We start from the raw sequence: 288,358 nt of genomic DNA on the forward strand, positions 1-288,358 counted from the left end.
TGAGGAGGTTCACGGGGTACAGGAGGAAAGGGGGTTCATGGTGGGGTATCACACTAGAAGGGGTGTCATGGAGGCACAAAAGAAAAGGAGGGAGGGGGAGACACAAAGAGGGATGTAATGGGAGGGGGCTTGTGAGGAGGGGAGGGTGAAGAACGTAAGAACGGCCATACTGGGTCAGACCAATGAGTCGTCTAGCCCAGCATCCTAGTGGGGTGGTGCCAGATGCTTCGGAGGGAAGGATCTAAATCGGCTGCTTCTGGCCGTTGGAGGCTTAGGACATGCAGAGTATGGGTTCACGGACAGGAGTCTGCGAGGGCGGAAGCAGACGAAGAGGGGCAGCACTGGAGTCTCGGGGGAAGCCTGTGCAGGGACAGGCTAGGGTCACGAGAACGGGGTAGTCTGAGGGGGTTTTCACCTCCCGCCCGGCGTGCGCCCAACGGTCAAAGAGGAAAACCCGCCTTCTTGACAGTCGCTGATTGGCTAAAAGGCGGAGTAGCCGTACACCGGAGGACAGGGAGCGGCGCGATCACGCAAACACAGCGCTCAGGAGGTGATTGGCTGCCGAGACGCAGCGCTGCGCTCGTGGGCGGCGATTGGCTAAGAGCCCGTCCCCTTATTACGTGAAGGTGATTGGCTGAGAGGTCTGGCGCCCTTTTTGCTCTGGTGGCGGCGGGGTGTGTGAGTCCGTAAGAGGACAAGTAGAGTGCTGCGTTCACCGTCCGTCCCTTCAGGGCCTCCCCGACGCTGGGGACTGGCCAGGTGACCGGGGAGGGGCAGATTTTCGGTCACTATGGTGGGCGTATGGAGGAAAGGTCGCTTAAGGAGTTGTCCATGGGGCTAGGGATCAGATTTCTCACCTCAGTGAATGGGGTGGGGGGCAAAGTCCCGCTCCTGGCTAACTAGGTCTGGAGGTGGTTCTAGGGAACATACGTAGCCCCTCAATGACTAGAGGCAGGAGGGCCTTTCAGTAGCTAGGTATGGGGAGGGGATGATGGCTTTTAGAGTCTACAGGCCTCAGCAGGCATCAAATATGTGTCATGAATCCATGAGGGCTTGAACTCTTCCACCCCTTTTCTAGCATATGTGGATCCTCAGGCTCACCACTGAGGTAACAAAGAAGGTGGTTCCTATGCAAAATAAATTTGCTGTGGCCCTCCAGTTGCCACCATTTTTGACAATCTCAGCAGGGAGCTGAAGGATTGAATGAGCAGGATCATTTCAATGCAATGGTGTGCCATTGCTTCAAAACTGTACAGCAATGGTTGCAGAACCCATCTCCTGCAGGAGGCGTTTGACACCTCGGAGAGGGCATGTTTGAGGCATATTAGCAGGGCAGTACACGGAAGATTGTGTTCGTGCTGTCTGCTGTTCCGGTGGGAAAAAAAGAGAGGAAGGGCTTAAATTGCCAAAATATTCCTTGGAGCCTAGCACATTGTTGTGGAGTTCTCTGCTTGGTGTCTCCTCTGAATCACTTGTTTTGATCCTCTCACCTACAAATCTGCCCCTGGTTTTTTTTTTTAATGTTTTGTCTCCTCATATCTGTTGATATCTGGCTACTCACCCCTCTGCCACCTAAGGGGGGGGGGGCGTGGATCTTTTGTTTTTTTGCTGGGCTTTACTGATCCATACCAGCTGTCAAATACATTGGCTCTTTTTCACAAGCACAGAATTATCAGATGCTAATAAAGACCTCTTATTGAGTGTAAGGTTTCTAAAACTAAAATGGAACAGTTGAAACTAGTTGAAAATTCATTAAGATAAAGCAAAGAATTGCTTGAATGCTAAAAATAATCTAGGCTTTAGGTGAAGTCTTAGGGCTTGATCTTATGCCCATTGACATCAAAAGGAGTTTTTTCCATTGACTTAATTGGGTGCATGGTTGGTCTCTTTGAACAAAACATAATACTTCTTGTAGGGCCCCACTCAAATTTTTAGAAATTCTAATGTACTTTCTTACATTTCTTTGACTAAAAATTAAACCATGCTTGTCAAATCAATTGTAAACTGTACTGGAAAACCCATTTTAGTCATCTGTATTTTTTTCTGATATTTTGCTCCTTTGTTGTACAGCTGATTATGTGAAGTTGCCAAAATGCCAGCTAGACGTGAGGTGCAGGTATGTATTTGTAAGGTAGGAAAACGGTGTTTACTGTGTATTGGTTAGTTGTTGGTTTAAATTAATTAATTTACTACCTTTTCTAGTCCTTAGTTATAAGTAAAGATTTAAGTATTTAACTCTCATTAACTCCCAAATTCTACAGATTTTTAAAAAATATTTTGCTATAGGTTTATTATTTAACATTTGAGCAGAATTGTGTGCTTATTGATGTAGAAAAATATAGGAATACTAGGTCAAGAATTCTAGTTCCTTTCCCCAAGGATTTTACAATGTGACAAATTAGACAGTTTGGAAAATTGAAGAATGTAAGAAAATCAGGTATTCATTGACATCTGAGATGTTGAAGTAAGCTTGTATCACTATATATTGTTCTTGTTCATTTTCAAATGATAGCCTTTCGTCACAATAATAAAAAAGCTATGAAATGCTGGACAGACTACACAATCTCTGAGTGATCCTAGGAACGGGACAAAGCATACCAACCTGTATTATTAATAGAGCCCTGCATGGATAGAAAATTTGTATGCGCATCGGGTCCATGAAATATGATCCATGAATATAAAGCAGATATCTGCAGATTTGCAGGGCTTTAGATATAAAATTTGGATCCGCATCCATCCACGATCTGCAAAAATAGTCCACGGATTTGGATATCTGTGGCTGTAAAGCAGATATCCAGCAATTTGCAGGGCTCTAATTATTAGGTAAACTAGAAAATTAAGAAAATACCACAGAAATAAGATATATTTCTTCCAAACCTTTTTATTTTAAAGGACAGGTATACACTTTGAAATGAATAAGGTGCTGTAATGTTACTGTTTAAAAAAAAGAGATGAGGTGGGTGAGAGACAAGGTTTCCTGAGGAAGAGCTCTGTGTAGCTCAAAAGCACCCACCTTGTTTCTCTCACTAATAGAAGTTGGTCCAATAAAATATTACCTCACTCTCCTTGTCTCTCTAATATTCTAGGACCAACACAGTTACAATAACATTGTATACGATGTTTTAAAAAGTTGTATTAATTTTGCAAACTTTTTGGGAATTTTATTTTCAGCTTGAAACAATTTTTTGTGAAATCACTATTTTAAATTCAGAACCATCATGTGTTTTGGCGTGTCATATATAATTGTACAGTAGACAGAATTTTGATGGTACTAAGTAAGTAACTAATATTAAAGATAGAATGTCGTATTTATGCAGTCCAATGATTCTATAGGCCTGATCCTGCAGTAAGTACATGAGTAACTTTAGTCATGTGAGTAGTGAAGTGAATTCTACGTAGTTTTGGAATACTTGGAAAAATGCATTTTTCTTTACATGTTCAGCTTTCCTTTTAAACAATGGTATGGTAGAACTCAATGAGATTACTCACAAGTGTAAAATTGCTCATGTGTTCTGGTGTTAGCAGGATTGGGCCCTGTATTTGATATTAAAGATACTGCATAATTAGTTCTATGGCATAACACTGAGAGGTAGCTTTTTAGCACTGTCCAAGTAGTTGAAGTGCTAACATTGTACTATATGAATGTTACTAACAGTTAAGGCTAACTGTGTTTAACACTTATAATTTTAGATTATATTTTCAAAGAATAACTGTAAGGAAGGTGGACAGTGTGAGTCCCGGTCTTGCTGCAATTGAAATCAGTGGAAGTTTGCTATTGACTTCAGTTGGACAAGGAGCAGGCTGTTGCTTATTTAAAAAATAATAATAATATTTTTTGTTTGATTTTAGTTGATGCCAGGCTAATAAGAAGTGACAATAACCAGTGTCTATCAACTGCTGTCTTTTTCTCTTCACTTAGACATCTGATCTTGCAAAGTGTCAGTGTTCTATAATGCACTTTTCCACATACTTTCAATATTGTCATATTTATATGGAAAGGCACCACATTGTTAGCTAAGGATCCTGAAGAGGAGTGTGTTGAATTTTTTTTGTATCAAACCTTGTTAAAGTAATATAAAATCTCAACATATAGTAATGTAGTTATTTTTTTGTTTTCTTTGGCAGTTGGAAAAATGCATAGATGATGCCACAAGAAAAAATAACTTCCAGTTATTAGAACAATTTCTGCAAACAGAAGACTGTGACATTATCTCTCATAAGTGCAGCAAACAGTTTTTCAACAAATTTGACAAACTTATATGTCGGGTAATTCGCTTTTTGTTTCAAAAAGTTCCAGGCTATTATTGCTTGTGGAATATTGCAAAAAACATTATGTGGGATGGTCTGGATTACATCAGCAATTCACTGGAGAGCTGAAAAATAATAGAGACATCAAAACTCAGGGTTTGATAGGGTTCTTAAATTAGTATTTCTTTCAGAGAATGAAATATTCGTTACTAAATATCTACTATTATCTACTGCTCAAATTTCTGTTATTTCAATACACTGACCTTCGGTGCTTTGTCATTTTTCACATTTGGCTGGTAAAGTATCACTTTTCTATCTGTACTAATTTTCTTAATACTCTTCCACCATCTCAATTTATCTAAGGGCACCTTCCTGTGCTCCTTGCCCACCCCAAGTTCCCACAGAGATCATTCTGGTCCCTTTTCACTTCCTTTCAACAAAGAACCATGGGTTAGATTTTCAAAAGTCCTCTGCCTTCATAGGTAGGACCATCTTCCAAAAGAGCTCAGCACCCAGAAGCTCTCACCGAGAATATACTTATTCATCTTATTCAATGGGAACTGCTTGGTGCAAAGTATTTTTGAATAATCTGCCCAATTATTTAGGTGCCTAAACGGGAGCTGTTGTTTGGTGCGTTCTTTTAAACATTTGGCCCCTTAGACTCATGTGATCTCTGCCCACTTAAGGCTCAGTCATGCATTTCTTTTGCATCAAAAACTCAGTGTGTATGTGCAAAGAGAGGTTGTTGAGAGCTTCTCCTCCATCATAATCCCTATGCAGAGGCCAGCCACAATGAAAGTTCTTGCACTCTTACTGGGCTAGTGCTTCTGTTTGCTCCTGCCTCTAGTCTACAGAGATATCTGAGAGGAATTTGGGGCAGAGTGTGGTGCACAAAGGAACACTTGGTTCACCTTTAAGGATGATGCAGTGTCTGCCCTCCTCTGAGCGCCAGGAGATACTGCATTTCCCTGACCTCCCTCAAGGGCAGTAGATTCCACATTGTTCCCAACACTTGACTGCCTTAATGCCACAATTTAACTCTGATTAATTACAACACTAGAAGTCTGCTGGTTCTAAGGCTACTAATTAATCTTTCAGGTAATTTATACAAAAGTTTTATGTTTGTCTGAGCCATTGAGAAGAAATTTCACAATTATATTGTCTGTACGATCTGTATTGCTACAAGCATATAGAAGAGTTTTTAGCTGCAATGCTATGCTTGTATATAGCCAGCAACCTAGCAAAAAAAGTCTTGTTCATGCCACTAGCGTTTTTTCTTCAAAAAGATCTTCCTTTATGATCACAGTATACTTTGGGATATTTGAATCAATCACACTACATTATATTACTTTTCCTCTGTAATGGTGACCTACTTCTTACTTGACCATTCTAAAGCACCAAATAAATTCCATAGCAGTCATATCTTTTAGTGTTACATTCAGAGGAGTTTACAATGGCATTACAGTGCTTTCTTGTATGTATCACTTTAATATCAATACTCCACATGTACAGTTATTCAGTAGTCCTGTGTTAGAAACACTAATTTAGAAAAAACACATTTCATTTTAATATACGTTAATTATACAAATTTAAACATAATTAAATGTGATTTAAACTTCTAATTGAGTTACAGGGTATTTAGAAGAATGTCAGGAATCTATCTAACTAATTACAGAAAAGACAATTTTTTTAAGTGTCTTGAGGTGTTTTAACAATTATTGTGACAGGTTTTTTTTCTATTTTAAACAAATGCATTTTTATTTTTGAAAGTTTTACTTGTTTACTTGTTCATCCTGAGATTATTCGTTTGTTCCTGAGGTAAGGTGATTCTCTCCCCAGGCAGAAAAACATTTTCATGTATACATAAATTAAGATTAGTTACCTCTAATTTTTCAAGAATAAACCTCAACATACTGCTTGAAAATATGCAATTTTGAATGAAAGCTTTAGATTTTATTTGGTTTTACTTTCTTTGACACTAAAATTAGATATATCTAGTGACCTCCAGTGGTAAAGAGTTGTAATGAAAGCGTATAGATTACAACTGAATCATTGAGGCACCGCTCCAACATTTAACAGCAATTCTCTCTCTCTCTCTCTCTCTCTCCAACTGCTTGAAAGAGAAATATTATCCAAGCATATGTAATAATTTATGAGAACAAAAAAACATTTATTTTGCTAAATGAAGTACAGATTGCTTTATATTGTACACTGAAGCTTCTATTGGTATTTCAATTTTAGGAACTTGACAAACAAGAAGTCAAGAATGTTTCAACGTTGCTAAATTCTCTTCAGAAATATGGTAAAAATATCATCATACCAGGTGGAGACGGTTTTCCAGCAATGATAAAATATGGTCTTGTTGAAAAGATAAGTATAACAAAAATCATACGTATTGCACTATAAAGCATATATAATGCTATGGGTAGTTTAATAAGCAAACATTTTTTTTCAAGATTGTCAGAAATTTTGTTAATTCAGAAATAATTGAAGACCAGAATAACTGATTAATCAGTTCTAAATATTATACAACAAATTATATCTTGTAAAGAGATGCTGATACAGCACAGTGAAGTCTTCATAAATAATGTAAGGTGTAAAGAATTAAGATATTCTAGTAATTATTGTAATAACAATGATGGTAGATATTTCATATGAGCTTTGTTCCTGGCTAAATTAGGAACCTTTTGTATTTTTGAAAAAGAGAGAGAAGAGAAAGAAGTTCTGTTTTAGGTTTTCATAAAATACTGCATTAGTGCCAAAAGCTGGAATTTCCTGGTGCAATGTGTTAATAAATTTTGCATTAGAGCTAGCAATAGGCGCCTCAGATCTAGCACCTTCAAGGGGTTAACATACAATTTCAGTTAATTACTACCAAATCAACCTTTACAATATGTGCACCAATCCATGACTCAAACCTGTATATTCATACTGATACTATATAGACCACTTCCAGCTTACATTCAGTATCTGTTTCGCTGAATAGAATTAACAGTGGTAGCCTTAGAAAAATGTTTGCCGCTGGCTTGTTTCTCAGTTGCTTTCAGAAAAAATAGAAAAATGACAAGATGGGTGATAATTGCATGACTCTATTCACATCTATAGACAAATTTTCAGCCAGCCTTGTACCCTCTCCCACTTTTTTGTGCAAACAATAGCAGTCACAAAACTGGGCACATAGTTATTGTGAGTACAAATCATGCAGTAGGGTATGTAGTTACAGAAGTGATCACTTTGATGGGTAGAAATCAGCTGTATTTTCTTAAGTATATATGCAAAATTGGAGGCTGCGGTTGTAATCTACTCAAAGAAATCTGGACACTTTTAAAAATAGAATAATCTGGAAATGTATACTACAAAATATTGCTAGTTTGCTTCATGTTTAATAATAAAAGTAATGTTTTTCCATTTACATGGTTAGTTGGTTTGAAAAGGCAAAAGAAATTCTGATATTTAGAGGAAATGAAAAAAATGAAGCACTTACAAGTCTAATTGAAGATTTCTTCGATGTTTTGATGGTAAAATATTTCATAAACCATTTTATAAAATATTAAGCATGTATTTATAAAAACAGTGATTTAACAGCAAAAGACATTTTCAAACATTCTTTTCCTACTTAATTTTCTTTTTCACCTAATGTTGCACTGATGCAGTTTTTTACAAAAATAGATTAGAAGCTTATTTTGTTAAAAAATACTATACTTGCATTCAGACTTAATTATTCCATATGTACAGGAAATACTGCCTACTAATAAAAGACCTGACCATGCAGGTGCTTAGTGCACAAAATTTCCTACCTTATCCTATTAGTTTATCCAAAAAGTAGTAGCAGTGCATGTCTATTAAGTCTTCGAGGCCCTGATCATGCAACCAGTTTACATACGTGCCTAAATTTATGAAGAGAGACGAGGTAGGTGAGGTAATATCTTTATTGGACCAACCTCTGTTGGTGAGCGAGACAAGCTATCAAGCTATCCAGAGCTCTTCCTCTGGTCAGGGAAAGGTACTTGGAATGTCATAGCTAAATACAAGATCAAACAGATCGTTTAGCATAAGTAATTAGCGCACATTCAAGCTGTGACACTGAGTGCCTTTTCCCAGACCTAAAGAAAAGCTCTTTGTAGCTCAAAAGCTTGTATCTCACCAACAGAAGTTGGTTCAATAAAAGATATTACCTTATGCATCTTGTCTCTAATTTCATAGGACTGACACAGCTACAACATCACTCCATATAACTTTATGCAGTCATTGGCACTACTCATGTTCATAAAATTAAGTGTGTGCATAAATGTTTGCACCATTAAGGATTTAATTATTGACATGTATATTCTATATTGGAATTGGCAAAGGTTCAGAAATCATGCAGTAGGGTACGCAGTTACAGAAGTCATCACTTTGATGGGTAGACATCAGCAGTAGGATAAGTTCAGAAAAGGGCAACAAAAATGATTAGGGGTATGGGACAGCTTCCATATGAGGAGACATTAATAAGACTGGGATGTTTCAGCTTGGAAAAGAGACAACTGGGGGATACGATAGAGGTCTGTAAAATCATGACTGGTGTGGAGAAAATAAATAAGGAAAAGTTATTTACTCCTCATAGTACAGGAACTAGGGGTCACCAAATGAAATTAATAGGCAGCAGATATAAAATAAACAAAAGAAAGTATTTCTTCACACAATGCACAGTCAACCTGTGGAACTCTGCCAGAGGATGTTGTGAAGGCCAAGAGTATAACAGGGTTCAAAAAAGAACTAGATAAATTTGTGGAGGATAGGTCCACCTATGGCTGTTAGCCAGGATGGACAGGGATGGTGTACCTAGCCTCTGTGTGCCAGAAGCTGGGAATGGGTGACAGGGGATGGATCACTTGATGATTACGTGTTCTGTTCATTCCCTATGAAGCACCTGGCATTGGCCGCTGTCGGAAGACAGGATACCGGCTAGATGGACCTTTGGTCTGACCCAGTATGGTCGTTCTTATGACAGATATATTAAAATAATATACATGTTTTAGTTGTGGGAGAGAAATGTAAAATCTGAACATTGACCAAATATTTTTAGGTATATGGACACAAAGTAAATTATTCTGCATCTTAATATGTAAAGTGTTTAAAATGTATTCATATTCTCATTTTATTATAGCTTGTACATGATACCAACAGTGAAGGTATGTACAAAAATCAGTATTTAAGTTACTATTAGTTTGCTAATCCTATCCACTTTTTGATTGATCACTAATGAAATAGCTTCTTTATATTACTGGCAAAGGATCTGATCTAGTCAAAATCAATGACCTTTGGTACCATGTGTATTCTGGAAAGTCTTGGATATTTGATCTACTATGGAAATCCCCAAACAAACAAGCATTTGTGGAGCTACCTAGAAACATAAGAGCTCAAACAAATAAGCTTTTAAGTCCTTGAGAAATTAAAGCTCCTCACTTGCAGATGCTAGTGTGAAGCTAGCAGAAAGTGTTCCCACAGTATGTTGAAGCACTTCTCCTATGTGGTCATGACTGAACTATGTGCATACAGAATTGTGTTTTGCCAAAGAAGTGTGACATTTGTTAAATTGCTGTAGCAACTAATAAGCACTTTCTTTTTCAAGTATGTGTCCATGAGGATCTCACACTATATGGGCGAAGTCATAATCTTTCAAATCAGTGTCCATTGGGCCACACAGGTCCTCGTGCCCCCCACCCAAGATCATGGCAGAGTGGCTGCAACTGTTTTTGTTTCCTCTTACTGCCCATGGCAGTGAAAGGGAACTAGTGGTGTGTGCCTGCTACCCTTTAGAAGATTTCTCTTCTACCAGTAGTTATCCACTTACAGTTAAGTTTCCCTAAATACTTCTCCTTTATTGTTTTGTTTAACTGATTCAGATGAAAAAAACAAAACAACCCCAATCCTCCACCCCCAGATTTCCTAAATTTTTCCTGTCTGATCAAAGGCACATCCCATCAGGAGCGTTGCTGCAGATCCCATGCTGCAGCCTTGAACTATGTCCATCAGTCATTCACTCAGCTGGGCCTCATAGCTAACTATAAAAAATCATCTCTCATTCCCTCACAGACAATAGAATTCATGGGAGCTGAATGCAACTCCTAACTGGCAAAGTCATATGTTTCTGATTTATCTCTTCAGTTGATAATCACCAGTATCAAATTGAATCCAGCAACTATAGTACGGAACTATCTCAGACTTTAGGTCACCAGTCAGCATGTACTTGATGTTGCTTGCCAGGCTTTACCATCATCTATTACAAGCTTAGCTAAGATTGGGGTATTGCCCTATGAGACATCAAATGTGTATGCAGATTGTTGTTTCATCACACAGTCTGTGATCTCTGAACTGAACACCTCTCTCTGACCTCCAGACATTTCAGAGAGAGGTCTTTCTCCTACAAAGACACTGATCATGGATGCATTGGGGACAGGTTGGGACATGCATCTTGCCACTTCTAAATACCAGGAACCTGTTCTCAAAAGGATATGACTCTTCACATACATGTTCTGAAGTTAAGAGTAATCAGAGTAGCTTGCATGGCATTCTATCCTGTCCTGTGGAATTCCACAATGCAGATTCTCACGGACAACACATCTGCAGAGTACTCTGTAAGCAAGCAAGGAGGTGCTGCTCATCACCTCTGTGTCAGCAGGTTATCAGATTATGGATATGATGTCAACAACATGGGATAACCTCAAGAACTCTTCATCTCCCAGGAGTCAACAACAATCTAGGAGACTTTCTTAATAGACAATCCATGACCAACTGCAAAGGATATCTGAAGAGCTCCATCATCAAGCCAATATTTCACCAGTGAGGCCATTCAATAATAGTCCGGTTTGGTAGCAGTGACAATGTAGAATGTCCAGCCTTTCGTTCTAGGGCAAGCATGAGCCCTTGAACAAAAGAACCTTCCTCATACCATGAGATCAAGGTCTCATGTATACCTTTCCAATCCCCTTGATTCCCAGAGTGGTGTACAAGATCAGGCAGGATGTAATTATACTAATCCTGATGTCTCCATGTTGTCTGAAACCATGCTAGTTATTTTCTCCACATGTCTATTCAGCCTCCTATACCACTTCCAGTACAAAAGATCCTACTGCAAAGTAGGACGCTTTCCACAAGGAAAACTTATTCCTGTAAATGGAAAAGATATTTAATCTGGACAGCTCAATACAATCTTGACATGGTGAAGGCCCTTACTTCAAAGACCCTGGACTCTATTCTGCATTTAAAATGTTCTGGGTTATGGTAACTCTGCCATTTATGCCCACGGGTCAAGGTAATGCATAGTGCAGGCCTGACCCACTACTATTTAAAAGGTTCTGAGCTCATGTTTGTGGGGCACGTGCATATCTAGAGTTGAATCCACACAGATGACATCTCAAAGAACCTCATCTATAAGGTAAGCAGCCGCTCTTTGTGCATTTTAACTGCAATATATGGAATTTAGGATGTCGGTACACTAAATATCAGCGGTCTTGTGTGACTTTGGAAAGGAATGATTAATATGGATAGTTTCATTTGTAAATAAAAACATTTTTATTGGATATATAATAATGCTAGACTTGTGAATATTGTTGAAAAACTAATGTGTGCAAAACCTCTCAGTTCATGGATAAACTGCTTTTTAACTTTTTTTTCTTAATTGATTAGGTAAAATACAAACATTAGAAAGCTTTGTACTGAGAATATGTACCCTTGTTGCTGATGTAAGAATCAATATTTATATTCAGCAAGAGGTAAAAAAAAAATTTAACCAACATTTTTATTAGTAGGCATTTAACAGAAGGTTGTGAATTTCCTTAGTAATTTAGCTACACATATACTGTGAAAAGGGGAAGAACAAAATATTTGTAGAAACATTTAATGATCCTGCCATCTCTCTAAGAATGTACGAAAGTTTACTTGCCTAGACTAAAATTTCCATTTTAGGCAATAAAGTACAAAGCATATGCTATTTGTTATACAAATACTATAGTGATAAGCATATACAAGCATATAAAATAATATGCTATATTGAAATTGCCAGAAGTATCTTTCTTCAAAGTCTGTTAATGAAAAACAGTTAATAAATTGTGTCTGTAGTATACAGTATTATACTTAGTATGCGTTCATGTCCATAAAATATCTTGGGTGAAATCGTGCCCCTATTGAAATCAATGGGAGTTTTCCCATTGAATTTAATAGGGCCAGGATTTCATTCCTTGGGTATGAAACTATTATAAAATCATTACCTTTTATAGAAAGACACACTTCATTAAGGACTAAATTTTCAAAAGTCCAGCCTTTTTTATGGATTCATATTGCCCACATTTGTTGCATCCATAAAAATTGCAGGTAATTTTTGCTCCCGCAATGAATTGTAGGCACCCTGATTTACATCAACAGGTCAGGATGTTGGCCTTTTAAGTACTTACATTAGTGTCCGTGTTAATGTAATTAATTGAAGTCCGATTGTGTTGCTTTGAATTTACACTAGTGTAACTAAGATCAGCACCTGTCACTCTTTTATTTTGCATTGTGTCAAAACTTTAGTTATTTAAACATGTTCTTTTCTACTTCATATGTTATAAACCTACATCACTGTAAGCCCACAATGTAAAGAGAGAATAATTAAAAAACCTATTAAAAAAGTTTAATAGTGTGTTTCTTTGTAAACATATTCTTTTTTCCCCTATCTTTAGGCTGTAAGAAAACTTAATTCAATGCTTGATACCATGCCTCGAGAAGCCAGAAAAAAAATTATTTCCACGAAGGAAATGTTGCTTGTCATGTAATTAATTAATCTTTAATATACTTTTTGACATGAATATATTGTTTACGTAGTTGTGAAGAAAACTTTTTACACCTGACTATTTTATTGGAGCCATTTATAACTGTACAAATATAGGCTCTATTCAATCCATGATTGCCTTTATCACTACGTAGCAGATGGAGATTGCACTTTAGTCTAGGCAGGTAATCCTTCCTTGGATGCTCAAATCTGCCCTTCTCTCAGTCATAGTTAGGGTCCACCTCACCTGATTGTCCTAAAATAATTGGTTCTTGGGAATCACTTAGGAGTCTTTATGAATGCACTGATTGGAGGGTAGATTGTTCATCCAGGGAAATGTCTTGAAAGGTCTGCATAGCCAAAAGAGAAATCTCCAGGCTGACAGGTCAGAAACAGAAGTGGAACTGTCATCCTTGAAGAAAGATGCATGGAGTTGGTGGAAAAAATATTGTGATTTCAGAGGGGTGGAATGAGGAAGAGAGAAGGAAGCTACTAGCACCTTTTTCATATGAGAAGACCCTCTCCATGGGGAGGGATGGTACTGCTATATTGGGTCACCTCCACCCCCCCACTTTCCCCAAGTGGATTTGAAATGAGTTGCCTTTCATTTCTTCCCTCAACTACAGGTTTTCTTCTTGTTTCTGTTTTTAAAAAAATCTCCAGCATGTGGGACTTCTCCCAGTTTCCTCTGGTGGACATGGGGTTGGAAATTTACAGTGGCTCTAAAGTTTTTTTTGCAGAGCCCCAGCAGCATGGCAGAGGAAGAGGTTTGGATTGAAAATCTAAATCTTCTGCACAATCCAGGTTCTCAAACAGAACAGGGAGTAACACCATGTGTGGAGTGGGAAGGGGGAGGCATGGAGAGTTCTACAGTTCTTCTCCACCACCACCATCCCCAGAGACTTAGAACAAAACAGGTGCATCTACAGGTCTTTCACACACAGTTAAGGATGCTCACTACACATTTGGCCAGTAAATTCCTATATTTTAAAATTACTAATTTATCCTGAGCCAAAACCACTGCTGTTTCATAGAATATATGTTGGCCCCATTGAAGTCAATAGCAAAACTACCAATAAGTTCAGTGGGACCAGGATTTCACTCCATATTTTGAAAGTTAAACTCTCTGATGCCAATATAAGCTTTTCTTATGTACTTTTACATTGCCATTTTATTTGGGTCAAACTGAATCTTCTACATTGTTTATTTCACAGGAATGATATGGGAAAGAGAATTTTAGATGCTGGAGGTAAGCACAGAACCTCACTTAAAAGGTTCATTATTAAACTGTAATTATTTTGATGTTATATACCCATTAAAAAGCCTGGCAATAAAAAAAGACAAGACTAGCAGTATTCAGTCATCTGAAAAATGTATTTTTCAGAATGGCAGTTTAAAATGGCACATATGCAATATTAATATACATTTAGAAATTTTAAAGCATTTGGAGTATTTTAGGAATATATGTAATGCTCCATCAGTCCCTCCTGGCCGTCTCCACCATAGAAGTTCCAAAATGAATTGATATAGTGTGGACCTTTGAGGACCATTATCTGCCAGCACAGGTTAGAGCAGCCTTGAGAGTTAGTTTGTCTCCCAACAACTTCTGGTGGACAGTAAGCTGGTATATAGCCACCTATGACGCTCTCACCTTCCATGTGTGAGTGCTGTTCTGGTGCACCTGGGGATCTAGCCTGTAATACTTATTTTTGAATCGTAGTTTCTTTAACAGCTTTATAGCCATTTTTTGTAGGACATCACTGCATTATATGGTGGCATTTTATTTAATATCAATGTAAGAACATCTAAAGTGTACTTTAGTTTCTTTTTAAGTTGCAATAGCTTTGATTTTTTTATATAAGACCTTATGTTCAACAATATTAGTATCTGTTTCCTACATATAAACTTTTAAGCTTGGCATTCTGTTTAATAGTGCTGTTCCTGTAAAATGTATTATAGACTATGACTTGCAAGTAGCCATTACTGAAGCTTTATGCAGAATGACATCAGAAAAACAAAGAGGAGAACTGGCATGCCAGTGGTTTTCTATGGAGTTTGTGACCAATGCATTTAAAGGAATTAAGGACTCTGAGTTTGAAACAGTAAGTCAAAAAAAAGCACTAATTATTTTCAGAGAGAGAAAATGTTGCATTACTTAAAGGTGCTCTGCTTCTTAATAGGACTGCAGAAAATTTCTTAACCAGGTGAACGGAATGCTTGGAGACAAAAGAAGGTAAATGAGTATTGCTAAAGGAAAGAAGTTTTCTGTTTGGAATCGAATGACTATTCAGAAACAAAAAGTCTGAAACCTCCCCCCTTTTTTAATGAATTCTGAGCTATAATAATATTAGCAGAAGAACAGGATGCTGCTCTGTTGCAAAAACAGCAAAAGTGCCATGCACAACTATAACATTTTAGAGTCAATAAATAGCAAATATAATGAGAAATGCTGAGGGGTTTGGCATATGTTCTTTTATATATCTGTTATCTTTTATAACTAGATGCTGGGTTTATAAAATTCCCACGTGTGTGTTTAAAAAAAGATAACTTAAAGTTAGGATTGTTACGGAATAACTATTACAAGAAATACATACAAAGAGTATTACAGTTTTTAAAAATAACTAAGAAATAAGAAACAGAAGTGTTCAGTTCTCTCTCTTTGGCGCAAGATGAATGGAAACAAGGTCATACATGCATTGTCTGCAATCACATTCTTTATGTCTCCATTGCAAGATCCTTAGACTTTGTAGTCCTGGAAGAAGGTGGATCTCAAGTACTGTGGGTCAGATTATCATTGATTCCAATAGACTTACACCAATTTACATCAGCTGAGAATATGGCTATGGCTATATATCACTTATCCCATGATTCCTTTTATGTAGGCTATCTTTAGACTGAGATAATGCACTAGTCCAGGATGATACCTGTTGGAGAGGTCGGACCTAGCAGAGGTGAAGAAATATATATATGTTGAGGGTACTCCACATGTCACTTTAGTCTTATGAGTTGGCAGGATAGTTCAGTGATTATGTGATATGCACTCACATCAAGGGTCTATTCAGTTCTTATTTTAAAATTATTGCAGCCCAATTCTGTTTTTGCTTAAATTGTGAGGGTGCATTGTGGAAAACTGGAAAGTAGTTATATTTTTATAACTATCATATGCCCTTCAGTGTATCTGTGTCATAGTATCCTGCCTGAATGCATAGTTAGATGAAAGGAGTTGTTAAGGAAACCAGGCAGGAAAGATAAAACAATGGCTTCAGTGAGGAGCTGCTTCTCAAATGCAATAGCCAGATTTATAGCCATGAAGAGGGACTCTTCAGATCCGACTCTGGCAACTGGGCTGTTTGCCAAGGCAAAGACCCTGGAAGATCAAAAGACCTGACCACTTGAAAAGGTTCCACTGCAAGGGTTGAGGGAGTGGTCAGCATGCCATGAAGTTGACACAGAGTTTGTTCTGCAGACTGGCAGAGACCGATTGCGAGCCAGGGTCATAGAACCTTAAAAATGTAGGGCTGGAAGGGACCTCAAGAGGTCATCTAGTCCACCTCCCTCCTTCCCCAAACAGAAAGCAGGCTACAATCTGATCTCCAAGAGAATGGGAGACACCAAAGCTAAGTCATGTCTACCTAGGGGCTCAAGGGGAATGGCAAGCATGGATAAGTCAATGTATATAGGTCTTTTTGTTCATAGAATCATAGAATATCAGGGTTGGAAGGGACCTCAGGAGGTCATCTAGTCCAACCCCCTGCTCAAAGCAGGGCCGTTTGTTACTTTAGTCCTCTTCTCTAAGCATTGTGTACCTATTGGCAAAATAAATCATACTTTGTTTTGGAGAAGCTGCTTCTGTGTCACTACATAGTGTTGTTATCCAGAGGCTGCCAGAGGAAAACCCTTCCAGATGCCAAGCCCACTGGGCCAGCTAAGTAATATGGTTAGCAACCAGCGGCAGGATGTAACCCAAAGACAATGTCAGAGAGTGGTTGGGCCATGGGACCCCATCTCAAAGAGAAGTGGAGGCACTAGAGATGCACTTGGGGGAGAGGGAAAGAAAGGATCTCCGCAACAGCAGCCAACCCAGTGACTGTGACATGCATACATGTAATTTTTTTACTTTTTAGATGGCAACTTTTGGATAGTCCACCTTCCTTGACTGTCGCACTGATTGCTTTCAACTCTTTTTCTCTGAAGTAGAATTTTTTGGCAGCGGGGAGGGGAACTAACCCATTATTTTTATGTTGTTTTAATCTAGGCATAAAGTAATGTACATAATTTTGCAAAAAGATTTACTAAGTATTTTTCTTATAGGGTTTTTACATATCCTTGTTTGTCAGCAATCCTTGATAAACATGAGGTAAATTACAACTTTATTGTGAATTGTATAGATTTTCCCTTAATACAACTAATGTATAGTTCTGTCTGTAAGTAGAGAACAATTGGAATACACAGAGAGTAAAACAAAGATTATTTTAAAGTGCTGTACAGACATCTTGTATGTATTTAAGGTTTGTTTAAATTACCTACTTTTGTGTTATAATACATTATTTTGGGAACCTCCTGTTCCTTCTAAGTTAATTTTTTATATATTTTAGCTACAGATACCTTTGGATGAAAATCTTGAAGAATTTTGGATTGATTTTAATGTTGGTAGCCGAAGTATATCCTTCTATGTTGCAGCAGATGATGAAGTAAGCTCACTTTCCCTGATCATATGGAAAAAAAATTTTCTTTTCAAAGAAAACAATTAGCCTGGAAAGGGACATTCTCAGCACTACTGTGAAATTGGAGAGTGTATTGCAAACCAGTACAGTTCATTTTAAAATAAGTGCTAAGTGGAAATACATAGATGGTATCTCGCTTATTCTTAAAACATAAATATTAAGAGCAAATGGATGGCAAGTACCAATTTACAGCATTATTCCATGAGGTTTTTACATACTTGGAAATTGTGTCCCACATTTTGTAATATGTTTATACACACAATTTCCTGTGTAGTTCTATGCCTAAGTTGTTTGACAATCTGTTTTATGTGTCCTCCTTCAGATAGGCAGTGGCATTACTGATCGATCAGCCATAACACATCAGTTCAACTTCAGTTGGGATTCTTTCATTTGCTAAATCCCTTACATGTTTTTTCACATCAGATGTGTACAACTTCAACATAGTAAAAATTACAGGCTGTTAAAACTAAGAATTTCCCTTCTGAATCTAATTTGCAGCTGTTCATTGCTGAGTGGGTCTGCATCAAATGTTCTAATTTCATCTTTGGAAATGTCACTCACACCAAAGGAGTCAGAGTGGGCACTTCTGCTCTTCAAGTGCTGATCCACAGGGTTCCTAACATTCAAATGAAAGTCGGCATATCCTGGAGATAATAAATTAGCAACCATATTCTTTCATTGATAGCTTTAATCCTCTCACCTATTGCTTTAGGTATACAAGAAGCCCTTTATATGATGGAAAACTCAAATTGCTGCTTTAGTTAGTGTTTTCATCAGAAGTCATTTTTTATATTATGGGGCTTCTGAATTTAGGAAGTTCAAGATTTTCTCTAGGTGAATAGGCATATGACCAGTACACTCAGTTATTCTTTTTTCCTTGAAAAAAGGTGAATGACAATCTAACTTTATTTCAAAAGAAAGAAAATGTGGATAAATCTACTGATAGTAGGAGTTGAATTTATCTTTGATTTACTCCTATTTCAAAATAGCAATTTATTTTTTATCCACCTTCCTTCTAAACTGTATAACTGCCCAAAAGCACCATAATGGTCTGACCCTAAAGTTGACCCAGTAATTGCAACTTCTTCCCACGAACCAAGTCATCTCTGCCTTTGATATGGCAATATGGTTAGCACCTCTTGATGGAAGTATGATAGGACTTTCAACATAGATTTTAATTTCTCTGTTTAAGCTGCCAGTTTTTATTTTTCTGAACTGAGGTGGTCCTGATCAAATCTCACATGGTATGTCTACGATGCAATTAGGCAGCTGTGGCTGGCCAATGCCAGCTGACTCGGGCTTGCAGGGCTCTGGCTGCAAGGCTGTTTCATTGCAGCATAAACTTCTGGGCTTAGTCTGGAGCCTGGGCTCTAGGACCCTGTGTGGTGGGAGGGTACCAGATCCCGGGCCTGGGCTGGCACCCAAGTTCTGGGAACCTCACACCTCACAAGGTGCTGGAGCCTCTGCTCTTGCCTGAGCCTGGAAGTCTATACTGCCGAAGTCCCGGGAGCCTGAGTCAGCTGTCATAGGCCAGCTGCAGGTTTTTCATTGCAGTGTAAACATACCCACTGTCTTTGCAACATGCCTCTTTTTTCTGACAATTCCACATAGGGTTCATGCAGTTTGTCATATGATGGTGAATGTGTCCAGAAAAGTGTTTTGTTCAGACCTTCCTTGAAATACTAGTTTTATTTATTTGCCTATTTAAAGTGATCATCTGTCTGGGAAAGATACAGCTGAAGTATTAAGGTATATGTCATTGGACAAGCGATCTGTTCTTCATTTGCAAGATAAAGATGTTCCTCATAGGATTGCCCCTAATTTCCAGAGTAATAGGATTGCGCTCAAATCTTTAGTTTCCATGCGCTTCACGAATTTTGTCATTCACTTCTTCTGCACATCTGCAGTACTCCAAGTAGGACCCCGGGGGTGGGCACTTTAGCTTTATTGATGAGGCATAGGCTGAGATTAATATTGACAGATGAGTGATCTTTAAGGAATACTGCATGCATTTTGATTCACTTAGCATACTTCTTCTTTGCTCTTATGCACAGATGGAGGAGAGTGCTTTCTACACTGTATGGCATTCTTTTCATATTAGACAGATGTTTCCATTTTATTGCAAGAGTTTGTAAAATGTTGGCAGGTCACATATATTTGTATAGAATTTTTGGAAAATGTGGGAATCCTTCATTGCTACGAGGACTGAGTATTGTATTTCAGAGGCATACCATGCTGAAGAGATAAGCTATTTTCCACAAGTAGGGCTATGATTGCTTCCTGGACAGAAAAGGGAGAGCCCATCCTAAGAGTACTTTTTAGAATTCCGTTTGTTCATTTATTCTCTGTGAGAGGTTAGCTATTCTGTTTCAGCAGCCACTAGATGTGTTACTGTTGAGACTTTGAACTCTCTTGAACTTATTCTTTTATTGTCCTTTGCCCCATACTATCTCACACTGTTGCCAGATATCATAAGTTTTTGTACTGGTGAGTCTGAGAGTTCAGATGTGAGAAATACCTTTCCTTTTATAGAATTTTAGTTTCTGCATTTCAGCTCCTTCATTCAGAATACATTCTTTACATCCATTCCAGTTTGTTCTGAATTGATGGATTTGAAATATCTATAAAAAATTTTGTGTCACAAATGTCTTGATGGTTCAGGATATTATTGTTAAAGAATAATTGTAATAATGCATATTTACATTTAATTGATTTATCATTTAATGAGTTTTTATTTTCAAAACATCTTGTTTTTTGTTTGAGGATCAACAATGGGAAACAGTCAGCATACCTGAAGAAGAGGTAGAAATGTACAGTCTTGAAGGTACTGACACACATGAATGTATTCTTTTACTCCTAAATTATTCTGTCTACCTAACTATAAATTAATTTGATATTCTGAGTTACTTTGGATGAAATCCTAAAGTCCTTACTCAGTTCTTAAATGAGCAGAATTCTCATTGCTTTCAAGAACTTCAAACCTATGGATTTGTTGTTAGTTGCGCAGTTGCTCTGCAAAATGCATGCTTAATTTCCTTGTGCAGTTACCACAGCTGCATACATATTTTGGGTGACTGTTCACAAGTGGCTAATTATGATTTCTTTGCATCTACCTGATTTGCATAATTAATTATATTTGGACATGCACATTAAATATACAGTTTTGATTTATTTTAAAATGTTATAAAATTATTTATAAACATATATTAAGGAAAAGCCCACAGCATGAAAGAATGATGCATTATAAATTATAAAACTCTTCGAATCCTGATTTATGAAATTATTGCAAAATTTTGGAAAATATAATGGTATTGCAAGAATTTTATTGGGAGAATAAAATTAACTTGTTCTGCTATTATAATTGTTGTGACAGGGAATATAAATATTATTGGGCTTGATTTCTTCAGTGCCTTGTAGTCACTTAAACCTTTACAAAACGGGTGCAAAACGCTATCAGATTGGAAATCTGTACTCATGTACAACACTGTCAGTATTTTACACCCACTTGTCATTTTACCCAGGTGTTACCAACTACACAAACTGCAAGGCAGTGAAGAATCTGGCCCGTTTTCCAGAAAATTATAAAAAATGTAAAGAATTAAGCCATACATTCTACAGTACTTATTTATTAGCCTGAAAACACAGTAAATATCTTTTAAAGTACTTTATTTTTTAGAAAAATAATTATTTTTCCATACAGTTGAACTTTGAATTGTTTCATTTAAATATAATCCAATTTAGTTTTGATTAGAGAGCAGCAGGTAGGCAAATTGATAACTCTAGAATTCAACTGAGTTTCATGTTCTTTCAAGTGCTAAACAAGAAGTGTTTGAAGACTAATGAATGCTTCATCTTTGTGCAGAAAAAGAGTCAAAGAAGTTACTAACAATAATTCTAAAAAATCCAGTAACTGTGGGTAATCAAGAAGGGGAGCAAATGTTCCTATATTTTGATCCTGTCTTGAAAATCATGGAAGTGGTCCGAAAAGTTTATGGTGCAAATAAATGTAAGGTAAGACTTAAATTTTCTTCCTTTTTCAGCATTTTCTGTCCAACTGAAAAAAAAAAAAAAAGATTTCACTGTGGATCTGTTATTTTAAGATGGTTTCTTTATTGATATTGTTATGTATTGAGATGCTTACTAACGTTTTCACAATAGATGCTCCAGCATTTCTATTATAAGCTTTTCTGTTAAGGGTTAACAGCTTTTAAAATATACTGCAATTGAGTTTAGTGGGCTATTTATAATTGGTGTTTAATTGGACATGATAGAGGTTGAGACGAAGATTTATAGTATTGTGTGTCTGAAAAAATGTATGTGCAATTATTGGATGCATGTAAAGGCAGCGAATGCATGCACATGGACATTTAACTGTGTATTTGCCATGCATTTACCACTGTTATGAGCACAACCCCAGTAATTGTGCATGCAAACTAGCAACTCGGTAAATAAATGTGTGTGGTTTTTGAACAGGGAGGGACCTTTTTCCATTCTATTAATCTGGGCATGAATTAATGTTAAACCAAAGAATTAGTTTAAATCAGTATGTAACAGGGCCGCCTCCTGTCTAACTTGCCTAATCGGCTTCATAGACTGTACAGACTAATTAAATACAAACAAGAATTTGGAATTCCTGTGGTGAAAATTTTTTGTCCATTTTTATTTTATTCTTTCTTAGATAAGAAAAGGCCTTTCTAAAGATTCCAGAGATTCCTTCTGAATTTCATTCTCATTCTTTTCATTGTCATGTATTTCAGTGTACCACATTTCTTACAAGTGAATGTAGACCAACAACCTTGCCATACAAATCATGGACCATATTGTCCCATCCTTCTCTGCAGATGGAGGGAAAGAAAGCAGTCAAATCCTGGTGGGGGGAGCCTCGGTAGGAAACACTGCTGCTTTGGTGGCTCCCTCTCAACCTTGCAAAAGTCTCTCTGTAGGATTTGGGTTCCTTGAGTTGGGAAAGAGAAAGAATGGTACCACAGATGTTGCCTACATCACCTCTCCCATAAAGTAGCGGGCTTTCTGGGAACATAATAGTGCATTCTTTTTTAGGACATTAATAAACCTCACCCACCTCCATGATGTGGAACATCCCATAAGGGGAATTCTAGTACCAGTGGCTTCCAGAGGAATCACTGACTGCACTACAGCAGGAGAATTTGCTCCCAGGAAGCCAGAAGTTTCTGTGACCCAGAGCCATTGTGGGACTCCACATAGATGACCATGTGCCTCTGGATATCCTAAGATTTGCTGGTTTGAAGAACTTAACTCCCTGTTACTTGTGTGGATTAGCAAACTGCTCTTCCCTAACCTCCATCTTATGGAAGAATTCATAATAAACTCATCTGGTGCAAAGTTGAAATATTTTCCCCTATGTGGGAGTAACCTGAGTTGAGGACTATATAACCCTATGAACTTAATGTTTTATTTGTGATTCATATAGAAAAAGACAAGAAAGATTAGAAGATAGAACAAATGTATATTTTACATTAATTATTTGTGTTTTGTAGGGATTTACCAAGAAGCAAGCCACATCAGTTGCCAAAACATCAGTTCATATAATTTTTGATGAAAGTGGATCACAGGTACGTTACATAGTTCTGATTGGAAAATTATTTTAATCATGGGGATTTTCAGCCCCAAATCATGTGTCTTTTCAGGGGCCTTACACAGTTGAGAGAGGAGACAGGCTGTCATAAATGATGCATTTTGTTAGATGGATTTCTCTATTGGTTGTAGTCATCATGATCAAACCTAAAGACATTTAACATGGTATTTCTCTTATGTTGATGTTCTCCAATAGCCAGCAATTCTCTTGCTTATGAGCCAGTTTGGTTGTTACAAATCATGATAAGAACAGATGGGCTTTTAAGGCAGATAGTAAATGGTTGGAAGATAGATAAATAACTAACATAACCAACTTTTTTTATTTTGTTTTCTTAAATAGAAATCTTGTATTTATTTTTTCAAAAAGCTCCAGCAACATACAAATCATAAAGCTATTTAGACAAAATCTATGCAAAGAAAACTCACTGAGTAGCTATGATAACAATTAATATGATTCAGGAAACTTTATACATAACCATATTCAGGATAGCACTTAGACGTTTTCCTGAATAAGAATGCACTTAAGCACATGTTTAAGTGTTTTCCAGAATTGGAGCCACTAGTCTTCCACACTCCTTAAATTTCCCTCCAGTGGCAGCAATGATGGGAGTTATGCTATAGACGGGGCTCCAAGAAGCAGCTGGCATTTTAACAACTAGGTTGTCTAACACTTTTATAGCAGGTCTATTCAAATATGGTGGTACCACTCGCAGATCCCAGTGCATTATTTGTAGTAGCTGCTGCTACTATGAGTGGACCTACGTCACTGGGAAATTTTAGGAGGAACATTTAGAATAGACAAGGCCAAAATACACAGATGTAGTGAATCTGTGTGTGTGGGGGGGGGGGGGGGCGGGGAGCTACAGAGGAAATCATTAAAACATTCTAAGTCAGGAACTTTGAAAGCAAACCAATCTGAGTAGAGTTTTTAGTGCCCCATTTCCTTCCTACAATTCATTCTGTATTTTTCCCCTCACCTTTTCGTGCCATGTTCCACATAAACCCCTACTCACCTTGCAAGCAGGAAGACAGTCATGAGAGAAGCTGCAGTGGTGGACCAGAGTTACGTACAAAAGATTGTAAGCAGTGATGAACCCAGCAGTATAATTTAGGGCCTGTTCTTGCAAACTCTCCCACTTGTCTAGTCATACTGCATGTGAAAAGTTTAACAGACGTTAACAGGGCTACTATTTAAGTAAGGTTTTGTGGAATTGTGCGCTTTTTATTTATTTTAAAATAATATATTAAAATGACATGTGATGTCATTTTTCCCAAAATACTGAGTAGGTTCTTGTACCGGAAAGTCAATTGTCACCTTGCTTGAAAGAAAAATCAGGAATGGAAGGGAAATCCAATAAGTCTGTAAAACAAAAACTTCCTGTACAACAAAGGAATCGGAATAAAAAAACTAACCAAGAGAACTGCAAAAATATTCAATCTAAGGTAAGTATGTTTATCAAAACAGAAATAGCATAAATAAAAATTAAATTAAATTCTCGGTTATAGAGTCATGATTAATATATTGTAGTTACACTGCAGTTCATAGACTTCAAGGTTAGACAAAACAGTCATGATCATCTAGTCTGACCTCCTGCACTTTGCAGGTCATAGAACCTCACCCACCCACTCCTGTAATAGACTCATAACCTCTGGGTGAGTTACTGAAAACCTCAAATCATGATTTAAAGGATTCAACTTAAAGAGAATCCACCATTTACTCAACTTTAAACCAGCAAGTGACCCATGCTGTAGAGGAAAGCAAAAAAACCCAAACCCCACAGTCTCTGTCAATCTGACCTGGGGGGAAATTCCTTCCCAACCGTAAATAAGACAGTCAGTTAGACCCTGAGCATGTTGGCAAGACCACCAGCTGGACACCTGGGAAGGAATTCACTGTAGTAACTCAGAACCCTCCCCATCTAGTGTCCAATCTCCAGGTGTTGGGGATATTTGCTACTAGCAGTTGCAAAATGGCCATGTGACTTAAAAACTTATCAATCTAAGTTTCGAAACCACTTAGGTTTTTTGCCCTCACAGCCTTTGAAGGCTGTTCCACAACTTCACTCCTCTGACAGTTAGAAACCTTCATCTAATTTCAAGCCTAAACTTGTTGATGCCAGTTTATATTCATTTGTTCTCATGCCAACATGGGCACTTAACTTAATACTAATTATCACTAGGCTATATAACTGAAGGTTAACTATCTTTCTGAATTTTTAGCTTTTTGGTTTAAAAATTAATAAAATATAAAATGTTATTTTTAAATAGGCCCCCTGCAACTCTGAGAAGGATCTTTAGAATGCTTTCTTAATTTTTTTTGTATATTTGGGTCTCCCGTGGTAGATGGAGGTCTAAGTATATTTTAACCCCTTGCTGGTCTGTTAAAAACCCTCAGTATTAACATTTCTCACTAGAGTCAGGTCTCTCTCTCTCACACACATACACTTGTGCACGCATACACCCACACACAGAATGCAGCTCTAGGTGAGGATGTGAGAAGTCTGTAAAGAGGCTCTGCATCCCTTGTGTACTCAGAGCACAACTCTGTGTGTATCTTCCTGTGCATAGGGGAAACTGTAAGCTAGGCCATGGGAGGAACAGAATCAGTGAATTTGTGAGTACATGGGTTCACTAGTCATTATTCCACACAGTGGTTCTGCAGCCTTAAAGTTACAAATATAGCAACTGAGTGGCTCTACTGCTGCATCACAGCCTACTTGATGGATTCTGACACCAGTGGAACTCCTTGTAGTCATCCAGTTACTTGTGGATGTGCTTGTGTTATGTATTGAGAAGAGGATTTGGCCCTTGCTGAATTACTTCAGAAAATCCCAACTGCTGTTCTCAGTTACAAATTACATGCTAATTAAAACTCATTATTTTATGTCACATTCTCTTAATATTTGAGAAGTAAAACTTTACACATTGCCATCAGCACAGGGTGCAAAAATTGAGTCACTGATAGTTAAAATATTGACTGACTTCAGAAATATAAAAAAAAACCCATGATGTCCTAAGCTGTGGTATTAAAATGTATTGTTTGCCTTTTTTTATGTATTTCAAGTTTACTACACCGATTAAAAGGAAAGTGTCTGAAGCATCAGTGATTGTCCCAGGTACCGGTGGATTGCCTCTGAGGAGTCCATTGGTATTTGTCAATACGTGTAAGTTGATATTTATGTTTAATGTTAAAAATAAGTTTAAAATAGTTTTTGTACTTTACTTGTAATTTAAACTAATTTCTTTACCTGAGGCATTATGTACTGGTATTTAACACTTCCTATAGAAAAACTTGCATTATGTTACCACAATCAGGCATGAACTATGATATGTTTGTGGAGATGGAAACAAGGCTAAAATGTTATTCATGGGATCTCCCCAGCAAATGCATAGTCCTTAAATTTCTATGCCATACTACTCAAAGCCCTGAAGAGATTCTGAAGTGAAAATTGTAAGGAACTCTTCCACCTTCATTGGCATATTAAGTATCATTTTCAGGAAACTCAAATATAAATAAGTGGCATTTCATAAATAATATTGGGCAGCATTCTCAGGAATCACAGTGTTTACAATATCTACAGCAATCACAGTGAAACTTCTGTTCTTCCCCATTTGTACACCAATCAACCAAACTTTACTCTTGTCTTCTTGACAAGGCACATGACCAGCTTTGTGAGAGTCATTCAGTAGCACCTTTTCCCTCGCACTTTTTGTTTGTCTCTTCAAGAACAATCTGACTATCTTGCTGACTGAGGAGGTGCGGGAGAACTGCAGGTCTGGGCAGAGGAAACCAGGTCTAGAACTGCTTACATTCTCTTCAGAAGAGAATCTCTGATAGAGGAGGAAGTGCAGGAGAACCTTTCCCCAGTCACTCCTGGCTCACCACCATCATCTTCTCACTGGCAAACCCACTTTAGCAGGCTCCCATCACTTGCTCCTTTCCCTTTACACAGAAGCTGCTTAGGAGAAAGGCCAGTAAGAGCTCAAATGTGACAGGAGAGGGTGACAGGAGAAATGAGAGGAGAGGGTGATTGAGGAACATTCATTGATGTAGCTTTCTCACAAAATCCCCTCAAATGCACAGTATCCTCATACTATGTATAACATACAAAGCTAAGTTAAAAGCATAATAAAGTTGCAAAGCCAAGCATTCTAAAGTTAGCAAATGCCAGAATTAAGGTTGCCTATGCTACCTTTAGTTGACTTCTCTGTGCATATGCATTATGATAAAGACTTTAATTTCATGATCACATACTCTTTTTCACAGGACTCATGCCTCTTTCAGTACACAGAATCCCTATCTTCTTATCCAGTAGTGTAGCTTCTGTAATTTCACTGGCATAATTTTTGATTTTCACTTGTGTGATATCAGAATAGGTTAAAATTGTTTAAAACTTTATTAAATGAATGTAGTGATGAAAAACAGCCTTTAAATGTTGTGATGCCATTGGGAAAAAGTAAAGTTAAAAAGTCTTTGGTTTGTTTTCAGCAACTCCCCGCAAGGCCCGCTTTAAACTGCCTTTGCAAATGATGAGCTCTTCTGAAAAAAATAACATTAACAGAATAACTGAGAGTGGAACAAAGAATTTAGATCTAGAGCATACTGGACCACATATATCTTCTATAGCTGACTCTCTTAAAAGGCGTAATGTTGCTGCAGAAAAAGTAATTAACATATTTATACTATCTGTTCTTCCTAATTCATACTTTAGCAAGCTTGTGTTTGTGATCTCATTGTGTTTGTAATCAATACTTCACTTTTTAGAAAAGAATAATCCATTTTCATCTTTTATTTTCTTCATAATACTTACTGATCTCATCAGGTTTTGTGCTGATACAAAAGTGGTCTTACAGATCTCTATTTTTTTCCCCTCTAAATCCTTTTTTTCCCTAAATCCTGCCTTATTTCAGATTCAAGCTTTCAGCTGGATAAAACTGAACAGGACTCCTACTGGCAAACAAGGATACCTATAAAATTATATTTGCAATTATATCTGTATTGGTCCCTGGATATTAGAGAGACAAGATGCCTCACCCACTTTCCATCTGTAAAATTATTCTAAGATCTGCATTTTATCCCTCAAGGCTGACCATACCTACTCTCACCCTCTGGCAAACTTGCTTATTCCTTTCCCATCCTCATACACAATCTGTCAATTTTTTATCCATTGGAATCTCCAGTTCACTCAGCATAATAGTCCCTATATGCTATAGTGTTCAAGGGTTAATGAGCTTTTTTTGACTAATAGGATAGTTCTACGTTACTGACATTTAATACAGAAAACATTTACATGCATTAATTTTTAAATTGCAAAACAGACTTTTTTTGAAGTGATCACATTTTTACTGCAAAGTTTCAAGGACAATGCGAATCTAAAGAAATGGAGAAGATAAAGGTGTGGCCTATTTATAACCAGCCTCTACCTCTCCAGTGCTATCAAAACACAACAACCAAAGATTTTTAGTGCCAAATTTTTAGACAGTTTAATTGTCCGATTGTGTTTCTACTTTGTGAACACAATTACTACAGATGTTTGGGGAAATCAGATAGTTGCATGATCAAATGGATTAGGCTTGTTTCTATACACAATCCCTGAGTTTGAATGAGCATATTTTGTGCATGTAATTTAATTGTGCACCTAATTCTCTGGAAAACCATCTCTTGAACTGCTCAAATTTATTAAAATTCTATTGTCATTATGAAATATGTTAAGGAACAAACAATACCATCATCTACATCTGTGAAATGCCATTGTGTCCAAATTATGGTATTACTGACATTTCTGCAAACTGATGGCCTGACCCAAAGCCCGTTGAAGTCAATGGAAGTACTCCTGTTTACTTCATTGTGCTTCAGATCAGACCCTCAGACTAAAGGTTAATGGGGTTGCGCAGATGTCACTTGAGTATTTAACCTGAAGACACTGGTTTTGCACTGGTGTAGCTGAGGAAGAATCTCTCTTACTGGTGTGAGATGAAAAGATCTCAGTTTGACTGTCAGAACCATGTTGAGTTTGTAGGGTTTGGAGGTGGAAAAACATCTTTTTACTTCAATTTGAACAAATGTCATTAGAAATTACTGAGACACAATGAATATGTAAAAATGATATTTTGGGATTCCAAAACAATTTTTCAGGGTAGAACCACACTGTCTGAAAAACATTTTGTAAGAATCACAAAAATCGTTTTCCAAAATTTATTCTTTAATAGTAAAATTACTTCCTTACTTAACATTACTGACTTTTGCTTTTTAGGGTAGAGATGGCTCTCTACTGGACAATGTATTTTGCGAGACTCAGCAGAATACCAGCAAAACAAGAATCAGAAATGAGGCAAAACTATCTGAAAAGGTTTTGGGAGCCATTATTTTCTAACATTAAAAAAACCTTCTATTCTAAATGTATTTTTGTATGTAACAATGTATATCTCCACTCCAATATATTTTTTGTAACTTTTCAGCAGCATATGTCAGCTGAAAAAGTTTTGGAAATGATACAAAATGAGGCAGACAGTGAGACCAGCCAAAAAGAAACACTACGTGAGCACTTTTGCAAATTTTGACAATACTCTTTTAAAATCATTCTGTTTTCATATTTTTACAAAAGAAACTGAGAAAATTTAATGTTTAATATCAAATTTAATATGTTTCATTTAGATGAACTATTAGATATTGTTCCTGATTCTCAGCCAGTAGGCAGAAATGACAAACCTTTGTAAGTATTAGAAAACCACCCTAAATAACTGTTTGTTTTATCTTAAAAAAAAAAACCTTTTGAAAGCTATATGTGCAAGTATTGCCAAAGACAGTGCTTCTGAGATTTTGATAATGATCTCCAGAAATCTTTCAGCCCTGCATTTCCATGATATTAATTTTAATTAACCAGCAGTGTTTTTATTTGTAAACCTGTTACATTTAGCAATAATGACCAAATTTCTGCAATTTAGTGTAAATAAAATAGGATTATTTTTGTAGATTGCCTGGTCTTTTGGAAAGTTCTGCTGATAAAAATAAAATCTGGAAAAAACAGGCATGCTCTGTACCTGAGAAGCTTATAACGAAGTGTGACAAGCAGAAGAGAAGTACATCATCAGGACATACATTCCAAAAAGGTTAAGTTTATGCCCTGTTACTAATAAGTATTTGTGAATGGCAAATTATATGTTTTATGTTCAAACTTTTTAATAAATTTTTATCTTAAAAAGATTTTATTTTCTTGTTTGCATTAGTTCCTGTTCTCAGTGAAAGAGCTGCCAAACAAAAAGCTTTCTATTCAATATTTGAAAGTACTTCTCCAAAACAACAAGCTCAGAGTAGAAAAATATCAAAGAAGCAACAAAAGGAAACCAAAAAACCAGAAGAAAACTGTGTAAGACACAGAGGACAAACGCTAAACAGTTCTAAGCATTTAGAACAGAAAATACTAAGTACAGAGGCAAAAGAAGTTCCCAGCACACCTGAAACATCTTTTAAATCAGTTTATCCAAGTAAAATGACTGAGAAATCTCTGGGATCTTCAACAAAATTAGTGTTGACCAGAAATTCTATGGAGGAAGTTGATGTTTCTTTTAGAAAAGGGACTACAAATCATAAAAAATCTGAGAAGGTGATAGATTTCCATCTTGGTTTCTCTGACTTAGCAATAAAGGGAATGGTGTAGTTTCAGTGTTCTTTCCACCATATTTTCAATATTTCAATATAGCCTCAATAGCATATTTTTAATTCTGCTTATTTCTAAATTTGTTCATCATTTAGTTTACACTAATGCAGAAGAATAAGGGGTCCACCATATTTTCAAATGTAACTCATTTTTATATATGTTTTTGTGCTGAAAATTTAAAATATTTATCTATTTTAATTTCAGGGGGTTCCTTTTGTTTAAAAATATGAACCAGTCCTTTGTTCTGGTGGCACTTGTGACTGTTACAATTTAAATCAAGATCCCTGATTAAATATCCCAATGCAAGCCCAACCGTATTTAAATATTGGGTCAGAGACAGGATTTTAAACTGTCCATTAAATGGAGCTGGTTTACTGATAAAAATGTCCAGATTGTTGCCACTTGCATCGAAAGCTGTGGTAATTTTGTGGGGAAATTTCTGTGAAGGCTTCCTTATGTTGTTCAAGTAGAGGGGTGTGATTTTCTTCCTGTGGAAAAGCTGCCCTCAAGCCTGGTGATCCTGAGGGATCCATGGGTGTCGAGTGCCAACTACATGGAGTCTTTGTACCCAAACTGCCGCTCTACCCTTTTATTGTACAAAGTTTACTGTCAGAGTTAACAGGTTATTTACAAAGTCTGTTGTTACAGAAAGCAAAATCTAAAGAAATGGCTGAAACAATAGAATCAATAATAAGTAAAATCAGTGACAGATATAAACAAAAGGATGATATCGAACATACAAGAAAAGCAGGAGAATTTTTAGCTAATAACAGGTATGGTATAAATTGTTTTCTTATAATAGTTTGAACAGCTTGATTGTGACTTACTTCCTTGTGCACTTGCAAAGAAGAAAGAGCACATAAAGCCCCTATGCAGCCTAGTTTGGTTTATCCAGATCATAAATCTGTGTGAGAAGGTGGAGGACAAGCTCAGCTAAGCCCAGTTTGTGAGTAAGGATTTTGAAGCAAGCCTCCCAGCCCAGGCTGATAGACTTGGGCTCGCTGTAGGGCTCTAAAAATAGCTGTATAGACAGAGCACGAGCTACAACTTTAAAGTGCTGCCTGTACTGCTATTTTTAGAGCACTAGCAGAGGAACTGTGATGCTCAAAGTTCCTTTAAAGGCTACAATAATTTGGTTGTATGTAAACTTAATCACATAATAAAGGTGTGATCTTTAGTGATGCTTAACACCTGCGTCTTTGATTGATTAGTGGGAGCAGTTGTTTCTCAGCACCTTTGAGAATCAGGTCATCAATCACAATTTAAATAATTTTTATATTTATCTAATTGTGAACAAATGCATCAATATATGTTGTAAAATTGGTTATGAAAATTATTTTGAAAAACGAAAACAGTAACACAAAATAACTTGAGTTTATGTTTGCAGCGTAACTCGTGATATTTGGCAGTTACGGGTTTGTAACTTAGTTCACTCTAACTACTATTTGTTTGCAGGCAGTTCCTGCCCAGCTCTCCCTGGAATTGGTTCTCTTCTGTTATGCAGAAATGGAGAATGCTAGGAGCTCCAACAATAGTGGAAGGAGTTTTGGGGGTTGGGATGTATAGTTATTGGTTCTGTGACGACACAGATTTTCAGTACTACCTATCCCACTATGTTAGGGGTGCAGATGTTGCTGCCTGGGGATGAAGGATTCTGAGACAGTTTTTTTGCCAGTTTAAATGGATGTAGCTCCCTGCTACTGTATCAGCTTACACTGGCAGAGAATTGGGCCCTTTGTTTCTAGTGCAGCAAACCTACACAAAGAACAGCGACTTAGGGTAAAAATTTTAAAAGAACCTAACACACTGAAATCAATGGGAGTCTGGCACCTAGCTGTGTCTGAAAATCCCTCTAGGCCCCTATGTATATCTAGGCACTTAAATACCTTTAAAAATCTGACACTTAAGCACCATGGAAATTTTACTTTTAGGCTCCTAAATCACTTAGTTTAAAAATTTTTTCCAAAGTATTGAGAGTCAATGGGACTATGACCCTTATGGTCTAATTCACTTTTGAAAATGAGACTGAGGCTTAAGTCGCTTAGGCTCTTTTTATAATTTTACCTTTTGAGCTTTGTGCAGTAATGAGAATTTGGGCCTATTGGGAAAAAAAATGAAGTTGTCTGGATTTGGCTTATAATTGTGCAGTTTTTTTGTAGACTAAGTTCTAAGTTACTAGAATTTTAAGACCTATTTTTACTATATAAAGTCATATGTTATCTTAGAATCTGTTATTGAAGAACTCTGTGATACATTATACAAGCAAATATTTTCTTATCTTGTTAAGGTTTTCATTTATATTAGTAATATATTGAACACATTTTTGGTATGCATTTGATGGTGTTTGATAAAAAATTTTTAGGTCACGTTTAAATAAGTCTGGTTTCAAAGTCAATAAGGTACGTTTACTGTTTTTTGGTTTTTTTAACATAGAAAATTGATATGATCAAATTACTGGTTGTAATTTTTTCCTTAGTGTGCTTTGATCTACCTTGTTTTGAAAAGGGGGTGATCAAAGCTCACTAAGGAATGATTAGTGTGACTAGTAGGGTCTTCATGGACAGTTAGTATGCAGCAGGCTTGTGCGGGGTAGATTCATACCCTTCTCGACATGAACTAAATGTTCATGTAGACAAGCCCTTACCATATAGCATATAACGGGATCATTTAATTTATGAGTGAAGTTCATTGTTCCATGATATGCATAGCAACATTATATAGCAGTTTAAAAGATACAGTTAAGAATACTTCATCCAGATCTAAATATATGAGAATAGGTAGGAACACACATTGCTCAAATGGAATTTGAGCATGGTACAGAAACCAACACTGTTATTTTTGGAATAAGTACCATGAGATTTTTAAGGGCCACAGATGATGAGGACTTGTATTTTACATCTCAAAATATTTCTCTTCCAGCAGCCCCTGACCCCTAATACCATATTTGAATATTGTAAGTTAAGTGAGGTTTAGATTCAAAAGCAACTAATTTATCACCCATGCTTCTGTTAAAGAACTTGCTGATGTATTGATGACTATAGATGACCATGTTTTGAATATTAGACCTGTGTAACTCTTCTTGTGAATATGTAGGGAAAAGTTCAGAATAGAAGCTGTAGAAACGTAAAAACTACAGCTGTGCTTAATATGACTACAGGACATATTGTGTAAGTATCTAGTAATTTTGTTTTAAAATGTTTTAATTATCCAATTATGTTAAGAATATTCCTTGATTCAAGAACTAAAACTTTATTTGTATCTGTTTTGACAGGGATGATGTCTACAATTTTAACTTAAGTGGATTTGATGAACCTACGATAAAGCTTGGAGTAAGATTCCAGTAGTCTACATTAATGTAAACTGGGAACCTTTTAGTTCGTGCCCACAGCATCCACATACAGGAGTTACGCATAGCACAGTGGTGTGCACTGCTGTTCACATCCTTGAAGTCCGAATTGTAGGGCAATATAGACAAGTCCTGAGAAAGACTCAACCCAAAATACCTAACAGCACAGTGGTTAGGGCACTCACATAGAAGGTGGAAGATATGGGTTCACGCCTTTGCTGCACATTAGGCAAATGTAGGAAATTGAATCTAGGTCTTCCACATCCCGGGTGAATGCTTTTTAAACAATGGGCTGAAAGTTATAAGGGGGAGCACCACCTCCTCCTCTCTATATATTTTATGGGTTTAGACATGCTCTAAGCCTTTTGAAAGGGAGAAGAGTGGAAATTCATGGAAACTAGTTCTCAGTTCCATGAAATCTGGCAGATCCATCCTCTAGCTTTTCCACTCTGCTACCAGCTCTGTCTTTAGCATAAACTATGATGTAGTAGCATACAAGCCACACATCTGAAACTTTTCTAAGTACAAATTGGAGAATATGGGCCAATTTATAACTCTTAAGAAAAAGCTTAAAATATGCATCTAAAAAGAGTAACATTATTTATGTGAAATCTGGGAAGTTTGTACTAAAATATTCAAAGAGAAGATGTGAAATATTCTCTAATGTGTAAAGTGATCATTGTAAATTATTGCAAACAAGAAATTTTGGCGTAAAAAAGGCTTAGTGTTACTCTTTGCATGAATAACTAATATATTTTATATATATCATGAAGATACATTTGCAATTATTTTTAATTTATTTGTACTTACATTTTAGGTCCAAGAATTACATGTTACCAACCTGAAAGCTACTACAAATCTCACAGAAAAAATGTAAGAATGTTACATTGTATTATACTAATGTAAAAAAAAACATTTTTTTCTTAAGGATGGTAATAATGAATAGTTTTGTTTGCATTCTCCAACATCCCCCTATGCCAATCAAGATAGCAGGTGCAAGTCCTTCTAAAGATATAAACAGGAAGAAAACACTCTTGTTGTCTCACTTTCCCTGTAAAGTGGGCTGGCGTAACTTCATCATTTATTTTCCTTTCTTCAGCAGGTAAAGGCAGCTCCAATGGCTTCCTCAGCTGCATTTCGTTGTTGTTTTTTGTTTTGTTTTACTGTTTTCCTTTTGGCAAATTTCTTCCTAATCCTTTCATTTTCATCAGATTACTAGTTTAGTGTTTGAAAGTGAACTGTGGTTTCCAAACTTGCCAAAAAGAGATCAAGTGCATGTGCCTCATAATTCCCCTCCCACACACTCACATACATACCAATAGCCGAAAGATGACAATAACCCCAGCAGATGTCTTCCGCTTTGGATGTATTTATTAATGTAAATATCTCTTTGTTTAAGGAATCCTGATGAAAGCAAAAGTATCCTCCAGAAAAAAGTAGATAATAAAGTAAGTTTCTTAAATTCAGGGAAACTGATATGAAAAAGACCAAAATTTCAATATGGAAAATAACCATTTTTTCCCCTTAAAATGATACAAAGAATTATAAAAAACTCTAAGCCATCTTTCCACTCACATGGTCCTTTATTTGAATGGAGGTGGAACTGCCCCTTGACGTAACTTAAAGCAGCCTGAAGTTACTGAATTTAATACTGTGAAAACTTTTGTAAGGATAGGCCTTTAGACTTGGGTTTTGTAGCTCAAATGCTTCTTATCTCTAGAAATCCCACATACTTTCAGGTAAAAACTGTATTATAAATCGAAACAAAAATAAATGACCTGTAAGCATTTTTGTTTGTTTGTTTTGTAGAATAAAACTAATAAAAACATGAAGCATCTCTTTAGTGACACTGACACAGAATGCAGAGGTGATGACAGCAAGACAGATATCAGTTGGCTACGAGAGTCTAACAGAAAACCTAAACCCCAACTAGTAGACTACAGCAGAACTAAAAATCTGAAGAAATCTAAAAGTATAGAAGCAAGTAAGAAACTAATTGTTGGACATTTAGGGACTGTGTTTCACTTGCCTGTAAATAGTTTTTAAATTATTTAATTATATTTGCCATGCATAACGTATGTTGTGTGCAGTGTGTCACAGTTAATGGTAACTGTCCCTTGAGGGCAACCACTCTAGGCTCCCAGCTCCTCAGCCGCCGCCTCTCCTCGGCAGAGACCAACAGTTTCTCCTTCCTGACCAAGGAATCTTTAAAGACTGCACATTCCCTGCCTTCGCTATGATATTACCAGCAGTCCAGACTGCCTAAAAGACCACCGTCTGCACTATGCTTTCTCTTCACAGTCTCTGCCCAGTGTATTGCCCATAGTTATAAGTTACCACACAGCTCTTTATAAGCAAGCACATTCGTTCATCAGGTGAAAGCATTACAGAAAAAACATACTAAAAACAATAAAAGAAATATACACATGCTCAAAAGTTTACTAGAGGTTACCCAACTCCAACATGGGGTTCTGGTAGGTGCCAGTCCTTAAAATCCACAACTGGGTTTTCCTGAGGTTACAAATACATAATTTGTCTCAGATTCAGAACCAGAACAATCATGAATAGTTCAGTCATTCCTTTGTACAGCTTGGGCTTTTGATGTTGGCCTTATGTAAAGGGATCAGCAGACAATGGCTCTCTCCTCAGGGTGTAGCTTCTAAAGGCTGTGTTTTTGCATAACTGGAAGTGGATAATTTGCATTCACCTCCCCTTAGATATCCTCCAAGAAAACCACTTAATATTTTTTGTTCAAGAAGTCCATTCTTGTAGGGTACCTTGTTTCAAATAATCCTTTGAACCCACAGGTCTCACATAGAATAGAATCATAGAATATCAGGGTTGGAAGGGACCTCAGGAGGTCATCTAGTCCAACCCCCTGCTCAAAGCAGGACCAACCCCCAACTAAATTATCCCAGCCAGGGCTTTGTCAAGCCTGACCTTAAAAACTTCTAAGGAAGGAGATTCCACCACCTCCCTAGGTAACCCATTCCAGTGTTTCACCACCCTCCTACTGAAAAAGTTTTTCCTAATATCCAACCTAAACCTCCCCCACTGCAACTTGAGACCATTACTCCTTGTTCTGTCATCCGCTACCACTGAGAACAGTCTAGATCCATCCTCTTTGGAACCCCCTTTCAGGCAGTTGAAAGCAGCTATCAAATCCCCCCTCATTCTTCTCTTCCGCAGACTAAACAATCCCAGTTCCCTCAGCCTTTCCTCATAAGTCATGTGTTCCAGTCCCCTAATCATTTTTGTTGCCCTCTGCTGGACGTTTTCCAATTTTTCCACATCCTTCTTGTAGTGTGGGGCCCAAAACTGGACACAGTACTCCAGATGAGGCCTCACTAATGTTGAATAGAGGGGATCGATCACGTCCCTCCATCTGCTGGCAATGCCCCTACTTATACATCCCAAAATGCTATTGGCCTTCTTGGCAACAAGGGCACAATGTTGACTCATATCCAGCTTCTCATCCACTATAACCCCTAGGTCCTTTTCTGCAGAACTGCTGCCTAGCCTTTCAGTCCCTAGTCTGTAGCGGTGCATGGGATTCTTCCATCCTAAATGCAGGACTCTGCACTTGTCCTTGTTGAACCTCATCCGATTTCTTTTGCCCAATCCTCTAATTTGTCTAGGGCCCTCTGTATCCTATCCCTACCCTCCAGCGTATCTACCTCTCCTCCCAGTTTAGTGTCATCTGCAAACTTGCTGAGGGTGCAATCCACACCATCCTCCAGATCATTAATGAAGATATTGAACAAAACCGGCCCGAGGACCGACCCTTGGGGCACTCCAATTGATACCAGCTGCCAACTAGACATGGAGCCATTGATCATTACCCGTTGAGCCTGACAATCTAGCCAGCTTTCTATCCATCTTGTCCATTCATCCAGCCCATACTTCTTTAACTTGCTGGCAAGAATACTGTGGGAGACCGTGTCAAAAGCTTTGCTAAAGTCCAGGAACAACATGTCCACTACTTTCCCCTCATCCACAGAGCTAGTTATCTTGTCATACAAGGCAATTAGATTAGTCAGGCATGACTTGCCCTTGATGAATCCATGCTACCTGTTCTTGATCACTTTCCTCTCCTCTAAGTGCTTCAGAATTGATTCCTTGAGGACCTGCTCCATGATTTTTCCAGGGACTGAGGTGAGGCTGACTGGCCTGTAGTTCCCAGGATCCTCCTCCTTTCTTTTTTTAAAGATGGGCACTACATTAGCCTTTTTCCAGTCGTCCGGGACCTCCCCCGATCGCCATGAGTTTTCAAAGATAATGGCCCATGGCTCTGCAATCACATCTGCCAACTCCTTTAGCACTCTCGGATGCAGCGCATCCGGCCCCATGGACTTGTACTCGTCCAGCTTTTCTAAATAGTCCCAAACCACTTCTTTCTTCAGAGAGGGCTAGTCACCTCCTCCGCATACTGTGCAGCCCAGTGCAGCAGTCTGAGAGCTGACCTTGTTCGTGAAGACAGATGTAAAAAAAGCATTGAGTACATTAGCTTTTTCCACATCCTCTGTCACTAGGTTGCCTCCCTCGTTCAGTAATGGGCCCACACTTCCCTTGACTTTCTTCTTGTTGCTAATATACCTGAAGAAACCCTTCTTGTTACTCTTAACATCTCTTGCTAGCTGCACCTCCAGGTGTGATTTGGCCTTCCTGATTTCACTTCTGCATGCCTGAGCAATATTTTTATATTCTTCCCTGGTCCAATCTTTCACTTCTTGTAAGCTTCTTTTTTGTGTTTAAGATCAGCAAGGATTTCACTGTTAAGCCAAGCTGGTCACCTGCCATATTTACTATTCTTTCTAGACGTCAGGATGGTTTGTCCCTGTAACCTCATCAGGGATTCTTTAAAATACAGCCAGCTCTCCTGGACTCCTTTCCCCCTCATGTTATTCTCCCTGCCCATCAGTTCCCTGAGGTTGTCAAAGTCTGCTTTTCTGAAGTCCAGGGTCCGTATTCTGCTGCTCTCCTTTCTTCCCTGTGTCAGGATCCTGAACTCGACCATCTCATGGTCACTGCCTCCCAGGTTCCCATCCACTTTTGCTTCCCCTACTAATTCTTCCTGGTTTGTGAGCAGCAGGTCAAGAAGAGCTCTGCCCCTAATTGGTTCCTCCAGCACTTGCACCAGGAAATTGTCCCCTACATTTTCCAAAAACTTCCTGGATTATCTGTGCACCGCTGTATTGCTCTCCCGGCAGATATCAGAGTGATTGAAGTCTCCCATGAGAACCAGGGCCTGCGATCTAGTAACTTCCGTTAGTTGCCGGAATAAAGCCTCGTCCACCTCATCCCCCTGATCTGGTGGTCTATAGCAGACTCCCACCATGACATCACCCTTGTTGCTCACACTTCTAAACTTAATCCAGAGACACTCAGGTTTTTCTGCAGTTTCATACCGGAGCTCTGAGCAGTCATACCGCTCTCTTACAGACAATGCAACTCCCCCACCTTTTCTGCCCTGCCTGTCCTTCCTGAACAGTTTATATACATCCATGACGGTACTCCAGTCATGTGAGTTATCCCACCAAATCTCTGTTATTCCAATCACATCATAATTCCTTGACTGTGCCAGGACTTCCAGTTCTCCCTGCTTGTTTCCCAGGCTTTTTGCATTTGTGTATAGATACTTGAGATAACTCGCTGTTTGTCCTGCTTTCTTAGTATGAGGCAGGAGCCCTCCCCTTTTGCGTTCTCCTGCTCGTGCTTCCTCCCAGTATCCCACGTCCCCACTTACATCAGGGCTTTGGTCTCCTTCCCCTGATAAACCTAGTTTAAAGCCCTCCTCACTAGGTTAGCCAGCCTACTTCCGAAGATGCTCTTCCCTCTCTTCATTAGGTGGAGCCCGTCTCTGCCTAGCATTCCTCCTTCTTGGAACACCATCCCATGATTAAAGAATCCAAAGCCTTCTCTCCAACACCACCTGCGTAGCCATTCGTTGACTTCCACGATTCGACAGTCTCTACCCAGGCCTTTTCCTTCTACGGGGAGGATGGACGAAAACACCACTTGCGCCTCAAACTCCTTTATCCTTTTTTCCCAGAGCCACGTAGTCCGCAGTGATCCACTCAGGGTCATTTTTGGCAGTATCATTGGTGCGCACGTGGAGAAGCAGGAAGGGGTAGCAATCCGAGGGCTTGATGAGTCTTGGCAGTCTCTCCGTCTCATCATGAATCCTAGCTCCTGGCAAGCAGCAGACTTCTCGGTTTTCCCGGTCAGGGCGGCAGATAGATGACTCAGTCCCCCTGAGGAAAGAGTCCCCGACCACCACCACCTGCTGCCTCCTCTTTGGAGCGGTGGTCATGGAACCCCCATCCCTATGACAGTGCATCTCATGCCTTCCAATCAGCAGAGTCTCCTTCTGTTCCCTTCCCTCAGATGTATCATCTAGTCCACTCTCCACATTAGTACCTGTGGAGAGAACATGAAAATGATTGCTTACCTGTATCTGCGCTGCTGGTACATGGACTCTCCCCTTTCTTCTTCTGGAGGTCACATGCTGCCAAATTTCTTCACCGTCCTCCTGTCCCCACTGCGCGGCCTGCTCTTAATCTTCAGAACATTGTGCCCGTAGAAGCATATCCTGACATCTGTCCAGGAAATCTTCACATCTGTCCTCTCTCCCCACTTGAGAGGTTACATATAGTCCTAGCCCACAATTATACATGAAATACAATAGACTTCAAAGGTATTTAAATTTAATTAAATACGATCTCCTGAAGATATGGCAGGAAATTACCATATCTGTCACACAATGTACAGTATGTTTTTGTTCTGCTACCTTCCATAACCTATGGACTTTGAAATGTGCTTATCCTCAGTATTTGTGAAGGTGAATTTTGTAAAAAAGTGTTTATTTAGGACAAAAAGAATTCTTTTTAACAAAACTACTACTGTCCAAATAGTAATCTGAAGGCAGTTTAATGCATTGATAAAGATCTGGAAAAGCTGAAGTCCAGGAACAACAAGTCCACTGCTTTCCCCTCCATTGCTTTTCCCACAGAGCTAGTTATCTTGTCATACCTTGTACTGACAATTAAAATTGTAGATGGTCAACGTTTTTTGGATATTAAGCTAGTTTTCTAAATGTTATTGATTTTAACAGCAGATACTTTCCCTGACCCTGCATGTCTGATGGATATATCTGAAGGGAAAAAAACAAAAAATAAAAAGGTAAAGTAAAATTGCAACTTAATTTTAATCGCCATTTTTAATCTATTTTAACTGACCATAGGATTTTTTTAAAATATTTGTATTAATGCACTGTTAACTTTCAACAGAATCCTTTCAAATTCACAGCCACTAAAAATGATTCTGACTGCTCTAATAATACAGCAGAGCCAGTTACAATTCCTATTCCCTAATAATACTAGCTGAGAGTTGGAATGATTATGGCATTTTGATGTTTGCGTTTTGTTTTCTAAGAAGATGTATAATTTTTTTCGCAATAACTAGTTACTGGTTAATGGCAAGACAAACCATTGTATTCAAATTATTCACTTTTTCAGTGATTGGTTTAGTTAAGATAGCTTTTTGCCTCTGAATTATTTACTGCATTATTTATAATACCTCTGAATTGTTTGTAAGATTATTTAGAAAAATGATAAACCTAACTAAGTATAAAAGCTATAAACTGGAAAAGTCACACTTGAAGTTACATTTATAAAGAGTTTATAATCATTAATAAATTATTACAAGATGTTATAAATATGTTAGACATGAGTATAGATGGTTATAACCATATTAGTGGACAACATATAGATGTTTATAAGCCATGGTTCAAAGCAATCTATTGACCTGCTAGACTTTATAACAATTGATTAAACTGGTTATTAAAACCTCTATTAATTATTAAGCCTTCATAAACTATTTATAAGCATACACTGAATATAAAGTGTGACAAATAAAAATAATGTGATAGCTCTGTGTGTGCATTTAATAATACAAAATTAAATGGAGGGTTTGTATTTTTATGGCTATTTTATGTCAGTCATAAGCTTCAGTCCTTTTGATATAGATCAGGACAGGAGTATCAGGCCTATAGAAACTATATCCCATATCATAACTAAGGAGGAGGATGGAGGAAACATTCACTCTACCCCCATCCTGTAGTCTTCTCTTGCTTTTCTAGGCTCTTCTTTTTACTCATGACACCTAGCAGAAGATCATTAACCTTCAGTTATCACAACTTACATTTTCCTCTGTTCCATTTACAAGTCCATGGAACTTCTAGGTTGTCCAGTTCAATAAGTATATTTTGATCCTTTTCTACCCCGGAGAATGGGGAAGAGGAAACCTTTTCAATGAGTAATTATCCTTTAGCTTGTCAACCTTTCAGGTTTTGTCTTGGCCAGTGCTAAACTACCATTAAAGATTACTTGCTAAATTCATCTCTAATATGAGTCTACTGAAGTCATTGGAGCTACATCAGCAGTATTATTGGCTCTATGTTCTATAGAATAAACATGTAAAATTCTAAGGCTAATATGTGCTTCCTTTTTCCAAAGTACTGTAGCTAGTTCCTGGTACATACACCATGGTGCAGTGCAATTTGTTCTTTTACATAGTTCTTGTCATTAGAATCTTCAACTTACATCAACATTATTTCTTCCAAAGCTACCTGTTAGTAAAAAACAAAATGCAAAGGCTGATGAAAGAATAAAACAGACAACCAGACCAAAATGGCCTCGAAGAGCAGCATTAGCAAAAAAAAGTTATAAGGATTACTCAAATTCAGAGTCCGAGAGTGAACAGGAATCGTCACAGTGCTTATGTAAGAAAGAAAAATTAAGAGTACAGGTAAACTGTATTATTGATCTTCTGCAGCATCTTTATGAAACTAGGGCCCTAATTTTCAAAAGTGGCCACTGATTTTAGGTGCCTCAAATTTTGATTGCCCAAGTTGGAGAACCTGGGCGGCGGGTGTAATAGGCACTTCTGCCGACCCGCTGCCGGACACCTGGGCCATGGTGAACCTGGCCCTTCCATGAGACCTCCAACTGCCTCCTCCACTCCACCCACTTCCCAGGTCCTCACTGCTTGCCGCATTCCTCCTCCTCTGGAGAAGGGAGGGAGGAGGGATGTGGAGAGCCGGCAGACTAAAGAGGCTGGGACTGGCAGCGTGGCAGGGGGTGGGGCCTTCAGGGGCCCAAGGAGCTGGCACTAGGGTGATGGCAGTTTGGCCTGGCCCGACTCTGGTGGGGAGGACGGCGGCCCGGCAGGCACTTGGAGGCCAGGGAGACGGCGACTCGACCTGGTGCTCTGGGAGGCCAGTGGGTCTACCTAGTGCTGGGGGAAGCCGGCTGCTCAGCCCAGTGTTGGGGCCAGCCTGACTCTGGCGGGTGGGGAGGTGTCAGCAGCTGGGGGGAGGGGCAGCGGCTCAACGTGGCACTTGGGCGGGGTAGGGGGGCCATGGCTGCAGCTCAGCCCGAGGTGGGTGGGCCAGGGTTCCCCCAGTCGCAGAGGTTCCTCAGAGTCAGAGCTTCTCCTTTTATGGGGTGGGAGGGGGGTTTCAGGGCTCTGGCATGCAGGGAGCGGGGCCTTGGGTACAAGGGGTGAGGCCAGCGAGCTAGCTTCCCGAAAGCAGGGGTTCACCCGCCGCCCATGCTTGAGCTTGATTTTCTGAAGCACCTGTACTTTCCATTGACTTCAACTGGAATTGTGTGTGCTCAGACCCTCTGGAAATTATTCCCTATTTCTTTTTTTCCTACTCTAAAGTAGTACATAGATTTATATAAAGAGAACCTTCTATACTCCAAAAACATGTTTTAGTGTTTTTTTTCTTTTAAAAGCACCTAAGCTTTAAAAGCACCTAAGTCCCTGAGTAGGCTCTTTTAAATGACTTAGACACTTTTGAAATTTTAACATTAGTCTCTTTAAAACAGAAAATATGTTGACCTCATAAAAGAGGTAGGGCTGTCGATTAATCACAGTTAACTCATGCGATTAACTTAAAAAAAAATTCACGATTAATCGCAGTTTTAATTGCCCTGTTAAACAATAGAATACCAAATGAAACTTATTAAATATTTTGGGTGTTTTTCTACATTTTCATATATATTGTATTCTGTGTTGTAATTTAAATCAAAGTGTATATTATTTTTATTATAAATATTTACTCTATAAATATGATAAAAGAAATTGTATTTTTCAGTTCGCCTCATACAAGTACTGTAGTGCAGTCTCTTTGACTGAAAGTGCAATTTACAAATGTAGATTTTTTTTGTTACATAATTGCACTCAAAAACAAAACAATGTAAAACTTCAGAGCCTATAAGTCCTTCCACTTAGCCCTACTTCTTGTTCAGCCAATTACTGAGATAAATAAGTTTGTTTACATTTACAGGAGATAATGCTGCCCTCTTCTATTTACAATGTCACCAGAAAGTAGGGTGACCAGATGTCCCGTTTTTATTGGGACAGTCCCATTTTTTGGGACGTTTTCTTATATAGGCGCCTATTACCCCACACCCCCTCTCCCATTTTTTCAGTTGCTATCTGGTCACCCTACCAAAAAGTGAGAACAGGCATTTGCATGGCACTTTTGTAGCCATCATTGCAAGGTATTTACGTGCCAGATATGCTAAACATTGCTATGCTCCTTCATGCTTCAGCCACCATTCCAGAGGACATTCTTCCATGCTTATGACACTTGTTAAAAAAATAATGCATTAATTAAATTTGTCACTGAACCCCTTGAGGGAGAATTGTATGTCCTCTGCTCTGTTTTACCAGCATTCTGCCATATATTTCATGTTATAGCAGTCTTGGATGGTGACCCAGAACATGTTCTTCATTTTAAGACCACTTTCACTGCAGATTTGACAAAACGCAAAGAAGGTACTAATATGAGATTTCTAAAGATAGCTACAGCACTTGACCCAAGGTTTAAGAGTGCCTTCCAAAATCTGACATGGACGAGGTGTGGAACATGCTTTCAGAAGTCTTAAAAGAGCAACATTCCGATGCAGAAACTACAGAACCCGAACCACCAAAAAAGAAAATCAATCTTCTGCTGTTGGCATCTGCTGCTTTGGATTGTTATCGAGCAGAACCTGTCATCAGCATCGACGCATGGCCTCTGGAATGGTGGTTGATGCATGAAGGGACATATGAATCTTTAGCGCATCTGGCACATAAATATCTTGCAACACCGGCTACAACCGTGCCATGTGAACACCTGTTCTCACTTTCAGGTGACATTGTAAACAAGAAGTGGGCAGCATTATCTCCTGCAAATGTAAACAAGCTTGTTTGTCTGAGCGACTGGCTGAACACACAGGACTGTGTGGACTTGCAGGCTCTAAAATTCTACATTGTTTTATTTTAGAATGCAGGGGTTTTGTACATAATTCTACATTTGTAAGTTCAGCTTTCATGATAAAGGGATTGCACTACAGTACTTGTATTAGGTGAATTGAAAAATGCTATTTCTTTTGTATTTTTACAGTGCAAATACTTGTAATCAAAAATAAATATAAAGTAAGCACTGTACATTTTGTATTCTGTGTTGTAATTGAAATCAATATTTGAAAATGTAGAAAACATCCATAAATATTCAAATAAATGGTATTCTATTATTGTTTAACAGTGCGATTAATCACGGTTAATTTTTGTAATCGCTTGACAGCCCTAAAAAGAAGCATATATTAATATATTTGTTGAATGCCTAAACCAGTTCAGGATCAATTAAGCAATGGTATGTTTTAATAAAGTACTGACAAACTGAAAGAGATTTCATTTTTTTTAATAATTTTAATATTACCTCAAGTAAAATTTATATACTGGAATAAACAATTTGTGCAATGTGACAAATACACTCAAATCCCAGTGAAGTCCATGGGAGTTGAAGACACCTAGGTGTGTTTGAAAATCCCATTAGGTGCCTATCTGGATCTTTAGGCACCTAAATACCTTTATAAATCTGGTCCTTAGGACTAAAGGAGAAACTTTAGATATATTGTACTGTATACTTATCTATATATACACGTGTGTAATATCTAGTGTGTTTAAATGTAATGCTTATGTAGATTTGTGTACCTCTAGCAAGAACACAAAAATGGCCAAAACAAAGCTGTGAATCAACACAGGGAACTACAGAACAATATTTCTACAGAGCCAAAAAAGGGAATATCAAGAAATCAACAGAAAATGTTTACTAAATCAAAAGATCCTATGAAACAGAGAAAATTAGAAATGTCACCAGTAGCCTCACCTGAAAGCCCAGCATCTGTTGAGACGATGAGATGTGTGTATTATTTTGTATTTTCATTTTTAAAGTTGTCAGCTCCAGTTTTGGATATGAATTAATTAATGTCTCTCTCTAATATCAATTCATTCCAAATAATTGCTTTAAAATATATATACTATATCTTCTTTACATCCATTTAATGTACAATGTTATATGTTAAAATGCAGAAAATACATAGGTGTGCTGTCATCATTGTTATAGATATTTTTTTTTATTATTTTTTTCGTTATTTTTGCTGATACAGACTAACGCAGCTACCACTCTGAAACCTGATAGATATTATGGTTGATATTTCATACCAGAGTGTAATAGAAATACAATATATCAGTGAAAAGAACAGTTGGTAATTTACTTGCTATTAAAATATACTACAATGATGAGCAATGCTAAGTAAAAGCAATTTATTTCTTGTTGTGTAGACTTTAAGGACAAAGCACTTGCATGAGAGTAACTCAGTTGTGATATGAAAATATATTTCTAAATATCCAGCTGTTCCATATGAAAGGTATAGCATTTTATTACAAAACCCAAATATTTTATGGTCATGGGCAAATACATGTTTTTTCTTTATATGGTCAACAAAGAAGTTCCAGTATGTGTTTTACTTGACTGCTTATTCAGTTTCAAAGGCAGTTTTTAATATGAAGTATGTCTTATTAAAGGATCGGATTTTCATGGTGATATCCCAGTCCATTCAGTTTGCCATTTTTTTTTCCTAACACTATGGATTGTATTTTCTAAATAGTATTATAGTTCTTAGGTCAAATCTGGACCATTGAGCACCCACAACTCCTGTTCAAGGTAACTGGAATTGCAGATGCTCAAAGACATGCAAGACAACCCCTTGAAAGCCCGCAGCATGACTTTGTGTCCATCCTTCCATGGAACTCACAATGACATCAGTAGGAATTCTGTACACAGAGAAGACTTGTGATATGAGGTATAAAAGAAAAAGAAGGTGTTATGGCCTAATATCCTCAATTAAGTGTTCATACTTACTAGGTGCTGAAAAAGTACCAGAGGAAGCATTTACCCAGGAACAGGTTTCCTTGAAAAGATCAACATCATCCTATCTTCAGGACTCAACACCAGAAAAGAGGGAATCCTTAAGCATTCTGAAAGGAATTTCAGCTAACAAGCTTTATACAACAAAAAAGAATAATCAAAGTATACATCCAAAGCAATCCTCTGAAAAGGTCAGAAAGTTGGTATTTGGAAATGAAAGTTTATCACCAGTTTTAAGTCCACTTTCTTTGGTAAGAATTTAAAGTTACTCTTTACAATTCTATCAATGTCTGCATTATCTTAAGTAAAGTATACAGTATTCATTAATTAATTGGAACAGCTTCTTCATTTGGGTGTTTTCAGGGGAACTGATGTCTATTTATAGTAAATGAGAATTAATTCTGTTTAATAGGAATAGAACTAGTAGACCATTCTAACAAAAAATCAGGCCTGTAGAAGGTGTTTAAATTGTATTCAACCAGGTGCTTTTGTAAGTGCAAAATTCCATGCTCTTTTTCAAAACAGAACTATCCAAAAAGAGGTTTAAAAGATGGAACATTAAAGCACAGATATGATAAATATAATTTATATTTTTTTTATATTTATGCAGTTCAAGTATTTAACTTGAAGATTTGTTGTATTGTCTCTTTTTTACTTGGTGTCATGATTAGGACAGATGCATAATCAAGAAAACCAGGTAGTGAAATAGGCTGTTGTAATCAGAAATACTAGTGTAATAATCATGGGAGGCATTAACTACAGTATATATCAAAATTTATAACAATGCAAAAAGTAATATTGCTAAGAGGTCCCAACCAAGATTGGGGCCAGCCCCCTTCTTTTAACTGCTTTATGTATACATAGTAAGAAATAGCCCCAACTTCAAAGAATTTGCCTTCTAAATAGACAAGACAAAGGATGGGAGAAAAGAAATATTATTCCCATTTTACAGATGAGGAACTGAGGCAGCGAGAAATTAAGTGAGTTGCTCAAGGTCACCCAAGAAGTCTGTGGCAGAGTTGGGACCTGCACTCAGAACTCCTGAGACTCTGGCCAGTGCCTTACCCACGAGACCATCCTTTCTTCTCCCTCACATCTCTGTTTATTCATTGGTCAGAAGAAACAAACACTGATTTCCCCAAGAGAAATAAAACTGAATATCTTCTAGCACAATGTATTTATATATTTGTATTAATCAGAGTTATCATTCAGTTGCACATGTCCATTTCAACAGAGAGGTGCCAATGAAAATATCCTCCTGTATGTATACTTTTCTGTATCTCCAGCTGGGGACATGAATTTGAGGTTTTCCCTAATTCACAAACACATTCCAAATTGCTCAGTCTAGATTCTCATAAGTATGTATTATACTCATGTGGGAGCATGACAACTCTACATTTTCACTCATGCAGCTTTTGGAAGTCCTGTTTACTTGACAGTAGGTTGAGCCCACATAACCCATGAAGCCATTAAATTCCATGTAGATGTTAGATCAGTGGAGGCCAGGACTATCTTAAAGTGCCTTCAAACTGCCTCCCACTTCTTGGCTGTCCTCTCATCCTCTTGGCAGCAAAGCTCAGAGTTCCATGTTTCCAGGGGTACCCCACACTAGCCACTTTCTCCAAGTCCTGCTTTAGAGATTTCAGATCATGAAAGGGAACACATTTAAATTAATAGACTATAGGTGGAATTTTCAAAAATGCTGACTTAGAAACACGAATCCCAATGACTTTCAATGACACCTGTGTTTCTAAATCACTTATGGTGGGATTTTCAAAAGAGCTTAGGTCAGCATTAACTCAGTCAGAGGATTCCTGCATGGTTGAAGAGGTGAACTCTGTGGAAAGTGTTCCCTTGTCATAGATTTCAGTCCCTGGAGTACACTCTCTGAGAGGGGTGTTGAGGTGGGGAGATGGGAATATCACAGAGTATACACTTTCTTCTTCTATGTCCCCACCTCAAGTCTGAGTCTCTGACTTCTTGGATCTCTGTCCTCTTCATTTGTAGACACTTAGGTTATGATCTGTCCCTTAATTATTAGAAAAGTAGAGACAACTAGTTCATCTTTATCTTACACTTTCATAGGATTATGAACATGTTTACAGTCACTTTTATTTTAATTATGCATCCTGCTATGTGCTGAGATTTTTTTTAAACTTCTGTTTAGATTTTCTATAAACTGATAAAATCTTCTTCTTATGATATGACTGATGTAAATGTAGAGCAACAATTATAATTTTACGTTTAGATGGTTAAGCCAGATAATTGCATCTGGAGTAGCATAGTGTATTGCTGTGATGCCTCCTTTGTATCTGTGAACCGGGCATTGAGTTGTTCCACGATCTGTTCTGGGTGACCAGTCACACACTGGAGAGTCTTTAATTTTCCATTTGTACAACAAGTATCCGCATCTGCCATGGTTTGTGTGGATACAGTTTAGGGTTGTCCATGAGCTTCGTGGGAGATAGAAGCCAGGGATCTTCTGCATCGGGTCTTTCATGAGGTGTTTGTGACTTCTTGTGAACTCCGTTCAGCTTTCCATGCTTCATCAGGGTTGAAGTTGCATTGTTGAAGGTTAAATGCGTGGGTCCAAAAGGGCTTACACTACTTCACACAGTGGTGAGGGATGTTGTTAAGGTCCTGGTGTAGGGAAGATGTTCATTTTCCATGATCCGCTGGAATTCCCAAAGGGTTGTGGCATCACAGCAAACGTACGGGGGAGCAATGTGCAACAGCACTGGCAGCCAAGGTGTTGGGGTCAATGTGAGGGTTCCAGTGAGGCACCACATTGCAGTGTTTAGTTGGACATCAACAAGTCAAGTATGGCTACTTCTGGTCCATACCAATGCACAGTATTCAGCTACAGAGTACACAAGGGCTATAAAATTAGTACATTTGAATATCCATTTTTAACAATAGTTTTATTATTTTCTTTTGTGTAGCCTAGTCTGACTCCAGTAACTATGGACAAAGCTGTCATGAGTGGAAAAGACATAGAGGTTACTGAACCTGAGGTGGAAATATGTGATATTAGTGAGGCAGTGAATGTTACAAATTACCTTTCAGACAAACTCTCCACTGACACAGAACTGAAAGATCTCACTAAAAATATGAAAAACAGAGGAGAGGTATGATATAGATCATCTATCCCATTTGAAAAGCTGCAGCGTTTTATGTTTGTTTATTTTACAGTTGGTGGCATTAGGGGAAAATGTATGTTTATTGCTTTACATTTTTAACTTTGTTTTCAAACGTTTTCTTGTAATATTGCCTGCATATTTCAGTTTAGTATAAAAACAGTGTTGTCTTGGATGTCATTGTTAGAAACTATCTTAATTCAGACTTTGCCTGTGTTATGACTCTAAGGAAATAATCTCTCATCCCAGCAATAGCGCTGATGATTTGTATTTTAACAAAGAACACAAAACATATCTTTTGCTTTTGCCTTGAATTTTTTTAAAATGGAAAAAAATTTCAAGAAGAAAATGACTTGTCACTTCTGCATACAAAAACTTATAAAATAAAATTAGGTAGTTTCTTCTACTTTTAGCCTTAGGCTATTAATAGAAGTCCTGAAGAATTAATAATTATTAAAAATTTTGCCACCGAACCAAAATACTTTGACAAAACTAGTATGTGCAGACTGATTTGTTTGCTGTGACTGTACCTTAGTATTTTGATATTTATATTTCTAGTTTTTAAATAAACATGTAAATGTTCATTTATGATGAAGACTATCTAAATTGGTTCACTGTTCTGGAGGTTAATATATAATTTTTTATATATATATATTTTTTTTTAGGAATCTGTACCTCCATCTCAATTGTGCACTTCTAGTGGAAGCAGAGAACAGTCATGGTGTGAAGATCCCTGTGGCATTATACATGAATCTGGTATGTAAGTGTCTCTTATGAAAAAGCACTTTCTTTGAATATCTATAAATAGTTAATGAAAAGCATGTCTAAGATACAAAAATATGGCCTGATTCTTCAAGCCCTACACATGGAAATGGAACTCCTATAAACTTTATTTAGTATTTTTTACCAGTATATTTGTCTTTTCATATATACTCAGTTTATTCTGTTCCTAAAGATAGTGTTAATCTTTGTTGTTATTGATAGGAAGCTACTGTTAGATGTGAATATTTTTCACTTAAGCTTAGAAGCATCAATTGGGAGTCTGTTTAGGCACCCCTGCCTATATAAACTGAGAATTTAACTCGAAAAAGCCTCTAGAGGTCTGCCTTCATGAAAATAATGGTAAGTGGAACTTTTTAGCACTCCTAGGATTGCTAGACTGGGTATGTGAGGGGACAAATTTACAGGTAAGATGCTAAATTGGCCTGTTTGGAGAATGTGGTTCGATAGAGATGCGTGGTTATAGCTATGGATCCACAATTCTGCGAGGGCCATGGAGGCTATTACATCCCTTGGAGCCCCATTGCCACACTTAATTTAGGAGCCAAATTAAGTGCTTTTTGAAAGAATAGTCCCTTCATCTTGATTTAATTAAGTACCCAACTTTTCTCCAGAGGGTTTTTCTGCCCATGAGTCTTTCAGGAGTAAGGGATCTGCAGAAGCAAATCCCAGTGAAAAAAGGAAGCATATTTATTTTAACAGATGTTCTGTAAGTATATTATGTCAGCAGACCCACACTATTCGTATCATCCATCCTTTTCTGCTTCATTGGAGTCCTTGCATGGTATATGGCCTAAGGACACTGAAGGTGATTGGGGCAGCAGCCCCTTATATTGACATGCACCAAACAGTCAGGGCTGTGCACAAGTCCTCTTGCAAATGCAACATTCATTGATTTCTCTATAGCTCTGAAATTAAATATGTTTGTCATACTTTAAAGGGCCTACAGTACAAGTGAATCTCAAACGAATGTACCACAATGATGCAGAAAGTGATTCTGATGAAGTAGAAACGAGGGAGGAAGAAGAAGAGAGAAAAACAAAGCTGCTCCCTAGAAAATTATTTAAAGCAGATGATGATACTGTGTATAAAGGTTAGCTGGAGCTATAGTCATACAATAAATGTAAACCAGAAAACTGTTTGAAGTATTAACTATGAACAGTAATATTGGAATTCTAATTAAAACCCTTAGGATAGGGTGACCAGATGTTCCGATTTTATATGAACAGTCCTAATATTTGGAGCTTTTTCTTAAATAGGCGCCTGCTACCCACCACCCCTTGTCCTGATTTTTCATACTTGCTATCTGGTCACCCTACTTTAGGACCTCTTAATAAGCTCCATTTTTATTGCAGACATTTAAGAAAAGAGAATTACCTGCTCTTCTCTAAGACATTGATACAGAATGTTGTGGAAAATTTTCTTTCCTTAACTAATAACATAAATGTTCAAGAAACACAGCAGTCGACTTCTTATCATTCAGATGAATAAACAAACAGAAGTTTGATCACTTATGGTCAGTAAAGACTAATTGCATGTTTCACATGAGATGCATCCCAGTATTCTCTCCAAATTGGAATCTGAATATTTATATTTTGCCTACCTAAATTTGCAGTAGTTTACCAGTTGGATAAGGTGTTGTCTGAGATCACTTCTTTCTCTTACTGAAACAGGAATACATTCTCCATAGACTGTTATGTCTCTATCTATTAGGAAGTAAGGAGGCAAATAATTCGGAGTCACTGCAGGTATATCAGATAAACGAGTGCCCCCTACTCTGATATATACTTCCCTCAACCGGTTCCTTGGCATGAGACTCGCTGGGGATAGGGAGAGGAGCACTGACTAGAAGGAGAAACATGTAGTAGAAGATAAAAGGCCGCATCATGCTCAGCAGTACAACAGTGAAACTGGTGGCCTGGGACAGCAGGGCTGATCATGAGCTTCACCTAGGGCTCCTAGAAGAAGAGGAGTTAACTTTGAGAATACTTAGGGGTCAAGCCCATGGACATAAGATACTCTGGTAGAAGACCTCATTCCTAATAGGTCTCACTCCCACCCCAAAGTGCTGTAGAGAGACACAACTGAAAGTCCTGAATTCTGGGAACTAGAGCTGGATGACACTCTAGCTCCTCTGTCCTTTTTTTCTGCTTGTTCTCCTTTCTTGCTTTTTCTTGTCTTTTCTTCTTTCCTCCTCCTTACCATCTTTCATCAGACCTGAAGAAGAAGACGCGAAATTAGGGGAGTTAGCTGAAGCGTGGATTCAATGCTTGCAATAAGAGTTGAGGCAAAGAAGTCTTAGACTTGGGGAGGGCACTTTTAAACCTCGGCTGGCTCATAGAATTTGTTGTGCCCTTGCTTCCTGCTAGGGAAATCCATAACGCAGTGTGCAAGAACTCATTCATTTTCCAGAAAAGGGAAGAAGTGGGCTGCAACAAACGAAATAACTGGTAAGAAATCATCTATCATCACTTTCTTTACTAAATTGCTATATGTTAAATTGTTGTGTGCGGTATAATAGTAGCTAAATTTCATTCAAGAAGTCGTTGCAATCTCTTTGGTGGAAATAACAATGTCTGTTTTATCTTTGTATTGGTATATGTTTAAATTTTTTAAGCATTTTGAAATCCTTTAGTAGTAAAGATGGTATGCAAATTCAAGGTATGGTTGGGTCATAGCCTGCGTAAGGACTTCAGGATATCTCCTTTAGACATAACATTTTACCTTCTGAGAGATCTACCCATTTGAGTCCTAATTTTCAAACATTAAGTATGCAATGCCAAATCTGCCCCAAAACATGCCAAATTTGTGTGTGCAATGTTTTGGGGCAGATTTTCAAAAGGTCTAATATTGGCCTGCTTTTTTCATGCTCAACTTTTTAAAGTTCTGATATAATGTCATTTATGTATTTAGAGTGGTGTTGCCCCTGTAAACTGAAGAGATAAGGGAGAGAGAGTATGTGTGTAATACATGTGTACTTGATAAATCTCTGGAGATGTTTTAGTGACTGGGTGGATAATAGGCTTTTTACCGAATTTCTAAATAGTATACTATATTTAACAATTATAGATTTCAAATCCCTGATAAATAATGTCTCATGCAAAACATTTGACATATTTAAAAAAAATTAGAAAGAAACAAATCAACCATATACAAATGAAATCTGTTAAAGCCGGAAAGGGGTTAGTATACATATTACATTACACTAACCCAATAAGGATTACATTACGCTTTCCTCAACGGACTTACCCTGTTTTTATACCAAAATTATATGTAAGGGGTCAGATTGTATGACTCTTACTCAGCCTGCGGAGCACTTACTTAGGGGGAATAGTCCCACTAAGTCACTGAAACTACTCCCCTGAGTAAGTCCCCACTAACTTGAGTCAGGGTGGCACAGTCAGCCCCATATTGTTCCCGTTCAGCCTATTCAGTCTATATTGCTGGGAAATCTCTGCACATTTGAAAATCAATGTATAGTAATAGTATAAGAATAGTATAGAAGAAGGTGAAAAGTTTAATTTCTGAAATTAAACTGGATGCAATTGAAGTTGACATGAGCCCTAGTCTTGGGATTTATAAACCCAGGCCTCAGAACTGAAATAACTTATACTGTACAGAAGATACATTAGTATGTTCCTAATTCTCTAATGTTACATATGATCTTTTACAAATTTCCAGTGTCCGAGAGCATATCTACTGTGTCTGTAAATGAGTTGTCTGTTTTGGATGGAGAGGTCTGGGACCCTGGTTGTTCAAGTGTAGGGATAGGTCAGAAGCTCCATAAGGAATTTACTAGGAAAATTCAGGTAAGCTATATATGTGTGTGTAGAAAAAATACTGCGTTTCTTTCATTCATTCTCATATAAGGTTGCCATGTCAAAGACTGAGAAGTTAGTAACTAATTCCAGAATAAAGGTTGTCTGCGCAACCTTTATATGGTACCCTTTTTGCATATGCATTATGATGCATTCTTTTAATTACATGATCATACCTCAGGACCTCTGCCTCATTCAGTGCACAGGTCGGACTCTGCTCAAGGATTGAGGCAATTCTTCAGTATTTCTTCTTATCCTTCAGTGGTGGCCCCATGTTACATTTACTACATACCAGTCAAACCCTGCCCAGTATACAGAATTATTAATTTCCTCAGGATCTGTTTTTTTCTTCTTCTTTTTTTTTGGGGGGGGGCACTTATCACTGTTGCATCTGAGTGCCTCAGAAACATTTATGCATTTATCTTCACAACACACCTGGCTAAGGTAATGTTATTATCCCCAATATGCTGAAGGGAGATTGATGGATAGTTGTCCATATAGACAACAACCTTGTTTCACTGCCTGAGTTCTGTTCATCCTGTGCATTGAATGAAGCATGGGTCCTGTGGAAAAAATTGTATGTGATCATGTAATAAAGACTATAATCATAATATATACGCATAGGAGAGATAAATTAGGGTTGGTCAGGAAATCTCAATTCTGGCATGACTTGACTTCAATAAAACGATTTTCAAGTTACATAGTGATTTTTTTCGATATAATTTGCTAGTTTTTCAAAAACACAAAATGATAAAACAAATTCCATTATGCAGAACTGTGTTTACCCTACATATGGGTCCGTCAACAGATTTGGAACCATTAAATCCACAGCAAAGACCTCTGTGAGTTATGGAGTAGTTGGTAGTTACTTGAGGGAAATGAGAGACACTTTGCCAGTGAGTTTCACAGTGTTTGCTGACAACAGAGGAATGTTAAGACTGAATCCTGATTTCCATTCTGGGTTCTAGAGGGGGTATGTTCCAGTGGTTAGACCCTTTTGTCCCTGTGTCCCCTAGTATGTCTTCCTACAGCTTGTGTCCCATGTGTCTGTCCCTCTCTGCTCTTGTCCCTTCCCAGCCTCTCTTTCTTCCTCCTCCAATTCCAACCTTCTCCTGTCCTGTAGTGCCTTCTCTGCATTCAAGTTCTGCTACTTCCTTGTTTTTCACTCACTTGAGCACTGCAGGGAACTCTGAGAGCACAGGAGAGGTAGTCTTCCTGCTCTCAAGTCTGGTATGCAGCAGCCCCTGACATGAACAAACAGAAAAAAAGACCTGTTCAGTCTAGGCTACAGCATGCTCAGTGAGCTCTCTGGAGGTGGAGCATGCTCAGTGAAGACAGGACGCTTGTAGAATTTTGTTATCTATCTCTAACTAACTTCTAGTAAGTATATGCAAACAGTGATTTTTCAGAGACTTATAATTCAACTACATTTTGGTGGATTTTCAAGGGAAAGCAAAAGGAATGTCCCTGATCTGAGGGTTAATGTTGACTTTTGTCCACTGTAACCTGTGATCTTTTATAAGTAACTTCTGTGGTTATGTTTTATAATACAGTATTTTATCATTCTTTTCTCAGTCAATTAAACAATTATCTTTCTAGAGCCGCTCAAGAAGAATGGACCACTTTACCAAGCAATCCTTGAAAACAGCTCAGCAGCATTTGACAACAATGAATTGTCAGTTGCATGAATGCAGGTCTGTAGCAGAATACTTATTCAAAAACTTAATTTGAATGACATAAATGCTTTTTTATTTTTAGTTTATTTCTGTTTTGGTAGGATAAAGCAACTGGACAAATTTCATTTCACCATCGTAGAGGAGCTTGAGAGTTTTGAAAAAGATTCCCAATCTTTGAAAAATATGGAGAAAGAATTATTGGTTTGTATTTAAATTATTTAATGGAAAAAATCTGTTTTCTAAAAATATTGGATTTTTCTCTTTTTTTAGTATGGCATTTATCTGTGGACCATTACTACTGGCTCTGAGAAGATGTGTTTTGTAACTTGCTATAAAAAAGAGCTACACATTTTGCATAAAGTCAAAAATGTACCATCTTCCTGGCATTTGGCTTTATTTTTATTTTCAGAGAAACTACTAAGTGGTTAGGATGTTTCAGGCAAACAAATCCAGCCTTTGAAATTGATTTATTGTGTATTCTAAATAAGACTCTTGGCCTCCATAGGCCTTAGTTAACTCAGAGGTAAACTTCTTATTTAGTATCCAAATGGCTCACCTTGGACTGCTGGCTTTAATGTAAAATTAACAATAAGAATATTAATATAAAGGTGAAGACAGTGGATTAGTACACTAGGTTTTTACTCTGGAAAGAGCTTAAAATAAAACGTAAATCACGCATTGGAACAAATTTAGTCTAATTTTAACCACATTGAACTCTGTTTGGATTGTCTGATCAAAGTGTCTTGGGCTTTCTGTTTGCCAGTAGGGGAAACAGCCATTCACGATAGATTTTGGGAAATATGGGCTGAAATTGCTGGTTGAGTTAAAGATGAGTGCTTTACAGTTTGATCCTGCCCCACTGAGCCTTTAATTTTTTAAAACACCTGAGGATATGATGGGCTCTTGTAGAATGCCTAATCATTCTGTTCTTAGTCTGTCATTATAGGTTATTTGGGAACAGGAGAAACCTATCTTTTAAAAAAAAAAAAATGGAGTACTTGTGGCCCCTTAGAGACTAACAAATTTATTTGAGCGTAAGCTTTCGTGAGCTACAGCCCATTTCATCGGATAAATTTGTTAGCCTCTAAGGGGCCGCAAGTGCTCCTTTTCTTTTTGCAGATACAGACTAACATGGCTGCTACTCTGAAACCTATTTTTTTAAAAAAGTCCTACATTCCGTGGATTAACTTCTTACTGGTTCAGTTAATTATTTTATTTCTTTTTAGAACTTTTGGAAAAAACATGCACTTACGTTTAGTGCATGCAAGAAAAATGAACAGCGGAGGTTAGTGGGGTTTGTTAATGTTGTTATGAGACCTGGATTCCATTCATGACTCTGCAGTTGACTCAATATATGACTTTGAGCCAAGTAACTTAATGCTCTACACCTTCGTTTCATCATCTGTATGTAAAACATATTGAAATCTATGGATGAAAAGCACTGTATATGAAAACATTAATAAATAATGTTGTTATCCACATAAATTTCTGCCAGAGTCTAGTGGAATATTACATTAATACGGATAATAATGGTCATCAATGTTTTTCAATAGTATGTTAGACTAAAAATTGAATTGCCCTATTCGAGATCTTTGTTGTATTTTCATATATGGCAAAGATCATTAATTTGCATTTTTGTTGTTAGGATTCAGATTCTTAAAACTTCATTTGAAAAGCACATCTCCCACAGTGTTAACTATGAGGAAAATATTTTTACTTCTGAGGTATGACATTTGTTCTCTTTAGTTTTGTTTTTATTTCTTACATTATGTCACCTGATTACTTCTTTATAGGCCAAGTCTTTACCGCCAGCATTATACTAATATCCTCTAGATACTTTTTAATAACGTTTTTCCTTAATTTGACCATAACTTGTGCAACGTTAAGGACTTAATATTACCTTTTTAGAAGAGATGAACACCTAATTTGATAATCATGGCAGAAATTTCATGGCCATGCAGCATAGTTTATATTATATTCTGCAGCTTTATTCACCAGTGTTTCAGTTATGCAGGAAAGAGCCAATTAGAAACAAGCAGTATGGCAACTGTCCTCTCAATTTTTCTCTCTTCCTCAAGTTTTTTCCTGCCTCGCAATTAAGAAAACATCAAGCACCTCTAGCTTAAGTGCTACCTTTCAGGCACCCAAACTTGTAGTTCTTTGGGGAATATTATTAATATCTTGAATTTCACCAGGGAGTGAGTGAGCAGGAAATAGTTGCAGTCTTTGGAGTACTGGTGTAATATGTTCCTTGTAACCAGCACTGCTCAGTGAACAGAACACTGCATTGTGCACTAGGTGTATCTCCTGAGTGGGGCTAATCTTGAAGTCTGTATAGAGACCATTACAATAATCTAATATGAAAATCATAAATGACAATGTCCATATCGGAGAGAAATGGGTACTCACAAACAGATGAAAAAATGTCACTTGTGGCTACAAAGGTCACACAAGGTCTCCGAAATAATGAAAGATCCAGAGTTACCTTTAAGTTGTTAACTCCTTTGACAAAGGGCCGCTATGCTTCCTCAATCAAGAAGGATCTCTAGATGTTTCCCTTTATCCAACATCTTTGCTATATGTAGATTGAGTCTCAACCAATTCTGTCATATCTAGGGCCCTGATCTTGAAAACACTTAAGCATGTGCTTATCTTTACTCATGTATGTAATCCCATTGAAGTAAGTGGAACTACTTACGTATTTAAAATTAAGTAGTTGCTTAAGTACTTTGTTGCATAAACGCCTGCTCCTTGCAGGATCAATTCCTAAACCCCTGTCTCAGCCAATCTGAGGGGAAAAATTGTCTGAGTGCAGTAGAGAACAGATGTAAAATTTCATGTTGTTTGCATACTTGTGGCACCCAAGCTGACGCTAATGTCAGAATTTGGAGTAGATGCCATAGTACTTAGTTGGTTCTGCCCTAAAAAGATTAATATTTCCCACCAGTTTCCTGGACAGCCTTATTTTGAACTATGGGAAGACTGAGCATTAGTATAATCTGATTTTACATTTAATTTGAGGACATAATTGTCTTCATTAAAATGTATTGTCAATTGTGAAAAGAAAACGTATGTATATGACCTATGTTGTCAATTTTTATAGATGCATCTAATGAAAGAAGACATGAAAGGGCTTCAAGAGAAGCTTCTTAAAGAAATGGTAAATAAAGTTATTTTGTCTCAATTTGTTTTTGTATGTTTTCCTAAAAGAACATAATTATCTGCACATTCACTTTTTAAAAAGTTCCTTTCAAGATGCAATTTCTAGTATACTGTCATTTGAAGCAAAAAGGAAATTATAATAAATAATATCATTAAAACAATACTTAATTTTTAATACATAAAAAGTGATATATATGTATATATTCTTTTAGTTTTATGCTTATGTAGTGCCTCATTTGTGTTTTAATAGAGTTAATATTAGCACGAGAAGGAAAAAGACCATTCTAATGTTGCAATATCTGCCTGAATTCTGTGATAGTTTTAAAAAGTTTGTTTTAAAGTGTATAATAAATGTGATACTGTTCTACCATAGCATGAAGAGGAGCTGTTTAATGTTCGCAGAGGATTGCAGACACTCTTTCTGTCAGAAGGGAGAAAATTCTAATATTGTAAATTCATATATTTTGAAAACTTTTGTTTATATTTAGATTACTTTTCACTAATGGGAAGTTTTGACAATTGCATATTTACTGACAGCTTTTTAAAGAAGTGCTATTTTAAAAGGATTTTCACATAATAAATTAGGAATATTTATTAACAAGGGGTTATTTTAAAAGGTTTATTTAATTGACATAGAAAAAAAGGAGTAATTTTCAATTAAAACTGAAGTAAGCGTCATGTTTTGGATTTGTATGTGTACATAGGACTTCTATTGCAATTAATAGGAGCTGTGTTGTACACAACCAGACACAGAATTTGACCATACATTCTTTAGCACATGAAAAGGAGATCAAATGGCATTTTTGAAAGTTGTATCCTATTTACTTATGGTATTAGCTTTCAGTTGGAATTAGTCATTGACTAAAAATGTTTTGTAAAAATATATATATGTTTTAACCATATTGAAAATGTGTATTAAACATTTCAGAAAAAATATACTTTGAGTCTTTTTTCATATTTACAAATTTGCGGCATTATCACAAGGCCTAAGCAAACTGGTGCATATTTTAGGCCATTTTGAACTCGGAGTCTTTGTAAATCTATGGTTGGTAAAGCTCTCTAAAACAGATCATCCAGGATGGCCTGCCCTTTATATAGAAATACATCCTGTAATAGTTATGCATGTCCATAACCAAAATGAGATTTCTATGTATCATGATGGATTATAATTGACTTTTCCCCCATGCTGCTATTCAGTGTCTACAATATTCTCCCTGAATTTATATGCCATGCAACCTCTCTTCTCCTTCAGATGCTCATAGCCACCCTGTCTTTTTTCCACAATCTTTCAACCAATGCTTTCCTTTTAAATTTAACAAAAAACAGTAACTAACAGGCATATTACTTAAGTAAACCTATAACATTTATAGGGCTCTTTGAGTTCCTTCTACCAACATCCTTGCCTCTGTGATCGCTCCCAGGATTTTCTCTTGTCATACTCAGTTTAGATTGTAAACTTTTTGAGAATAATGGATTTGTAACTATAGTATTTCCCATTTCGTCAGTAGCTCTTGAAGGAAACTGAAGTTAAGCATATCACCAGGTTGCCAAAAAGAAGTGGATATGGAAAATAATTCATAAATTCTACATACCTTAGAGGGCCCAAACCTCTCTCTGAAGATTGTTAATATGTTGTCCAACTTAGAGCTAACTTTCCCTTTCACCATTTTAGTTATTCTGTAAATCTGGTATTTTCCAAACTATTTTCATCATATTCTGTCTCAAAATTAACACACTGATCTCCATTTGCTGTCTGCAGCATCACACATTCTCTTCACTGTCACTTATTTCATTATCCTGTCAGCCTCTGATTTTTTTTTTCTGTTGCCCTCAGATACCTCTCTTCCTCCCTAGATTTGTTCCCTGGTGACACCATGACCTTTACTTTCAGCTCCACTTGTCTCTTACATTTGCTTCTCATACCACTTTTTCCAATCTTTTAACCACAACATTTCCTTTCCCTCATTTCCAATGCCCCCATTCCTGCCCCATACTATTGTGTTATGCTGCTATTATTATTATAATTTATTTTTATTAAGGAGCATTATTGGTGAAAGTCTGAATACATTGATTTCCTCATTTTTAGGAGTTGTCTTGGTTTTGCTTTGCATTGATAGGATTCTTACACATCCAAACCCTGCGGACTCTTCTGCACAGGACGTTGTCATTTTTTTTCAAAACCAATTTTGCCACTTAACAATAGATGTTCCCTGCTGAATCTCACCATCCTCTGTGTCTTCCTTAATGTTTATCAAATTCCATTTTCTCTTCTTTGACATAACTCTCCAGGGTCTCCAACCCCCCACCATTACTCATGACAACAAGCATGGAATCTCATGATGCTATTTTATAGTCTCTCTTTCCAAAGTAAAACTGCTCTCTAAGACAAGGCTTACAATATGGAAAACTTCCTGCAATTTTAAGGCTTAACATCCTTGATAGAGTTCCTTGAAGTAGAGGGAAACTTCTACTACCTTTCTAGAAAGTACTGTTATTGTATCTTTCTGGTTTGAGATACATTAAATAACAATTACTAAAGGAGAAATGTGCCTTTAAATTAAGGGAATGGAAAAATCTGTAATCCAGCGTTCACCCTGACCACACCACACGATCCATCGTCTACAGCCAAGCTCTGTGATACAACCGCATTTGCTCCAACCCCTCAGACAGAGACAAACACCTACAAGATCTCTATCAAGCATTCTTACAACTACAGTACCCACCTGCAGAAGTGAAGAAACAGATTGATAGAGCCAGAAGAGTTCCCAGAAGTCACCTACTACAGGACAGGCCTAACAAAGAAAATAACAGAACGCCATTAGCTGTCACCTTCAGCCCCCAACTAAAACCCCTCCAACGCATTATTAAGGATCTACAACCTATCCAGAAGGATGACCCAACACTCTCTCAAATCTTGGGAGACAGGCCAGTCCTTGCCTACAGACAGCCCCCCAACCTGAAGCAAATACTTACCAGCAACCACATACCACACAACAGAACCACTAACCCAGGAACCTATCCTTGCAACAAAGCCCGTTGCCAACTGTGTCCACATATCTATTCAGGGGACACCATCATGGGGCCTAATCACATCAGACACACTATCAGAGGCTCGTTCACCTGCACATCTACCAATGTGATATGTGCCAGCATGCCCCTCTGCCATGTACATTGGTCAAACTGGACAGTCTCTATGTAAAAGAATAAATGGACACAAATCAGATGTCAAGAATTATAACATTCATAAAGCAGTCGGAGAACACTTCAATCTCTCTGGTCACGCGATTACAGACATGAAAGTTGCTATATTACAACAAAAAAACGTCAAATCCAGACTCCAGCAAGAAACTGTTGAATTGGAATTCATTTGCAAATTGGATACAATTAACTTAGGCTTGAATAGAGACTGGGAATGGCTACGTCATTATGCAAGGTAACCTATTTCCCCTTGTTTTTTCCTACCCCCCTCCCCTCATACGTTCTTGTTAAACCCTGGATTTGTGCTGGAAATGGCCCACCTTGATTATCATACACATTGTAAGGAGAGTGGTCACTTTAGATAAGTTACTACCAGCAGGAGAGTGGGTTTGGGGGGGGCGTGAAAACCTGGATTTGTGCTGGAAATGGCCCAACTTGATTATCATACACATTGTAAGGAGAGTGATCACTTTAGATAAGCTATTACCAGCAGGAGAGTGGGGTGGGAGGAGGTATTTTTTCATGCTTTGTGTGTATATAAAAAGATCTTCTACACTTTCCACAGTATGCATCCGATGAAGTGAGCTGTAGCTCACGAAAGCTTATGCTCAAATAAATTGGATAGTCTGTAAGGTGCCACAAGTACTCCTTTTCTTTTTGCGAATACAGACTAACACGGCTGTTACTCTGAAACCTGTCATATGAAGAAGAGCACACTGCATGATGCTTTGTCTCAAAATCCCATTTCCAGAAAGGAGCCTCTTACATTCAGAAACTGAGGTCATATGGCTCAAGCCTTCAATCCTTCAGCATGCAAAACTTCCATTGATTCAATAGGAATTGGGAGTATGTAAGTACTACAACTGAGATGCAGGATTGGACCTATAATAATTACTTTTCTTCTTCATTGATGAGGAATGAGCTATTGTGGAGAACTGGGTTCTCAACTTAAGATGTGTGTGCGCCCCATTGACCTTTGAGTGGAGATTTTAGGTAGGAGTGCCCATTCAGCTCATACGTGTGTATCTCACACCTTCACTTACCACACCGATTCTTTGTAGAGCTGCGCAGGCAAACTGCCCTCAGTTCTTTTTCCATGACCTTGACCAGAGACAGAGCCTCAGCAGTGCCAGAGTTGAGCTTACCTCAACTTATTTCTTTGCATAGTTTACTTACTTGAGTTAGATATAGTAATAGTTAGTAGTTGTTAGTACTAGATAGTTTAAAAAATAGTTTGTAAGGACCATTGTTCTTTCCATTGCTTCCCTTCACTAGTCGGGTATGCCCAGCTCTGGGATTTAAACATTTCCTTTCTTGCCAGAGGCTATTCCAGTGAGCGATGGGCACTCCAAGTGTGCCTGTTGCCTTGGGGAATCACACATCCCCCAAAAGTGCACACCGGTCTCCATGTAAATCGAGTGCAGCACTCTCCCAGATCTTCTTTTAAAAGGAAAACTCAAGAATCCTTTCAGAAGGACTCTCAGAAAAAGAGTTCAGGTTCCCCAGGATGGGAATCTGCTTCAAAGAAACTTAAGTTGCCAATTGAGACATCTACATTGATGCACCACTGGTTGCCGAGTCGGCACCAATGAAGCTGCAGGTTCTTTACATACTAGTAATACCACTAAACTGAAAGTTCTTCTTCAAGTAGTATCCCTGTGGGTGCTCCACTGTAGGTGTATCTGCGCCCCTGTGCCTCTAATCGGAGATTTTAGATAGCAGTGTCCATTTGGCCCACACACACGCCCTCATGACACCACTCTACACATCAGTTTATTGGAAGTCAGGACAATCAGTTATGCCTGCCTCCATTTTATGCCATTGATCATGGGAAAATATGCAAAGATGATGGACAATATGACATGAATCAACCTGCAAGTGGGAGCAAGGTCACCCTCCCTCTGTGTCAAAGCAGTGAGACTTTTGTATTGGGGTGTATGCAATCAAACCCACATCTTGGCAGCACATCTTCCACAACTGCATACACCCTCAGCAAATGTTTCTCAATGTTGGGGTGTTCTACAGATAGACCTCATTGCCACTGCTAAGAACAGGAAATGTTGCCAGTCCTACTCAAGACGGGGACTGGGTTGTCTCTCCCTGGGAGATGCTCTTCTCCTTCATTAGACGTTGGGTCTGTTGTATGCATTCCTCCAGCTCCTCTATTATCAAAATGTTGATAAAGATAAGGAAATACAAGATGAAGACTTATACTGGTAGGTCTGACATGGCCAAGACAAACATGGTTTCCTTACCTCATCCAGTTGGCAATTTGTCAACTAATCATCCTCCAAACTGTCCTTTAGCTTCTTTCTCAGAATGCTGGTCAAATTCTTCACCCCAGCTTCAGAGTTCATGGCTTGTTGATGGTTTGCAGGATTAGAAACAACCTGTTCTGAGGAAGTGAAGTAAGTATTGTTATGTAGTAGAAAGCAGTCTACTCATAATACTTATCTATATAAATGGATTCAGCCACTGGTGTGGGCTAAGGCATTTTTCACCTGCATCCTTGTCACTGTTAGGTATCCTAGATTATATTTTAGAATTGAAAAAGACAGGATTGTCTTTGAACTCTATTAGGTTACATTTGGCAGCCATTACAACCTTCCATTCCAGTCAAACACTTTTCAGTGTTCACACATCCAGTGATGGTGAGATTTCTCAAGGGCTTTGGGAATTTGAACATGCTACATCTGGGACCTTAACTTGGTGCTTAGATGCCTTAGAAGACCTCATTTTGAGCCAATGGTGAGCTATTCTCTACTTAATTTATCAATTTAAAATAGCCTTCCTGGTAGCCATTACTTCTACTCAAAGAATTGGAGTGATCAGGGTTCCAGATGGCATATCTCCCCATTCACAGTATTCTTCAAGGACAAGGTTATGCTATCATCACATCCCAAATTCTTACCGAATGTGTCATCTGACTTCCACATTAACCAGACTATACATCTTGTCAAGAGGACATTAGCTTTTTACCTGGACAGGACTGAGACATTTAGAAAATCTCCCACATTGTTTGTCTGTTGCTGACAGGTCCAAGGAATCCCCAGTTTCCAATCAAAAACTCTGTATGAATATCTGGTTGCATTATCTTTTGTTATCATTCTAATGGTCTCCAACCTCCTCCTAAAGTACTAGATCTCTTTCTGCTTCAGCAGCCTTTCTTAATGTTCTCATTACTGAGCTCTGTAGAGCTGCAACTTGGACCTCCATATGCACTTTTTCTAAGCATTGGGCAGTAACTCATACTCAGCTTCAGATGCTGTGTTTGGCTGTACTATACTATCTTCACTTTTGGACTCTATTCCAAAGTCTATTCCCATTCTGCTAGAGGGTGTTGCTCAGTAGTCACCTGAAGTGGAGTACCCATGAGGACACTACTCAAAGAAGGAGAAGTGCAGTAACTGTAGTTCTTTGAGATGTGTGTCCCTGTGGGTGCTCACTACCTGCCCTCCTTCCCCTCTGCTTTGGAGTTTCTGCTATGGAACTTTGCAGTAGAGAAGCAACTGGGGGTAGTTTGCCCATGCAGCTCTATGTAGCCTTGGTGTGGCTCATGGGGTTGTGTAGGGTTCGTGTGTGTACTGAACAAGCACTGCTACCTAAAATCTCTTCTCAAAAGTGCATGTGCACCTGCAGTAGAGCACCCATAAGATGACACATATTGAAGAACTACTGTTACTACACATGGTGAGTTACACTTTCTTCTTCTAGCATAACTCCATTTACTAAATTTTAGTTACTCCAGCAAATAATTTGGTTGTTTATTTCAATTCACAATTATTGAGATCATCCCAATCAGATAATTCCTGAATAACTGTTACCTTTCCTGTAATCTACACTTTTGTATTATTGTTCCACTCTGGTTTTGTTGAACTTTCACTGCATGTACTGTGTTTATTGATTTATGGTGCTTGGTTACACTTATGTGAAGCTGCTTTCTGTTCCAAAATCAGTACTGATTCCATTCTTTATATTTGTTAACTCATTCAGTTTCAGTAAATTTTGCATTGGTGGTCACATCAATAAATACCAACTTCATTAAGGTGCTGTGCCTTCCACTAGCTGCTACTAATTTTGTATTATTTACTTGGTGTTATGTTTGCTTCTTTATTTTGAATAGATATATGAATAAATTGATTATAGGTCTGATCCTTTAAGGTGCTGAGCTGTTGTCTCCCACAGAAGTTCATGAGAGTTGAGTGCTCAGCAGTTCACAAGATATGGCTATTCACTTGTAATATTTAATCTTTGAGCTTTGAATATACTTGGTGGTGGTGTTACACTCTGTTAACAACAGATATGTTCTTTCTATAGTAGCAGTTTGACTCAGGGCATTTTCTTACCAGGATCCAAATGCTGTGCCAAATGCAAGGCATGTGATTAGAGTAGGGATTTTACAGACAAACAGAAAAAATTAGGACTGTTCATTGGTTTTTATTAGATTACATGCAGCAGTGTGCAATTATTCATCAAATAATTTAACTTTTAAAATATAGTTTTATTGTTTATCATCAAAATTTGTGTAAACCTACATCTATCTGTGTAGGTTTTCTCAAATCCTGCAGTCTTTATTCATGCAAATCTCTGACTTCAACGTGGAATGAAGGATTTGGCTCATCTATTTTTTACTTTGTTGAGTAAAGTCTTACTTATACAATTTCACTGTGCATGTATTTCTAACTCTGTGTCTCTCTCTTAAAGTTGTTAAATCACATGATTGTTGTGAAGAGCACAGTAAACTAAACTGTGTTAAAATACGTCTTGGTTTTCTTGATGTTCGGAGTGTGGTTTGGCCCCCCAATCAACCATGTCTAGAAATATCTATTCAAGAGTTTGGGGTTGTTGTTTTTTAATGTTTGTTTGTCCACAGAACATGTATATCATGGACACGGGCAATGTAAGTTTCCCCATACACTCTGTTCCTCTCCCCAACCAACACAATATATTTCAATCCTGACCTGCAGGGCCAAGGCACTTTGGTTCTCATGCCTATTCAGTACTGGGCTATTTTGTTGAGTCTGTTAGAAAGGGTTCTAGATTGTGTAGAGGTGTTAACATGGATACCTCTCTAAAAGGAACTGGACTGAAGCCACCAAGTCTCTGCATCACATGGGCCACCAAACAAAGATCAAATGATAACTGTTAGTCCTGGAAGACCCAGGCCTGGATTTTCACCAGTGACCTAGAAGTGAAAAATTCTGTTATCCCCTTACTTGTCCCTAATCATTCTGCCTCTCTCAGCACATGCACAGGTTTAATGCTTTTAGGAAGCTTGTTTTGTCTGATACATCCTTGTGGGGAACCAGAGTAGTTCTTAAAAGGTGACCAATCGAGTATTTATTAAAAAATGGGATTGTGCTGGTATTTGCGTCTTTAGTATGTATATAAAAAGACGAAAAATTTGAGGGAGGCAATTGCTTGCGTTTTGACATAAGTATATCAGGAGTGACAAGTATGGTCCTCCCTTTTAGCTAGAGGAATTTGGGGATGTCTCAGGGAAGTCTACTGTGAGCTAAAGAATTAAGTCAAAATATCAAGTATTTTGCAAAGGATTATTTTATCCAAAATATTAGTTATTAAAGTTAACTGAGAATTAATAAAAAAGAGCTGTAAACAGTCCAATTAAAAATTCCTTTCCCTCTTAGATACTCAGCTTTCACTTTCTTAGCTCTTGTGATGTCATCTTTTCAGTAGTTCTTTAAGTATAATGAAGAAGAAGAAAAAAATGCAGAAGCCAAATTTTTTGAAAATTCTTTGCAGGTTATCTGATTGATCTTGAAACTTAGTTCATGGTTGTCAGTGTAGCTTAACAAATTTTGATTGATATCTATCTCCATTGATTATAGAAGTTACGAGTAAGTCATAAATCAACTGGTAAATTCTCTCTGATCTAATATGTGACTACTTGTCATTTCCACTAGGTGGACCTCCTGATATGAGTCAAAGATTTCTTACCAGCATCATTGAATTATTCAAGAATATGTGAAACTAATGAATATTTTCTTTGATGAATTTGCAAGGTTTTGAAGAATGTATAAAATACAAATGCTTTTTTTACTTTGCATCTGTATGTGGTAAAAAATAATACAAACGTAGGTGCATTTTTTTTAAAAAAGCTGCTCTTGCTAATGTATCGTTAATATTCCTTTGAGCTTATAATATTATATTTTTCAGAACCATTTTCTTATCAAAGTAGTATTTATTAATGAGGGCTTAGTTGGAAGGTAAATCACTGCTAAACTAAAATGTTTTGCTCAACTCCAAACTGATACCTAGATTGCAAGCACTTTGGGGCAAAGATTGTCTTTTTGCTCTGTTTGTACAGCACCTAGCACGATGAAGTCATGGTCCCTGACTAGGGCTCTGAGGCATGATGATAATACAAATAATAATAATAATAAAAGTGTACAACCCATGATGCTTGTTTATACTGCAAGGCTCATCTATGTTCCCTGTCAAATTAGAAAAAGTATTTCTTACTGAGAGGTGTTTCTTTAGTGGTGTTTTCACTCTTTCCCTGTATCACTCCTGAATTTTCATTCATTATATTATGACCGTCAAATATCAGAACTTGTGTTTGGATTATTCTAATAAAAATGTTAAAATACCAGTTAGTATGATGATATAGATTTCCATGATGAAGCTACCAAGTTGTAAAATCAGGTAATTAAAGAGACAAATCATTGGATTAAATCATGATGGTTACTCAGGCACTTAGACTTAGATCTGTGTGACCAATATTTATAAGGTTATACAAAATTAAATCTAGCTAGACATTAAGCTGAACTGTTCAGCACGTACTTAGTCATGCCTTGGACACATGCCCTGCAAAGATCCACAAATGGCTTCTAGCAATGGCTGCAACTAAATATATTTTCAGTATGTTCTGTACATTCATAACTCCTATTATTGTGGAGGGAGTACAATATATCATTCTATTTAAATGAGACATTTCACTCCAGTGCTGAAAACCGGAGAACCAACAGCTATTAGTACATCCATTAAATGCATTAATTCTGCACACCATCCTGCAGTCATTTATCAGGAGTCTATATCCATAATTCCTTTTACCTTTTATCTGTTTGCTTTTTTGTTTTCATGTCTTCGTTAGGGTTGTTTCTGTTGGCTTGGGGTTGACATGTCCTACCCTAAATTTTTTACTCTTTTAAAACTTTTACAAAGGGTAGAACTTGAAACATCTATGGACAAAATTTTGCCTTGTATGCATATGCACCACTTCTGTTACAGTCACTGAAGAAACAGAAAAACAAACACAGCTACCTCTCTGATATAAAGAAACAGAATATCTTATGCAACTATCACTCATGTTTTCATCAATATTACCTACTGTTAACATTATCGCTTACATATTTATGATTTTTAGCCAAATCCTGCATTTCTTACTTAGGCAAATCTTCTCATTGTTTCTGGATTTTGTTAAACATTGTGGCCTATCTTGCTTATAGTTTTTCATAATCATTTCTGTTAGGTTTGTTTTTAGTAATTATTTATTAGTAGAAGTATCTTTTTTCCTCATCAGGAAGTTATCAAATCTCACGTACATTTTACTAGAAAAAGAATACAACTATAATAGTTTGATAGTCAATAAAGGGTATTTAACAGTTTACCTATGTCATGTTTAAATTTGCCAAACCTTAGTAGTTTTTTACTGTAGTGACAGACTACATTTCTTACAAAGGGCCAGATCCTCAGCTGTTGTAGAATTACTCCAGTTGTAAGGATCTGGTCTAATATCTTTCCTCCACAAGGTGGGAAGCCCATTATCTAAATTCCACTGTTCATGGTCTCCCAGACCGTGTGCTGACTTTTGTGGTGCAGGAAATCTGCCCATAATAATTACAAATCTCCTCCCCTTCAACCTCACCTGGAAAAAAGCAATTTAAAAGAAGTGCGCTCATTTCCTGCAATAAGTAGTCATTTAATTAAAGAACAAAATTAACAGGAATCAAAAATGTTGCAGCTGTGTTTTCGTTAGACATTATATAAAAAAGAAAGAAATTATAATACATTAAATCATTTTGTATAACATGAACGTAAGTGTTTTACAAACTAATTGTGATTAGTTCAAAATGTCTTGTCAACATAATACTGAATGACAGTGCGTCATGTCCATTATGTCAGAGGCCCTGGAATGGTAAAGCCTGTACATGCACAACATCTCCTTTTCCAAGATATGCTGCAAAACAGTTTAAAACAAGTGTTAAAGGAGAGCAGTAAGTTCCTTCCAGTAGCTTTACTTCATTCGTTTTCAACTGATCCTCCCACCCGACAGGCCATCACTCTTCTGGCATCAAAGAGTGAAGTACGTCCTCTGGTACCTCCTGTGTGTACGTGCTGCAGAGATTTCACCTGCACAGTCCTCCTCTCACACAAACGTCAGGGTATTGTGAACTGAACTTCAGGGAAAGACCTTTATACATTCCCTGATGTGTGTTCAGCAGCAGTATCAAAAGTAAAGACAAATTCTTCTCAGAAGAAAATCTCTATGGCCTGTGAAATCTAGAAGGTTATAAAAAAAGAGACACTTTAAAAATCACTTTATAACAGCATTTTTAAAAATTAAATATATTATTGCAATAAGAAATAATACTATTTAAAATTGTGTCCATTCTGTTTAATACCATTGAATCACATTTCTAGAGCATCTTTTTCATGAAAGATCCCCAACATGTTCTACATATAAGGCCAATATGACTAAAAATATGCCAAGGTTCATAGCATTTTATCCCCTAGGTTTTGGTCCTGTGCCACTGAGTGCCTCTGGCAAAAGTTCTCTCTGCATACGGGCTTCCTCAACTACAAATTCTCCCTTCCTTGAGTTCTATTATGTTCTTTTCATTCCTCATTGACTCCCACTTCCAAATCTCCCCATCACCTATTTGCAATAAGGAGGATGGAAGTGAGGCTGGGAATTGGTGTGGGGGAAAAACTAGGGGGCTGAGCTGTGAAGAAAGGGATTCTTCAGTGGTTTAACTTTGAAAAGAAAACTCATAGGATGTGCCTATCATCACCCTGACCACTTTGCTTGTATGTTAATTGCTTCTCTGTCTGCCTTTTTTAGAATGTACCCTCCGAAACAATGACTGTGGTGCATATCTTCAAAGATATTTAGGCATCTAACTGATTGACTTAAATACGAGTTAGCTAAATACCTCTGAGGCTGTGAGCCAGTCTTCCAGTGGCTTTGCAAAGTGCCTGCCACAGTTTGGCTGCTACCATTATTTAAATAGTAATAATAGATAGGCAGAATGTAATTTTCACATGACAATAGTAGCAAAACACCTGACTCATTCCAGCATGTTTGTAGTACATTATTGTGGTTGTAGAACTGAAGTGACATCTTTAAAAGGGTTTTAATGAGGGTAACAAGCAGTTTACAGTATCAGACTTGATGTTTTCAGCATGATTATGAGTTAATTAGAATATCATTTTGGGCCTACCCATTACATATGAAAATTATGCTAGTAGACACACAATCTTCCAGGTTTAACTGTTCAAATCATAATTGGTAAATGCCATATGCCTGAATATACATAGCAAGGGGATGTGATAGCGACAGTAATCCACAGCAAGCAATACTTGTTAAAATGCATAGAATTATTTTAAAATCTATCATGAGGAGGTTATTCAAAACCTTTTTATTAATGCCTTTTTAGGAGGTGTGGTAGTGAAATTATATACCTTCATATGTTCTGATCCCCTTTGACTTGTGTACCTCAACAGTACCTAACGGATGTTATACGTGATTGTTTTACCACACCTGTTTGCTATTTTAACTCCTACAATAATGGCATATGCTTCCTCAAAATGTGAACAAGCTAGAATAGTGGTCAGGCTGATCCCTCTGTTGATAGCCTACAGAAAAGTGTGTGTGTTTTTGAAAATATGTGCACATTGTGTGTGCATCTGCCATGGTTGCATGGCCAGACACAGTAACTGCATGCAAAAGTCATCAATTAGCTATCTGAAAAATCATTTGCGTGTATAATTATTTGAGCATGCAAACACAATTGTGCATGAATTTTTTTAAAGATATGGGCCATAATTTTGTTTGTTGCTAATAATATACCATGATATGCTGTGATCCTGTCAGCTTTCACAAAATAAGCAACATTGAGTTGGTACTTTGATGGGCACCTTTTAAAAAAAAAAAAAAAAAAAAAACCCAAACAACCAGGTACTGCCAGTAGAGGTATTGTTGACATAGTAGGTGGCACTCTTTTTCTTTTGAATCTGTACAGAAGAAATACCCTGAGGCATTGGACAGTTCTTCTCTTGGATGAGATGTAAAAATAAAGTCCTAAACACTAGTGGCATGATGGCATTAGCTGAAAGTAGTTTGGAGTATTTAACCCTGGTGTCCTGGCCACATTTCAAAATGTGTCATTTTAATCTGCCTAATTAAACTCACTAAGTAGCTTCAATTAAATAAAATATCCTTTGCTGCCAGACCTAAGCTACAGCCTTCCCATTATTGTAGATATTATTTTGCCAGAAGCCAGTGACATAAACCACATGGCTAAAGCTCAGGTTCTGTAATGTCACAAAAACTGTGACAAATTCCCAGCTCTGTACATGCAGTCTGGAATTATCTAACGTTAATATAAAACTGGGTCAGTTTCATCCCTCAGATGTGTCCCATTTGAGAGCCAATGAGATGCTAATAGAAATCAAAGGGCAGAATTTGGCCATTACTGTTGCTATTCATTAAAGTGACTTTCCTCCAATCTCATCATTGCAGGTAACATTCTGCCTCTTCCTTCTCACCTACTGGACCACTACCTCTTGCCACTTTCCGTACCTGTAAATCCCGTTTTTAACCAGATGGTGAGGAGTAGATTTCAGTAGCACCTATCAGCAAGTGCCTTGTCTTTTAATTTTTACTTTCTAATTGATATAGAGCTGCACATGCATTTAAATTTCCATGTAAATATATTTCAGAGTAGCAACCATACTAGTCTGTATCCGCAAAAAGAAAAGGAGTACTTGTGGCACCTTAGAGACTTACACATTTATTTGAGCATAAGCTTTTGTGAGCTACAGTTCACTTCATCGGATGCATTCAGTGGAAAATACAGTGGGGAGATTTCTATACATAGAGAACATGAAACAATAGGTGTTACCATACACACTGTAACGAGAGTGATCACTTAAGGTGAGCTATTACCAGCAGGCGAGCGGGGTGGGGGGGACCTTTTGCAGTGATAATCAAGGTGGGTCATTTCCAGCAGTTGACAAGAACGTCAAAGGAAAAGTGCGGGGGGGTGGGGAATCCAGTTTGCAAATTAATTCCAATTCAGCAGTCTCTCGTTGGAGTCTGTTTTTGAAGTTTTTTTGTTGAAGAATTGCCACTTTTAGGTCTGTAATCGAGTGACCAAAGAGATTGAAGTGTTCTCCGACTGGTTTTTGAATGTTATAATTCTTGACGTCTGATTTGTGTCCGTTTATTCTTTTACATAGAGACTGTCTAGTTTGACCAATGTACATGGCAGAGGGGCATTGCTGGCACATGATGGCATATATCACATTGGTAGATGTGCAGGTGAACGAGCCTCTGATAGTGTGTCTGATGTGATTAGGCCCCATGATGGTGTCCCCTGAATAGATATGTGGACATAGTTGGTAACGGGCTTTGTTGCAAGGATAGGTTCCTGGGTTAGTCGTTCTGTTGTGTGGTGTGTGGTTGCTGGGGAGTATTTGCTTCAGGTTGGGGGGCTGTCTGTAAGCAAGGACTGGCCTGTCTCCCAAGATCTGTGAGAGTGATGGGTTGTCCTTCAAGATAGGTTGTAGATCCTTGATGATGCGTTGGAGAGGTTTTAGTTGGGGGCTGAAGGTGATTGCTAGTGGCGTTCTGTTATTTTCTTTGTTGGGCCTGTCCTGTAGTAGGTAACTTCTGGGTACTCTTCTGGCTCTGTCAATCTGTTTCTTCACTTCAGCAGGTGGGTATTGTAGTTGTAAGAATGGAAAAGCAGCACCACTTGCCCCATAACCTCAGCCGTGCAGAACACAATGCCATCCACAGCCTCAGAAACAACTCTGACATCATAATCAAAAAGGCTGACAAGAGGTGCTGTCGTCATCATGAATAGGTCGGAATATGAACAGGAGGCTGCTAGGCAGCTCTCCAACACCACTTTCTACATTACCCTCTGATCCCACTGAGGTTTACCAAAAAGAAACTACTGCATTTGCTCAAGAAACTCCCTGAAAAAGCACAAGAACAAATCCGCACAGACACACCCCTGGAACTCCGACCAGGGGTATTCTATCTGCTACCCAAGATCCATAAACCTGGACGCCCCATCATCTCAGGCATTGGCACCCTGACAACAGGATTGTCTGGCTATGTAGACTCCTCATGCCCTACGCTACCAGCACTCCCAGGTATCTTTGAGACACCACTGACTTCCTGAGGAAAGTACAATCCATCGGTGATCTTCCTGAAAACACCATCCTAGCCACTATGGATGTAGAAGCCCTCTACACCAACATTCCACACAAAGATGGACAACAAGCCATCAGGAACAGTATCCCCCCTGCTCTCCTGCTGGTAATAGCTCACCTTAAGTTATCACTCTCATTACAGTGTGTATGGTAATACCCATTGTTTCATGTTCTCTATGTATAGAAATCTCCCCACTGTATTTTCCACTGAATGCATCCGATGAAGTGAGCTGTAGCTCACAAAAGCTTATGCTCAAATAAATGTGTTAGTCCCTAATATGCCACAAGTCCTCCTTTTCTTCATGTGAATATAGTAACTGTGAATGGTGCTAGATTAACAGTGCTGGCGAGTGAGGACTCTTCTGTGTCAGCAGAGTATATGTGCTTACAGGCATTGGCAGTGCAAACATCCTCACACTGCCTCACCATTCTGCTTCTATCCTCTCTCTCTAGGAGTGAAACAGTAATTTGGGGCCTATGCCCATATTATCTGATCCTTGGCTTCTCTGCTGAGTTGCCACAGAGTTACCAGTTCAGGATTATTGTGATGGTGTGTTTTATGATGCTGACTCCCTTCCACTAGTAACTGGACTGAGACCCACTAAATATTTTACACAAGTCACTGAAACTTCTACTTTCTATTGAAAAAGCTGGCAAGACCCTGAGTGCGTGAATAATACTGAAACTTTTTAAGCAGAGCTTTTTCTTTTAAAATCCAGCAGAGTGAATCCTTTGTGTGTTCTTTATTATGTTCTATAATACAAACACTTCGTCTTCTTATTGTTCAACATTGGTGTTACAGCTGAATGATGAGACTGCAAACTTAAATACTTTGCCTATTCATCTGCCTTATATCACAGGTCACGTTCTCCGTGCAATACATCCTGTGGTCCTTCTTCAGGGATGGCCTTTTAAATCACAGGTACAAACAATGCATTTTGAGGTCTGGGGGTTTGGGGAGGGAGTTGCTGGTCAACAGATGGTAATCTCACAGCACATATACTCTGAGATGAAGCAGGAGCACTTTTATTCCCCCCCCCTCCAAGGTAAAGCTTTTCCTGCAGATTTCAGAGCCGGGCAGGAACAATATATTTTGCAGATTCAGAGCTCAAAAAAATGGATACTGCAGGTAAAGGAAAAATGAACAAATATCTGGATGACTGACCTTGTCAAATGCTTGCTTGATGCATGGACCTCCATTTCATTACTTTTGTATTCATTTAGCTCTTTACGAATTGCTGCCTAGGAATTGAAAATGGAAGCAAGGTTAAAAAAATCATTTTGAATTTGTAAACCTTTTTTTTTTTAAATAAGCAAATAAGAGCCCTTAAAAATAATCAAAACAGCAAATTCCATGTAAAGAGTGTGGGAGGCTACAAACAAAGGACATGTGGCCAGCCAATATTGAGGAGAGCCAGTATTTAGCTTCTCTCCATGTATACTGATCACTGTCTTTTAAAGATATTGACATAAATACTATCATTAGAAGCAGTCCTGAGAGGAACATAAAATCATAATGCTCACTCCCCAACACTTAATGACATTCTGGTTAAGTTAGTGAGCAGAAGCAGAGGTTCCTCCTCCAGCAACTGGACAGTTGAAATGTGGAGAATTTCAGTACTGGCCCATTTCAAAATAAAAATCAGACCGCATTGTCACAATATGCAAATAATGGACCAGATGTTAGTCATTTACGTGTGTGGCGTTGCACAATCATATGTGAGGGGAAAATTTTCCCTCTTGATACATTACACACCATAAAATCCAAAGCAGGTGTAAATTGATTTGTTTCCTTTCCCCAAATGACTACTGTTACTGGCCTGGATCAGACTGGAGTGCTTTTGTAAATTCGTACATACTACTACTATGTAATTTAGCTACCTAAACTTGTGAAGCTCTAATACACAGGCATGTGTCAAATCAGAGATGTGGTTTATTGGAAGAAATAAAAATGTGGGGGAAAGTAATATAATTTTTGCCCAGAAATAAATGGATTTTTTCAGCCCCTGAGATGTGAATGAGAGAGCTAAAAGTTTAATTGTATGCTTACTTTAAAATTAATAGCTTGCAGGACAGGACAAAGGGTTGCTTGAAAGGGTCAGACAATGACTCTCATGTTTCACACCAGATTAAGAACTAGAGTGAGTGGGTGCAACATTACTGATTTCTATGGAGATGCAGCATTTACACCATGATTCAGTTTGTCTTAATTATTGACACAAAATCCACTCTTGGATTCAGTGGGCTGCAGTATACATCTAAGGGTGAAATCCAGCTTAAATTCTTATTACTCTCAGCTCCAATTTCAGTTAGTACCTTGTAGAATAATTGCGTGTGCAGGGGATGTAACCCAATTAGCGGGAGTTCTGTTAGAAAGCAAATATGTCATATATATTTTGATAAGTGTCTTTAGCAAAAGCACAACAAAACACAATAGCCCTGCTCCCACTTTAAAAATGCTACACACACACTGGTATGAGATCCCTTCAGCCTCAAATCTGTACGACTAGCAAACTCCTAGACCTGGATGTTGATTATCCCATACTACTAATAAAACTTCTGCTTTACAGCATTGATTATCACATAATACCTTGCAAAATAATACTCACTATAAGCACTTTTAAATGAATTCAGGAAGACAACTAAGACAAAGATGGCAAATAAAAATAAATCCTAAATTAGGTTAGAGTTCTCTAATACCGTTTATTACACTATTCATATATTTTCTACCTTCTTGTTGGGAAACTCTTCAGCACATGTGAGAATGAGAAAGGCATGTCTGATTTCCATAGCCCAGCATCAAGCAGTGAGCAATCCAGTCCTATATTTGCCACTGTATCCAATAATTAGCCCAACGTCCCCAGTTGTTCTCCCAGCCTCCTGCAATCTTGAGCCAAAACTTTAAGGCCTGGTCTACACTGGGTGGGGGGGGGGGGATCGATCTAAGTTACGCAACTTCAGCTACGTGAATAACATAGCTGAAGTCGATGTACTTAGATCTACTCACCGCGGTGTCTTTGCTGCAGTAGGTAGATTGCTGATGCTCCCCTGTCAACTCTGCCTGCGCTTCTCGCTCTGGTGGAGTACCAGAGTCGACGGGAGAGCACTCAGCAGTCGATTTATCACGTTTTCACTAGATGCGATAAATCGACCCCTGCTGGATTGATCACTCTGGAGGTAAGTGTAGACATGCTCTAAAACCTTGTTCAACAAGCATTCTAGCCTGATTCATTGTAAGCCATTTCCTTCCTACCCAGCCACTTAAGTATAAAGTCTAGGATCATTTAATACTGTAAATCAAATATATGAGAGAAACAAGGTGGGTGAGGTAATATCTTTTATTGGCCCAACTTCTTTTGGTGGAAGGGACAAGCTTTTGAGCTTCACAGAGCTTGTCCTTTCCACCAACAGAAGTTGGGCCAATAAAAGATATTACCTCACCCACCTTTTCTCTCATATCCTGGGACCAACAGGGCCACAGCAACACAGCAAAAAAATCAAATATATGGTAATCATGTAATAAAGTGAAAATGTGTGTACTTTAGATTGGCCACTCTCAGGGCTAGTGAAAAAGTGCTTTCTTTGGGAGCTCATCAGTAGAGAATAAAGTAGTGATGTGTACATATTTGTAACAAAGATTTTGTACTGAGTAACTTTTTGGTATAAAGTTTGGTCCTAGATTTCTCATACACTACAGAAATGGGTGGCAAAGATCTATGATAGATTGTGTAGTGTACTGCACTCCATACTTTTTCTAATAAGTTTGTTTGTTTATTTAAGAAGCCTTTTCACTATTTAAAGGTATGTTTTACATCCTGTGGTCGGTGTGGCTTCTGTTTGCTGAAAATGCAGGAACGTTTAAAGTACTTAAATCTGCATCAGCTATTAGTACCTCATTGTCAACTGTCTTTAGAGCCTATTCTGGTGCGTGCGTGTGTGTGTGTGTGTGTGTGTGTGTGACCTCAGAGTACAAAATTTGGCTCATGGGGAGTATTGAGTGTCACTTTCACCAAGAGCAGCCACTTACTCCAAGATGTATTTCCTTAGAATATCGAGACTTGTTTAGTAATACCACTGTTTACATGACCTGATGTACTACTTACAAGCAACGCAAACAAAAAAGTGAGCTGTAGCTCACGAAAGCTCATGCTCAAATAAATTGGTTAGTCTCTAAGGTGCCACCAGTCCTCCTTTTCTTTTTTTGAAAAAGACAGTAGTCATCTTAATTATATTTTTAAGTATGTCTGTACCTTATCGGCTGCTGATAGTCTTGTCCATGGTTTGTCTGCACGTCTGTCGTAGTCCTGTGCTTTTGCCACCTCTACATAATCGCTGAATCGAATTAAAATTTTTCTGTCTCTTAGTTCATCGACTGTAGGTCTCTGATTGAGCTGTATCAATAAGTTTTGTGAAGAAGTATATCAATATGAATAGGAAATAAAACTGAGACATACATTCAACGGAACAAAAATAGAATCACATGCATTTTTATTCCCCATCTTTATTTTGTATATTGTATATTTATGTATATAAAATATATATCTATTTAAACTGAAAAGATTTGAAATTGATTAATTCGTCTTAAATGCACAGAAACATTGAGATACAGAGCCAGATTCTGATCTCATTTACATGGGTAATGCCATCATTCCAGATTCACAGTGTTATAACTGGATTCAGAATCTGTCCTACAGTCAGTGAGTGAAACTTATCTATCATTAGAAACATTAGGATAGTTTTTGTAAAGGAAAATAATTTTAATATTATGCTATCTTTAGTCTTTCTATAAAGGCATTTTTCTGTTAACGAGACGGCTTCTCTCTTCATGTGCCTTTATCTCAAGGAGCTACTGAAACACATCTGAGTATCATTGTTGGAACAGTAATAATCGGATAAATGGAGCTGAGGGCTAGTGTACAGTGGCTTTATAATGGAATATCTTGTCACACACAGCTTTATAAAGCTGAACTTGCAATATATTTCAAATAACCACAATGAATTACAATGTAAGGGCTCAATCTTGCAAAATGAGTAAGGGCTTCTGGATTGGGCCCAGTGTAAGAACTACAGACCCAAGGCTTAGCAAACTGTCATCACAATGTGCCTTTGAATATTGCACTGTGTTACCATGGACTCCCACAGGGACTTCTGCAAACAGAGCAATGACAGGATCAGGCCGAGAATCTGATAGACCTTAAAATGAAAAGGTCTGCAGAGAGATATTTCAGGCAGGAATGCACCTGGTGCTCAGCAAGGAGTCAGCTTACTCTGGGATTCTCATTGCTACGAACAGTGGAAAGGAACTGCTTTCCTCGCAATATAGTTGCAAAATATGCAGTATGAGGCAAATGATCTCAAATGAGCTGATTTTAGGTTCTTGTGCAAATTTTCCGTTAGCCTCTCAAATACAGTGAGTGCCATTTAAAGAGCCAACATCTGTGGATAATTACCTGAGATATTGTAGTTATTTTCTGTTCTAGTTATTAAATACAACTGTCTCACATATCATTGTGTATACATGTTATTTTTTTAATGGTGACCACCATGGCCGTTTGTCTTTTATATGATTTAAAAAAATTAGATACTGTTTTTACTCTGGGCTCTTTGTTATTAGTTTGCATTAAGCTCTTTAAATGTCACTGAAAACATTTCAAGATTTTACCTTTCTCGTCAGCCTCTGCTTGATTTCCCTTCTTTCCTCCTGCTCTGTTTGATCATTTCTCTCTGCAGAAAATATAAAAAGAGAGATGACTTTCCTCATGTAGGAAGATCAGTTGTTTCCAGTACATCCAGGCAATAAAAGTTAAAATATGAAGAAGCGTGGTGCAGTTCCTTAGTCCTTCTGAATTGCTAGCTCAGTCCTTACTATGCCTGTTGGGGGCATTGCCAGAATACACAGCTACCTGTCAATGAGGACACAGAAGCACGTATGCCAATGTCAGTTTTTCCTGTGACATAACCTCCAGTTACAATAAGCTTTCATAAACTTAAAGCAGCCAGTCCAATTCTTCAGCTAGATAAACTTTTGGAGGGAAAAGCAATACCTTTAAAATTATGAATGATAGTTTGTTATGCCATGTCTTTGTTAGAGTCCTGTCATACTTGAATTAAGATGCTGAAACATTTTCCTGTACGTACTTCAGGGAAACCATGTACCTTGTGAGCTTATGCTCTCAGGCTTCATATTTAGTTGGTCACATTGCTACAATATTCAGCCTTGACTTACACGCTATCCTTTTCCCTCTACTATTCAAGATATGGCAGTTGTGTTAGAGCCTCTTTATACTCACAGGTTTTCTTATGTGATATTCTGTGCTAAGCCAGTTTGCTTTTGTGTATTCTATTAACATTCAAGCCCCGGTAACTCCTACACACTGGATCTAAAAATAGACTTGAGTCCTGTACTGTTGTGTGAAATATATCCTTTGCCTTAGGATACCACTTAATGGATTTTCTATTTCTAGTGCTATCTGTTACTAAATTTAGACTCAAGTCCATGACCTAAACAATGCTAGAGACCTAGGGGAAAGATGTTTAACCATTCAGTGAGCCTAGAGATCAGTGGTTTTCAACCTTTTTTCATTTGCTAAGAAAATTTGTATGGAGATGCAGACTCCTTTGGAAATCTTGCACATGGTCTGCAGACCCCCAGGGCTCCGTGGACCACAGGTTGAAAACCACGGCTGTAGATAGCAGTGTTCTCATTGTCTGTCAGTCAAGCAAAAGCTATTTTTGGAAATGAGCCTTTTTCTTGCCCCTCCCCTTTTTCTGTATTCTTTAGTTTACGTTGAAATACAGACACGTGGATCTATTTAAAGAAGCACTGTAGCAATATATGTGCAACTAGGTAAACAGAAAATGTAAATTAGAGAACCTAAAATCACCCAGTACACTATAGTGGTGCTGCATATAACTTTAAAGTAGAATACATGAGACTGATGATATGGCCGTGTTTCAGAAGCGTCAGTGAGATGACCAAAGATTTAGGTGGCAATTGTCTGCAGTATCTGAGGAGGAAATATGAAAAAATTGGGAAAAATAGCTTTAAAAAAAATTGGACATGCTATGCAATGGCAAGATGCCCCCAGAAAGTAACTAATATGCCTCATTCACTATTTATTAACCACTTTTTGACTAGACCTTTATGGTTGTATTTTCACTTTTTAAAAAAGGCTCTTCTACATCTATCTAAATGTCCATTGGGATATAGTCATGATGCATTCCACATGGGCACTGGGTGGTTTTCTAAGATGGAAACACGAATATGCCTATGCAGTCAGAAGATTGCGTTTTGTCGTTTTGAAATGCTAAGCACACATCATGGTCCGTATCGATAATGGCACATCTAGATTTAGGTAAAGTTAAACTTGTTTTGCTTAACAATTGTGGGAGTATGAAAAGTAATTCATCAGGAAGCAAATGCAAGATCTTGGTAAACTTTCCCTGTTTGGTGGAAGGAAATGTCAGCAGGGACATTACAGAATGCAAATATTACTACAGAGAAGAACTGGAGAGGTTTTCACAGCAACCTCACATTGCCTATATTTGGATCCATTCATTATTAAATGGCTGACTTTAACACTACACATCTCAGTGGAGTAATACTCCTGTTCCACTACTGCATGTGACACTGTATAACTCACACCCTTGCTCTGTGTGAGTTATGCAGGGAATTCTAAACTATGCATGACGCAGGAGCAATCAGCCGTGTTAAGAATGAAGCAGGGATTGTACAATCCGTGTAAGAGGAGCTGCCTCTTTGAATATGAATATCAATGGCTTGCTCTCAGAATATAATAGAAAACCCATCTGAACTCCTGGGACTGATTTTTTGGTTTGAACACACAGTTACTGTGGCAGTCATGCCCTGTACTGAACAAGCAGTGTTTTTCTATATTTAAAAATATAGGAATGAATAAAATCAATAAGATTATAAGTAAGTGTTGGGGTTTTTCTAAGTACCTCTCTTATCCCAGAGTCGCCTCCATGAGGGAGAGTAAAAAAAATTATTTCTCTTCATCTCATGAATACTTTAAAAAAATAACCTCATAATAACACTTACAATTCATGAGGTCACATTGATTTCAATGGGGGTACTAACATAATCATGGTTTGGCAAGATCAGATCCAATCATGCTCTCGTTAAAGTCATTGGGAAAAGTGTCCATATCTCTGTCACTAACTTGAACACTGACTTTTTAACAGCTGCTGTCAAATTATTTACCCTTCTTTTTCACACGTTCTAAGGTCCCTGCTGGCTCAGTGATGACCTGGGTTCTTTGCAATGTAGCTGACATTTATATGTAATGAAAAAGGTAATGTAAGTAGAATTGTGCAGCTTCTAATCCAAGATGAACCCTGTGCAAATCCAAAGTAACTGCACTGAAGCTGACAGAGTTACTCCAGATTTATGTGCAGTAAATCTAACGCAGTATGTTTAGCTGGCATGGAGGACATATCTTTAATTCTGCTTCATCTTCTGTTCTGCTTTAGCTCCCTCTGTAAGCTCATTATATGAATGTTACACAATGTTTGTTTTAATATTAAAAATGGTCAATTTAATCTAGATTAAGGATGTAGCCAGTGTACCCCAGAAAGTAACAAACATGAAGGACCAGATTCTCAGAGGAGCTCATCTTGGATTTAGACCAGAGAATGAAGGGAGCTGGTTTTCAATGGCAGATGCAGAGTGTTCCACTCGTTTGCAAATCTGGTCCCATCTGATACAGAAATTTTAGCTCAATTGATTTTCCTTCTGATAGCTGAGGTTTGAGGTTAAACTGGGTTAATATGTATACAGGTCACAAGAATTTGTGTTATGTGTTGTTTGTAATTTGAATATGTGTAAATGAATCTGTGTATGCGTTGAATGGGTAATTAATTTACATGTCACAAGAACTATTTTCAAAGTAAATGGTTTGATGTACTTGAATAGCTGAACCAACCAAAGATGACCAAGGAGTCCCCTTCAGTTCCCTCTGTCTCCAAATCCTATTGCCTTCAATGAGAGCAGCATCAAGCCCTCTTGTATCAACTGATAAGAAAGAAAAAGCAGCATGCAATCCAAACCCTCCCAAATTAAGGTGACACTGTGATCTGTGCGGCCATGCTGCTGGTTTCCTCTTTGTTAGTATAATTTTCCTAGACATTTCTAGTTTTCTCCTTCAGGAGAAAAATTGGGATGCACAATTTAACTTTGTAAAGAAGAAACTTCCTAAATCTAAACCATTCTGGAAAACTAATGTCCCCCACTCTCACGGGGATTTCTTTCTTCAGTTTAAGCAAGAAAATGAATCTGTCAAACACCTGAACAAATCATCAGATTAGAACATCAGGCTCAGCCTTGCGACATGAAATTGTGACTAAAGCAGGCAAATTATTTAGGCAATTTTCTGTACTAGTGAAATACAACCCTCTAAATGCTTAGATCTGATTTAAAAGCCAAAGACAGCATTGCTTTCATAGAATGCAAACACGTATTCCATTAAGTTGTTCAAGCTTGTTTGAAGAAGTAATCGGTTATTTTTCACATAATAATGTCTTTTACATTATTGGTGCTAAGATACACCATGAATGCAGCAGAGTGTATTATACTTTTCTTTAAAGCAATGGAACTCCACCTGTTCCATCCAGATTACCCATGTGACAACAGAAACAATTTTCAGGATTCCCCTGTTCTCATCATTTTGGGGATTCCCCAGCCATCTAAAGGAAGTTCAGCAAATGTCTCCAGCAGCTCAGACAACAGTAAAAGGCAAGGATTTTGATACCCTTGCACTGTCTCAGCTTGCTGTCTTTAATTCATTTTCCTTTTAAATTAGAAAGGTCAGGAATGGATCTGATGCAATTTATTTGCTAGAAAAGTCACTGTTCTCCAAGGATGCCTGTGTGCTTCACTTTGGCATTGATGGATTTTAATTGACAGTGTGTCCTGAGTCCCTATGTAAAATGATAATCGAGGTGATTGCTAAACTGAGTCAAACCAAGACCATGCTTCCTTCCTCATGCAGCCATAACAGCAGGAATTATTTGAAAATCTAGATTTGTATTATTCCTTTTTTCTGCATTAAGTGGTATACCTTCCGACAAGTACACATATTAGACACCAGCACGCACCCCAGTGAAAATTCCACTGGTTAAAAATCCATTCCCAGAGGGTGGGCATGAACTTGTCTACAGTGGAGAAATGGCTCTCAGAAATGTATTCAGTAGTTTCAAAACACACATACAATATGCTATAATTTTTTTTAAGTACTCACGTTTAAGTATATTCCTTCTTTCGAGCTCCTCGACAGCAGGTCTTTGGCTCAGGCGCCTACGGAAAAACACCAAAATCATATTTTGTACCATGTCTGTTCTTGCAAAAGTCTGTACTGGGCTGAGTGCAGGTTTGGGGTTTTCCTCAGAAAACCATCTCCGGTCAGTGAAGGAAGGATATTTAGTCCTTTTATTCTTCCCAGATGCGAGCAGTGCAGGTGGAAGTTTTCCTCTAGTTTGCTCTGCGATCAGTGTAATCCTTCCCTGACATATACATTCTTTTCATCCTATATCCCAAACCAAGTCAGCCGAAAATAGTGCCCCACTACAGTTAAATTCATTCTCGAGGAGGCATGTATCCTGAGAATCAAATGAGGTTCTTAGAAATCTTCTGCAGCAATTACTGTCTCCACTCATGTAGCAATGGATGCCCTTTTTCTAACATCAGCAATGATACATCCTGAAAAAACATAGCCTTACTAGAAATAAAGCCTCTCTATGCAGGGTGGTTTCCTGGTTACAGATACGACAGAGCAGTCCACTAGCTTTACTAGTCCCTGATGAATAAAATTTATGTCCTGCTCACAGCTTCCTGCTGTCTGAACCAGGCAAGTGTCTTATGCAGCTTCACCTCCCCTTTCAGTAGTGCTGCCTCGGGCTTGAGTCTTCAAATCATATGATCAGTGCCAGAGCGATTTTATCTTGCATACCCAATGAGACTTCCCCAAGAGATGCTGCTAATATCTGCAGAGAATCTCAGGTAATTGAACACCCACACACAAGCATTTATAGTTCCTGCAGTTGTTAGCTTTCAAACAATAATCCAGCCAGCAGAGATATAAAAGGGTTTCTACTGATTCCTGGCAATATTAAGGATCCTCGCTTCCTGCCTGAAATAGATGTTACACAGTAGGAGTCTGGAGGTTCCAAAGACAATGTGATTGACAGCAACGGGCTAACCCGGAGACTCACAGGTACCATGAGAGTGATTCTAGTATCACTGTAAATAAAGAGCAGAATTCTAAAATGATCTTATAACATTGCACTGTGTCAAATACAAAAGAGAACAGATGCTAAAATGATGAATTAACATCTCTGATGCTAGGTTTCCCTCCAGCATTTGTCACCTGATCAAATTCACTACAGAAATCAGTTTCTTGGATTTGCCTGGCAGCATCAGGATTCAAGCACAAAATGAACCCTGGCCACCTTCATGAATGCACCTCCTTTCCTTTTTGTTTATTAATCCCCCTAAAACCAATGACAGGGCCAAATCTACTCTCAGTATCACTGGTGTAAATGTAGAGCAACTCCACTGAGCTCAGTATAGCTACTCCTGATTTACACCAATGTAAATGGTAGCAAGATATGGCCCCCTGAGCTTTAGTACAACCCCTGTACCCAGCTCCAGCCATTCTTCCTTCTACCACCTGCCTGTCTCCCCCAAGGATTTTTTGTGGGTGTCTGGATTTCTCCTTAGACTTAATGGAGCATGTTCTATACCTCAGCCTAATTCTACTGAAGTGAATGGAGCTATGCAGAAATGCACCACTTGTGAATGTGGCCACATGTTTTTAATTCATATTGTCCCTCCTCGCCTCCCTCCCCCCCATCCCATCACAGTATATCTCAGCACTGATACAATTCCCTGAGGATGTTTTGTTTCAAAGCGATTAATATGCTCTTCACAATCCAGATCAGGGAAGAGTGACTTACTCTGTGAGTTTATCCGTAAATCAAAGGGCCACCAGACCTGCTGTTCAAATACCTCTCTATCAAACCATTTTTAATTACACCACGTCCATGTGATGTTTATAGATTCTCCTAGGAACTGTACATTAGATTCTGAAGGACCTTTAAACTAGAGGATTAAAAAAATCTAACCAAGAATATCAAAGCAATTAAAGCAGTGTTCTGAGTGCTTATGAATATTGATGCTTTGTATATTTGTGTGTTATGGTAATCCCTGATGTTTTAAAATCCACCCTCCATTTTTCTGCACCCACAAATAAAACCTGTAACTCTCTCACTGAAAAAAAATTTGTTGGTGAAAGAGTCAAGTCTCCATTGACAATCAGACAATTGAAACCAGTTTTCTTCAAAACACGAGTGCCTAAAGTCACTAGCACATGATGCAGGACCAGATTTTCACAGCTGTGTGCACACATACCATAGCGGCATATGTAATTACAGAAACTGCACATGGTAAATATACATGGACATAACCAGAGAGGCAGCTAACAAGCCCTTTATACAGTATTGACAACCTCAAATATTCAGTCAGGCCCCCCCCTCCTCCCCACAAAAAATCATGAAATTGTCTTAAAAATGTGCCTTTTAAAAATATTTTGCCTTCTTGATTTTGAGCCTTTAGGATGCACTTGGACCAAATTCGCAAGCTTTTCTCCACAGCCATGAGTGCTACAAACTCACTTGTTCTTAAAACAAAAGGTGAAAGTCTCACAAAATGACATGATTCCAGAAGCTGGGGCCTTAAGAAAAAAACCATATATCCAGACCCTTATAATAACATTGTGAGAGATGTTAACATTCTTGATGTATGAGTACCCTGGTGTAATTCCATGCAACTGTTATATGTACTGCTCAGGTGGGCTATGTATCTTTATTTGTCCTCCATCACTGTGGTATGTGAGCACTTTCATGGTTTCTGACCATACAGTGGAATGTAAAGGCCTCTTTCACTACAGCTGCACTCACACACATATGGGAGAAGCACAATCAGCCAGCAAAGGTTAACAGGTCCAGCTGCTTCCCTCCCTTCCCTCTGATTGGAAAGAAGAGAAGGCAGCTGCGGGTAGCCCAGTCAGGGAGAACAGGGCATCTTTGTATCTCCAAATATAGAAGCCCTCTTCAGAAAGGTGGAGTGATTGGAGAGAGAAAGAAAGAGAAAGGCTTTCCTAGCTGAGAGGTTTTCAAAGGGCTGAACCGCTTCCTGGTGCGTGTTGTAGGCTGCTCTGGAGAAAGTCTGTATCTGTGAGTACTAGGACTTGGTCCCTTTACTGAAATGTTTCACTAGGTCTTCTGCAGGAGGGGACTTTTCTGCTTTGAAACACAAAGTTGGGGGTGAGCAGACAACTTCCTGGCTCAGCATATGTCCTGGGCCTCCTGCACAGCACTTGGCCATTCCCAGTGCCAAGAAACTGCAGTAGCTTTCTCAGTAGTGAGGACTACATTCACCTCAGCTGTGTAAGTACAGCCTGCCCTGTCCCAGGGGGACCCCCAGAAGTTTCCCCTAGGTACTCTGTAGGCCCCTACCAAATCAGCTAATCTTTCAGCCATGCTGGCCATGCCCCTAACCCAGCCAGCAGCACCCTATTTCTCCAAAGGAGGGGTTGCAGCTATCTTTCACCAGTGCAGCCTCCCCTTGGCAAGACTGCCCCTGTCTGAGGCCTTCTGCCTTGTTTCACCTCAGTGGGACTAAGAGTAAACAAGGCACAACTGTGGCTCTGAGCTCCAGGCACCTCCACTATCAGTGACTTGGCGTGGTGTGCAGAGAGCTGAGGATGCGCCTTGGTCAGAACAGTGTGTTTCTATTTTAATGGTGTATTTTAGCTGTCTGTAGGGTTGCCAACCATCCAGGATTGTCCTGGAGTCACTAGGAATTAAAGATTAATCTTGAATTAAAGATTGTCATGTGATGAAATCTCCAGGAATTTGTCCAACCAAAGTTGGCAACCCTAGATCTGTGTTTTGAACCTGTTAACATCTCTGCTGGGGAGAATTCCACTTCAGCCTCTGTAAGCAAGGAGCTATCCCTTCCCTACTTGGTAGTCCATGCTGAGAACTCAATGGCACTCTCTGGATTTTCCCCTCAGCCTTTTAAAAAACAAACCTTCCCATTTTCCCTGAGCTCTGTGAACCTCCCCGAAAAGAGATCAGCTCGAGCCTCAGGATGGCAGCATTACTGCCTTAGACTCTCCTCTCTGTGCAAGGTAATCAAGTGTAACTTGGCAAGAGAAATGACTTCTCTTGGGGATTTGGGTTTTTTTTTTCACCCACTCTTAGAGGGAGCAGATCGTGGAGCAGGTGCTGTCAAAGATGAGGATTTGTTGCAGGAAACAGTAAAATCCTCTGTGTGCTTTAACATCTCCAGCAGTTTAAAGGCTAAAAGCAGATTTCAGGCCACAGCTGGGGAGCCCTTGCTTTGTAATTTTGGAGGACAAGATGGATGGCAACTAAGTCGAAGCCTACAAAGAGGGCTGAAACTGAGCAGCTAGTGGACTCAGCCAGACTAACTGTACTGTCTCTGCAAGCTCTCCCTGAAAGGGTAAAAAGCCATATTTTAAGAGCTCAATTGATTTGTAAAGGATGGAAGAACTACTGTCCTTGTTGATACAATTTTTCACATTGATTAGTTAAGTTTAGACACCTACCTATTTCTGGCCACCAGAATTAGCATCCAATCTGGGCCCATCATATACTGTAAATGTACTGAAATCTTAGTGTCAGTATTTTGAATTATGCAGGGACTGACGCCTCTCTTTGCTCTAGGTACTGTACATAGCAAGCCATTTCTGATGTACAGTTAGCTTTCATGAAAGCTGTCATAAACTTGCAGGCAAGTAACCTCTATTGAGCTTCATCCTCAGCTGGTGTAAAGTGGTGTAGTCTCATTGAAGTGCTTATGGTGATTCACACCAGCTGAGGATCTAGCTCAGAGAGTCAAATTCTTTCCTGACATTCACCAATGAGCATCTCAAGGGCTGTCACCAGTGTGAGTGAGGCAGCGTTCAGCCCATGTACTTTATTTTAGCAAAATGCAGCTAGCATATGAAACACTGAGCAGAATGTGCAAGGCTCTAGTGGTATTTCCTTGTAAATCACACGTGAACACCATAGCAAATCTGGCTGGGCATCTGTAGGTAATTAACTCCCATTTAATAAAGACCAAATAATCTGATCCAAAATGCAAGCACTTCATGTTATTCTTTCACCCCCCATTATGAGAAAACTATGATTTTTTCCGAAGCTCAGAATAGGTTATAAAACTCACTTTGCCCCGTGCCAGGTTAATGTGAACCATCAAAACCCAGATGTTCTTCTATTTACCAAAATCCAATTTTAATGCTGAGGGCCACATTTTCATAAAAACGAAGCAAAATTGCACTAGCCAACAGTAAGTTAATTGCATAAGCAAATGTTTGTGCCTGCCCGTGGCCAAGTCCTTTGCTTACTCTCAGACGTATTTCCACTGAAGCCAGTGGGGCTGTGCATGTGAGTAAGGGGACCCTGATTGGTGCCAAACGTGTCATTACAAATTGGCCTGCACAACGACCCACTCTGCGTGGGCCAATGCGCATGAGCACTGTGCAATTGTGTGATTCAGGTGCTAAATAGAGATGGTGAGACTTCCCAGCTGAAATTCTTTTCACTGAAAAATGCAGACTTGCAACATTTTATGAATTTGTGTTGATTTCACCAAATTGTTTTGGTTGGTGATAGGAGCCTTAAAAACTCAAAAAGGGGGAAAAAATTCACATTTTCAAAACAAAATGTTTTTGATATTTTTAATTCAAAACAACTTTGTCTTGAAATTTACTTCAGTTTTATTTTTTTAATTAGAAATTCAAATGAAACAAATGTTTAGTTTGACCCAAAAGAATTTTTTTTCCACTGTTCATGTAGTTGAAAAATGTTTTCTTTTCTTTGAGCAGCCAGTGAACTAAACAAATCAGTCAATCATACAGCTCTTGTGCTAAGTTATGAGAATTTGGAGGTGGCTCTGAGCTGTTCTCCCCTTAATGTGCACATGTGAATCCTGTGAGGTTCCTAGGAGCCCCTTGCTGACAGTGAGAGGGAAACACTTATTTTCTCTTGTCTGCTCTGTTTCTCTTGATGCACGGGTGAAGGCATCAGCCATGCAAGACCAGGCTGCCTATGCAGACAATTACCATAGCTCCTACTGGCTCGGCCAGTGAGAGCTGACCTGGTAGAGCTGTCACTGCCTTTTACAACGAGATTCCCAGTTTGAGTCCCAGCTAAGGTAATGTGCAGGAGTCACGGGACAAACACACATGTACAATCACTGGATCCAGCTTGGAGGGGAAATCACTAATTGACTGTCTCCTCTAGTGCCAGGTCACATGTTGGTCGGTTCGGCAGAACACACGTAAGTGCATGTGTGTCTCAATCAATAGGTCAATACTTACTTCACACACACCGATTGTCTCTTCACATTTCAGGGAATTAACCTGAGGACTAGTTCTCTATCAAAGTGAATGACCTTGTGCTGCTACAGATCAATCAGACAGAGTGATAAACATCCAGAGCACTCCAGGGATTTGCTGGTTATTTTGAATCTACTTTCAGGCAGGAGTTATGAGAGACTGGAGTCAGCGTGTTTCAGACCTGGGCAGAAATTGCCTTGTGCACTTTCCTTTGTGCTCCCTCAATGGAGTTCTTCACAGGATCTGCACCATCCATCTGCAGGATATGTATCCTGGCTAGGATCTTTGGACACTTGATTATGACATGATCTGTGGCATAGCAGCTGCATGCGCAGAAGGCATGTTAAAGTGTGGGCCAGATCCTCATCTGGCATAAATAGGCAGAGCTCAGTTGAAACCAATGGTGCGACAGTGATTTACACCAGCTGAGGAGCTGGCCTTCTGTTCCTAAGTCACTGTAGCAAATGGAGCTGTTGAAAGCTGCTGCTGCAGGTGTTGGAGACGGGCAGAGCCAGAACACAGAGCCTGGCAGCCCCCCACATTTTTGGTTTTGCAAAGTTTGGTGTAAAAACATCGGCTGTTCCATGTCATCTGATTTCTCACCTGCACTCTGAGTTTGTTTTTGCAACATTTCAGTTGAGAAATTTCATGATATAGCCAGATTTTTCCTAGAAATGGATTGATGTCTGGTTTTTACTGAATTGTGGAGAATACAATTTTGAATCTTACAAATATGCCTCTGTAGCTGGGAATCTGAAAGAAAGAGACATTTGCACAGCTGTGGGTGGGTGGGGGGGGGTGCATGTGCAAATGTCATCCAGGAGTAGGAGCTAGAGTTTAAGGGAAGCTAGCAAAGTTGGGATAGCCTTTGCAGGAAACACATTGGGCATCATGACACCCATGTCAGCTGTTTCACCAGGGGTAGGTCTTCCTCACCTGCATGAGGCAAACAGGAAATCAGTATTTCTTAAGTACAAGGATCTAACAATAATTGCTCTTGCAAGAATTTTCTGAAGATTTTAAGTTACCCTAATATCTGTGCTTCCATAAAGACCATGGAGCCAAATTCTGCATTCATTTTACACCAATGTAAACTGAGAGTGAACGCCACTGATTTCATTACACTTACTCTAGATTGACAAGGAGAGATGACTCTGGCTTTGCATGAGCAACCTGTGTCAAACAATCATGTATTTTTTGGTGGTGTGATAAGTGTTGTAAAGTAGATTTCTCGGTGGGGTTAAGAGGGGCTCATTTGGGTGTGTCCATGATTCCACCCTTGTGTAAAATTCTTATTTTGTGCTAGGGAAAAAAACCTGTGTGCTAGAATGTATAGAAAAGTGAAGTGTGAGTTCAGTATGTCAACATAAAGCAGAAGAGGGCTGTTGCTCCTGTGAGACATGTGCCAACGCTGAACATCAGAAGGAAATGCCTGAATCTTAAATGGGCATCTCTATTATCAGAACATCAAGCACAACTCAACAAGGAGTTTATTTTTCATCCTTTCTATTAGTAGCTGTAAAGAGGGTGCATGCCAGGCCTTTGAGTCATCCATGTATTTTACTGCGACAGGCGCTGAAGTACTGTTTTCAATGTACAATTATGGGTAGTGGTAAATGTTTGGTGGGAGTTGCTTGCCTGTTAGTAGAAGCTTGTATGCAAAATTAGAAGGTGGGCACCAAAGACATGAGCTTGTTTTTCCTTGGGTAATCTAGGAGCATGTATAAAGTGGTGTGTGGGTAACATATCTTGTTATTGAAAAAGCTAGAAGAGCAACTACTGCTGTTCTGTGACAACACAGTAGGCTAAAGAGCAGAAGGAAGAGGGTGAATGTTACTGTATGTTCTGCCATGTCGCCTTAGTCATCTAACAGTTGTGACTGCAGATTGAATTAACTGGGCTATATTTTTAAAGCACATGACATACTGAGGCTATGTGGTGGGTGTGGATCCTGGCAGAAACATGAAACGTGTAAGTCAGGGTATTTGGAAAGAGAAGATTTTAAATGTGGCCACTGCTAGTCTATTGGCTTGTCAAACAGAGTAAGTTATGCAAATGGCTTAAAAGCACGGGCGTGGTTGGGGGAGGAGGGCGTTGCTGCCTCAAACTGCAAGCCTCCAGCAGGTGCGGAATTTGCCCCCACCCCACATGTGGCCCCACTGGCCTGACTGATGCTGCCCCCCAAATATAGAAGTCATGCTATGCCTATGCTTAAAAGTGGCACTTGAATAACAGTCCATGTATAACAAAATTAGTAAAGGGACTAGAAAAACTGCACAGGCAGATTAAATGCATTTTGATTTTGAAAAAATTGGGGGGGGGGTGTTTTTTAAAGTATGCAACTGTTCATGCAAAACCTGAGCCTTAGACATGTGTGCACAGATAACCCTAATTAGTCACTGGATGTGCGATTTCTGATTGGTGTTGCAATCATGGTGACCATGGGCCAGAACCTCAGCCTAGGGTCGCTCTTTTTTGTGCTGATCCAGCAGTGTACCAGAACTTCTCATTGCCCTAATGAGAGAACTCTAGAGACACCAATCTTATACCACCGACTGTACCCCAGTTCCACATGGGGGACATTCCCTAGGGGGGTTCTGCCATGAATGCATCGTACTACAATGATCCTGAGATGGAGGAGCCATAGCCAGTGAGTTGTTACACTATCCTAAACTAGAACAACATTATGGCCCAGCACCAGGATAAGGGGAGCCAGGAAAGTAGCTCAGAGCCACCTTTGCCTCCCCAGCTGCAGCTGTGCTGAAGATGAGGTTGGTGTAACTGAGCCATAAGCCCTACATGCCTAACTCAAAAAAAAAATCGAGCCTTTGGCTACTTTACTAAATAAAAGAATTTTCAAAATACGTCATGCTAACAGCACTATGCAACTCTTACATAATGTAGGGCTGTAACACACGGTAGGTTTCAAACTGTACATTATGACATGGCCCATGATACAGTATAGCTACTATTTCCAGAGCGAAGGAGCCATTCTGGTGTTACCAATCTATATCTCATAAATCCAATCCATCAAACCCTTATACAAATGCCATATGACTAACCTAAATTATAGATCTTTTTGTCCAATTTAGGACACCATCCCAAATTCTGTCCTGACTCCCCAAGGCTGTAAATCAGTGTGGTGTTTGGCCCAATGTATGTGTTTGATTATGTGCCCATCCCACTCCCCCCACTGCTGAGTTACAGTTCACCGCCACTATGATCCCAATCACATAGAAGCACCACAGGATGGTGCTCAGATACTACAGATGAGTGCAGAATAAAAACCCTAGCTAGATATCTGCCATCCACACACTGCAACCCATCCTCCCTGAATGACTGACAGAGTCCTTAGGCTGGTCTGTTGTTGCACAGTATTATATAAAGATCTCCTGTGTGGGGGCTGAAATACACAGTCAGAGCACCACTGTCTAATTAGGTGGGAGGATTCAGATGGAGAATGCTACAAGCTAATCACTGTTTTTCTCCCATGTGAAAACCCTACAGTACTTGACCATTGAGATCAGAAGTTCCCTAGATCTGTCAAAAGGGAAGGCTGCTCAGAGCAGCTGAGCAACAGCTCTCTCTCTACCTCTGCACTTCAAGGCCCCAATCCAAAGCCCGTGGAAGTCTTCCCATTGACTTGGTTGGGCTTGGCTCATGCCTCCACATGTGTAGTCCCCCAAATGTTCAGTCTTTGCCAGCCTCGGGAAGAGAGAATCCAAAGTGCCCTGCGTGGCGCAATAACATTCTGCAACTAGGATGCCGAGGCAGCTGTGACCTGATTTGTCTGATCCAGTCTTGCTCTCCTCCCTATTGTTGTGCAGTTAGTGGGATATTTTCATCTGCAAAGCAGAAGCATGAAGCAGTACTAAGGAGGGCTGTGTATAGCATCCGTGGGTAAGAGTTTCCAGAAAAGGAGTGACTGACTCATCTGAATTTTAACCACTCTGAGTATTTTTTTTTTTTCTGACTAGCCATAGATTCCTCTTGCAGCTTGTACTGGGATGATGCTCCTCTTTAAACCTAGAGGCTAATACTGTCTTTTTACTTTAGCAAACCTGAGTTTGGCACTTTGTAGCCACATAATTACTAGTTTGCCATCATGAAAAGGAAACAGTTTGCATGATTTTTAGGGCAAAAAGTCCTTGCTGGCACCAATGGCCTGGTGTTAAGAGGTTCTGAGCACTGAATTCAATGAAGGTTGCAGGATCTCCCCAATATCAGGCCCAGTTTTCAAAGGCCCCTAGGTTATGACTATGCTTTAATTGTTAATTGTGTTTTAATGATTACATGTTGGCTAACATGACTATAAATTCCGGTATAGTCAATATAAACATCTGTTTCAGGACACACATCTCTGCTCCCAGCCTAGGCTTAAACACAACTAGCAAATAATGTTTGTTTTCAATCTGGAATTTACAGTCGTGTTAATTCACGTGTTAAACCACAACTGAACAAACATTGAACTACAGACACAGGTTGAACCCCCCAGCGAACATTGAAGGCATTCAGCACCTCCTAGCACGAGGCCCAGGATTTTCATTAAAACGTCTGATCAGCCTGTGGGAAGAAAGTGAACCAGTGAATGACTTAAGATAGCACCATGCTGAGCTCTGTACAATACACGCATATCAGGAGCTCCTCTCTGAGTCTGTCCTCTGCTTGCAGGCGGACAAAAGAGGGCAACTTGCTTAGCCATGAAACGCTAGTCCTTGCTTTGAAGCTGCAGGAAAAACTGGAAGCCCAGCATGCCCAAGAAGAGGAGAACGAACCAATGTTTCAGACCAGTTACCAGCATGTCTAAAATGTAAGCAGGTTGGTGCTTTTGAGCAAACAAACGCCTGCGATGTAAATCCCAGGGATTAATTCTTACTGCAGAATATGTTGGATTTTAACATAGAGACATCTGTCACTGAAACAGCAGGAAAAACAACCGAGAGAAAAACCATTAAACACACCAGGCAATGTGCACAGTAATGAGTGAGAAAGCAAAAAGCATAACATAGAATCTATTCCCAAACAGGAGGGAATTGGAGGGTACAGAAAGGGGAGCAAACTCCATTTGTTTCTCCGTTTCTCTCTCCTTGGTATTTGGCCAGAGCATTTGAAAGCTCTTGTTAATGTGCTCTACATCCCTTGGAGGCCTCTGCCTCTAGAGTGCAGCAGACTGCTAGGAGCAGCCTCTCTGTTAACCACTTTGGAAACTCTGCTCCTTGGGTTCAAATCCAGCACACGTAGCATGAGCAGAGTGGTAGCAAGTGGCTGCAGTGGTTGGGCTTTCCAGCAAAGCCACATAGGGTTATCTTGCAATTAGGCAAGAGGGATTCTGAATGTATTTGTGGGTTACTGACTGTCAATGTCTCTTTAAGGGCCTAGGCCACAGAAAGGCCTTCTAGGTTTAATGAGCTGTACAAGGGTGAATTTTGCCTGTGTAAACAGGCTGTGGAATTGATTCCTCATTCACGGAGAAAACTCAGCAGCCACTGTCCTGGCTTGCATGAACACTAAAGTCTGTTCAAATTCAGCTAGAATGCACGGCTAGCACTACGGCTAGTTTTGAGATCCTGAAATTCTGCACACTTAACCCACAAACAGTGGTCCAGGTGCCCCAGAGTGAGATTTGGGATACAGCAAGAAACCACAGCTTGATTGGTCAGTTGAAGAAGATGCTGAGAAGCACTGCTCACCAAGCTGTGTCAACAAGCATCTGCAAAAATCTCCTTCCCCTGCTCTTTTCAATTAATGCAAAAATCTTTGAGGATGACCATTCTTTTCACTGATGCAAAATGCTGAGAATTTCCCTGCGTGATGCAAGCTCTCAAGAGAAGTATTGTCTTCCCCCAGTGAGTTGAACTATTTATAAAGGGAGCCCTTGGCAATCTGCAAAGCCTTTGAAGTTTTAGAAGCATCTCTGTAATTATAGCCAGTGAGACGTTACAGCACTGGTGGCTTGAAGGAACAGCCAACCTATGGTCTCTACACAAATGATCCAGCTAACCCAGCCATCTCAAATCCTAGGTGGAGACAGCATGTGCCTATACACTGCATGCTGGCTGGGGTGTCAGTTTCTCTGCCAAATACAAACTTTCTCAGTCAGAAGTAAGTCTATGAAAACATATTATTATGTTTTTGTATAATCCCTAAAGCAAAGCACGAAACAAGACGTGATCCCTAAAACTGCAGACACTTCTGGAACAAATAGCCCCACTTCCTGCCATACGTACAATCACACATTGGTTAGAACTGCAAAGATCTTGCTGGGCGAATTCTCCTTTGTAACCAAAACCCTCCCAGGCCTCTCCCTTCATCCACCCACACAGCATTCCCAAAGGATGGGGGTATCCCTGCTTGCAGATTGCTCTTGCCACCCAGCTGGTGACATGCTTACGCTGCACTGCTTTCTCCTTCTCTCACAGACACAGTTTTCCTCCTGGGCAATGCTAGCTCACTGCTCAATTATATATCAGCAGGATGCAAAGCAGACCTGAGCCATCCACTCCACCCCATCCCCCCAGATAACAGGTTCTGACAGTGCATTGTGGCTCTCTTTAAAACTGGCACAGCACTCCAATCTGTTATGTGGCCTGCGCTTAGAAAGACCTGTCTCTCTTAATGTAACACTCGCTTATTACGGTATATTTGGAGTACACCCTGCCATCAGTGTGCGTGGGGGACTCTGCATAGAGCTCCCTAAGGAGTTCCACAGAGAACTCAAGGTTGTGACGTGGCCAGAACTTAAGATTCTGCCACCCTTACTCCTGTTTAGTACTGTTGTACTCAGATAGTTCCATTAAGTAAATGAGACTGTTACTCACCACATGATGTACCACCCAGCGTATCAGAATTTAGATCATTATGACTAGGTCCCTTCTAAATGGATCTGAATTTAAATGTGAGCTATTCACCCCGTGCTGTTCAGTACACATCATCTCTTGGATCTACATTTTTGGGCCAGAGTCTGAGCTCAGTTATGGTGGTGTAAGTCTAAAATATAGCAGGTAAAAGAATGGAATTTCTGTCTTGTGGGGCATTCCAGTCTTTTTGACACTTGGTTTCACCCTGAGTCAGGTTGAAAAGTTGAAACCTCAAATTTTCACAGCACAGATGTACCAAAATATTTTTTTGACCTTATCTGAACGCTCTGTTTTGACTGAATCACCTTGACTCATTGTCAATATGGATCATTTCAATAAGGTTGAAATGTTTCATTTTCTAATGTCCTGTCAAAAACTTTGGTGAACTTGATACGTTCTCAGGAAATGTTTCAATGTCGTTGAATCAATATTTTCTGATGGAGAACTGTTCCAGCAGAAAAGTCTTGACCAGCACTAGTCTGGAGTAACTGGGCCTCACTGTTATCTCCCCTCTACATTACTTGGGCAGTGTATAGCATACATAAATGTAATTTACACTCCCTTTAAGATCACTTTGACACTAGGGGCCCTTGATGCTATGGCTGCACAATGAGAATTCAGCCACTGACTTCAATGGTGGTGGTCTAGATTTATAGCTATGATCAGAATCTGACCTTTATATTTTCAACATAGGGAGAGACTTTCTTGAAAACCTGTTTGTAACCTTTGTGCTCTTTCAAAATAAATCAGCCTTACTGCCCCTTCTGTTACCATATGAGGCTGTAAAAGTACTTTGCTTAAAACCTCCATTGCTTTAGCTAGAATCCAGCTTTGTTCTTAGTTGTCTGTCCTGTTTTAAAGCTCTTGCAATTGTGACAAACCCAGGTCTTACAACTGAGACAGGACAAACCGTTTAATGCTTGTTCCCCAACACCAGCCTGACAAACTGTCAAATGTATTTTGTTATAGGTCATATGTCTCACCGCAGGAATACCACGTGGGAGCTTAACTGAACCTTTGCAAAGCAACGTGTCCTCCTTCATGTCACTTTCATCAAAAAGAATAACTGTCCCTTTAGCTAGGCTCTGTGCCTTCTGAATAATTGACAGCTGCACTGATATCTTTGAGATTGGCTCAAAGATCAACATCCAGGAAAAGTCCTTGGCCTTTTAGGATCCAAGGGGTTCCAAATGGAGATGTATGCATGCTGAAGAATATCTACTGTGCTCAGAAACTCCATGTGTACCAGAATGCCCTTTGGTTCACCTGGTCCATTGCCTTTCCAGGAAAGGTCAGGGGGCGGCATAATCTCAGGTGGTGTAAATTGGCATGGCTCCACTGAAGTCAGTGGGGCTATGCTGACTAGTGCCAGCTGAGGATCTGGCCACATGTGTTTGGTATGCAAAGATATAGCCTATAATACAACTGCCTGATTGGACCAAATGTGTTTCAGTTTCATCAGTATTCAGGCCCGCTCCTATGACACACAAAACCAAACCCCACGGAAGAGCTAAGCAGAGCAGTGAAAGCCTGACTAACCCCAACCACCTCACCACCCCCGGTAGTTCCTCAGCAAAGCTAGAAAAGGCAATGCTATGTCATTTCTTTAAAGCACATCCTCCCGTGATCTGTCACTCCATCAAGCAGCTGCAAGTTTAAGCCCCATGCTAGTCCCAGTGCTGCAGATGTGGCCTCTCGGGGGTATGTTCCTTTCACGCACATACAGGGCTAGGCTGTGATCAGCCCATGCATAAGTGTGCATGTGCTTGGTGAGTGGGAACACACCCAGAGCCTCTCCCGCAACACACCTTATGTGGCTGACAGTAGGGCAGAGCACAAGAGCAGCCCATCAATGGGGATATCCGCTCCTCCTCCTAACAGTGAACAAATTGCCAGAATGGGGGTTGGGAAGAACAGAGGCTACAGCCCTTCCCTTACCCTACTCCGTCTGCTCCCACCCAGTCTGTGGAGAGGGGCTGGTGCACTGTGGGCATCAATTTGCTCTATCTATTAGGATGTGACCCCCATCCCCACCCCACTCTGGGTACAGGAGCAGCCATGAGTAAAATGTGGTGCAGTGAAGCTAAGCAATGTGCTTAAGGTCTCATTAGTAAAAATGAGACTGGAAGCCAGGAGTCCTGGCCTCCAGACTCATAGACGTTAAGGCCAGAGGGGACCATCATGATCACTTGCACATTGCAGGCCACAGAACCTCACCCACCTAGTCCAGTTCTAATCAAGAGTACACTAAAAACCCTAGGTACATTAATCACACTCTACATTATATTCTTTGGATTGGAAATAGGCTGTCAACACTTTTCTAAAGTGCAGTTAACTAAATGGTGGGTAAAAAATGTCATTTTTCCTTGCAATTGTATGGGGTGTTTCACTTTAATTTTTTTTTTCAGAAAGAGGATAATTCTTCTCTTCCTTTAATGGCTGTTATTTTGAAGAAGTCTGGCCACTTTATATGATATACAGGAGCATTCTTATTTGAGAGAGATCCTGTCTGATATAAGGCATTTACAGGTTGCTAATGGATTAGCCTTTTCTCTTTGCAACACACTGCTGGCTATTTATACAGAGTAGGTTTTTTCTTGGTACATGACTGCTGTAAAACAAAATATTAACCATTCTAAAATTTCATTTTTTTTAAATTAATAAAACCATACCAAGCAAACCCAGGGCAGCTCAAGATCTGTTAGCTCTTACAGAGAATGGTTTCTAGACTGAGTCACTAGATTGTCTTTTACAGTTTGCATCTTGGCAGAATGATTTTCTTCATTTTGTTTAAGGACAAAAGCAAATCTCACCTCTTTGCAGCATATCAGTTGAGCTAGAATGGATGGACCTCATTGCAATGCAATTTAAGACTCAGATTTTACCAGCATGCTGATTTTTGCAAGCTGACATGTTTTCTGGTTGCCTGGATACAGTCGGCTGAAAAGCTGGGTTTTTGCATGGAGTATTGGCTCCAGCCTCAGAAGGCAATGACTCTTTCTCCTCTGGGCAATTCCATCATACAGCCTGACTATAACTGTCTTTTGAAAAATTAAACCGTCCTGGAGTCCTTTTAATATGGCACAATTTACATTAAACCACCTACTTGCTGTTTAATACAAGTGCTTCCCTGTCAGATTTCAACATTACAGTTCACTTGGTATTTTTTTTTTTCATTTCACTAAATAAATCCTTCACAGTGTATTTATAAATCCAGGGATTCCTTTTGACCTCTTGATACATAATATGCATCAGCAAACATACCTCCCAAGAGATACCAAACCTAACTTCTACCTAGCACCAAGGGGTCAAGAAGAGAGGTCACTGAAAGGTGAACAATCAATAGAAAATAGCTGTGCCCTGTATTTGACCTAAGCTGCTTTTAAGTAAAGAAAACAAGAAGGCATGATTATACCCAATACAATTTGCCAGGATGGAAAAGGGAATGGAATAAAGCAGATTTAGCTAGAACTACATCAATGATTTGCAAGCCCATACGAACATTTATTAAATACTGTTCTATTTAAAGCAAGAAGTGCCTTGTATTTTTTTTCTGTTCTTTTTCTCTCCAAATTCTTTTTCCTAAATATTTATTTTCTTCTTTCATTCCCCAGCATCCCTAAGGTAACTTCCGTATAGTAGAAACTGTGCTTTTTTGCATTGGCCCAGTTTTGCAGCAGGGAAGCCAGAGCCTTGGGGAAATAAGATTCTGTCTTTGAGTCTGCATGAAATGCAATGGTAGAGTCATGATCTGTGTTGCGGAAGGAGGAGATTGTACTACTTACAATATTTATTGATGGCTACCAGTCCTACCAGCTCAGGCTGGGATCTAATTGGATCTCATGAGATGAACAGTTAGTCTTGGCCAATTCTTAGAGAGGAGAACACCATATTTCTGCAGCCAAAAGGGTGAGTGATTCACTCCATGATATCTTGCCCGGTAAATCAGTAATAACATACACCCACTGCGGGAGTAATACATAATTCATGGCTGCCTCTCACAGGTGTCTATACGGTATCTACATCTCAAAATTTCTACAGCCGCAGGCATGCTGTGGAAGCAGACTGGAGCCATATGCTCCAATAGGAAATTCACAAGGTTAGGCTCTCCCCATCTTTCACCCTTTCACATGGGTGCAGCCTATAAATGTACTGGTGTATGTGGAAGGAGGTTTGAGTTCAGGCTATCGGACGCTCCGCAGGCTGGCCTGAGCTGGTGATCCGCTCTTTTAGTGGAGCAATGGAGCAGACCCTCTGTGGAATCTGAGATCACAGTTCTCACCTAGAGCTGCCAGTATGCTTCAAAATTAATTAATTAACATATGAAGTGTAGTCCATTAGGGACGCACGCATGCACTTCTGCTTGCAGATTACTAGCGTCTGGAGAGCCCAAAGGACAATTTATGTTCACAGGAGATCATCATTATACAGTCAGAGATGGTTTGGGTAATAGAATAGCATTCTGATTGAACTAAAGGGAGTAAGATCTGCTCCTCACAAAAGGTTCTCTGCCTCTTAAAAAAGAGAGAAGCTGGTCCGTGTGTGTCATGTATACGTGGAGCCAGAAGAGCAACATACAGTATATTCTTTTCTAATTCATTTGTAGCTTCATCAGATCTGAGAGGAGCCACAAACTGGGGGCTAAGGTGACGTGTCAGTTACATAGCCATGAAACACAGCTGAGCCTTCTCTCTTTTGATCCAGAAGTATTTTTATCCCCATTTAATGGATGGGGGAATAGTGGCACAGAGTAGGCGACTTCCTCAAAGTCACTCAGGAAGCCTATGTTGGAGCTGGAAAAGATCTCACCTGGCTTGAGTCCTAGGAAGTTAGGAATATCATGGGCTATTTTGCATCTACAACTATCTTATCTACATAACAAACTATGAGCAAATTAGGCACATCCAGGCATGTGCAATTTTCCATGGGGTCCTGGGCTTCTTATATTTTGAAAATGAGGCCTGACATGTCTATAGAACTGCTGGTAAATCATTGAAATATGCAAAAGTGCATTTTGGATTCAGTTTATCAGGGTGAGAACCAACATCCCAGCCTTCGTGATCTGATTTATTTGCACAGTCTCCGACGTGTTCACTTTCACAGTAGGAATCTCCTAAGTTTCAGGGTTAACTTTGTAACTCTGTTTACTTATGTAAAGTTGTGCTCTTGGTATGGTGATTGTGTTCTATTAATTATAACACTAGAATACACTGGGCCATATTTACAAAGTAGCCGCTTGAATTATGCCTTCTCAAAATTGCTTGTGCACCTGTTTGCATGTGCAAATGGGTTCATGTGCTAATTCATTGGCCATAAATTAAATGCTGGTTTGAAAGTGTGCCTTGTCCCTCCTTTTACTGTACTAAATACAAGAGCTAAGGGAGTTTAGAGCTTGCAGAATTATGAGATTGACAGCCCTGGAGAACACACTTCCATTTATCCAGAGAGGCAGTACCAGTTTCAACACTACCCTCCCGTGTTCTAGTGAGACAGCCTCTGAGAACAAGCCAGTCTCCATGAACTTAGACATGCATGCAGCTTTCTTCCTGAAAGGGACTCTGGACACTGCTGGATGGAATCAGGGGTGCTGGAACAATTTGTAGGGTGGGGGTGCTGAGAGCCATTGAACCAACCTGTAAACCTTGTATATGATGGAAACCACTTCAAGGCAGGGGGTGCGGCAGCCCCCACACCTATGGATGGAATATGCCACTGCCTGGTAGTCTACCACCATCAAGCAGAACACAGGTAGAATGTTAACATTTACAGGACACTTACATCTAAATCCTTCAGGTAGCTTTGAAAAATCTCAGTCCTAACTTCCCTCTCCTCATCTCCTTTTCAGGCTCAGTTCTCCATCATGAAAGAGCGACAGTAAAACATAAATAATAACAATAAAGGTTGACAGGTTTTAGAATAATACACGAATAATAAAGGTGGTGTATAAAGCACCAGCCTGCCAAAGCACTTGAGATACTGCACAAACCCTTAATAAAATATAGCAACCAACCAAAACATCGTGCAATAAATAAAGCAACCACAAATAAATATCTTAATTAGAAATGCCTGAGTCAGCGCGGAACAAGAAGAAGGGGAGCCTCTATTAATTTACGTGCACTCCTACGGAGTTAAATTGCAGCCCTATAGATAGCTCTGGCTGCCTGGGTGAAAAGCATGAAATTGCACAGACACCCACGCTGCACTCTCTGACTGATTATTTTTAGCATCAGTGACACGCTTACCTGAAGATAACTTCTACCAAATAAGGACACCCTTTGTCCCATTGTACATAGATAAGGAGCTGTGACAGTAAATCTCAGTGTTTATGCCTCTCTCTTTCTCTCTCTCGAGAGCAAAGCTCAATGCTAAATGTTCCCAACAAAATCACAAACCACCTGAATACCTGTGTGGTTTGAAATCAGTGAAATTCTGTGCAGGCGGGGGCAGAGGGAATCCATCCACCCAGTTCTCTTTGCAGCGAGCCTGGGAATCGGATGAGGCTTCTCAAAAGGCTCACTAAAATCCATTTGAACCTGGGCCGATTTCCAAACAGAGTGCCCAGTTCAAGAAAATATCCCAAGGATGCTTAAAGCACATGTTTAAAGCTAAGCATGTGGGTAAGTTCAGTCTGACATCAGAGCTGTAGTAACTCAGAACCTTGTCTGATTGAAACCAAAGAAAACAGTCACCTGAAGCCTTGATCAAACCCACGTAGCTACACACCTCCCAAATCAAATCTGATGCTTCTGCCAGGGAGAAGCTGGAACACTGATGCTGTAGCCTCACCTTCTCTGCTGTTTCACATTCAAGATGGGATGTAACTTTATAGACCCTGGAAGACTTTGAATGTTTTCCAAACAAACAAAAAGTTATCAGCCATGAAAATAGGCAAGTGGCAGTGTGGAGGTCTAATGTGATGGGGTTTCTCAATTCTCTCGCAGCATGGAGCATGATGCCCCAGGTACATGATAAAAACTTCTTGTATGCACACTGAGGGGAAAATGGAATCCATGTTTCCCAAAGTTTGTCTCCTCAAAAGATCTATGTCTTTGTGCCAGGTGGTGTTGGGGTTTCCTCTCTCAAGTGTCTCCTCCGGTGGTGTGTGCAGTTTTGGGAAAGCAATCACAGCCTTTGTTTGGTGGATAAGCACAATTTGCCAGGGAAATCTCCTCTGGCCCAATTCCATGATTTCATCCTAGCCCCTGTCACAATACAGTTAAGATCAGATAAATTAGGCACTGTGGGCTTGATTCTCAGTGTAAGCTACTGCTATTTTTACTGCCGATGGCATGGTGTAAGCATGAGGAGAATTTGGCCCTCTGTTCTTGCTCTTTGTCTTCAGACTCCAAGCTGTTGTTACTGGTTTGTCATCTTTTCACTATTGTGTAGTGCCATGAATGATACAGTGGTACAAACCAACCGGGGGCAAGGGTGAGCAGTTTGTGACAGCTGTCACCTTTGCCACCCCACTCAGAGGCGCACTTCCAGGAACCACAGGACAGCCCTGGAACTACAAAGTTCCTGGCACCACACAGAAATGCATAAGGAAAACTGCCTTCCAGCGTTTGCATTGTTGAGAAATGCTCTCAGCATGCCGCAGTGTACCACCGCCAGAATTTCCAGATTGGGGCTGCTTAGTGCTAAGCACCCACATATGGAATTTTTGGGGCCAGTGAATATCCATGGCTGTCTGTTTTAATAAGTCCTTATATAGCCCTCAGCACCATACCAGCTGAGCTCCTGTTTCTGCACATCTCTACTGAATACTGCTTAATGCATCATGTCTACTTATGCAAACACCCGAGGAAGCAAAGCGGAACATGAAGTGAAAATTACAAGTATAATTTGTTCTAGGAATTCATGTTTTCATTGAGACATTAAGCAATAAAGGAGTGTTTCTGAGTGTGCCTGTACGAGGCGTACTATGGAAGTAACAGCCACCCTGGCAGTTCGGATATTAACTTTCAAAAGAGTCTCAATAATGTCCTAAATTAATTAAACAGCCTTTCTACGCATTGCTCTTTGTTCTAAAGATCATTTTGTTCCTCTGGGTTTCCGCTTAAATCCCTTATAGAATGAAGAAAGTCCGTCATACAGAGAGCAGTTATTGCAAATAATCATATTTGCAAATTTTTTTAACCTCTTGACATAATGGGCTCAATTCATTTAATGCCACTGAGGTCTTATTATCTGCACTCAGAACACATAGTGAAGGCGAACAAGGAATGTCAGGAGCCTGGCTCATCAGAACCGCAGTGGTCTAGCGCACAATAGATTATTACCAGTGTCTATCATGGCCTGAAGCATCAGGGACAGATAAATTAGTAAGAGATGAATAGTACTGAATGAGACAATCTGGGGAAATATGGAATACTGCCATTTGGGGAGGGGCACATTTCCATAGCAACAAGTGGTTGACTTGTTTCAGTGATTCTCAAACTTTTGTACTGGTGACCCCTTTCACATAGCAAGCCTCCGAGTGCGACCCCCCACTTATAAATTAAAAACACTTTTTAATATATTTAACACCACTATAAATGCTGGAGGCAAAGTGGGGTTTGGGGTGAAGGCTGACAGCTCACGACTCCCCGTGTAATAATCTCACACACCCCTGAGGGGCCCAACCCCCAGTTTGAGAACCTCTGACTTATTTGATTAGAAATAGGGAGAAAGGAGAGAGATAAAATAAATCTAGTAAATAACACAAAGAAAGCAAGTGGTGGATTCTGCCCCCACTTACACTGATGTCAGACAGGAGCAACTTCACTGAAGTCAATGGATTTATACTGGAATAAGAGCAGAATCTGCTTAAGGAGTTTTCAGGATTCGGTACTGATGGGGAATGAGGAGGTCGCCTGATAAGTTGGAGTGAGGAAGGGGTGCTGTGGGTTTGGCTGTGTAACTATTTATCAGTGCAAAAGTTGAGCGTCCACTTTCTCTCCAGCTATTATATCTATCAGTTAGAATTGATCCAGAATCTTTAAATGTTGACATTTTTTTTGGTGAAGCAACGGGACCCGTTTTTCATGAAGAGTTTTCCCATTTTTTGACTAATAATACAATAATGATTTCATTATGTTCATAAAATGTTTAAGTATGGCTCTCCTTCCATCCGGTAGAACATTGTGTCATGTAAAACTAATGATTTAAAGATAGGATGGAAGTGTAACCCACACACCGCTTGGGTGTGGTGTTCTGTCCCATCTAGTGGCACCGAGACCACTTAGAGAGAGAGATTAATGAGTTTGCTTTACAGCCTTAGCTAACAGCCAGTTGGCCTGTAGCTCATGCGGGAGAGGCTCATGCACCAAGCTCCATAGTTCCCAGGTTTGATCCCGCCTGCGACAACCGTGGTCTGTCGGTGTTACAGAAGGACTTCGCTAGCTACCCTAGAACTCCTTCAAATCCATGAGGATACAGCTGGTAAACAACAAATCTGGAACATGGCTGCCTGTCTCCTGGCTAGTTTATCAAGCTTCAGTCAGCTATTGAACAATGAGTCTCCCGGTTCTATCTCATCTCCTAGGCTATGTCTAGAGCTAGAGCTAGGAGTGTAGACACACTCACACTAGCTCTCATCATGCTAGAGTGCTAAAAATAACAGTGTAGCCGTGGTAACACAGGCAGCAGCAAGCGACCGCATGGCCAAGCCGGCCTGAATACAAACCTGCCTGGACCCCATGGTATGTACTGGGGGCAGCTAACCTGTGCCAACTGCCTGTGCTACTGTGGCTAAACTACTATTTTTAGCGCACTCGCTCAGTGAGAGCTAGCATAGGTATGTCTGTGTGTAAGCAGTGTCAGGATGAGCTCCACCCTGACATCTGGTGGTGAGGTGTGGCAAGTTGTGGAAAAGAACTTCAGAGGCCGATCTCATTTGCATAGGCACACCCACCCTGCCTAGAATGAGGCCATAGCTGCCTAAATGGTCACTTTGGCTGCTGTGGGATCCCCAGTGTCTCTGTTATTGGGGCAGGAAGAATAAATTGTTATTATCCTGATTATGGGAACTGTGCTTGGAACTGTACGTGGCCTTTTGTTATGATGGAGGGACTCACCATCAATTAAGTGGCACTCGCTAGGCAAGGGTCATGGGTTCCAAAACTCTGTGAATTGAGAGAGGCTGGGGACAAGCATTAATACTTGGAGGCATGGGCCCCTTGCTGAGGGCCTTACATGCTAATTGCACTTCCTCCTCTCTCCACTGTGGAATATCAGAGCTAATTTTGATTCCATTAGGAGTCTAGTTACAGGCTGCTGAGCTCACTTTGGGCTAACAGTGTACCAGCACTGAGGCTCCCCTACTGAATTCACCAAAGAGCTGAACTGACTAAGAGCTGACATCACTGAGCGTTGTGTTAAGTAGTGGGGGAGCCTGAAGATATATTGTGGAGCAGTTTGCGGGAGGGCTGGAGTGCCTTGTGGACAGGCTGGTGGAGCAGTTCATAGGACGGCAGGAGCTGCTGGTGGGACATGGAGCAGTTCGTGGGACGGTGGGAGCTGCTTGTGGGCCGCGGAGCAGAGCTGAGCGAAGGAGTTCGTGGGGCGGCTGGCGGAGTGGAGCGAAGGCCTGTGGAGCTGTGGGGCGGTCAGCTTCAGATCATGTAAGGTGCCTCTTACCCCCTTCCCATCTCCACCCAGGTTGGGAGGTAAAAAGCTCCGCAGATAAACTTTCGAACTCTGGGGCTGCCCTGACCAGGGACAGAGACTTTTGGGTCATTGGACTTTTGGGACTTTGGGTGATTTGGGGTTGCTGGACTCAAGAACCAAAGGGAAAGGGGCATGCCCCAATTTGCTTGGGGTGGGTTTTTTTTTGCTCATGGGTTGTTTTATGAATCCTGTTGGTGGTGTTTCCCCAACATAATGCCACATTGTTTCTCTCTGTTATTAAAAGGCTTTTTGCTACACTCAGACTATGTGCTTGCGAGAGGGGAAGTATCGCCTCTTGGAGGCGCCCAGCGGGGGTGGTATATGTTTGTCCCAGGTCACTGGGTGGGGGCTCGAGCCGGTTTGCATTGTGTTATTGGAATGGATCCCCTAGATACTGAACCCGGCCCTTGTTGCTGCCAACTCTGATGGGCAGAAGGGTTACATGTGCAAGCTGGGAATCACATCTCTAGACACAGCCTTAGCGTGTAGAGGACAGGTTTGTAATTGGATTGTACATTTGGATTCGTAGTTGAGTAAGTCCCACTCAGCATTTATCATCACAATGCTATCTTTGGAACAATAGCTGCCGTGCGCTGAAATCCATCTACGTGGTGGTCAGATCACACAGAGATTAGCAATTTCCACTGGAACCAGATGCTGGATCCTAAGATAAAGAGAGTTCCTTAAATCTGAGAACTCACTAGTGGGTTCCACATCTATAAACTGAGGGCTTAAATTCAGCCGGAGTTGTCCAGAGCAAAGGTCAGGTAAATATTTTCCAACCCTCTGTAGTTTTTATAGCATGGCGGGGAGGGGGCAGATCTGGGAAATGTTCTATAAGAATTTAAGCCCTGTATAAGCTTCATTGATCACCATTGAGATTTTCAAAGCCAACTAAGGGATTTAGCCACACTCTCCCATTGAAATGGATTTAAGGTATTTGAAAATCTCAACTTGGGTTTGTACTGCATAGGCATCTCCACCACCTTAACTAAACTTACAAACTCCTGTCCAAGTATGCACTGAGTTTAGTGTAAAACATGGCATGGACTTTTGGGGAGAAGTCAGTTTTTTCTGTGGCTCTCCCCAAAGTGAGTCAGACATTCAGAGGGGATATCCCCAGGACACTACTTATTTCTGTATTTTCAAAATGGGCTTATCTTTGACATGTGCGCGGCTTTCATCATGAAAATATCTTCCCATGATTTATCTGCTGGCCGAGCTTGTTTGCATCGTCCTGCTCTATTCTGGTTGATGAACAAAGAGCAAGCTGTCCCAGTGCTCATATCTGCTCAGAAATTATGCAGGGGACTAGCTCCGATCTGTTTTGCATGGCAGGCTATTTCTAGCAATCTCTGCACCTTCTGTTTCATGAGTGGCACTCAGCCTGCTGAGTTCTGGGAATAAGGAGGAGGTAAATGAAAGCATGTCTTCAGTTACACTAAATGAGCATGCCCTTTTAGCCATCTGTAGACATTACCTACCAGATTAATAACTTACATCATAGACTGCTCCTCATCAGCTGTCTGTCTTCTTTATATCTGTACACCAAACCTTGCCCTCCACAACTTCCAGTCATGATCATGCATTATGCTCCTCTGGTAGGCATTTATGTTGTAAGTCCTTATATTGACACTAAATTTCAGGCATAATTTCTTAACCTTATTTTCCTTTTCCACCACAAAGTGGCTAAATGGTACCCACAAAGAAAGGGGAATGGCCTGTAGCCATCCTATGTTGTGCTGAGATTCTGCTAGCTCTCACAAGCAAACTAGGGTTAGGCTGAGCTGGTAGTTAGACAGGAGACCTCCAAGGAGCACCCAACTGTTGCAGCAGGAAGAGATGTTGGAGATTCACTAGATGACACCCTTCACGCTTCGGTGAAGACTATACAAATGTCCCAGGCTAGCATCGGGAGGCACTTTTCCAAGTGTTTCAGGTGAGTTGTAAAATCAGGCTCCTGACCTCCTCCTACAGATCACATCGTAACTTTGCAGAAGCCTATAAGACTGTTAAGCCCAGTAGCTTGGCCAAATCGCAACTCAGGGACTTCTGCCTGCCTAAAATGCACCTACGTTTCCAATAGCTCAGGAAGGCAAATGGACATTTCACATGTGCAGGGCTTACAGGATCAGGCCCATATATTCTTCACTTTCTGTCCTAAGCTGTTGTCAGGACAGTTATATATGGTGGAACGTCCCCCATGATGGCTTCACATCTTGGCGCTAACGTGGTCAGGGCTTTGGAGCAGAGCCCAGAGCTGGAGCGCGGAGCTGCAGGTTTTTGCCTGGAGCTGGAGTGGAGCCGGAGCACAGCTCCAAAGCCCTGAACGTGGTGATTGTCAACCATCACGTTGTTCACTCTACCTGCATGTTAAATCCATTGTCTGTGTTTCACTCTGTTTGTGCAGTGCCCAGTACAATATGGTCCCATTATCTGTTGGCTTCTAAGCGCTTCCATAATACAAATATTAAACAAAGATAATAAACAAAGACGAAGTAAAATGAATCCTCTCTATCCATTATCAGCATCCCGGGGTACTATGAAGCTTAACTAACATTTGTAAAGTACTTTGAGATATTTTATTCTTAATGTTCAAACACTGGTCTTTTTTTAGCTGAGATTGCCAACATGATGGTGTGTTTTATGGTGTAGACACCGGTCCATTAGTAATTGCACTCTGATCTATCAACCTCATTCCCAACCCTCTAAAACAAAAGTTTATTAAAGGTACAGACTGAAGAGCTGGCCCAGTTCTTGCTTGAATAACAGCAACTGTTTCTTGAAAAAGCAAATTCCAATTATTAATATTTAAAAAGCCTCCAGCATGAACTCCTGTTCCGCTTTCACAGTTGGATTTCAACCATTTTGGCAGCCATTCAGAACAGCCTATTCTAGCGTGGGAGTGCACAGCACAGATTATTTAACAATCCAATTTGTCACAACTAAAACATTCAGGTTTGCAAATTATCTACATTTAGCTATTTTTTTTAAACCAATGCAATTTGAATCTAATGGTTTCTGTAAATCTTTGCTTACACTATCTAACTGCAGTACAAATTTCTCCTATACAGCTGAGCCCTCATGCCCTGCCTGGTTAAGTGTTTTTAAGCCATTTACTCAAAAAAAAAAACCAAAACAAAAAAACCAAAACAAAAACCAACCAAACAAACAAAAAAACACAGGACTTTCCTACCCTTGCAATTAGCCCAGATTTCAGCCATCTGTGGAGCTGCACCTCTGCAAATCTCTAGCCCTGGCAAAGAAAGCCCTGCTGAAGCTGACCCTTACTTGAAACAGGGTCAGTTAACCCCCACCAGTGCACATTGCAGCTTTCACTGCCTATAATGCGGGTTTGCAGATACTTGCCTTTATCCTTGATTGCAGCCATCAGTGTATGGACAAAGCTGAAAAGTTTGGTGGTTAATTGAAAGATAGGAACTAGGACAATCAATTGACTTCAATGAGAGGTGCAAGCATAAATTCCAGGCCTAGGATCTAAATCACTGCAGTGAGTTTTGCTTTTTATTTTAGGCTGGAATAGCCTGATTCAAGGAGGAGATCAAGTGACCAGCCCACAACACGAAGTGTGTGAGCTCAGAGATCAAAAGCAAAGCATGGCCCTGAAGCCAAGGCTGCTGTTGATGATGTCCTTTTCTGCATGACTCTCCATAGGAAATGGGCTAAGGGACAAGTGTATAGTGAGGTGAGGTACAGAAGAGACTTCACTATAAAGACTGTCTCCTTCCGTCTCTTAAACTGACTTACTTTGAGAGTTTCATTTCAATTTGCTGCCGGATTTCCTGTCGTTCCTCATCCGTCCTCCTTGGGAAAATGTTCCTGTCTTCCAGTTCCTGCTTGCTTGGCCTGTTCCGTAGCTTTACTGCCAGCAGCTCTTTCTTGCATTTTCTTGGCAAGGTACCTGGGACACGCATTGAAATGAAAAAATGTCAGAAGGAGAGCTTGGAATTCCTGCCTATTTATTTATTTATTTTTATTTATAAGATCAGAAATGGGCTAGGAAGGAGTGGGCACCGGAGGATCAAACCTAAGGTATGGCTGTGAAATCCGCACATGTATGGGACAGGCAGCTTTGTACTTATTAATAAAAGTGGTGCTAGGGCGGAGATTGCCCACACAGCTGTGGATAATGGCCCATTCGGAAATGCTTGAAATTATCATCTCATTTGTACTGTTGTAGACCAGGATAATGCTCTCAGAGAGCTATGACTCTTGGTAACTATCAGCTGAGGCAAGGTTCAAACCACTAATCTAGGAGTCAAAGGGGGTGCATATCAGCAGTCCTCTGAGCCATCTCATGTCCCAAAGCAAAGCTACATCCTGGAGCACTTTGTAGTAGGACTAGGCAGTTCAGGGGAATGGCTGGCATGGAGATCCTTTCCCCTCTGGGTTACCAGCTTAAATCCAGGCCGGTTGGTAGTTGCTGAAAGGTGTACTACAGATGGTCTCAACCCAGCGGTTAGCTGACAGAGTATAACAAACAATAGCACTCATTGGCACCCTTGCGAACAGTTTAGCAAAGAAGCCAAGGAATGAATTGGCTTTGCAGACTGCACTTTAGTCTTACCCTTGTATGATATCTCCACAACAGGGTTTTAAGGTGCAGCTGGTGAGGAGATGTGGGACACATTTGCTGATGTTTCCTATGCCATTCTGTGGACAGCAGAGGAATTTGGAAAAATGCTGAGCTTTATTCCCCCTTGAAATCAATGGGAGTTTTACCCTTTGGTTCAGTGTAAAGAGAATCAGACTGATGCTGAACACTTTTGAAAATCCCATTCTTAATGTCCAGGACTGACAGTCCAGCATGGATAACTTTAAGTTAGCCTCTCACACATGCAATAGTTCCAAGTTAAGTGTGGTTATTATAGATGCCGTTGGCCCAAATTTGCAGGCTTCTGAATATGCACATTAAACTTTTTTGAACATTGCCCTCCATTTTGAACAAACACAAGTCAAAAGATGGAGAACCAGGAATAGGCAGCCTGTAGAGTACATATGGGTCACAAGATATGAGCCATTATTGACAAATCGACCCCATTAAGTTGTCTTAGTGCCACGGTAAAATTTTGTTTGGCATGGTGTACATACAATTGCAACCCTGTATTCAGGGTTTCCCCTATGGAGAGACTTCAAGGAATGAAATAAAGGGTCAGATTTTCAGAATGATGTGTGCAATGGTGGTAATTTGCTAAGATATTTTGGCAGTGGGAGGTATGCATATTTCTCACAATCGCATGATCTACTGTGGTAACTGCAAAACATGCAAATGCAGGAAAATCTGGCCTGAAATATTGTTGGTGATGTTTACAAGAGGAATTCCCATAAGGAAAAGTGCAGCAACTGTTCTGAGTAGTATTTCGCTGCTCTTGAGTGTATTGGCTGTCCTCTCTTCTGAGGCCGTCCTCTCCAACGGCATTTGAAATAACCTTTCCCTCTGAGAGAACGCCATGGGGTCAAATGCATCTTTGGAGTAACTCCATGACTTCAGTGGGCTCAGTGAAGGGTTGAAATTGGCTCCTTGACTGATTAAGCCATTTTGCAATGCTAACTGGAAGGTATATGGTAATAAGGTTTCTAAATTTAAACGGCTTACAGAGTGGAAAACCCAACATCTTTCACTGTACTTTTTTTTTTTAACCGACAGTAAAATGTAGAATGAGAGTCATAGATGGGAAATCCCCAGGTTGCTTGAGGTTGAGTTGCTAGAAGAAAAGCACAGCAGTCTCTGTCTGGCTCACCCGTTTCATTGGTTTGAGTTAGAGCTTCTCTTTTCTGAATCTCTTTCTATAATGAGCAATCCTGTAACAAGTTTACTGTAACATGTGGCCATTATACCGTATAGCTTCCTTGTATGAAGTCATAGAAATGTAGGACTGGAAGGGACCTCGAGAGGTCGTATAGTCCATCCCCCTGAGCTGAGGCAGGACCAAGTAAACCTAGACCATCCCTGGCAGGTGTTTGTCAACTCATTCCTAAAAACCTCTAGTGACAGGTGTTGCAGTTTCAGGGTAACTGATCTGTAACCCCCTCTCCAGGGTCCACTCCAGGAGTTTCCAGTCAGGTCTCAGGTCTTCTGCCATCACCTGTATCTGGGTAGGAGCCCTTGTCCCACTGGGGGTTTTAAGTCTGCTCCCTGCCTTACGCTATAATATCTCCAGCCAACCAATCTGCCTCAAGGCCTGTACCTGGGCTGTGCTTTCTCTCCAAGGGCTATGCACAGACCATTGCCCGCAGTGTACAAGTTTCTACACAGCTGTTTCTAAGCAAGCACATTTATTCTTAAGATAAAAGCATTACAGATAAAACCTAATTTAAAAATACCAATAAAAGAACCTACCCACAAGTGAAAAGCTTAACAGATATGATACCCCCCCCACACACACACACACCAACTCCAACCAAGAGCATTGGTAGGTGTCAGTTTTTCAAACTCACAATTGGGTTTGCCCTCTTGTTATCAAGTTTATGTCAGGTTTTTAGATCATCAACCAGACTCAGACTGAACAATTCATACAGTGAAAGAGGTTTTCCCAATATCTAAGCTAAATCTCCCTTGCTGTAGATTTAGGCCAATACATTTTGTCCTACTTTTAGTGAACATGGAGAACAATTGATCACCATCCTATTTATAATAGCCCTTAACGTATTTGAAGACTGTTATCAGGTCTTCCCTCAGTCTTCTTTTCTCAAGACTAAACATGCCCTGTTTCTGTAATCTTTCCTCATCTGTCAGATTTTCTAAACCTTTTATCGTTTTTATTGCTCTTTTCTGGACTTTCTCCATTTTATCCATATTTTTCTTAAAGTGCAGTGCCCAAAACTGGACAGAAAACTTTTGCTGAAGTCTTACCAATACTCAGCAGAGCAGGACAATTACCTTCCATGTCTTCCATTTGACATGCTTGTTAATACACTCATTAAGTATAGTTAATGTCCTACCCAGAAGTTAAGTTAGATGGGAGTTTTGAGTGCCCAATCAGTGTGGAATAGTCCCCTTAAGACAGAAGGTGAACTGCTGTCTGGCTACACAAGAAGTACAGATAAATTTGTGTATCTACTTGTCTTGGAGTATTCTACTGAATTTATAGTGAGCGGTAAAAATCATAAGGGAGCCTGTTTATTTTAAAACTTGATCTCTCCTTCAGTCCTTTTAAAGAAGACTGAAGTTAGATTTTTAGGTCGTTTTTGTCTGGCATTAGAGGTGTGAATAAAGGCTGTTTTGTAAAAGGGTGCTGTACAGGTTGGCATGCCCCAGTAAATCTGCTACCTGTAAATAATAGGTTCACCTTTAGGATGTCTCTTTTAGGACACTACTCACTTGCTGATCTCCAAGTGCTTTATAAAGGAGGGTCAACAGCATTATCTCTGGCATACAGGTAGGGAAACTGAGGAAGAGCAGGTGAGTGACTTGCCTAAGATCACACCATGAGTCCCTGACAGCTGCAAAATTAGAGCTTTCTGAAACTGTGATCAAACCAACCCTCCCCAACCGGAATCTGACTGCAGACACACTATAATAATACACTGACTCTTTCACTCAAAGTAATCTCAAAGTGCTTTGCAAATATAAATTAATGAATCCTCACAGCACACATGTGCAATGTTAAGTATTTGTTTAACTATTTTAAACCTGGTAAAATGAGGCCCAAAGTGGCAAAGTCAGTTGCCTGAAGTCACACAAGTAAGTGTCCAAACTGGAAACATGCCTCCTGCATGACATGCTCTGATTACTAAACCAAACCCTTTGGGCTCTGTCATGGCTTTTTGAGCACAGCCATGGTGCGGGTGGATGCAGAGGGCCACGGCACCACGTGGAGCATTCTATCTACACACCATGTGCACAGGCAGAGTTACATCCGGCAGCAGTGGGAGCAGATCTAACACCCATTCTGCAGGTGCAGTATCATTCCCCCCGACCAGTGGCTGAAGTGGTAGCTGGTGCAGAAAGTAGAACAATAACCCCTTCCCATGATCTTTGGGGTGTGTACAACTGTGGGCAGTGCTGTAACTCGCACCATCCTGATGCTGTTCCCTTACAGGTGGGATCAGGGCTCTTTTGGTGCTTTTCCCCCATCTCATGAGGTCATTCAGGACTAGCTGAAATCTCTCTCTATACAGTTAAAGGCTTGGATCCCTTTGTAAAGAGTCAGGCTTTAAGGTCAATGGGATTGCATCATTTCACACCAGCTGAGGATCTGGCCCATAGCCCTGTATTCTAAGATGCAATAGAACACACTAGCAATGTCTAATTAAATAAATATATGACACACATCTTCAATGGTAGAATAAACACTTTTATTTGTGTTACAGGAGGACTGCATGGTCTGTGTTAGACAAAGTAATGTACAAGAATTTACACCAAACTCAGTGAACTTCTTATAATCAGGGACAATAGATATTCCCTGGGAGATGTGGAAAAATGTTATCTGGAGATTTGTTTGTTTTTTTAAAAAGAGAATTTTAACTTAAATGCAGGGAAATCCTGCAAAAGATTTATCTTTTATTTTCTCTTCTACCTTATCTCTTTGTATTTTATTACTTGCTAACATAAGATACAACAGAGACAAGGTGGGTGAGGTAATATCTTTGATTAGATCAAAAAACAAAAGATATTACCTCACCAATCTTGTCTCTCTAAAATCCTGGGACCAACATGGCTACAATAATACTTCAATAAGATACCAGAGTCAGCAGCAGAGCTAGGATCAGAACCCAATAATCCTGACTCTGAGTTTTATACTTATCATTAGATACATTTCCTTTTTAAATTCCTTCTCAATCTGCTACACTACACTGCTACACTAATTACTTTTGCAGTGGGCTGTCTCTAAGCCTGTCCTGTTCCAAACTACTGAAACTCATTTAAAATAGAATGTGGTCCTGCTGAACTGGCCAATACTATACAAACTTGATTGAAATATGATTTCTCCAAACATCAGAGAGCCCCAGTGGCTCAGCTCAATAAAACAATTGGCCTGGATAATAATAATTGTTCCCATAATATTTTGCTAAGAGGTCATATGGTTCAGATAAGCACAGAGCAGTGCTTCCAAGAGAAAATTTAATCTATGACCTAACTTCATAAATGAAGGAGTAAATAAATTACCCCTTCCAAAACCTCCCAAAGGGAGACACATTTTTGTGTGTTGTAGGCATACCAGAGCTGTAGAGAGTTCAACAATGTAATACAGTACAGACACAACTTGGAAGATGGGTAGAATGAATTCACTGAGTTGTCAGAGATTCACTAATACATCTTCAGGGGAGCTGGGGTTCAGTTCTTCAGATCCCAGCCTATGGACACATGTCCCTCCAAGATTGGTCGGCTACTCATTGCCAAATAGCCTCCTATACTGCATACTCCTATACTGCATTTTTTCCAGAATGGGGCATTTCCAAAAGTGATATGTCAGCACCAGTCTCTCTGAAATCCTCATTCACTGCTGATGTGATGCCCCTTCTGGAAGCTCTGCCATTCAGGTGAGATGGTACAAAGTGGTGTGGGCAGAACTGAAAGGACAGAGCCTATTGAATTATCCATGACAGGTTTCAGAGTAGCAGCCATGTTAGTCTGTATTCGCAAAAAGAAAAGGAGGACTTGTGGCACCCTAGAGACAAACAAATTTATTTGAGCATAAGCTTTCGTGAGCTACAGCTCACTTCATCAGATGCATTCGGTGGAAAATACAGTGGGGAGATTTATATACACAGAGAACATGAAACAATGGGTGTTACCATACACACTGTAACGAGAGTGATCAGGTAAGGAGAACAGAGGGAAAAAGACCTTTTGTAGTGATAATCAAGGTGGGCCATTTCCAGCAGTTGACAAGAACGTCTGAGGAACAGCGGGAGGGGTGGGGGTGGGGGTGGAGTGGAATAGTTTTACTTCGTGTAATGACCCATCCACTCCCAGTCTTTATTCAAGCCTAAGTTAATTGTATCCAGTTTGCAAATTAATTCCAATTCAGCAGTCTCTCATTGGAGTCTGTTTTTGAAGTTTTTTTTGATGAAGAATTGCCACTTTTAGGTCTGTAATCGAGTGACCAAAGAGATTGAAGTGTTCTCTGACTGGTTTATGAATGTTATAATTCTTGACATCTGATTTGTGTCCATTTATTCTTTTACGTAGAGACTGTCCAGTTTGGCCAATGTAAATGGCAGAGGGGCATCGCTGGCACATGATGGCATATATCACATTGGTAGATGTGCAGGTGAATGAGCCTCTGATAGTGTGGCTGATGTGATTAGGCCCTATGATGGTGTCCCCTGAATAGATATATGGACACAGTTGGCAACGGGCTTTGTTGCAAGGATAGGTTCCTGGGTTAGTGGTTCTGTTGTGTGGTGTGTGGTTGCTTAAGTTTGCAGGCTGTCTGTAAGCAAGGACTGGCCTGTCTCCCAAGATCTGTGAGAGTGATGGGTCGTCCTTCAGGATAGGTTGTAGATCCTTGATGATGCATTGGAGAGGTTTTAATTGGGGGCTGAAGGTGATGGCTAGTGGCGTTCTGTTATTTTCTTTGTTGGGCCTGTCCTGTAGTAGGTAACTTCTGGATACTCTTCTGGCTCTGTCAGTCTGTTTCTTCACTTCAGCAGGTGGGTATTGTAGTTGTAAGAACGCTTGATAGAGATCTTGTAGGTGTTTGTCTCTGAGGGGTTGGAGCAGATGCAGTTGTATCGTAGAGCTTGGCTGTAGAGAATGGATCATGTGGTGTTGTCTGCATGAAAGCTGGAGGCATGTAGGTAGGCATAGCAGTCAGTAGGTTTCCGGTATAGGGTGGTGTTTATGTGACCATCGCTTATTAGCACCGTAGTGTCCAGGAAGTGGATCTCTTGTGTGGACTGGTCCAGGCTGAGGTTGATGGTGGGATGGAAATTGTTGAAATCATGGTGGAATTCCTCAAGGGCTTCTCTTCCATAGGTCCAGATGACGAAGATGTCATCAATGTAGTGCAAGTAGAGTAGGGGCTTTAGGGGACAAGAGCTGAGGAAGCGTTGTTCCAAGTCAGCCATAAAAATGTTGGCATATTGTGGGGCCATGCGGGTACCCATAGCAGTGCCGCTGATTTGAAGGTATACATTGTCCTCAAATGTGAAATAGTTATGGGTGAGGACAAAGTTCAGCCACCAGGTTTGCCGTGACATTCTCGGGGATAGTGTTCTTGCCAGCTTTTAGTCCATCTTTGTGTGGAATGTTGGTGTAGAGGGCTTCTACATCCATGGTGGCTAGGATGGTGTTTTCTGGAAGATCACCGATGGATTGTACTTTCCTCAGAAAGTCAGTGGTGTCTCGAAGATAGCTGGGAGTACTGGTAGCATAGGGCCTGAGGAGGGAGTCTACATAGCCAAACAATCCTGCTGTCAGGGTGCCAATGCCTGAGATGATGGGGCGTCCAGCGTTTCTAGGTTTATGGATCTTGGGTAGCAGATAGAATACCCCTGGTCAGAGTTCCAGGGGTGTGTCTGTGCGGATTTGTTCTTGTGCTTTTTCAGGGAGTTTCTTGAGCAAATGCTGTAGTTTCTTTTGGTAACCCTCAGTGGGATCAGAGGGTAATGGCTTGTAGAAAGTGGTGTTGGAGAGCTGCCTAGCAGCCTCTTGTTCATATTCCGACCTATTCATGATGACGACAGCACCTCCTTTGTCAGCCTTTTTGATTATGATGTCAGCGTTGTTTCTGAGGCTATGGATGGCATTGTGTTCTACATGGCTGAGGTTATGGGGCAAGTGATGCAGCTTTTCCACAATTTCAGCCCGTGCACGTTGGCGGAAGCACTCTATGTAGAAGTCCAGTCTGTTGTTTCCAACGAGAGACTGCTGAATTGGAATTAATTTGCAATTAATTTAGGCTTGAATAAAGACTGGGAGTGGATGGGTCATTACACAAAGTAAAACTATTTCCCCATGTTTATTTCTCTCCCTCCCTCCCCCCCCCCCCCCCCCCCCCCGTTCCTCAGATGTTCTTGTCAACTGCTGGAAATGGCCCACCTTGATTATCACTACAAAAGGTCTTTTTCCCTCTGCTCTCCTTACCTGATCACTCTCGTTACAGTGTGTGTGGTAACACCCATTGTTTCTTGTTCTCTGTGTATATAAATCTCCCCACTGTATTTTCCACAGTATGCATCCGACGAAGTGAGCTGTAGCTCACGAAAGCTTATGCTCAAATAAATTTGTTTGTCTCTAAGGTGCCACAAGTCCTCCTTTTCTTTTCTTTTCTTTTTTTTTTTTTTTTTTTAATTATCTATGTAACTCTAAATGCCATTTTTGGTGTGCTGTAGTTACCAAGACAGACATGAGCACAAACCACATCGTTCAGGCATAACTTTAGCACTGTCTATTCACTGAGAATCCATGCACAAAAAATGTGCCATAACAGTGTATTTTCACACTCGTACACTGATGTATTTTGACAGGTTTCAGAGTAGCAGCCGTGTTAGTCTGTATCCGCAAGAAGGACAGGAGGACTTGTGGCACCTTAGAGACTAACAAATTTATTAGAGCATAAGCTTTCGTGGGCTACAGCCCACTTCATGGACCATTCCTGTCTACTGAAGTGGTATATTTTCAAAAGGATATTAAATTAACTTTCCTTACCAGAAATGATGGAGTCATTCAACACCTCTTCATCCTGATAGAAAACCAAGTTGTCCTTGAGTTCTGAGTTCATGATCAGGTTTTCTTTGTTTTCATCTGACTCTTTGACTGAGTTCCGCTTGTGCTCCGGCTCATTACTGTGGCTCAGTGCATTCTCCTTTTCTTTGTTGCCCTCAATGCTAGATGTTCTGGGTGGACGGACATCCACTCTTTTTTTGGGAGACCCTTTGCTTTCTCTGCCATGAAAGCTGTGGATGGAAGGCACACAATTGGGTTGTCAGACAGGTCCATTTTAAAGCCATAGTAAAAACCTAGCATTAGATGAACACAGGCATCATGTCCTCAGTGTGATGTACAAGGGACATCATTGGACTGCATTCTCAGAATCGCCATGAGAATGTCTGGGGCTATTCCACTATTCAATCGGTGTCACAAGAATACGGTACAGGAGGGGAATAATTAATGTGTTTTTTTATTATAGTTGTGTGCTGTACCATGCTGACCTTTTGAAAGAACACAGCATGTGCTTCTAATGTAAAACATGCATTGTATGAAGAATTGCCCTGATCCTGTTTGTGATCCTGACAAGGATTTAACAGGGCCTGGAAACGGCAATTTCCTGTGAGAAAGATTGTTGTGGCATTGAGAAATGTTACCAACCATATAGCTTAGGAATTACCTTTGTCTTTCTCTGTTGCTGCAGTGGAGGGTTTCTAATGAAAACCAGACAATGTCCCCAACACACTCCTATGTAGCCATGTGTATTGCAAAACAAGGCACCGTATATGCTCATGTAGAAGCCAAGAGTTACTAAAGTAATAATACTGAGCACTTGTATAGCATCTTCACAGGGCTACAGTAAGCAGTAACCAGTTAATCTTCTGGGATAGGTTATTCTTCAATTCACTTTGCAGATGGGGAAACCGACCCCTTTCCTTGTGTTGGTTCAGGTCTTTAATTGGGAAGAGGATCATCTCATTGGTAGATCTGTTTATGCTTATAAAGTTATAGCATCAATTAATAAAGGGGACAGACAGAAGAGATCAGGAGGACTTGGGGGGAGCACAGCAGAGGAACAATTCAGAGAAGCCATGGGCTGACAGCAAAGCTATGATCTGGAAAGCTTCAGGAGGTTAGAGAAGGCCATGGCTATTTCTAGCAAAATCAGGTAATTTTTCAGATCTGGTAATTTTGCACACCAGTGATCAGAACTGGCCATTTGCGGGTGCAATTGCCTGGTTTGTGCATGCAACCTTGGGATTTTGCCTGCAGAGTAGTCATGCGTCGTTGTGCAGTTTTGAACATTTGACCTCACATCAGTTCCTCTCCAACAGGATGAAAGTGGTGTGTGTGTGTGTGGTCTGAAAGGGTGCAGTTCTTTCAGGAGGACTTCACTATCTAAATTACTAAATTTTGATATCCTGCTTCTGTGGTGAGCCACCTCTTACACTGGGGCTGAGGATTAGCAAATGATTCCACCTCTTTGATCTCTTATTTCCATGTTGCAGTAGCTTCCCTGTCATAAAAGTAGCGTATTATAAAGTAACAGCTGACACGTTTTAACCAGGGATTGCTGCCCGAAATAGAGCCACCAAGCAGTGTCCAGACAGAACCAACCTGATTTTAATCAGACTAAACGGGTGGCGTGTTAACGACAAGCAAAAATATTTTCTGACCAGGAATTTGTATTATGAAAAATACTTTCATTGAAAGAATACTGTTTCCTGGTATTCACTGTGCCTCTATGTGCTATACTTACCTATCCTGCCGATGTTTAGTGGCCAGAGCCCTGTGGAGCTCCTCAATGACTCTACTGGGAGGTAAAGGCAGGTGGACAGCAGCTGGATGAGGGGAACCAGTCGGTGTTGGTAGCTGGCCTCTGACATGGGGATCGGAACCTTTCTGGCCTGGTGTATGGAAGAGGGCAGCTTGTCCTGAGATTTGGGAGGAACCAACAATGACATAATTCTTCAGGATAGTGGAAGGAGGGGATTTCCCTGCTGGCTCATCTACTTCACATCCTGCTGCTGAAAATAAAGTGATAAAAAGTCACACTGAGCCTCGGTTGAGGTTGATTCTACATGCTGGACAGGTAAAAATGGTGTCGTTGTTGTGCCATTGCAAAGTGGGAATGTGGCTTGTGTGGTGAGACTTATATACTCAAACAATCTGAAGCCAAAGGACGGATGCTGCAAAGATTTAGCCTGGAAAAATGAATAATCTCCCCTCTCCCAATTGGATTCTTCTTTCTTTCTGCCCAAACTCACCAATCCATGCCTGACTCCCAACCTAAGTTCCCTCGAAGCTGTGCAGCATTGCAGTAGGCTATAAAGGGCCACGCAGGCAGGGAGAAGTGCCCCTACCCCAGGCTAGCCTGGCCCAGCCCAACCCCACAGGAGTTGCCATGGTGGTGGAGAGGCACCCCTCCCACAGCCGGAGTTGCCATGGCCAGGAGCCTCTCCCTCGGCCCCGAGCTGCTGCGGCAAAAGAGGGTTGGGGAGAGTCGTCTCTCCCCGCCACAGCCCCGGGGCAGCCTGAATTCCTGGCCCCACCCCAGAGCCCACATCCCCAGCCGGAGTCCTCACACCCCAGCCCTGAGCCCCCTTCTGCAACCCGAACCCCTTATCCCTGGCACCACCCCAGAGCCTTCACCCCCAGCCAGAGCCCTCACCTCCTGCACCCAACCCTCTGCTCCAGTCCTGAGCCCCCTCCCAGAACCCCTTGGTCCCACCCCTGCCACAGACCACCTCCATATTGGTGCACATAACAAAATTCATTCCGCTCTTGGACATAAAAATTAGAGGGAACACTACTCCCAAACCCCCTCTCCCTGATCCCTAATAAACCCTGATGGCTACCAGCCAGGCTTTCCAATCTTGCACTTTCTCTGCTGAGCTCTAGATGATTGATTTAAATTTACACAATCTGGTCTTCGCTGAGGTCAAAATGTGCCAAAATCCATTCTCTGCCCTTCTCTCCCTACACCATAATGGACCCCAGCCTCTCACCCCATATAGGGAAACACCAGAGCTTGTGAGATATGGTGATATTAGCTAGTTCAGCCAAACTTGCCAGAGCTGATGTGTTCCAAAAGCATTTCAGGTAAGAACGAAGTGGGGTTGAGTACCAAGGAGTGGGAAGAGGAGTGGGGGGGATGTTTAACTGATGCTTTTTGTACCCAAAACTGAGAGAACTTTTTTTGAAGCCACTTAGGGGATTTGGATTGATTTTTAGTGGGAACTGGGCATCCAAACCCCTAATGCAGCTTGGAAATCTTACATTAAAATCTTTATAGCCGGTCTCCTTTTAAATTCTGGGCTGAAGTGATTGTTCTCTTTTCTGAATAGCCCGTCCCTGACGTTCTCCTCTCCAATTCCATCCCATCACTCATATCTATTGCCCCAGTGCAACAAACACCTGCCTCTTCTATTGCTGTGCCTCTGATATCCCCCCCCCCTCCCCCGGTTAAGACTGCATGAGGGGTGCTGGGGTAATAGCCTTGTTTGAGAGAGATGTTGCTTCACTTTTTCTCTTCTGCAGTTCTCTTATTCTTTTCATTGCACTTTGCTGGCCACATATCTGTACGGGGTTGTGGTACTTTCTACACTGGAGACACACCAGTGCAGGAGATCTTTTTGGTTGGATTGTGTAGAAGGCTATTCCTTTTCTCTCGTTGCCACCTAGTGTTGATAATAAGAATTTAAACTGACACATACCCTTTTTCATTGCAGTGGTAGATACGTTGGTTCCAGGATATTAGAGACACAAGCTGGGTGAGGTAATATCTTTTATTAGAACAACTTCTGCTGGTGAAAGAGAGACCCTTCAAACTGCACAGAGCTCTTCTTCAGGTATGACCTGTGTAGCTTGAAAGCTTGTCTCCTTCACCCACAGAAGCTGATCCAATAATAGATGTTACCTCCCAACCTTGTCTTTCTACAGGCCCTCCTTACCATTCTAATTTTCTGTGAGGTAAATTCTGTTGCCCTTATCCAGCCAAAACTCCCACTGCTATCAGTGGTATCCTGACATTTCTGTGCAAGGATTTCAAGAGTTGGCTCTTGGTTAGCCCAGTAACTTGCAAGAGAAAACAGGAGATGTTCAAAATGAGGTCTAGCACTTTAAGGATAATAATAAACACAGGTTATCAAGATATTTCCTTCCAGGACAATTGTGCTGTAGGTCTCCTTACAGGTATCCAAACCCTGCTCTCATGGACACTGGTGAAAATCTGGCACAACCCACAAAGTCAACGATGTAACCCAGGGCAGGATTTTGTCCAGTGGGCATATATTTGAGTAGATTATTTTTTTTTAAGGATCAAATATTTTTCAAGTTTCAAATTAAAAATAATAAACAAAATTACTAAAGTATCGAATTATAGTACAGATTACACTGGACCCTCGCTAGAACGCGGGATTTGGGATCCATGTGCGGTACCACATTAAAATGAATTGCAATTAAAGTAATTAAATTTGGGATCCATGGCCGCGACCGCGTTATATGCGAATTCGTGCTATATAGATGTGCGTTCTAGTGAGGGTCCGGTGTATCAGATAGAAAATCAAGAGTGTAAAGTGAAATCCTGAATAAGTTAGTGGAAACTGATTGTTTGAAATATGTGGTTAGTTACTAACATGCAACATAACAATATACAAAAACTCTGATACCTGGTGAAATTCTACGGCATTTTGAGCTAAATTTTGAGTTGGGTTTCTACCCAGAGTCCATATGTGGAAAAGGATGTTCATGGGCGCGCCCTTTGTAGGCACAAAAATTATGCGGTGCTCTTTGAAAACTCCAGTGCCGGCATGTGCAAGCATTTGCACCCAGGAAATGCGTGTTGCACCTTCAAAACACGACACCTGTGCACGTGCAGCTGTTAGTGTTGGTCTCGTGCTCACAGAGATGTTTGCTGGTGTGTGTGTGTGTGTGTGTGTGCCCAAGCGGAAACCTCAGATTGTAAATCAGGCCCCGGTGTGTAATTTAACGAGACAAAATGTATACTATCTCTAGCACTGATATATGAGCACCTTACAATCTTCATTGTATTTATCCTCATAACACTTCCCTCCCCATGCTGAGGGAAGACGGTGCTACATTTTACAGATGGGAAATGGAGGCACAAAGAGGCTAAGTGACTTGGGAAGGGTCACACAAAGTCTGTGTTAGAGCAGGGAATCAAACCCATGTCTCCCATGCCAATGCCCTAACAACAGGGCAATCCTTCTTCTCTCTGTATGCATGTATACTTACAGCTGAAAGAGTGAATCAAATCTACATAGGTGATCTACTTCCTCAAACCTGGAACACTTTAAAGCATAGGAGCATCTACTGGATTGTCTAGTAGGCAAAGTACACTGCCACAGAGCAGTGGCATCTAAATTCCTTCCCTTTTAACTGATCAGCATGCTCTCTCCATACCCAGAGGGCAGACAGCCTCAACTACCAGGAGACATATATCTGAGCTCAAGGAGATTTTGATTATGTGCCACCGTGGAAACACACAATGGATATTTATGATCATTCCACTCTCCACTGAATCACAGCTTGAAGGCCACACAACACCTCCTAATTCATACTCTATCTCTGTGCAATAGGGAAGGATACTCTGGTCTAGCCAAGCTGCTGAGGGGTTGGTGGACTGTACTGTCACCTTTATGCTACCTTGATCCTGGAGCCCCACTGGGACCAGTTCAGCCTGGATGTCGCTGAAGTTAACATTGAGCACTTTTTTTGTTAATGGCACTTCGTTTGTCCTAATGAGAGCTGTTCAGGGAATAATCTTACAAAATGGTATCTTGTATCTTGCCATTCCCCACCCCCTTTTGCGATTAATTAGTGCTTTGCTTATTCCCCTCTCCTCCCCCCACCATCAGCACGTCCAACGCTGTTAGGGGAAAAAATAAAATAACGGGCTTTCCAACCCCCTCTATTTTTTCTCTCATGTCACTCTCTTCCCCCTCTCCCCACCTCCACCCCACTGACGGTACTTGTTCAATGTGGGCTTTCAATTCCACCCACTCCCAGAAGCAGAACTGAAGAAGGTGTGCCATTATTAGAGCTGGCTGAAAAATAGCTTTTCCCCGAAGAAAATTTAGACAAAAATGAAATATCAAAATGGAAATATTTCACCTAAAAATGAAATATTTTTTGGCAAACAACATTTCTATTCAAAATGGTGTTGCAAAGTGCCTCATGGGAGTTGTACTTTGGGTGCCATATGCTCCCATTCTTCTGTATGAGTTGAGCTCTCAGGAAGGACGGTATCTCCCATGTGATGAGGGGAAGAGGATAATGAGTCATAGTAGTCCTGGGTCTTGGTGCATCATGGGAGCTGTAGTCTGGCCAGAGAGCCTGGCCCATAGAGAAGAATGGAAACAAAAGGCATCCAAACTGCAACTCTCATGAAGCACCATTTTGAATTGAAATATTTCAGTTTTCAGCTGAAAACACACAATTTTTTGGTTTTGGCCATTATATTTTGTTTTTAAAAAAGTTTTCCATGAAAAGCAGACACTTTTAGCAAGAAAAATAATGTTGGTGAAAACCCAATTTTCCATTGAAAAACAGCTGAGACAGAAAACTTTCAACCAGTCTTAGTCATTAGAGCAGCACCCTATGATCTTCTGCTTCATGGCGACCTTGCAAACGGGGCCTCTTTTTTTGTACCAGTAAGTTGGGAATGCAAATGATTGCAGGAACAATGGTTGTCAGTTAGCAGTTTAAAATGCCGGATTATGGGTGTACTCTGGCAGTGTAAAGGAGCCTTTCAGTGGGAATAAATCACTGTTATACTCACTTTAAACTCCTTTGCACTGCTGGAAGTGGTAAAAAGTGTAAGATCACTGTGGTGGCACATTAGATAATCAGGCTGAGTGTGTTTGAACCTGAAATTCAGAGTGAAACCTGAGATGCAGGAGTGGGTTGTGAAAGTTTGGGTGAACTGTTCATATGTCATTAGAGGAGCTTGCACAGCTCTAATTTAGACCTACCCTAATGAGCAAATCCTTCAGGCAGAAAGCTTTGAAGGACCTATTGACTTGAGCTCTGCAGTTGACAGCTGCGTTCACTGCTTCTGTACTGTTATCACACTGTGATTCTGTATAGCAAAAAGCACTTAAACCTTCCTTGTGTTTCCTAGCGACTTGTGGCAAGTCATACACAAGCTGCTGATTTGGTAAATGGTTGCTGTCAGTGTCATCTGCTTTACATGGATTAGTGCAGGTAGACTTACTGGAGCCTCCTGCAATAAACAAATCAGGACAGGTAAGATATATGTGCAACATGCAAAGACTTAGTGCTTCTAGATCAGGGTCAAGGTCCTCAGCTGGTGTAAATCATTAATGCTCCATTCACATCAATGGTATGACATTGATTTACACCAACTAAGTAACTGACCCAAAATATATATATAGGAGCAAAATGATATACAAGGAGAGGACAATGTCGATGGGATGAAAGAGACTTTATTGACCAACACGACTAACCTGTTACACTCTTGATTTTGGAGATTGCCTTAGGTGGTGGAAGTGGAAGTGAAGGGGGGCTGGGGAGCTGTGCTAGGTTTCTTTCCATTGGTTTCTGTGGGGAATCTGTGGATTCAGAAATAAGTAAGGCTTGTGGAGTCTCTTCGGTTACTGGCAGGCGGGCATCTTCTAGTTCTTCAGTGGACACGGAAGGTTTCTTGGCTAGGAAAAGGATCAGAAGCAGTAGACTTAATGAGACATGAGATTAATGATGACAATGACAATAAACCAAGGGGCCATCCCAGAAAGATTCAGGAAAATGGAATTCGTGGCATACAGCTAGCAGCATGTTTTTTCCCACGGTGAAAATAACGAATGTGTGCAGTAGCCTACCAGCCACGGGTGTTGAGGTAAAAATAAAACACACTGGAATAACTGAAGAAACAGTTAGATACTATGTTCCTAAGGAAACTGATGAGCCTTGAAGGGCCAAATGGCCTTTACTCATTTCCTCCCTCCCTCCCCAAAAAAATGTCTTATGTTCTTTTCTATAATGAGGACAGCAGGGTATAGTGGCTTTTGAGAACTGCAGTTGATTAACTTGTAGAATCCAGCTGCAATGATTTAGAGTTACCATGTGAGCACTTTTCCTTGCTAGGAACACAAATGAAGGGTAAGGAATGATTAACTTTTAATTTAGCCTCAAAGATCTTTCTATGATTGCTCTCTGCAGGATTTCCTGGCAATTTTTATTTTAATCCTATTAAAATGTGACTTCAACTTACAGCCCGGTTCCTCTCTATTCCATCTGATGCCGGGGGGCTCAGTCTTTCTTGGGGATGATGTTAGGAACCAAGATTGAAACAACCTGATATAAGAAGACCTTCCCTTGGATAACAATAACAATGCTAGAACGGGGAATAGACATTGGGACGTAGGGCAGATGGGATGAGCTTCGCCATCTCGAAGGGGCTGACGCTACAAGCTGTGGAATGCCTCCTGAATGGTGTTGAGTGCACTCCATTCCAAGGAAGTCAGTAAGTGCTGAAGCACTCAGCCTCTGTCCAAACAATTTGCATCCTTGCTTTTAGAATGGAACCAGAAGGCTCCAAAGCAGTGAGGCAGTCGGACACTATAGCCTTGGCAAGATAATAGCGTTTAATTTGTTGACAAACAGAGTTGAGTGATTGGGAAATAATCACCTCAGTTTTCAAGGAAGTCATTGCAATCACTCTATTTTTTTTTGTTTTCTTTTTTTTAAATTGATATTTTGTGATGGTTGCCCTCAAAGATCATTTGCTATTTATACAGCAGGGGCCAAATGCTAAGGTGAAAGCAGAACAATCCTTTATTTGATGGAGGTTATTTGGTGGAGAAACCACTTAAGCCACCTGGAGTAGAGCAAAAGGAAGCCACTCATGAGTGATGTTAGGTATCCCTGAAGGGGTAAAATCTAAGTATTAGTCAAGAACCAGGAAATGCAATGGATCAAGACAATAGAGTTTCAATGCTGGGAACCCAGGAATGCTGCAGCTGTGAGAGAGAGAACAGGGAGGGTGTTGCTAGTCAATTGGGCTAGATCCACAAAGAAGACTGAGGCTCAGAAGTGCAAGACCTAACTCCAGGCGCCCTGCCACCTAGTGGAATCCTCAGTCCCAAGTTAGGTGTCCATGCTCCCTCTACAATAAATGGGGAGAGTTAGGTGCTACTATGGGAGACCCAGAAAGCCAGCAAGGTGAGGAAGGAGCTGCTGAAACTAGCCCCACCTTCCAAAAGTAGTTACCACCAAACTCCACTCGGGATTCACGGTCGTGAACCCGCTCCTGGAGTTAGGTGCCTAAGACAAGTCCAACATTTTTTGCAAAAAACAGCAGTGGTGGTCATTCCCTCTCCCACCCCTTATAGCCAACAGACTAGTGGTTAGAGTATTCCTCTGAGATGTGGAAGATGTAGGTTCAAATTTCCACTCTGCCTTATTTGAAGCAGTGACTTGAACTGGGGCTTCCTGCATCCTGTGTGAGTGTTCTAACCACTGAGCTATTGGGTACAATGTTTTGTGTGGGTTAGGTGTGCTCTGAGCACACCTTCCAGATGAGGCCCAGCGGATGAGATAACCAGGGGAACTCTTAGTGCAAGTATCCTGCCAGGGCTTAGGTGTGAACTATGCACCAAGCAGCTTAGCAATAGCAGGACGTAACTGTTTTGTTCAATATCTTCATTAATGATCTGGAGGATGGCATGGACTGCACCCTCAGCAAGTTTGCAGATGACACTAAGCTGCGGGGAGAGGTAGATACATTGGAGGGTAGGGATAGGATACAGAGGGACCTAGACACATTAGAGGACTGGGCCAAAAGAAATCTGATGAGGTTCATCAAGGACAAATGCAGAGTTCTGCACTTAGGACGGAAAAATCCCATGCACTGCTACAGACTAGGGACTGAATGGCTAGGCAGCAGTTCTGCAGAAAAGGACCTAAGGGTTACAGTGGATGAGAAGCTGGATATGAGTCAACAGTGTGCCCTTGTTGCCAAGAAGGCTAACGGCATTTTGGGCTGTATAAGTAGGAGCATTGCCAGCAGATCGAGGGACATGATCATTCCCCTCTATTTGGCATTGGTGAGGCCTCATCTGGAGTACTGTGTCCAGTTTGGGCCCCACACTACAAGAAGGATGTGGAAAAATTGGAAAACGTCCAGCCGAAGGCAACGAAACTGATTAGGGGACTGGAACACATGACTTATGAGGAGAGGCTGAGGGAACTGGGATTGTTTAGTTTGCAGAAGAGAAGAATGAGGGGGGATTTGATAGCTGCTTTCAACTACCTGAAAGGGGATTCAAAAGAGTATGGATCTAGGCTGTTCTCCGTGTTAGCAGATGACAGAACAAGGAGTAATGGTCTCAAGTTGTAGTGGGGGAGGTTTAGGTTGGATATTAGGAAAAACTTTTTCACTAGGAGGGTGGTGAAGCACTGGAATGGGTTACCTAGGGAGGTGGTAGAATCTTCTTCCTTAGAAGTTTTTAAGGTCAGGCTTGACAAAGCCCTGGCTGGGATGATTTAATTGGGGATTGGGATGATTTAGTTGGATATTGATAGCAGGGGGTTGGACTAGATGACCTCCTAAGGTCCCTTCCAACCTTGAATTCTCTGATTCTATGATGTTGCAAAGCAAGGCAGTGGCAGAGGAGGGACTAGAATCTAGAACTCCAGATTCCTCATTCTGGGCTCTGGCCTTGAGACCATGACAAAATTCCCAGAATATAATTTTCAAAACCAAAGTTTTTCCGTTTTCCACTGGGCTGGGAACCTTTGGGTGATACTGCCATGAAAAACTGTCCGCTGATAAACCAGAAGAACACATTTCTGTCTGAATACCACATGTTTAGAAATGCAGAAACATTCAGAATACACCATGGAAATTCCAAGTTTTGCTATTTGGGTGTGTGTGTCTGGGTTTCTTTCTTTTTTTTTTTTTTTGGTTGGTTGGTTTGTTTGTTTGAGTTTAACTTTTCATCTGAACTCCAGCAAATTAGACAAGTTTAAAAATTTTAAATGGAATCCTGTGTTGCTGGCCTGTTCTCCTTTATTTATATATATATATATATATATATATATATATATATATATATATATATATATATATATATATATATATATATACACACACAGTAGACCTTTATCTAAATAACATAAAATTGAATACACACAATGGTGAAATATATACACATGGACAGGTGTGGACCATATTATTTCTTGAATTTCCAACACTCCAATTCAAGCCAATGCAGGAGGCTTTCTCCAATACGCTAACTTCAGTGGAAACAGGATAGGATCTAGAATGGAGGATTTGCCAGAGGTTGGTAAAGAGGAGCTAATAGGACATAGAACAAACAGGAGTGGGTATTGCTGCATAGGAAGTATGCTGTTTGGGAAAATTAAATCCCACCTTTCAGTGTGTTGAGGCTGGAGAACTGATACATATCCCAAGGGAAGAAAAAGAAATTCAGACGACAGTAAAGGTTAGGCCAGACAGATGGTGAACAGAACTGGCATTAGTAAGGGTCACTGGAAATAGGGAAGATCTGGGAAGAAATTAATAGAGACATCCACAATTCAGAAATGAGATGGAAACGATTCAAGAAACTAGGACTCTGCAAATGGGATTTCAATTGTGAAGGAAACCGTGATGAGAAACAGATGAATAGACACGCCATAGTCTAACAGAGGAAGTTTATTATTAATCACAGTAGTGCCTGGAGGACCCCAATTAGGACTGAGACTCCTTTGTACTAGGCACTGTTCAAACACAGAGAAATGGACAGTCCCTACCCTACCAAGCGTGCATTCTCATTCAAGAGAAGACACATCAGTGGATAAAATAACACAGTAGGAATGGCCACAGGAGGTGGGGAAAACAGCAATAAGAGCGTGAGTTAATGTAAGCCGACTATATGCAGGGCTAGAGTGTTTTGAGTCTTTGTTTAGTTTTCATTGTAAGATACACAGAAGGGGGAAAGCACAAATATTAGATGCCCCATGAATAACAAATCTGTTTTGGGACCATTCATGATGAAATAAGACACCGTGTTGAAATAGAGAAGATAAGCTAGGTTTAAAGAAATGGGTTGATACAATAGCACAAAAGTCATCTGTTGTCTGCTGTGGGCAAGTAGGAGAAGGGATGAAATACCTGAGGGGAAACAATTCGTGGCGGAGTGGAGTTACCACAAGCACCAGAGGAACAATCTGATAGTCATGAAAAACGCAAAACAGTGATCCTGGAGAATAGACCAGAGAGGAAGAGAGAGCTGGGAATGTATAAAAGACAGAAATGGAAAACCCTTCAGAGCAATGCTTAGACAACAGAAATAAATCAAATTCTGATCAAATCAACAGGGAGATGTAAGGGGGATGGAGTTGTATTTAGAGCTGCAGTGGGGTAAAGGAGAGGGGCTGGGACAAGGAGCCAAGGAAAGCGGTGGGTGAGGGTCTGGAATGAGAGGCCTGGTATGAGAAGTGGGCTGAGGAGCCTAGGATTTGGCAGGAGACTGGGAATCGGGCAGCCTGAAAGAGACAAAGGCAGAAGGGTCTACAACCACTCCCCTCAGGATCGGGAATAGAACACGGGATTCCTGAATATCAACATTCTTCTCCTGTCAGCAACTAACTGCAATCCACTGGCAAAATGTGCACCTCGTCTCCTTCTGGTGGTTGACCCACATAGAGATGACAACCTACTGCTACCAGTTACTCTGTTAGCTCAAGTGGCCAAGGTCTGTGTGGTGGCTCTAAAGGTTTTAACCCTGCTGAGTCGTTATTAGGGTGACCAGGCAGCAAGTGTGAAAAATCAGGACAGGAGGTGGAGGTAATAGGAGCCTATATAAGAAAAAGTCCCAAAAATTGAGACTGTCCCTATAAAATCGGGACATCTGGACACCCTAGTTGTTATGGTTCTGCAGGATGAAATTTCTGGTTTGTTTTTTTTTTTTTTTTTTCATTTTGTTTCTTATAAAAGCCTAAGAAACTATATATAAAACACTATGTTAAAAAGAACATTATGTTGGCAAAGTCACACACTTGACATTTAAGAAATGTCAGAATTCAGGCAGAATTATGCCAATGAAAGATTCCCCTACCCCAAAAGATATCCTCAGCCAGCCACTTAGGTAAGCTTTACATCAGCTTTTCAATGCTAGAACAACATTCAACCTACACTGCTAGAACAATGCAAAGCAGACTTAACCAGGTCCAAATCCAGGTTTATATTCTGATCTGGGTCAAAATATATCGGTGTTTAGATGGAGGGAACTCAGTTTGTGTTTATCTGTACTATTGATACAGGCCTGTTCGTTGTAGTAATGGAAATACCTTGTAAATATTGTCCCCTGATTCCAGCTGGGGTGACAATATAAATGCGTGTGCCTGCTCATGCACAGACATGCATCTAAAGGAAGATGGTCTGGTGCCTCTTACAGTCTGCATGCCATTTTACTGCTACCCATCCCCTGACATGCAGTCAGATTCTTGGTATAGGGAAGAACTCTCCTAATACCAACACGGCATGGTGTCATGGTTTGTGTGCACAACTCATCCCAATGCTCCTGGCTTTGTGTGTCCCTCAGTAAAATGGACATCTCAAAAATCACTATTCTTACTGGACTGATTGATTGCTAACCTGGTCTGGAGGGGACTGAACTGAACACAGAGCTCTGGCTCTCTGATGCACCAATTCATTGGACTCATTGCATGGCAGCTCAATAGAAGCACTTTAGCATGTTATATCCAATACCTGCATCCTCTTTTAGCTCCTCTGAGTGCAGATCCTCGCCAAGTGAGGTTGCATTTGTTGTTACTGCTGTACTTTCCTGCTGCATCTCTTCTGAGGTAAGTGCCTGGCATACGGGGGATGAAGGGTCACTCTGCATTGATCTGGTGGCACCATCAGCAGCGCCTGCTTTGCCTCCAGCATCTAAAACACCACATCACTTAATCTTAATTAAGTCACCAGCTGCAAAAGTGAAAACATCTTGCCATTCTCTTTCATTAGCGTAGGCACAGAGAGCCTATCACTTATCCTGCAGCATTCCTTGCAAGAGCTCGCTTTGGCAGCATGTGTCATTTTCAGAGGTGCTGGGTGCCTGCAGCTCCCAATGACATCCAGCAGGCCTTGTAGGTGCTCTGCACTGGCCACTGATATCTGGGTGCCTCAGTGTGCATGGAGGGGCTCCATTTTAGACACCCACCTTTCAAAATGTTGGATTAAATATTTGGGCACAACTGAAATCCAAACCTCTCTTGACATAGGGCCAGATTCTGATACTCTCCCACTGAGGAGTGAGGTCCTCTGCCGATAATCCCAACAGCTGTAAGCACTCTGACACCTTTTTAGCTTCCTAAGTATTTTCCAATGCAGGGAACATTCCTCAGTGGGAATACAAACTATGCTGTCTCTCGCTTCCCTGATCCTCTCTCAGCAAGTACAGGCTCAACACTACCATTGCAAATCAAGCAATTACTTCCAGCTTGGGCCAGCTCTCTCCAATGATGTGTATGTACACTGTCCACCTCTCACTAGATAACTTATATTTCTCAGTCCTAGACGCACCTCATTAGAAGTTCATGACAAGGCTGTCTTCTCCTTGGAATGATTTCATTACAAGTTTCTTAAACAGTGATTTAAAGGCGTTAATAGTCACAGACCGCTTCTTATTTTTTAATATCGAGACCATTTGCAGAGTACGTTTCTGCTCATTTGAGTGAGGGTATCAGAAGTCAGCCTACAAATGCTGCAGAGCTAATGCAATATTTTTATAGGCTGATCTCATCCAATCTGCCTCATAATCACGTTTGGTGAAAAGTTACTGTTCTTAAAATAGCCCCTGCAGTAGCACAGTTGCTATGATACAAGGAAAGGGGCGGGCGGGGGGAGAGTTCATTGCCTATGTTTCAGCTGATCGTGAAGCCAGCCTATACAGAATCACTGGCACGTTAACAGCTGTCTGCACTATTTGTAAGACAGAGCTTTTCTTCCATGTGCTATAAAACATTTTACATTTGATCAAATCTACGCTTCACAGCGAAAAGGGAAAAACTCCATGAATGTTTCCCAGGAGCAGAATGGGTGGCTCTGCTTTGTAAGTGCCCTGTGTTCTCCAAGAGATTGCTGCTGCTTTGGCAAGCCACCAAAGGCTGCACCACAATAATAAAGATACTGAGACAGAATGTTAGCTCCTTTAAATCATTGCCTAAGGAAACTGTAATGACTCATGAAATAAGACAGCCCTGTCGATGACCTTCTAATGAGGAGTGTCTAAGACTGAGAACTATGAGGTCCCTGGTCAGAGGTGGACACCACATCCTCAGAGCACTGTAGAGATGTGGCTGGAGCTGGAAGCAAGTGCATTGATTTGCAGGGGTGAAACTGACCCCATAGATTTTTGAGCAAGGGTGGGGGGAAAGAGGGTAACTTTATACTCATGGATGAGGAAAACATGAGAGAATCTACACCACCAGAATGCCACGGAAAGTGATCTCGGGAAGAAGCAATGCTCTTCCATGCTGGAATAATCAGCCCATTACTGTGCAATGCAGTCAAGGAACAACCTTATCATTAACTTGCTCCTGCCACTCTACAAGCCCTGGGGTGATGTGCATCCCCCAGTGATGAAGGAAATCCTCAGAAGTGGCACAGGTCGGGCCGAGTTAACAGGAGACAGCAACCTATGGTTAATGAAAGCTGCTGCATCATTTCCAGTCGTGCCCATTGGGCTACATTGTCCCTAGCCTGGACTCAGCCACGCCGGGGAGGAAAGGGGAGTGAGACTGCTCACATTGTGGCACCAGCCATGGGACAGGGGTGAGCAGGGGATGCTTGCTGGCTATTCCCTGCTAAGCGTAAGTGGGCTTTGGCCGTGGCCAGAAGTAGGACGACAGTAAACTTCACTTTGAGAAGGCAGGTGGTAACTTACCACCTGTCTGCAGAGCAAGGCAGGTAGAGGCTCTGATGGATAGTTCCTCCCTGGGCTGCTCTTGCATTGAAGCAGCTCCTGCGCCGGACCTTACCCAGAGCTGGCCCGAATGGCCCTGTTAGGGATGCTGCTCAGTTTCTGCAGCCTGGTGTAGTGCAGTATGTGAGTTAGCAGAGGGGCACCCTGTACGGATGGAGTGTGTCCCTGCTGCTGTAAAGCGGTGACGGCGGGTTAGCAGGTTTCTCAGACTTGATCTCCATCTCTCACTGTTGGATTATTTTACCGATGTCAGCAGGTACCGGGGTGTGGAGATAGGCACCTAAATACCTTCATGAATCCCTCCCCAGATGCTCAGCAGGAGAGCAGAGTCCAAAAGAGAAACAAGGGATTTAGACATTTATTGTGGTGTGCTCAGCACAATGCTGCTGCTCTGACAATTGCAGTTTATTGCTGTGAGTGTCCATTAAAAAAAGGATTGACTCTGAAAAGATTAGAATGCCGCTGCCACAGCATTATCGTCGTCTGAGTAGGCTTCTCATCAGTTATTAAAAGAGATTCTGGTCAATTTTTAACAGCAGTTAATAAACTGAATATGTTAATAAAGCCATAAAATAGCCTCTGAGATTCAAAACATCCATTGTCTTTGGAAGGAAATAACATGGAGCATATTATATTGTCCTTTGGTTGCCCATAACTCACACACTCCTGTCTAGACACCTGTGTGGCATTGTAAATTTGCCTGATGGTTTTATAGACTCCATGTAACTGTAACATAGAGAAGTTTTTTTTTTAAAAAAGGGGGAGTGTATGGGGGGGGGGGGAAATACCCAGCCAGTCCATTTCCAACTGACCTTTTAAAAACCCTATTCCCATTGGTCGCTGTTTATTAAACTAGGCTTATCTGTTTTTTGCTAAAATTGTTTTAATACATAGCCCCTATTCAACCAGGTCTCAGTGACAAGTGACAAGCTGATCCAATCCTACTGCTAAAATTGGCTTTGATGTGCTCTATATCACTTGTCTGTACTGCTCTCTTAAAAACCCATAACTACCCGTGTCTTCAAATTCAGAGATCACTGAAAACCATGGAGACAAGTCCTGAGAAGTCTACTAGATAGACACACACACACGACGTGTGTGTGTGTGTGTGTGTCCACATACATTTCTCAGGGCTTGGTTATGCGGTGGGGTAGTGCGCTGCACAGGAGTGTAATTTTGAAAGTGCACTAACGTGTTGCACGTTAATTGGTCAATTGTGCTGCTGCACTTTAACATACTATATGAAAGCGCGCTAGGGAATCTTTCGTGCACACCCTGTGGAGTCTACATGGAACAATTAATGCGCAATATGTTAGTGTGCTTTAGAAACCGGAGCCCCGTAAAGCACCATGTAGAGAAGCTCTCAGACTTAGCTTTATCTATCTAGTAGTACCAATATGCTACCAGACCAAATATTGGTCTAGAATAAAGAGCAAAAGAGTTCAATGAAAAACTCATCATATTTAACAGCCAAAAATATGAAAAACTTCTATTTTAAAATAAGTTGGCCATGTAGGTTTATAGCTTGTACTTAAGATACATACACATAGCTTTTCTGCAGTTATGACAGGCTTCTCTGTTTAAAATGCTCACTTTCTGTTCAGTTACTCTCCATCATTGCCTCATCAAGTGTCATTATGAGGGTTATTTATAGATTTGGAATTTTGTTTTAAATGAGGCAATATAATTATTGCTCCTATTAGTTTCAATAAAATATTCCACCTCTCCAATTGGACTGACTCAGCCGGCCCCTCTTCCCTCATAACACCATCTGTTACAAAGTTCTCAGCCTCAAGGGGGAAAGGCTTTTTTTTTTTTTTAAAGCTATCTTTAGAAAAAAAAATGGCTGTCAGAAGTTGGGTCTGTGATGCTGGGAACACACCAAACCTGGAAGAATGCTAAACTCTTTCAGGAACAGGTCTTTTGTTCATTTAGAAGCATCTGTTTGGGGGCCTTAGACGAGTAACATACAGAATCACAAACCTTCCTGCATATGTATGGCAAGTTATAATCTTGCATTCAGTCATTGCTTCACACTTGTTATGTATTCAGGTAAGCTTTTAAAAATAACAGTACTAAATGCCTCTCTCTTCTGTAGGAATGAAGAACTCATGTAATTAGAAGACACCTTGTACTAAACTTGGTTTACCAGAAAGACAGCAGAAAATACGGATTAATATCATTCTATGAGATCTGAATTCATGGATTGTACTTGCTAGCTTCATTACTGAATACTTCTGTATAGCTGAGTTCACATAAGCTTTACTGAGTTTCTTGGCAATCTGAGTAGAAGGGTTTATGGCAGTTGCAAAAAATATGGTTGAATTCATGTCCTGTGTAAATCTCCTGAGAGTGGAATGACACCCAAGATGGAGTTACACCATAAACCAACTGGATATGTTGAGTGACTCCAGGTATGAAACTGATCCAATGATCAAACTAGTCACGTTTTTTTGTTTTTTTTCCCGACTGTGGGTTCTTATCATTTCTTGCTGTCATGTGTTTCCAGCCCTCATGTGAAGGACAACAATAAAAAACAAAGATAGGTTTTACTTGCCTTGTTCCATCATCTCCAGAAGACCTTTCTTAATGAGTTCATCCCGACCTGGCCTTGCAGTAATCTTCTTCTCTAACACTGCAAAAATGATAGTATAACATAGAAAATCAGCAAACAATGGATGGAAGTAGACACATAAGACAACTCAATATGAAAGCTGCAACAGGTGGGTTCTCTAGTCCCACACGTAGTGAGCTGACCAGAGGAGGACTACACAGTTGGAGTTTTAGAGGCCAGTTCAGTGTGTTTTCATTGCTAGACCAGTGGTAGTAATGCTAGCCAAGGTGCAGGATACTGAAAAGATCAAAGTTTCCAAAAGGGGTCTGAACAATCATGTTCATATCCAGATCCAAAGTTCAAGGGTGTTGCAGACTGGGTCTTTGATTGGACCCATTACACATAGGTCCCAGCTATCTGGTTTTCAGTCTAAACTTTCCCCAAGTTCAGGAGATGTTCAGGTCCTGGTTTGGATTCAGACCTCTCTGTACAAGGCAGTAGAAAAAAAAAGTTAATGTGTGTGACTGATTTGCAGGGGGAAGACAATGAAACCATCCCCACCAGTCTTTCTTGCCCACTAACCAATGTGTGCCTCTCTTAAACCATGTATTTTGTATTATTTGTTGAATATATTATTGCACCTGCTTGATCTTCATCCACAAGGCTAGGCCTTTATGTGTCCTCCTTGCGTAGGAATTTGTCTAGTAAATCACCAGCTAATTCCATTCACAGAATGAAAAAAGGGGGTTTCCAATCTCTCTCTTCCTTTTTCTTACATCTCTAACTACCTTCCATTCTGTGAATGAACCCCTTCTGTGTATCAGAGGAATTTGCCAAGTTTAAGAGAAGAGTGAATCTGATTTAAATCTAGAAAAGGAAACCCTGTGAGTTATCAAACCACCAGAGAAATGCAGCTGCATGGTGTTGAGAATGGTGGCAATATCACTGTGTTCTCTCTCCTGATAGCACTCTAGCTTCCATGGTCAGGGGCAAGAAGAAGTAGAGCCCTCATGCAATGGAACTAGAATGGTTCTGCTATGCACAGTGTGGGAAGAGAGATGCTGGGAGCCCACACGGGGAGTGTGCAACATTTCACACCAGGGATTCATGCTCCCAAGTCCACAGAGAAGAGGCTCCCCATGTCTTAGAGTAGAAAGGTATGTCAGAGGATGAGTCAAAGGCTGGCAAGTGGATTCAAGGCTACCAAGATGCAGCAGTCATTGCTACCAAGGAGCAGGGATGTACATCATGTGGTAGGTACTATACTCTCGATGGTGCAGTAGCACGTATAGAGCAGCCCTGCAGAGTGTGTTCCTTCTTACATGATCCCCACAGAGCACCCATGTGCCCAGTCAGTTTGCATCAGCCCATGCACAGGTACAAGGAGTCACTCCTTAGAATCTCAGGAAAAGACAAGTGACTCTTGTTTCTGAGTGCTGTACTCTGGGGGTGTCTTCAGAGATTCAAGAGCGCAGACGCTCTCCCTCACACTGTGGTCTGCTGGGCACATCTTTAACACAGTGGCTGACACTTTCAGGAAGGAATGTCTACATTCTGTAGAGTGTTCTGGTTAAGAGTCCAGCCCTACCAGTCAGAGTAGCTCCCTCTTGTCGTTTTCCATAATGTTAGCGTGACCTCCTCAAAAAGTCAGAACAATATATGGAGTCCTGTTTCTAGCAACTGTTCTCATGCAGAGAAAGTTCCTGAGGAGTGAAATGATGACTGCAAACTTCATTTAAGTTTGCACGGTACAGAGAAGACACCCTGTAGTAGTTTGACTGCCACTGAATTTACTGAATTAGTTGTATCAAGAATTGCTAGGATTAATTCCTATGCCCTGTTGGTAATAAACTAAGGGTGTCTGGGTCAAAAGATGCTCTGGGTGTTTTGCTTTGGCTGAAACAGAATAACTGTGTTTTCTGATCATAACATTCATTTTCCATTATATCTGTCACTGGTGACTAATACAGTTGAATAATATGCTATGTTTAGAGTTCCTAATAAAAATTCCCTGCCCAAAACCAAGAATTTAAAAATAAGATTAAATACAATATACATGTACAAAAATACATGTTTAGAAAATTGAAAAAATCACCACCAGCAACCAGAAACCTCAATTATGTGGTGTATGGCTACTATTTATATGGGAAGCTTTGGGAGATGTCACTAAGCTATAGGAAGTAGAGCTGGTCATATTCTATTACTTAGAGTCATTATTTAATGCATTTTAATATTTTTGTTAAGTAATTTATCTGATTCATCCATTTTTCTCAGTATCTGACCTAGTATTCTTGTTTTTATTCTGAATGCAAGGGGCCAGATTAGCACCACCATATAGCCACAGAGCTATTGCAGTGCAAGCTGCCTTACACTGTCCCTCTGATGTGCATTAACCCTGACCTGGAGAATGTATCTCTTGGAAATACCTGAATTCATGTCAGTCCATCACCTCTCTGCTAAGTGCCAACACAGGGATCAGTTATGAAGTTGTGGCTTCTTTTTTTTCTTTTTCTTTTTTGGCACTGTAGACACCCATCCTAAGGTCCCCACTAAGACCTGGATTGATACCATTGACTTCTTTCACAAAGGCCACTAAGAGCCCCTCAGCTGGTAATTACTTTGAGACACATGGATGAGGAGCTAATTCCAAGTAGTCATGGAATGTTCTTTTAGCCTTTCTTGGGATTTTAAGTAGATTGGAAGGAATAGTAATGAAATCCCTCCTACACTCGGCTTTACCAGAAGGGCTAGACTTTGATACCCTCCCTCATTTTCAGTAGCACCTTACTCCACGAGTGGTCCTCTGACTTCAATGGCACTATTCATATCTAAGGTACTATTCAACATAAGGTATCACAGTCTGGCCTTTAAATTAGAAGCCCCAGATAATGCTGCGGCATCTTCATCCCTTACAAAGAGCAGTGAAGAGCAAAAATGGGGAGGTGAGACGGCGGACAACCTGATAAATCGAGCTTTAGATTTTGCTCTTTGCTGACTGGATTGGTAGAAATCCTGGTCTTTAAAATTTTGTGGCCAAGAGGTCAAATCATAATGGTTCCTTCTGACCTTAAAATGTCTGAAATCTATGACAGGCCAGATTCTTACACTTCCATTTAGAAACAGCTCATCAATAACCTGCCCTACTTCGGCAAACTCTGCTCATTTTTCTTCACAGGGTGGACTTTGCCTTGCACTGAATCAAGCTGTTGCTCATCCCATACCTGCTGACGTTTGCTTTAGTTTTTCGTTTTTCTTTTTCCTCCACTTCCATGGTTTGAAGATCCTGCCCAATGTTGCCAGCTTGCTGTTCCTTCTCACAGGCGGCGTTCTAATCCCTGAGACCAGATATTCAGAATGCATTGCAGGGGACTGCTCCATCTCATCTGAGAGGCAAAAACAGAACAAAGCTGCTTGTTAAAAGAAAATAAGACCAAGTATTTCAGAAGAGGCTTAGTAAGGCGGCGGGGGCGGGGAAAGTATGGTGGTTATTCCAGCTAAAAGAGCATTCGGTTTCGTCACCAAGCAATGTAGTGCAAGACAGGGAAATGAAGTCATTGGAGCCCTTAAAGTAGAGGGACTAGATCCATGGATGCTGAGCAGGGAGGTATGTGCCGGCAAGGCTTTTTGTACTGCCGGGGGGACCTTTCTTGGCTTTGTATCTCACTCATCACCACTGACTCCAAGCACCTGGTATCTGAGTGACTCTATTGCAGCCTCCCTCAAGGAGTCCATTGGGGGCTAGGTCCATGGAGTTTGAGCTCTGGTGGAGGAGAATTTGTGCATTCCCAGTCTGCCCTGACCATGCTCCCATCTTGACCAGTGATGCTCACTTTTTGGCATGATTCCCTACAGCCTTCCCCCAGCCCAAGGGAGGTGTTGGCTTTGTAACTCCCATTCCCTCCACAACAGACTATCTCATGCTTCCTCAATGAGAGAATCCTCTGCCAGACTCTTACTCCAACAAAAGCACCAGATGAATGTGGCCCTGTGTGAGAGAGGGGGACGTTGTAGCTTTAAATGTAATGTTGGACTTGGGAGCTCACTTTCTGCCTTGGCCTATGAAGGGATCAAACTGGAAGTGAAATGAAAGGAAGGAGCCTTGTGCTAACAACCCACAAGAATTGCTAGTCACAGGCTGAGTTAGTAAGGATGGCCCGGGGTGGGGTCACTAGCCCGTAACATACGAGACGGAGGTTCAGTTCCCTGCTCTGTCACGTTTCCAGTGTGACATTGGGCAAGTAACTGTCTCTCTGTGCTTGTTACCTCTGGAGATGATCGCACTTCTCTACCTCACGTGGGGTATTGTGTGGAATAAGTGCTCAAATGCTAGTGTAATGAAGGCCACATATGTACTCGAGGCCGGTAGACAGTAATAATAACTGCTGCAGCAACACCTAACACTTACACAGCTCTTTCCAGCTTTAAAGTGGTTTATAAAAACTGATTAATTTACGCCACGCCTGTGTGGTAGGTGAGTATTAGTTTCATTCTACCAGTGTGGAAATCGAGGCACAGAAAGGTGAAAAGAGATATTTGTACAAGTGACCACTGATTTTTGGGTGCCCAACGTGAGACACCTTGGGACTGACTTTCACAGGTGCTGAGCAGCTGCAGCCCCTAATGACTTCAGCAGGCATGCTAGTATGCAGCACTTTTGTGTGAATGAGGCCCACGTGGTGTCAAGTTAAGCACCTAAAACTATTGGCCATTTTGGAATATTTAAGTCTAAGAGGCTTGCTGAAAGTCAGAGAGGAAGTTAGTGACATAGCTAGGATGAGCTCCCAGGAGGGGACTTCCTGGTTCCCAATTCTGTGCTCAAACCACAGGGAGGGACTGTCTTTGTGCTCTGCGTTTGTACAGCGCCTAGCACAATGGGTGGGGCTCCTAGGTGCAATGCTAATGCAAATAATAATAATAGTAATAATTAATTAATAAAATAGTCTCCTGAAAATGAACTGTCATCACATAACTACTATAGAACACATCTATTTCTATGAACTGGCTCAGAATTTATGTATGAGGATAGATTGTTTGGTATGTAGTACTTAAGCAAAACCACAAACAGCTATTACACTGATATGTTCCTTAAGGAAATTGGGGAAGATGGGAAAATTCGAAGGCATTTCATCCAGCAAAACCACAGAAGCACACAGGTAATGCTTCAGGTGGACAACTGGTTCAGACATTTTCAATATTTTGTCTTCACATGACTGTTCATTTTGTTTATAGCCAAGCTTCGCATGGAACAATAAAGACTGAATAATGACAGGCTTCTGCCAGCCATTACCATGAAAGATAGCACAGCTCCATAAACAAGGATATTGATGACACTGTTGAGATGTGTTTTTGGACACCCATACACTAATTCCCAAGAGTGATGCTTCTGTCCATCACCCAGCCATGTCATGAGAGTGAAAATTATAAAACAATTTGCATATCTTTTTCAACAATCCATTACAATTTAAATGAGCAGTGTGGAGCAATGAGTATATAAACATTTCTGAGCCATTGGCCTCTGGAAACTAAAATGACAATAATTTGTTTTGTGAATAGTGGAGAAGAAAACTAAATATGGTATTTTAATGGGTTGGTTTTTTTTAAATTGACAGGGTGCAAATACATAAATCTTAGTGTAAAGGTGGGGATTTCCAAGAAAACAGGAAATAATTTTGAAAAAAATATTAAACACAGTGGGGGGAAGAAGTCATTCTCCTTTCATTTAATTTAGAAAATATTGGTATTAAATATTGATATTACTGATGAACTATTAAACAGAGAAAAGTTAAATACTTTGTCACATTAGTTAGCAGAACTGAACAATGGATGCAACAGGGAATGGATCACTTGATGATTACGTGTTCTGTTCATTCTTTCTGGGGCACCTGGCACTGGCCACTGTCGGAAGACAGGATACTGGACTGGATGGACCTTTGGTCTGACCCAGTATGGCCATTCTTATGTTGTCTAGAAAAGATAGACTTTGTGAATTTCAGTCTGGAAGTATATGCTGAATGAAGACCAGGAAACAGCAATGGGGCATAGCACCTGAGGGGAACTGCAGAATGGCAACCTTTTAACTGCCACTAGAATGCAGGAATCTCTTGGGCTGTGTTTTTTTTTCCCAATTATATATTTGAAAATAAGAAGTATGCTGAAAATGAAACTGTGAGGCATTGCAACTTTTCCTTATTATTGAGACAGCAATGATAACAGAAAATGACACACCGTAGATCTGCTATTATGATTATTTTAAAGCTATAACAGATGCAGCAGAAAATGGCATTTCGTCCTTCCTCGTGACAGCCATTGTAATGGGAACGTGAACATTTATGAAATTAGTCTCTCTCATGCCTAAGGCTGCAAATCAGATCCCCAGTGGTAGAATGGAAGCTACTGTGGGGGTCAGGGCAATCTCCAAGAAGCTATCCCTGTGCTTGCCTACATTCTTATGCACCGCTGCTTAAGCAATTCCAATTGTCCTGGGAGTTTTTCAAACATGTAAGTGGTGATTAGATGAGCCAGCTGATTTTAGAGGATGTCTTGACAGGTTGCTCACCCCACTACATTTCATTCAGGATTTAGACATCTGCAAAGTAGTTTAAGCATTGCTCACATGTTTCACTGACCAACTCTAGCTTAACATCACTGTAGCATCTTTGTCTGAAACCAGGAAATCAAGGCATGCCTAGGAAATAAACCTCATCCCAAATTCGGTGCATCTCTAGCAAAGTTTACTTACTCCCCTGGGATTGTCTTCAAAGCCGACAGCAGAGGAGTTTACAAAGACTGTCAGAAAGGGGCACCAGTAGCTATTAGGAGTTGTGCAGTTGATGGTGTTCCTCCAAAGTTATTTGCAATGTCCCTATTTACTCTTGCCTGTTACTCTTGGGCATTTTAATTAATGGTAGCCAGAAGGAACAGTTCCAGTGTTCAGACCCCACTTATATTTCTCTAATGAAGAAGCAGGAGGTGGGTCTAGCAAGGAAGGAAAAGAAGAGGTGTTCTATGTTTGACAAAGTGTTAAGCTTGGATGGGGTAATGTGGCATCCACTCTACCACCTTGAGGTCTCCAAAGGGTATTGAATTGAGTTAACTTGATAACTATGTCTTATTGTCTGGTTCTTAGCTCAGCACATGGGGTGAGTTTCAGTTCATTTTAATTTTGAAGAATAATTAGAAGAAATAAGTATGCTTAGTGAGGGGAAGTAAAAGCAAAGTTATAGACAATAGTTATATAGAGGGCTGCTGTCAAAAAACAGCTGGCACTGGCAAAAGCAAAGGTGCAGTAGTGAAATGGAATTGGAGAGCTTGATCCAAAAAAGGGCAGGAGATGAGGACTGATGAGCAACAGGAGCAAGAGAAGAACAAACTGAGACAGGGAAGTCTGTACTGTGAGCTTGACTTTGCCTTGGATTTGAGGAAACTTTGACAATGCAGGGAGGGCAGAGAGTTAACTCCATTGTTTATTTTCTTTTATGGGAAAATGTAGCAGCCCCTAGGAGGCCATTCCAGCTGACATAATTTAGAGCAGCCTTGAGACTGCTCAAAATTATGCTGGGGTTGCACTGGAGCCTGCCTGTCCACCAGGAATGGGGGGTATAAAGGTGGCATCTTCCCTCAGGTCCTGCTTATCCAGACTCAAGATTTAGTCCTTTAAATTTAATTTAAAACTCCCTGAAATATGGACACAGACGATGAAGGCTGGAAAGGGAAGACTAATTTTAGGGCGGGTAAGACCAATCCTCCACTGCAGACTTTGGTATGTCTTCTAACTTTATTGATATAAAAATTTGTAACAAGGCACATACAGTTCTAAGGAAACTGATTTAATTGCCTAATATTTTCTTACTGTATGCAGTTCTCAGGTTTTGCACCGTCCGACTGAGAAGGAGAAAAATAAAAATGGAAACAATGTAAGACAGATGTCCTGAAGTCATATCAAGGGAATGGTCTTCCTGGCAATAAGAACCATGTGAAACCCCTCAGAGTTCATCTTTACTCAAATCCTTTTTTTCTTTTTTGTGGGTTGGCTATTTGGGAGATAAGAAGACTACTGCACAGAATGTAAGCAGTTCCCACATGCTGCAGCGACTACTGAAGTGGCACGCACATCTAAATATCAGCCAGATCCTGCAGCCAGCAAGCTGCCCGGGCTTGCCAACTCTCCAACCATTTTCTGAAGCATTCAGCACATTTTTGGATCTGCAGTTAATATTTTAATTATGTTAAATATAATGTGGTTATTTCTCTTTTTTTGAGTCTGATTGCCTGGGGCTGGTCTGCATGCTTATGTAAAAGATGCACAGGAAATGTAAACAACTGGAAGCCAAATCAGATTTTCATCATCAGGAAAGGTGACCATGAGCAACAGCTTGAAGAGCATTCCAGCGTGGAAGGACATGAGAGAACCTTTACACAAGGGCATGTAAGCACAAGCTTAGCTCATAGCAGGGACTTAACACAAGTGGGGCTGGTTGCTGTTCTGCAAGTCACAACTGGGCAAGACAGTCAAATCTGCAACCCTCCACCTAGAGACATCTGGCAGCTTCTCTGTGGCCAGCACATGGCCCTTTGACACCACTCCCAGAAGTAATGGTCCCAACAGTGGTGCTTCTGGATTCTGGAAATGATACACTTGCACCAGAAACATGGACTGGAGAAGGCTGTTACAATTTGATTTCCAGAACTCTGTTAATGAAGGTACCACAACCCAGAATGGTTTAAAATGAACACAGTTGCTGCTTGGACTGTTCGATGGTTATCCCATCAGTAAACTTTCACACCTTTCACTGTCATTTATCCTTTATATATGTGTGGTACATAGTGAGTGTGCTTGTGAGGAAAATAGACATTTTCAGACTAGATCGGGCCAATAGTCATCTCAGGCCAGTATCCTGTCACGGCAAGTGGTCTGTTCCAAATACTTCAGAGGAAGGTGCAATGGCGATTGGTGCTTTGTTAAGTACAGTAGAGATTGAGTCGTTCAGTCGTCAGTGGCAGCAGTCCAAGATCCAGGATATGTCAACTCAAAGCCAGGGAAGGGATTCTGTGACCAGTGGTGTCACAGAATAAACCAGGCAAGAGGGGAGAAAACCATTTTGAAGAAAAAAGCTTCTAATGGGAGATCAGATCAGAACAATTACGTTAGTTGAATTAAGAGAGAACTACTGGGGCCTGGTTTCAGAGTGATAGCTGTGTTATTCTGTATCAGCAAAAACTACAAGGAGTCCATGCATCTGATGAAGTGGGTTCTAGCCCACAAAAGCTTTTGCCCAAATACATTTGTTAGTCTCTAAGGTGCCACAAGGACTCCTCGTTGTTTTCGCTGGGGCCTGATATTCCAGAGGTGCTTTGCAGTTCCGCTTGACTTCAGCTGGTGTTGGAGGTGCTCAGCACCTCTGCAAATCAGATCCAATAGAGTAGGTCCCCCCTTGTCTTATTCCTTTGTCATTTAAAATCTTGTTGGCTGGGGTTGAAGCAAATAAACTCTTATTCCTGCCCATCCACAATCCTGTGGGATTTCCTGGTGAGATGTCCCCCAAGCAGAGCAGCTGGACATCTCCACTTAGAGAGGGTAAGGACTGGCTATTTCTCAACATAGACATCCTGCAGATTTTTATTGTTTCAGGTGTTAACTAAGTTGTGAGAGTGTCTGGGTTCTGCAGGTTGGCTCTTACATTTTTGGATTTTTCCTATTGAGCCAAAGAGACTATAGTTTGATGTCCAGACTGCTGATTACAGCAACTGCTGTAATTCACAGTGTGGAATCTGTATGGCCAGTAGGCACATCAGGAACCAGAGCTGAGATATGCCAGCCTTGCTGCAGAGAGGAGCTGTAAGAGCCCTTGAAAGTACTCTTGTGAATATTCAAAGTGGCCACAGGGAAGTCACCCTGTGGAGTTTATGCAATTGCCCAGGGGTCTAGAGTCTGTCAACTTGTTGGGCATTTAGGTAACTTCCATTAATGATAAGTGGAGTCATGCCTGAACAAATCTCTGCATCACTGCAAGAGGAACCCCTGAAAATATGCATCCTGAAAACAGTTGAAAAATAACGCAACAGACAAAAACTGCAGGCAAATTTGTGAGGCAAGGCATGCTCTGCTTTCTGATGAATCGGTTTGTAATGCAGCTCTGGGGTCTCTCTCCTTTATTGTTGTTGCATCTGTGTTTGCACCTCAGCCACAGAGTTAAAAATGGAAGAGGAGGTTCCCTCTGAAATGAGCTGACCCTTGGGCCAAAGACACTGTGGGAAGAATTTTAATGACCCTAGGCTTCTGATACAGACATAGCTTTCCATTGTTACTGGTAGGGTCCTCTTTATCAGCACTGAAGTCTCAGTGTCGAACTAAAAATAATGCTAAGGAGGATCCCGTCTCAGAGCAAACTGGGCCTGTAAAGGGTTAATGTCCACAGCTGACTAGGAATGGTGCACGAATCGGGTGTTCAAGAGTCATATGACAGCAGTAGTACAATTATAAGAGGAGTTGCTTCCCAACCAGTGGGAATGACCTGTAGGGGGCAGGGAATGCTGGGAAGTGGTCTGGGTGTGGGGTGAGGACTGTGCTTGGCTGGGGGAGAGCCAGCTGGTGGTAGAGATGAGAGAAGGAACCTAGGAACTGAACTTGGTGTCCCAGGAACAGGAAGGACTAAGCCGGTAGGCCTGAAAGGTTGCACAGATTTTGAACCCTGCTGATCGGGGAGGAAATATTTGTGCCTGGGACAGCCAGGTAAACTATTTGTTTTATGTTCCAATTAACCAACCCCCAAATCAGGAAAGCTTATTTGAAGGTCTGATTGTAAATTTTCCAGAAATTGTAAATGGTCAGAAAATTCTGATTGGTCAAAAGCAAAATGTTGTGCAGAAATGTGAGTTTTGATGACTTTTTGTTTAGGGGGAAAAATGGAACAGAATGTTATGGTAAATAATCTGTTTTGCCCTTTTTGGAATGGAATGTTTGTGGTGTTTTTCGAAATGACCTTTTGTTTCAAAAAAATTTTATAACATTTAAAAGGTCAAAATTGGAATTAAACACTTTGATTTTATCAAAATGAACCATTTTGATTGACCCAAAACTGGGAATTATTTTTGGATTTTGTTTGGTAGACAATTTCAGTTTTGTTTTGTTTTCTGTTTTGTTTCAGAATGGGAACCATGTTTCAAAAGGGCAGAAACTTTCCATGAAGGAGAAAATCCAGTTCCTGCCCAACTGTGCTTATTTGCAGCATGTGGTGTGTATAAGGCGTTGTTGAGCAAGATGGTAAACTGAGGCCTGGATAATCAGATGCTGGGATGAGGTAGGCTGATGCTCTGACAGACCCCATTTGGCACATCAGAAAAATATTCAAACTAGGGAACAGCAGATAGCTGCATCAAGATCCAAAGTCAGGTATCAAGTACATCTTAAATTTTGTCATATCAGTGGGCAGGGTATATGTGTTGGCTGGCAGGTAGGTGTAAGTGCTGTTACTTCTCCTATTCTGTTGCTGCTTCCATTTAATGTATCCTCTGTTCAAGATTTCCCATCTCAGACTCTCTCTTACCCCAGAGCTCAGCCTCTTTAAAATAATAATAATAATTAATAATAAAAACAGACAAACTATGGGCCAAATTCATCCCTGGGGTAAACTCTCCATTCATGGAGTTATCTCAGAGATGAGTCTGGCCTCACAAAGCTGTGCACCCTTCAATTTCATGAAGGTACATGAAGGTGGGGGAAAAGCCCAAGAAGAGTAGCTGAATGACAGAGGAGAACTGATGCTTCCATGAACATCATGCACAAAATAGCCCTCAGCCCCCACTCAGAACAAGCTTTCTCTCTGGCCCCACCACCCGATTCCCAGCCTTGCTGCCTGGCTGCTGATCAGTCTAGCATTCCACACCTCCCTTGAGGTAAGTGCTAGGACTCCTTGCCTTGCTACTTGTTAGCAAGTCTCCTGAGTAAAGCTGGGTGAAATATTTTCAACAAATAGTTGATTTACCGGGTTTGGCTGACCTGAAACTATTTGCAAATTTGATATTCATTTGCCAAATCATTCTGACCCAAAACATTTCTTGGGGCTGGGGCACCTTTCTGAAAATGACTAGTACAGGAGCTACTGCCCTTGACTTTTAGCCCAGTGGTTAGGGCACCCACCTGGGGTATCGAAGACCCAAGTTCAATTGCTCCTCTGCCTGATGTAGTAGGAGAGTGCCCTAACCCACGGCACTATGAGGCAGGGTGCTCTCAATCTCTCCCATGAAACCTGGGTCTCCCCATGTCAAGTAAATGTCCTAACCAATGGGCTGAAAGTTATAAGGGAGGTGACTCCAGCAGCAGCTCCTCCTCCTGCATCCATTTCCTTTGCTTTTATTTTAAAATTGCCTAGAACTAGAAATGAAATGGGTCATTTCAGATTGAATAAAACATTTTGTTTAAACCAAAAGGATGTTTTTGTCAACTTTTTAAGATTTGCCAAAAAAAAAATTGGAATTTTCAGTTTTGGTTCTCGTGGAATATTTCCCCCCCCCCCGCCCGCCCCTTGAGCTCCCAGAGAGAGAGAAAAAACCCAAAAACCACCAAACAACCCGATTTTCTTTTTTCTTTTCCCAGCTCTACCTCTGAGGTGGGGCTACCAAAGCTACCTTGGACCAAAATCTAATTTTTCCATCTATCCCTATTTGAAAATTTCCACCCATCTTTACTGTACTAAATTAAGGATTTCCTCCTTATTCTTATTTTTGAACTGAAGGAGAGGGGAAAAAACCTGTGGCTGATGGGAGGGGGCTGCTCTTGTCAGGAAAGTTTATTTCCATTCTGTCATGCTGAGCTTCCCTTCAAAGTATTTGAATTTCAAAAACGGCTTTAGCTGAAATAACGAAGGAACAGATTACTCTCATCAAAGAAAAGAGAATATGTGAGTGGCAACTCGAGCTAAATCTCAGTGACATAAATATACTATATATATATTTGAGGCTTGTGATTTCTTTCAGAAAACATTCCTTCAGGAAGTTGACATATCACTTAACAGCATTACTTTAGTAGGCGCAGAGGTGCAAAGAAATTAATCGGGAACCTTTCATGCCTTTTGAATCAGCGTGTCAAGTCCCGGTAACACTTCTTATCATTTATAATACATGGTCTGACACTAGTGGTTCATTAACAAAATAAGTTTTACAATGTTTGCGTAAAGCAGGGGTACTCGATAGGCAGACTGTGGGCCAAATCCGGATTGTCAGATGCTTTTGAAAGGGCTCCGAAATCTTTTTATTTACTTATTGTCATTATTTTTTTAGAATTTTCTCTAGAGTCTGGACCCTGACTATACCTTGACCAAGAAATTTTTGACAAAAAATAATTGATTACCTCTGGTGTAAAGGAATCCAAAATTTGGTTTCCTCTCCTTTACCTGGAGAAGAAGGAAACCTACTGACAGTAAGAAAATTAAACCGCTGAAGGATCATTATATAATCAAGGCTAATTCAGTTATCTCCACATGTGCAATGCCTTGTTTTGACAGGTGAAGCATTTACATGTACTGCACCACCCAGCAAGAATCTGGCCAGCCAGAGCTGTGGTTCCCAGGAGAAAAAACAAATAGCTTAACAGACTGGCATGGCTTGCTGCTCCCCTCATACCCACCTTGTGGAATAGAGGACTGGAGACTACACTGTAGGACAACCACTGCCAGCTCCTCCCCCCTGCCCTATGGGGTTTCCCCAAAGAGGACTCCATGCCACACAGGCATTACAGACTCCGTATGCAGCTTCCCCTCAAAAACCTGTCCTCCTGGCACTCCATGACTAAGGACTTGAGGTTAGCATTAATTCCCCTAATCACCCTGTTTGTACCAGAAACCATTAACTGGATACCTTTATTACAAAAATAAATTAAAAAATGTTGCCAGAGAAGCTTTCTTAATGCCAGGGCCTACACCGTGTGGTTCAGTTCCCTGCCTTCCTCGTGATGAAGAAAGTGGAGCAGATAACTGGGTGCGATGGGAGACGGGGTATTGTAATAGCTGCAGTGGCAGAGCCAGCAGTAGTCCGGAACCACCGCTGCTGCAATGCTGCATGCGTGGCCCCATAAGGGAATCTGCAACCCCTACGCAGCATTCCTTTCTTACGGTGGGTATGTCTACGCTGCAGCTAGATACCCACAGCTGGCCTGCGCCACCGGGCTCGGGCTCACGGGGCTCAGGCTGCGGGGCTGTTTAATTGAGGTGTACACATTCTGGCTCAGGCTGCAGCCCGAGCGCTGGGATCTCTCCCCTCCTGCCTGAACCCGGATGTCTACCCTAGAATTAAGCAGCCCCATAGCCCGAGCCCTGTGAGCCCCAGCCAGCTGGCATGGGCCAGCCATGGGATTGTAACTGCAGTATGTACATATCCTGTGTTACCTTCATAAAGGGTCTCTCCAAACTACTGCAGAGATGTTTATTCATGATACCATGTGCATCTTACAGAAGAGGGTGACCTTTAATCTAAAAGTCCCACGCTCAATAGCAAATTGGGAGTGGAGTTGTTATTAAAATGATTTTTGTCTTATTTTCCTTGAAAAAGGGAACAAAATTCATCACCCAGAAACCCATCTGTCTAGTGTTGCCTTTCTCATTCTGCCAATGGGAACCAATGTCTGCCAGACATATGGTCAGCTCTCAATTTTATATTCAATCCAAACCTGTAAATCAGAGTGATAACCAAGGACCTTTCTTCTGTGCAATTTTGTGCCCATGCACTTTACGGCACAATTCCCTTCTTTTCTCAGTTCCCTATTTGTGCTGCACCACTTCACCTCTACACTGTTGCTGCACACCTGCTATAAAAATGTGCCTGCCTGCCAGACGGCAAAATTGACCACCCTTATTCTCTACTCTACTGGGCCCTCCTGTGCCACAACTCCCCTGCCTCTGTTGCCAATTTATATCCATAAATGGGCACAAATCAAGCATCATTGGTGCATATTTTAGATGTCCTGTCTTTTTAGAGGACACCAGGGCCTTGGAGATAGTGGAAATATTTGAGTGCAAAAATAAGACACACGAAAAAATAGAGCAATGATTGAAAAAGGTGCATGAAAATGGATATAATAGACCAATTCGACTCTCCTTCTAGTGGGAATGCACCCATCTAATCTAGAATAGAATGTGACCCTTTGTGGGTGTAATGAGGTGCTGGGTCCCTTCAAGGGCCAGAGCCAGTGAGCCCTGTTCCAATTGGCCCTGGCTGCCACACCTGGGATGGGTGTGGGGTTTAATCAGTAGATCCAGCTGGGGATGGAGGTGCTGATTCCCCTGTAAAGAGTAGCTAGGGTGTGGGGGAAGAGAACCAGGGTGAAGCTAGAGTGAAAGAGTTTAGTGGAGCCTTGCCAAGGCAGGGAATCGCTGCTGGGAGAAAGTGGACTCCAGCAGAGAACCTGTAGGTATGAGAGAAAAATTTCCAGAGAGGGAAAGCCTGGGAGCCCTTAGCAAAAAAGACAGGGAGTATGGACTTGATGGAGATTTGAGAACGTTCTTTTGGGAATGAGTTTATTATTTAAATAAATCCAGCCCCAAAGAGGAGAGGGCTTCTTTGAGAGAACCCTGAGAAGTGGAGAACTGAGGCAGACGACCTGCAGTAATCTTAGGTCACAAAGGAATGCTTAGGAGGTGGCTGATCCCTTCAGAGGGGCGCTCTGATACTCCTGCATTTGGTTGTATGTAAACCCTGCTGAAATCCTTTCTGCTAGGACCAATTCTTCCACTTGAATAAAGACCCTTACTAGAGGGCCTGCCGTAAATAGGTTGTATAATGCTGTGTGTACGGAGTAAGATGGGCATGCATGGAAAATACTTCCAGAAGTGAGGCAATTTAAAAATGGTTGATTTGTCAGGTTGCCCTATTACTTCAAGTCTGAGAGTGTTTGTTTTCTGAAGCAGCAATTACAATAATCTTCAGAAATGCTCTTCAGGACTCAGTAAATAGTCAGGATGACCCACTGCTCTCCTCCTAGCCCTCCTTTTCCCCTATCCTCCCTCCCCCCACCAAAAAAAAAAGAGAGAGAATAGAGTATCTCAGACAGTGCACGGTTCCCAAGGGGCTGTGGTAATACTCAGCTGTCACATCAAATGTAAAGTTCACAGTTTCTACACTTTAGCTTGGCAGTATCTTGAGGCTCAGATCAGCTTGAAAGCACTAGTCTAATTGAACTGTAATATCCCTAAGCTTAAACACTGACCTGACTGTGTTCAAATATGAATGAAAATTCCTAGTGGCCTGTATTCTGAAAATGGAGATTCCAAGACCAATCTTTTGGCTGCTGTTGCCAAAATCTATGCATGTTTGTGCAATGTTTTCATAGATCCTAAGGCACTTAAGTGCTTTTGAACATTTCAACCACTGATGACTGAGATTAGAACAACTTGCAGGTGCATATCAGTTTATTGTGCTAATGATTGCTTTTTGATCAAAAATGCACAGTATGTTTCTTATGGGAATGGTAGGGACCACTCAAACACAAAGAATAAAAGCTTAATATTTTGTGAATATTTTCTGTTATCTAAAATGTTTCTCATGCAGGTCTCACAACCACTACGCAAGAGGGTGCTTGCATTTCTTTTACAATTAGTGGGAAGAAACAACTACGTAGATATAATCGTGGTCCTGAAGTGGAGATAAAGTGCTACTCGCCATACAAGGAAATGATAAATTAACAAGAGGAGAATGTCAAAGTTCCGTAATCCTTAGCTTCTGTGTCACCCATCAGCCAAGCAGAGAGAACAGCCAAGAAAGTAACTGCTCTTGAGAAAGATGTTGAGAAAGATGAGGGGCTGGTGGCTAATTTTCCAGCCTCTGAACAGCTCTTACCTGAACAGACTAGGAAGCAGAAAAAGAGACAGTAATACAGGCTGATTCTGTCTATCAAAGGAAATTCTACTCAAATGGTCTGTACACAATTCCACTTCTCCAGTCCCAGCCCCAGGAAAGAGTTTCATCCCTGGATGTCAAACGTATTTAACCAATGCTTCCCTTAGATGCCTATGTGTGGCACAGAGTACCATACCAGGAAATGCATATAAGCAGTCTCTTTCTAGGCCAGCATGATTACTGCTCTGATGGCAGCTGAGTCTAACCTGACACTGAATAGTTTGTTTCTTTTCTGAAAGCCAAGGAAAAAAGATTATCATCATGGTGGGGGAGGGGGAGAAAGACGGAACCTTTTTCCAAAAAGTAAACGAAGAATCCCTGTCATTTTTGCTCAGCTAGAGAAAAGAGTATATCTTGAATTACACTTATTTAACTAGCAGAAAATAACAGTGATTTATGAAGCAGAAGAGTAAAAAGCCTTAAATTACAGAGCCTTTTTCGGGCCAATATTTTGAACATTGTCATTTTGTTGTGCTGGGGGGAACATGTACCATCCGCATGATGGATAACAGATGAGTTTTAACATCAGCAGGGAATGATGATGCAGTATTTTAGAAAAGGAAGCCCAATAGCTGTATGTTACAGGCAGATTTTCCTTACTGAATGCCTTTCTCCACATAGGCCTCAATTCAGAAAAGCACTTAAACGCATGCTTAACTTTTAAATATGTGCTTAAGTCCCCATGACCTGCTTAAGCCCTCTTGCTGAACAGGGATGCTTTCCAGAATAAGGAACCTTCATCTGTCTATAGTTCTAGCACAATTTGAAGGCCACATGAGAATAGAATGTAGCAAGTCTACTGAAAAGGATCATTCAAAATGCCATTAACGACTCCTTAGGACTTCCCATAGTTAAGTTTGCTAAAATATTATTGGCTTCTAAATTTTGCCATTCCAGATCATCTAACTGGAAAGCAAAAGTGTGAAATGACTTACTTGTCAACACATGGCGATTAAATAGATTGCCATTTAGCACTTTATTTACAAGCCAATGTAATGCCTTGTATTAAGTATTGTTGTTTTTGTGGAATGGTGGGGGAGTGAGGGGGAGTCTGACAAAATGCATTTATCTTCTTCTCTTTTTGGCTTTGATCTGCATTGAGCTCTGTGAGAATGGAAGTCTGCACCTAAACAAAGCCCTATTGGCTTTTATTTGGGGTCTTCCCTTAAGGAGTTTGTTGCAGGATCAGGGCCTTAGTTGTTATTAATTTCTCGCTTCATAAAACATCATCAGAGTTTCTTGTTCAACATTTATCCACAATTTAAGGCAAATCAGCAAACTCATCAGTGACTATTACTGTGGTCCTCTGTATTTTTAAAAGATTATGTTTAAAATAAATGGAAAAAAGTTTTTTTAAAAACATTTAATATTCACATTACTTTTTTAGGGAAAATCCTCTTTTGGGGCTAGTTATGTGTTTGATGCCTAGCAATATGTGAACTGCTGCAAAGATCACATCATATTTCAAGTTTCAGAGTAACAGCCGTGTTAGTCTGTATTCGCAAAAAGAAAAGGAGTACTTGTGGCACCTTAGAGACTAACCAATTTATTTGAGCATAAGCTTTCGTGAGCTACAGCTCACTTGCAATGAAGTGAGCTGTAGCTCACGAAAGCTTATGCTCAAATAAATTGGTTAGTCTCTAAGGTGCCACAAGTACTCCTTTTCTTTTTATCATATTTCAAGAATCCTGTAATGAATAGTTCTAAATTCAATGTAGAATGCTGGTTAGGAACTGCCCAAACCAGCATCCTTTATTCTGTAGATGTTTGTGACCAAGTAAAAACTGTAGCAGTTACTTAACCACTTGATTGTAAATTATTATGTTGACAGTATTACAAATGCTGATGTGTATGACATAAGTCTACAGGCATAGCCGTAACAAGGTGCCAGTTAACTAACCTTAAATAAAGAATCCAAGTATTGGTGACATTCCCTCATGTTCCCCTGTGTTTGCAATGGGAAACAGAACCTGCAGTATTCAGGGTGAGGTTATTATAACTGCAAATACTTATTCTGTTATCGAAAGCAACTGTTGAGTTTTGACGAGTCACCAGTGTCACTACTGTAGTTATATCCCATGAAGGTCTCAGGAGGAGAGATCATGTCTAACCAATAAAAGCTTTCAGTCCAATCTCCTTTGTGTAATTTTATATGGTTTTCATCACTGCTTGGAATGAGCATAAACAAATTTCAATTTTGCTGCACAACCAAGCAGATGAATTTATGGAAGGAGAGTTAAATACAGCAACAAAGCAAAGTGCCTCTGGGGAGCTCTCTGCTCCCAGGCACAAACATCATCTCCTTTCCTGTCCACTAAGGGAATGAGACTAACGACGAGCTCTCTGCTTTTGTGAAGGCTCCAAATGTGTACCTGAATGGCATGCGGCACAGAGTCCATTGGCTGTAATGGTGCGGGATCATCAGTATGCAGCTTCTCCTGAATAGCCTGTGTTCGAGCAACTTCAGTACAGTGGCTTTTTGTAGCATTTACCAACCCTTGTTTGCATATGTCTGAGGCTTTCTTACATGGGAATTGTAACCTTGTCTCTTTTTTTTCCTACCCAGGGTCCTCTGCTTCTTAGACAAACCAAGAAGATCCCTTAATAAATGTATCCATGCTTCAACTTGGTGCCACCACTGAGGTCTTAAATCCTCCCTACCATCCTCGAGGGTAAGTGAGGGTAACTGAGACTCCCTTCAGAGCGCCTCAGTGCCAGTCCTTAAGGTCTCAGTGGGGGGGTCACTAAGAGCAATGCAAAAAGTTCTGTTAACCCCAGCTGGGACCTGAATGCTCTCGGCCAAATTCTGCTGTCAGTTACATTCATTATAGGGAGACAGTAATACACATACGTAATCGTCAGTGAGGGTTCTACCAAAGCACAGAGACTCTAAACCTGGCAGTAAATCTTGATTGTCCTCCATCAGAAACACAGAGAAACCCATGAAAACAAACCCTGATGTTGGTATGTTACAGCTGATTTTTTCAGATTGCTTTGAAGCAGCATAATAGGGCACCTGGACATGAAAGTAGAATTTGGTCCCTGTGTCTCTGAACCACTTGCCCCTCTGGGGTGTGTAAGGCCAGTACTAGGAATTGAACTTATGGCTTCCATGTGTCAGTAAACAGGGCTAGTATTCAAACGGTGGTTGCTACTGTTATGTGCTATTTGTACTGCAGTAGCCCTCAGGACCTCAGCTTCACTGTGTTAGCATTGTACAAATGTTTAAGAAAAATATGGGAGCTGCCCCAGGTAGCTTACAGCTGTAAAATAAAAGCTACCCCAGTGCTATGCGAAACAAAGGACGTACACATTAGCGTCAGCCAGCAAAGCATACCTCAGGAAGAAGGTACGTAGAGGTCTCAGGACACAGTCTTTCTCCCATTTAAGTCAATGGCAAAACTCCTATTAACTTACGTGTTGCGAGCTCAGACCCTGAGACACTGCCCTGTGCTGAGAGTCAGGCAGGTAACTAGGTAGATGGTTGTACTAGATGAATGTAATCTGAGTTGACACTAACATAGGACAACAGATACATCAGACGTTCTGTTACATACACCTTAAAATAACCTTTTAGAACTACTGTAAATAGAATCTTAAGTTAAATTAGCTAGAGCATTCTGAGGACATTTCTCTGACTGTCCTTGTGTGCCAATTAAGAATATCCATAGAGCAGGGATAATGACTTTGGTTATGTTTTTGTACTGATACAAGCACACTGTCAACACTTAAGAAACAATGAGTAATTATAATAATAATAAAATGACAGCGACAAGAATACCAGCTGTGCATTGATTTGGGAGCAAACACAGAAACAGTAATAAATACATGCAATCCTCAGTGACTTTATGGAAAACAGGGGAAAGGAGACAAACGGAAATAAATCGTGATCTCCTTCCATCAGAAACACACAAAGAGCTCCATGGGACAGGCACAGTGGCTGGCTCATGCTCATGAAAGCAGACCACTTTGTGGGTACTTCGCAGCTGGTTTTTTTCCAAAGGGCTTTGAAGCGGTATAATTATTTTCAAAAGCCTTAAGGAAGCTGCACATCAAAGGAAATATGGAACAAACAATGTACTTTGATAAAGCTAACCAGACATATAGGGTTTTATGCTGGGGTCTTGAAGTGTTCTAAAACCAAGCATCGCAGCACATTCTGTGTTCCATTTCAGGATTCAAATGGAGTAATGGACAACATGAAAGGCTGCATATTAAATAATAATGTTCTTTAAATGATAATCCCACAAGAGAAAGTACTCTCTTTGTTAATTTTGTTCAAGTAAAATCTATTTCAAAGGTTGAACTCTGGTGGAGGGAAGGGGAGTCCATATTAAAATCAACCCTCTCCACCCCTCCCCCACCAAAATTAGATTGAATATTTCAGATTCACATGCCTCTAGCAATGACTTCTCACTTCCAAAACACTAGACGTATCCTTACAACATCTTGTAATAACAAAGTCAGCTCTGTGTGTCTTAACAAACTATTTTGCATGCCCATTAGCAACAGAGATGCCTGAGAAGTCAAATCTGAAATGCAGGTATTTCCCTATAATGATGATTACAAGTAATAGAAACATTAATTTCCACTGAGTGGGCCCTGAGCCAAGCAGGCAGACCAGTGGGGATACGGTATTATTAATTTATTAGCCTGGTGCTACAAAGCATTGCATCCTAATTTTCAATTTTTAAAAACCCCTCATTCTACTGTACATACACATTAAAATTTCATAGAAATTGATATGTTCTGGTCCCAGTGTCCTCTGCTACTTCTATATGTTAAGCTTATCCTGACATAAGCATATTTTTAAAGGCCTTTAAATGAACCATTTTTTAAAAAAATGCTATAAGTTGAAACCTCAAGCAGGGAGTTGAATTTAATTTTGAATGTATCCTTTTTCAAAATTATTAATTTATTTTAATAATTTTAAATGTATAAGATTGCAATACAAACACACTCTCTCTCTCTCTCTTTCTCTCTCTCTCTCTCATACTCAGAAAGCCAAATGTTCATCTGGGCTCCAATAAGATGCCTATATTATTTGTGGATGCATATATTTATATTGGCAAGTCTCAGTGTTCAGGAGTGAGCCTGTTTTAAGAGGTCTTCTGAATTTTTGCCCCCATAATGAGCAATAACTTCTTTGGGACCTGTAGGTTCTAATTCCAAGTTGAAGGTGGGGGGTGAAGGGCAAGGGGAGAAAGCACTGTCAAATTATATGATTGAGGAGTCAGGATTGGCATCGATTTAATCTGATATTGGGCATGTCTCTTGAACCTACAGGTGGTTTATATCCTCATTTGAATTGTTGATAATACTTAGCCTACTTCACAGCAGTGCTGCAAGTTTTAAATTGCTGATGTGCATACAGAGTTTTCAGACCCTTTGCGAAAAGGTGTTATAGAATTTCAAAGTAGTAATTATTATATCATTTTTAGACAGCCGTTTACATCTGAATTATTGTTTGAAGTTTGGTTGTGCAGCCCTCCATGATAGTGGAAATTTTAGTATCATAGGACTTATCCAGTAGGCTAGGTGCAAGTGAGCTGTAGCTCACAAAAGCTTATGCTCAAATAAATCGGTTAGTCTCTAAGGTGCCACAAGTCTCCTTTTTCTTTTTGAGAATACAGACTAACACGGCTGCTACTCTGAAACATGCCCAATTGTGTATCTAATTGGCACAGACGATTATCATGATTGTAAATGTAAAGCATGCACAATATGCATGAAAATGTGTGCTTTCAATCAGAGTTTACACTGGAAATTACAAATAAAATTGCACATGCAATTGTGTACCTAAAGTGTTTGAAAAGTTTATTTATACTATTTCTACTAAGACACTCAGTTTTCCAAAACAATGATTGGGACTGGATTTTCAAGGGATAGTGCAGTGAATGGGTGCACCTGCAAAAATTCACATGCACCTGTAATACCTGGGAACCTCTGCAGTTGTGTGTGCAGACAGTGATTTGATTAGACTAACTGTGTAAATAGTGTACACAAATATGGATTTTTATTACTATGGTGGATACCTGGGCATGTGCTGCCATCTCCTTTGGTAATTTGGCCTTAAACTAAAGTACAAGTACAGGGTTACCAGAGGTAAAAGGAGATAGCAAATAAAAGTATTCAAAGTATGCACAGTATCTCTAGAGCTGAATTAAAATGGAAATTATGAATGCTGAGAAATGTCTTCCTTTATATTTCAAATGCCTGCTAATTACCAGCAACAGTAAAGGTTAATTAACCTAGGATTACAGCTGAAAAACAAAAGGCAAGCAACAAAGTGCAGCTCAAATATTTCCAGAAAAGTAACGCAAATTAATAAAAAGAAAAGAATTCCGCAGGAATGCGCAAAAATAAAAAAAGTCCCAGACAAAATATTTCTCTAAATACAGCACCTACACACACTGTTGAAGTAGTAATCTGGTCAGGAGCTTCCATGGAATTTGACTGACTTTTACATGTAAAAATCTCTTGCTACAGAAGATCTCCTGTCCAGCCTAACATGCTTTCTTCCTATCATGTCTGGCTGCTAACACAATTGGCAGCATTGAGAGCACAAGTCAACAACATCCAGCATAGAAGCAGTGAGAAGGAACAAATTGGCGCTCCATCTGTGAGACTCCCTGAAGGCAACTTCAGAGGTTCACTGCCACTGCTGATAGAAGCCCCACGACTTTCATAATACCAGCTCATAAAAAGTATTCTGTTGTTCTCCCCAGTGAATGCACACAATGCATTGTTCTGTTAACGTCCTCCTGTACCTCACACTTCCCTCTGTAATATTTAACTGATCTGTTTTTCTATAGTTAAACCATTCAGGGTGGACTCACAGGGAACACAATAGTTGTATTGTAGTGACTCATATTTGATTGAGTCAATTTTATTGACCATGCAATAACATTAAATTGTCCCTTTTCTTAGATTCTGGTCAATACACATAGGTAATTTAGCAAAAAAAATAAGAGCTTAGGTCTGATTCTCCTTATTCACCAGTTTTAGAAGAGTGTAGCTCTACTTACTTCTGATTTACACCAATATTTGACAAAGAAAAGTATCAGATCCAAAATCCCCAGCCTATATGCTAAGCTGAAGCTGAAGGGCTGTTCTGATGGCAGTCCAGTCCCCAGGACTGAGCTGGAGCAACATGGAGGTTGCTGTAATTTACACCAGCTGCCTAGTGTCCCAACGGGCCACTCCAGCACCCACAGATCAGCCTATGGATGGTGTAGAAGATGCTATGGCAGCTCTGTGCCCTCCAAGGATTTCCAGTTGCTGGGGGAATCATCCAGTAGCTTTAAGGCAGCTTTGTGGTGGTGGTGGAGCAGTATAAAGCATTTGGGAGAATCAGGCCCTTGTTGCATTTGAAACACAATAAGTACAGACACTGTGAGGTTTTGGAATTCTCTTGCCCATTAAAATCCTGCTATGTATATTATGGTTCAGCTGGTAAGAATATGCCAGTCCCAGAGTTGTGGGCTTTAATCTATAATGCAATAGTATGTAAAATTCAGGGAGCTTCAGCAATACTGAAGGTTCTATTCTATGTGTTTGCAGTTTGCTGGTGACAGTGGCTGTAGAAAAGGATTAAAAGATCAAGAAAAAGAAAAAGAACAATATGTCCTTTTGACTTTAATATTATGTTAAGAGAAGGGTTCTATTATCCTTTCTATGCATATATAACTTCCATTAACATTAGTGACAGCTGTGTGTCTGTGTTAGGTGAGAAGAAACTCAAAGGTGTTAAAAAAGCAAACACTCCCCATCCAGGACAGTTGGTTTGTTAGTTCCAAATAGCTCATGGTTTTCATCCAAAAGGTCAGGTTTGGGGAAGGAAGCATCTCATAATTTTTTCTATGGCATTTCACTTTCATCAGCAGGAATATTGGGGCTTTTTCTGTTTTTTCCTTCTCTTAGGCTTTTTCTTTGACTGCAAAAGAGATGACTAGATCTCTGACAACACTTACATTTTAAGAGGCCAGAGAACACACATTGAATTTCTATCCCAATAGGAAGGTGTTTTATCAAACAGGTGTGAAGGCAAGTAGATTCTTGTCCATTTCAGTCCTACCACGACTCCATTTGAGAAGTCTCTCAGTGTCTCCTGTAAGGGGGGCTGGGCGGGGGTGGGGGTGGGAGCGGGGCAGGGAGGGAAATGGGTGTGGAATACTTTGAGCATGACTGACCCAAAGGATGTAATTTTAAATTCTTTAAAAAGAAGGTGAAGCAGAAAAACTGCTTCCCCCCCTTTCTCTCTTGCTCTCATTTTCCTTTAGATTGTCAGATTTTAGCTGTGCTCTTGCTCTTTGAATGAGTCATTAAAAGCTGGAAACAAAAGACCCCCACAATATCCATAATAGATGCTTTCTCATGAGGAACACTGGGAATGTTCTGTACATAAAAAAAGATAATAACCCTTCCCCCACCCCTCCAATGATGTGCACATAGCATAAAACAGTAAGAAGCTACTCCGTACCAGTAACCTGAAATGAGAACTAGGAGAGGGTATGCTATTAAAATGATAATATTGGACAGGTAACAACTGATTACTTACTAAAATAGTCAGGAATTATACTGCCACTGTGTCCTTAGCTTCATTCCATTGCATCTAGGCATTTGTAGAGACTTCAGAATTGTAGTGATTTTATGTATCATGGCATATGTGCTTATTTGTCTTAGGCATCATTTGGACCTGATCTTATGAGGTGCTGAGTGACCTCAAATTATGAAGCCTTTAGTGCCTTGCGAGACTGTGCCTGAGGTTAATAGATGGTATTTAAAGTTAAGGTTTAAATGCTGTCACTAATTCAACCCCAATGATTTATTCTTGTAGCATAAATGGTATGTAAAATCACCTGCTGTTTGGAGCTGCCTACAGTATAGTATGTAGGGATGGCAGGGCAGGTTCAGGGCAGAATCCCATCCTTTGTTCTCAGTGTCCTGGCTTTGTTCACTACAAACCAAGCCCCTAGCATTTCAGTTTAAGTCTAGACTGAAGAGAGTATGAATCCAGGTCAAGGGTTTCTTGCAACAATGGTAGGAATAAAAACAAGGTCAATTTAGTCAAACGTGAGATAAGCTGAGTTCACAGACAGGTTAAATAGATACATATGGCAAATATAGGAATAAAAAAAATGTAGTGAGACGTAACCAAGAAGGAAAATATATCAAGTATCACTCATGTTTGTCGGACGGCTACACTATACCCACAGGCACATATTGCTATGCCTCACCTTGTTCTGTATTAATCACAGTTTAAGGAAACTAGATTTTCTTGTCGTCTCAAGCTTACCTCCTTCTAGCATGAAGTTTCTGCCCTAAGTGCATATAGATAAGGTCACACAGAAAGTCTATAGTACAGCAGACAACTGAATCCAGAGCCTCCCAAATCCAGGCTAGTGCCCTATCCATGAATCCATCCTTCTCCTATGTAAGTATGCAGGTTTTCACTCCTATTACAACCTTTGCTACCTCCCATACTTCACTACGCTTGCAGATCTGAATATCCAACTCCTACCCACAGTCTTCTGCCTGCTCAGGACCACTTATTGAGCCTCTGGGCCATGAAAGCCGACTTAAGACTGTGGAGGAAAGTCCTTTCTTTAAAGGAAGCATTTAGATGTTACAAGTGCTCAGAATTGGTTTATCACATTGGGTAATGAAGCAAAGTTAAAAATACCATAGGCTGCCTTGACATTGCCCATTCATTGCAACAAATGACTGAATTGTCTGTGACCACAGAACAAAACAATGTTTTACATCTCTGCTTTTAAGTGAAGCAGCATATAAAGCTCTTTGCCACTTGGAGGATCCTCTTAGTGTTTTACATAAGAGGATAACAAAGTTTATTTGGAAGATGCAGGGGTGCTTGAGGCATCCCTTTTTTTTCTCTGAACCCAGAGTGCAGTTAAATATTAGACAGATAAGATCAAGACCCAGTGGTTCAAGGGAAATGTAGTTGGTCAAATTCTGCTCTGTTCTCTGTTATTGCCATATAATGAGGAGGGCTATTAGGGTTTCACCTTTGTACCTGATCTCAAAATTTGGCCCAGTGTTTCCAGTTGACTGCACTGGATAACACAAATGCCTCCCAACCACCATCAAGCCTCCCATGTGATCTATATAAATCTGTCACAACTAAACAGAGCTTGCTCCAAAGCACAAGAGAGAAACTGACATGTATGTCCAGACTGTTTGAAAACAACATTTATTTTAGGTCATTTCATATAGTTTTGTGTATGGTACTTGCTTTTTGTATCTCACACAGAAGGGAAGAAAGAGAGAATTGTCCCTAACAATTCAATGTTACATGCAACTTTGAAGGCAGGCTCTATCCCCTTGGCAATAAAGTAATATGGAATATTCAAGGGAGACAAAAATAGATGTAATTTCTCATTCTTTTCATGTGCTGAAACCATCTTGTAATTTTATTAATAGCAGGGCCTGTCTCTATGGAAAAACTCCTCTTCTGGTGATCTTTTCTTCTGTTTAAAGCAGTTTACAATGGGATGGATTGAAAAAATAAAAAATATGAGCCTGATATTTGCCTATTTGAATTGCCTTTTGAATTACTATATTATTCAGTAGGACTAAAATAAATGTGTTTATTTTAGTAGCAAATGATCTCAATAAATGTATAGCCCTGAACATGCAGCAATGCCAGGTGATTCACAGCACAGGGAAGTGTGCTTCTGGCAGTGATTCTCAGCAGGAAAATGGGAAAAGATGTTGCTAAGTCTTAGGAAATGCTGCAAACAAACAAGTTTATGAGGGATTCCACATTGTTCTCATTTAAGAAGGGAAAAGCAGCTGAAGAATAAATAAAACATAAGGGAACCTTATCGGGCACTAAGGAAAAAAGAGATTACAGGGCTGCAAGAAGTCAACTTCAGTGCAGTTCTCCCAAGTTTTCTAATCACTGATGTCCTATTTAAACTGATGGGGATTGAGAGGAGTTACTGTCTGATGTCCTGTGTGATATACATTGTTTATCTTGGTCTACCAATTTCACACCTCTTAGGAACCTCTGCAGGAAGACTGAATGGGACCATGGATACTGAATAACACTGTCACCACTAATCAGGGTCATTTTAGGTCAGAGTCAAGGACCTCCGACAAGAAGCATGGGGAAGCTTGCACTGCTGCATTATTAGTGGAAGAAGCAGGTGTCCGTTTTTCTTCTGCCACAACTTTGTTTGTGGGAATGTGTAACCCAGCTTGAGTTGGAGGAAATAATAGGTTCACCCAATTTCCTCCCTCCCCTTTTTTATAGTTTCCCTTTTAAACCAACAAGTGATAATAAAAAATGCCAGATTGGCAGCATTGATAACACTCGTGTTCGTTTAGCTGCGGACATGGACACCTCCTTCCTCCACTAATGACATCGTAGTGCAAGCTTTCCCATGCTGCTTGTCACTGGTCCTTGATCCTGACCTAAAGCCACCATGCTTAGTGGTGACAGTGTTATTCAGTCTCCATGGGCCCATTCAGTCTTTGGTCTTCACGCAGAGGTTCCTAAAGGGTATGAAATTAGTAGTAGCTATGATTATATTTTATGTGATGTGGACACTAGACTAAGATGAACAATGTCATACCAGACATCAGTTTAAACAGGACACCAGTCACCTGAGCTATCATGCCGTATTCAATTGACATGGGCTGAAAGTCAATGATTGTACACATTGACCATATGTTCCATGTGCAGTTTGGCTATTTCACCTGTGTAATTCATATGGCACATGTATTCCTGATGGAAGTTTTTTGTAGATCATGTTTTTTTAAAAATGTGTAAATCACAAAAACATCTGATTCACAATAAAATCAGGTAATTCCTACAGCGACTTAGATTGGATTCTCATAGCTCAAACCCAGCTGTGTGTCATGGTCTGGTTATTTGATGCTTTGTTTTATTTACTAAGGGAAATGTCACTTGGAAGTTACAAATACAAACAAATTAGAAAGCCACAAAGGGACAGATTCTGCCTCACTCTGCGACATCTCCATACCATTGTAGAAACCCATTGTCATAAGGGGGAGGAGGGGCTTCTCTGCATAATGTACAGGACTACAGGAATGGCTGTAATCACAGCTCCTAGCCTAAAGGGCAAAATGGGGCTGGAAAGGAGCGTGATGGTGTTTTGACTGTAGCTACTTCAGAGATCATCTCCCCTCCGTGACCAAGACGTTCAATAACAATTACTTTCCACTGGAACGTAAAGCTATTTGCCAGTTGGGAGAGGTTCAAGAACACCGGAGACAATGGTTGCAGGAGCTGAACCTAAGCTATGCAAGTCCAGGCTGCAAGATGTAAGGGTGACCACAAAACGGCCCACTTTCATAACACAATGTGAAACTCATTTCTTCACGTTCACGTTCCTCAGTTTCTTTGCGTGTGTGCGCACACACATCAGTAAACAAATGTCTATGAATAAATCAAGCTTTTTCTCCTATAGGCTGGGAAGGAAGACAGGAAGAATTTATTTGTATTTTTATGCACTTGGGAGGTACCCCAATGCCATGGTGATGGGCCATATAAGAAGATAGATGGATATGTATTGGATAACACTAGTCTCATGTCTACCAGATTCCAGTGAGTGCGGCTCAGTACATCTGTTAGACTATCTCATTTCTGCTTGCTTAGTCATGCGTAGCTTGCTGGTGTTCCAGAAGTCCTTCAGGTCTGTAATAAATGAGAGGGAACATCCAGGGTCATCTGATACTCTGACAGGTTGTTTTCTTTCTAAGGCTGTATTTTCAGTCTCCTAGATGTCAGTTTAGAGACATTCTAAGTAGTTATGAAAGTCACCTTGCGTGACAAATTATGCTATCTCTGAGCAAGTGATATTCCTGCCCTACTCCAAAACACTGTCAACATGTGCGGTATAAGGTCATCCCTATTTATGTTTGTACATAGGGATTTAGGAACTTTGGGCACCTCAGTTTGAAAATCTTGACCTCAAACAATATTAATATGTTTTGGCTTTGGTTTTGCCTTTGCTTTCCAGAATATTTTAGAGAGAGAAACAAAGAAGTAGGTGCTATTCTGTTCTCAGTTATATGTGAGTATAATTCAAAGGTAGCTTCAATTTAGTCAACAGAATTTCTCTGGATTTTTACCAGTGTTGCCAACTCTCATGATTTTATTGTGAGTATCATGATATCTAGCTTTTTTTTTAAAAGCCCCAGCTGCTGGAATCCTGTTATTACATAACTTTCATTTAAAACAAAAAGTCTGTTTTTATTATTAATAATAATAATAATAAGCCTTTATTATTGTACAGAGGCCTTGAGAATGTGAAGCTTAAAGGATCAAAACCCAGAAGGCAAATAAAAAGAATTTCAGATGTATTTATTTCTAAAATCCCATGATTTTTAAGCTAGTCTCATGATTTTGGAGGCCAGCGTCATAATTTTTAAAAACATGCGGTTGGCAATACACTATACCCTTGGCTTAGAATGTTCATTTAAAGGAAACATCATCTTCAGAGAATTTTCCAAGGCAATGAAACCATTAACATTATGCCAGGGAGAACACATCTCCTTTACAGGGTCTATATGTGGTGAATTTAAACAATGAACAGAGACAAAAAATACATTCCCAATTATTCAGACTTTCCTCTGTCTCAGTCTCCCATTCTCAAGAACTGTCCTGTTCTACTGGTTACCAGTCTATTGGTCTATTGACTCCCCCTGGCTTATTCAAACTCCTGATTATTTAAACGTGTTATGTGTTGGCCAAACAGTTCAAGTAATTTGGTCTCTGCCATCTATTGAAACAACCCCAAACCTGAACTATTTGCTACAGACTTGGGGTTTGTGCCTGTCCATAGGCAGGAATCAGAAAAACTTTGTCAAAGGGTCCAGCCAAGCCCACCCAAGCTCCAAGTGCTAGCCCTTTAAGAACAAGCATTCTGGGATTTGTAGTTTCCTTGTGGGGTCATGTGATTGTAGCTACAGCAGGGCCTCTTGGGAGTAGGGGTTTAAGCTATAAAAGCAGTGCCAGTCTGCAGTGTGGGTGTGATTTTGTGGGGGGGAAGGTTATTGGAGTCCCAAGGAGGTGGCTGGTTACAGGAGCAAGTGAAAGGAAAAGGCTACACATAATGGCAAACCCTGTAATGGTGCACCCCAGTGCTTACACTTGTTTAGGAGCCTCAGGCTGTGTCTTCCAGAGAGAACTGGGGGCAGCCTGCTATCCCTCCCCTGCACTAAGGGAGACTTGTGTGGACCTTGGGGAAATGACTCTTGAACTGTTCAACCTGAAGAGGGCAAAATGTCTGTCTTGTCTGGACTCCTGGTTATCCTGAAAGGAGAGGAGCTTGCTTTGGCTGGAGGGTCAAATCACAGCACACAAATTGCCTGAAAACCCCAATAAACTTCATAACTGCCAGCAGAAGACTGTGGGCCATTTGCAGGGATTCCTTAATTTCCCTCACTTTCTGCTGGGATGAGATTAGCTGCCCTGTCACAAATATTCTGCCTTTCAGTCAAGGATTGCAAGGTGTGCTGCAGACTTCGCTGTGAGGTAGGTCAGTATTCTTATACTTGATTTGAAGGTGTATTAACTGAGGAACAGGCTGGTGAAATGACATATTGAAGATCACACAGGGTCTTGGCTAGAGTGAGAGTCCTAGTCCCTTGATAAAGGGCTGCATTCTGGGAGGCAGAGGAGACTGCTGCACAGAGTTCAAGGAGGTCAGAGTATTGATCCAGGTATAAAGGTCTGGAGTGTTTTTTAAATTACGTGTGTTCTGTCAGTGGGCAGTGTAAAAGGCTCTCAGTGGGGATTTGCTTCAACCATGAGACATACATATGTCCCTATACCTTCCTCTTGCCTTTCTTTCTTTTCTCTTTCATGTAGGTTACAGGGTTGAAAGTATTTTTTTTATAACTTTCTGGGGGCAAGGTGTCTTTCTTGCAAAATTCCTATTGACTTCTCTGGGACCAGGATCCTAGCCTGCGAAGGAGAGAATGCAGCTGCTTTGAAAACTTAAGCTAGTACCCCACCAGATTCAACTGAGTTGTACAAAGTGTTTTCATCTTTGGAAACTATTATTAAAAACCATTCAGAAAACCTTCCACAATGAGGACAATCTACAGTAGCTCAGGCTAAAGGGATGGGTCTGTGCTTTTATGCAAGGCTGTTATTGCCTCTCAGAAACATACAAACAGTGATAATTTTTAAATGGAATTAAACATGAAACAGGTCCCTGAGCTCCCATTATTCATATGAAGACAGGAGGTCACAATTAAGCTAGTTATTTGGTTTCAGTTCAGTACTGCAGGTTCTTCCTGGTTCACCCATATCCAAAACACCTGATAGACATGGGGCCACATTTTCAAATGCATGCTTCTGTGCATGCCTGTGATCCACAAAAGTACTTGGGTTCGTGAGTCCAGTTTTTAGGCACCTCTGCAATCCACAGAACTCCTGCTTGGCTGCCACCTAATCCTAGAGGTGCCTAATCTCAGCTGGTGCCTAAAATTTTTTCATCTGGGCATGCATATTGCAGCCTTACTCGAGGCACCTATTTCCTGCTTGAGCATGCAAGATGCCCAGCTCCTGCCTAAGCCCCAGAGCAATTCGCAAACCAGGAAAGATAAGCATTCAGCCACTCAAGTCACGTGCCAGGGCCTGATTTGGTCAGAGGTCTCTGAGCACGCCTACCGGATCAGGACCCTCAGGGGAGTTCACACAAAACTGCCAGGGGCTATGGAGTATTCTGATGTGGGGCTCCCTCACACTCCTATTAAAGTTGTTCCACTTTAGTTAAACAATTGAATAATTAATTAAATTAGGCCAGTGAGAAAATTAAATTAAATTAAAATTAAATTAAATTAGGCCAGTGAGACTGGGTCCTGCTTTTGAGCAGGGGGTTGGACTAGATGACCTCCTGAGGTCCCTTCCAACCCTGATATTCTACGATTCTATGATTCTATGAATTAGACTGATTCCATAGCCCAGGGGCTCTGGCATTCACCTGAGGTGGCTGATCCCCATTCAAATCCCTTCTCTGTTATTTAAACCGGGGGCGGAGTCTCCCATGCCTTGGGTGAGTATCCCATCCACTAGGCTAAAGATTATAAGGGAGGGCTTTCTCTTCTTCTCCCCACCTCCTCCCCCCCCCCCCCAATCAATTTTGTTTCAGGACCTGCAAGCACCTTAGGTGTCAAAATGCCTATTTTCTGCCCAGTTTGTGGATCCCAAGCAGAACCAGGTGCTTCTTTGCTGCCTGGATTTAAGTGCCCATCTAGGGTTGCCAGGCATCCAGTTTTCAACTAGAATCCCCGGTCGAAAAGGGACCCTGGTGGCTCTGGTCTGCACCACCGACCGGGCCGTTAAGTCCAGTTGGCGGTGCTGAGGGTCTAAGGCAGGCTAGTCCCTACCTGTCCTGGCACTGCGCTGCACCCCGGAAGCAGCCAGCAGGTCTGGCTCCTAGGCAGGGGGGCCACCCACCCTGAGCACCAGCTCCGCACTCCCATTGGCCGGGAACCATAGCCAGTGGGAGCTGGGGGGGGGGCAGTGCCTAACTCAGGCTTTGTGGCTCGGAGTGGTGTTCCTGTGATTTTTCGTGGTGCCTAATGTTTAGGCACCTAAACGCTCAGCACTGCAATGCCTAAGTCCCTTCATGTCCCACCTGTAGTGCCCAGTGACACAGGTATTTGGGTGCGCATTCTGACTGTGTGTCTACAAGACACTGAAAAGCTCAGCCACACTGCTTCCTGCCCTTTATTGGATTATGGATTTAACTCGTCCCATCAGTGCACATCCTGAGTTTTCAAATAGTACAATCAAAGATAAAAATTAGAAATCAAATTTTGGCAGCAATTAAAGCACTGCTCTGTGACTGTTGCTGTTCCTAACGCTCAACTGCTCAAACCCAGGGGGAAAGGGTTGTGAATGAAGTTGAACTGAAAATTCATATTTAAGCAGTCTCTACCTTTTTACCCACTGTTTTCCCTAGTTCTATGCAGGTTTCTCGTGGAGTTGGCACAGGGGCTGTGGGAACAGGGCAATATTTTTTTGGTATTGAGTCAACTTCCTTTCCTCTGAATGCGAAAACCTAACTGTAGCCTGTGTGACTCCCGGAGCCAAAAAACTGGTGAAGTCAGCTGAAAAACAAATCTTTCTGTTTCAAATGTGCAAACTTTGCTTATTCGTTGAAAGCGTTCCAGCAAGGCCGCAGGGTGCACTGAGCCTGCCTGAAGGCAGCTTTAACGTATGTTTCAGCCACTTAAGAAGGGAAATAATACTCAGCTGAGCCCTCTGGTATTCCGGAAAAAACAAACTTTACCAAAGAACCCATCATTGAGGTAGCTTTTCTTTCTTTTCTTTTTTTTTTTTAAGCCAGCCAAAGATCTATAAAGCATTATGGTAAAGAATCCTTGCCAATTTCTTCTGTAAACTATAAGGTGCACATAGTGGTGACAAGAACCCACTTCCTGACCCAACTCATGAAAACGTCTCAGTATCTTGTATATCTTTCAGTAGCTACATTAGGCCAGACCCTTAATCCTGGGAATTCTAACTGCAGTAACGTGTCAGTGTGATGGAGTTCCTCTCTGGTGGGACAAGATATATCGTCTTGTGACAACGCATGAAGAATTCCGTAGCACAGTCTTGTCACCATGACCTGGGCCAGATGTAAGCTGTGCAAATCATATGCATATGGCAACTGTGTTTGCAGCCAGGTAGTTAGTTACAGAGAAACATATTTTCAGAGTTTAGTATGCAGCTGCACAACAAGTATATGCATAATTGTGGGTCTCATCTGCATTCACAGTTGCTGAAGCTGTACGTACGAATCTGATAACTGGCTGTACAAATGGCCAGTTCTGACCATGCGTGTATAAACATCTAATAACACAGGCAAGGGCTGGTGGGTAGATGCCTTTTTCAGGTTTGTGATGTTTTACATTATATACAAACATAATTTCCCTGGCCTTGTTTTTTCTAAAAGCGTTAATTTTTTGGAGATGGGGAGGGGTGTCAAGGCACAGATAGGACAGCCCCTTTAGTTATGCAATAACATCCGTCCACTTACAGATTCTGGGGAATCCATTTTGAAGCGATTTGATATTGCTATATGTCTTGAGTGGAAATATGACATATGGTCCCTGTCATCTTGCCTGCTCCCATTTAGTCACACTCTTAACGAGCATAGACATGAAAAATTAATGATCCCCTTTGCCATTTACAATAATGCTAATTTTCTTTATTCATTATTCCTTTCAAATAACCAGAGTTCATTTTAGACCCACTTTCAATATTTCAGTCAGACAACTGCTGTTGAAATGTTCAAGTACACTGTGGAAAGGAATGCAATTTTCTTGGGACTTTCCTCTTTAAATAAACTGGGCTTTAGTTTTCAGGGGAAGGGAGGAAGGTTGTTCCTTCGCTTTTTATGGCCCTACTTTATTTCCAGCTAAATAGGGAGGGTTAGTAAAAATGAACATTAATTTAAGGGGAAGAATGTGAGAACAACATAGGCCAGAATGTACTCAGGTTGTGGATACATTCTGTCAGTGCCGCTGTATTTATATTCAGACCTGAACCCTTACAAATCCATATGTCCTGCAAGGTTTTGCTGCCCTACAAAATGAATTCCATTGAATGACCATTAATTTTTGTTTAATGAGAAAATCAGTTCTCTTTTCCTGCTGAAAAGGTGGGGTTATTAAGGGAGAGATTTGCTAAAACATTTAAGGTACATCTACATGGCAAGCACAAATCTGCAGCCGCAAGTCTCAGAGCCTGGGTCTACCGACTTGGGCCTGCACCACTGCTTTAAAAATAGCTGTGTACACATTCGGTCTGAGGCTCTGGAGCCTACCCTGGGTTTCAGAGCCCGGGTGCCAGCCCAAGCCCAAAATTCGACCCAGCTGTTTTTAGCACCATAGCACAAACTGGCTTTTGTAGACCCAGGCTCTGAGACTCGCTGCTGCAGGTTTCTGTGCGCCAGGTAGACATACCCTTAGTTTTTGGTAAAACTCCCATTGATTTCAATGCGAGCAGTTAAGTCAATGCAATTGGTGGCCAGAAACTAGTGGAGCTGTGTAGTGCAAACCGTGAATATGAACAAGGAAAGCGGTGACTATATATCTGGTGAAATGGTCAAAGGTGCATAATAAATGTAATGTACTTGGTTCAGCTATTTGCCACATAATATTCACTTCCTCATGCAAATTGAATATATAGCAGCCATGGTTGTACTTGCTTTAGACGTTAAGGTTGTGAAATAGTCCATACGTTTCTACCTATTTGGCAGGTTATGGGTATTGTCAACCCCAAGTTTTAAATCATGAGTCATCCCTTTCCCAAAAATCATGAGATTTAAAAAATAATACATGTAGGGGGAGGGGTATTTGCTTTCTGTCATTAGAGTTTGCATTTTCAAGCTTTTCTCTGTAATTTATGAGGGCTAGAAACTTCAAGTGAAAGTTCAAATTCTTATGTAATCATATGATTTTAAGAGAAATGCCAGATACTGTAAGACTGGTGATAAAATTAAAAGAATTGGCAGTGCAGGGTGTAACCAGGCAAACAAAGGTCAATGGTGTTACAATGTAAACTCAAGGCTCATTGTTACACAAAATTATCATGAGACTCTCTAAATAGATATATAATAAAAATCTAAGGTTCTTATTCTCTTCTCTCTGGTTATTTAAGCCTTTAGGATGCACTTGGGTCAAACTTTTTTTCTCCACAACAGTGAGGGCTAGAAACTTATCCTTTACTTTTTTAGAGAGGGAAAAAAAAATTGAAATTCTCAGGTCCATTACACCTGTGGCTCTGAGGAAAAACACCAAATATTGAGACTCATGATAAAATTGTGGGAGTTGCTAACAACAGTATAGTGAATTCTGTTTATAGAGAGTTTTTCTAGTGAAAAATTGAAAGTATTCACCAAATAATGAAGTTTAAGATAGCTTGTATTTGTTAACAAGTGTGTGGAACATCTACTATGAGGTCTCATTTGCAGTGTTGTGCTATTTGGTATTTCTTGTGAAAGCTCTAACTTCTGCAGTCATGTGACTGTGAGAATCTCAGCTTTCGTTTAAAAAACCAAAAAAAAACCAAAATAAAGTTCTAGCCCTCAAGGTTGCAGCGAAGAGCTTGAAAACGGGAATCCCTAAAGCTGTGGTTCTCAACCTGTGGCCCAATCAGCACAGAGCTGCGGCCCCTGTGACCTCCTCAGAGCTACGCAGGTAGTATTGGATGCGGCCCACATAACACATTGTGGGATGCATATGTGTCAGCAAGGCTGTCGTGACAAATTTAAGACTGGGGAAGAACTGGGAAAGTAAAATAAAATGGCTGTTTTCTGGCAAAAACTGGGAGAATGCCAGCATTGACAGTCGAGAAGGAAAGAAACTGGGTGCCACGATTAATATGGCGCACTCAAAAGATACTCCAGGCTGTGACTTAAACCTTGAATTGACTCTAAGTAATATTTTTTTAAAAAGAGAGTTTTCTACCAAATAAACAGATTAAGCAGAGAGTTGGGAATGGACTGTTATGTTAAATATATTACATGCTAGATATCACATTACACACATACATTCAGCTGGCTGAAGAGCTAGGAAAGATAGTATGTGGTTGAGCATTTAAGTGCTTTATAATTAACTGAGGGGGTGTTTGAAAGATCCATACTTACAGCAGAAAGCTTACTCAATTAATTTTACCTTTTGGCTATACTGGAAATTGACCCTGATAAATGTGCACCATGTGGCCATGTATTCCATGAAATAAGCTCCTGATTGATATGGGGCATGACAAATTAATTCCTCTAACAGGTATTTGTTAGGTAAGTCCCTACGGTACTGGAAGCCTGGATCACACTGTGAAGGTGTGAGGGCCAGTGAATCTTTCCCTACGTTCTTGATGTGCATATTCTAGGTAAAAGCCAGTCTTTTCTTGAAAAGAAGAAGGGGCTGGCGACACTTAATGGCAACAGAGGTGGGGAAAAAGCACCACATCCAAATAAATAAATTAAAATCCCACTTCCCAGAGGCCACGAGAAATAAAGCTGCTCTCTTAAAACATTTAAGAGCTAACTAGAGGCAGAGATGTCCAAAATAAAGCTTCAGAATCTAAATAAATCAACATTTTTTCCAGCTCGTACTTAATAATAATTTAAAGAAGCCCAGATAAACTTTTTTAAAATTTAAATGCACTTGGAGGGCAGTGGATAGCAAACCAATAACGGCTGGAGAAGGGCTTCTGAGCTAATGTTCTTAACTGGTGGGAGATCGCACACTTGCAATCCTCTGCAGGTCAAAACTCCAATATGGTGGTAATAGAAATGTAATGTTGACTTCAATGGCAGTCGCCTGTATTTGATTTTCTCCACTGTTTGACTTCTGCTATTTCCATGCTATGAACTTGTGTAACTTTTCAGAGGTCTCGCAACGCTAATTGTGTACCACAATACATCCTGCATGTGCGGTAATAATGTTTAGAAAGGGGAGAGTATATATTCAATATATACACTAATTTTACATGCAAAACTGCAAATACAAGTGTCTAATGAGATACTTTTGCTGTTTCAGTGATCTAATTTGTGTACATAACTGTCAGAATTGCGTCCACAGGTTAGGCACACAGCTGTATGTACAAATTGGAAATGTGCAAGTGGGGCCTAGCTTTTTCGAACATCTGGCTCTGGGTATCCAGAGATTGGAACCCAACTCTTTGTGGCTTGTCATACAGAGGTGCAAGTGAAATCCATTTCTTACCGGTTAGCGGGCGCGTGACTTCCTCACATGACCCTCCACATGACTCCTCCCCGCCAGGGGCTGGGCCCCCCATGTTCTCCCCAGCCCCTCCCCATGTTCTGAAGGCACAGCAGGAGGAGGACAGAGCCTCCCCCCCCATTCCTAGGAAAGGAGCAGAACGCCGGCAGCTCCTCCGGTGCCTGTACCGCCCCCCGCTCTGCCCCCATCCATGTCCTCCGGCAGGGCTGCTGCTGGGAGCCAGAGGGGAGACAGCTCTGTGGAAGGGCAGCGGGCGGGGCGGGGCATTCTGAACCACAGGGCAATCCCGGGAACTGCAGCAGGGAAAGGAGCAAAACATGGGGCTACCGGGCTGCCCCACGCCCGCAGCTCCTCTGGCGCAGCTGTACTGAACCCAGCCCCACACCCAGCCCTGTCCTCCAGCAGGGAGCAGACCTTGCATGGAAGGGCTGGGAGCGGTACGTTCTGCTGCTCCTCTTTCCAGTACGCCATACTAGCTATAAATACCTTGCTGGTATGACGTACTGTACCGTACTGCCCTACTTGCACTGCTGGTTTCATATATAGAATACAGTATGGACCTGCATCTATCTGTATGCTGTCTATGTATGAGCCAGATCAACTGGGAGGAACAATTTAATCCGAAAAATGTGAATGATGGTTGGGCATTGTTTAAGAATACTTTACTAGATACCTGAAAGCCACAACTGAGGAATAAGACAGTATTGGTTAAAAACGCGGAACTGGTTTAGAGGGGAAGTGAAGGTTGTTATAAAAAATGTATAACAAATGGAAGAAAGGGGAAGTTGATAGTAACGAATTTAAATCAGAAGCTAAGAACTGTAGAAAATTGATTTGGGAAGCAAAGGGGCACAAGGAGAAACTTATGACCAGCAGAGGTAAGGACACTGAGAGAGAGTTTTCTAAGTATATTAGCAACAAAAGGAATCCTGACAGTGGTGCTGGTCCATTCCTAGTTGGAAATGGGTAGAATTATCAATAATCATGTAGAAAAGGCAGAAGTGTTCAGTAAATATTTCTGTTTTGTATTTAGGAATAAAAACAAATGTAGTCATATCCTATTACCTTTTTCTTTCCACTAGTATTACAGGAGGATCTTAAACAGCAGCTGCTGAAGCCAGACATGTTTAAATCAGCAGGTCCAGACAGCTTGCATCCAAGAGTTTTAAAAGAGCTGGTTGAGGAGCTCTTTGGACCATTAATGCTGATTTTCAATAAGTCTTCAATAACACTGGGGAAGTTCCAGAGGGCTTGAAGAAAGCTAATGTTGTGCCAATATTTAAAAGGGGTAAATGGGATGATCCAGATAATGAAATGCCAGTCATCCTGACATCAACACTGGGCAAGACAATGGAGCAGCTGATATGGGACTCTTTTAATAAAGAATTAAAGGAGGGTAATATAATTAATGCCAATCAACATGGGCTTATGGAAAATAGATGCTGTCAAACTAACAATCTCTTTGGTGAGCTTACAGGTTTGGTTGATAAAGATAATAGTGCTGATGTAATATACAATGACATTTTGTTTAAAAAACTAGGAAGATATAAAATTAATATAGCATGCATTAAATGGATTAGAAGCTGGCTATCTGATAGGTTTCAAAATGTAATTGTAAACCGGGAATGATCATTGAGAGGGTATATTTCTACTGGGTTCCTGCAGGGATCGGTTCTTGGCCTTATGCTATTTAACATTTTTTATTAATGACATGGGAAAAAAACATAAAATCATCACTGAAAATTTGCAGCTGACCCCAAAATTGGGGGAATGGTAAATAATGCGGAGGACAGGTCACTGATGCAGAGTGATCAGGATCCTTTGGTTTGCTGGGCGCACACTAACAATAATGTTTTTTAATACGGCTAAATGTAAATGCATACATTTAGGAACAAAGACTGCAGGCCATGCTTACAAGATGGGGGACTCTGTCCGGAGAAGCAGTAACTCTGAAAAAAGATTTGGGGTTTGTGGTGGATAATCTGAACACGAGCTCCCAGTGTGACACTGAGCCCAAAGGGGCTAATGCAATCCCGGATGCATAAATAGGGGAATCTTAATAGGAGTAGAGAGTATTTAACCTCTGCATTTGGCACCAGAGCAACCACTGTGGGAATTCTGTGTCCAGTTCTGGTGTCCACAATTCAAGAAGGATGTTGAAAAACTAGAGCGGATTAAGAGATGAGCCCCAAGAATGATTAAATGATTAGAAAACTTGCTTTATAGTGAGAGACTCAAAGAGCTCAATCTATCTAGCATTACAAAGAGCAGGTTAAGGAGTGACTTGATTAGTCTAAGTACCTGCAAGGAGAAAAAGTATTTAATAATGGGCTTTTCCCTCTATCAGAGAAAGGTATAACATGATCTAATGGCTGGAAGTTCAAGCTAGACAAATTCAGACTGCAAATAGGGTGTAATTTTTTAACATAATTTAACATTAGAAAAATTTACTAAAGTCTGTGGTGGATTCTCCATCACTAACAATTTTAAATCAAGCTTGGTTATTTTTCTAAAAGATCTGCTCTGGGAATTATTTTGGGGACGTCCTGTGGCCTGTTATACAGGTCAGACTAGACAATCACAATGGTCACTTATGGCCTCGGCATCTATGAAATAGGGGATGGACACAATTGGTTAGAAAATATTTTTGTTTCTCCCCAAAACTTGGGAGGGTTTGGTGGAAAAATGAAAACCTTTCAGCCAAAAATCTTACAGCTGAAAGCTTAAAATTCAATTCTGAAATGCCACTGTGGTGCCTTATTGGGCTTATTGTTCAGGAGCCTCTTGCCCCTGTTGTCTTCTATGGCTCGAGCTCCTAAGACAGTCTACATCTCCCCTAATTCACCACAGTCTTTCTGAGCCACTGTGATGCATCATAGGTGTCCCTGACCAGGGTGCATCAAATAAAATTGAAATATTTTGATTTTCAATTAAAAGGAAACATTTTTGACAGAAAACAGTCACTCTTCACACACACAATTCTGTCAAACCAAATTTTCCATCAGACTCCTGATGAAAAATTTCAACCAGCCCTAGACAGTCTAATTTTAATGGAACAGCACCTCACAATGTTTCATCCATGGTGTATTAGCCACACTAAGGCAACGAGAGCTTGTGATAAAATGAGTCACTTTGTTAGAATTTCCACCTACCAGCACACAAACCAAAAGCTGGTCTCAGCTACAGCAGGCAGCTTTCTGCTCAGATCATCAGAGACCCGCATGGAGTGCTATGTGAAGGGCGACTTTTTGAACTTCCGCTACACCAATCACCCTTCTGTAACAATAGCAGCTGCTCCATCTGGTACAAAATCATATTTGTATCATGGTGCATGATCCTTTGCACAGTTGTTGCCCAAAAACAGGCTCGTTAGCTACTAAGAAGCACTTGATCAGATCCTTACTGAGTATGGATCAGAAGAGGCTAGGCACCACATAAAGAGCATCCTTTGAAATCCAGGTCCTGAACTTTGTCAAAGTTATTCATCTTCCCAAGCTAATGCACTGTTTGGAGGCTGTTCTGTTTATGCCATTATGGGATGATGGCCTGCTCTGCATTGATCCAAGAGTGTTCCGCAGACCAATGACTATTAGACACAGGCTGTAACACTTCTATACCCCATTCGCACTTAAAAAGTGTGAAACGCCTGAATTCTCAACATGGTTCTGTCGTGGACTTTCTCTATCACCTTGAGCAACTTCTGGTCCCTTCTGGGCCTCAGTTTCCCCATTTGTGTTACAATAACTTTGATGCATGGCCAGCACTTTCCCAGTAGTGGGTGTCTGAAGAATATTCTGAAGCAAATCTCCCTGTATGTTGTGTTCTTGGCATTTTAAAACTTTTGTAGGTAGTTCATTTCTGAGTGTACTCTTGACCAAGAGCTATTGAGTAGGAGAATGGCTCTGTAGGATGCTGTTCCACATGGAGAGGAGGTTCATGACTGTAGGGTGTGTGCTGCATAAAGTACTAGATAATTGCCTACCTGGACCACTGTCTCTGATGATTTTTCCTTAGCCACTATGGACTGGCAACATGACCTGACAGTATTGAAGTCTGTAGCTCCCTAGCAGAAACTCTCTCTAGAATAGGTCTCTTGAACAGTCATTCACCTGACTCCATGTAATATTCAGACATTATCTGTGTGAAATACCCAGTTTTGGCAACTTGACATTTTGAGTCTCATGATATTTGGTATTTTTTCTTAAAACCCCAGCTCCTGGAGTCATGTGAGAATCTCAGCTTTCATTTTAAAAAAAAGAGCTACCCCTCCTCTTTACAGAGAGAGTTTAACGTGAATTCTAAAGACTCAATAACCAGAAGGCAAATAAAGAACAAGATTATTTTTTAAAGTCTCATAAATTTTAAACCCTTCTCCTAATTTTGGGGGCCTAGATTCATGATTGTTCAATGCTTGGGGCTGACAATACTGTGGATTCTCAGATTCCTTTGTGAAGAGAGAAGAGGTCCATGGGGCATCTAAGTAAATTGTTCTTTTACTCATTCCGATAATTTTGCATATATTAATAATGCATTTATACATGGCTACAAAGAGTGACCACATAAAGAAACTACCCCTCAATCTTGCCTTATAGCCCCCAAGGCCAACAAAAACCGACAACTCATTTACCCACAAACTTTGTATAATATTGCTTTCTAATTAGCAACTGTGGGAATAAACCACTAAAAACCATACCAAATATACTCTGTTTTAGGATCAAATTTACATGTGGTATTGGATAGCTCTGACATCTTCATTCTAGTTTTAGTTTTGCGTGGATGACAATATTGTTGCAATCTACCTTCACAGAAAAGCACAAAGCCCATTTACATACAGTACAGCTTTTATCTTTGAAAGGTACATGTCCCCACAAACATACCAAACAGAAAGTGGTATGGTCTGCAGCTGCCGCTTTTGGATTTTCCACATGCCTTAGTGTTTCAAAATCTTTCTTTTAAAAAAAAATAAAAAATGAGAGCACTAACAGTATGGCTAGTTAGTAAAATAGCTTCTTAAGGACAGACTAGAAAAGTAGCCAAAAAATGTTTGCTAAATAAAGTTAGGACAAGGGGGAGAATAGAGGACATCTCTGTCGGTGAAATTTATTCAGCATTAATATTTCAAAGGGTGAAATTGCTGTCATTGTTAGTATTTATGCAAGGGATTTTTATAGGTAGCTGAGGGAGTTATCCACCCAATTTCCTTACGTGCTTATGAAAATACCACCCTATTTGTAAAAAGAAAAGGAGTACTAGTGGCACCTTAGAGACTAACCAATTTACCACTAGTACTCCTGTTCTTTTTGCGAATACAGACTAACACGGCTGCTACTCTGAAACCACCCTATTTGTATTGCAGTAGTGCCAGAAGCTATAGCTGAGATTGGGGCCCCCTTGTATTGGTGCTGCACAGACACGCAGTAAGCGAGTCTCTGCCCTCAAGTAATTACAATCTAAATAGGCCAGTCAAATAAAAGGGTGGCAGAAAGCCTAGTATCACCATTTTATTAGTAGGGGAAAATGAGGCACAGACTTCATGACTTGTCCAAAGTGTTACAAGAAGTTTTGCCGAGCCAGGTATTGAAGCCAGATCTTCTGCATCCCAGTCCAGTGTTTTAACTACAAGACATTGTCCCTGTCAGAGAATTAAGTACTTCAAAGAGCAATCTTTATGGGGAAGGTCCTAAGCTAATCTTACAGTATTTTCCATGCCTCAAAGAGATGCATCATCGGGAATCAAAGAAATAGAGGCTTTTAAAAACATCACTACCCAACACTCACTCCATGGCTTATCTACTCCAGAGAGTATTAACATCGACTGAAGTTGGGAAGCAAGGGGGAAGTACTGTAAGAAAATACAGTACAGTACACATGTCTGGTGTATTTGCATGTTTCATGATTGTATTATTACAATCAATGTTGAGATGTTACTCCTGAGATTTCTGTATAAAATGAATCCAAGCTTTGTGCTAGGGGCAGAAGAGAAGGGGGAATCTAGGAGTGAAGGTATTCACTTCACTCTTGTGCTTTCAGCTCAGATGGTGATGCATTGACTTGGTATCTTGAACCTTCTAAAATCCTTCATGGCAGGTGTGTGTGTGACAGCAATCCTTGTGCATTGCTGAAGAAGTTGTGGAGGCCTTGCATAAGATCTAGGCATCCACTAAGCCTTCACTTACAGGATTTGTGTTCACAAGGAATCTGAAGTTGGGCAAAAAGGTGGTAGGAAGCCTAGCTCTCTAACTCAAACGCCAAGTTCCATACTGAATGTTTTACTCTGAGGACAGATTCTTTCATTCTACCTTGCTCCTTCTGAAAAACCTCAGGCATACGTAAGACTTGCCAGACTGGATCAGACTAGTTGTCCATGTAGTCTCTTTTCTCCAGCTGTGGGTACCAGCTGCTTCAGAGGAAGGCAGAATACTCTTTCCTACAACAGTGAGGGCAGGAGACGCTCATTCCCACTGCCCAGTCCCCTCCCCCTGCCAGTGTTTTCCCACCTCCACACAGACACACACAAAATTGTCCTTAGAATTCAAAGATAAAAAGTAAATCAAAATAACAAAATGTGAACTGATTCTAGAAACAAATTAAATAATGAACTAACCCAATCTACCACCGGGGCCTCTGGGATTTCCATGAAACACTGCACAGTCTGTTAGTTAGATTTCACAGTGCCCATTCATTAAGAGAGGCATTTATATCCTTCAGGTTAGCAGATCTCTTCCTTCTCCAACCAGCTATTCACCGTCACTAACTCTATAAACCACAAAAATCTATGTTAAGTGCCTGGCTCAAAGCCACAAGGCAAGAAAATTCTAAGGCAAAGCTGAAAATCCATCTTACCCACGCTAAGATATGCGTCAAATCACTGCTCGCTCACTCACAGCAAGGCAGGTGGAGTGACCCAGCTGAAACTCTAACCTTTTGTTAAGGAAGACCATGTATGTTATTTGAACATAGCTTTGTGTGTATCATGAAACAATTTATATAGGGGAGAGAAATGTCCTTCTGATCCTGTGAGGTGTAAGACTTCTTCAGAGTTGAGAACAAATAGATTAATTGATTTTGATGTATTGGCCTCTGCTATATTATTCTTAATATACATTTCTAGCATGAACCATAATGATTGCAGCAGCGTTATGAGAATGTATGATGCGATGTGGATTAACATGACTACCAGCTGTATTTGTTATGCATATTGACTATGCACTAAAAGTCTAATTTTGAAACCTTCAATTGCTTGCTAATGAGGCCTGCACTATTCTATCTATATTTACCCTTGTAACCAAGAAGCTCTCCACCAGAACCACTGAAACCATACTTTACCCTTTGGCGTGCAAACCTACACTTCTGGCTGCACAGAATGCATTCTATAGGTGGGGCTGGTACCATCACCTATTAAGGTTGCCTGACACTTCCCATGATAAGATCCTATTTTCAGTTGCTTATAATTTTAGCAAACTTTAACAATTTGGGCTGAAATTTTCCATACCAGGTATCTGTCTCAGACTGGTGTTTGGCTGAAATTCCCACCCCCAGAAAAAGACAAAATGGATCAGCCATCTGAAAATGAGACTAGGGAAAATACGTTGTGCCCATGTGAAAATAAACATGCACTCTGGAAACCTTTTTCTTTGAAATGCTCTAGCACCCCTGTGCTCTGGAGCAGGGACCCACAGTTTGCTAGGAGGGTGTCCTTTTGCCATCCCTGTGAAAATCTGCCCAAATCTGGCCAAGTTCTAAGCCTTTGGAGAACGGCAGTTTGCACATGCCCAGACTGCTCCATTTTAGCAGCTAAAATCTCTGAAGATTGTGCCTTCACTGAGCATGTTTGAGCCTCTCACAGCTTCTAATGCTGACCGGACAGCACATGCACCATCCTCCCAGAGTGACTATGCACATTCCAACCCCTCACAGCTTCTATAGTCCACCATCCCCAGAAAGCAGCTGATGCATGCTTCAGCCCAAGGCTACAAGGGCTCAGAAGGACTTTCCTTATAATGGCTGCTCCCAACGGCTCCTGGCCAGGATGGGGCTGGCATTGGAACTGAGAGTAAGGAGCCTGTCTCTCCTGTGCTCTTACTGGCCCCTGAGCTGGCACCCAGGCAGCATAGAGGAGGAAGCCATCTGATTCTAACGCAGAGAAGACAAAAAGCTGCGTTGGGGACTGAGGGATGGAAAGGAGTAGACTGGATCAAGGAGTCTGGAGAGACTGGTATTGGGGGAGGGAACTGACCGGGAGTTGGAGGGGGAAGCTGGGACTTGCTGAGCAAACAGACTGGTACTAGAATCTGTAGAAGGGGGAGACTGGGAGCTGGTGAGGGAAATCGGGGGCAGGGACTGGGAGCCAGTTGGTTTGTGAGGATGAGGTGTTGGGGGGAAGGGAAAGACAGAGACTGCATACCATTTTGGGGGAAATGGGGAGAGGGGAGAAGTGATGGATCCTACAAAGACTTGGGGTATGGCATGGGGTAATCTAGGCAAGGAGATTGGGACTGAGTGTGGGGAGGGGAGAAGATTGCTTCTCAGACAGTGATCCCAGAAGAGGAGTTGAGCATTGGGCTAGGCAAGGGGACTGGGATGAGAAGCCTGAAGATTGGAAACTGGGAAGGTTAAGAAGGGTGGGACAGGGAGACATGGACCCAGGAGTGGGGAAGAGACAGGACTGGGGCAGACAGGTTGGAGGGGATGGGGCAAAAGGGGTCGAGCTTGGGGAGAACAAGAGTCTGTACCAACTGGAGCACACACCCCTCTCCAGAGTCAGGAATGGAACTCAAGATTCCAGAGTTTCACCATTTCTCTGCTGTAAGCAAATGCCATGAAACTGACCAGCAAAATGTGCCCCGTCCCATCCCACCTCTGGTGCTGGCTCGCATATAGAATGACAACTTTCTACTGCTATTGGTTACTCCGTTAGTTCAAGTGACAGAGGCCTGCAAGGCGAGGCTAAAGTGTCCAACCATGCTGACAACTCATGTGGGTGTCAATGAGATACCACATGGCGAAATGTGAATTTTAGTTTGCTTTTTATAAACCAAGGAATTTAAACACAAAAATACTATGTTAAAAGTTCATTAAGGTTTCAAAATCAAGGACCCAAAAGTTAAGAAATGTCAGAATTAAGGTTGCCTGTACATTTGTGTGTAATACATACTTATGTAAGACTATGTGATGTATTCTCAAAATACAGCACTAAGTGTTTAGAAAAGGTCAGAAAGAATAGATATTTAACTAAAACATCTTAAGTTTCTCTTTTGCTCTGCCTGTGTGTGGAAGCTACAGACAGATTTCAGAACAGCTTTTCATATACCAGATGAATAATATCTCGGAGGAGTAGGGGTGGGAAAGAATCAATTTCTTTTTTTAGTGTGTGCATTTCATTTTATTTGTGTTTGATTTTGGCAATGTGTGTCCAAATTATAAATGAAAGGAACACTCCTACTGAATGTCTCAACATTTCATCATATGCAATTGAAAAGGTCTGCATGTACAGTATAGGAAATTCCTTTGTTTTTCTAATTGATTTTAGGTTTGGATTGAACAGGTGTTTCTCATCTTTGTTACTGAATGTCATCATTTTCATGCTTCATCCTTACAACATTATGCAAAATACATTCACGCAAATGCTGGACAACTGCTACATTAAGCTAAATACATTAAAAGGTTTTTCTAGAAATAAGAGGACTGATGCTGGAAATCAGGCAACCACTTCCCCATCAATGCTCCAAATCGAGAAACTTGCTGCCCAATGCTACACTGACACAACACTGAACTGAAAAGCCCTGCAACACTTATATCTGAAAGAACTTGATTTCCCAAATATCAGTAAATCAATGTTCCTTGTTGTCCTGAGGTGGTCTGCACTGTAACTTTAAATATACACTATTTTTGCTGTCTGGCCAATAACAGTGAAGCCAAACACATGCAACAAACAGTTCCACAGTGAATCTAACACGTTAGATATTTGCAGTTTTGGAGAGAAATGTTCTTTAACTAAAAAACCTTTCTTTACTTGTGCAGCACAAGCTGAGAAAAACAATCCTGAATTATTAGCAGGGGGATGGGCAGAATAACCTAATAGGTCTCTTCTATCTCCTATGATCTCTACTGGTAAGGAAAATATCAGAACAAGTTACACATCAAGTAAATATTCCAAATTTCTTATGGATGCTTTTTAAAAAAAATCACTAAAAGCCAGCTCCACACCCTAGGTACAGTACATTGTCTGACAGTTTATACTTTTGTTTACATGTTCAGTATAAACACAAGGATAAAATATCTAATGTAAAATCTTGAGCATTTCTACAATGTCTACCTCCATTAAAACTGCTGATTAACCTAGGCTAGCATATTTACAAAATAATCTATAGTATCTTTAAAAGAAATGGCACCAATAACATGGAGTAAACATTTAGTGACCTTCCTTTCATTTCTTATATTCCTTGTTACTCACCCCTGAGAGCTGCCTCTGGCTCAGAGCACATTGAATTCAGCAGCTTGATCCAAGGAGGAAAATGATTAGTTTCCTTTCAGCCTTTCTTATTGTTATCATTTGAAATTTCTTCACCTCTTCTTTTCAAGTCACATAAAAATATAATGGCAGACCCCTTCAGGGTCTAGACGGATTCTGTTTACATTATGTACAAAGAATGAATGCATTTCCTATTTTAACCAGGAAAATCACATCCTTGCTGACAGCTGCCTGGATCATTTATAGTATACTGTGTGGCTGTAAAATCCTATGCAATGTTCAAAATCAAGCTTGCTTTTCTAAATGGAGGACCTGATGAAAATCTGCAAGTCAACTTGTCTTCATCCTGTAGAAGAAGCTGAAAGTCACTGTTTATTCCACAAAGCTTTTTAACTGGAGACGTTGAAGAAGAAAAGGAGGGTATTGAAAGGCCCAGAACCATCTTAGTGCTGAAACCATACCCCCTACATATATTACAGCTCACTAAGGTGCCTCTGTCAACCCCACAGTAGCTGTCACTCAGCTCCCACGTTAAACCCATGATTCCCTTCTCCCTAGGCAATTTAGTTTTATAGCACTGTCAGCAAACTGCTGCAGCCACTGTTCGAAAGAATTCCAGCCTAAATTACAGTAGTGAAAGCCCGCTCAAGGCATCGTGCTTGTTTTTTCCCCCCTAGAATACTTAAATTTGATCATACTCCCCATGCGACGTTCACCAAGCTCCCTGCAATGTACGGAAACAAAGCTTTGCTTTCCTCTTCAAATCTTAAATGCCTTCATTAGGGAGACTTGACATTAAAATGTTTTGGAAAGGCACATGCTACAGCATTAGAGCAAAGAAGCAGAAAAAAAGGAAGACGCCCTGTGAACAGCTGCACAGCTCTGTGCTTCAAGCAAGCAATATACTAGAACAGTTTTGCACATTGTTTTGTCACTGGGGATGTATTACCATCTAAATTTAAAATCACTGCTTTATCCCTGCACTAGGGCAAATGCAGACTGAAACCACAACCACTGACCTGCTCTGTTCTTTCTACTGCTCCAACACAGAAAATAAGTACAAATGGGTAAACCCACAACCTTCTGGTTGGACGATGTATGTGCTTGCAAGGTGTCGATACAGAATCAGCCAAAGAGAGAGCTACAGGAATTCTTGTGCACTTTATGGGATTAATCAATATTCATTTTTCTCTGCTGACATCTAATTCTACCAGCTGCTCCAGCTCCCTACAGACTGTCCACAAAAGATTGTGTTCCTATAATGAGCACCTTTCTCTTGAATGTGTTAGTGGAGAGGAAATATTGGATACTTGCTCCATGTGTTCAAGATGACATTTTTTTCACTTTAAAATCCCCTATATACAAGGTGGGACACTTGGAATAGAATAAATTATGGTGGGGAAAATGGGATAAAAATATCTTGGGTAAATTTTGTTAACCAGATCAACAAAAACACTATCAATATAGGCTGAAAAAGCGCAAGCTAGACATTTTTCATAATTCCTCCTCCCCACATCTGGACTGAGTTCCTTTACAGTCTTCTAAGAGCCTTTACAGTCTGTGAGCTAGATTCTTTTCAAATAAAAGTTGAAATTTCCATGGAAAGCTTTGAAAACCTTTTTTTTTTTTTAATCTTTTTTTAGTTTTTGTAGAAATTTGTCTTCGGTAGGGGGTGGGGGGAGCAGGCACACTTTCTGACCAGCTCTATTCAGTATCCTCTGCTACTGGCATCTGTCAAAGTGACAGAGGAAAGTATCTGTTTTCTAAACCACAATCTATACGTTTCTTTGATTTTGATTTTTTAATTTTATATAAAGGAAGATGCCTAAATATTTTAGCATCAAGTTCAATAGACTGTGAACATATTTCACCGATTATATGCAATAATCAAAATGTAGTACTTCAAACAGTTCTGGAAAAGATCTGCAATTTAGAGCAACAAGAAATTGCAAGACAACTCAAGCAGATTAGCACACTGGAACTATTAATATAAATGCATTTCCAAAGTCTAAGGATAAAATTTGCTAAGTGTCTCAGTTCCTTGAGTGCTCTTGGAAAATTTTATCCCAGGCCTAAAATAAACCACCGTCATTATGCTCACTCTGAGATAGGTGTGCATAGGCCTTCTCTAGCTGAACATGTAAATTTTTCCAAGGTTCTTCAGAGTCCTTGGTGCCTCTTCTAAAACTTCCTCCTTTTGTTGTCCATAGTAACTTAGTGACAATGAAAACTGTCCCATTGGGCAGTGACTGTGTACAGGCTGGTTGACTGTGTTGATACTGACAAATCACCCATTCTGATAAAACTGCAAGGATCACATCGATGATGCAAATATTGCTTAACTACATTTTTGGGATGTGCGAGGAAAATGCATGCATAACAAGCCACAGCCAAATAGCTACAGACACCTCCGATCAGTGGCAATCATGGATTCTATCCTTTTCAGAACCATAAACCCCAACTACTTGAACAAATCCATTAATGAACAGCCTGCTTCTTACTCACTGGGAGTGCCACTAAGGAGCAGCATGGTACAAAGCCCTTTGAAGTCCATTGGAGAGTTTCCATTGACTTCAATGGGCTTTGGACCATGCCTTAAGTGAGTGTTACACAAAGGTGATGCCCAGTTGATGACACTTGTATTTTTCAGGTATGATCTTTGCATCTTTACACACCTAATTCCCCCCCATATAGGTGTAGTTTACACTGAAACTTGGGAGTGTCATTTTTAGTATGGTCACGGGTTTTTTTGTTTTTGTTTTTTGTTAATACAACTTTACTACTCTCCCATAGAAGAAATAAAGTGCCTTGAGGAATAAATGCAATGACAGATTATTTTTTTCCAGGCAATTTCAAAGAAGGTGTGTGCTTTTGAATGTGATCCTTCTCCCTTATTTCACAGCTTGTTCGTGTGATGAGATAATCTTGTTGTTCAGGTTATCAATTGCCACTTCTTTCAGGCCACTGATCTAACCTGCTACTCAGTAAATACTGTACTCTGTTATAATCTCCCAAGCACATACTGCTGAGTTTAGGGCTTCCCGGTCTGTTATGGATCTCAGGGAAAGAAGGCTGGAGAGCCATTTTACAAGGCTCCTCTCTTTGCAGAGCTGGCTGCCAAATCGATAATTCCTGAATGGAGGGAGGCTGCAACTGGCCTAGTGGTTGAGCCTTAGGTCATAATAGTGGGTGATTCACTAAGGCAGGGGATAGTGGAAAGACAGGTGGAAGCAAGAGTGCTGCTACTCATAGAATCATAGAATATCAGGGTTGGAAGGGACCCCTGAAGGTCATCTAGTCCAACCCCCTGCTCGAAGCAGGACCAATTCCCAGTTAAATCATCCCAGCCAGGGCTTTACTCCCGGGATGTGCAAGTTAAAAGCATGTGTTCTGTTAATAGATTTAAGATATTGGCCATCTTCCAAAATATTTTTAAATGGTCTTATTAAAATGTAGTATATATCTCTGTTTGTCCCTCCTGTGTGTAATATGCACATAGCTTTCTCTTGTACTGATCTGTCTTGAGAAATCATATGGAATGTGAAGGCCCAGTTTTCAAATGTAGTTGCCTGAAGTTTAAGCACCCCTATCTGTATTTGGGCAATGAAGACCCCGACACAGCAAAGTGCTTAAGCATATGCTTATTTTTAATCATGTCAGTAGTCTAATTAAAATCAATAGGACTCCCCATGTGCTCAAGTGCTTTGCTGATCTGGGGCCTAAATCCATATTTTTTGAGTACCTGCTGATGATGATGAGCAAAACTCCAAAATGATTTGGACTAGTTTAGTGTTAGGTTTTCCATGATAGCAAATTAAATAAAAGAGAACTTTCCACCATTAACCGAAACCAGGCTTTTTAGTTTTGGGTTTTGCCGGAGATTTAGAACTGTGTAAGGTATGCGTTTCCATCTTTACAGTACCTCTGGCAATTTTACATGCATTAAATGGGATAAATCATTTCTAAGTTCATACCCTAAAAGGTCTTAAACTGAAATTCCATGATATGTTATAGCTTTTCTTTCTTACTAAGGAACTTTACAGTACTGGGGAATAAAGTTTTTGCTTAGATGTTCTGTGAAAATATATTTTGAGTGAGTTTACTAAAGTGCCAGGAAACAAATATCCTTCATGTAAACTTTTCACTTGGGGATGGGCACCTAATCCACTAAAGGATTTCTCGGTTGGACACCTGAGGCAAATCTTTTGGCAGATAGTGGATGTTTCTTTGGATTGTATCTAAGGTATAAGCAGTCAAAACTGTTGCTGGTGCAAATGTCTGAGCCTCCATTGTAGTCAAGCAGTGTTCCTCACAACTACACCAAAGAACACTTATCAGGAAATAGAAAAAAGGCCCTTAGAAAGGAAAGTCAGGTTGCAAAAGTTAACTGCTCTAGTTAATTTGCAGTCAAATACTACATTCTAGAGAGATAAAATCCGCCTCAGTCTCAGATCTTACACTCTTTTGCACAAACAGCTTGTTGTGTGTATGCACCCAATTTAGATGTTCAGAGGCCTGATTTGCAGGACTGTGTTTGGATTTTGGGGTTGTTGGTTTTTTTTTGAGAGGTTCCCAACTGCCTGATTGGCATCTGTCAATACAGATTGTTTAGAAGCAAAATGATGCATGTGCCATCAGATGTGTGTGTGTACACTGTTTGAGTACCATCTTTTTACAATAAAACACACCTTTAGAATGCCCAAAATAGAAAGCAGGACACTTCTTTAAAAAACATATTAAGGCTGAGGAAAATTTGGCATTTGAGAAATCCCTCAAAAATGACAAAGAAATATCTATAACTTATTCAGCATTTCTTAACTACTTTACTTCTAAATGGTTTTTGGATTTAATTTTGACTTTTTTCTTCTGTTGGTTCAATGAATACCTGCATAAAGAGGCATATTAATGAAGACTGGAACAATTACTCCTTTAGCCCATAAAATTGGTAGTTATCTATGAGATTACTCTTAGACTGAAGAATAAAAAAAGCTTTGTTCTCTGATTGTCACCAACCTGAAGAGACATTTCTGTTTTCCAAAAGCTTTTTCATTTGGGTGCACTGATAGTGTGTGGACTGTTATGTTAGCTACTTCAGTAATGAACACTTATTCCTTCCAAATTAGAAAAATGTATGTAGTAGTTAATGGAAAAAGGGATCAGATGTAATTCTGATATTCCACCAATGTATTCCTGAAAACATCTTAAAGGACTCCATACTGTACGCAAATCATATGGCTCCACCCCCTATAGCCTCACTTTTTCAATAATGCTTGTTTCTTCTTGGATCTTTTATTTTCTGGTATGTCTTACAAATTTGCTATACATTTAGGCAATTGCCGTGGATCACTAACATGGTCATTAGGCGACTTAATCATGAAGACTCTTCTCCAGGCTTAACAATCACCATAAGAAGGAGAGAATGAAAGTTTTCAGATATGCAAATAGTGTTTAAAAAATTGCATGAGTTTCTATAGTGGGCACTGCACACAGTACTTACTCATAAAAAAAGTCGCACCAAATATAACCACCTGCATTCTAGCCTGTCCCTTGCTATTGCCTGTTATACGGTGTGAAAGTTCTTGGTGGACTCTGACTTAGGCCATGCCAACATCTGGCCAGATATGGCTGTGCAGGAACATGAGGAAAAAGTAGACCACTATGCAGCCTCCTCCTATTGCCACTGGCAGTGTGGGGTATGCGACACTGGCAGACGAGGTCATGCCAGAGTGTATTCAAGCCAATTCACTTGTGTATTAGTATAGATCAAAGTGATTGTTGAAAGTGGAAGAGTGTATTTGGTGTTTAGCCTTCATAAAACTAATGGGCCATTACTTGCATCGTTTCCCCTTATCTGTATCCTGTTTAATGCGGCAGCAAACATTTACATTGTGTATACCCCATAACTAACTAAACCCATCAAAGAAACCTTGTGAAATGCTAATGAAGGACTTAAGGGCTTTAATAGAAAAGTGCTAATTTCAAAGCAAGTGGCCACTGTATGTGATGGCCAAAGGTCAAAGACTCAAAGTGCATTCCTCACTGGAAGTGGAAGGAAAAGCCCACATGGGCAGAGACATTGTCGGCTTGGTTTCTGTCAGAAGAAGCTATAAATATGGATTCAGGGAAAGATCCTTCATCTCGGGACTGTTTAGACGTGGAAGAGTACCAGATGCAAAGCAGAGATCCCCAGAGACAATCTGGGGACCCTGAAATGACTTTTGGGAAGCTGGCAGTTTATTACATCACTGCCACCATTTGGAATTACATCTGTACATATAGTTTACTTGCTTTAACATCTCAATAATTCTCATTTCTTTTTCTTAGCTAATAAATCTTTAGTTTACTCTAGAATTGGCTACCAGTGTTGTCTTGGTATAATATCTAAAGTAACAATTGAGCTGGGGTAAGTGAGTGGCCTCTTGGGACTAGGAGAAAAGGAAGGGTTGTTTGGCTGATGCATCCTGTGCAGGTGGAATCTTGGCTACGCTCCAACCATGCTCACCAGCATAGCTGAGCCAGCCTGGAAGGTGTTGTAAACAGCCCATAGTCGGGGGCGGTAATATATTACTCCAACAACAAGAGTAGAGAAGCAGGGGGTCATGCTCCTTTGCTAACATGCCACAACTATGCAACATCCCTTACATAGGGCTGGAACCAAAGGGTCAGTGAAGCCCATGCAGATGCTGTTCATAGCAAAGTAGACCAAAAGCCCCACATTAGCTTTCATGTGGATCATCCAACATGGCACTCAAAAATTGTTTATAGTGTTAGTATGCTTTATAATTCCAAACCCTGCATTCTGCACTCATGCAAAACTCCCATTAAAATAATTAAACCCAAAAGTGGATGTGAGAACCTTTTTCATTTTATCTTTGGAGGCAAGGGGAAAGAGGTTGGTGCTTAAATGTCACTGCAAGCCCTCAAAGCTCCACAGTATGCTCAGATTCTAAGGCACAACATTCTTCGTCTGTCTGTCTGACATTTCTAAAGTACCTGTTTAAATAATAGCCTATTGTCCATTCCATTCACTGGCTTGTACTTCATAATGCAACCACTCTGTCAGGCCATATTGCCATTATGTTGAGCTGTTAAGTAGAGTTGCACCCAACTCTTATCTGGTGTAAGTGAGAGACAATAAAGCCCAGTAATCTTGTCAGGAAATCAAATCTGTGACATTGTTTGCAATCAGTCACTTCTGTAATCCAAAATGAATACACTGGGCAGGAAGTAATGTATTAGCAATAGCTACACGCTGTGAATGCTACAGTTCACAGATTGCCCCAAAATTTAGACGTTTGGGGGGTGAGAGGAAATATGTGATCATATAATCACTGTCATAATGCATACATACAAAGGGGCAAATTAAGATTGCACAGGCAGCCTTGTGTTATTTCTTCACTTTTGAGAAGTTGAGTTTGCAACCTTAATGTTTTTCTAACACGGGTATTTTTGGAGTAGGGGCTGTAATTAATAGAAGGGTCAGATTCTGCCAGCCTTGCTTACATTGAGTTGTATCTTGCTCTGCATATAGTTCCACTGATTTAGTGGGATTATAGAATAAGGTATTACTTAATTTGAGAGAGGGTGGAACAATCTGGCCCTAAATTAACTACATGCAAGTAATTCTTATGTTCTGTAATAAGGCAAAGATATAACACTCAAGGCTTTATATTACTATCATCGACTTCAACAAAAGCAAAAATCAAAATCTCAATTCCCTTACTAGGAACCTTTTCATCTTTTTATGTAACCCGTACAAATAAAATATATAATCTCATCCATCAATTATTCATCTGTATTTTGACAGATGTCCCAAATGTATGCTTTTGACCTTCAAGCAGAAACCTTCAAGCACACAAAGAAATCCCACTTGACCTAAGTTTGAAAAGGTTAAAAGTCCATGAATTATCGACTATGCATTTAAGGCTGGTAGAATGACTTATGTAAACCAAGAAATAGCAAAACCAGATCCATTTTGACTGAATGCCAGGAATAATAAGAGCACATACAGAACAGTAATGATTTTCAGTGCCTGGTGACCAACAATATGCTTTAACCAGGTTCTTGGGGTGGATTTGTATCATTGTTAGACTATACCTGAAAGGTTAGGGTTTAACTGTTATAATGCTGTGTTTCTCCTCTATCCTTCAAAATCCTACAAGAAGCTCCTTATTTCTAATAGCCTTCACTACAGCTAGTGTAACCTACAACATCCTTGAGGCTCACTGTACCTGTCCAGCACAGGGCTTTATACAACTGCCTTTGACTTCAGCAGGAGGAGGGTTTTTTGTATGTACATATGTAAAAACTGGCCCTTGTGTGTGTGCATAATTCACATGTGCATTTACTGCATTTTTCACATGGAACTGCAGTGAGAGAGCAAGAAAACAACCAGTTAGAAATCAGTTGGTGCTTGAAATCATGTTCATGCAGTTGTGAAAATCTGGGCCTCAACGTAGATCACTGTACAATTGAGCACAGGAAATTATTTTGTTTCATGGAATGTAGTCTGTGAAACATTTCAATTGCTATGAAAATTAAAAGCTGTGAGAATTATTGCAATTATGCATGATTGACTGATTCTAAAATAAGTGTACAGATACATCCAAGCCTGGTTGACAGAAATCGTCCAGTTTTCCCACTATCGGGCTTTTATAATTAATTGCATAATGGCGCTTCTTGGAGCCCTTACACAAAAATCCCAGCGAGATGTTGGAGTGTGGAATTGAACGTATTGGGTAACAAGATTGAAATGTATCAATATAATATGAGCACTAACATGGGGGTCTCCTTCAATTCATACTGAGAGGGCTTGACAGTGTTTTATGCTACCCATTAATAAAAGAACGGCCCTATATTCAGCACCAAGGCCAGCTCAGAATCATACTGTCTTTAACAGACTCTAAATTGATTAAAAGGCAATGCTTTTCATAATTTGGAAGTGGGTAACTATTGGTGGAACAAAACAATTCTATTGTGGGCGACTTTACAGATATTAGATAATGGCCTGAATTGTGTACGCACATCATACTCCCCTTTGGAAGGGAATACAATACTTCAGTGCAACGCAATACAAGACGTACTTTCTTTGAGCTACACTCAGCTATAATGACACTAGCAGTGCCTCACTGCACAACAGGAGTGTGCCTAGTAAAGGTAATACTTGGCAGGAGAAAGGGTGGCAGAATTGGACCCCGAATGACTCTTTGAATTATTTCTTGGAATATGAACATATACAAACTTTAGGCTAGATTGTACCTCTAGGCGTGACGCTGAGCAAGGGCTGGAGTCTCAGCTGCACCATCCCAGAAGAGGTGTTAAACATCCCTCCAAAGCACAACTCCCTCTTTGCTCCCCCTTGCTTTGTGGGATGGGGATAGTAATTTGTGGCTGGCCTACAATGGCAGCAAATTACAACATGCCTGTGATTGCACAGATGCACAGAACAGTGTGTTGTGGGGGGCAGAACCTTGGCTTGTTCCCACTTCCCTTTGCCTACTCCATAGCTACCCATTCTGGGGGAGGAACTAGTAAGTGTGTTACTTTTTTTGGCTCAAGTCAATCCATCTCAATTGGAGTGAAGTGCAATATACAAGGGACCCAAGTCTTTATGCATTTTCCATATCTGAAAAGTGACACATGAGGTCCAATATGACCTATTAAATGTCATGCCAAATACTGCTGTGTTTGTACAGGAGTGGTATCTTGAGGCAAAGGGGGAACATTGACAGAATTCAAACCTTGTGTAAGGTTTTATGCTGTGGCAGCCACTGGCTAAGAAAGCTTTGGAAGCCACAGCATAAATCCTTACACCATCAGCCCAATGCACGGCTTCTCTGCAGACTGTAAAATAATAGCGTTGGGTTGGTAGAGGACTCTAGGAGAAGTGCGATCACTACAGTGAGGTTAGCTTGTGCCCTGAATAGCTTCTCATTTAGGTGCAGGTGGCTCTTAATGTGCAGCTTCAGATGTGAAACTCGCATGACCTAAGATTTTCTAAAAGTGTTGCAAAAATAGTTTTCCATCCAGCAGTTAGAAAAGTAAAACATACTTATTCCCTAAATGATCAAACTGACGTAGCGCTTCACACGGAGGAGTTTCAGCCTGGGAGTCTTTCACCGTGAGAGCGTAAGCTTGCTATTACATTGCTATTTCAAGAGCATTCTATTTTGGTTCACTTTTAGGCATGGGGGATGCTCAAACTGTCTCTGCTCTCTTCAAAAATTCTTACTCTCAACTATATAAACCGGTTATATAACCTTTCCTTGGAAGTTTGGGGCCAGATCCTCAGTTGGTGTAAACAGGTGCAGCTCCAATGATGTCAGACGCCAATTTGCATAAACTGATAAATCTAGCCCTTTGTATTCTTTGATGCTATATGCAAAACACTGCATGTATGTGGCTCTTTGGGGCTGTGATATGAAAACAGGTTGTAGATTATACTGTCCCCTGAATCTTTCTATTCTAAAATGTTTTAAAAACAGAAATCTGATTCTGGGCCTGATCCTATCATTGTGGCTTAATTCTGCATGTGGCTTAATTAACATTGTCCAGCCCATATGAAATAGGCTTCCCACCATTAGAAAAGATGGAGGACTAGTGGCCAAAGGAAATGCAACCTAGATGGAGCTACTCTAAGGTAGGTGCAAAACTGGTTGGAAAACTGTTCCCAGAGAGTAGTTATCAGTGGTTCATAGTCATGCTGGAAGAACATAATGAGTGGGGTCCCACAGGGATCAGTTCTGGGTAAGGTTCTCTTCAATATCTTTATCAATGAGTTAGATAATGGCATAGAGAGTACACTTATAAAGTTTGTGGATGATACCAAGCTGCAGGGGATTGTAAGTGCTCTGGAGGATAGGATTAAAATTCAAAATGAGGTTTAGGCTGGACATTAGGAAAAAATTCCTAACTGTCAGGGTGGTTAAGCACTGGAATAAATTGCCTAAGGAGGTTGTGGAATCTCCATCACTGGTGGTTTTTAAGAGCAGGTTAGACAAACACCTGTCAGGAATGGGGGTCTGAATACTTAGTCCTGCCATGAGTGCAGGGGACTGGACTAGATGACCTCTCAAGGTCCTTTCCAGTCCTATGATTCTATTCTAAAAGGTGTGGTCCAGGACCAGAAACGCCCCATGCCTGCCGATGATGGGGGAGGGGCAGAGTGAGGGCAGCCGGCTTCAGCAGTGTTACTGAGCATGCTAAGTTCATGTGAGCTTGCTCAGTATAAGCCAAGCAGCAAATCTGGGGGGGGGGGCACATGACCCTGAATGTCCCCCATGTCTGCTGCTGCATGCCCCCCACCCCACATGTCTCTTCTGTTCAGGACCCAAACAGTCACAAACATGGAGTCAGCCTAGCAACCCAATTACCACAAGGTGTAGGGCTCTGGTTGAACCTTCCCCACTAGTGTGTCTGTCTGTCTGTCTCTAACTCCTACACACCTGACTGTGGGGAGTATGCAGCCTTCACTGACACACCAGTAATAATGTCTGACGCTGCTTCAGGCGCTCCTTATGGACACTGGTGCTCTAGAAAGACCGCACAAATATATGCTGTGGTGTCATCTGGCTTCCAGAGGGGATAGGTAGCACAAGGAGTTAAGCGACTGATGTTGCTAGGTTTCCACTTCTTGGAGGTTTGAAGTCTGATAAATCAAACGTGACAGTGAGTGTGATCTCCACTCTAGACCTGAGTGGACATTTGTCCACTGCACAAAACCACTCCATAATCTGGTACAACTAGTAACCTCAATTTGGAGACCCCCCAGGATATAGTTCTGATGAGTGGATTAGTTGGGCTTTTGGAAGATTCTTCACTGTGCCTGGCTCTAGCCTGGATTGTCAGTTGCTCCCTTTAACAAGCAGAAAATTAAAATGCCAAAGTAAATTATTAAAGTTTGTGTTTGATGGGGTAACTTATTTTTTTATAAAAAAATATTTTGTCAAGGTTTCATGTATTTGTTCAGAGTGACGCATTCTAAATGTATATGATATTTTCTGTAACTCTCCATTAAAGACTAATTAGTTAATAACAATGATGAGCCCATATTAGTGATTTATTCTAAATCAAAATAATATTTTCATTCTTCAAGAGATAATTACAATTCTTCATGCAGCCTTTGATTTTTGTCAGTCCTTAACATATCCCTTTAGGCCTTAAAGTTTAGGGAAACGCAAATGCCACTGATTAAGGTGTGCAAAGGAAGCTTTACATAATGCTTTTGAACAATCCACATTCACTTTAAATTCAAAGTAAAAAGAAATGCTTTAATATGTTCCTCAGCAAAACAGCCTATAGCTCAAGAAGGAAAACTGGATTTTTCTCTGGCACAACTTGTGGTTTTAGTACATCAGGTACTGTTTCTATAACACCTAAACAACTGAAGTAGTCCCACCATAAATAAGTCTTGACTTTGGGACTAATGGGCCAGATCCTTATATAGTGTGTATTGGCATCATACTATTGATGTCAGCTCTGATTTACAGCAGCTGAGCATCTGACCTAATCAATTGTAATTAGTGTTTTGTTTTCGACGTGGACACTCCCTGCTGGCCAGGAGCTTGTACTAACAAGCACTAACTGCAGAAGACCACCTTCGTATCCCACAATGCAGCAGGGGTTGTAGCAGATAATGGTTGCACCAGCAAACCTAGATATGAATATAATCCTGCTTATTTTTAGAACACAATTAATGGCCCTCTGTAAAGGTAACAGGCTAGCAGCCTTCCTGCATACCACTCCATTTCTGTTTCATTTGTATTTATAAGAAAATAAGAATGGCCATACTGAGTCAGACCAAAGGTCCATCAAGCCCAGTATCCTCTCCTCTGACAGTAACCAATGGCAGGTGCCCCAAAGGGAATGAACAGACAGGTTATCATCAAGTGATCCATGCTCTTTCACCCAATCCCAGCTTCTGGCAAACAGAGGCTAGGGACACCATTCCTGCCCATCCTTGCTAATAGCCATTGATGGACCTATCTTCCATGAATCTATCTAGCTCCCTTTTGAACCCCAAAATAGTATTGGCCTTCACAATACCCTCTGGCAAGGAGTTCCAGAGGTTGACAGTGCGTGATTATGGTACATGATTTTCCAACTTGTCGTCTTTTAGTAACAGAACCAAGATTTGATTTCTAAATATGGAGGTAGATAGGCCTTTCAGCTCAGTTTAAATATAACACGAAACAATTAATTTTACAAGATGCTGACTTCTCTCCTCCTTTCTCTCTCCCCAGATGTAAGCAGTTAAAATAGATTTGAAAAAATAAATGTTCCTCATGTTCTAGCCAGATCCTCAGCCTATATTAATCGACATAACCTCACTAACTTCAGTACAGTTCCACCGATTTCCATCAGCTGAGGATCTGGCCATTAGAGTCCACAGATGGCAGACATTTAATGTTTGAATACTGGCAATGCTGTCACAACAGGACACTTTACTGTTTCAAACATAAAAATATACCACTGGACTGTTGTGATTGGTGGAAACTAGTGTAATTTGGACAGCAGAATGAATCACTGGAGGCTTGGATGCACCACTGCCAATCTTCCAACTCTACCACTGAGACTAAACAACAGCTGCATACATTAAATCTGGCACTTCCTGCCATAATGGATCAGGCTGTGAATACAGGCTCTGTGTTGGTTGGCTGTGAATGTTGTTGGCCCATAATGTCACTGATGCAGATGTTGGCACACATTCCAAATGCTGTTTTCTTGTTTTGCTTTTATCTTAAAATACCCATTGGCTTTTTCCTCCCTCAACCCAGCTCAGATAATAGGTAGAGCTAAAAATGATCTAATAGATAGTACCTGAGATCTGCTGCTGCGCATGACTGTCAACCTAGGATTATGAAAGTCATAAAGAGAGTGTTTTCTTTCTGGGATCTCACTTTTTGGTTATCTATTTTTTGCATCTCTTTTTGAGAGAAATAGAATTTGTTCCGGTTACTGATGCTGCCTTGAAATGTTTTAATGCAGTCTTCTCTGATGGCTATACAATTCAGTGGGGCCGCTCCATGAATGTGGTCTTTGTTTGCGTGGTCAGGAGGTAAATGAATATTGGCAGTTTTAATGCCAATTAGTAGTTATTACTGTGACTACTGTATTTAAAATTGATTTGTTAACATTTATATATAGCAGTGCTACTCAAAGTGGTGGTCCGCGAGCCATTGGAGAAAAAATTGCCGGTCCCCCACATCAGATAGCTTGAGAAGCACTGATCTATAGTACATGGATTTTTAAAGCATTCATAGTTTTATGTAATGGACACACTGCTCTTCATTACAACTGGGCAAATAATTCCTAATGAATAATTTATTTGACGGAATTTTGCCTTATTTTCTGTTTGCAAGTTGTTCCATGCCATGAACGGCTTAGTTTTCTTGAATTTATGTTCAAAAGCATTTTTCAGATTATTTCTGCCACAAATGTTTGATCTCTAGATTGCGTAAGTGACTTCAATAGCCAGCCAACACAGTTTGAATGTAGCTCTGATTTAATACATGCGTCAAGTGGTGTTTTGTTTTCCTCAAGGGCTGAGTACAACTCCTTTAGATCAGGTTTCCAGTACAAGATTCATGTTTACACATTCAAAACTTGCTTTCCATGGGTATTTCACAATATTGGTTCTATGGGATTGCAGCAGTGTAACTAAGAGGAGAAGTTGATCCAGTAGTGGAAATATGGGGATACATCTTCAGCAGTGTGCTGGGATGCATTCCTAAATGAAGATGGTCATTGGTATTGATGACAATTGCCCTGCTATATCACCATATAATGCTCTGAAATTTTAACCTACCACTTTCTTAAGAAAAATAGTTTTGTGATTCAGATAATCATGTTTCAATACCAATTTTTAATACTCACTTAACTCCAGCTCAGTCTGACTCAGTATGTTCAATTTTGAGTGCATAGTGAGAAGTGAGACAATTTGGAGGATTAATCTGGATTGGCCAGTAGCAATTATTAATTTGGAATAGGATCACAGAGGACTAAGGAGTGAGTACTGTAGTAGGTCGCTCATTGTCTGCTGGAGAACTTTTTAATGATAGCATCAAAGCCTTAGGTGATGCTTGTAGAGGACAATCTGTTTTGGATCCTTAAAAGGACTGAATTATTAGAGTGGTTTTAATCAGGGATAGATACCTTTATGGTCAGCAAAGGGAATTAGGGACACAGTAAGAATTTCTACAGAGGTTTAATTGATTGTGCCTGGGCAAATGAAGGACTTTAATAAAATGAGAGCAGAATATAATGGATTGATACTTTGTACACTACAAGGCATCTAGATCTCTCTGGCCATTGACAGTCCTTGTCTTTCCTGCAGTGAGTCATTTCTCTAACTGAAAAAGCCCAGCTGCAGTAGGAAACTGCAGAACCATGTAATCAATATCGCTATAAACTTTCTTATGTTCTCCTGCTACATAAGCTTGTTCTCCGAATTTAGGAGATTTGCCCATGATTTAATAAATGAATAAATGAACTGTTCACATTTTAAGTGTAAATGTATTATTCAGTATTGACCTTCATATGCAGTATATACTGTAGGCAGTGTCATCTGAATTTTCTAAAGGCATAATAGAAGGATTTGTAATGCAATGGGAGCCATCAGCGGTGCACATAGTACCAAAAATGTACTCTCTGAGATTCTTGGCTGGAAATTAATTCTCATGGCTTTCTAGATTTATCCTACATGGTGCTAAATATTAACAGGCTAAAAATGATGCTTGGTTGTTTTTCTAACAGTATTTGTTACAGATGTAGGCAAATGTGGGTATCACTTATTGCAATACCTCGTGAGTGATCCTATCAAGAGCCACAATGTAATAACACAAGCAAAAAGTTGCTATTTTCTGCTACCACTTTCAGGTGAATATAGCAAATATTTGCAATATAGATACAGTAAGAAGCAAGTAGAGGACAAACTCATATCTACAGTTTGCACAGGTTTTCCTCTCCATTACGAGATTGGCCGTCTGTCTCATTGCTGTGCATAAGAGGTGGGAGTGGTAACACATAAATATTGCATTATGAAAAGTAATAGTATCCTTCCTGACAGGTTGTCTGGGGTTCAGAACTCCCTTGCAGGATTTTCTAGCAGTTTGAGAACCAGGAAGAGGACAATCTGTTTGAGAATCTGCATCCAAGGATACAACTTCATCACCTTTCATCTGAATTATAAGAGCAATGTCACACTCTCCACCTATTGACTCAATTTCTGCTGCTGTCAATAGGAGTCGCACACCAGGGTCATTCTGTACTCTTGACCCAGGATTTGACAAATTATGAAATTGCAGAACTACTGACTGCAATATGTAACCTATCACTTAAATCAGTCTCGGTACCATGTGACTGGCAGATAGCTAATGTGATGCTGATTTTTTTGAAAAAGGTTCCAGAGGTGATCCTAACAATTACAGGCCAGTGAGACTAACTTCAGTACCAGGCAAACTGGTTGAAACTGTAGTAGAGAACAAAATTATCAGACACCTAGATGAACACGATTTGTTGGGAAAGAATCAACGTACCTTTTGTAAAGAGAAATCATGCCTCACTAATCTATGAGACTTCTTTGATGGTGCCAACAAACGTGTAGACAAGGCTGATTCAGTGGATATAGTGTATTTGGACTTTCAGACAAGGCCCCTCACCAAAGACTCTTAAACAAAATAGGTAGTCATGGGATAAGAGGGACGGTCCTCTTAGGGATTAGTATCTGGTTAAAAGATGGGAAACAAAGGGTAAGAATAAATAGTCAGTTTTCACAGTGGAGAGAGGAAAATAGTAGGATCCCCTAAGGATCTGTACTGGGCCCAGTTCTGTTCAACATAAATGATCTGGAAAAAGGGGTAAACAGTGAGGTGGTAAAATTTGCAGATGATGCAAAATTACTCAAGTTAGTTAAATCCAAAGAAGACTATGAAGAGTTACAAAGGGATCTCACAAAACTGGGTGACTGAGCAACAAAACGGCAGAGAAAATTCAATGTTGAAACACATTAGAAAACATAATCTCAACAATACATAAATTAGTTGTTACCACTCAAGAAAGAGATCTTGGGGTCATTCTATATAGTTCTCTGAAAACATCTGCTCAGTGTGCAGCAGCAATCAAAAAAGCAAGCAATGTTGGAACCATTAGCAAAGGGACAGATAATAAGATCAAAAATATAATGCCACTTACTGCATAAATCCATGGTATGCCCAAACCTTGAATGCTGAACACAGTTCTGGTTGCCCCATCTCAAAAGCGATATATTAGAATTGGAAACAGTACAGAGAATGGGAACAAAAATGATTACGGTATGAAAGATCTTCCATTTGAGGAGAGAGCAAAAACCACTGGGACTGTTCAGCTTAGAAAAGAGACAACGGGGGGGGGGGATAAATATGACAGAGGTCTATAAAACCATGAATAGTGAGGAGAAAGTGCATAAAGAATTGTTATTTACTTCTTCACATGACAGAAAAACCAATGAAATTAATAGGCAACAGGGTTAAAACATACAAAAGGAAGTACTTCTTTACACATACAGTCAACCTATGGAACTCTTTGCACTGGGGATGCTGTGAAGACCAAAAGTATAACTATGTTCAAAAAGAATTAGATCAGTTGATGGAGATGGTAAGAGAGCAGTGTTCCCTCTAATTTTTCTCTCACATGTGCGGAATGAATTTTGTTATGTGTACCAATATGGAGTTGATGGTGCACATAAAATTTATGTGGCGGGGCTGGGGCTGAGGGGTTCAGAGTGTGGGAGGGGACTCAGGGTTGGGGCAGAGGGTTGGGGTGAGGGCTCTGGCTGGGGGTGCAGGCTCTGGGGTGGGGCTGGGGATGAGGGGTTTGGGGTGCAGGCTGCCCTGGGGCTACAGCGGGGAGGGAGGACATGTAAATTAGCTACCAAGTTATGCATGCCTTTGAAAAATTGTGCTTTAATTTCCAGGCCATTTCACTTGCTTTATAAAAGCACTAAAGTGCACAGTATAAATTAATAAAATGCAAAGTGAATGTAACGTTCACAGAAGATTCCTAAACGACAGTCTCAGAGACTGAAGTCCTTTGTCCACAGGTATTTCATCTGTAGAAGCTATTAAAGCCCCTTGTTTTGTCCTGTTGATGTGCTTCATCCCTGACATAAAGGGCCTTCTCCATGCCAAATTCTTGGGTGCTCTGAGACTGTTTGAGGGGTTTGACAGAGACTCATATCAGCATGGCATCTGAGCCCTTTCAGGCGAAATCAATAGCAGTAGCAAAGTCCTAGAAGACTTCATGGAGTCTCTGGCACTTTCCCTTTTCGGGGTCTGCTTGGTGTGGGGGATTTAAATTTGGGGAGGGATTAGAAGCCTGGTAGGGATTTGAGACTAGAACGGGTTTGTATTGTGAGCCTTACTTACAGTGGAAAGATTTTCTCTAAGAGGAAGGTTTTGCAACTTTGCCTAAAGATGGTCATACTCTGAATTCACCTGATTTCCTCTACATTACCTTAACTCTTGAACATTTGCTCCAGAAATGTTAAGTTCAAGTGCCCACCAGTTTTATCTAATCTCAACGGAATGCCCTAGTCCTTGAGTATTGTACACTGGAAAGGCAGGATCAAAGTGGTGAGACAACTTGCAATAACCATGTCAAACAGAGCAGTTTTTAGAAGAAGGGTCCCTTACTATAGCTATGTTGACCTTGAAGGGGGCGAGGGGGCTGATTGTTAAACAATTTTTTAATCAATTACACACACAAGCAGTTGTGGTGATTAGGTAAGTCCAGCAACTGTGTGTGTGCAAATGATTCATTTCGGTAATTTGTGGGCAAAGTTATGCAATGACTATGACTGCATAGGCCCATTAAATTTTCAAATTAGGCATGCAATTACTTGTTAGCGTACCTTGAATAAAAACCAGTTCAAAGAAAACATGTGCTATCCATCATGTGGCTTCCCCTTTTCCCAGCACCAATGCTAATTAAATCATTACAATGGTTTCACTCCCTACAAAAACAGTGGCTTTCTTCCAAGACCTAATCCGGCTCTTTTACACTGTCCTCAGATTTGTAATGATGAAAAGGGAAATTAATCTTTAGGAATTAGTTGAGTTGTGGTCTATTAATTGCACACATAATAGGTCCTTACACAATATAGGAACCAGAGGTGTCATCTTGTGTTGCCATTTCTGGGACAATTTTAAATCATTTTTGGCATTTGCAAGGCCCTTGCCAGAGGCTATTTCTTTATGTTCAGGATGCACATTGCATTACTTCATATTACATCACAATATGTTGCAAGGGAACAGCTAAGTTATCAAGGCTAATCCTTTAAGTCTGTCTTTCTTTACAATGTCAGACAAAATAAACCTATCCCACACTTCCGTAATCTTTCTTGAAAAAATGAAAATATTATAATCTATAACAACAAAATCCCAAAACTGCATGCATTCCTGTCAGCCCAAATGTGCTTAGATTTGCCTCTTTCTGCCATAAAAGGAGGTCCTGAGGCTGTTTCTTACAATTTAAAGAGACATCATCAGTCTAAAAATCACATTAATAAGAATCGAGACCAAACCACTACTAATAATAGTGGTCAAACAGCAAAAGTGAAAAAATATATGTGGCGCACCAAGACACTGAAAACTACACAGGGTGTGTGTGTGTGTGATTTTTCTCAGCTCTACTCATAGTCCTCACCCAAACACACCCTAGACACCAAGCCAGGTTCATGTTGTATTTGGTTGTGGGTCAGATCTGATCACAGCTCTCTGGAGCTTTCTAATTGCCACTTGAGTCTTGGTCAGGGGAGTCTTTAATGTGAGGTGGAAACAAGGCTCTAGAGTTACCAACTCTGACTAAGGTATCGTCATCGTAACTACTGGAGCCCAAACTGGCCCCGGACACCTGACAGATATAATCTTTTGGAACTCTGACGGTTGTCATGTGACTGGAGCCAGGCAATAACAGCCCGTCACAATTGTTGAAGGTACTGGCCTACCTATCCCCTTTATAGACTTTGTTCTCTGCAGGTGTCAGAGTGTGATGGAGAAATGGAGGAAAATAGAGAAGCAGAAAAGGAGCAAGTGTCATTGGCAGGGGGAAAACCATCAGAAGAGACGAGAGAAGGGAGATTAGGGAGTGGAGGAAGGAAAATGCAGCTGCACTCATGAGGGTGCTCAACAGACGTTAGTGGGATCATTGCTCCTGGTGCTACAGTGCTATATGGTACTGGGTGCGAGCTGCTTCATGCTTGCTGACCGCTCTATAGGGACAGTGATTTGAGCCCCTGTGGAAATCTCACAGACATGGGGGGTCACATCAGAGACTCCCCACTGTTTAACAGGTAATATCCTTCTGCTACTCCATTGATTCTCTCCACAAACACATGCACCAATTCTGGACACATCATTGTTTCATTCTCGTCTCCTCTCAGCCCCTAAAGGGCACAGCCCACTGAAGGTTGCATGGTGGAGGAGTTTGGGGCAGGTGGAGGCAGGCCACATTGAATATGGGCCCATAACTCTACAGGGAACCTTACGTTATTTGACCCAGCCCTGCCCAAGTACAGGAGCCTTACGTTCTAATGGTGTTAAAGTGCCTCTAGACTCCTTGCCAGCTGCCAGGTGCAGAGATCTCCTCTAAGCTCTGTACTTCATAGACTCATAGGACTGGAAGGGGCCCTGAGAGGTCATCTAGTCCAGTCCCCTGCACTCATGGCAGGACTAAGTATTATCTAGAGCTTTCAGAGAAATACACACCATCAAACTTTCCAGCACCTGCCTCACTAGCCCATCCCAAAGCCATGATCCCGCTTGGTTATGGGCATCGCTGTTGTTAGGGAACCGAATGTGCCTCCAAGAACCATCTTTTCTCAGACCTTTCTCTCTGCTTGTACACACAGCAGGGATAGCCACAGTGGCTGCTGCTGCAAAGTGGGGCTGAGGATGGCTTCCCAGTCCATGCTATGTGCTCGGTCTACACACCGGCACTGTGAACCAACCACTGCCTTAGATTTTCTTTTTCCTCCCTATGTCCATGATTTTCCACATCATAAAACTAGATGTTTTTGCCCCTCTTCAGTTCTTCATCTGAGGGTCTTCAAGCTCTCCTTTATCAATGTATCCACCTTATCGACACCCAGGCAAGGCTTTTGTCCTAATTTACAGATGGAAAAAACCTGGAGAATGGAGGTTAGTGGCTTGCCTAAGGACACATGGTTAGTGACTGAGAAGGAACAGAGCCCAGGAGTTGTGATTCCCTGGGCCTTTCCAACTGTCTGGATTAAGTCTCATATTCTGCCTTCTGCCACACCTCTGCCAACAGTATGGTAAAAGGGGTATAGCTGAGTGTAGCATTTGGCCCTCTGACTCTGAAGAGTTTCTGCCTTTTGCCTAGTACAGATAGCACCTCAGAGATAACAAGAAATCTCAATGTCCACAGCCATGCACACTATATATAACCCCTTCTTTCAGCTGTGTTTGCCAGCAGGCTAAGTGCTGACATATTGTTCAAGGGACATATTTAAAGCCTATATACTGACCTGCCATGACAGCTGCGCACCTCCCTCGGTCATGAGTCCAGCAATGTGTTTTGTTTTCGTAATAGTAGTAATTGCTTTGGCCTAGATCTGATCTACCATGTGACTCGATGTACGGAAATGGGAGCAGGCTATGATCCTGCATGGGCACAGGCTCTTCCCATCTGGCTAACAGCAAGCCTGGTGCTTGCCTTCATTTTTATGCTTTCATATTCTGCACTATTGGACCCTATGGTTGTAGCTTACTACCTGATTTCTAACCTGTGAGGTGACACTCTTTGGAGCAGTGCCAAACTCTCCAATAGGGTTGTGTTGCCCACCTCCCTGGTCATGGGGAACAGCTGGGCTGCTACCACCAGCCTCTCATTCGTTCCACAGCTCCCTGCTGATATTGTCTGCTGTCCTATATAGCAGAAGTCAGCCTACAGGGAACAGTGCTGTGGGAGAGTGAGTGGAATGCAAAGCCAGTAGCAAAAAGAGGAGAAAAACTAAGGAGGTAGAGAGTGGGAGAGAAAAGATGGGAGGGGGAATGGCAAGAAAATGGACTGAAAATAGGTGAAGAGGTGCAGCCACGCTAGGCTACTGCACAAGAGACTGGGAAGAGTGGATATAGCCACTGGTCCACCTCAAGGGGACTTGAGATGGACACCACTGGGTTATCACAGTACAGCTACTGGAGTATAGGCGGCCTCCATTGCTGAATGAATACTGCAGCAATATTTGTATGGATTATCCTTAACAGTAGGTTACATCAAATATTGATATTTAAGTAAATACCTTCCTGGGATCCGGAAGGTAAAATTGGGCTAGATTTCAGTGAATGGCATTTTTTTTTAAAAAAAAAAAACAGTGGCTGAAAAACCCATTCAGGGACAGTATTCAGGATTTCTAAGGCCTCCTTTGCTGCATGCATTGGCTTGCTGGTATGTATACTTTCACTGGGCTTCATTGTAGCTGATGCTTCTGGTTGGAACATGATAGGAGACGTGTACCACGGCACCAATGAAGAATGTACGTGTTTGTTATGAGTCCTGACAGCTGCAGCTTACATACCCTGTGTTTGCCTTAAGAAAATAAGCATTTCTTACATTTCAGCATCTGCTACATTAACAGCTAGTTTGAGGGTTCAAGCAAACTAGTCTTAGGCAGTGGTTGATTTTTGTATGCTGTCAGAGATGTAGCAGTGTCACTATTTTCAGTTGAGATTTAAATTTTTGTGTATCCTGCAAGAGCTTAGTCCATTTAGCTTTGGACTATTCTCAGTCATTCACAGTAAAATAGTTCATTCTCCAGGACCAGTGCAGCATGTGTTAATGCTAGGGGAATCCCGGATGGTGATACTCTTGCTTTCATTCACAACTTGCAGGTGCACTAGCAACAAGATGCTAGATTCCCTACAGCTATACTTTTCACGTGAGTCCAGTGGCTTTAAAGTCATCTAGAGAGGTGACTTTGGGTCTTATTCTCCATTCCTTTGCACCTCTGTAAATCACAAGTAACTCCAGTGAAGACCGTTCTAAGTGAATGGAGAATTGGTATGAATGAAGAATCAGGGCACCTTGTCTCTTGCCTGGGGATCCTCTGCAGAGCAGATACTCTAGTATTAGTCAGCGCTGGAAATTAAGTTCCCAGTGTTCAGGCATGGTTGAATAGCCACAGCAAAATCAAACGAGCAATTGTGACAGAAAGACCATTCCTAGCAACTCTATTCTGAGTTTCCATGTCTGAGAATCTATTCTACATATTTCATTCTCTCCTAAAAACCTCTGTAATCCTGGGAAGCTAGTACCCCAACTCTGCATAGCTGTTATACCAAAATCAAATTGAAGTCAAGTGAATGTGTCTTCCACCGTTATAAATGCAAACTTCATACAAGTCAAAAAGGACAATCTAAAAAATACAAACTTCAGAGAAATCCAATTAAGCTAAAACAGCTGTTATCAAGCCTGCATTGTACATTAATAGGGAGAGTCAGCAATACAGAGAAACAGTGGCATTCAGCAGGGAGAGCTATTGCTAGCCATGCTAGTAGAATTTCTCTTAACTCTGCTAGCTACAGGGTATAATGCTAGACCTGGTAGCTACTGAATATGGAGCAGAGGATAGGAAAGAATTTATGATCTAAGCTCCCAGAGGCCCCAGTCAAGATCCTATTATGTTAGACACTGAACATATACACACACAAAGACCCAGGTCCTGGTATTAGACTCTTTCAGGCCCGATACTGCAATGGACTTCATGTATGCAGAGTTCTATACCACATGGAGACCCACTGTCTTCAATGGGTTCTGCTCAGGCGCAGGTGTCAGCCCACACTGAATCTCCCGCAGGTTTAGGCTGTGAAGAAAAGACCCCTATTGACCTCAGTGATTGCTGGATCAGACCCTAAGAAAATAACTGGAAAATACCCAGAAAATGACAGAAAAATATAACCCCCGAACTAGAAATATGCTACAAGTCCTAGAGCATCCTGGAGATGTGTGTGGTGGTATCTCAGTTCTACAGCTCCATGTCATGTCAGGAAGCTCTCAAAAGCAGAGCTGTATTGCACTTTGACACTCATGTAAATAACTGTCTTATGACACAAAGTGCAGGAGCTCTAAAATGCCACACTTTACGTGTTGGGCTAAAGGATAGTCCTTGTCACAAAGCCTAGAAGTGCAGCATGCAGAGTGAGACTCTGCATTCACTGTTTAGGAGTGTGTGCAATTGTAACACCCCCTCCTATGGAACACTAACCTCCTCAGTATGTGACTTGCCAAGCGTACACATATATGTTTGCTCTGACAGCTGTGAAAATTGGACCACTTAATTGAGGTGGGATTTTCAAAAGCATCCAAGGGTGTTGTTCCATTTGATTTTCAATGGATACTGAGTGCCTAACTCCCATGAGTTTCTCTGGAAATCCCACAAGTGATGCCTCATTCTTGGCACCCAGGTTTGATAAATTTTGGCCAAAGCCAGTGTGTTTGCTGATGGGTGGAATTTCCAAGTGCTCAAGTGCCACTGAAAGTCACCTAGGCACATCTGAAGATCCCACTGAATGTCTGAACTACTTTCTCATCCTTGGAGGTGGCTGATGCACAATGCTGGGGTGATGAGTCCCTTGCACTGCGTGGTGGACAAACTGGGGCTGTCTGATTCGGGGACTGTCCACCTAGCAGTTTTGCAACCACTCAGTTCACTGAGTTTTAAAACACAAAAGCTGTAGTTACAAGATGTAGAATAATATAGCAGCCCCTTGAGTGGATGGCAGGGACTGTGATCCAGCTGCCCACAATGTGCAGTTGAACTACTTGAAGGGAAACTGTTCTAGATCCCAAGCCCTGCACATTCCTAACAGGCCAGCTCTTCAAGTCCAGCCAAACTGTACCCAGCAGGACCCTGGGGGTTGGGATGGCAAGGTGCCTCTTTGCTACCTTTCTGGTCCTCCGATCCTGGGGCCAGTTCCCCCAGCATAACTCAAAACATCCCAATAGTTCCTAGGGACAGTTCTGGTAGCCGAGGCTTGCTAAAGCATAAAGTATTCTGGCCAAGGCAAATGCTACTGTGGACCAACCCCAGCACAGCCCCTATGCTACAAGCAGGGCTGGCCCTAGACCAAATGGCATCCCAGGCAAAGAGCATCTTTGGTGCCCCTCCCCATTTGTTAAACTTTTTTGAATACCTTATTTTTTATTGCATTTGCAGCCCATTTCACGACTTCGATGCACAATTTACATGAATGATTTATCCCTGTCCCATAAGGCTACATTTTCATGCTAGGATCTGTAAATCTGTATGTATTCATGCCATATATAAGCAAATACAAAAATTATTTTCCTCTAAGAGACTTTTGAATTTTAAGAGTAACTGCAATCTACTAACATCAAGAAATTGAACTGTGCACCAACATTGTGTAGACCAGCACTAAATAGTGTGACAGTAGGTGACTATCTTAGAATGTTAACCCTGTCCTGTACTTCAAATTTGCCCCTTTTGCTGCAAACTAGATTGCAATTGAGCTTTTCGTTTCCTATACTGAGCTCCAGAAGGCTTCTTCAGGTACATCTTTTATTTTCTAGGGGGTGAGGGGGCGCGGCAGTAATAGGGAGAGCAAAAGTCTATGTTCCGCAGTCTTAGAAAGTCATCAAACATCACGTGTTAAGCATGGCAAAAGAAGTAGCAGTATTTTTATATTGTTGCGTAGATAGGGTTTTGATAGCTATCTCTGGCATCTCATTAAACATGTCCTTTATTAGTTGCTGCTTACACTCTTCAAGTCTTAAAACACAAGTACACTTTCACAATTGAACAATAACACAAGGTTCACAATATCGCAGCTGGGCTCTCACTTCATTTCAATTTGTTCTTATATCTCACTGACTGTCTGGCGATGTCCTGCCCCTTATGTACCCACGAGGTCATGGCTGACAACATTCTAGGAGGTTCAAGGAAAATGGAACTTTCCAGACTTTGAGAAGTACATGAGATTCTACAAAGGTCCAGAACGTTCTAGGAGGTTAGTGAAAAATGAATCCACATATGAAATACCTGAATCCTTTTACTTCAAACATTATATTTTCCCTTTGGTGGCTAACAATAAAAAGAGCACCCCAAGCCCAGCATCCTAGGCGGTCACCTACCCCTAAATCTGGCCCTGACTGCAGGCTTTGGTTGAAGGAAAGATTGTGTGACAGAGCTAGCCAGGCTGGCTTTATGCCCTGTAGGAATTCCCCTACATCAGGAGATTACCTAGCTGTCCTCGTTAGGGCAGTTTTTCTCTGCTTGAACTGTCCCTTTCTGATTGAGAGTCTGGCCCAAAGTTCTTAACTATCCCATAAAGGTTCTCTTCATTTGATTAAAACTAAATCACTTGCACGAGCCAGGAAACTTTCTCGAAGCACTGGCTTCGCCTGACATTGGTCTGCATGCCTCTGAGTTAGCAGGGCTAGTCCTGTGGGTGAATGGACTTGTACAGGGAGGGGAGTGTTGAGATGCGAGACTGTTTGCTTTCAGTGGTTGTAGCCCAGGGCTGCCTTTGCTCTGCTTTCAAGTTGTGTCACAGCAACAAGGACAAGGTTCAGTGCAGGCTGAAAGTAAGAGGCCTGGACACAGTGGGAAGCAGGATGACACCAGACACATTCACAATAAATAAATAGGGGCAAGGCAGAGGTGGAGCGCAGATGACCAGAGGGATCTGATGTCGGGGGTGGGGAGGGAAGAGAGAAATGGAGGAACAGGCCTGGCCCAGGGCACTGCACCACTGCAAGCTAGTCCAGTTGCTGGTTATACAGCAGCAGAACGGATTGAGGGTGCTCAAATGAATGGAACAGGGGAAGGGTTATCTAATCCGCCTTTGCAGACCAACCTAGCTATGTAGCGTATCTTCTTTAAATGTAATCACCATGCAGCCCTTTCTGCATGGGGACCTGTATTGCTTATATATGTTTCTATGGTTACATGTTTGAGCTACATCTGTTAAATTAATAACAGTGCACTCCAAAAAGCAAGATCAGATACTCTTTGATTAAGATCTCATTGAAATATTTATGTAGACTTAAGCATCAAGCTATTGACCTGCTTCCTGTGGTTAGTCTATGTGCTCCCTAGGGCATGTGTAAATTGTGTATACATTACAGACAATAAATCATCGTGGATTTCAGAGACCAAGTCTCTGGATTTAATGGGCACAGAGGATCCACTGCATTATTATTTAACCTCTAGCTAGATAAGAAGCAATATGAGGCCCTCACATTTTGCTTTACTTACTTCTTGGTATTTATAAGGCGGACGTGATTAGAGAAGGCAGGGTTATTAATTCTAGATATTACCTTGCACTTTGAAACACCACAATCTGGCAAGGAACAACTGACTGAATGCTCTAAATAAATAAATCGTGTAACCCATTAACTGCAGCATTAATAGACCAATCTGGAACAAGCTCTCAAAGCTAAAGGTTGTGGAAAATTATTATAGTCACTTAACTAATGACAAAAGTAAACAGTTAGTAACTCCTAGAAAAAATCTCATATATAACTCATTACATGCTCAAAGTACTGCACAAATAATAATTGACCCACTAATCCTAAAACATCTTCATTTATATTTGGAGCCTGATTTTTAAATATTAGGCATGTGATGAATCTAATTTGTATATGAAATCAAACGACTATGCCTTTGCAATTTAAGTGTGGGTTTGTGCACCGTTTGTGCAACAAGCTTTGTGCCTAACTTGTTTAAAAGCCAGGCTCCTGATGTTTAATTTTTCTATAACTTGTTTCTATATAAAGATTTCAAATAGTAAAATTCCAGAAGAGACAAATGAATCCTCAAGCCCTCTACAGTCTAACCCAGTTAATATCCGTATGTGAGATCAATGCTGATCACTCAGTCTCCTTTGCTTCTAAAGTCAAGTTAAGCAGCATCTTACACTCCAGCAGGTGTTTCACTTTAATTACATGTTTTGTAATGCTTTCCATATAGGTTCAAGTATGCTATATATATGTCTGCATCCTAAATGATTCATGGCAATTTTTTACCATTAGGTGGCCTGTGATTGAAAACTGGAGCTGGATTGTTGTGCAGAAGAGGCTCTGTTAAAATGAGTTTCTAATTGCAAAAGTGTTCGAATTAATCAACTGGTGTTTGTACATAATTGTATTAAACCACTGTTGGATCAGATCTCTGAAACTGAAATACAAAATCTTGTCATATACTTAAATCTAATAAGTGATGCCAAACCCAAGATGTAGGGCCAGATTCTGGCCCTGTCTTGTTAATGAGCCATGTATCTACCTTAATCAGTGGTTGAGCCTCACATGGATTATGCCCAATATATGGTCATAAGAACACAATTGCTAAATATATTGAGAGGAATTTAAATTACTCAGCAGAACTCCTCTTTACAGCAATAAAATGTATTCTTGTTTAAGTTAGTAGGTGTTTAACAGAATACAGATATGAGGATGAAAAAATGCTTAAATTTCAGGCACCTTGTCTCAGCAAATGGTCAGCTCTGCCCTTCTTACCCTCCAGGTGTAAGAAATGCTCGAGTAGTTTACAAAATGGAATTTGCAAAGGTGGTTCTGAGAGGGGAAAACAAAAACATCAGCAACAACATTAGATGATGGAGTCCCCTGGGGAAAACTTGGTCCTGTATATAATATATTATTGTATTGCAGTAGTGTGTAGTAGCCCCAGTTATGGACCAGGATCCCATTGTGCTAGGTGCTGTACAAACATATATACACACACATTTACAGAAACATGGTACTTGGAATTTTAGACACTTATTAAAGCTATTTTTCCCCATTGGCCATTTAAAATTCCTGTTTCTAATCATCTGCCCTTCAAAACTCAATTTATTCTAACTTTTATTTTTGACTTATATGCCCTATATATGTCATCAAATGAAAATCAGGATTAAAATGTATAACTTAAAAAAAAATCTATTTAAAATATCATGGAGTCAGGTATTTTAAGGGGTTAAAAATGCAATGTAAAGAGCAGCTTTAGGGAATGTTGTTTTGTTTTGTTTTTAATACAAACACATTTCACAAACTGATACAGCTCCCTTGCAGCTCAGGGTGAAACTTCCATTCTGTTATGTTCTCTCACATTGGATCTGATCCTGAGATACTTTGCATGGGACTGATCCAATGCCCTTTGAATGGCAGCTCTTACTATGTTATCAATAGTGCTTGCTGGTTCCTTGTTTTCAAGCAGATGCAATACTATTGAGCAGAGGCTGAATCTGTAGATCAAGAGTTTTAACAAATAGAAAAGTTTGCAGTTGGCTTTTTCCAGCTTTAACTTTACTTGTGGTGTGGGATCAGTGACTTGTTCACAAACATACCTGCCCATGAATATTGATAGACTTCTCTGATGCTGAATCAGACTCTTGAGAGCAGAATGCCATAAATTCTTCTTTCCTAACTAATCAAAACTTCTAGACCTTTTATCACTCATGCAGGAAATCACAGAACCAGAAAATGTTGAATGTGTGTGTGTGTGTAATAATATATATTTATTTCAATCTTGGGTGTTTTTTCTTTTCTCCTCCTCACTCCTCCCCCTCGGCACCATTTCTCTCTTACAAGTTATGTATTTGTGAGTTGCAAACATAGACCAGTCATCAGACACCTAAGCAAGTCATTAACTTTCCTCGTGTGAGTATCCCATTCGGTGTGAGGATGATCTTGGGGTTCAGGCACTGTACTAAGACTCGGGAAACCAGGCTTCCTTTCCCAGCTCTACTACAGACTGCCTGTGAGACCTTGGGCAAATGGCTTAATCTCTCTGGAACTCAGTTCCCCATCTGTAAAATGGGGGAATGGCTTTCTTTATTCCACCCTTTGGGCTGTCTTTAGATTGCAAACTACTTACGGCAGGGACTCTCTCTTATTATGTGTTTGTACAGTGCCTGGCACAATCAGTCTTCTCTCAACTGAGGCATTAGTGTAATATAATTAACACCACCAATGAGAGTAATTGTGTCTGCAAGATGTGGCCCCAAATCATCTGATTTTTGCAGCTCTGTCCATTCCCTGTTATGATGCATGGAAACCTTTGAAGTGTTCAAGTAGGGGAACAGACAGAAATGCTCTTTGTAGAGGACTACACAGGAGAGGCCAGTAATTCCTTGTGTGGTGTATGTGATTATTGCAGCTTTGAAAGAAAAGCGGCTTTTATTTGATATTTATTTTGAAGCTTGTCTGTTAAGATTTGGGTTAAGAACTTATTTTCATTGAAACATGTAAATGTAGTAGCTAGACATCCTCTGTTCCTCTTTGTCATCGCTGACTGCCTTTGAAAACACCATGCATTGTTTTCACAGTGTGTAATGCCATCCGTGCTGCCTTTGGCATCAATGCCATAATATTGAAGCTGCAGCTGAGAGGTAAAGGAAAAGAAAGCCACTTGTATGCCCATGACTGAGTTCATTCTTATGGTGCATGGAGAAGGCAGCAATTGGAACAAGGAGAGATGAAATATTCAAAAGGCACTCGCACTAGTTATTTGCCAAAATCAAATCTGAACCAACAAAGGAAACAAATGATGTTAGAGCTCAAAGTGCTAGCCCAGTTGCCTAGAAACAATGTTTTTTCACCCCTATGTGATAGGCCTGGATTGAGCTATCTAGTCTAACCTTAGACACCCGCATTTGGACCCAATCCTGTGCTCCATGTGCTTTGCTTGCAAGAGGATGGTCAAAGTGGAGGTACCTGAGCCAAGAAACAGCATGCTCAGCGCCTGCGTGGGGTGGGAGGGAGGGAATGCATGCTTTCAGCAGCACCCTGTGTCAATTTAAGAGAAATGCTGCCAGGCTCCAAAGAGGAATTCTGTCCAGTTTTCCTTCTGTTACGAAAAATGTGGTTGTGATATAAAGGAAAGGAGGGGGGTGGGGGGGTGAGTGAAAATAGAGGGTCCTCATGGGTCACTAGGGATGCAGAAGCTCCACAGAAGCAAACAAATCCTAAAACAACATTACAACTATTTTCATGAGGCTATTGTGTGTGCTGAGCTAACGTGTGAAACTCTGATTACCAGCAATGATATGATACAGTATTTCCACATCTTGGATATCCAGTTTTAAATGTATTAAATAGCTACTCTGTAACATTCAAACTACTGGTGAATTTGGGATTAGAATAAAAGAGAAATGTAAAACACATTTCTTACATGCAGTTCTATATTTCACTTACAGAACACTAGACTTCTCTAATATCTGGCTAGCTGCCTAATGTCCCAACTCCGGAAACCCGTCCCGGCATGGATAAGTTTTAAAATAACAAACCCCATGAATAATATATATATTCATGAATCTCATTCCACTGCTGTAAAAGCAGCATTAAGACTTCAAAGTCTACAGCTTCCACCACGTTCTGACTTAAGTATGGGTTAGGTGAGGATGATAAAAACTGGATAGTGCGAAGAAAGCAGAGGTCTTGAGTTAAGGGCATCTATTCATGCAAACCAGCAAGGAGGAGCTCTTCAGGGTTCTCTAGTGGGAGCTGGATTTTAAAACTGTTGTATTAATGCGCTAGATGCAGAGGGAATATGTGATTATTAAATATGCGGATAAATTACTATCATGCATATTTTTACTCATGTGGAAACCCCATGAAGGTTTGTACTTCTGGACATAGTTCCACTAGCTTCAAATGCAGAAATAAGAGAGGTGCAGTAGAAAATCTTTGTAGGTGTGGTCCCTGAACTCAGTGGTATGGTTAAAACACATGGGCCTGTGGGTGAGTTCCAGAAGAACATTCATAGTCTAGGTGAAAGAACTCTGAGTTGAATCATGACATTTCACACATCTAAGAATTAATTGTGTGCCAATAAACTGAAGTAAAGATGCTGCCCAAGCAGTTTCATTTAGATGGGAATTAATTAGTTAGTAACTCGAGGGAAAGGATCTACATCTGTTGACGGGGGCATTTTCAGTTCAGTGGACAGTGACAATGAAGAAGGCTAAAATGCTGGCCTATATTGAAGGGCATGTTGCTTTCCAAAGAAACTATCTTTACAGGCCTCTGGTTTGTCCACATTTGGAGTAAAGGGCCCAGTTTGTGCCAATTGATGAAAAATATAGACAATTGATGTGCCAATTAATTGATGAAAAATATAGACAAGGTGAAAGGAGTACAACACAGGGCAAAGAAACAGAAGTAATAGAATGCACTGGCTCATGGAGACCTAATGAAACAGGGATCATTCGGCTTGGGGAGAAGGCAACTAAAGTATTTAAACTCTAAATTAGCTGAGATTCATGACCGTTTTAATCTATTTGAAAATCTACTTGACATATTGGACAGATCAGAATTAGACCTAAATGGTCCCTGGTGTAAGGGACTGTCCTGCCAGCCACAGATCTGGCACAGCACCATGCACTAATTTCCCATCCCTGACACACTCACCCTTCCATAGATTTTGATAGGTCTTCAGCACATGTTTAACGTTTACCTAAAATGTTCTCCAATGCTACCAGACTCATCAAAATGAATTTGGAGGAACAAATCAGAACAGCAATGAACGTTAACCTAAAACCTGAGCACTCTACATCAACCCAGAAGAGGCCAGAGGAATCCACCGTAGGGTTGTCAAAGGAAGTGCAACGGCATATCCAGTGTATGTTATGCCTATAAAAACAGACAGACAGATGAAGAATACTTCTGTACTGGCTGTTATTTCCTCATGACTTTCCCTAAAGAGTTTGGTTGAGTTATAGCTGGTGTCCTAATGTTTTTTGCATTGTGCTGTACTGAGCAATAATAAATGCCTCCCTCTTCCAAAAGAGACAACATAAAAGGAGCAAAAAATCTAGTTTCTCTCACCTTTTGAGCAGTCTGGCAAAGTGACTGCCTAACTTCACCAAGTTATTGTGCAACTGAAAGAATTCACCATGTGTACTGACTAAGAGTCTTCAACAGGCCCAGTGCTTGAGCTTATGGCACTGTTTTATGCTGACTTGTATGAGGCATATCTGTCTTCTACACCTAGAACTTAGGAATCTGATGCGCTCAGCTGATACAGAAGCTGAGAGATCCAACACTATGGTTAATTCCACAATAGCTCCTTGGTTTTCCACTGGAGGAAGGGTAAGGTACAATGGACCGTTAGTAGGGTGGATCAAGAGTATCTGTTACTGAAGAAGAACATTGTGTCTATTCTGAAAAAAAATTCTTTAGCTTGGTAGTTTTGTAAGTGGTGCCTGGCATAATAGTGCCCTTCTACAAATTAGGTTTCTTTCATTCTCTAGGACCCATAGTTCCAGCATCTAAATTGTTGGGTGGGTAGACTCTCATTTTATTATAGTTGTCTGTCTTTCTTCGCTAGTTAAGCTCTGTCATTAATTTGCTCTCTTTTTCTGTGAAGTTCCATTTTTTAATGATCTAAGACCCAAATGAGGCTACCAGTCTCTCCTATTCCCTTTGATTGCTGGAAATATACAATGAAGGAGCTATTTCAGCTTCACCATCTGTTTGAGAGACAGTTGCAGGATCTTAAGATCTGGTTTGTCTCTTAAATTCCAGACTTCTTCTTCTATGGCCTCTTTCTTCCAAACATTTTTTTTTGGGGGTGGTGGGAGATGGGTGTAAGCCACATAAAATGACTTATAGGATTGTTTCAGAGTCTCTGTTGTCACCATCTTTCCCTGTGTGATTCTGTCTTCTGTGACTCGAATCAAATTTCCCTCACCATTTATCTTCTCTTGAGCCAGGGTGTTTAACCATAGTGTTCTTGCCAGCTTTCAACTTAGGTTATAATTAAATGCTGTCTACTTAAATGCCCCTGAAGTTGCAATAGGATATGTAGTTTTTGCTTGATGTCCTAAACACTTTTGTAGAATTGTGCCCTGTTTAAACATCGACTGGTCCTATGTTTGAAAGCACCTGTCAGGTTTTCAGATCCTCACCTAATGGGTAGTGTTGGTGGGGGTAGTCCTCCTCTATCTGATGCACTGCTCCAGCACTGAGCATGCTGCACTTACAAACAAAATTCTCTTTCTGAATGAGATCATGGTGCAGATGTGTTCCGTACATAAGATTAATGGGCTGGACTGGATCCCAAGCATCTTAGTGTAAGGAAGCTCCATGTGTAGTTAGAGGAATTTCTATGGGCCTCTCAAGTTTAGAATGTGCTCCTAATCACCTGAGCCCTTTCACTCCTTACTCAGCAAAAAAGTCCCACCTATCTTAATGGGACAACATAGACTCATAACCATGGTGGTCCCTTCTGGCCTTAAAGTCTATCAGTCTGACCACCTGCATGTTGCAGGCCACAGAACCCCACCCACCCACACATGCAATAGGTTCATAAGGTCTGGCTGAGTTACTGAAGTCCTCCAATCTTGACCGAAAGACTTCAAGTTGCAAAGAATCCACCAGTTACTCTAGTACAAACCTGCAAGTGACCCATGCCCCAGACATGGCTGAGTGAAGATTGACAGATCAGGCCCTACATTTGCAATATTGTATTCATTCTCACCAGGGCAGAAAACTCACCAGCTTTCAAGAACCTAGTCACTTGAGCTCACTGGTGGTACAAGAGTTCACGGAATCTCAACCCAAAATGCACGTATTTTATCATGAAAAAGGAAATTCAAATACAGATGGCTCCACTTAAAAAAAAACAATCTATCACTTTACCAACACTACTTGCAGCACTCCTTACATTTAAACTTGTTAAACAAACTACTATAGCTGGGAAATGTCCACTTGGTAATGATGCCCATTGCAGACAAAACCTACATTTCATTCTCAGACCACGGCTGCCATATGCTAAAAGATCACTGCAAGGAGCTGTTATTTATTAAAGGCATGTGAAGGGTCTAATTATCAGCAGATTTGTAGGCCTGTTATTTAGTAACATATGTTACTGTTAAATCTGTTGTCTACATGTACTGATCATGTATTTTGTTTGCTGTAGGAACATTTTATAATATGCTGTTAACATATTTTAAAAACAATTTTACAAAGCAGATTTTGGAATGGAATTTAGCACTGGCCTGTGCATTTGCTGTAATTTTGTAGTAAATCAAGGTAATAACTTTTCATTTGTACAGAGAATACTGTACTTAAAAAAAACACACACTATAAATATGGGCCTGATTTTTGTCAGAGATAATGAGCAATTGCAGCTCCGAATGGCATCAGTCAGAATTGTGGGTGCTCAGCACTTCTGAAAATCAAGCCCTGAAACTATTTGCACAAACAGGTTCTCCTAGTATCTGCATTGAGTCTGGCCAGTTAGGTACTTTAGATGTCCCTTCCTCACACAGGAAGAAGGAGCTTGTTTTTTAACCACATAAAGAAAAAAAGGATAACTTATCCCAGACCTGGGGAAATCTTTTGGAGGATTTGGCTCCAAGTAGTATCCCAGCCCAAAAAGACAGACTTCAGTTCCAACTAGATGGTTTCCTAACATAGGGCAAAAGACTTTCAGCACAATCTGTTCATAGGAAAGTCCCTGAATCTGCTATTTGACTTGTCCAAATCAGCCAGAAGGAGATCTAGTCTAGTGATTACCTGAAGCATTCTGGGCTCTTGTCCCAGCTGAGTCACTGATTCGCTATGTGACTTGGGCAAGTATATAATCTTGCTGTGCCTCATTCAACTTGGCTGTAAAATTGGGTAAAAAGCAGGAGCTCACTGAAAATCTGATAGTGCCCCAGAACTGAGCTCTCCTGGATGGATGGATGGATGGAAAATTAAAGAATATTGTCTCTGCATCTTCTGATGTCAGTGTCACTGCACATACTCGTGGCTAATGATGGGGCCAAAAAACACTCATACTGGGACTTCATAGATCAAGAGGAGGGATATGCAACTTTTTTAAACAAAGGCCATGGCTACACGGGAGAAATGAAACTCTAGAAAACATGTTAACTAATATCTGTTGCCACATTTTCTATCATGATACATTTTCCCAGCGTAGGCACAGTCAAGTACACGTTGGAGCAGAAGGCCGCTCAGTCCTCCAGTTGTTCAATTAAATCCAAGTCTTTGTGGCCAAAAAAAAAAATTAAAAAATCTGAATACTCACTGTTTCCCCCCCCCCCAACCAAGGAAAAAACTGGAACATGAGCACAAGGTCAGAGTGACAGTGTTTCAGTACTGACCTCAATCAGGGTTTGATCCAAGAACAAATTTGTATGCCAGATGCTGATGGAAAGCCTGTCTGTGCCTAACATATTGGATTTTTTTTCCCACAATTCATCCTTGAATAAATGTTACCCTTGTGCTTTTGCCAAGGTCAGTGATGTGATAGGGGTTATCTTCCTTTATAAAAGCCATTTGGTTAGGTTAACTGCCCAATTACATGGATAAATGCTCTTTTTAAGCATCATCCTCTAACTCTTATTAGATCACAACCCCCTTAATTCATTCAAGAGTACTTCACACCCATGCTAATCACTTTTTGTGTACATGATTTATGTTGTGATGCTAAAGTTTTCCATGTATATCTTAAAAATCATATTTATGTAAACATTGTAAATCATTTTGTACAATTTTACCTTGCTATTGGCACATTTGTCTGTATAACTTGAAGTATAAATAATGTCTCTTTTGGCCTGAGTTTTTAACTAGGCCACTACTTTTAAACTAGGAACTAGGAAACTACTTTTAAATACAGTTCAGAAACCTAGAAGTTGAAATGTCTAAAGCAAGGCTTAAATGGAAGCAGGACTGGGATGTAAATGTGAGCATTACACTGTAGAATGATCAGGTCTAAACATTATTTTGACTGTGTCCATAGATGTGTGTTTGATTTGAGAAATAAACATAAAATCAAATTATTATTCTTTTTATTAGTAAGGAAGTAAGATGAAAACGTAACTATGTAGGATGACAGCTAATTCATAGCCTGGCATAAATTATGCTTAAATCTTTGAAACACAGAGACAAAAACAATTTGTCCACAAATTAGATGGCAAAAAAATGTAATTTTGCAGGTAAAGTAATACTAATACTGAAAACATCAGATGTTTACCAAACAATGTAACTGTTTGTAACAAAATCCATACCTGTAAATTACATGGAAAAGTAAAACAAATTTATGTAGGGTTTCCTTAATCTACATAATGCAACACTATACACAGGCTGTAGGTATTGTTGCCTTTTGTTTGCTTTTATAATGCTGTTGCAGTATATTTTTTGGTGGGGGGAGGTTTTTTACATACTTTGTGCAGCAGCTGCCATGCCACTGGGATGTTTGGTCTTAAATTATGGAATTTTCATTGAAGAAAATGTGCTCTAACAGTACCTCTTTTCAAAAAAAGTGTGTTTATTTTCCCTTATATCAAAAAGATTTTAAAAATTAGATTGTTGCATTTGCTGTTTCCCATATTGATTGATTTGTTTTGAAATATACAAGAAGCGGCTGAAATTAGATAGTATGCATACAATTTTTCATTCAGAAATCAAATAGCAGAAGCATACATTCCTCTCTTTCAGTCAGTATTGTCCCTTAAGCAGAAAGTCTAGCACTTCATGTTAGAGGCTTCCTTTGTTCCCTTTACATGGGGTACAACCACAATTGGGCATCCGAGAAATCCTCTATCATGTCCATTAATTTCATTGTTTTATCTAGTTGAGAGCTACAAAGATGTTCAGAATCATTTGATAAGGAAAACTTAAAATTGTCGTAATTAACTATCAGAGGAGTAGCTGTATTAGTCTGGATCTGTAAAAGCAGCAAAGAGTCCTGTGGCACCTTATAGACTAACAGATGTATTGGAACATAAGCTTTTGTGGGTGAATATCCACTTTGTCGGATGCATGTATGGTGGGTGTTCACCCACAAAAGCTTATGTTCCAATACATCTGTTAGTCTATAAGATGCCCCAGGACTCTTTGCCATAATTATTAACGTATATTCTGCTTCTCTGGGAATGATTTTGGCAAGCAGACCAATCAAAGAAGGCTAGGAGTGTTTAATCGCAATCTGCAGAAGAGGAACTAAGGTCTGATCTAAAACCCATTTAACTCAAGAGGCACCTCTCCACTGACTTCCTTTAGCTTTGAGTTCTATGTTTAGAATTCAATATATTGGGCCACTAGGATTTACACATCTTTCATTGTCTCATGATGGTAGAAACCACACAGCTTACGCTGTTTTGTTTAATCATTCCGTGTGTCAATAACCCTCACAAAGAAACCTTACAGCTCATAAATGGTCTATTGTTTATATAAAGCCAGGGTAATCTGGAGCATGGCCTAGGCCTTTCCTTGCAGTCACATCACATTCAAGCTATGTGGAGGTTTTGAGCTGACTAGAGGAAATCTTCACCCAACAAAGCCAACCTTTTCTTTATTCCAAAGGATCATCATCATTTTGATATTGGCAATTTGAAATTATACAGTCACCACTAAAGACATCGCTCTTTAATGGAAGAATTATTCTTCGAAGTGAAGCTAAGCTGACAATATTTGTTAGTGGTGCTGGTGAAATAATTCATTTTCATTTATAAATAGAATAGTGTGATTGGATAGGAGTGCCTCAGTCCCCTCTGCCACTACACTTCATAAGAAGATTATACTTCTCTTTATGAAGTGAAAATAACCGGGGGGGGGGGATTTTAATTATTACTCTGCCTCTTCCTGTCTCCATGGTGATCCCCCCCAAACAGCCTGTTCCCTTCTGTTGTATTGGACCTCCCCTCCCCCCCCCAGTAATAAATCAGCTCTGCCTAACCCTGAATCACAGTATTAATCACTGGCCTAGGTAGGAGCAGTGCCCACAGCGTTTAGTACTGTAGCTTCTAAATCCAGCCACTCTGCCTTCCTCCCTCCAGGGCCTCTCCCTGGGTGCACGAACTTGAGTCTCGCTTGTATCCCTGCCCTGCTCGCCCCGGGGCGAGAGGACGGGCTGGGGAGTGGGGGGGAGACTGTCCAATCCCCCCCCCCCGCGCGCTAAAGCCGGTCCCCGCAAGGCTGCCGCCTGCGTTGGTCCCCACCAGGGCCGCTATGGGGCTGAGAAACGCCCGCCCGCCCGCAGCCGAGGCTGGGCTCCAGGTGGGGGGTGGGAGCTCTGATCTCAGCCCCGCTCCTCCCCTCCCGGGTGCGCGCCGAGTTTGCAGGCAGGCAGTCGCGGTCTCGCCAGGCACCAGGGAGGCTCTCGGAGGCAATCCTGTTTGCAGCTATAAAGCCCCCGTCGGGATTTACGGCGGGGATTATGCCCCTAATTTCCTGCCGTGCCTGGGCGGGCGGGGTTGCAGCAGATGGCAGAGGGGACCCCTCTGCGCCGCCCCCCCCAGTCTCTTTCCCCTCCCCTCTTCCCCCGGCTCTGCTGTAGGGGGTGGTGGGGGGTGTTACCTGGGTTCTCTCCGGCTTCAGGGGCAGCGCGGGCAGCGCAGTCCGTGAGGATGCTGGGGTCACTCTGAGACCTGCCTCTGGGGAGAAAACAGCCAGTCCCGTCTTCCGCCGCAGCCATGGGTGGGGGGCTCAGAGGCGAGGGGAGGACGAGGCGCTCATGGAAGGGGAGGCAGCCAAGGTCACAATGGGGAAGCGGGGGCTGGAGTCCCGAGCGCCAGCAGCTTCAGCCAGGCAGCCCCAGCCGGGGCAGCATCTTCCCCGGCCTCCTTCCGCCAGCTCCCGTCAGTGCTCCCCACCTGCACCATCCAGCAGCCGCAGAGATGCCCCTAATGCCCTGGGCTCCTATGGCCACTCATGGGCGAACTTTCTCTCGGTGCAGCTCAGGGGGGCTGCCTTCATGCTGCTCCGTGGGGGGCTGGCAGGAGCTGGGGCTGGGCTCTCCCCTCCCCCTTGCCCCCCCCCCTCCCTGCCCCCTGCCACCCAATAACAAAATCTTCGCTCCTGCAATTGCTTTAATCTGCTGCTCTTCTTAGAGCATCTGTTGGAAAACATTGGGATTCTCCCATCATGCCCCGCGAGAGGCAGTGTGACATCACAGTGGGGTGGGGGCCTGGGAGAGGGGACACCTGCACTGCACAAAGAGGGGGCGGCAGCAGCAGGTGCGCGTGGCTAGGGGGACCCTGTGGGGGGGGAGGTGAAGGAAGCTGGGGGTCCTACTGTTAATCTGCCGCTGTTTGCATTTCAACCCCCCATCTCCCCTCCCCCCCCACCGACACAGCTTCCCCCCACCCCTCGGCTGCGAGTCAGGAGCAGCCCCTGGCTGGGGGGGGCGGGGGGGTTGGGCTGCTGTCATGTGACCAATCAGATCCGCCCAGCAGGGTCTATCCGGGTGCGTGTGAATGGGGGGGGGGGTCCCGGCGAGCCTGGCTCCGGCCAGGCTGCGGGACTCGCCTGGCTCCGGCCAGCTCAGAGTCCGCAAAGCGCGCCGCGTGTGGGCAGCAGGCTAGTGTGCCAGCCTGCACGTGGAGCGTGTGTGCACAGTGTGTCCGCGTGTGCACTGTGTGCGTAGAGCGCGGCTCAAGCGTGTTGCATTGTGCGTGGGCGCCTGCCCTGTGCGCTGTGTGGGCGCAGCGGGCGTGTTAGCGGGTGCAGCGTGGCTCTCGTCCGTTGGCCTTATCCCCTTTGCCTGTGTCGCGGGGCCCCCGCTTTGCTTCCCCGGCCCAGCCTCTCCTGACTCCGTTCCCCGAGAAGCGGAGAAAGAACAGGTGACGGGAGAAACCCAGCGAGCTGCCGCTGCCCATGTCAGCTGACGATCTGCCTAAAACTCAGCCCTCTAAAAGCTGTGGGCAGCTTCCAGTTTGCCAGGCACTAGCTGCCCTGACCCTGCTGGGGTATGTTAATCAGTGGTGCTATCCGTGCTTTCCTTAACAGCCTGCTTTCAGGGACAAGGTGGCTTCACCTTGGACTGGAACAATCAGAGCAGGCTGCTTTTCTATGGCTGTCGGGTAGAGCTGGTCAGGAATTTTCCAAAGTTTTTTTTTGTTTTTTTTTTTTTGAATTTCTTTTCTATTGTACATTAAAACAAAAGAATAATAAAAAGTCAAAACTGGTACAAAACATTTAAATTGACCCCAAATGATGGTTTTCTTTGGAATTTCACTTTTAGAGGAAATTTCAAAAGTTTTTTTGTTTTTGTTTTCATTCTCTTCTTGAATGGATGTTTTTCCCCCAAATATGTGGCATTTCCCAGGAATAAAAAAAAAAATAGATTCTGTCCAGAACTATGAACAGGGTGGATTGCTTGGCAGCATATGCGCCAATCCTCTGTTTGATTTCTTCCGTTAAAACTTTAACCGATGGATGTCTCAGTTAGAGAAGCAGGGACCCTTTGTGGGCACCGCTCTGTTAGTGGAGAAGCATTGAATTTGTCCATGCAGGCCTTGCACAGAGTACACAGTGGTCTCGGTCCCACACATTTACCTGTACAGAGCACTCCCCGGTGGTGCAGCTGCTGTTGGCATCGTGTGTAATACACCCTTGACGCAGAAGTAAGGTGTAAGGGCTGGGGGTTTGCACACTCACGTGTACATGTTACAGGCATAGCTGTTAGCAACACCTATACGTAACGTTGCTGGACACGTTCTCTTATAAGACTGTGTTCAGTTGCTTATAACTTTGTGAAACAAACCATTTGGGCTGAAATTGTCCATCATAGGTGTCTGCTCCAGGATGATTTTTTTTTTTTAATTCCAGCAAATATGTTGTTTAAAGGCCAGAAAAGGGGGTTCGGGAAAGATTTCTTGGAGGCTGTGGTCCTCATCAAGTATGGGTTGTAATTGTTTAATGATACCCCTCATGAGTTCCACCATGGGGTGGTAGGTGACTACGAGGGGCATGCAGTACGAGGGGTTTTTTTCTGTATGGAAGCGGTGGGGGGGATTTGGGTGGGCTGTTCCATGATGTGATCTACTTCTCTGGTGGAGTGTCCTTGTTTGGCGAAGGTGGTTTTAAGTGGGTTAAAGTGTGTATCCCAGACTTTCTCCTTGGAGCATATTCTCTGATATCTGAATGCCTGGCTGTAGATAATAGTTTTCTTAGTGTGTCTAGGTTGGTTACTGGACCTGTTGAAGTAAGTGTGGTGATCCATGAATTTCTTGTACATAGTTGTCATAGGGTTCCATTGTTGAAGCTGATCATGGCATTCAGGAAGTTGATGCTGGTGTGGGAGTGTTCTAGAGAGAGTATGATGCATGGGTGACGGTTACTGAAGTTGTGGTGGACATCTGTGAGGGAGTTTGTCATCTGTCCACAGGATGAAAAGATCATTGATGTATCTCAGGTTTATCATTGGTTTCATGGTGCGTTTGTCCAGAAATTCTTTCTTAAGGTGGTTCATAAAGAGATTGGCATACTGGGGAGCCATCCCCGTACCCATGACTGTTCCCATAGTTTGGACAAAGTGCTTGATGAATGTAAAGTTGCTGTCGGTGAGGATGAAACGACTGAGTTCGGCAGTGTGTTTAGTGTGGATATCTGAGTGTTTTATTGCCTTGTAGATATTTGAGGCAGGCAGTGATGCTATGTTGGTGTATAGGGAGGTGTCATTCACCGTGACAAGGATGGCATCCTGAGGGAGGTCGTTAATGTAGAGTTTCTGGAGGAAGATGGTTCTGTCCTGGAGGAAACTGGCCCTTTGTGTGGTCGGTGGTTTGAGGTTGGTTTCAGAGTTCTGATGTTCCTTCCGTAAGAGTGCAATGGCTAGATATGATGTGTTCTTTGTCTGCGTATTGTGAGAAGCATGTACAAGGTCCTTAGGGTGGGTTTGTGGGAGTTGAAGTTATAGAGTTTCTTTTGGAGTTGTTTGAGGAAAGCAGTGCTTGGATCCCTTCCTTTCTTATGGCTGAGTCAATTGCCTCTATATTTGCTTTGGTCCCTGCCAATCCAAGCAGCAAGAAACAGGCTGGGAATCAGTCAAAGGTATTTTGTGCCACAGCTGCCCTTAGGCCACTTTGTTATTTTTCAGTGCACTGGCATCATCTGTGGTGGGGAGGCTAGGAATAATAATTGTGTTCTGTTATTTAAACATTGACCATGTAGCACAACACATTTCATATTTTGCAAAAGATGCAGGTTTGCATGAAACATCTCTTATCCTCATAACAATAATTAATATTGAATCCAATTGCACCTTTCATGAGATTATTTTATGAGGGTTCTGCAGTCTTTATGGTGGGTTTAAGCCCAAATGGACTGGTGTGTGGGGATCTCCGAGATTTCCGCCCCCCGAGAAAAACACATATGACTTCTGCAATGTTATAAAATCAGATCTGAGGTGACATGCCGAGTAAATATTGATTTGTGCAAGTTGAAGGTCCTGGAGGTAAGTCTTGTCTGGCTTCCACACCCAATTTACTCCAAGCTTTTAAAATATTTGGGGAGAAAGGAGCACTTGTTGTTTTGGGGCTGTGTCTTCTTTCTTGTCCCGTTCTCTTTTGAGCATGGGCATCCCTTACATGGCCCTGTCATATTATTTGGCAAAGCATAAACTCTAGAAGGAGGATCAATTTTAAATAACTGGATTGAAAGACACCTGTTGTGTCCACTTTTAGCTCCAAAATATTTCATAATCTGAGATAGACTGGGGTACATCAGTGATGATTTAGGGACCTGAAAGCCATATAGCCAAAAGAGGACCCACAGTGACATCAAACCACATAGTTCAACCCTCGGTGTAACAGAATAATAATTAAGGCTGCAAAAGCTGGTGAAATGATTGCACGTTACAGTTGACTCACGGAGAAAGAAACGAGGGGAAAAGCAAGTAGTAATACATAGTACTTTTTCCTCAACAGATATCAAAGCACTTCACAATCTTTAATGTACTTATCCTCACAACACGCCTGTGAGGTAGGCAAATACTATTATCCCCACTTTACAGATGGGGAACTGAGGCACAGAAGGGCTAAGGGACTTAGGCATTGTAACGCCTAACTTTCAGGTGCCTAGAAAACCACTGAAACTATAACGGGATCTGCAAAGCCTGAGTTACATGCCTAGACTTCCTATACAATGAATGGGGAGAAAGCAGATCCACAAAAGCCGACATGCTGGGCAGGAGCTGCCTAGGCTACCCAATGGGAGATGCTAATGAGAGGAGTGTGTCCTAAGCCCTGCCCCTCTCTCAGAGGTAGGCATGTAAACTGGGCTGCAAGGAGGCACCTATCTCTGCTTGTGCAACCGGCAGCCTACTCCGGGAGTCAGCATCTTACATGTCTAAATTATTCCTGTGTGAATTAATTAGGTGCCTGCCGCACTCCATGCAAAGCAGCTGAAAGGGGAGGTGCTGCCACCGCTCACCTTATAACTTGTATCCCAATGGTTACAGCAGCCACTGGGAGACCTACGTTCAATTCTCTGCCTGAGACTGAATGGCACAGAGTGGAACAGCTTCAGTAGGAAAGACTGAGGGAGCCCTGCATCAGTATATCCCAGAACTCAGTGGTTAGGGCCCTCTTGTGGGAGATGTGGATTCATTTTTTTTCTCCCTCAGGTGGAAGAGGGAATTTAACCTGAGACTCCTACATCACAGATGAGTGCTCTAACCACAAAGCTAAAATGTATAGTGTGTGCACCCCTAACACTGGCTGGATTTTTGAACGGGGCCTGACATGGTATTTGTTCTCAGAGCACATCTACTAGATTGGGCCCCTCATCGGTGGGCAAACACTTATTTTTGCTGGGATTGCAGTGGGGAATAGGCAGGAAATAAGTGTCTGGGTGCCTAGAATGAGGCAGCAGCATGTATCCCCAGAGGCAAAAACTTAGACACCTAAGGGACTTTTACATTAGCAAGTGAAGTGCCAAGTAAGTTTAGATGCCTACAGGATTAGGCAGCAGCCCAGCAGGAGTTTTGTGGATCACAGTGGTATTTGGGTCCCTGCAAGGATCTGGGCCAAAGTGATTTACCCAAGGTCACATAGAAAGTCTGTAACAGACCTGGGAATTGAACCTGCATCTTCTAGGATAGTTCCCTAACCACTGGACCATCCTTCCACAAAGAAAGCACCAGTCCATTGTAAATATCAAACATAAGGGACTTTTAGTTTAAGATCCCATTAAAAAATACATGGACTTCATGTTCCAACATCCATGTGAAATAATCAGCCCTTCATGAATCTCATTTTTCAGGATAAGACAAAGTTTTTAGCTGAAAGCCCTAAACTGAGGTCTAACGAGCCCTAAGCTCCTAGAGCTAGACACCAGGGATGAAATTCTGGCTCCACTGAAACCAACGGGAGCTGCCATTAACTTCACTGGGGTCAGGATTCCACTCCAGATCTCTAATCCCTTGGCTCCATCCAGTATGTGTTTTAGCCAATCAGTCCTGTTTGTTCTGGTCCCCTGCCCCAATTTCGTTCCGTTTTCTATGTATGTGTATTTTCCCCCCACCCCATTAAAACAATTTGATCAACATTTTTATAGAAATATTTTCAGGTTTAAGCTCTGAGGTTTAAAGTTTTCTGACAAAAATTGTCGTCGTCGTCCCCCCCAAGTCCATTTCATTTGAAATCAAAGTTAAACAATTCTCAACCAGTCCAGTGTGTGTAGTGCCCTGGAAACCTGGCGGTGGGCCAACAAAATATTTTGAAGTCCTGGTGTCTGCTGCAGATGATACAGCTCAAAGGTTCAGATCCGAGGCATGATTCAGGCTTCAGAGGAAAGCTGACTTCAAGCAGGAAGCAAGTTCAGACATTCAGAGAGAACTTTGGCTTCAGGGCTCAGACAAAAACAGCTTCAGCCCCAGGGCAAGAACATACCCAGAAATTATTCCAAGCCCTATAGCCATTACTGCAATACAACATTCCTTCTTCATAAGCTTTATCTTGATCAGGCTACTGCAATGTAATTCATCATTCTGCTGAAGCAATAATAATAGGATTTAAATTGCACATTTCATCTTCAAAACACTGTGGGAACATTAACTAATTAATTAGGTTATTATAAACTCTCTAGGTCAAACTCCCTCCGATACATGCACACAGCTCCTATTACAATCAGTAGGAATTCCGTGTATGTATCCAAGGTGTCTCTTTCATTGTAACAAACTCTGAGTTCTACTGCACTGAATGCATGACTTTTGAGAACAGACCATAGATAAAAAGAACTGGGCTTATCTGTAGATACACAGCATGGAGTTGCACAAAGAAAAATCTTTTAATGGAACAAATATTTTACATTAAACACTATAAATAACTTTTTCTGTTACTATAGGGAAGACACATGGATGTGCAGAGATTAACTGCATAAATAATAATAAATGCAGATGACACTAAACTGGGAGGAGAGGTAGATACGCTGGAGGGTAGGGATAGGATACAGAGGGACCTAGACAAATTAGAGGATTGGGCCAAAAGAAATCTGATCAGGTTCAACAAGGACAAGTGCAGAGTCCTGCACTTAGGACCGAAGAACCCCATGCACCGCTACAGACTAGGGGCCGAATGGCTCGGCAGCAGTTCTGCAGAAAAGGACCTAGGGGTTACAGTGGACAAGAAGCTGGATATGAGTCAACAGTGCGCACTTGTTGCCAAGAAGGCCAATGGCAGTTTGGGATGTATACGTAGGGGCATTGCCAGCAGATCGAGGGACGTGATCGTTCCCCTCTATTCAACATTGATGAGGCCTCATCTGGAGTACTGTGTCCAGTTTTGGGCCCCACACTACAAGAAGGATGTGGAAAAATTGGAAAACGTCCAGTGGAGGGCAACAAAAATGATTAGGGGACTGGAACACATGACTTATGAGGAGAGGCTGAGGGACCTGGAATTGTTTAGTCTGCGGAAGAGAAGAATGAGGGGGGATTTGATAGCTGCTTTCAACTACCTGAAAGGGGGTTCCAAAGAGGATGGATCTAGACTGTTCTTAGTGGTAGCTGATGACAGAACAAGAAGTAATGGTCTCAAGTTGCAGTGGGGGAGGTTTAGTTTGGATATTAGGAAAAACTTTTTCACTAGAAGGGTGGTGAAACACTGGAATGTGTTACATAGGGAGGTGGTGGAATCTCCTTCCTTAGATATTTTTAAGGTCAGGCTTGACAAAGCCCCGGCTGGGATGATTTAGTCAGGGATTGGTCCTGCTTTGAGCAGGGGGTTGGACTAGATGACCTCCTGATGACCTCCCTTCCAACCCTGATATTCTATGATTCTATGAAAATTCCACCACAAATATTTGCACAGTACTCAAGGATTAGGGCCTGATCTAAACCCATTGAAAACAACAGAAAGATTCCTACTGATTTCAGTGGGCTCTGTATCAGGCCACCAGTGATTTTCAATTCCCATAGCACCATTGAGATATAAGAACCTGGATAAAGTAAAATAATTTCTAATATAAGCTACATCAAGCAAATATGAGCAGGCTCTATCAGTAATTAAAATTAATTCATTGTCCTTTTGTCACATGTGGTCTAAATCCCACAGTTTTTAGTCAGGAAAACTCCCACTGAACTCGATGCTACTTGCGCTGGGAGATCAGCAATGCGAAGTCCCAGGGCCACTTGATGACAATGGTATGTTAGTGAAGTTGCACAAAGTACAAAAAGCACCAACATTTAACAGGAGCATCATGTGAAGGTTGTCGTCTTGCTCCCATTGAATTCAATGAGAGTTATGAGGAAGGTGCAGGATTGATGCCACTGGAAGTTTTACCGGAGTAAAGGTTGCCAGATTTGGCCCATGTGTATATTCCAGCCACTCTCTCTTTATCCCGTCCTCCTTTAGTCACATTCTCTTTTTTTACCTTCTGTAATGAAGCGGCCTTTGGCGGGACACTACTGAAAGTATCAATTCAGGATAAATTGCTTAGAGCAGGGAAGTTACAGCCCAAGGCTGGGGGTCCTTTGCACACCAAACCAGCTAAACAGAGAGGACTTTGGTTTTACTCCACTGGCTAACCAGAAGTCATACAAGCAATTCCCTCAGACACTCCAGTTTCCCAGTATCACCACTAGCGCTACTCCTTATGGGGATGAGTGGTTATGAAAACCAATACCACAGTAAAAGAAAAAAAGGTTCTCCTGATCCCAAAGGACCAAGCCCCAGACCCAGGTCAATATACAAGTCAGATCTTACCCATAAATCACGCTGTTGCCAATCCTTTAGAATAAAAAATATAAAGGTTTATTCATGAAGAGAAAGAAATATAGATGAGAGTTAAAATTGGTTAAATGGAATCAATTGCATACAGTAATGGCAAATTTCAGAGTAGCAGCCGTGTTAGTCTGTATTCGCAAAAAGAAAAGGAGTGCTAATGGCACCTTAGAGACTAACCAATTTATTTGAGCATAATAAGCTTTCGTGAGCTACAGCTCACTTCATCGGATGCATTCAGTGGAAAATACAGTGAGGAGATTTATATACACACACAACATGAAGAAATGGGTGTTATCATACACACTGTAAGGAGAGTGATCACTTAAGATGAGCTATTACCAGCAGGAGAGCGGGAGGGAGAAAACCTTTTGTAGTGATAATCAAGGTGCATTTCCAGCAGTTAACAGGAACCTCTGAGGAACAGTGGGGGGTGGGGAGGGGGAATAAACATGGGGAAATAGTTTTACTTTGTGTAATGACCCATCCACTCCCAGTCTCTATTCAAGCCTAAGTTAATTGTATCCAATTTGCAAATTAATTCCAATTCAGCAGTCTCTCGTTGGAGTCTGTTTTTGAAGTCTTTTTGTTGTAATATTGCGACCTTTAGGTCTGTAATTGAGTGACCAGAGAGATTGAAGTGTTCTCCAACTGGTTTTTGAATATTATAATCCTTGACATCTGATTTGTGTCCATTATTCTTTTACGTAGAGACTGTCCAGTTTGGCCAATGTACATGGCAGAGGGGCATGGCTGGCACATGATGGCATATATCACATTGGTAGATGTGCAGGTGAACGAGCCTCTGATAGTGTGGCTGATGTGATTAGGCCCTATGATGATGTCCCCTGAATAGATATGTGGACACAGTTGGCAACTGGCTTTGTTGCAAGGATAGGTTCCTGGGTTAGTGGTTCTGTTGTGTGGTGTGTGGTTGCTGGTGAGTATTTGCTTCAGGTTGGTGGGCTGTCTGTAGGCAAGGACTGGCCTGTCTCCCAAGATTTGTGAGAGTGATGGGTCATTGTAAGAATGCTTGATAGAGATCTTGTAGGTGTTTGTCTCTGTCTGAGGGGTTGGAGCAAATGCGGTTGTATCGTAGAGCTTGGCTGTAGACGATGGATCGTGTGGTGTGGTGTGGTCTGGTCTGGGTGAAAGCTGGAGGCATGTAGGTAGGAATAGCGGTCAGTAGGTTTCCGGTATAGGGTGGTGTTTATGTGACCATTGCTTATTAGCACCGTAGTGTCCAGGAAGTGGATCTCTTGTGTGGACTGGTCCAGGCTGAGGTTGATGTTGGGATGGAAATTGTTGAAATCATGGTGGAATTCCTCAAGGGCTTCTTTTCCATGGGTCCAGATGATGAAGATGTCATCAATATAGTGCAAGTAGAGTAGGGGCATTAGGGGACGAGTCTCGGTTCAGGCTTGTAGCAGTGATGGAATAAACTGCTGGCTTAAGTTACGTCTCTGAAGTACATCCACAGCTTGGATGGGTCATTCAGTCCTTTGTTCAGAGCTTCAGTGTATCAAAGTTCCTCCAGAGGTAAGAAGCAGAACTGAAGACAAAATGGAGATGATGCAGCTGCCTTTTATAATCCTTTTGCCATGTAGCTTGTGCTTCCTTTATTCCTTTGTTCCAAACACAAGCTATCCAGCACATGGCATGGAAAAATCATAAAGTTCTGTTCATAGGCATGCTAATAGTGCAGCCTGTAGGCACTTTAGTTTTCCGCATGCACAGAAAGGCAGCTGTTTTCCCTGTCCTGCAAGGACTGATGTCTGGGTAAAACACTGGGATAGTTAAAGATCCTTACAGTACAGTAAACGGAACCTTCTCCCAGTCAGTGGAGGCTTTTAGGAGCTCAAAAACAGCCAAATAGCCATGGGCAGCATAACATTCCAGCTGTCTCTGCTGAGTGGAGCTCCCAGGGGGAACGTTTCTCAAGGTTTCCTGTGAACCACCTCCCTGGTCTTCCATTTTTTTTACAGTTCCCCTACCTGCACTGCATCCCTGTGAAGCGGAGAGCATATAATTCAAGTCCCATGGGAGTTTTTGACGACTAATTATGTTGCTAATTATGTTGGAATTAGAAAAAGAGGGTCTATATGAACCTTGCTAGTAATAAGAAGACCGGTTCAGTTTAAGGCTTTCAATTTGTAATGCACTTCAGTGCTCCACTAAACAAATGAGTAGCCTATTAAAGAGTGAGGGCCAGATTGATAGATACAGGCCTGGGGACAGGGGATAGGTTGTGGCCCTGCATCCTAGGGGACATTCATCCCAGATACTACATTAGCCTTTACATAAATGTTTCTTTTCCACATGATTTTGGCTCAGATTTTCCAAGGTGCCATTTTGTATGTGTCTGACTCTCACATGTGCAAGGCACGTACAAAATGTTACTCTTGATAGTCTGAACCACCGTCATTTATGTGATGCTCACTTCGCAAATGTTCAAGTAGTTAACTGCAAACAGGTCTGTTTCTGCTCCTCTTGAAGTTGTTGGCAAGAGTCCCATTAGCTTCAATGGGAACAAGACAGTGCTGCGAATAACTAGTAATAAATGTTTTGGGAGGGAGGCTTACTTTAAATTTTTCATGGTAAAATGGAGGTACAGAGTCATTCCAATGTCACAGGGCCAAAGATTCTGGAATAGTCATCACAGGATATCAATAATGCCAATGACTATTGGTTTTAAACTACCACCCGCTCTTAATTTCTTAGGTTCTTGAAGCCCCTTGTACTTATCTTCTTCTAAGCATCAACTCGTGGTGTCATTGCCTTTACGCTTTTGTTACCATCACTCAGGTAATTTCCGTCTAGGAAATGGAAATCAACAAAGTACTCGCAAGTTTGTAAGTAAGCAATGTTAAGAAAGCGGTTGATTTTCCCCCCTCCCAAAGTCATTTGACTAATGCTTATATTGGGTTCCTTATTAGGCCTTTGTTTTTTATAACTCTCGGCAATCTTCTGAGTTGTTGCAACTCAGCAAACATTTTCATGTAGGCAGCTGAAATGACATTGGTGGTAGTTAGTAAATCAATTTAAAACATCAATAGACTTCCGCACTAAGAGCTGCAGAAAGAAGATCAAGTTTTGTATAATATTTAAGGATGAACTTTCTCCTGCTTTTATCCGCCGATAAATGTGGCTGTTTTGGTCAAAATCTTATATTGCTTTACATGGAAATTTGATTTAAAAAATACTTGACATTTTCAAATATATCCTATTTATGTGCAGATGAACATCTAGAGCCTGGAACTTATCAGGCAGGCATACTGAATACCTTGCAAAGAATTCATCTCTCTACTATTCTTACAAAAGCTACTATGATAATATATGTCTACATTCTTCAATATGATTAAGGAACACTGACATGATGTGGTCTTGTCGTTTACGAGTTATACATATTGCTTGATGTATCAAAGAAATATATTAGTCTGCCCAGTTTTAATAATCATCCTTGGAATTTAAGCACAAATTTCATCTGACAATTGTTGAATGTAGCCCTGTTCATTATGTTCATTAGAGAGTTAATTCCTACACATTGCAATTTGGTCTTTTAAACATTCCAATCAAGGAGAAATTAAAGTGATTTGTTGAATGTCTGCAATGTGGAATGATCAGATATCCTCACTGGTTAAAGAGAAATATGAGTCTTATATCACTGAAATAAATCTTGTTTGGTTTGTTATTTATTTTGCACTAGATTAAGGGTTGGTGTGTGAATGTTCTATCCCAGGATACGCTGATGTGTGAATGCTCTGTACTGGAAAACATTTGTGACTTGGAAAAGAAGAGGAGGAGAGCTCCTTTCTGGGCTACAACATGACCAGCTAAACATGATTGTGAATGTGTTACTATATTTATGTGGGTGTTAAGGAACTTTTCAATCGTATTAAGATCATTCTGCTGAGCTAGCTGAAATGGAAAACATACTTTTTCATCATCTAGAATACTCATGGATGCGATCTAACCCTTTATTATTTTGACCGTCTCCATTTTACTCTGTGTACTGTGGAACAAAGAGGGTATCTTATAATGCAGAATGGTGAGTAGCTCAGGAAATCAGATACATAAAAATACATTTTAACTAGTGATAACCAATCAAACACTCCTGCTGGTATGTAGAGCTGGTTGACTTTTTGTTTCTGAACATTTGAAATGTTAACATTAGCACAAGAGATTTTCACCATAGTTCAAACAGCTGTATTTGTGCAGTAATATTAGTTTGTTGTATGCAAGCTGCTGTCACTAGTTGGTGACACGTCCACTCTCTCTCTCACACACACACACATGTACGACAGCAGGTCTGACATTCCATCTGCTATGTGAACCTGGTGTAAGACAGAGAGACAGAAACATATTGTAATTATAGCAGGGATGTTTGATTTCCGGTTGCAAGTGACTTATAAAAGTTTTTTCCAGTTTTTTTCCAGTTCCAGTTTTTTGAGTAACTATTTTTGAGCATGTAACTTTGATTTGGAAATACAACATACACACAAAAGGACTAAAATGAACTTTGTTTTGCTGATGCTTTATGTTAGAAGTGTTTATATTTTTGCAGAAATAACATATTTCACATTTTCGTAGGACACAGTTTTGATAAGTGGGCATTTATACCCTGATCAGATTTGTCCTTTTTTGCTCTCTTTTTATTATTTGTAATGTTTATACAATGCTTGCGGATTGACATCTCATTGCCATCAAGTCTGGTTTAATTCTAACCTATATCTCTTTCAGATTAAATCCAGAAAAGGTCAGTTGATTGTCATCACATGTGGGAAGGAAAAACTTGGTGCTCTGTGCTACTTAGAGGGATGCTGTAGAATTTACGATACAACATTCATAGATTCATAGGATCCTGGCACCATTGAAGTTAGTAGGAGTTTTGCTCCCCACTTCAGTGGGGTCAGTCAGGATTTCACCCATATATTTTAACAGAGACCACAGAACTCCACCTTGCTATTCCTGCATTGAGCCCAGTAACTTAGAAGTTCTTAGAATCAGACCTCCCTGGGAACCTGATCTAGTGCCTAGGGAACTCAATGGCAACGTTTCCTTTGATCTCAGTGGGAGCAGGATCTGACGTTGGGGCTTCTGGGACCCTGATCCTGCAAGATGCTAAGCAGACTCACATCCCATTAAGACCATGGGAGTGGGAGTTTCTCAGCACCTCACAGGAAAGAGGCACTCAGTACCTTACAGGACTGGGTTCTTAGTGAGGTCTAAATTCATGGAAGCAAAGGTGGGAAATCTGTACAGCTCACTGGTGACCAAAAGTATAGGAACAGAGCAGAATTCTTAACAAGGATTAAACCAGCAGCCTGTCTGCCATCAGTTTACTAGTATGTTTTTAAAATGACTTCCTAGAAGGACCTGATCTGATTCTCTACTCAGTTGAATGGTAACACAGTGGAGTTAATGGAGATAATCTTGTACAAATCTGTTGTAAGAGAAGAATGATGCCTATTGTGTCTGTTATAACAGGGAGAGTCTTTAACACTAAATCTCAGCGCTAGCATTGCCATTCCTGCCTCTTCTCTGTCTGGTGGTTTCTGCTCCTGATCTACCTTTGCAGACCTGTGGAGAGGGGACAGACCTCAAATTGGTTCCCACTATTTAACCAGCTCCAGCTCCCACTCCCCATCCCTCGTGCGACAGCTGATGGTGGAAGGGGAGTAGTTAACAATAACTTTTAAACATTTCCAGTTTAGTTTTAAAGCAGGTAGGGACTGAATTCCATACCTACTAATAGCCACTACTCTCCAGAGTCATAAAGCTGATAAAGTCTCCTTTAGTGGAACATAACCACATAAGGAGCATGCACAGGAGGATTGGGACAGTGAGTAAAAGTAAGTATTGCTGGCTCTTTACAATTCATAGTTACTTCTCATTTGGAAACAAGCATGCTTTTGGACTTAATAGAAACCCACTGAACTCAATTATTTTTTAAAGGTACCATTTTTGCTAATAGTGTAAGGACAGTTGATGTGTATGTTGCCACGACAACATACTTCCTTTAAAAAGAGAATTCTGCTAGTTTAGTGTGTTTCAGTTAAATGTGCTTGGTTTTTTGGTGGTGCTGAGGCCATACGGCCATGTTACTTGGAAAGCTGGGCTTCATCTGCAGGTTAAAGGAAACATGTTTGTGGAACCGCTTTTCCTCCAAGAGTAAATTTCAAACCTACAAAGGTTTGGGTTGGTTCAAAATGGAATCAGCGGAGTCCCCCAGTCAACAGCTCCAAAGCTGGGGACTGTAGCATGACTGAAAGGGGAGTCATAATAGTTCAATTATCTTGAAATCATCCATACAATAGTTCTGTTGTTAGACGCACCCCTGTGTCAGAGAAGGCTTTGTGACAACAGACCTGACTCTAATCAGTTAGGCAAACACTTTCAGGTTACATTGTTGTATTTCTAGATGCTGTGATTTCATGCATAAAACATACAGGACTCTTGACACTATCAGCAGCAAGGACAAGAGGCATTTCTTGCCTGACAGACCCCTATTGTTTTGGGGTGTGTGAGCTAAACTCATGTGAGCTAAACTCATGGGGTCAATACAAAGCCCCTTCCCGCGCTGAAGATAATTATGTCAGAATAAAGATGCAAGTTGTTATACTGGGAGTTTGATTTCCAATCTGCTTGTCAAATATCCAATTCCCAATCATGATTACATGAGAGAGAGAGAGACACACACGTGCACACACACACACAGCCAAAATGTCTTAATCCCGTCAGCAAATGCATAAGTTTCCCAAAGCCCCATGTGGCTAGTAAACCAATAAAGGTGCTGGCTTCTGTTTTTTAACAGAGCTATGGTAATCATAATTTGTATTTGATATAGGTAACACACTGCGTCAGTCTATTTGTGCCTATGCTATGGGAGATAAACACCCCCAAGCTTCTGTTTTCTGACTCCTCTCTTTTGTTCTCCTTCTCAGGGAAGTCTAGAATGCTATAATAATAATAATAATAAATAATAACTAATAATTAATAAAAATATAATATTATGTAACTTCCTTCTGCAGAGGGACATGAAATATGACACACAACTGGCCAATATCTGTCACTGAGCCAACCGTTGGTATGTTTTTTTAAAGCCATTTCAATACTTTGACATATCGGGGTGTCCTTTAAGTGGCTGCAGGGGAAACGCATACAGTAATTCTTTCATGCTGTCTTGCATGGTACGTAATGTACTCAGAAAAAGAATAGCCTTAGTGATGGAACAAGCTGCAGACAAGGAAGATTCAGGGAGGTCACACAGCACAGAATATGCTAAGCATTCTAATTGGCAGCATTTTATGGGTGAAGTGATTTCCAGCCCCCCCAAAGCATAAATCATGATGATGATTGTCTGAAATTCCATTCTGGTACATGTGAAGCCTTTTGAATCTCTGGCAATCCCCACTTCGAAATCTCTCCCCTTGTGTATTGACATATCTCTCCCTTTAGCTCAGGATGACTGGATGCAGCTCTCTAGTGACCTTGTCAGTGCAGCTATTGGGGCTATTCAAGGGGCTATTTGTCCCCAGTGAGAGTGGTAGGAGCTGCCTCTGGTGAGGTCTGCAAGATGCCATGGTGCAAAAACCTTTCAGGGAAAGACTTCCATTGCTTCAGAAAAAGAGGTAAAATTTTGATTCTCGTGTGCTGAAAAGTAGCAGAAACACAGTGTTCTTCAGGATTTGGTTTTATACCTAAAAACACAAGAGACTCAAGTTCTGCTCTTCGCTTTGCCAATGTTTCCTTTGGCAAGTAACTTCATCTCTTTTTGTGTGTCAATTCCACTGCTGCTAAGTGAGGATGCTATACAGTGCTGCTGTTAAAAGAAAAGGAGTACTTGTGGCACCATCGGATGAAGTGAGTTGTAGCTCACGAAAGCTTATGCTCAAATAAATTGGTTAGTCTCTAAGGTGCCACAAGTACTCCTTTTCTTTTTGCGAATACAGACTAACACGGCTGTTACCCTGAAGTGCTGCTGTTGTAGCTGTGTCGGTCCCAGGGTATTGGAGAGACAAGGTGGGTGAGGTAATATCTTTTATTGGACCAACTTCTGTTGGTAAAGAGAGACACATTGCTCATGGGGTGAGGTTGTGGTCCTTAGTGCATTAATGTCTGTAAAGTACTTTGGTGGAGGGTGCTGGAGAAGTGATGTTTCTAGATGCTGTGATCTAATGCTGCTGATGGTGTCAAGAGACCTGTATGTATTATGCAAGGACAAGAAGCATTTCTTGCCTGACAGACCCCTATTGTTTTGGGAACTATGAGCTAAACTCATGTGGTCAATACAAAGCCCCTTCCTGCACTAAAAATAACCACGTCAGAATAAAGATGCAAGTTATGATACTGGGAGTTTGATTTCCAATCTGCTTGTCGAATATCCAATTCCCAATCATGATTACATGTCCCCACTCCAGCTCCTACACGGAGGTGTGGCCAGGCGGCTCTGCGCACTGCCCCATCCACAGGCGCCGCCCACGCAGCTCCAGTTGCCCATGGTTCCCAGCCAATGTGAGCTGTGGAACCAGCGCTTTGGGTGGGGGCAGCATGCAGAGCCCCCTGGCTGCCCCTATGCATAGGAGCCAGAGGGGGAACAAGCCACTGCTCCCAGGAGCCATGCGGAGCCATGGCTGGCAGGGAGCCTGCCTTAGCCCCGCTGTGCAGACCAGACTTTTAATGGCCTGGTCAGCGGTGCTGACCGGAGCCGCCAAGATCCCTTTTCGACTGGGCATTCTGGTCGAAAACCAGACCCTTGGCAACCCTAAAGACAAGGCAGTTCTAGTTTTAACCCATGTTAGCTGGTTGAGGTAAACCTTAATCTCCCTGCTCAGGTGTACCTTGTCGAGCTAGCATGGGTAAAAACTGCAAAAGCCTTTTCCTCACTACGTTTGCAACATGAGAATAAACAGCTTTACCTATTTCAGAAGTGCTATAATGCCCTGGAAATACACTAGCGAGGAACATATTTATGAAAATAAATGTAGACATAAAAATAAGAGGAGGTCAGGTCATTGTACGTGTGACCATTGCACGTGTCTTGGAGCTCTCAGCCTACCATGCAGAAAGCTCCAATTGTGACCAGCATTCTGTGGTCATTGCATAATCTCGGGCAAAGCCTGAACAAGAAGTGACATAGGGGTATAGTTCCCAACTTGTCCCAGTGGAGTGTGTCAGGTAAAACATGCATTGTAAAGTCTTAGTATTTCAGTCGTACCCAACTCATTTATTGTGTGAATGACACTGTACAAAATTTAAGGCTGTATTAGGTTAAGAAGAAATGCTAATTTACATTAGCAACCACACACAGAAGATTACAAAAATGTTGTTAAAACCAAGGGACCTGGCTACACAAGGAAAAAAAGAGATCCAACTTAGCCCAGATCTAAAGCTCTTTGAAGTCCATAGAAAGAGTCCTACTGATTTTAATGGGCTGTGAATCAGGCCCTTTGATGTTTGCCCTTGGGGTGTTCTACAGGTTTACACTTTTCAGCCCAATTTAGTATTGCACATGGAAAAACTGTTAAGCTAATTTGTAAGAACAATTGCCATGACTGTGCATGAATTCTGTGCTATTTGACAGATCTGACTGGAATTCGGTCTGTCTGTTCTATTGCCACAGTACCTAAGTGCCTACACACTGGGAAAGTATTATCAAAATCAAATTAATAAGTTTGGTGATATAAATATTTTAGGCCCCAGTATTGAAAATTGGCAGCATGGGTCCTGTTGCAGAATCAGGGTCTTAATTCTTTATCTTCTGGTTTAAAATGTAACATTTTCACATAACTTGATCTGGGATTTAGGGACCTGGGATAATTTGCATGTCTAACTTGTGCATGCTATTCAGCACAGAAATTGGCTCTTGTAAATCTTACCGGTCATTTGTGGGCACATTTATTGTGACTGAATGCCCATACTGCACATGTGATTGCATGCCCCTTGTTTTTTAAAATCAGGCCTCTATACTCCCCCCCAATTAATTGCCAAACTTATTTTTTACAAGAAAAAAATAATTTAAATATGTTATCAGGTTTGGAAAACTGCAAGTCTAATCATGTCATGCACAGAGGAAACCACTAGATGGATGAATGGAGTTATTCTTGTTTGTTCAAGAATCAGAAGAAATGAATTATTTTTATATTTTATCCTTTCTCTCCACTCCCCCACCGTTGGCTTTGTAGCTATTGTAAAAATTCTGTTTATTGATGCATTATGAACTGAACTTGTTAAAATGAATCTCTCTCTACATTTGAAAAGAGGTTATGTACTGAACATCTGAATGATACAGAATTTACTTCATAAATTTTGATAGCGACCCCCTACTGGACTTTTTGAATAGAGGAGCCTGCTGTCAGTTTCTGTGAATTTGACAGCCTGTACATACTTCAAAATACAAACACCTCATAGAGCTTTAAAGGTTTTGTATGGCAATTTTTTCACAAAATTCCGTGCAACGGAATTACTTGGGGCCATATTGTATCATAGATCTTTTTTTTTTTTTTAAAGCAGAGCTCACTATTTGAATCAATGGGACTCTCCACTTAAAATCAATGGGAAGCTCTGCTTAAATATCAGCAACACAATATGGTCCTTTGTGCTGTCAAGAAAATTGTGGGGCTAATGGATGATACTGCAAGTGCTCTGTAATGGCTTCCTTCACAGCAATTTGTGCTTTATTTCCTTGTACAGGGTATCAGATGGAACTATGAGCATACATTTATGAAGCATTTTTGTACACAGGAAATTAGTGAAATGGCTATCAGGGAGCCCTGGGAAACTGTCTGATTGATCTAAAGGTAATTTTGCCATCTAACCTTTATCTATCTCAGACATCTGAAGTAGTGAATATTCAACCCTAATTTTCCTTAGCTTGGATATTTTAAAATAGAAACATTAATGCACCAGTAGCTGTGGAACCATGTCAGGCTCTGCTAGTAGGGGATATTAATTTCATTTAGACTAATTATGTTAACCTGGCACACAAGCGCCCATACTGTGCCTTTGGGGATTTGTCGCTTTGAGCGGGGGGTTGGACTAGATGACCTCCTGAGGTCCCTTCCAACCCTGATATTCTATGATTCTAAGATCACCAACCTGTCTGTCTATCACTACTGTAGTAGCTGAATATCTCATGATTTTTTAGGTATCTATCCTCACAACACCACTGCGAGGCAGGGAGGTGCAATTATTCCCACATTAGAGAGGGAGAACTGATGCCCAGAGAGAGGACGGGCCAGATTTTTCAATGTATTTAGGTGCCTAAAGATGCAGATATCTGGTGGGATTTCCAGAAATGCCAGGCATGTGTGTTTGCAGAATCAGGGCCCAAATTTATTGTTTTATGGTTACGTCGTCACAATTGTGCATCTGAATTATGCCTGTAATAAATTTCCCAATGGAAAATTCATGTCTGATTTAAGAGGGATGAAGATAATAGAGTTCCACGGAAATTGCTCTTAAAAACCTGCTGGAGTTAATAGAAGATGAGATCCTTTCTATACATTTTAAACTACTGTGTAAAATTTAAAAGATTACAGCCTTGCCATAGAAATTCTATAGGTTGTCTTAAAACTTCTGTAGCAAGTTTCTCATTCTCTATTAAAGTCCAAAGGATTTGTACATGTGCTTTGGGCTCATTCTGCTCCAGAGCATGCACATTTTCCAAGCCCATGTTGCATATGGCTAAAGAGATGCAGCATTTCCCTTGAGAGTCCTATTCCATAAAGCAAGTAAGCATGTGCTTAAGTTCCTTTGACACCAGCTGAGAGTCTGGCACCAGATTGCTTGTAACTGTGCTGGACAGTGTAATCATGTTGTCAAATATTCTGGTTGTAAGCATGTGTTTGAGGGAGGGGAAGGAAAGAAACAGGCTATGGTTATAGTAGACTGAAAGAGGAGGGGAAATTTTTGCTGCAGCAGACAAGGAGGAGGGAGGGCTAGATGTAGGGGGGAATGCTGCTACTTCGCACCAGAAGAGCATTTGAGGATGGGAAATGCAATACCCCACCACTCTCTCTTTCTTTAACCCCTGGCAGCAAGTCATGCAGAGGTTCAAGACTCTTGGGATCAGTTCTTGGCTGGCTTAGCCTCCCAGCGCGTCCATCAACAATCTGTAAAATTCTTCCCAGAATATTGCATCCGATGAAGTGAGCTGTAGCTCACGAAAGCTTATGCTCAAATAAATTGGTTAGTCTCTAAGGTGCCACAAGTACTCCTTTTCTTTTTGCGAATACAGACTAACACGGCTGTTACTCTGAAACCTTCCCAGAATATTGTAAGGCTTAAATAACAAATGTATGTGAATCTCTTCGAGGTTCTTGGCAGGAATGTACTATGCAAATGTACAGTATTCTCTCTCTTAGTTTATTACATCACACCTTTCCCAGTGGTGTCTAATGCCACAACAATATTTTCCCATCTTCTTGCCTAATACCTGAAAATAAAATGTAGCATGGAAACAATTCAAGGGATTATTTGATTCAAACCACATCCTGACAGGTATTACTAATGCCTTTTCAGTTTAAATTATGGGGCCCGATCCTGTGATATGTTGAGGGCCCTCATTGATTTCAGTCACTTCCATTTGTCCTGATTTTCTTTTCTTTTCCAGTTTTCTGATGTTAGATTGTATTAATTTGCCTGAAACACTGAAAACTCTTCCTTAAGTGCAACGGGCCTGGCTTCTGGAACACAGTGAAATGAACAGTGCCAATAACAATAAATAGTTTTGGGTGAAATTGAAAGATGGGTAGAATTAAACATAAACTCTCTCTCTCTGGAGGGTGACAATGAGAGGCGCCAGCAGATTCACATAGATATCAGTGGGCAGTCAGGTTAAAGGATGCAGGTTGTTTATTAAGAGAGCAGAATGACCCATGTGCCTATAAACCCTAGAAGCTATTGCTCGGCTTGTATCCTAATGCATTCGATACATGGACACGCCTAACGTTCTGACATCCAAATGCTGATGAACCTCCCCACCCCCCCGCCCCGCTGCGTCTTGGACAACCTTCCTGCGCCCTTATCCTAGGCATCCATGTTCTCTTCATTCCAATTCCTCCTGAAACCTCACTTCACCTCACCACAGGCCACCACTTTTACACACACGCACTCTAAATTATCACCATCTTCTGGGTCTCCCCTTGTCCGTTTTCCCTTTTAGTGAGACTTAATGAAATCTTCTACTTTTCTGTCCCCAAGACTACATAATAACAACGCTTGGCACTTATTTATGATTTAGGTGTGTAACACATGAGGTTTATTTATGCATATGTCAGTGTTTCACCACAAGTGGTATGTATTATCCTAGGGGCGGCCAAACTTTTTTGCTGGAGGGCCGCATCGGGTTTTGGAAATTGTATGGAGGGCCGATTAGGGGAGGGGGACGTGGCCCGGCCCCCACCCCCATTCATCCCCCACTGCTTCTCGCCCCCTGGCGCCCCCCCCCGGACCCCTGCCCCATCCACCCCACCCCATCCCCTGACCACCCCCAGAACCTCCGCCCCGACTGCCCCCTGCCGCCCCATCCAAGCCCTCCTCTCGTTCCTGACTGCCCCCCTGGGACTCCTGCCCCCGTTCAACCCCCCTGTTCCCCCCCTTCTGACCACCCTGACCCATATCAACCCCCCACCCCCTGACCTCCCTGCCAAACTACCCTGCCCTCTATCCAACCCCCCGCTCCCTGCCCCCTACTGTGCTGCCTGGAGCACTGGTGGCTGGCGATGCTACAGCCGTGCTGCTGGGCTGGAGCCAGCCATGCACCGCGCAGCACAGAGCACCGGGTCAGGCCAGGCTCTGCAACTGCGTTGCCCCAGGAGCTTGCAGCCCCACCACACAGAGCATTGCGCCGGTGTCACGGCGAAGTGAGGCTGCGGGGGAGGGGGAACAGCAGGGGAGGGGCCAGGGTCTAGCCTCCCCAGCCAGGAGCTCAGGGGCCAGGCAGGAGGGTCCCACAGGCCGGATGTGGCCCGTGGGCCATAGTTTGCCCACCTCTGTATTATCTCCATTTTACAGAGAGGGAAACAAAGGGGCCTAGAGATGAACTGGTTTAGCCTAGATCACACTGTTAGTGCATGGAATAAACTCTGTCTCTTGGTTTTAACCCCTTTGTGTTACCCATGGGACCACACTACCTCCCAAAGCTATCCATTATCTGGCTGTAAGTATTTAAGCCCTGATCCTGTGAAGACTCACGCATACACTTAACCTCATGCAGTGTGAGTCTGTGAGCTGTCCTGTTGTGTTGCGTGGGACTTCTCATAATGCGTAACATGAAACACAAGTCTTTTCAGGATGGCACCTTCGTGACATTCCAGCTCGGGACTGTATTTCTTCCCACCACGCTCTATATGACTGTAGTTTTCAGTTTCATTTGCTCAATATGTTATGATGACTTTGTTAACCTCTAGCTGTGAGAACTTTGTTCGGCTCCCCTCAGCCTCTCCAGCCCAGTTATTTTACAAATAAATGACATGAAGAAACTTAACTGCCAGTCCTATAGGAACCAAATGTTCAAATGCTCTCGGCATGTGTTTCAAAGGCCCAAAATGCGGGCCAACACCTAAGAACTTACAAAGCGGAAAGCTTCGCATGTTGTGGAATTCTTTTTCTAATGGAATACAGTCGAGTTAAAAATCATATTCCAAACATAAAGCCTTATTTCTGTTACTAAAAGCATCTTCTTTATTAAAATGAAAAGAGTCTTTTAAAAATGCCCCCCCCCCCGATATATACTGTTTGTTCCCTTTTTATTTCACTCACCTAGAACAATGAAATTAGTTTGATTGGTTTCAGATTTTGGGGGTGGGGGGAGGTTCCTAGTCAGTTTCACATTGTGGGAATCATGCTCTAAGCGGGATGCTCTGGAGTTTGGGTTTCCACTACTGGAGAGGTTTGGGGCGCAAACAAACACCAGTTTTCGCGGAAATCTCTTCATATTAGGTGTTCCAAAGCGTCTGTTTATTTTACAAAGCCTGAAGACTAGGCTGGGGAGTAGAAACAAAGGGAGGAAAAATAATGAAGGGCAAACTGTAGGAAAAGAGAGTTTATTTTCAAGCTTTTAAAAAGATAAAACAATGTAAAAAAGTCCGTATAAAAAAGCGTGCACTTCACTGTTCCTTCACTTTTATCATCACAGGCTTAAGGGCAGTGTAATGTTGGTGGCTGCAGAAGCCCTGTTTCTTTGTGTTGTAGTGTTGAATTACTCTAAAAATAATGGAGGGAGTTTTTTTCAGAGAGTACATTTTCCTAAACTCTTATTCTGGCTTGGCAGCATAATGGAATGTGGGCTAGTCAGTGAAAATGAAGAATCGCTCTGGAACACTCTTAGAAACAAAAGGTTGTCTTGGATTTAACCAGAATTTGTCTTTTCCTCGTCTTGGCTGTCTGTGTTGGTGGAGCGGGATGTACTGTGAAATACTGACAGGGAGACAAATATCTTGGGAGTTGAATTTAGTTTAGTGTTCAAAATACGGCCAAGTAGATCACTGCATACAAAAGTTTTTACAAAACCACCCTTTTAAATAAACAAAAGGACTTAGCTGAACTTTTAACATTGCTATTTTTAGACCCCAATATATTCAGCCTTTGAGGTGGGCGGGGGGGGGGGCGGGGCGGTGCAGGTCCCTGTCAGCTGCATGTGTTGTCTGAACTTTCCTTGAAAGTCCCCCATATTCCCAAATAGTCCCCCATGGATACCCAACATAAAGGTACAGAGAGGTTGTCCCAGACATAGCAGAAGTGAGGAGGTTCATCAGTAGCATTTGGATGTTAACATGATACGACTATCTATGCATTGAATGCACTAGAATGTAACTGGAGCTTTAGTGGTCTCAGGATTTCCAGGCACATGGGCCATTCTGCTCTCTTAATCTTCAGGCCTGACTGGAAGACTGTTAAGGACCTTCCATGAGCCAGGAGCCTTCTGTATTAATGCATAAGGGACACACTGACCATGGTCTGTGCAATTCCCAGCCTCGTTCACATTAGCCCCCTGACTGGGTCCCTAGGAATGAGCCTGGTGTCAATGGCTGCACAAGGTTGAAATGGGCATTAGACAAATGCCCTCAAAGGGGCAGGGTTCTCTTGAGCAGTCACTTCACCCTCCATAAGCTGGCAGCTGGAGAGGCAAATTTAGGCTGCAGTATAGCCTTGTCAGTAGTTTGGACTAGATCTGGACCCCTGGGATGTGTGTCTCACAGCTCCAGAGGTGGCTGCTGGGGAGAGCTCTGAGTCAGAGGCAAGGTAGCTGCCTGGGCTGCCTCATTTGGGAGGAAGACCAGGTGAGAGGAAAAAGGGCCTGGATCTGATCAGAGAACCAGTTGTCTGCTGGGCGTGTCTCTCAGCAGAGCACCTCAGATTTGAGAGTGAGGTGGAGTGATGTTTTAGAGGGTCTGGAGAGCCTTTAGTGACAATCCATGTTTGTTTTTCAAAGAAGTGTTCGGGTTTGTAGAACAGTAAAGCTCTGATTCTCTTAGGGATTCTCTGATTCCCCTCTCACACCAGGTTTATGCCAGTGTAAGTGAGGGGGATACATAGACTCCTAGTTCTCCAGTCTGTACACTCTGTCTGTATAGACTGTGTACTGTGGGCCTGATCCAAAGTCCTGAAGTCAGTGGAAAGGCTGCCTTTGACCGGTGCTTAATTTGTAATGAAAGAGGTGCCGGGGCTTAAGTAATTTTTTTTTTTACTTTCATAACTGATGTGGCAAGCCCAGAGGTGCCGGGGCTATGAACTACCCAGCCCAGAGGGGCCAGAGCTGAGCCCTGGCAAGCCCTGGTGCAAATCAAGCCCTGCCCTTAACTCCAGTGGTCTTTGGGTCATGTGATTAAGGATTCAGACTGGGACTCTAGAAACCTATATTCAGGTCCCTGCTCTTCCAATGACATCCCGTGTGACCATTGGGCAAGTCACTTACTTTACGGCTACGCTGCAATAAAAAACACTGTTTGCCAAGTCTCAGAACCCAGGTCAGCTGACTTGGGCTCAGGCTGCAGGGCTAAAAATAGAAGTGTAGATGTTCAGGCATGGACTAGAGCCCGGGGTTTGAGACCCTCCTGTCTCAATGGATCTCACAGCCCAGGCTCCAGCCCAAGCCCAAACATCTACACTGCAATTTGATATCCTTGCAGCTTGAGCCCCTCAAGTGCAAGTCAGCTGACCCAGGCCAGCTGAGGCTGTGCCACAGGGCTTTTATTGTAGTGTAGACGTGCCCTTGTCTCTCTGTGCCTCGATTCCCCATCTGCAAAATGGGGATGATAGCACTTCCCTACCTCACAGAAGTGTTGTGAGGTTAAATACATTAATAATTGTGATGCACTCAGATACGCACGGGCGTAAGGGCATAAAAGCACCTTAGCTCAGGTCCTAAATTGCAATGGCCTGAACTAATGAGCATTTCTCATTAAGATGGCACAGTTGCCATTCACCTAAAGAACTCTGTTCAAAGCCGTAAGACTACGTCTATTAAAGGTTCTTCATTTTTCTTTTCCTTTCCGAAAAGTTCAACGTAGCTGTTGAGAGTTCAGTCGCGATCTTTGTTTTCGTTCCATTCAGAGAGAGTGTAAACCCTTTCTGTTTTGATGACCATCCTGTTCATGGTTATGAAAGCTATAGGGTCAACAAGCCTAGAGATTGGAGCCCTGTATTTGGTTCACGTGCACAGAGCAGATATTCAAAAGCCAGAACTCCTTGCTGTGCCTTGGCAACGAGCCTCAGCTCTGAGCTGGTGGGACTATCTTGGAGAGTGAGTTGATATTCAGAGGCTTTTAACAGGAATTGCCAGTTGTGGTAGTGGTTTTGCATTTTTGAGCCAACAAGTGTTTCAGTCACTTATGGTTCAATGTTTTGATCTTCTTGTGTTGGTTTTTTTAGCCAGTCTTCTACAGCTTGGGAAACTCTTTAGGGTAATACTACTGTAAACCACTAGAGAGCACTATTTGATTGTATCTTTCCCAAACAGGGGCGTGTTAATGGTACAGGCTTGAAATTAAATAAGGAAGATCTCTTCACATCATTTCGAAAGAATCATTTTGCCCAAGATGTAGTAAATTAGCCAAAGTGATTGAGGTATTTTATTATGAATACCAAAATGTGTTACCCTTGAAGAAGACTTTGCATATCAACATTTTTGTCCTTGCTGATTCTAAGGGTTTCACAAGAAACTGTATCATAGCCAGAAAAAGAGCTCATTGTAATGACAAATGTTTTCTTTGCTGCTTTTTTGTAAGTGTACACAGGCCTTTTCCACAAAAAGACTGAGCGATGGGAAATATTCTTTGGGCTACACTTCACAGTAAGGGGTCATAAAACCCACAGTGTTTTCTCATTTGGAGGTGAAATTTTGTGTAAATTCAATGGATTCCAACTTGCTGCCCATCCTACGTAACATAATTCATGGAAAGCCGAGTCCTTCTGGTATTGGAGTCAATGGCAAACCATCTGAAGGATTCAGCAAGAGCAGGGACAGATTCACTGTGGATGTGTTTAAAAGACATGAGATAGCTCTGAGGTGGTAAAGGAAAAAAGAAAATACTATCTGAATAGATCCAGACCTTCCTACACTCCATGGTCTAAGCACTTTGGGGCTCTCCCCACTTGTTTGCATTGTGATTTTGGGGAGCTCTTGGAGAATCCTAGTTTGGGTCCATCTCTTTTTTCCACTGTCACCCAAAAGTGTCTTTTCCCCCCCCCCTCTCGTTGCTGGTAGAGGAATCTGTGGCTTTTTATTTTGTCTTTCCCCGGCAGATTTCTGAAATGGAGCTGTCAGACAGTGAGAGCTTGATACCTTTATGTCCTATCCCTTTAAAATTGTTCCCTGCTTGTCAGGGGGCAAAAATCATTCCCTGCTGTGGGAATGATCAGGAGGACTTGCTGACGATGTGTAGTAGAGTCTCCCAGCACTGTTCCATATGCCAAATCATCAAGGACAGGCTGTAGCATTCAGTGTGTTATCCTGCAATGGTTAGCATAAGGGGCCTGTCACCCAAGGATAAGGAGCAGCTACAGAGTTCAAACTTTTCAGCATCAGACCTACAGTTAAAACATGTCTCTGTCACAGCAGATCTTCAGTGTGGGTACTGTCAGAAAAGTGCCTATGGCAGAATGGTACCTGCTTACGTAACTCCACTCCCAGTGTGTAGTCAGAGGCACTATACTCAACTAAGGTTTTGCTAGTTCTGTCAGTACTGCAACCATAGGAGGATACACTGGGTTCTATTCCAGCTTAGAATTCTTAACCGAGGTCCAGTTGTAGAAATGTCACTATTCACAGAATCATAGAACTGGAAGGGACCTCGGGAGGTCATCTAGTCCAGTCCCCTGCACTCATGGCAGGATTAAGTATTATCTAGACCAGAGGTGGGCAAACTACAGCCCACAGGCCACATCCGGCCCGCGGGACCGTCCTGCCCGGCCCCTGAGCTCCCGGCTGAGGAGGCTCGCTCCTGGTCCCTCCCCCACTCTCTCCCCTCTCCCACAGCTATGCCGCTGCGCGGGCAGTGCTGTGGGCGGCGGGGCTGCGTGCCTCTGCAGAGCAGCGCGGCAGCGTGTCTGGCTCCGGCTGGGTGGCCAGGCATGCTGCTCTGAGTGACATGATAAGGGGGCTGTGGCTTGGGGGTTGAATAAGGGGCAGGGAGTCCCGGGGGGGGCAGTCATGGGACAGGGAGCAGGGGGCGGTTGGATGGGATGGAGGTTTGGGGGAGTGGTCAGGGGACGGGGAATGGGGGGGTGGATAAACGTGGGAGTCCTGGGGGCCTGTCAGGGGGCGGGGATTTGGATAGGGGTCGGGGCAGGCAGGGAGCAGGGGGTGGTTGGTGCAGAGGTTCTCGGGGGGGGCGGTCAGGGGACGGGGAGCAGGGGGGTTGGATAGGGGGTGGAGGCCTGGGGGTTGGTTACGGGCTGGGGGGTCCCAGGAGGGTGTGGTCAGGGGACAAGGAGCATGGGGGGGTTGGATGGTTTGGGGACTCTGAGGGGGGCAGTCGGGGTGGGAAATGTGAGGGGTTGGATAGGGGGCGGGGGTCAGGCTGTTTACAAAGGCACAGCCTTCCCTACCTTGCCCTCCACACAGTTTTGCAGCCCCAATGTGGCCCTCGAGCCAAAAAGTTTGCTCACCCCTGATCTAGACCATCCCTGACTGGTGTTTGTCTAACCTGCTCTTAAAAATCTCCAATGACAGATACTCCACAACCTACTATTCTGATCCTACCTCATTTTCACTGGCATTCACTATGTTAGACGTGCAATCACCGCCAACCTTCTTGGTAAAAACCAAAACAAAGACTCATGTCATTTCCAATTTTCTGTTATTATTTTTTTTGCCTCATTGAGTAACGGGCCTACCTTGTCCTTGATCTTCCTCTTACTTCTAAAATATTTGTAGAATGTTTTCTTGTTACCCTTTATGTCTCTAGCTAGTCTCATCTCGTTTTGTGCCTTGGCCTTTCTAATTTTGTCCTTACATACTTGCGTTATTTGTTTATATTCATCCTTTGTAATTTGACCTAGTTTCCACTTTTTGTAGGACTCTTTTTTGATTTTTAGATCATTGAAGATCTGGTTAAGCCAGGGTGGTCTCTTGCCATACTGCCTATCTTTCCTACGCAGTAGGGTAGTTTGCTCTTGTGCCCTTAATAATGTCTCTGGAAAAACTGCCAACTGTCTTCTACTGTTTTTCCCCTTAGACTTGCTTCCCATGGGATCTTACCTACCAACTCCCTGAGTTTGCGAACATCTGCCTTCTTGAAATCTATTGTCTTCATTTTGCTGTTCTCCCTCCTACCATTCCTTAGAATCATGACCTCTATCATTTCGTGATCACTTTCACCCAAGCTGCCTTCCACTTTCAAATTCTCAGCCAGTTCCTCCCTATTTGTCAAAATCAAATCTAGAACAGCGTCTCACCTAGTCTCCACCTTCTGAAATAAAAAATGGTCTCCAATACGTTCCAATAACTTATTGGATAATCTGTGCCCTGCTGTGTTATTTTCCCAACAGATGTCTGGGTAGCTGAAGTCCCCCCATCACCACCAAGTTCTGTGCTTGGGATGATTTTATTAGCTGTTTAAAAAAAATGCTGGTGTTGTTGGAAGCAGAACCCCTGGTAGCGTGCATGGCATAAGAACCAGAAAGAACAGAATAAAAAGAACCTTGCTTGACTTCTAAGTCCCAAACTGAGGTTGCAAGTCTGGAAGTTAGATAAACCATGCGAACTCAGCAAATTTGACCTGGAATTGCTGAGAGGGAAGCATGGAACCCCACAATGCCGCTTTTGTAGTTGCCTCTCTGAATAGACCCACACTGTGGTGCGTTTTACAAACCCCGTGCTGGGCCTGAAGGGATTACAAAGCAATACTGGACCCAGGTAGCCTGCCCCGCCACCCCACCCCCCACCCCCAGTGCCTGCTGAGCGTGCTCTGACTGGAGCAGTGGGTTAGAAGGAGTTCGGAACCCCAGGCAAAGAGTGATGGAGGGGGTAGTAGGAGAGATGAATCCTTTTCCGGGAACCCAGACGGAAGGCTGAGCCTGAGAAGGGGACCCACAGTGCAGGTAGGGCCTGTAACCACCCCCCCCCCACCTTTGAGAACCAGCAGGTCCTGCAGGACCCTGCTCACTTGGACTCTTGTTGAGCGATTGACTGTTTGGACTATAGGGGCCACATCCTAAACGAAGGGATATATAGGTTGGAACTAGTAGCCCAGGGGAGTGGACTTACATTCTTTGCAAGAAGGACCCTGCCAGTGTGGCTTCCCACAGGGAGGGCCTGGGTCCCCCAATCACATCTCCTTGAGGGTCGAAGCCCAGATGCAAGTAGAGGTCAGAAGATCCCTGGCTTAGGGTCAGGAAGCGGGCACCTCTACTTCCCTGACAGAAAGGCAAGGGATCAGGAGGGGCAAAAGGTAAGGTGCAATAACCACTAGGCTGCCCAGCCCTCCAAGCACCCTATCTCTCACATTTTAAAGAAACTGGCTATTTATTTATGTCCTTTGAATAAACTCAGAGCATCAAGAGTATAATAGGGCAAAGTGACAGCTGAAACTGCATTACAGCACATGTTCTGACAGGAGTTTACAGTTAAATTTGCTTTTCCAGTGCCAAAAGGCCAAAGTCAGAAAGTCATTTACCATGTGGAGAGTGTTACTTGTGTTTAAACCAAGTGACAACAAGTTAAAAAAATTAAGGCCCAGAACAATTTATTTAAGCTACTTAAAATAAACACCATTCAGGTTAGCAGCTAATGATTGACAAAGCCTGGGCAGTTGAATAAAGTCCATGTCCTCCCACAGTAGCTAAGAAATGCAAAAGCATTGAGGCCAAGTCTTCAAAAGGCACTTTTGCACATGCCTGGCTCACATGCAGCCCTGGCTGTGAGGCGTTGCCTGGGCGCATTAATTGGCATGCAGGCTAGCAAAGCATGAATTGAGGCCAGATCCTACTTCCACTGAAGCCAGAGGCGCAACTCTCATTATCATTAGTGCGACAGGATCCCCTTTGAAGACCTTGCATTGAAATGTCAGTATCTTAAACAGAACAAAGGACAGAAATGTCGAAAAGTACTACAAGTGGAGTTTATATCCGTATTTGTGATTCCTGAGTCTTATGAATCTTAAGACACACTAGAGCCCCGAGACTGAAATCCAATGAGCTATACTTGCTTTCCTTTATAAATGAGGTTCATATATAGATTAATAGATTCTAAGGCCAGAAGAGACCATTCTGACCACCTAGCCTGACCTCCTGTGTTAACCCAGACCATAGACCTTCCCCATGTATATAAATACATTCTATTCATACGTTCACTGAGGAAGGTAAAATAGTCTGACCTTGATTTTCCAGAAACGTAGCCACACACAGCCGCTGGGCAACTGTGACCAGTTTGCACATTTGGGCAGTGATTTCGAAGGGTACCTGCCCATGGGCCTAACTTTGAGCATGAGAGCATGGAACATGCAAAATATTCCCAAAGGGGGTGAGGTTCCTGTGAGCTGTGCAATGCAGAAACAGCACTTGCTGCAATTCTTCAACCAAAAAAACTCAAAAACAGACTCCAACGAGAAACTGTTGAATTGGAATTAATTTGCAAACTGGACATCATTAAATTAGGATTGAATAAAGACTGGGAGTGGATGGGTCATTACACAAAGTAAAAGTATTTCCCCATGCTTATTTTTTCCCCTTACTGTTACTCACACCTTCTTGTCAACTGTTGGAAATGGGCCATCCTGATTATCACGACAAAAGGTTTTTTTTCTCCTGCTGATAATAGCCCACCTTAACTGATAGCTCTTGTTATAGTGGATATGGCAACACCCATTTTTTCATGTTCTCTGTGTGTGTACATATATATATAATATATATATAATCTTCCTACTGTATTTTCCACTGCATGCATCCGATGAAGTGAGTTTTAGCCCATGAAAGCTTATGCTCAAATAAATTGGTTAGTCTCTAAGGTGCCACAAGTACTCCTTTTCTTTTTGCAGACTATATAGTAAAACTTGAGCTCTGCTTAGCTATACCTTAACCGATCATTTTACTGAAATTTAACTAACCAATCCTAACATACTGTAATATGATTATTTAATCAGTTATATCCTACCACCTTAATTAGTTTACAGCCAGCAAAATTAATTATACAGCAGACAGAAAAAATCACGGAACCAGACAGAGATTATACAGACAAACAATAGGGAACTGGGGACTACAGTGATAGAACAACAAAGAAATGAGGATTTCACATCCCAGCTATTGATAAGTGAGTTCTTGCCAGACAGGATGCTATCAAACTAAGTTTCCTTTTACATCTTCTAGGCTCTTCCCTTTCTCTGGAGGTGATGGGCATTATCAGGACAGAACTGTATTCCTAACAGCCCAATAGCTCCTTATTTCAGTGTGATTAGTTTGGAATGTGAGGATGTGACCATTCGCTTCCCAGCTTATGGCTGCTCCTGCTGCTTAGCCAAAGGCTTTAGCTTAAGAACAGGGCCTCAGACTGTCACAGTGAGAGAAGGCCCTTACACAAGCAGACAGTGATTTTGATTCTTTCTTTTATACCTCTATAACCAGCTAAATGATAAACATATACCTACATTCTTAAAGTATAGGCCTTTATAGACAGGCCTGAATATCTATATCCTAACAGCTACCACTCTGAAATATAAAAGCCGTACATTCTTTTTCTCATCTTTCTCTTACAGGAAGATGTGTAAATGGGCTTCCTTGCAGCACTGACGGTCAGCATTAACTTCACCACTAGAGTCCCATGGGTTTGGCAGGAGATGATGCTCTGTCCTTGGCCAACCTAAACTCAGTAGAGCACCCTCAGAGAAGCTCCACAGGGCCTGGGGCAAGAGGGCATGCTGCTGTGGAATTCTACCCTCCTCATCCATGTCATGAGAATAATCGTCCCCTGAGGTAGAGAGGACAATAAGGTCCTAGTAGGAATGAGGGTTAGAGTGTTGGCTTGGATTTCAGAGTATAGACTTGCTGCTACAGAATTTCAAACATTATTGTGCCACAGTTCCCAGTTACTCTCTCAAAAACTATTTGAGCTATTTCTGAGAACATAAACTTCCAGGGTTTGTTGGTTGGGGTGGTTTTTTTTTGTTTTTTTTTTTTGTTTTGGTTTGGTTTTTTTACGAGCTCTCTATCACACATTTAGGGGAAGATGGCTGTGTTGTATAACAGCAAAAACATGTGGAGTGTGTAGTCCAGGGAGACGCCTGGGGGGAATATGGGTGGGAAGCTCAATTAACTCTACAAAGTTAAAACAGCAAAAATAGAACACCTGCCCCTGACAACTTTATTATCTTCAGAAACTGCAGCCAGGTTTTTTTTCTTTTTGCAAGTTACTTGCTCAGAAAATTTCTGTTGCCTGGGAATATTATTTTTTCACATTGTAAGGAATGCAGAGCCTGTTGTTATCGAAAAAGAATCTACCTCAGACTGTTGCTATCCAAAATGGGGAAGCAGAACTTCCAACCCCAAACCTTCAATAATAATGAGCCAGACCCCCAAAATCATATTTTAAAAATAATACAAGTTGGCTTCTTTTTTAAATTTGTCTTCTGGTTTTGGGGGCATTGGAGTTTTTCTCCACAACGCTGAGGTCTAGAAACTTCATTTAAAAAAAAAAGAAAGAAAGCTGTGATTCTGACATAATCACCTGACTCCAGGATTGGGGACTTTAAGAAAAACACCAAATATCATAAATCGTAGGACTGGAAGAGACCTCGAGAGCTCTCTAGTTCAGTCCCCTGCACTCAAGGCAGAACTAAGTATTACCTAGACCATCCCTGATGGGTGTTTGTCCAACCTGCTCTTAAAAATCTCCAATGACAGAGATTCCACGACCTCCATAGGCAATTTATTTCAGTGCTTAACCACCCTCACAGTAAGCAAGTTTTTCCTAATGTCCAACCTAAACCTCCCTTGCTGCAATTTAAGTCCATTGCTGCTTGTCCTATCCTCAGAGATTAAGAAAAAAAATTTTTCTTCCTCCTCCTTGTAACAACCTTTTACATACTTGAAAACTGTTATCATGTCCACCTCTCAGTCTTTTCTTTTCCAGGCTACATAAAACCAGTTTTTCATAGGTCATGTTTTCTAGACCTTTAATTATTTTTGTTGCTCTTCTCTGGACTGTCTCCAATTTGTCCAGCTCCTTCCTGAAATGTGGTGCCCAGAACTGGACACAGTGCCCCAGTCTCATGAGGCCTAATCAGGGCAGAGTAGAGCAGAAGAACTACTTCTTGTGTCTTGCTTACAACACTCCTGCTAATACATCCCAGAACGATGTTTGCTTTTTTTGCAACAGCATTACACTGTTGACTCATATTTAGCTTGTGATCCACTATGACCCCCAGATCCCTATCTGCAGTACTCCTTCCTAGGCAGCACGTTCCCATTTTGTATGTGTGCAACTGATTAGTCCTTCCTAAGTGGAGTACTTTGCATTTGTCCTTATTGAATTTCATCCTATTTACTTCAGACCATTTCTCCAGTTTGTCCAGATCATTTTCAATTATAATCCTATCCTCCGGAGCACTTACAACCCCTCCCAGCATGGTATTGTCCACAAACTTTATAAGTGTACTCTCTCTATGCCATTATCTAAAACATTGATGAAGATATTGAACAGAACCAGACCCAGACCTTGTCCCTGCAGGACTTCACTGGATATGCTCTTCCAGCTTGACTGTGAACCACTGATAAATGCTCTCTGTGAATTGTTTTCGAAACACTTATGAACCCACTTTATAGTAGCTCCATCTAGGTTGTACAGTAGAACTTCAGAGTTACGAACACCTCAGGAATGGAGGTTGTTCATAACTCTGAACAAAACGTTATGCTTGTTCTTTCAAAAGGTTACAACTTAATACAGCAGAGGTCGGCAAACTACGGACCTTTCTGCCCGGCCCCTGAGCTCCTAACCCAGGAGGCTAGCCCCCGGCCCCTCCCCGGCTGTCGTCCCTCCCCCGCAGCCTCAGCTCACTGTGCCACTGGCTCCTGGAGCACCGCAGCTGCAGAGCCTGGCCTGACCCAGTGCTCTGTGCTGCACGGTGCAAGGCTGGCTCTAGCTGGGTGGTGCAGCTGCCTGTCCTGGTGCAGCTGCACCTCCAGTCACTGGTGCTCCGGGCAGCGCTGTAAGGGGGCGGGGAGGGGGGTTGGATAGAGGGCTGGGGTTCGGGGTGGTCAGACAGCGGGGAACAGGGCGGTTGAATGGGGGCAGGGGTTCCGGCGGTGGTATGGGAGAAGGGGTGGTTGGATGAGGCAGGGGTCCCGGCGGGGGGGGTCAGTCAGGAATGAGAGGAGGGGTTGGCTGGGGCGGCAGGGGGCAGGCAGGGGTGGGGGTTCTGGGGGAGGTCAGGGAACTGGGAGAAGGGGTGGTTGGATGGGGCAGGGGTACCAGGGGGGCAGTCAGGAAGGAGAGGGGGAGTTGGATGGGGCAGGGGGTCCAGGGGCGGATAGGGAGAAGGGGTGGTTGGATGGGGTAGGGGGGCAGTCAGGAAGGAGAGGGAGGGTTGGATGGGGGGGTTTAGGGGCAGGCAGAGGACAGAGAGCGGGGGGGATTGAAGAGGTAGGGGTCCCAGGCAATGCGGGGGAGGGGAGCTTGGATGGGACAAGAGTCCCGGGGGTGAGAAGCAGGGGGGGTTGGATAGATGTGAGGGCTGGGCCACGCCTGGCTGTTTGGGGAGACAGGGTCTCCCCTAACCAGCCCTCTGTACAATTTCTGAAATCCGATGCGGCCCTCAGGCCAAAAAGTTTGCCTGCCCCTGTAATACAGCTTTGAAATTTTACTGTGCAGAAGAAAAATGCTGCTTTTAACCATCTTAATTTAAATGAAAGACGCACAGAAACAGTTTCCTTACCTTGTCAAATCTTTTTTGAACTTTCTCTTTATTTTTTTTGTTTACATTTAACACAGTATTGTACTGTATTTGCTTTTCTCTCTCTCTCTCTCTCTCTCTCTCTGCTGCTGCTGCCTGATTGCATATTTCTGGTTCCAAATGAGGTGTTTGGTTGACTGGTCAGTTCATAATTCTGGTGTTCATAACTCTGAGGTTCTATTGTATTTTCCTAGTTTATCACTAGACTTGGAGCAACATTGTGAGAGATGGTTTCCAGTGTCCCACTTAGAGGAGTTTTTCTGAAGTCTGTTACGTGTGTGTGTGTGCACACATGCATAAATACAGTGTGCTAAATGTTTCAGTTTCTTTTAGAAGAAAGAGGAATGCAGCTGTGCTCACTTGCTGTGTTTTGTGTGCAAATTGAAGAATTGTCTAGATGTATGGCCAAAACTGGTCTTGTGTACGTGCATACTACCTGCATTATTGCAAGAGGGAATGTTGGCTAGGCAATTGCAGAGTTATTCCCTACTCTTTTTGAAAAGTCCACGGGAGCTTTAACTCTCACTTGAGCTGTGGGTAGAGGTGGCATCCTTCGAATAGGCTGTTCAAAGTGAGATCCTTTCTAACAGTAAGTATATGATCACCTTGCTGTGTATTGCCTGGGAGCCCAGTTCTGGTGTGTGGCTGGATCCTAAGGATAGTGGGCTGGGTACTGGGGGGAAGGGAAGCGCGATCTCAGCAGAGCTCTGCTGATACTATGTTAAATCCTAACCGCTGAGAAGTATTTTTGTGCAGCAATTCAGAATACTGGCGTCAGTGTTGGAAATTGTTTGCAAAGAGTAAGAATGCAAACTCAGCTGAGAGGAACTGACTCCCATGAACTTAAAGAGTTAATGTAATTCTGTTTATAAACTCCAGAATATAATACAATGCATGCTCTGGCAAGTCATAAAATATTTTCTGTTTTCCCTCTGCCAATCCTATGGAGCCAGAATCTTAATTGGACTTGATAAATAGTGTTTATACATTTCCCTTTAGACCACTAAAGCTGTCTTGAAGCTTGTGTGACCCTGAAGCCTATTCTTCTTCATACTTAACTAGTTCTTGGGGTCTGTTGATTGAGAAAGATTCACAGCCAGGGTACAGGACCTGTGAGTTTGTGCTGAGGCTTTGCTGGGGGCTCTCTGACCATTCTGTGGCAGAAGTAGCAATGATTTGACATGAAGGAAAAACAGTGTGCCCAAGACCAGGAAGATTAGGAAATAGGAGTTTGTGCTGCAGTGTTAAGATCTCCAAGGGAAGTCTTGACCTGAAATGAAGTGCCTTGGCAAGAAATGCTCCAGGAGCCTGTAAAAGCTGAAGGGGATGATAAATCCTGGACAGCACAGCAGATTCTCACCTGGAAAGACTATATAAGAGCAAAACAAACCAGTTTTAGGGGCTAAATTTAATTCAGATTTCTAAACTTTAAAAAAGTAGACAAAATAAATCCTAATTGATTCCCACTGCGTTCACACAGCTACCAGAGAGCCGAAAAATTTAAGGGCAATCTCAGATAGAAAGTTTTCTTTTCATTATTATTATCATCATCATCCATTATTTATTTTTATGTCCTGCTAGGACCACACAGATACAAGTACAGACAAGTTCCCTGCCTCCCAGCCATTGATTCGACACAAGAAGTGAGGCCCTAATTGTATGGGAAAGGGGGACATAGGCACAGTGATAATGAATCACATTTATGGCTCAGTACAGAAGGTGCTCGTCACGGTGGCCCATCAGAGTGTATAAGCACATGCTTGGACTGAAGCACATACATAGACGCAAGGGCTTGGCCAGTGTTCTGAGCACCTTGCGGAACTGAGCTCTTATCCAGGTCAGTGACGGTTGTGATATGTCTGCTCCTTGCAATTGTAACATTTCCTCCCACCACCATTGCTTTTCCCAGGTGAGCCCGCAAATATGAGGTTTTTTAGGAGGGAGTTGTTGGAGGAGGGAGAGGTGCTTGATGATCAGGTTTGGGGAGGGCATTGCAAGTTCAATGGCAGCATGGGGTGGCCTGTCATAAGAGCAGCACACAGAGCATACGGATGGCATGGGATTGCCTGGTGCATGGGCTGTGTACGGAGCTAGTTGAATGTTTATCATCTAAACTGCCTTGTGATTTTAAAAAAAAATGGAAAATGGTTACGAACATTTTTGCAAAATGTTTCAATTTTTTTGAGCCTCTCGGATGTGTAACCCAGGGCCGAGGCGGGGGCACAGAGCTTCTCCAGTCTCCGGGCCATGGGGGCGGAGGGGAGGAGCAGAAAGGAGCCAGCAGGGGCGGGGCCGCAGGGGAAGCGGTGGAATGGGGCAGGGCCGAGGGCAGAATGGGGGTGTGGCTGTGGGAGAAGGGGCAGAACAGGTTGGGGCCTTAGGTGGAATGGGTATAGAGCCGCGTGGGAAGAGGCAGAATGGGGGCAGGGCTGCAGGCAGAAGCAGTGGGGTTGGGCCACAGTTTTGGCACCGGCGTCCCCCAACTTGCTCTGGCCCAGGGTCCCAGGAGACTTTAATCTGCCCCTGACTGGTCAGTGTGTGTTATGTGATGTACAGGGGATATGGGTCTGTTACAGTTTGGTTACAGAGCCTAGCAATTTAATTCAAGCTGTAGATACTCATGCTTTTAGTGTAGGTGATCTCCAGGTCAGTCACCAGAGTTATCCAAGTTTGTGGCTGTCACATGTACACAATATGGCCCTGATGGTGCCTAGCTCCCTTGCAAGATTGGGTCCTATGTTTTTAGCATGATGCTTAACAAATATGCTTGATGTCCTTACTGACTTTGAAGTTATCAACCTACGGGCAGATCGTCCGTTGAGACAAGCTGCCTTTTCTTCCACTAGACAGAGCAGTTTAGTATTAAACCATCAGCTTATTTCACTTCTCAGTCTTCAGAGGAAACATGGGTAGGTCATAGAGCGTCTTGCTGAGCAGGATACCAATAACTGCTGTTGTTAGCACCATCATGGTACAGACAAGTTTTACAGGCATTGGAACGATATAGTAAACAGATGTTCTAAAACCAACTAGCTGTTTTCAACATATCCAAATAAATCTTTCCAGGGTGCACGTGCCCCACTGTTAAAATGAATATCAGGAAGAAAAGTCCCGACAGTGAGACATATTAGGCTAAAGAATCGTCTTGCAAGGAAGGGGTAGAAGCTCTTTCATTAGGGACAATTAAAAATGGCCTAGGCAAAGCACTAGAAAAAATACAGTGGGGAGCTATCCCACATCAGGAGGGGATGGTCTGTTGGAGCTCTGATCTGTAGGATTTCAGGGCAAGTGTAAGCCGGGTTACACAAGCGCTGCAGGGTTCCACTCTCTTCATTAACTCTCTCCCTACACAGTTTTCAGAGGACTGCACTTTAAAATGTTTGTTGGTGGGAGCAGTCTTTATATTTCAGTAGACAGAGCTTCATGCTGTCATGATTTTAGGGTAAGGCCAACTTTTTGCCTTTCTGGCTTTGCATCTCTTTGGTCGGATCTTTTTATCAGCGCCGAGTTTCCTCGCTTCCAACTAAGTGTAGCTCATTCTTCTCATTGACCCCTAGAAGCTCTCTTCAGCAGGCGAACCAGTCACTGAAGCACTGTGCAATGTGTACACCCACTTTCCACTAAGCACTATTGGCAACAAGTGTGAAGCTTCTTCTCTCCGATGTAGCTTGCGCCGTTCACAGTCAGTATTTAATGTCAGCAGTCAACAATCGCCATTGCAAAGAAGAACCTGAATTTCCACAACTGACACAACAGATCAGAGGGAAAAGCAGACCTTTGGCACTTCTTGCTATAATGTTACATTAGTATGTACTATGTCAAGGAAATGGCCACAGTTAGAAGTGACAAATTAAAGGACATCGCTTTAACATGCTGTATAGCCTTCTTAACATCCTCATAAATGATTCAACTCAGACTCTGGCTACCTTCATTAATAAGAGCTGTGGTTCATTTGGTCAGATGATCAGCTAGGTTTTTTTACTTGACTTCTTTGGAGCCTGGTCCAATTATAATCTTAAAATAGCATCTTTACTGGAAGAAAAGCAACCCTTGAGACAAGACATGAGGAGGTAATATATTTTCTCAACCTCAGAAATTTTATTTATATAGGGCTTGTCTACACTACCGCTTAATTCGATGTAAGTTACCATCCCTGAGGGGTGTGAAAAAGCCACCCCCTGAGTGATGTACGTTACACAGGCTTAAAGTGGTGTCCACACAATCCTGCCAACATGGCTTCTGCCTCTCATTGAGATGAAGTAATTATGTCGATGAGAGAGCACCCTCCCATCGGCATAGCAGGTCTTCACCAGATGTGCTACAGTGGCACAGCTGGACTCATGTAGCGCAGTAGTGTAGACCAGTGGTTCTCAAACTGTGGGTTGGGACGCCATTTTAATGGGGTCGCCAGGCCACCATTAGACTTGCTGGGACCCAGGGCTGAAGCTGAAGCCTCCACCTGAGGCAGTGGGGCTCGGGCTACAGCCTCCTTTCCCCCTATTTGGGGCGGCTGGGCTTGACCTGTGGCCCCCTTCCCCCCACCCAGAGAGGCAGGGCTCAGGCTCTGACACTCTGCCCCCCCCCGAGGTCATGTAGTAACTTTATTATCAGAAGGGGGGTCGCAGTGCAATGAAGTTTGAGAACCTCTGGTGTAGATAATAGTGTAGACTAGACACATTTTTATGAGACAAGCAACCATGGCTACTGCATCCCACATTTCAAATCGGCAGCAGGTACTTCATCTCACCAAACCTTCTGGTGATGTTTGAGTAGATGAAGCTTAATACAGTTACTTTATAAAATGTTTAAGTTCTTGTTCTTGTTTTTATTATCTGATCTTTTCTCTTGTAATTACTGTAGTCATAGAACACCTTGTAAAGAACTAGAAATGAAGTTTTTAGATAAAGCATTTGCCACTATGCATGAACTCTTTGGTCATGACCTTCAAGATGTCTAAACATCTACAGGCTAAGCTAAAGTTTTCAGGAAGGAGTGTTCAGTTGTAAGAGAAGGGTTGGAGAAGGGCTTACCAGTATATTGTCAGGAAAGAATCAAAGCGGAGATTGGATATTCCTCTAGCCAGTTTTGGTATGGAATATTTAAAGGTGTAGTGCAAAACACTTAAAATAGTTTACTTCCAGGTATTAATTCTTACAATTTTGGCAATATTTTCTTCCCTACTGGCTTTGTTCTTCTTGTGTTATTTTATCTAGTTGATGGTGATAGTCTGACTCCTGTCTTATCAAAGGAAAAACCAACATGGCCATAGATTGTTTGAGAGAAACTCTCTGTATAAATTTCTTAACAGTGTAGCGGAGTTGTGAGAGCTGAGTTCATTTCTTCACTCATGTTCTCTCTTCTGGCCAAGTACATAGCAGAACAAATATCTCTCAGATCCTGCATTCAGCAAGACATTTAAAGATCTCTAACTTTAAGCACACGAATAGCCCCACAATGGGGGACACTAAAATCATAGAAATGTAGAGCTCTAAGGAACTTTGAGAACTCATTAAGTCCACCCCCTGCACTGCGGCAGGACCAAGTGACCTAGACCATCCCTAACAGGTTTTTGTCCAACCTGTTTTTAAAAACCTCCAATGACAGGGATTCCACACATTCCTTTGGAGCCTTGTTCCAGAGTTTAGTTCCATGTATAGTTAAAAGATTTTTACCTAAATCTCCCCCCTGCTGCAGATTAAGCCCATTACTTCCTGCAGTGGACATGGAGAATAATTGACCACTGTCCTCTTTTTAACAGCCCTTAACATATTTGAAGACTGTTACCAGGTCCCCCTTTTCTCAAGACTAAAGATGCCCCGTTTTTTTAACCTTTCCTCACAGTCCAGGTTTTCTAAACTTTTTATCATTTTTGTTACTCTCCTCTGGACTCTCTTGGGTGTGTCCGCCCAGAATTGAACACAGTACTCCAACTGAGGCCTCACCAGAGCCAAGTAGACTAGGACAATTACCTCCTATGTCTTATGTATGACACGCCTGTTAATACACCCCAGAATATTAGCCTTTTTTGCAGGTGCATCACATTGTTGACTCATATGCAATTTGCAATCCACTATAACCCCCAGATCCTTTTCAGCAGTCCTGCTACCTAGCCAGTTATTCCACACTTCATGGTTGTGTATTTGATTTTTCTGTCCAAAGTGAAGTACTTTGCACTTCTCTGTATTAAATGTCATCTTGCTGGATTCAGACCAGTTCTCCAATTTGTCAAGGTCATTTTGAATTCTAATCCTGTCCTCCAAAGTGCTTGCAACCCATCTTTGGCAAATTTTATAAGCATACTCCCCACTCCCATTGTCCATGTCGTTAATGAAAACAGGAAAAACTGGGGGGGGGGGTGGAATGCAACCAATTATAGAAAGCTTTTTTGAATTTCAGTTTTTCAGTGAAATTTTTTTATCAGAAGGTCCATTTTCTTCCCAGCACTGAAATATTCCAGGTTTAAGAGATGTTACACCTCAACTACAATCATGTTCTAACAAACTCACATACTATATCAGATAATAGTCAGTGTGAATCATTTTCCTTTTATTACTTTAACAATTCACCTACTCTATTCAGGTTTTTATACTGTACTTGTCATCATCATTGCAGTATCTGTTGTTACAACGTTGCTCACCCAGTAAAAATATCTAGCACTTTTCATTTTCAAAGTGTCGTACTGGCATTGAGTAGTTTTCACAAAGCCTCTCTCTGGGGCAGGGGCTGTCATTTTGGTCTGTGTGTGTACAACACCTAGCGCCATGGGGCCCTAGTCCAAGACTGGGACTCCTAGGTGCAACTGCATTAGCAATAACAAATAATAATAATAGGAGTAAGTTGTTATCCTGTTGTTTAGTTAAGAAAACAAAGGCAAAGAGGCTGATTGGTATGGGTAAGAACACAGAAGTCAGTGGCATAGCTGGAATTAGAACTCAAGACTTCATGGCTCTCAGAGCTGTATTCAGACCACTAGGAGCTCCCAGCTGTAACCAAAGAATGAATTTTTAGTTTCATGGTGAGCATCTGTCCCTGACTGCAATATTCTCTCCTGGAAAGAGACAGTGGAAGCATGTTACTAAAAATCTCAACATTCCATTTTTTTGGCTCTTCATGGTCTTTTGCTGGCAGATCAGAGTGTACAGATGGTTTACTAGGTGAAAAAAGTGACTGCTCTGGCAGCCTTTTCTTTTATGACTACCAATGCAGGGCTTTATTCAGAAATGAAATAAGCGTTAGGACAGGTTAACAATTCAAAGGAAAAAGACAGCTTCAGCTGTAAGCAATACATTTCAAGAGCTAGAAGCAAATTATATCCAGTCAATCTAGCAATAAATAGAAGTAAAACATCTTGTTGAGGGATCCCTAGTTTATATTTGCATGGTAGCCAAACACAGCACTCTCTATGTATGAGAGATTTCTAGATATACGTTTGATTCATATGGCACACCACACTGTTGCTGCATTTTAGGAAAGCATTCCAAAGCCAGCCTCTTAGCATGCCACAGTTGTGATATTTGAGACGATTTCTGCTTTCATGGGAAATAAGCAGGGCTGGTGCAACCATTAGGCGAACTAGGCGATCGCCTAGGGCGCCAAGATTTGGGGGTGCCAAAAAGCGGTGCCAAATTTTTTTTACATTTTAACTTGTCTTCTCTTCAACGAGCACGGGTGCTGCCTGGCTGCCGTGCAGTGCACGGAGCCGGGGGACGGACTGGTGGGGCGGGGCCCGGCTCGGGCTCAACTTTCACTGCGGCGGGCAGATTTACCATGGCGCCAGCCCCACACTCTGAAGGGGCCCCAGCTGCCGCTCTTCTCCATCCCCTGCTCTCCCCTGCAGGGGCAGAAGCTTAGTGCTGCAGCTCCCAGGGCTCTGTCCTGCTTCAACAGGGCAGGCCATGCCGGCAGACAAGCTTCCCCCTCCCCCGCCTCTTCCCCCAGCAGGCTGGGTTCCCGCCTCCCCCTCTCACTCCCTCTCCCTCCCTGAGCCGCTCAGGGCAGGGGGCTGGGAGCATCCCCATGACCCTAGCCCACACCCCCAGCCCTCTGCCCTGACTCCTCCAACCCCAGGCCTCTGCCCTGATTCCTGCACCCCCCTCACACCTCCCCAGCCCTCTGCCCTGACTCCTGCACCCCCCACACCTCCCAGACCTGACTCCTGCACTCCCTCACACACCCATGACCCCAGCCCTGACTCCTGCATCCCCTTTGCACCCTCCCAGTCCTCTGCCCTGACTCCTGCACCCCCCACAAATACCCAGCCCCCCCATGCCCTGACTCCTGAACCCCCTCACACACACCCAGCCCCCAGTCCTGACTCCTGCACCCCCACATATACCCAGCCCCCCCACCTCATGCCCTGACTCCTGCACATCCCCACCACCACCCTGAGCATGAAATGGGAGCTTCTGTACCCCCCCCCCACATACCCACCTGCACCCCTCACACCGAAGGGGAGCTGCCCCAGGCAAGCACTCCACACCCAAATCCTGCCCCAACCCTGAGCCCCCTCCCTCATTCTAGCTCCTGGCCAGACCCTGCACCCCAACCCCCAGTCTGCTCCTGCACCCTAACTCCCAGACCCTGCACCCCCACCCTAACCTTGGTGCAGAGAGAGACGAAGAGAATGGGCTAGAACCAGGGAGAAGGTAGGTACCCGCTCTATGTGGGCAGGGGTGAGGGGGGATCCTGATTATCCCCTCCGCAGCCCTGCTGCGCTTGCAGTTTACTCCCAGCCCCTCCCTTGCTCCAAGGACCAACCCTAACTCCCACCCTGCTGTGCTTTTGCCCCCAGCCCCTGCCTTGCTCCAATCAGCAGGGACTAATCCTCCCCCCATGACCCAGTGTGCTCATCTTGCCCCTGGCCCCCTGCCTCACTTCAGCTGGGGACCAATCCTTCCCCCCCACCATGCCCAGCTATCAGGGTGAAATAAAATCAATGACTTTAAAAAAAGTGGATTTTTTTAATTTAAATCAGATTTTTGAGGGGGGAAAAAACTATCTAAAGATAGTTTTAATTAAGATACATTATATCATGGAATAGGGATTATAAATTCTAATTCTATAGTATGAGACAATATATTCATGTAATGGTTAAGAAAAGTTTTGTAAATGAGTTCTAATAATTCATGGATTAGGGACCCAATGTTATGGGGTTCCACAGGCTTCTGTATAGATTATTTAGGTTAATTTTTCTATCTACCCAATGGGACTCAGTGCTCAGTCTAGAAGATACCATCAGAGATGCTTAGTTTTGCAGTTCTCAAACTGTGGATTTGTGTCTCCAGAGGTAACATGCTTGTTAACAGCAAAAAATGTTTTTAAATAAATAAATAATGGATAGAGGTGAGAAATAACAGACCTCAAATCTATTGTCCCTCTGCAAATTTGTGTACACAGGGTCAACCCCTTACCTCTCTTTAAAAGTGAAAAGTTTCAGAAAGTTCAATGAATAAAAGATTGTTGGGGGCAGAATAGATCTGGCCAAGGAGAAGAAGTCTGGAGATACATGTGAGAAGTGAGGGACATATGCTTTTTTGTTAAAATATTATGTTTGCTGTTGAAGAAAAAAATCCGGAATACTTAACGTTGTTGTTTTAGTTAAGTAAAACAATTTAAATGTCTGTCTGGTGGTGTTCTCCTCCTAATACAGCCTGGCAAGAAAATCCTCCAAATATTAATGATTAACCTCTTGAATTGGAGATAGTTCACCTCCCAGTGACTTCATAAATATCTGCTTCAATTATCTTTGATAAATGAAATAACTAAACAATCATTCATTTTCTGATATAGCTGTAAAACTCATCTGAAAAGTTTTCAAAATAAATCACGGTTTAACAATGTATAGTGTGTACCTTCTAAAAATGAAAGCTACATCCATATCTAAGTTGTGAAGAATATGTGTTAAGGTTGTAACAACCAACAAGAATGCACTTTTATGTAGAAAATCCATGATTAAATCAAGTCTTCCTAACTAGTGATTTAAGTAATGATTTAAATCAAATCCACCCTGCCCGCCGTGCTCTTGCCCCTGGCCTCTTCATTCCCCAGGGGGCTCACAAATATGTTTGGTGCTGGGCCCACAAAAAGTTAATCTGGCCCTGGGGGGAGCCAGGCTGGCCCCCTCAGGGGAGGGGAGCATGGGGCCCGGCCTGCTCTGGGGCGCAGCACAGCCCCCGCGGGCCCACGAGGTGGGCCAGGCTCGTCCCCCAAAGGTGGGACTCTTCGCCGAGCAGGGCCATGGCGAGACCAGAAGGGAGCTGCAGGTGAGCGCTAGGGGGATGGAGCGGGACTCCTTGCCCAAAGTCTGAGGATACCTGGGTACCTGCCGCTGCCTCCGCCTGTGGGCCCCCCCATCTCCCCCGCAGCCTTCCCGCTGGTGTCCCAGCTCCCCATAGTGAGCAGCCTTGGAGACCCCTGCCTGCCCCCCTTATTCTACATTTGGCCCAGGACATTTTTAAATTTCCTGGGGCAGTTTACCCATCTCAGGATTTCTATGGGAAGTGCTCACCTGGAGCCACAGCTGGTCAATGCAGAGACAAGCAGGCATCATGAGGCATTATAGTTACCAAACATGGAAACCTCCCCCTCTGGATACCCAGAATGTGTGCGTGGGTGCGTGTGTGTGTGACGTCATTTTTCGCATCGCACGCAGCTGTTATCCGTTCTGACAGGCTGTTTATAATGCTAAGTTTACTACTTTTCGGAGGTTGTCGACTGAAGCTAACTATTGTTGTTGAGTTGTTTCAGATCTAAGACACTGGCAAGTGCTGCTGCATCATTTCGCTAATACTTTGTGTCAATTGTGTGTGTACGTTAAGTATTTGAGTGTATGTATTTATGTGCAGATATGCATGTGTAGGTTGTTGAAATTTGTCATATTGATATTGTCATTGCCACTTTGTACCGTAGTGAAGCAGTGCAAGGGGAGGGAGGGCATAAGGTGGAAGTTTCACCTAGGACACAAAATATTCTTGCTCCAGCCTTGGAAATAAGCCACTAGGGACGTGGCTTCTGTAAGAAACAGCTGGGTGGCATTTTCAGCCCTAATTCTTTTTTCACTGAAAATACAGACTATGGTCAACCGAAACATTCATGAATGTGTGTTTGATTTTGGTGAATTGTTTCAGTGAAAAAGAAAAACTTGTGTTGAAAAGTTTCACTGAGAAATCAAATTCTAGAAAATTTCAATGAGCCGTTTGCAAAATGGATCATTCTCTTTTAAAAAGAAACTTGCCCCATTTCTCAGCAATCATGATAGGAAATAGCTGTCCTGAGGTCTCTTACTGGGGAGATTTTTTATACAAAATCTGCTACAGTAGAGTTACTACTCCACTGTGAAGTATGATTCTAAATAATTAAAACCAAACTACGCTTTTCAGAATAAATTAAAAATAGTACCTTGTGCAATGCAGTATCCATGATTTTTTTATAATAGCATTTATTCACAAACTAGCTAATTTGAAAATATTTGTATAACCTGCAGTGGCTTGTCCAATCGTTGCTCTGGATTAGAGAGGATCTGCTGTGGGTGTGCACTGATGTATTTTGCTGTGTGTCCATGTGTGTGGTATTATTCTATATGGGAAATTCAAATGGGCTAGATCCTCAGCTACTCTGAGCTTAGTGCTAGTTCACTTTACACTAGCTGAGGATCTGGCCTGTGGTGAATAAGCAAGACAAGTTATTGGGAGTCCTACAGTTCTCAGACACACACAGTTGTACTTTCCTTTGGATGTACCCATGTCATTTAAAGGCGTTTGTTTAATAAAGTAGAACCTCAGAGTTATGAACACCTCGGGAATGGAGTTTGTTCATAACTCTGAAATGTTTGTAACTCTGAACAAAACGCTATAGTTGTTCTTTCAAAAGTTGACAACTGAACATTGACTTAATACAGCTTTGAAACATTACTACACGGAAGAAAAATGCAGCTTTCCCTTTATTTTTTAGTAGTTTACGTTTAACACAGTACTGCACTGTATTTGCACCCAAGATCAAAGAATGTAGGCCATGCTTATCGGATGGGGGACTCCACCATGGGAAGCAGTGACTCTGAAAAAGATTTGGGGGTCGTGGTGGATAATCAGTTGTGCATGAGCTCCCAGTGCAATGAGATGTGGCCAAAGGGGCTAATATCATCCTTGTATGCACAAAGAGGGGAATCTCAAGTAAGAGTAAAGAAGTTATTTTTCTTCTGTATTTGGCACTGATGCAACCACTGCTGGAATACTGTGTCCAGTTCTCAAAAAGAAAAGGAGTACTTGTGGCACCTTAGAGACTAACCAATTTATTTGAGCATAAGCTTTCGTGAGCTACAGCTCACTTCATCGGATGCATACTGTGGAAAGTGTAGAAGATCTTTTTATATACACACAAAGCATGAAAAAATACCTCCTCCCACCCCATTCTCCTGCTGGTAATAGCTTATCTAAAGTGATCACTCTCTTTACAATGTGCATGATAATCAATTTGGGCCATTTAGACAAGCCATTTACAACACACACTTTGCTTCTCTACAAAAGAAAAAGGACACTAAACTTTATAAACTACTACATGCCACAAGGGGCCACAGCAATGGTTCCCTCAACCCACCCAGCAATATTGTTAACCTATCCAACTATACTCTCAGCCCAGCAGAAGCAGCTGTCCTATCTCGGGGCCTCTCCTTCTGCCCCTCCACCCCCACGAACATGATACAGTTCTGTGGTGACCTAGAATCCTATTTTTGACGTCTCCAACTCAAGGAATATTTCCAACATACCTCTGAACAACATACTAATCCACAGAGACCTCCCTACCAACACTACAAAAAAAAAAGATTCTAGGTGGACTCCTCCTGAAGGTCGAAACAGCAGACTGGACTTCTACATAGAGTGCTTCCGCCGACGTGCACGGGCTGAAATTGTGGAAAAGCAGCATCACTTGCCCCACAACCTCAGCCATGCGGAACACAATGCCATCCACAGCCTCAGAAACAATTCTGACATCATAATCAAAAAGGCTGACAAAGGAGGTGCTGTTGTCATCATGAATAGGTCAGAATATGAACAAGAGGCTGCTCAGCAGCTCTCCAACACCACTTTCTACAAGCCATTACCCTTTGATCCCACTGAGAGTCACCAAAAGAAACTACAGCATTTGCTCAAGAAACTCCCTGAAAAAGCACAAAATCAAATCCGCACAGACGCACCCCTGGAACTCCGACCAGGGGTATTCTATCTGCTACCCAAGATCCATAAACCTGGAAATCCTGGACGCCCCATCATCTCAGGCATTGGCACCCTGACAGCAGGATTGTCTGGCTATGTAGACTCCCTCCTCAGGCCCTACGCTACCAGCACTCCCAGCTACCTTCGAGACACCACTGACTTCCTGAGGAAACTACAGTCCATCGGTGATCTTCCTGATAACACCATCCTGGCCACTATGGATGTAGAAGCCCTCTACACCAACATTCCACACAAAGATGGACTACAGGCCGTCAAGAACACTATCCCCGATAATGTCACAGCTAACCTGGTGGCTGAACTTTGGGACTTTGTCCTTACTCATAACTATTTTACATTTGGGGACAATGTATACCTTCAGATCAGCGGCACTGCTATGGGTACCCGCATGGCCCCACAGTATGCCAACATTTTTTTGGCTGACTTAGAACAACGCTTCCTCAGTTCTCGTCCCCTAACGCCCCCTACTCTACTTGCGCTATATTGATGCGCTTCATCATCTGGACCCATGGAAAAGAAGCCTTTGAGGAATTCCACCATGATTTCAACAATTTCCATCCCACCATCAACCTCAGCCTGGTCCAGTCCTCACAAGAGATCCACTTCCTGGACACTACAGTGCTAATAAACAATGGTCACATAAACACCACCCTATACCGGAAACCTACTGACCGCTATTCCTACCTACATGCCTCCAGCTTTCACCCTGACCACACCACACGATCCATCGTCTACAGCCAAGCTCTGCGGTACAACCGCATTTGCTCCAACCCCTCAGACAGAGACAAACACCTACAAGATCTCTATCAAGCATTCTTACAACTACAATACCCACCTGCGGAAGTGAAGAAACAGATTGATAGAGCCAGAAGAGTTCCCAGAAGTCTCCTACTACAGGACAGGCCTAACAAAGAAAATAACAGAACACCACTAGCCGTCACCTTCAGCCCCCAACTAAAACCCCTCCAACGCATTATTAAGGATCTACAACCTATCCTGAAGGATGACCCAACACTCTCACAAATCTTGGGAGACAGGCCAGTCCTTGCCTACAGACAGCCCCCCAACCTGAAGCGAATACTCCCCAGCAACCACATACCACACAACAGAACCACTAACCCAGGAACCTATCCTTGCAACAAAGCCCGTTGCCAACTGTGCCCACATATCTATTCAGGGGACACCATCACAGGGCCTAATAACATCAGCCACACTATCAGAGGCTCGTTCACCTGCACATCTACCAATGTGATATATGCCATCATGTGCCAGCAATGCCCCTCTGCCAGGTACATTGGTCAAACTGGACAGTCTCTACGTAAAAGAATAAATTGACACAAATCAGATGTCAAGAATTATAACATTCATAAACCAGTCGGAGAACACTTCAATCTCTCTGGTCACGCGATTACAGACATGAAAGTTGCGATATTACAACAGAAAAACTTCAAAACCAGACTCCAGCGAGAGACTGCTGAATTGGAATTAATTTGCAAATTGGATACAATTAACTTTAGGCTTGAATAGAGACTGGGAGTGGCTAAGTCATTATGCAAGGTAACCTATTTCCCCTTGTTTTTTCCTACCCCTTCCCCCACCCCCACCCCCCGTTCCTCAGACGTTATTGTTAAACCCTGGATTTGTCCTGGAAATGGCCCACCTTGATTATCATACACATTGTAAGGAGAGTGATCACTTTAGATAAGCTATTACCAACAGGAGAGTGGGTTTGTGGGGGGGTGGGGAGAAAACCTGGATTTGTGCTGGAAATGGCCCAACTTGATTATCATACACATTGTAAGGAGAGTGATCACTTTAGATAAGCTATTACCAGCAGGAGAGTGGGGTGGGGGGAGAGAAAACCTTTTGTAGTGGTAAACACCCATTTTTTCATGGTTTGTATGTATAAGAACATCTTCTGTATTTTCCACAGTATGCATCCGATGAAGTGAGCTGTAGCTCACGAAAGCTTATGCTCAAATAAATTGGTTAGTCTCTAAGGTGCCATTAGCACTCCTTTTCTTTTTACTTACCCAGTCGTCTCTGCAGTCCATTCTAGACTACCTGCTTCATTTAAAGTATCAGGGCCTACCCTTCTCCTCAATCAAGTTTCATCTGGCAGCCATTTCAGCGCTCCACCCCCATGTCCAGGGCAGATCAGTGTTCTCACATGAAATGACTATCAGGTTCCTTAAGAGCCTAGAAAGGCACTTCCTGCTGATCCAGAACCCAGTACCCCAATGGGACCTCAATCTAGTCCTTTCTAGGCTCACTGGCCCTCTCTTTGAGCTGTTAGATGTGAAAGAGAGAAGGAGGCTATCGTGGAAAGTCACCTTTCTTGTGGCTATCACTTCAGCGAGACGGGTCTCTGAGATTAAAGCCCTTATGTTGGCGCCCCCGTATGCCATGTTCTACAAGGACATAGTTCAGTTTCATCCCCATCCGGCTTTCCTGCCAAAGGTGGTGTTGACTTTCCATGTTAACCAGGACACATTTCTCCTGGTTTTCTGCCCAAAGCCTCACGCGTCGAATGAGGAGAGGCGTATGGACACCCTGAACGTCAGACAAGCTCTGGCCTTTTATTTAGAGCATACTAAGCCCTTCTGTCAATCAACTCAATTGTTCATCATGGTGGCTGACAGAATGAAAGGCCTTCCAGTATCTTCTCAAAGGCTTTCGTCTTGGATTACCACCTGAATTCACACTTGTTATGAGCTGGCGCAGGTTGTACCTCCTCAGATAGTGAAGGTCCATTCGACCAGAGCTCAGGCATCGTCGGCAGCCTTCCTGGTGAAAGTCCCTATCCAGGATATCTGCAAGGCCGCAACGTGGTTGTTGGTGCATACCTTTATGACTCACTGTGGCATCACCCAGCAGGTCAGAGATGACTCTGGCTTTGGCAGAGCTGTGTTGCAATCAACACATCCATGAACTCCTTCCCACCTCTGGAGATACTGCTTGGGAGTCACCTAACATGTAAGGGACATGAGCAATCACTCAAAGAAGAAAAAATGGTTACTAACCTTTCATAACTGTTGTTCTTCGAGATGTGTTGCTCATGTCCATTCCATGATCCACCCTCCTTCCCCGCTGTCGAAGTTCTGGCAAGAAAGAATTGAGGGAGGGAGGGGGCTAACAGCGCCCCTTATACCAATGCATATGCGCACCACTCCAGAAGGTGGCAGAGCCATTCCCCTACGGATACCACTGAAGGAAAAACTTCTGGCACTAGTGCATGTGACACATGGACATGAGCAACACATCTCGAAGAACAACAATTATGAAAGGTTAGTAACCATTTTTTCTCCATTCCATTCAACTTTTGGAGAGATCAAATACAAAAACTTCTGCTTTTCTGGTATCTTCCCAATTATTTCCTTTTTATGAAGACCCTGCTTAAAAGTCTTTTATTTGGCAGAAAACAAGATAATACAGATGGGAAAGATCTGATACCAAATTTTTGCAGATATTTAGCACATTGGCAATTCAGAAGAAATGTTAACTAAGGACAGCTGTTCTGTTATCTGCACGTCTGTGCTGTTGGTCATTCCATTGTGTATCTTTTGCTCTCACTTCAATTTGTCTTCCCACGTGTAAAGGGAAAATCAGGGTTGCCATGCCTTTCCTTACTTGAGAATTCTTGCAAGAGACTTTCAAGCATCCTCTACAGTGACTGAACTCCAACTTACTTTTGTGCATGTCATTCTTGGCGGGAGAGGGCAGGAGAGAGGGTTATCTCAGGGCTGCAACTGTTTTTGAATGATTAATGTTCATAGACTGAACACTAGGTTTTACTTGATTTCTGATGTTGTTTTTGTCCTGCCAGGATTAAGATTTATGTATCAAATACACACATACACACAGTCAAATATACATGAACCCTGTTAAATCATGCAAAAAACCCTGTTAAATCATGCTAACAGGCTGACCTCCCTGTCGCTTTACAACCTACTGACAAAGCTGGGGGCAGGAGGGAGATAAAGTCAGGGAGAGAGACGTCTCACTTTAATGAGACAGCAGTAACTCTGCCAGATGACGTAATGGCTAAATGGTCTCCAGTGTGATGACAGGGATTCTTGAAATACTCTAAACCTGGATGAAAAGTTCAACTCCGTGTGACTTTATCTAAGTAAAATATAATCATGCAAATCATTATTGCTACCACTGTTATATAATGCAATGAATCTTAAATAAAGTGTAACACATGGCCAGAAAGGGTTAAACAGCTTGCAGGCTAACTAACCCAAACCCAACCTTTAAAGACACGTTAGAAATTATGTGAATGGTAATTAGGGCCATTCGATGCTAGATTGTCTAGAACTTTGAAATACAAACCTGTATTGTTAGAGAATTAAAGGTGATACTAATTGTATGTGTTTAATTATAGCTGGTTAAATGTCTGCCATGTAAACAGACAGTTGCTGTCTGTCACTATAGTTGTTGATTCAGAGATCAAAAGGGAATATTAACATTTAGATGAATCTTGGGTGCAATAATATCATTGTCTATGTGTCTCTTTAAAGTTTGTGATAAACTACTTAATGGATAAATTATCTTATGTTAATCCATGTAGTTAATCACCGGTGAGGTTTAGGAAACAGAAGGTTACATCAAAAGCCTATTATTCACACAGGACTGTATGGTCAAGTGGCTGCTAGAAAACTATATAAAAGACCCTTGGGTCTGATCCTTTTTATCTCAGATCTGCTTGAGACTTCATGCAGGGGAAGCCTAAGCCATAAGGACTGAGATCCCAGTCCTGACTGGACCACCCTGAATATAAATATTGGACTATAACCTGCCAACTATTTCTGAAAGAACTCTTTGCATCTGCAAGAATTGGCTGTAATCGTGTATTTGGGTATGATATGGAAAAGTCATTAACCTGGGAGGTAATGTGTCCGATCCTTTGGGATTGGTAGAACTTTTTAACATAAGATAAGATTTTCAGTAACCCTCATCATATTTGACTTGGGTGTCTGAGGGAGGCATGAGGCTGGGTTACTTGATGACTTCTGGGTAGCCAGTAAGGTATTGTAGAAGCTGTTTTGTGCTGGCTTGGTCAATCTAAGTATTGGAATATCCACCAGCTTTGGGGATTGTCTGCCCCATTCTTTGCAGTTCACCCTAATTGAGTGACCTCAGTTGGCTCCCCTGGGATTCCGATCACACCCCCTATAAAATGAATAGCATGAAATATGTCCTTCTAGTACTTATCTATGTTGGGGAGCCATTGAAAGACAGTAGGTTAATCTCAAGGAATATTAACGATTTGTGTAAAGACACCCTGAGGGGGAGATGTTTGTGTGACCATAGTTAAGAATCTGTCAGTTTGGAGAAAGACAGTAAGGCTCAATGGATAAAGCCACTGGACTGGGACTCAAGAGATTTGGATTGTATCCCTGGCTCTGTCACTGGGCCTGCATCGGGCAAATTGTTTCACTTTTCTTTTATCTTGTCTGTAAAACAGGGATAATAATACTTACCTCAGTTAAAGCACTTTGAGATCAACAGATAAGTGGTGGCTATTATTGCTGCAGTATCTGCTATATTTGTTCAGTTTGTAATGACAAATGGATAAGGTGCTGGCCTGGGAATCCAGAGAACAGTATACTAGGCCTGACTTGCTGTAACCTGTCTGCACCTCAGTTTTCCCATCTGTAAAATGGGGACAATGACATCCTCCTTTGGGAGGTGTGGCTAACAAGCACTATGTGAGAACTAAGTATTGGCTTTATAACTCCTCTTTATGTGCATCCTTGAAGGGCGAATCCTGGTTTGCAGGTTTTCAGCCCTGCACACCACGTCTGTTTGGCTCTTTAAAAAGTTCAAGAGGGTGCAAGTGCAAAGTCTGATTGAGGCCCTTGAAGTGCTTGTTGTACATAAAAGGTGAACTCTAAAGGCTTTGGGTAAAACTTAGGGCTTGATTCTCAAAGCCCCAGGGGGCTGAGCCCACCTGCAAAAATACGTGCACATGTGTGTAGTTGCATATGCAGTTGTCATGATTGTGTGCAGCCAGATGACTGGTCGGATGCTTGTGTAGCCGTTTGCACGTGCCAGTAAGCATGTACACTATTTGTGTGTGCTCTTTGAGTACCCCGACTGGCATTCTGCCAACTACCAGGGTTTGATAAATTGAAGATCAGGGTATACCCATCTCCCTACTCCTGATCACCAGGTAGCAAGATGAGATCTGACCCACTGAACTATATGGTGTGGGGACAGAAGCAGAAGAGAAAAGAAAACCCCTGTACTATCTTAGGGGAGTACAAAGAGAATGGTGGGAGAGAAGGAAAGACGAGTGGATTTAAATACCTTGCTTTTGTAGGGAGTAACTACATCCAAACCTCTCTCTTTCTTTTGGACTCAGCAAAAAGACAGAGAATAGCCCGTTTATCATGTGACCACTAGAAAAGAAATGAAGGGGAAGGAAACAAACCAATAAAGCGCTTTTTTTTTCTTTTCAACCCTAAAGAACCGTCATTGCAGGCCACGTTGGCACCAACTAATTTCAGCTTTTAAATGGCCAGTGAAGCTATTCTGAAAGGAAATACAATTTCGGGCAGCAAATTGGTTATAAAATAATCTATTCCTTTTTTGTGTGTTTACTTTTTTCTTTTTCACCAGCCAAGGTACAAAGTTAAATTCTGAGAATGGGTTTACTGTGTATCCACAATATTGACTTTATGTAACATTTCATAAGGTTTTTATTGAAAGCGGAAACAAATTTTTGCAAGAAAGACAGGCACTGTTTAAAATCCAATGGGTAAATAATGAGCATTTAAAATGTATCATTTGTTTATTTAAATAATTAATTGAGAGGGAGCTATTTTTAGATGCTGTAAGCTTTACCTACATAGCCTAGGGCAGTGGTTTGCAAACTTTTTTTCTGGAAAACCCAGTTGAAGAAAAGTGTTGATGCCCGCAACCCGCAGTTTGAAAACCACTGGCCTAGGGGCTTTTTAAAATCATAGTTATTAATGATCAGAAGAAGATTACAATTAAAATAAGTATGTGCAGAAACCAGTATGTCCAATTAATTAAACAAAACTGCAGTGAAAATATCAATTTGAGGGACAGTGTACTGTACGTATTAACCCAACACTCCTTAACATCCTTTTTCCTCCATGGAGATTGGGAAGATCTCAAGATTACAAGGTCACATTTTCAGGATTATGGTCTATTTAAAAAAAATTATCTGAAAGCACTTAGCATAATTTTCAGAGGGATATAGACGTGAAGAGAAGACATTGATTACTCAAAAGGGTTTTTTTCTCTTTGTGGCCCAGTAGAGAGAACAGTGTTGTAGGGGTCAGGAAACCTGGATGCTATTGCTTGCTTTGCCACTGACCTGCTGTCTGACCTTGGTCAAGGCACCTCACTGCTTCATGCCTCAGTTTCCCTGCCTTTTAAATAGGAATAATGATGCTTATTTTGCATGCTAACATGCTTTCTGATCTATGGCTGAAAAGGACTAGATGGGTCAAATTATTATTATTCTATCCCTATGTGGCTCAGCTTACCCCTGCAAACAATGAACAAGTAATGAAGCAGTATTCCTTTCAGCACAGTGCATTAGTCTCTGGGCCGGATCCACAGGACTGCAGTGAAACTGTGTTGATTTACGCCAGCTGAAGAATTTGCCTGTCTCTTTGTAATTTGAAAATACTGTGCTGTCTGGAGCTGGTGAGCGGGCACGGTATCTCGGGGAGCAATAAAGGAGTGTGGCTGCAGCTATCCCCTTTGCTATGTGCAACCCTTGGTATCAAGACAGCTCCATTTGGCTGGCAGGGAACGATGGGAGGAAACTATCTCCTCGCTACTTCCCTTTGATATTACTAGCCCTGAGCATGGCTCCGCACTACAGAATCTGCATCCCTGGGATCACACAATGTACGGACCAGCACTGAGCCTGTTCCATGAGTTTTCAGAGGTCCCCAGGAGAATTTTCAGTGGCACTTTGGCAGTGGGGGTCCTTCCGCGCCATGTCTTCAGCGAAGTGCCCTGAAGACCGGGAGCAGATGGACCCCCCACTGCCCAAAGACCCCAGGCTGCCTGAATCCTCTGGGCGGCTCTGGGCAGGGATGTATCTTTTCGTTCTCTTTGCCCTGACTTGTCTCTATTCAGGGAGTGGCACACCTGACTGTTATTAGTGCATTTAATACACTTTTTGAATCAGTTTGCTCAGCATATAAAAGAACAGCAGTAAAAAAACCCTCAAAACCAAAGTGTTTACTTGAGAATTTAGGATCCATTTCAAAAGTATGTTTTTGAAAGGAGATTTCAGTAATTGTGCTGCTGTAATGTATGGGCTCTCTCTCTCTCTCTCTCTCTCTCTCTGCTGGAAGCACAAGAAATCAGCTTTTCTTTCCATGCAGCTAGATGCAAATCACAAGCATTTAAACTTCTTTAAAAGGATTAAAAATGATTTGCTAGATTCCATGTATAGGGAGCAAAACTGTTTACATGCAGGGCTGGCTGTTCCATGGGGCCAGATCCCCTACTACATCAGAGCAGTGCTTGGCACAAGGTGGATGTGTGAGAGGTTGAGGATCTGGCCCTTGATAAACTCAGTTACAACTCCAGGATTTCCCATTGCAGAGGTCTTTTGGGGTCACCTTTTCAGACATGGAACATTTATTCCAAAGCCTTTTTAGCAACACCTGCTCTTCTCTTTTGGCCTCCCTTTGAATGAGATGCAAGTCCTCTGCACAAAAACCAACAAAGGGGAAAAGCTTTTCTCTGTACCAAGCACAGTGCTGCTTTTTGTTGTCTGTTCTCTCACATGGGGGTGGGAAGCACCCAGGTTACATTTTACTGACTGTGCCAAAGGAGTGGGGTGGAACTATCCTGTGAGTAGCCAAGCTCTGAGAGTCTCTTTACAGTCCTAACCTTTACATGGGTTCCTTTCATCTACTTCCTTTAAATAAAGTCATTTGTGTCATGGTTGTTATCCTTCCAGGCAATACTGAAAGTTGGGCACTAGCCTTGTGCACTATGACCATAGTGCGTATTTGGGTGGGGGCAGGAAGGGGTGCAGTTCTGAGTCACGGGATTAGGTTCTAAACTGTAAATGGTGAATCCGCACCATAAGTACAGTGCAGAAGAGGTTTTGCTTGCCGCTGCCATAGCAGGGCTGCTTTTATTTCTGTGGAGAAAAAAATTCATTCCTGACAGTCAATTATTTACACCAATAGCTTCGTGCCAGAGTCGAAGGCCTCTTCAAAATACAAAGAACTTCTGGGGTTGGCACATTGTCATTGGAGCTATTTATTGCTCCACTTTACCTGAAGGGCTTGGAAGTAGGGGTTAGAGAGCTGCGGGAGAATATTTGGCACTCTCCTTCGAAGGAGAATCCTGATATTTTATAACCCCATTGTGAATTTGACAGCGTTGGTGGGTGGCGGGGTTTGTAAGGCCCCCTGGCTTGAGTGAAAGTTGTGCCAGGATCCAGTAATTATGTTGTTCCACTAGGTCCCGCAGTTTGCTACCCACGTGTAGAAAAGAAAGAGAGGCAAAATGAAAAGTGTGGCAGGAAAATAATGGACCAAAAATACCTTGAAAAGAAAAACAAACTGCAGGAAAAGTAAATAGTTAATAAAAGGAGCATGGAATAACTGTAAAAAAGAAATATAAATCCATGGTTCTGTGGACTGTTCTTATTTCACTTAGAAAAGGAGT

General features: G+C 41.4%; 2 protein-coding genes across 8 annotated transcripts; one reads left to right on the forward strand and one right to left on the reverse strand.

Moving 5' to 3' along the window:
• Positions 1–345: 345 nt before the first annotated feature.
• On the forward strand, positions 346–60,743 carry SYCP2 (synaptonemal complex protein 2). Its single transcript, XM_073309197.1, has 44 exons — positions 346–626; positions 2,071–2,116; positions 4,126–4,266; positions 6,490–6,618; positions 7,662–7,766; positions 9,395–9,419; positions 11,917–12,002; positions 12,948–13,036; positions 14,251–14,285; positions 14,996–15,138; positions 15,217–15,269; positions 17,348–17,393; positions 17,632–17,727; positions 20,524–20,584; positions 21,623–21,771; positions 23,277–23,351; positions 24,661–24,816; positions 26,438–26,537; positions 27,863–28,038; positions 29,628–29,723; positions 29,833–29,911; positions 30,029–30,086; positions 30,347–30,483; positions 30,601–30,977; positions 31,680–31,804; positions 34,303–34,360; positions 35,195–35,250; positions 35,777–35,825; positions 36,187–36,361; positions 41,492–41,559; positions 43,003–43,185; positions 46,432–46,633; positions 47,639–47,892; positions 50,584–50,769; positions 51,444–51,534; positions 52,499–52,651; positions 53,928–54,008; positions 55,240–55,367; positions 56,976–57,070; positions 57,154–57,253; positions 58,279–58,337; positions 58,698–58,776; positions 60,156–60,212; positions 60,588–60,743. Exons 2-44 carry the CDS (start codon positions 2,093–2,095, stop codon positions 60,657–60,659), a joined length of 4,707 nt encoding a protein of 1,568 aa, XP_073165298.1. The 5' UTR covers positions 346–626; positions 2,071–2,092; the 3' UTR covers positions 60,660–60,743.
• An 8,782-nt stretch (positions 60,744–69,525) lies between these two features.
• PHACTR3 (phosphatase and actin regulator 3) lies at positions 69,526–229,948 on the reverse strand. 7 transcript variants are annotated; one of them, XM_073309199.1, is made up of 14 exons: positions 229,418–229,948; positions 218,591–218,683; positions 144,204–144,365; positions 140,986–141,063; positions 136,211–136,390; positions 129,942–130,142; positions 124,211–124,475; positions 122,452–122,699; positions 113,601–113,754; positions 86,140–86,195; positions 81,543–81,604; positions 80,131–80,271; positions 77,046–77,122; positions 69,526–71,935 (listed from the first exon to the last, which is right to left on the reverse strand). In XM_073309199.1, the coding sequence occupies exons 1-14, from the start codon at positions 229,533–229,535 to the stop codon at positions 71,920–71,922; spliced, it is 1,851 nt and encodes a 616-aa protein (XP_073165300.1). In that variant the 5' UTR covers positions 229,536–229,948; the 3' UTR covers positions 69,526–71,919. The 7 variants fall into 7 exon arrangements, with proteins under 7 accessions (XP_073165300.1, XP_073165299.1, XP_073165302.1 ...); XM_073309198.1 differs by having other exon boundaries at positions 69,527–71,935; positions 124,211–124,478; positions 229,418–229,947; XM_073309201.1 differs by having other exon boundaries at positions 69,527–71,935; positions 124,211–124,385; positions 229,418–229,945.
• Positions 229,949–288,358: the final 58,410 nt, after the last annotated feature.

Source organism: Lepidochelys kempii, chromosome 13, assembly GCF_965140265.1.
Source record: "Lepidochelys kempii isolate rLepKem1 chromosome 13, rLepKem1.hap2, whole genome shotgun sequence".
NCBI lineage: Eukaryota > Metazoa > Chordata > Testudines > Cheloniidae > Lepidochelys > Lepidochelys kempii.

Coding starts and splice junctions, on each gene's coding strand:
- PHACTR3 (XM_073309198.1), bottom strand. CDS start 229,535: ATGGCTGCGGCGGAAGACGGGACTGGCTGTTTTCTCCCCAGAGGCAGG. Junction 141,064..144,203: donor ACTAAAGCAAACGTCAGCAG/GTATGGGATGAG, acceptor TCATTTTTGCAG/TGTTAGAGAAGAAGATTACT. Junction 80,272..81,542: donor AGCAGAGGCTGACGAGAAAG/GTAAAATCTTGA, acceptor TTATTGATACAG/CTCAATCAGAGACCTACAGT.
- SYCP2 (XM_073309197.1), top strand. CDS start 2,093: ATGCCAGCTAGACGTGAGGTGCAG. Junction 29,912..30,028: donor CAGCCAAAAAGAAACACTAC/GTGAGCACTTTT, acceptor TGTTTCATTTAG/ATGAACTATTAGATATTGTT. Junction 35,826..36,186: donor AGAAAAAAGTAGATAATAAA/GTAAGTTTCTTA, acceptor TTTGTTTTGTAG/AATAAAACTAATAAAAACAT.